Below are 243,842 nucleotides of genomic sequence, written 5' to 3'. Positions count from 1 at the left end.
CCCCCCTCCCCTGCTTCCCGCGAACATTTGATTTGCGGAAAGCTGAAGCAGGTAAGGGGGAGTGTGGGGGGAGGAGGCGCAGCCCAGGCTGGCCCCCGGCGGCTCCAGCCTGGGTCAGCTCGGGCCCTGGGGTGCCAGCCCCGGCCCCCGGCCAACCACCTCTGGCCCGCCCAGCACTGCCAGCCCCCGGTGGCCTGGCGCACCCCCCCGGCTCCCGCCCCGCGACCCCGGCCCGGTGACCCCGGCCCGGCTCCCGGCCCCGCGGGCGCGGGCGGGAGCCGGGGGGGTGCGCCAGGCCACCGGGGGCTGGCAGTGCTGGGCGGGCCAGAGGTGGTTGGCCGGGGGCCGGGGCTGGCACCCCAGGGCCCGAGCTGACCCAGGCTGGAGCCGCCGGGGGCCAGCCTGGGCTGCGCCTCCTCCCCCCACACTCCCCCTTACCTGCTTCAGCTTTCCGCAAATCAAATGTTCGCGGGAAGCAGGGGAGGGGGGAGACTTTGGGGAGTTGGGCGGAGTTGGGGCGGGGGCATGGGCAGGGCCGGGGGCGGGGCCGGGCCCCCGTAGAGTGTCCTCCATTTGGAGGCACAAAATATGGTAACCCTAGGTAAATGAATGGGGGAGGAAGGGGAGGAGCTCCCTTTTATGGACCCAGTCAGCCAATTAGCTATAAAATCCCTCTTAGTAGTTATTCTTTACTTGCTTTACCTGTAAAGGTTAAAAAGTCTCTCTGAATAGGTAAAAGGAAGGGAGTGGGCACCTGACCAAAAGAGTCAATAGGAATGCTAGAACTTCTTAAAATTGGGAAAAAACTTCCCCTTTGTCTGTTGTTCTCGGTGTGAAGCAGAGACAGGGCTGGAACTATGCTGGGACCAGATATGAAAAATCATCTGAATCATACCTAGAAACTACTCACTTGAAACCCCCCAGATATGTAAGTAGATCAGGAAATGTCTAAGAAGACATGGTTAGGTTTTTGTAAGTGAGTTTTTTAAATCTAGCAATAGCCTGAGTTTTCAAATGTATTTTCTTTTTGTTTTAAATAAAATTTACCTTTTTTAAGAACAGGATTGGATTTTATGTCGTAAGAGGGTTGTGCACATGTTGTTTAGTTAGCTGGTGGCAACAGCTGATTTCCTTTGTTTTCTTTCTCAGCTCTTCCCCGGGGTGGGGGTGGGTGAAAGGGCTTGAGGGTTCCTCACAGGAAGGAATTCTCAAGTGTGCCTTCCTAGGTTCTCAAAGGGGTTTTTGCATTTGGGTGGTGGCAGCATCTATGCATCCAAGGTCAGAGAAAAGCTGTAACCTTAGGAGTTTAATACAAGCCTGGAGTGGCAGTATTAATTTTTAGAATCCTAATCCTTGTGGGCCCCCACGTTCTGCACTCAAAGTGCCAGAGTGGGGAATCAGCCTTGGAAACGATGATTAGGAGTTTTGAGAAAATAAAAAGAAGGAACAAGGTGGGATTTTTGTGTTTAAGTGAAAATGCATGAATTCCTTTGATTTTGATCTTTGTGTTTTCCAAGATGTGTGGGAGTTTAGCTGTGTATTGCTTTCCTTAGCAATGGGAATTGCATGGTGAAATTGCTGGACACTGGCTGTGTTGGAGGAAAAATGCACTGGTACTCTATTCCCATCTCCACCCCCGAATCCCAAAGTCTGCTCAAGCTCCCAGAATCACTGAATCTTGCTGCTACAGTTATGAGCACGGACAAAGTTACCAGTGCTGACATTTAGATTGTCACCATTGGGCTTCTATCAGTGAATGGCTGCAGCTAACACCTCTATTGTTTCTATCTGTCTATTGCTTAGAAGGTTTTCTTTGCACCCAAAAGGATTAGAAATTATTTTTTTAAATGAAAGCCTAAATTCTGCAAAGACTGATTGGGCTAACAAAACATGTTGCCCCACAATGTATTAGGTCAGTCCAACCCATATGAATACAAGACTGAAGGGCTAGTGTTAAGGATCCATTAGATTCTAGGCTAATTCATTTCCAGTAAATGAAGGAAAGACAGATTTCTTTTAACTTGAACTCAAAACTGTTTCTCCACTTCCCTAAAGGTGGACTAATTCTGTAGCTGTATTCTTCACACCACCTCATCTCCATCCGCAACAGTGAAATAAAATGAATGATAAGGAATCTGGGTTTGCTGATTATTCTGAAACCTGCTTTTCCAAATAGTTCTTGTGAGCAACTCCAGGCCTGGGCAGAAAGCAATACCATGCATGGGTATATCTCCATAGCAGCATCTCACATTTTATACAGCAAGTCACAACATCCATCCTGATCAGTGCTTCCTGATCAATCACTGTAATCATCAGCATTGTGAGTCATAATTTCTGTGATGTTTCCCACCTATGGTGGTAAAGTAGATAAAGAAAAATGTATATAAACAATTGAAGACCATGAACTTGTTTATGTATGCAACTTAAAATAAGAATAGGGCTTTTAGAAAGTTTAAAATTGACATGGATCAATATTAAAAAGAAACGTGGGTAAATATAATGTGAAGGGCATAGCTAATAAAATATACAACTTGCAATTTATGCAAGGTCTGGGCCCAAACTACTTGACAATATTGCTATTCCTGTAGGCGATTTGTACTCAAAATTTGCACTGAAATCAGTGGAAGTTCAGTACCACAGTGATTGCAGGATTGGGCCCTGAGAGCCTGCTCTTGCAACATTTACTCATATAAGTAATCTGCATTTAGATGAATAATCCCCTAGACCTTGATCCTGCAGTCTGAGCTGCATGAGTAGAACACTGTACTTGGGTAGGCCCGTTGATTTCAAAAGAATTCTGCACTGGGTGTTTGGATCCACCTGTGCAAATCAGGCTGCAGGATCAAGGCCATAGACCTTAAGTGGTGCATTATCCCTTTGCTGAATTTCTGCAAAGGTGTGAATTTCATTCTTGTGAATAATGGTGGCAGCCTTGGGGCTCTTATGAGTTCAATTTCACTTAATGCAGATTGAGTCTAGCAATCATCCTTTTATTCTAAGCAGTGATATTCTCTTCTAGCAAATGAGACTCTATTAATATATTGTGCTTGTTACAAGATAGTAAAAAGACAAGCTATTTTAAAAACAATTCATCTAGGCATAATAAAAGGCATCAGATATGGGATATTTTATGAAAATGTTTAATTCAACTGTTTCTTTGGAATGTAGTAGTCATAGTTTGGAAATTTTAAGTTACAGTTCAGTTCTATGTGTTTTTTATGCTACTTAGTGACTGAGAATACAAATGTCATTTAAAGTTAAGGCTTCACTGTTCATTTGAAACAACAATTTACAAGTGTCATATTGTCATAGAAAATAAAAATTTCTGTAAAAAAAATTTGCACAAAATTTTATGATGGTACAAAACATGAAGGAATAATATACCAGTAAAATGAAATCATTTTACTACAGAAGATTTTTATAGTTTTTCAATAAAGAAAAAAATATGTTATTTTACACTTTAAAATTATGAAACAATCTAAAACAATATAAACTGAACATTTTGTAACACTGCCTTTACAAATTAATAACTTTATAAACATATAATTTTTTAAATATATTTATCAGTGCAAGATACTTTTTCAATGTAAAGTTGCAGTATCATTTTTCCTTTATTGAAGGGCAACTTTCATTCCATCACCTTCAGAGAAATCAGATCATCAGTGCTATATTCTTATTTTGATAATAAGGGCCAGATACCCAAGGGAGATGTATTATTTTTTGTTTCTTAACAAGTTTTTCAATTCAGATTACACCAAGACCAGGAGTTGATCCAAAATCCATTGAAAGTACTGGAAAGACTTTGGATCAGGCCCCCAAATTTGGATTTTTTCCGTAAGGCGATACATACATGTAGGTTAATGGAATGTACATTTTCTTATCTAAGGAAAAACAGACCCTAATGCAATTAAATTGCACTACTGTGATACAAGTGCAGTGAAAACAATTTTGAAAAACAATCTTCTTTGGGATAATTAACTAGCTGCCTTGATACCAATATGGTTAGATTACTGTATGAGTTGAACATGACGGATAAAAATCCTGGCCCCGTTGGAATCAATGGGAGTTTTGCCAGTGATTTGAATAAGGGCAGGATGTCACCCTAAATCTCTACCTTTTGAAGGCTTTCTATCTTTTTCTTATGTTCCTGAAGGAGTTCATAGTATTAGCAACTAATAGTTTTTTTTTCTATTTTGTCTTATTGTAAAATACTTACACTTTCTCATCCCCACTGCCCTGTTACAAGGATGCTCATGGATTTTCTGTAAGTCTTTCTGGTCTATCATTAGGACTGGTTGAATAATATACCTGGAACCACTTATCTGATGAATATTGATTACATTTATCACTTAAATTATTCAGAGCTAGTTTGAGACCGTACTTAGTCCTAGCCCTGCATAGAGATGCTGCATAGCTGTCCTATGGAAGCAGCCCTGGGAAAGAACTAGGCATCCTAAAAATCACAATTCTTTCCCTGGTTCCACTTTGCTTCAAGGAAGAAGCAAATTACTGCAGTGCTTTACTGGGACTCACTTCCCCCAACACCTTTCTGTTGAAATAAATCCACTGGTTGGTATATTAGGGGCATGTGGTATCAATGTTCTGCCCATTTCCACCCCTCTTGCCCCACTCCCCACACACTTGCTTGTGCAAGAGGCCATTTTCGTACTTTAATCTGCAATGGTGATCAGCCAGGCCATGAAAGGGCTATGGGGATGGTTCTCACACACCCTTACCCCCCTACCTGGATACCAAAGGGCAGTGACAATGTTGCCCTCTGTAACTAATTTCTTCTTACCTTGTTGGACCAGCTGCATAAGTGGCTGAGTATTATTTGCTGAACAATTTATTTGACAAATTTGTCACCTCAATCATCAAACACATTATTTGTGAATATTTGTTTACATTATTCAACCAGCTGTATCTATCCAAAAAGCTGGGGGAACAAAGAAGCAGTATGCCCTATAAAGAGTGCTGCTAACTCACTTGTAGCCAACAGCCAAAAGACCTGGACACCATTTGATATAATCTGGCCTAAATTTTCATGTTCTGTGTACAGTGTGGGATCTTATTCTGCCCCCAGTACCCATGAGTAACTCTGATTAGCATGAATACATACACACTTCAAGGGGAGAATAGAACCAGGAGAGGGGAATGTTTCTTGTTTTGGAGGCAATCTTTCAATAAGGAAATTCTTAATAATTTTCCCATCTGTAACTATCTATTAATAGGCATCTTGGATTGGGTAAAATACATGTTTCATGACTAAGGAAAAAAGATACTGTCACTTTATGCTGTTAACAAGAAACCCAAAGTTCGACTTTGGAGGATTACGAATTTTCCCTTATTTTTTTTAACACAAAGTCTAGTAAAATCCTTTGCCATTACCAGCAAGTTAAAGCTGCAATTTTCTTTCCTTTGCAATGGCAAATGCTTATGCAATCTACTCAGAGAGAAAGAGAGAGAGAAAGAGAGAGTTTACATTTGAAAATACATTCTATATGAAAGAACAATAAAAGGGAATATTGCAGCTTTATACAAAAGGGTCAAGAGACATGAAATTGAAATACAGAAAGCAGAACAATCAAGCTAAGTTGTCAAATATGATTAGCCTTTGCCTTTCTGAGGCTACTTTCTTACACTAAAATATACTTTCTTTTTAGTCAGTGAGCCACCAGAATATGATTAAAGACAAGGGCTTTAACTGCAGGGAAACAGAGCTGTACTTAATGTTAATACAATGAGAAGCAGTACAAACAAAAAGGCACTTGAGAGGACATACACTAGTCAGTGCCAAGGACTTTTTGTTTAGATTCTAGGCAGTACACTCGGTTGCCAGTTGTGTCTGATGATGGCACATATTCTTGTATGGAATTCACAAGCACGAAGTTTAGTACAACACTGAAAAACATCAATAAAATTTGACCGTATTGCTTCGTAAACAGAGCTGACACACTAAATCAGTACTGATGCTACAGTACTCTTCAAAAACACCCTAACCCTTCTTTGCCTACGCACAACACGAGCAATTATACACAAAATACAGGTGAGGGGTCCACTACATTGCCGTTACTCCAATATTTTCTGGGCACTGAGCTACAGACAGCATGTCCATCAAAAGGACCCCACTGAATACACTTTGTGACAGCATCTCGGATTTTGCACAATAAAAATAAAACTATCCATAAAAGAAAAACAAGAGAGAAGGAGAAAAAGAAAGACAAAATGAACTATAAGTCAATCATACTTGGTCTCAACACCAGCATTTGATTATTCCAAATAAAACCAACAGGAAAAGCAGACTGTACATGATTCAGATTGTTAACACAGATTGTTGTCCATGTTTATCAGTTACACTCATTGAAGCTCCTGAGAAAAGCTTGGCTCAGCGTTATCAACGCACTTTTCAGCCTATACAGTAAAAGAAGATCGACAGTTCCCCAGCACAATCACGTTATGTCCTTCCATTCCAATTCTCTTGAAACTTCTTTAGTTGCTTTTTACTTTCATGCTTCCGAATAAGAATTCTGTGTGTTTAGTTTATCTTTTTTCAATTTTACACCATCCACAAGTTCAAAATTGTAATTCTCCAGTGCAGATAAGTTCCTGTCTGACATTCCATTGTGCCAACAGGCACAATACAGGACGACTCCACAGATGGCTCCTAAAAGCACCCCGAGTGCACTCATGGCTATAATAGTAATAAGAATGGGGTCTAGGGTCTTCAGCACATTGCCTTGCTTCCTTGCGATATTATCATTGTAGTGGTCTTCATTCTCATGATTCTGAGGAGTAAACCCTGAAATGGAATAAATAATTGCAGCATTCACAGGACTGAGTATAAGAATGAGTATATGCAACTCAGACTAAGAATGCACTAGTTTCTTTGGGAATGGAGGTGAGGTTTGGAGGAAGAATGTCTAGGCTTTAACAAAAATCGATGCATAGTTTGAAAACCCAGTTTCTTTGGGAAGATAATTTATAGGTAAAAACTACAATATGGCCCGGATACTATTTCAAGTTGGACTCTTCTCTCTGAGTTTGCTGTGGCTCATTTAGGGTATTATTCTTCTGCCTCAGAATTTGAGTGAGGCAGTGGGAATCACTGGTATCCAGTTTCAAGAAGACAGTGTTCACCTTTGTCAGTATTCTGTCATTTTATAAAATGTGACTACTTTGGCTTCCAGAGATCAGAATCAGGCCCTGAGACAGGTACAGGGGAAAAAGCACTTTACACATGAACTTGTTCAGACACCTTATGTAAAATATTCAGTTGATGGCACAATGACTTCCCCCATCTCTATCTGGATTTATTACAGAGATATGATGAGTCTATAAAACCTGCTAGCTTTACAGTAAAAACTGAAAGGGATCTCTAGGTTAATCTTGCTTCCATTCAGTCAATAGTAACATTTCTATTGAATTCAGTGGAAGCAGGATTAGCTCTTTGACTGCAAGCTATGAGCATATTGGGGCTATTCTTTTATCAGGTTAATGTGACAATTATGATACCTTTAATGAATATGTTGAGAGATCAATGTATTTAGAACTGTCATTATTACTGCTGGAGAAAACTGCACTGCTTTGGTAGATTGGTCATAAAGTTACATTTTCAGTGCACTGAGAGAAATTATTAGCCAGGAGAGTTTTGAGCCTAATTACCCATGTATGGCATGAACATAAATTATACTATTTCCTTCAGCGCTGGAGATCACTTATAGACAAGAAAATTCTAACCAGGCTTGCATTATATGATGAGCTTTAGAATGAGTAGCTTTATGCTACTATTCTTTACAATCTGATGGACGCTTATTATTTATACCTATTTAAAACCTCTTTAACTATATTAGATATACTTTATATTGTGCAAAATATAAATGGCATATACAGATAAATCATAAATATTCAATACTGTATATGATTATTTAATTTTATCTAGTGAAATGGGATGATAATAAATACTAAAATTCACATGAAAATGCGCCTTTTAATTTATTCCATTTTAACAACAAGACCATTTTTACCTGTTTGATTAATTTCTGGGTCTACTTCGTCTATTTCATTCTCCACATCAGTTGATTCTAATGAAGCAAAGAGAAATGACATTGATTATTAGGGTTACAAACACTGATTGACTATCATGCTGGCAATAATGGTATTGCAGATTTTTCTGTGTCAGAGCATCATTATGTCAGCTTGACAGAGCTGTTCATTACTATGGGGCTTGGAAAATTAACGGAGAAAAAAGAAAGGTTTAAAAACTCCCCTCCGCCCAATCTTGGCACAGTTTTAGAGTTAGCAGCAGGGGTTTTCCATGTCTGGGAAAGAGAAATCAGTATGAGAAATTAGCATCTCATTCATTGTATTTACAATTTTGGTGTCCAATCCTGCAACCCTTAATCAGAGAAGTAATAATCACAAAAGTAGTTCCACTGACTGCAGTGGGACTACTTGTGTAAGTAAGGGTTACAGGATTGGGCTCTTGATTTGAACTCAAAGTTCCAAATCCCTTGACCAGCATCCAGCCTGAGTAACTGAACTGGGGGTGGGGTGTAACTAGGGAGTTATCCTCCCCAACAGAACCAACAGTGTGGGACAGGAGATGCTCTGTCACTTGGCTTATGGTCTTAATGTCCTGCTTAACATGGGGGAGGTTGCTGGAGGAACTGGCTTGTCCTAAACAACCAGTGCATGACAGCATGCAGGGTGCCCCACACAGCTGCATTCCACACTATGTAGGGAGTGTATAGTTTCCTCAAATCCTGCCCCATCCTCCTGCAGTGAAGACACAATGAATTTACTGCATGTATGCAGGGCCGGCACAACCCATTAGGCGACCTAGGCAGTCACCTAGGGCACTAACATTTGGGGGGCGGCGACCACGGGGGCCAGATCTTTGGCCGCCCTGGTCGTCGGCAATATTTCGGGGGTGGGACCTTCTGCCGCCTAGGGCGGCAAAAAAGCTGGTGGCGCTTCTGCATGTATGTGTAACATGCTGGCTAAGTTTTGTCCCCTGCTAGTGGACACAGAGGATAGGAGCATACTGTAGGTTATGATGTTAGCTCAAATGACAGAAACTGGGACTGAAGGTCTTGGGTTCTATTCCTCATCCCCCATGGCAGCATCATTACATAAGGCTCTTAAAAGACATCAGCGTGGGGGCAGGACTTTGCACTTGGTGTACAGCTGGGATTGCTGCCAAAGTAACTGCAGTATGCTCTACCCATAGAGTTATTAGTGAATGGAGTAACTAGAGACTGATCAGGAATTAAAGGTCTGAACTGTCCAGATGCTCCCAGATCTAAATATCCATCTTTTCCACTGAGAGGCTGAATGTGCCATGTTCTTACATCACTCAAGTGTTCCACACCTCTAGAAGGTGGTCGTTAGGGAAATCAGGTCACAACCAATGCTGAATTACAGATTTGACAGATGTGATCTATCTGGGTTTTCTTAAAGCATGTGATACAGTGCTTTGCAAAATCTTATCAGAAATATTAATTCATATTGGCAGAGATAGGAACATTTAGTGTGTATTTTGAAAACTGACTAAAATACTGTAAATAAACGGTAATGATAAATGCATTAAACTTTGGGGAAGGTGATTAGTGGGGCTGGGCTAGGATCACTGTGAGGATCAGTCTGATACAATATAGCCACTGATGATCTAGAAGAGGGTGTAAGTCGCATGTTCATGTTCACTGATTATACTAAATTGGTTGGAATTCTGAACATCAATTAGAACAAAGAAATTATACAAAGGGAACCTTAAAAGATTAGCAACATGATGATCTAAAAGACCTTTTAATTTCTGTCTTCTGTGATTATATTGTTGCCTCATCTTGGAATGCTATCCTCAGTTAGGGGTTGGTATTTCAGAATTATTTCATTCAAGATGGTGCCATGCAGTCCTTGACTTAACTGGGAGTTTTGGCTGAGTAAAGACTGATGCAGTAGGCGACATCATGACCTTGTTCAGAGTGTCACTATAATCATTAAATAAACCAATTGCATGACATAACTCTTTCTTAGCAAAACAACAGCTATTAGAATTAGAGCAGGATGAATAGTGTTCTGGATGAGACTTTTGTGATTTCTTGCTAGTCATACTTACTTCGGCAATCCTCTTGTGCTATGTGGTTGTCAATATTAATGTCATCTACAGCAATTCCTCCATGTCCTTTTCCAATTTCTCCCTCAACAACCACCTGGCAAAATTAGACAATTTCACATTGGCTTTAGTGGTAATACCCAATAACTGTGTTCAGGATTTCTTAAACAGTTCTTTTAAAAAGCATCCGGCTTAAATTCACATGATGTCACATGTGCATATACTTTACTTGGTTTTGGTCAATATTTCTTGCATACCAATATTGCATTATGTAATTTCACATCTTTTCTAAAGACTTTTAAATTGAGAACAATAAATGTAGTGAGGCTGAAAACTTTACAAAAGGTGACAAATGATTTGTAAAGCAGTTCATCTAGCCTTCTGCAACAAATTGCTTGTATTACTGTCATCTAGAATCCCATGAAATATGCCACTGTTGTTATTGTCAGGGCAATGACATCCCACATGCAGCTACAATAGTGTTTACAAAAATTGTTCCTTGACATTTTCTACTATCTCATATGAAATATAGCCAGAACAATCTCTCAGACCTTGACTCTGTTGCCCCAGAACAAATCCAACCGATCTTACCTGATAATGTTTCACAGACTTGTGAAGAAGGACACGTCCTTCTTTCCAGCAGTTCCCCTGATGTCCACTCAATATCCACAGAACCTGATCATATTCATCTGGCTTCTGGTATCTCAGTTTGATCTTCAAGGTGCCAACATGGGGCCCAGACATATGATACCAGAAAGTCATGCAGTGGGCAGAATTCTGAGAGTAAATCACAGGGCTTAGCAGCCGTGCAACCTTGCCTTTCTGGTTTTCGTCAGCTTGTGAGTAAATGAAATTGCCATCTCCTGCTGTCACAATAATAGTGTATTAGAAACAGTGACCAAGTTTCATTTTTTGTTAGTCTAACAAACCAAATTATTCCAAATCACTCTGTCCTCTTCCAGATTTATCTGTCAAGAGTCACACTGTTAAGCTAGCTGGAGTATTTACCTTGGGAATTTAAAAAAATACATACATTAACAATAACTTCTTTTGTTGTAAATCACAGCTAATGACTTTTTGTAATTCACCATGATCATGTATAAGTCTAATAGTGAACTGAACTGTAGCACCATGGTTGATGTTCACTGCTAAGGCATGCAGAGGTCATTCATAATTGCCCAAGAAAGGAAGACTCAAACATGTTCATTACAACAATAAGTGTTCTGTTTTTCAGTGTATGCTTACTGACAAGAGACCGCCATGGTGCACCCGTCTACATATAAATACACCTTGGCTTGCCCTACAATTATTGTGTGAAGGACTATTTTAACTCTGTTTTTAAATTGTGCAGTGTTTATTTTTTTAGGAAGGACTGTCTTTAGGAAGGACTATGTTCAGGAAGAACATAGACATATAAAACCATTTTGAATAGCCATGGTTAGACATCAGGAACTGAAATACAAACATTGCTGCAGAAGTGATTTCAATGTAAAGCTGAACCACAATAAATAATGTCTGGACAAATTAATTTCTGGAATTACTCGATTGATTTCAGGGATGAATTTTGGTTCAATATATTTGTGTGAGACACTCTCCCAAAATATCAAGAATGTGCTGGGATTTCCAAAGAGTGCAAGTGAAGTGTGCTGGGATTTGGGTGCCTAACTCCCCTAGGCTCCTTTAGGAATCCTTGGCAGGGGGCTCAGGGCAGGGAGTTGGGGTGCAGGGTGCGGGCTCCAGCCCGGTGCCACTTACCTAGAGCTGCTCCGGGGTGGCAGCAGCGCGCACCGGGGATAGGGCAGCCTTAATGACTTTAAGTGAGAAGAATGTGGAAATTTTGTTCAGTTTGGGTAACAAAATTATACCCATATCTTTCTTGTAATGTCCATCCAACAAAGGATTATATTTTTTAATTTCCATCCAACAAAGATTAGTTTCTAGTTCATATCCAGTACAGTTATAAGACAAGACCTTTTGCTGGTGTAAATCAGAAAATCTCTATGGAAGTCATTGGAGCTATGTCCATTTACACCAAACCAGGATCTGGTCCATAATCCTTAAACCTCTAAAATAGATTTCTACAAACATCTCAGATGGCAGGACATAAGATCAGGTAACAATGCATTGTGATTGCAGATGTAGTTCTGCATATGAAGAGATGCAAATGGCATTTTACTCTCATTAGTACCAAGTCATTTTGAATGTAGGAGGGAGAAAAGGAACAATAAAGGCATATAACACCTGAATTCTGCATTAGGTAATATCTGTCCATGCACATATCCAGTGTTTAAACAAAAGTAAAGAAAAAAGCAAAGGTTGTATGTAACATAAGGCTTTGGAAGAACAAGGCTATATTTTCAGTATTGGTGTTTATTTCTGTACAGTGTAGTGATATTAATACCCTAAAGAACCTTTGAACAATGTTCATTGGAGTGTTTTGTTGGGGTGCTGTAATGTGTTCCAAACTGGACCAATGGGGGCTGACCAGCCGTGCCACTCTGGGAAGTATGTGAGGGAGGAGACAGTAAAAGCTAAACCCGGAAGAAAGAAGAGAGCAGTGGGAGCCAGGGGCTAAAGGCAGTAGAGGGGAGAGAACTGGCCTCTCTAATGTGACAAGGGGGTGTTTCTGCTTTATTAGACTAATCACTGTTCAGTCAGATACCCTGTCCAAAGGGAATGCAGGATAGATCAAGATTTGGAAGAGCTCTGCACAGGAGCCAGGATGAACCAAAAGAAAATTATGTGATTCCTTCTGTTCAGCTTCTCAAGCAAAGGTTTCTGTGCCTGAATGTTCCTCCCAGCCCTCCATTCTGTTCAGTCTACAACAGGGGTCTCAAACTCAAATGACCATGAGGGCCACATGAGGACTAGTGCATTGAACCGAGGGCCGCATCACTGACACCCCCCTCGCTGCCTCGGGCCCCGCCCCCACTCCACCCCTTCCATTAGGCCCCACCCTACCCCACCTCTTCCCACCCCTTCCCTGCCCCAATCCAACCCTTTTCCTGAAGTCCCCACCCCAATGCTGCCCGCAGGGGGTGCAGAAAGGGTGCATGGTGCGGCAGGGAGTTGAGGTGCAGGTGGTGTGCAGGGTGCGGCAGGGGGCTCAAGGCTGGGCGTTGGTGGGTGGGGTGCAAGAGGGTGAGGGGTGCGGCAGGTGGCTCAGGGCAGGGAGTGCAGGAGGTGTGCGGGATGCGGCAGGAGGCTCAGGGCAGGGAGTTGGGGTGCAGGAGGAGTGTGGGATGTGGCGGGGGCTCAGGGCAAGGGAGTTGGGGTGTGGGATGTGGCAGGGGGCTCAGGGCAGGGGGTTGGGGTGCAGGAGGGGTGTGGGATGTGGCAGGGGGCTCAGGACAAGGGATTGGAGTGCAGGAGGGGTGTGGGATGTGGCAGGGGGCTCAGGACAGGGGATTGGGGTGCAGGGTACGGGCTCCAGCCCGGTGCCACTTACCTAGAGCAGCTCTGGGGTGGCAGCAGCGCGCACCGGGGATAGGGCAGGCTCCCTGGCCCCCGGCCCTGCGCTGCTCCGTTCCAGGAAGCAGCTGGAACCCTGTCCCTGCAGCCCCTGGGGGAGGGAGGGGGCTCAGGGTTCCGGGCATGTGCTGCTCTTGCCGCTCCTCTAGGTTTCTCCCACGAAGCTCCCATAGGCCACGGTTCCCTGTTCCCGGCCAATGGGAGCTGCGGGGTGCGGTGCCTGGAAGGAGGCAATGCCAGAGCCCTCTGCCTCCTTCCCCCCTCCCCCAGCCCAAAGGGGCATGCTGCCAGCTGCTTCAGACTGCGGTGCGGGGCTTGCAACGCCACAGGGCGCAATCCTGTGGGTAGGGAGAGGGTGCGCGAGGTGCTTGGCGGGCCACACACAAGAGCCCCATGGGCTGCATGCAGCCTGCGGGCCGCGTGTTTGAGACACTTGGTCTACAACATATACATGTGCAAGTATGCCTACAGGGTGGTGATTGGGAAATCCAGAGGGGCAGGGGGTGGGGGAGAAGGGAAATGACTGAAGTGTTAGGATGACTGATTAAGCTGGGAAGAAGTCAGTCCAAATATAACCATGTGGAGGCCTCACATCACATGTGTATGCTGAAGTCATGTGAGGCAGGCCTTGCAGTCTTAAAGCAATTGCTTCAGGGAGGGTGCTGTTGAAGTAAACATGACTTCAGGGGAGTTACTCCAGATTTATACATGTGCAAATGAGAGCAGAATTTGATTCAAAATGGTTAAGAATTTCTCTTCCATAATATATAAAGAACTCTGGAAGAGCAATTGCCTAACTTTAGTGACTTCAGATACTGATCAGCTTGTTGATCACTGCAGTTCTGTGCAGCCACCAATGATTTCCCTATCACCATCCCCAGTTTTGTGAAATAGTTACATGCCAATTTAGTGACTGTTTGGAAATTTGAATTGAAATTGAAACATTAATACACACTTTAAAAGCATATACAGTGTATGATAAAATACGTCTATCTGAAAAAGTATAATAGATTTGAAAAGTATGAACATAGACTAGCTTCCTTATACAGCTGTTGTTTTTTATGACAACTTCAGTGCATTCATTTTGGTGATGTTGGCCAATCTAATAATTTCAAATGATGATTTGTAAGCAAAGTCTAAATGAGCTCCCCTGACAGCTAGTGATGAGCTGGGGCTGGGGGGGGAAAGGCTTCAGGACCAGATTGTATTTACATTCACACCTAATCTACCGCGGTATCCAGCAAACAGAGCTGTGTTGCCCAAGTGATAGATTTTGGCTGGGGTTGGGTTACAAATCACTTGAATGCAGGGAGAGGCGGGGGGAATGAAATGTTGTTGTTCTTATTGTATGAGTAAAGGGCAGTAGAACTGTACTTAGCCTGTGCTGATTGAGGGCATCAAGAGAGAGGGTGGGGACCTGTCCCTCTCCACTGTTTAAAGACAGAGCTGATTAGGCTCCATAGATAGTCTTTTGTTCTGTTAAAAACAACAAGGAGTCTGGTGGCACCTTAAAGACTAACAGATTTATTTGGGCATAAGCTTTCGTGGGTATTCAGGCTGTGGGCGTACCATGGATTTATATAGAGGCAATATGATATTTTCTGTCATATTATCTAGCCCTTTCTTCATGATTCCCAACATTCTGTTTGCTTTTTTGACTGCTGCTGCACATTGAGTGGATGTTTTCAGAGAACAATCTATGATGACTCCAAGATCTCTTTCTTGAGTAGTAACAGCTAATTCAGACTCCATCATTTTGTATGTATAATTGAGATTGTTTTCCAATGTCCATTTTGTTGCCCAGTCACCCAGTTTTGTGAGATCCCTTTGTAACTCTTCACAGTCTGCCTGGGACTTAACTATCTTGAATAGTTTTGTATCATCTTCAAATTTTGCCACCTCACTGTTCACCCATTTTTCCAGATCATTTATGAATATGTTGAACAGTAATGGTTCCAGTACCGACCCCTCAGGGATACCACTATTTATCTCTCTCCATTTTGAAAACTGATAATTTATTCCTACCCTTTGTTTCCCATCTTTTAACCAGTTACTGATCCATGAGAGGACTTCCCTCTTGTCCCATGAGGCTTAATTTTCAAAAGTCAATTTAAATTAAATACATTTTTTTAAAAAAATTAAAAAAACAATACAACAATTTTTCCACTCAAAGGCCTCCAAAACTAACCAAGGTGAAGAACACATCAAGAACCAAGAATATATCAACATGTCATCTGAAGGTTCAAGTGGTATCTCTACATCTGACCATCCTGAAGCATAAATACAGCTACCTACTGAAGAAACAGTGTCTCCAAAACCTAAAGGCAGTTCCCAATGTTTGTTGGTCAAAGTGTTCCCATTTATTAAAGTTACAAAAGATGGCTACTGGTGCACCTCTTGCAAAAAAGCTTACGAAGAAGGAAAACTTGCCAATGCTATAATCGGTAAAAGTGGAGGAGCTTGGTTTGTCAAACCGATCAGCAAAGCCAATGCTGACAAACTACGTGAAAAGGCTGCAAAACACCAGGCCTTTGGAGTGCATCAACATGCAGAAAGCCTTATAAGCCCACTTTCAAAGCCAATTTTAGAAGTACTTAATGAGGCTGTTAAGAATGCTGGAGACACAACACAGTTCATGCAAACAAACATGGCTGTGGCATCCTACTTTCTATTTAAGCAAGAGATACCACACACTACAAACTGGAGGCCAATGTTAAGTGCATTGTCACTTGTTCATCCTAAAGTTGAACACTGGTTCTGAACAAGACCAGCAAATGCTCACTATCTTTCTGCAAGAAACTCAACTGACTGGCTAGAAGCATGCGGTGCAACAGTGAAAGACTCAACAGTTGAAAAAGTGAAGAACTCTCTCACCACATTCAAAAAATTTGCATACATTGCTGATGAATGCACCAATGCAAATGGACATCAAGTATTAAGTCATTGTGTACGTTATCTTGATGTCAGGGGTAGGCCAGTAGATGCATTTCTAGATGTTCAAGTTACAGAAGACACATCGGCTGCATCTGTGACAACCCACATCTTAGAAGAGTTAAATGCTTGTCAATTGGACCCCAAACAGATGGCTGCTTGTGCATTTGATGGAGCTGCAAACTTCTCTGGAAGACATGGTGGAGTACAAGGTTTGCTCAGAGAAAAGTGTAACCCTAATCTCTCCTATACACACTTCAGAGGCCATCTACCACAACTAGCACTAGTAAGAGCTGCAGAATCTTCAAAAGACATTTAAAAAGCTATAAATTTAATGTCTTTGTTATATTCTTTTTTCAGCAAGAGTCCAAAAAGACTGAATATCTTGGAAAATATAGAAGATACACTGGGACTGAAGTTCAAATTAGTCCAACCTGGGAAAACCTGCTGGCTTTCTCATGAGCAATCCTTGGCTGTTGTCTTAAAATTGCTCTAGCTGTTATTACTGGCTTTGGAAAGTATCTACCAAGATGGGATGGATCTAAGTAGTGAGGCTGGTGGATTACTTTTGCTACTACGTTCAGAGAAGACTATTGCCATTCTCTCTCTCGTAAGTCTACTGTTGAAACCACTTGGGTCATTAAACAATGCCATCCAGGCATCTGCTACAACCGTAGTAGGTCTTTGTCCAGCAACAGAAGCTTTATTTGGATCAATCAGAGAGCTATTGAAAAAGTACTGGAAGAAGCAAAGACTTCAGTCCAGAAGTTGACTAATTAAGGCATTTATATTGAGTCCTTAAGTGAAGAAGACAAGAAGTGTTTGTTAAGACAGCTGAAAAAGTACACAGATTTGATTCTTAAAAATCTACAACAGCGACTTCTAGATTCTACTCAACCTCTATGTAGCTTTTACAGATGCCTGTCCTATTAAACACCAACTGTTGAGTGGAGTGAGGCACTACCAGCAATGGGGCTGCCATGTGATCAGGACAGAATAGAGAATTTGAACACAGAGTGGAATATCATATGACGAATGAATAAAGATTTGACGTCAACTTCTTTTTTATCATCACTAGTGGCTCGACCCGATCTTTGTGTTCGGTTTCCTGGGATGAAAGAAGTAGGAATTCATCTCTTGCTACTCCCAGTCACAACAGCTACAGTTGAGCATTCTTTTTCATCATTGAATAGAATTTTGCGTTCTGAAAGAAGTCGCCTTCTGCCTGATCATGTGAATGAACTAATTAGCATATCAATTGAAGGAATGGAAGTATCGGACACACGAGAAGCCACCAAAGATTAACGCATTGCATTCAAGAAGTTAATTAACAGAGTTGTGCAAAATTATAACAAGAAACCAAGAAGGATGTAGATGTAGTGCTTCATAGAAGGCTTGAATAGCCAACTTTAATTTGTGTGATGATTTTAAAACATGAGTTAAATCTAATAAAATGGTCATGAAACATTTTCCAGTTTTTACTATGGTGCCATACAGCCCACCTTCACCCTCACAGTCTCACCCCTCATCGGCCCTGACACCCCCCCCCATAAATTCAAACACTCCCCCTCCCCCCAATTTCAATTCCTGGGGAAACCACTGGCAGCCTCACTGCTTGCTAGTAATCTGCCTACATACCCATTTTGTAGCTGCTGCTGAGTGGGTGGCAGGCAAGGCAGGGGGAGACCACCTTTGAGTCAGAGAGAAAATTTAGGAAATCTTTGTGTGTTGCAATAGGAGGGAGGGAAAGTGGCTTTAAGATACTGCTTTGGAAACTTCTCAAGGCTAGATACTGGAAATAAAAAGGTCCCTGTAATAGCAGAGCTTGGTAGGAATAACAAAATCTCATTTAAGAAATATCATTTCTTCAGCTCTTGACTGAAGACAAGTTCGGCCTCTATAATCTTTGGTAGCAAAGTGCAGATATTTCTCATTTCCAGAATATTATTGCAGTGCTGGGTCAGGAACTCTGTCTTCGTTGTCTTAATTAGAGCTTTACTTATGCATGCCTTTTAGATTTTGTCAGTCTCTGGCTAACGTAGCTTTTAACCTCCTTTCAATGTCAGATCTTACTGAACCATTTAACTTTACTTTGCATCAATTTTTCCACCATTACAGCCTTCATTTCAGCTAACTGCGTTTAGTTAATTTGATGCCATTTATTTGTACAGTGCCATTTATAGTCAAAGTATTTTAAGTTTTTTTTCTAAAACTACTGTACTTGTCTCAAGATTCAATTGAAAGTGTCTCAGAATTTAAGGAGTCCAATTTTATCTAATTTCCTTGTCATTCTCATTAGGCAAAGGGGCTGCAGAAGTGGAAAGGGGGAATTCATCACTAGCACATTTAATTAGACTACACGTATGAAAAAGAGAACACTAAAACGAAAGATGTGCGGTCATGAAATGCCCTCCTCTCTCTGGTACTCATCTGTGTATCTATTACCCTGCTATGCTGAAGCCTGAGTTGGGAGGCACTTCTGGGAAAGGGGTTCCTCAGGACCAGCCAATCAGTTCCTTGAGATGTTATTTCTGGAAGAACCAAGTATGAAGAGGGGAATACCATCTGAGGTGGATGGGTGTTTGAAGAAGCCTTGGAAGTTACAATTATATCTTATATATTGCTCCTTTGACAGATGTATATCCATCATTATTAACAAGAATGCATAAGGATCCATTCATTATTATATTGGTTGTTAAATAGCAGTAACAGGGTGAGTGACTGGATGGAAGGGTACTGCTGTAGACATTTGAAGTCTTAGTGCCCCATAGGGGAGTTATCAACCAGGGAAACTGGGAGTGATGATTGTCTTGATTTCCTGCCAAAAAGGCACACTGCTCTTGGGAGGCAGTAGCACACTCAGGAGACCATGAGACCATGACTGAAAAGACATTTTAGAATGTAGATACAGCAAAGTCTCATGCTCTGGAAGATGCTCTGGCACTACACAAATGACCCCTTCCCCTAAAAGCTGACTCCATCATAAACTCATGATTACCTGTATGATCTTGAATAGGCCCAGTTTTGCTAGTCAGCACTGACCACTTTAAATCCACTTGGCTGTCGTGTTCCCAGTGGCACAAAGTCTTGTGAGATCCCCAGCCAAATCCACAGTTGAAACCATATGCTGGCAACTCTGCAGGAACAGAGGAAGGTGGGGCAAGAAGAAGGATACAATTTATCAATATAACTTAGATATTTTATTTAAACAACAACAACAAATTACCTCGATTAGTCTATGGAAATAACCACATCTACTTGAAATTCTGAGAAGCCCTTACAGATCAGGATTGCTAGAAAATAGCTAAAATAGCCCATTATTTCCAATAACGTATGTAGCTTTTTTCTCCTGGTTTTATGGGCCAGACTGTGGCAAGGAACCTCGCTCATTTACAAGAGCCAGCCACAATGTGGCTAGGGAGCGAAGCCACTGCTCCATGCGGTAGTGGTATTCGCCTCAACAAAAGGACTGGGATGAATGAACAGCAAGCAGATTTGGCTCTATGAAGCGTGGAGGATCGGGTGGTGGACCTCCTGCTTCAGAATTCCACCTGGGAATCCAGCTGCAGCATGGCTCTTCCATACACTCCAACACAGGGCTTTTTAGGCTACGTCTACATTAGAAGCTAGGGGTGTGATTCCTCTGCTCTCCTCATTGAACTAGCATGTGTATAAATAGCAGTGTAGACATGATAGCACTGGTAGTGGCAGCAGAGGCATGGCTGAGCCATGGTGAGTACAAATCTGCTGTACTCAGCATGGCTCAGCTGTGCCTCCACTGCTGCTCCCATGGCAGTTACACTGCTATTTATACTCATTCTAGCTCAATGTAGACACCAGCTGGGGACTCGCATTCCTAGCTCGTAGTGTAGTAATAGCCTTAGATACATCTAAGCCCTATGTGTGGTAATGCCAATGGCTTTACATTAAAATGCAAGAGCAATTTCTTTCAACAGCATATACATGATAACTGACAATTCTCTGCCCACCCACATTTCCACTCAAACAATATAAGTGATATAAATGTGCTTGAGGGTCACAAGGAAAAATTGTGCCAAAGCCACAAAATGAGAGTCTCTTAATTAGTGATGGGTGAACCACATGGAGATTTGGTTTGGATAATCCATCAAAAATTCAGAGGATTATCTATGCTTCTGAGGCGGGCTACAAAACTGGTCTGAAAACCTCATAAGAAGAGGTTTTTAGGACTTCTGGTCCCAGGCAGAACCAGGAAGGGCAGAGAGGCTTGGAAATGGAAGAATAAAATAAAGCTAGTCAAATATTTTTGAATATATAAATGTTTGGGTCCACTCTGATTTTATGTGACCTGATTAACTCATCTGCTCTTTGAGACATTATCAGATAACTTATGTTGTAATACTTGTGGCTCAAAGAAGAAGCTGTTCCAATTTTTGCTAATTGTTCATACCATAATATTTTGATCTGTGGAATAGCATACAATAAAATTTGGTTGTGAAAAACAACAAGTCAGAAACACTAATGAAAGGATTTGGGACAAACACGGCTATAATAATAATGCACACAACTCTGTAGGAAAGGCCTGCTGGCAATTACAGTACACAGATTTAGTAACAAACAGTTTCAGCATCTTTCAGGCAAGTTGGCCCACAAGATGGCAGCATTGAAATGGACAAATCAAAAATGAAAAGAAACAAATGTGGCCCATTGCCCACAAGTTCCGTGGAAAACAAGAGAAGTCTGGTATTATGGGGTTTATTATGGTCAGGATGAGATCATATCTTGTTTTCAGCTTCTCTTCAACTCTGCCCAAAGGTTTAATACAAAGCAGTTTTCAATGGAACTTGGAATTTGAATGGATAGATTTTACAAAAGATAGGGTGGAATTCTTTGCATTTCTGGTTTCCAAAAACTGTTTCAAAATCTGTTACACTGTGTCCCCTTTGGAAGAGGGGCTCATCTGAAGTAATGAAAACTCACAGTGGAATAACCCCCCACTCACAACAAAGTGACTGCTCAAAGGGCCAAATCCTGAAGTCGTTATTCAGTTGTCTGTCAGTCCTTATTCAGGAAAAACTTCTATTAATTTCAATTAGAGTTTTGTGTGGGTAAGAACTAAGAACAGAGGGCCTCATGCTCCCATCAATATCAACTCGGGGACATGAGCTATGCTCCTGTTCATTCTTATCTCTATCTCACAAGGAAAGCCAATGCAAATGCAATGCAGTACCTGCAGTACTACAGAGCTTCCCCTACTTATTGTGAACCACCCTGTAGGGGAGGTACAGAAGGCATTTTCTGTTGGGGGAACCCTTGGAACCATAGCTCCTGAAGGATCCATGAAGTAATAATGGAGCTGGGTTGTAGAAGAGAGGCAAGGAGCAACTGGGTGGATTCCCTATTCCAGGGGATTCCCCCAGGCTCTTTTCGGACCAAGGGGATCCAAAGCTTGAAGGAGCAGAATTCCCAGTTTCTCCACAGAGCAGGGGGAGCATCTGGCCTGGAGGAAAGAACATGTAAGAAATGCCTTCCCACATAGGTTACTCTCACAGACAGTGGGGCCCTGAGTAACGATTAAAGGGATTAGGGCCTAAAAGGGGACACTCCAAAGTCAAGGGAAGTTTTTGAAGGAAGAGAGTCATGTTGTAATGATGTGAAAGTTTTTAAGTTAGCAAAAAATATCCGTTCACAGCTAAAGATGATGAGAAAGACAACTGTATCACATAGTGGTGACATCACATCCATGAAATAGGACTTTAAAAAAGTAGAAGAAAAATGTTAAACGACATTTATTTGATTGAACCCCAAAGGTAGCATCATGCAAAGCTTGTGACATCCCTCACAACATACAAACTGCAACACAGGAAAATTGTGATATACGCAGCACATCGGTCTGAAGCTATCACACAGTACAAAGAGACTGAAAAGACTGGGACTGTTTACTTTAGAAAGGAGACGAGTAACAGGGAATATGATAAAAGTATTTAACACCGTGAATGGTCTAGAGAAAATTAATTAATTCAAAAAGAGAGTTCCGGAAGAGCTACAAAACCTCCTGCTTCAGGGTTTAAGTCAATCTCTAACCAGTAGGCATTCAGATGAGACCTTCATGGAGGGTACATTATCCAACATCTGCCTATTGTGGAGTTTCTTGCAACTTCCTCTGAAATATCTGGTGTTGGCCATTGTCAGAGACAGAATACTAGACTAGATGGACCCGGTCTGAACCAGTATGGCAATTTCTATACATCTGAGCTTTGTGTGGTAGAGACCATGATTGGGGGGTGAAAATGGGCTTCTTTTACCCAAATAGTCCCACTGATTTCAATGGGCTACCTCTGGCTCACCTAACCCACAGGAGTAGTTCCACTGAAATTAATGAGACTCTTTTTGTGAGTTAGGCAATCAGGGTTTGGGCCAGTATATGCTTGCAGTTATTTGAAGTATTCCTTGCTCTGTCTCTATTGTTTTCTCAAAAATTGGCCTGGTGCTAACACATATTTCAGAAAAACAGAACAGCAGTGCGAGGGAAAGGCAAGACATTTCAGTGTGTTTAGAAAACAACTTAATGGGGAAGTGCAAGAATGGGCAGTAAAGAGATTAGGAGTTAAAAGGGCCCATAAAATGAGAAATGGACATTTTAGCTATAGATATTTGGTTGAGGAGCACCAAGTGTAGAGCTGCTCTAAATCACACTGTCCAAAGTCCCAGAGGGTGATACAATAACTAGAGGTCAGCTACAGCCATTCCCCCAGGTACCCTATGTTGGCAGCTGTGAGCAGGGCCGGTGCAAGGAAGTTTCACACCCTAGGCGAAACTTCCACCTTGTGCCCCCCCCCCCCCCCCGGCCCCCCACCCGCAGCAGCTCCTCCCCCTACCCTGAGCCAGCCCCCCCCCCCGTGGCAGCTCCCTCCCTGGGGAGCCGTGCGGCAGCTCCCCACCCCAGCTCACCTCTGCTCCGCTTCCTCCCCCAGCACACCGCCCCCGCTCTAATTCTCCTCCCCTCCCCGGCTTGTGGCGCCAAACAGCTAAGATTGGTGCTGCAAGCCTGGGAGGCAGGAGAAGTGGAGCAGTGACTGCGCGCTCGGGAAGGAACGCTGTAAAAAAAAAATCGGGGGCACCGCTTTTTGGCACCCCCAAATCTTGGCGCCCTAGGCAACCGCCTAGTTCGCCTTAATGGTAGCACCGGCCCTGGCTGTGAGAAAGGAAATGTAGACATTTTGACACTGGCTCTATGCCACTAGAAGATCCCCCTGAACTACAGTGATCCTCTCATGACTAGTTAAGCAATCGCTAGTTTTGCTTTGTATCAAAGGCATGGAGTAAACTGGCCATAGAGCAAATGCATATCAGGTCGTATATACTAGAAGCAATTGGTTATGTGTGGCAAAATCCCCACTCTTTAAAAATATAGGTTTCCGTGGTATGGAATTAAACCAATTTATCCTCTCAGAAAGTAGCCAACGGCTGTACTTCTAGGCTACATCTTGCTCACAGCTGTAATCATCAATGCTGCATATGAACAAGCTAGTCATTTGAAAATCCAGCTGGGTGGGTGTCTTTCCAGTCCATTTATCTTTCTTGGGACACAGTCTGACATATTTCTACTGTTGCACCAACTGGAGGCAAGAAGGAGCAGAGGGGCATTCAGGACATGAAGAAAACTCTTCAGAGATGCTGTGAATCAGGGGTATGTGAACATTAAAATGGAAATTTATCAAAATAATTGGACCACGTCAATGCTGACATACAGGATCTGATTCTCATTTACAGTATTCTCATATACCACTCTGGCAGTGTAAAGCAGTCTTAAACTGGGAATAAATTATATTTTCACACACTTTAAGGTCCTTTTACACTACTATAGTGGTGTAAAGTTGCCCTAGTGTAAAGAGAATCAGACACACTCTACCTTAAAAATGTTTCTTGTCATAGCTCTTGATCCCTCATTTTCCCTGATGTATCTTTTGTAAACTAGTTATTACAGTTGCATGAAACAAAACATTTGATTTATTAACTTTCCAGATTGACACAGGGCTGTGCACACCGACTGAGCACATACAATGCAAATGCACAACCTGGTTTATGTGTGAATAGGCAAGAGTTGAGCATGCCACTTCGTTCTTTAAATCTGTTCCTTGCCACTGCAAGAGAGGTGTTTAAAAAGAACTGGGCTGACAAGGCACAGGAATGACACTTGTCAGGTGGTCTCCTTGTCAGGCAGGACTTTTAATGCTACATTAGATGTCTGGGTGACTCGACACTTTTACAGTTTTGCAAGCAGTTTAGATCCCTTCCTAAGAAAATTCAAACCTTTAAGCATTTTTGATACCATTCTTTTTTCCAACTTCTTTAGGACTCTCAGCCCCACTGACATCAATGGCAAAAGTCTCATTGATTTAAATAGAATCAGGACTGAATCCGAGGGCTCAGTCGTCTGCTGTACTGAATTTACACTTGGTGCAGCTGAGGAGAGGGGGTGGAGAAAGGTGGCTCTAAGTCACTCCCCCAATCCTGGGTCAGTGGGGGCTAAAGAGGTCCCTGGAATAATTTAGACCAACTTCAAAGCTAGTTTAAATTACACTGCTTGCAACCAGTAGCTACAGAAGCTGGGGATCTGGATAGGGATCTTGCATTCTGCCCAACCCCATCCCTTCCAAACTTACTTGCCCCCTTTATGCCATTCCATGTCTAAGGCTAACCCTTATGACAACAGGACTGGGTGATGGAGAGCCACTCACACTGCCTTCACATCACTAGAGATTTCCCCAATGTTAGGGAATATGCTCAGCTGCCCCTTTATGCAGCTTTTAAGGATGTCTTGCAGTGAGGCAGTGCAAAGATTCTAGAACTTTTGTTTTAATTTATAAACATTTTTTTCAGGTACCATCACTATTGTATCTGGCTGCCCAGGGCCGGCTTTAGGACCTGCGGGGCCCGATTTGAATACCCGGTGGCGGACTGGGTCTTCAGCGGCACTTCAGCGGCAGGGGGGTCTGCTCCGCGTCTTCTGCGGCACTGAAGGACCCCCCATCGCCGAAATGCTGCCGAAGACCCAGAGCAGACCGCCGCCGGGTGAGTAAAAAAAAATTAAAAATTTAAAAAGGCTCCTAAGGCGCGGGGCCCGATTCCGGGGAATCGGTGCAATCGGCCTAAAACCGGCCCTGTGGCTGCCCATCTGCCTGTGAGTCTTTGTTATGTGCTGCCACATGGAGAATTGGAGTTTGGGATCAGAGCTTACCCCTTATGCTGTGGGAGGAAGTAGTGCCTAGTGACACAAGTGACTCTGACCGAACAATGCAGGGAAATAACATTGGCAAGCTCCAAAGAGCGCTTCAGAGCAATGTCTTTAGCTGGAAAACTGCTCGCTCATCACAGGGCAAGAGAAGGCGGTGCTGGTGGGAGAGGGGAGCCGTAAAGAAAGACAATGATGAAATCCTGAAAGACTCTCCCCTGCCCTTGCCAAAAGTAGTCAGTCATATTACAGAACAGTCCACCCAAGCCAACAAGACTCAGCATAGCTTGCAAGTGGAGCCGTGTGCAGAGTGGAAATTCCATTTCATGGAGGATTTTGAGATTTCCAAATTAGTTTTCATTCCCATATGGAACAAAATTCAAAAATTTCAAAATTCTCAGTGAAAGCAATTTAAAAAACAAACAATCACTTTGGTTTGGTCAGAACGTTTTGTTACAATATATAATACACAATAAGAAGGTTAGAAAGAAAAAAATCATTTTGAAAGGAAAAATCAAAATGTTTCATTCTGAAAATGTCCTACTGGGATGTTTTAGACCCATTCCCCTTTTTACTCCAAAACAAAATGTTGACAGCATGACATGATGTCACAAAGTGTTTCGATTTCGACAGAATAGCGTTTTCCGATGGATAACTGCTTCATCAAACTTTTTCTGATCAGCTCTACCTGCAAGCTGGTTGTTCCCTCTAATTGAGGTGGTACAGGAACAGGCAGGCAGAGCTGTCTGTCGAGATCCCATCTTGACTCGAAAGCAGGACATTGCTCAGAATAATACATGCCGACTAAACACACACCTAGGACAAGGGCAACAAATTCTAAGGTGGGGGAAAGTTTTCACCTGTACAGCATGGGAACTCAGAAGTTAAGAACAAAAACAACCTCTAAACTAAGTCAATTTTGCTTCTTAATCAGGTCACCAGTGTCCTTAAGGAAGCATTCTAATTATTAACACAATTCTTTTTGCTTGAAGCAAAGCCTGATGGTGTCCTTTTGTGGAGGAAACCCTGATACACAGTTACACACCCTGTTAATAAATTACTTGGGAAACTGTGCCTGGCTGTGCTTTACTAAAGGAAATGGGAGTAACTAAACATTGACCTCCTCACCAGCCCACAATTATTAATGCAGAGCATTTAAAATTGCTGCTCATACTTTTAGGAGTTTTTTTTTTAATTGTACAGGATATTAAAAATGGCCAGAACTCAAATGCTGTGAAGCCTGGGCTGTGAAGCAGGGGGAAGTAGCAAATGAAGGATTGTAAAAGCTGTTAGCTATTGTATTGATTAAGAAAAGATGACTTGCTGCCAGTGACAGCTCCTTTCCTCTTAGTGCAAGTTTATGGTAGCAGTTTATATAACCCCATTTTGAAAGTACTTGCTAGAAAATAATATTGTAAACTTGCCAACTCTGTGGTGGAGAAAACTGGCAAACTTTGTTTGTCTTGGTTTTGCAGAATTGTAAGGGATGTCAATAGTGAATCTGCCATTGTGTCTGTTTGTTTTTTCATCTGGAGCTTGCAAACACACAGTGTCACACGTATGCTGCATTTAAACAGAGTTTGTGGTGTGATTAAGTTAGTTTAGTTTATAACTAGTATTGTCCCCATTAGACATTTGCAGAAGGATATCTTGCTGTCTACTGCATATACATGTGGATGAAAGGAGTTAAATATTTACTGTACAAAGCTCAGAGACCAGATGCTTCTTTACTTCAGAGACTTTTAGGAACAGAAAGCCAGGAAGTGCTGCAATTCATTATTTTTGTCTTTGGCATGAGATTTGGGTAAGGAATTTACTATATTTTTATGAGAAAATTTCTGTTTTATACCTGGCTGTACTGTACTGTCTATTACTGTCGGCTTTTCTGTAGTCAGCACTGTAGTACCACCTGAAAAATAAATTATACAGGATATGACATGTGAAACAGGACAGTAAGACACAACAATCATTAGGAAGTTTCTAAATAAACGTGTAAAATATTACTGAGATGTTTGTCTGACTAAGCACATACATATGTGAATGTGCATGCATAAATCTCATACAGGGAGAGAGAGAGAGAGAGATTTATCAACATGAGAAATAATAGAAATAATAGAAAATAATAACAAACAGCCCTTATATAGAGCTTTATATCTAAGAAACCATTTACAAACACTAACTAATTAATGCTCACAACATTCACTGTGATTGTCCTCATTTTATAAATGGTGAAAATCAGGCAGAGAAGTGAAGTAACTTACAGCAAGTCACTGGCAGAGCAGGGCACTAGAATTCAGGACTTCCTAAAACCCACCTCTGCACTCACTCATCCATACGATGCTGCCTCCCAAATAAAGGATAGAAAATATCTACATAGGGAACCTAGTCCATCCCCAGCCACTGCAGGATCCTTCCCCAGCATTGTCTTACAGCTAAGTTGTGAGAAGAGTTCACGTCAAAACTCCACAATGCTCAGCTGGATTTGGGCTAGAATCTGACACAGACTTTGTGCCTGTGGAAGGGAAAAGATGGATGAAGAGCTTCTCTTATATCCCTACATGGACAGCATGGATCTTGTGTTCAGGCACACATGATAGAGTGAGAAACTATCCCATGGGTTTTCTTATTGGAGCAGGTAGACAAGGAATGGGTGAAGCCTGGATTCCACCCTGCACTCAGTAATTTACTGCTGATGTCATCATATCGATACAGGAAACAAAAAGTAAAGGAAGAGGAACGCTTGTTCATGAAGCAATAGGCTGCTGATTATCAGCCAAATCTCCCTTCCCTCACCAGCAAGTTTTACGTGTAATAAAGATGAGGCCTAGGATGAGTTTTAATGAAATTGAATGCCCAAGCTATATTGGTTTTCTGTCTGAGCGAGTGATATAATAGAGAGTCTGATGATTATGCAGGAAGACACACAAATAATTTTGCTATATTCAGGGCCAAAGTGTAACAGGGAAGAATCTGGTCTAGAGTGTAATGACAGTTATATTGTCAGACAAGGTTATTTTGATACTCACATTTGTGTATATACCATCAGGCATGTGAATCTGACAGAGTTATACATCTGAGAATCAAAGCATTTCACATGCTAATTGAAAACTAGCAAAAGAAGAGAAGAAGCTGAAAAATCACCTCTTCACCTGTCCAGTATCTGTAGTGTGGCACACAATTTACACAGCATAAAATGTTCCTTTTATACACTTTGAAAAAGCGCTCAAATAATTAAATTAGTGTCATTACATGTTTGTGTTATGTCTACTATCTCCATAAAATACCATGTGTCTGAACAGGGCCTAGAACAATGGGCGAGCTTTATATAAAAAGGCAGTGTAGTGCAGTGGAAATAGAGCACTGGACTGAGAGCCAGGAGTCTGGTTCTGTTCCCTCCCCAAGTGGCCCGGAACTTAGGGAAGACTGAAGGCTGCATCACTGTGTTGGATGGTTCAGACTGCTCCCTGTGGTGTATCGTAGAGTTGGCCAGTGTGGACAATTGGGGCCATGGCCTATATCCTCCTGCCCCCAGAGGCATAAGGGGGTGCAGTTCCTTTCTCCCTGGAAAGCAGAGACTGTGAATATGGGTGAGCAGGGAAGCTTTTTGTGTGCTCCTTCCTTCTTCTCCCCACCCCTCAGACTGGGCACCTGAGCCACTCACCATCTGCTCCTAAACTTGAGCCTTGCAACTAGGGGCCCCAGTTGAATGTCATCACAGAAGGCCCCAGATTTCTTTGAATCAGCTCTGGAGATATATGCATGCAAGAAATCCAAAGGTTTACTGATGCTGAAAGCTTTCTGAACTATTTGGCAGTCAGATGGTATTTCCTTATTTCAGATTCACTGCTTTGGCTATTTTCAAAAGAATAAAAATCAGCTGGGATACTGTGATTTGAAAAGCAGGGACTGTGACTGTGCAGTTTCACTTCTGCTCCGAAGATCTGTATTTTTTAACTATGAATAAAACCCTCTGTTTGCAACTTGTGTTTACAGGAAATACAGTGAAGGCTCAGAAGGAGATGGATGCTGAAAGTGCAGGTTTTTTGCATCTGCTCTTGACTGCTTCCAATGCCGCCCCCGCCTCCCCCCCACCCCCCGCCAACTATCTAAGGTTATCCAAAGTGCTCTCAGACAGAGGGCCAAATTTAAGCCATATTTTATATAATGGATATAGGAAGCAATACAGATTTTGTAGGCTAACCATGGAAGGGAGTGATAGTGCAATAACTTAATAAGCCCTGTTGGTGTAGGTGTAGGTGTATATTTCTGCTAACCGAGGGCCCTTTCCAATAGACCAGAAACATAATCCTCTGAGATACGTACGCCCCAGAAATATACCTAAGCTGACTATGCAGCCCCAATGTATGCAGAGGGAAGGCGGCTCTATGTACAAGAACAAAAAAGAAACATAAACACTCTGGTCTGTGGCTATCTGAGCCCACCGCAAAGCACTGCTTTGGATTCTTTGTCTTCCTATCTCTATGCTGGTGGGGGCATTCTGAAGAAGTTAGCAGTCACCCCCTATATGGCTGTGTTGGAGGGATGGTGAAGAAGAGCTAGATCATGTGTGAATGTGTGTGTTTGTTTACTCAATGGCTTCCTGGGAAAGGGCAATGGCTGAGAGGGGAATCCTGCCCCAGATGGCAAGCTCCCCTTGGTATCAGAATAAAACTTCTCCTAAAGGTCTGTGCAGGATTTTTTTCCTAAGGGAAAGTGAAATAGGGCATTTGATTAGATGCAATTCTTGGTCCAAAAATGCCCTATCTGCCTGCTAGTCACTATTGTTTGCCTCAAAAATTACACAGTGGAGAAAACAATCAAAAGTATTGTCACATATAAAATGCAGATGCCTATGTTGTGACAGTGCAGACAATACAAACTGCATACCAATGTCCATTCATCATGAGTGATTCAATCAAGACAGACATTTAGCTGGTAATTGGTGATCAACATGAACTAAAATGAGGCTGCAATGGAATGAGGATGGTTTCTGCACCTGTCAGTTGGTAGTCATCACCTGTTCCGCTGTGACAGTTTGCCTGGTCATCATCACACTCATCCACAGGATTGCCCTCTGTAGTGGTAGGGACCGATGTAGGTGCTGAAACAAAATCCCAGGGTTACTCAATTAAAATGTAATCTGGAGACTTGTCATAGTCTCAGCTGCACGATTTTGATGAACAAAGTATACTGTGCTTCATGTGCTACAGTAGATGAAAAGAATCACCTTGCATTTCCTTGCTAGGATCTGTTCACTGCCCCCCTCCCCTGCACCCTTTAACCTCCCATTAAGAGTGTTTGATCTGAAATGCAGGGAGGGAATGGGGGATACATAGTAACATCCTTCTATTATTTACAATTTGATGAGCGATATGCTCCTACCAATGAAGGGTGAAATCCGGCAGAGTAGAGGTCAGGGCAAGTGGGAGGGGAAGAGAGGAGGTGCTGTATTTGGTACAAGAGCCATCCTTTTGCTGCAGGGCAGGGTGCCTGTGGGTGCACCTGTGAGAGGGAATGCTCTGAAAAGGAGCGGCATGACTGGTGCATACTCACTTGCTACATACCACATACGTCACTAGTGGCCTACCTCTGGGCCATACCATGTCCCTTGGGGCAGTGGAATGCAGGCCTGTTCAGAAGACTGTGTGAAGGGGAAGAAAGAGGCAGAGGGAGCCCTTTTTTCTACAGAGGAGGATATTTACTTCACATTCAGGAGAGGGACTCCACTGCCCAACGGGCCCATGCACCACAGCCAGAGGCATGCATGATCTCTCATTAGGGAGGCAGGCCCAGGACTCTGCTAGCCAGCCCATACACATCAGTCAGCAGCATGCACTAGCCTGGGGGACATCCTTGCATTAGCCTTTGATATGAGTGAACAGGGAAGCTTTTTGTGTGCTCCTTCCTTCTTTTCCCTGGACAACCACTAGCTCTTTTTCTGAGCAGCGGCTAAATGTGTCCCACCATGAGTTTCCAGCAGGCCTCTCTGGCAGGATCCTGCCCTGGCTTGATCATAGGATTTATCTCCAGGATCCCTTGTTCCCATTTAGCTCCAGTACCAGCCAGGACAAAATTTAGGATTATGCTGATCTGAATTTAGTCCTCCTTTCCTTGAAATATTAATTAAGCAAATATTAATCCTTGAAATTTGTAAACCAATATTAATCCACCCACTCTTCTGATTACTGTTTTAAGCATCATCCTGGTATTTGTATAACTAAAATATTAAAAATGGTGGGCAACACATAACTGCTCCCTTCAGAGCCTGTGTGGGAGAGGAACTGTCTGAGTATATGCAGGGTAACAGTGACAGGAAAGCATGATTATCGATGCTCTTGCTATTGCTTAATTTGCAGGTCTGAGGGTTATTTTTTTAAAGATATTCATAAATACGAGACATTAATGATGTCAGTAGCTCCTGCCGGCCACATGATTTGCTTATGGCTGGTGATGATATTCTGATAGCCACTGCCTATCCAATAAAGGTCTGACCTTTTGTTATTATGATTAAGAGCTGTGATTTGTGAAAGGTGCCAGAAAACGTAGCTAAAACCCAATGTCCGCCGAACAAACAGCGATAACAACTGGGAAATCACCAAACCCAGACACCAGACACACCAGACACACTGTTTAAACATAAGATTTAGATTTTATATCAGGAATGTGTAGCTATGCCAGGGGCAGTTAGCTGGCTCAATGTAATCAGCACAGGGAGTTTGATTCAAGCTTTTATCTACTCTGGAATATTACTATTTTCAGTAACAACTGGTCACTGTACTCAAAGCCCCTGCAATAATGTGTGTCTCTCTTGGACTCCTCCCTCCTCTGCATTAGCCCACAGAGCTGGCCAGCCATGCCAGGTGCAGGTTATGCAGTCCCTTTGTATGCCAGAAACTCCAGGATGGATTGAGGTTCCTCTAGCACAGGGGTAGGCAACCTATGGCACGTGTGCCGAAGGCGTCACGTGAGCTGATTTTCAGTGGCACCCACTGCCTGGGTCCTGGCCACCGGTCTGGGGGTCTCTGCATTTTAATTTAATTAAATTTAATGAAGCTTCTTAAACATTTTTAAAACCTTATTTACTTTACATACTACAATAGTTTAGTTATATATTATAGACTTATAGAAAGAGATCTTCTAAAAACGTTAAAATGTATTACTGGCACGCCAAACCTTAAATTAGAGTGAATAAATGAGACTCGGCACACCACTTCTGAAAGGTTGCCGACCCCTGCTCTAGCAGCTTCATTCTGGATGAGACATGGTGAATCCACAGGGCCCGTGTGCAGGCCTGTGCCTTAAAGGCACACTGTAGCTCTAATTACATACAAGAACTGGTCTCTACATAACTGAAGTACACCATTAGGGTTGCCAATTCTGACCGAAGATATTCCGGGAGATTTTTCCCCCTAACATGACATAATGTCATTTTCTTAAAATATCCTATTAAAATCTCCCGGATTGCTTTCAATAGTCACCAGGAGATCAGTGCCGATGCCGGGAGACTGCAGGCCAATCCTGGAGGGTTGGCAACCCTATAGACAGTTCATCTATTCCCTAAGTCAGATATGTCTCTCTATGAATCCCTTCACTGGCTTCCTCTAGCCTTCTGAATCAAGTTCAAGCTTCTTATCTTGACCTTGAGGACCCGGTATAATCCCACTTTTGCCTGCATTTCAGCTCTTATTTCATCCTAACCTCTCTGAATGCCCTGCTTGCATGCAAACCTTACTGCTAATCATTCCCATTGGATCCTTCTCCCGCTCATATTGTTGTGACTTCTTCTGTGTCTCCTTTCCTATTACCATTTATATCCCTTCTTTGGCTAGTCACTTCTGCTGGTCAGGACGAGATAGTGTGGTGGAGCCATGGACCCACTTCTTCACCACTTTTGGAGTGGCTAGTAATTCTAATGGCACTCACCCTTGTGTTCAGGTGAGCATAAAGACTGTGATTGTGCTCAGCCCTTGAATCAATGAATACATAGAAGGGAGAGTCTTTATGCCCTCCCACTTTCCTTCTGAGTAGAGTACTATGTAGTCTGGTGTGTCTGATTTAGGGTTTGATTCTGTTCCTATGAACATCATTAGCAAAACTGCCATTGAGTTCAATGGGAGAATGATTGCACACATAGACAGCAAGGGCCTTTTGGGCAAGTATTGCATCTTCTCTCTTTGATCAAAAGCAAGGGCGATGACCTGCAGGAACTGAGAACTCCCATAGGAATTGAGAATGGCCCCAGAAACAGAACTCCCTCCAACTTCATCACTTTGCAGGCCAAGTGTGAATCACACTTCTTCAACCTGGCTTTCACAAATAACAGCATATAGCTCATCAGTTTTAACAACCACACCTCCCACACATTCCCCTGAGGAATGGAATAGAGAAGGAACCACATGTCATATACTTGTTGCTTTAATTTATCTTTGGAAGGTGCTCAGATACCACTGTAATAGGACTAGTATAAGAACCTCAATAGACTTGAATAGTGGTGCTTCATAAATATTAATAAGAATAATGCAGAAGATCAGCAGCTTTATGGTTTGTAACGGCCACCCTACTGCACTATCATCCATCATATAAGATGACCAAATGCACATCACTTTTTTGGTATAACAGAAATAAAGCCATTGTGATACTGCAGGGCACTGTTGCAGGATTGATCCTTCGACTTTGCTTGGCCTGGCCATCTATCTTTTAGGTGCCTGATCAGAACTGGGGCCTTGATTAGCAAAAAGCCCAAACAAACAAAAAACAATGACAACCACTCAACGAATCTATCAAACCCACCACAGTGGATAACATGATGCCTACCTTGCAGAAAGTGTCCTCGTCATCTTATTTTGTGTAAATCTGCCTCCCCATTCTTAGAAGCCTTCTCTTCCTGTGTCATGTCATATAACTAACCTCAATTGCAAACCACTTGGGGGTAGGGACACATCTTTGGTCTCTCTGAAAAGTGCTGCACACCCCTCTTGTGTAATATACAAGTAATCCTGAGGTTGCTTAAAGGAGCAGAAGACTCTGTGCAGTGAGACCATCACAAGGATTCACAAAAGGAATTGTGGAAAGAATAATATATAACTTAGTGCCACAGACATATTCAAATGTCCTTAGTGAGGGTGCTGACTGGGCCAAGAAACAGAACTGATGGCAGTTACTAAAGCAAGAGTTCCATGTGCTACTCCTATGGGAGCAGCTGTGCTCAGCAGTAGTCCAAGCCAGAGTGTATCTCTATGAAAATAATTAATACAATTCATTCATCTCTGTCAGAGCAATTACCTTCAAATTCACAGCCCAGTAGTTCCATTCTCAGCCCCAGTCCTCCATGTGTGGCTCTCTCAGGGTAGACGCGGATTAATCTGGTTGTTATGGGTTCAAAAGTCCGTAGCTCAGGAGTATCATAGTTGGTGTTGCCTTCAAAAATCTGCAAGGCATGACAAATGCTGCTTGTTAAAAAAAACAACGATCGCTTTCAACAATTGTATTTTTTTCTTTAGGTCTCTAGTATTTGAATTGGATGAGAAGTAGGCCAAATCCTACCAATTTAATAAGTGCCTGACATTTCTTTCTTAAATGAGGAAGGAATATGTAGTTAAAGCTTCTCTGAAAAGTGACACATTTCATTTTTCATAAACTCAGTAGCAACCAATCTATCAGGGTCATAACAGGAGCTGAGTGTCTAATGAGACATGTTTTTAAATGACACTCTGATCTGGGGTTTTACTGGGTGACATTTTCAGCACTTCATGGGGGGAAAATGACTGAGGAAAAGATCCTGTCACCTTTTAAGTAGTTATAATAATAACCCAACTATTCAAGAGAAAACTTCAATCTGATTTCCCCTAGTGACAGAGTCAGAGTTTCATAAGTTATAGTTATTTCAAAAAGGTGTAAATTAAACTCCAAGAGCAGTAGCTGCAAGAGTTCTTCCAGTGAAACTGGTCTTGAATAAGAACAAAGAAAACTACCTACTGACAGAGCTGCAAAGAGTACCCAACAGAATCTAAGAGGGCAAAGCAGGTTGATGGATATGTATTTGGGACAAAAATCTCATCTCTCAGCAGCATTGTGGATCCCTTAGCTGTACCGCAGCTTTCAACTGCTTGTGACTCCTGCTGATGTCAGTGCAATGGAAGTTCTGTATATAGATCCAGTTATTACTATTTATTATTTGTATTTCATCAATACCTAAAAGCACCAATTGTGATCAGGGCCCCATTGTGCTAGAGCAGGGGTCAGCAACCTTTCAGAGGTGGTGTGCCGAGTCTTCATTTATTCACTCTAATTTAAGGTTTCGTGTGCCAGTAATACATTTTAACGTTTTTAGAAGGTCTCTTTCTATAAGTCTATAATATATAACTAAACTATTGTTGTATGTAAAGTAAATAAGGTTTTAAAAATGTTTAAGAAGCTTCATTTAAAATTAAATTAAAATGCAGAGCCCCCCGGACCAGAGGCCAGGACCCGGGCAGTGTGAGTGCCACTGAAAATCAGCTTGCGTGCCGCCTTCGGCACGCGTGCCATAGGTTGCCTACCCCTGTGCTAGATGCTATCCACAGACAGCACATACACAGTAAACAACAGTTCCTGACATGAACTTACATTCCAAATATAGAGAATAAAGGGTAGGAAAAAGGAAATATTATTTCCATTTTACAGATGGGGAACAGAGTATTAAGTGCCCAGAATCATACAGGAGATCTGTAGCATTGCCAGAAATGGAACCCAGATCTCCTGAATTCCAGCATTACTCATAAAATGATTTCACTGAAGTACAGGATAAACAAAAGAACAGAGCAACAAATTGTGTGTAAGACAGCTGAGAGTTTATTGCATAAGAACTGTCTGAATCGCAATACTAATCAAAATCTCCTTTGAACTGGAACCCAAATTTGAGATTATGGTGACATTTAAGGGAACTTCCAGCTCTCAGTCAGTCAGGATGAAGCTTAGTTTTTGCATTGATAAGAAAAGCAGCTGCCAGATACCCTTCTTATTTGGATGAGACCACAACTCAACATACAGCACTTTCCTGCTAGTGATCCAAAGGCAGACAAAGCAGAGGCTGCAGGAAAAGTTGATTTTGTATTTCAATGCAGGGATAGGCCACAGGGAAAACTGATTATTGATTTTTTTTCACTGTAATTCTAAAAATGCCACCTGTTTTTGGTTTAAGTTTCTATATAGTAAATCAGTGGCTCCCAACCCTTTTTGGCAACTGTACAAGTTTACTCGACTGAGACTTTGGCTGTACCAGCGAGTGCCCTGCTGCTTCCTATTCAATTGTGCATGGTCTAACCCACAATTAATCTTGGGCTATTTGGAGCGTCTGAGAGACTGGCTTTGGAGCACACCAAGCCTTATTGTGGAGTGAACTAGGCACAGTTAAATGGGTGGTGTACATATGCATATGCAAGGCCTTGCAATAAATTATTATTCTAGAGGACATGCTTCTGCTCCTTTTGAAATCAATCACAGCAAAATCTGGCCCTAAAGTGGGGAGTTGAGTCTTGAGTATCAGTCACAAAAAAAACAACAATACCAATAATAGTAAATATACCAATAGCTGGGATTACTGGGATTAAGAGCTGCTTATAAAAATGACATGACCCTCACTCTCTATGGGAGACTGGATTTCTGAGATTTCTTTCAAAGAGCACTAGGTCGGCTAGTGTTCTGAGAGGATTCAGAAGATTTCTGTCAGGAATGGGTACTCAGAAGGCACTGCGATTTGTATCTAATTAATTTACAATTATTAAGGCTTTCTTTTTATATTTGTATATTAATACAGCTCGAAAGGTCAGAGTAGCTACCTACTGTATGAGAAAGAATATGACAAGCCATTTTATGTGTAAAAGTAGGCAGACATGTTATCTAAGGAATCCTGACTTCCCTTTTAATAATAGTCTTAATAGCAACATATAATAATGAAAACTGTGTTATAAAAGACATCAGTACTCAGCACTGACACCTAGACATTAGAATTTAATAGGCATCTAGAATTATATCGAATCATAATTATATTGAATCATTGTCTTTTGTAGTATAGACCTGCCTGTGATTCAGTTTTGACTGTTCATTTCCAGCACACACCACTCTTCTTTGCAGGGGCGGAGGAAGGCGCATACAACAAAACATGATTGTGAGTTGTGTCTTTCATACAGGCTGTCCCATAAAAGGCTTTATTTGGTTACAAAGATAAACAATAACTCAGTAAAAGGTAAGCTAGTAAGTGTTGGAAAGAGAGAAAAGATATAATCCTTAATGACATTTTTAAAACAAGTCAGCCCAGCAGATGGATTAAGGAAGATTGTTGCAGATGGCAGGAGATGCAAAGGAGAAGATTCTTGCAGCATCAGTGGCCAGAAAGCATGGAAAGAGAGTGAGAAGGTCAGTTGTAGATGAGTAGAAGGAGAGGAGGGAGAATGGAAAAAGAGAGAGAAGCTTTATGATGTAGGTAGGAGCAAGTCCACGGCGGGGGGGAGGGGGGTTACGCAGAAGCAGGGCAAACATAAATTGAATCCTAAAATGAGTGGGGAGACAATGAAGTTGCCTATGGATTGAAGTGATATATGTTTCTTTGTATATTTGAGGTGGGTAGAGACATGCTGGAGTCTGGAAGAGCTGGACATTGAGAAGACCATGGAGAAGAGAATTATAATAGTCCAAGTGAAATGAGATGAAGGCATGGATGGGGAGATAGAGTAAAAGAGGTGGTAGACACCACAGTGTTTTATACCCATGATATATATTGCTGATCCACTTACCTCTTCAGAATTCTTTCTTTACTTGTATAGCATGCAATTGTTTTTCAAAGTCAAGATTTTACCCAAGTGAAAATGATGTGTTTCATTTCATAAAACAGGGATGTTTCCAATCCACTTTCATGCTGGGACTCAATATAGCTAGCATTCCGTACAGTCCAGCTTTATTAACATTTTTAAAATAATACATTCATGTATTAACATTTTAAATCCATCAGTTTCCCAAATCCTAGGATTTATCAGATTCCCTTTTAATAAAACTTTTTCTAAGGAAGAAAATGTTTTGAATTTTTGGGGAGGATTTTACTGTTATAAAACACAACATTTTAAAAAAAGCCATTAATCTGGGAAGTTAATTTCTGATAGCAATGAAAGCTCTGGGTGGACTTAAATGGGTTAGCTAGCATTCTTTTTTTGTCAACATTGTTAGTTTTTGACAACGATGGCAAGTACTTGGATTAGAAAACAGAAGGCCATGTAGCATACGGTGTACCATTTAAAAGCATATGGCAACATTTTTTTTTTCTCATTGAGCCATAGTGTGGAAGTATATGTCAAAACAACATCCATTTTAACAGAGAAATGGTTAGATCTCAGTATTGATTTACACCCTCTTCACACTTTATGGTGAAATCACAACTCATAGTAACGAGAAAGAGTAGTCAATTTCAAAGGATGACCCCATTTTGTGTTTATCCCCAAAACAAATGTGGAAAAAAAGATAATCAACTAAGAAGGACTCAGGACTGAGAAGGACTTTTCTGTGGAGTTACAACAGAAAAGAATGAAGCCCAATATTTACAAAATGTGCTAAGAAAAGCTAGTCATGGGTCCACTTAGCCACAGGACTGGAAAAAACATTCTCTCTTTCTTTTTAGGACACACAGGTTTGCCTAATGGATTGATGGGGCCAGAGGAGATAACAGTCTTTATACCTGAACTCCTGACTAACAGAACGGGGATAAAGAGCAGCTAAGCAGGTGTGTGGAGTTTTATGCTGCATTTGTCATCGTTCTTCCTCTCTTGGGGATTGGACTAGATGACCTCCTGAGGTCCTTTCCAACCCTGACATTCTATGATTCTATGATTCTTTATTCCCTTATTGTAGGTACAATTCATGATTCCTTGTTATTACCATGCCAGTGCCGGCAAAGCATTATGCCCTGCACAGTGAATGGTGATCTCTCTTAAGGAATAGAGTGGGAGGCACAGGCAGATTATGGAGGTGACAGTGTCCTTTTAGGCAAAAATATCTAATTGTACACTCTGGGCAAAGATACCAAAATGGCACATGAGACTAAACGGATGGGGTTTTGGCTAGATATTTTTAAAACATTCTAGGACTGGACTGAGGCAAATACAGTATTTGGGGCCTGCTGTTGGTTGTTGATCTCTTTTCTTCCTTTTACCAACTCAGTCACACAACAACCCACTTGGTCATCTGTCTATGTCATTTCCTCCTGAGTAAAGTTTTCGTTATTTCTGCTCAGCCATGTGTGACAGTTGCCTTTAGTCCCAGACAGGCTCCCAAATCCTGCACTAGTAATAATATAATAGTACTGTGCGTTGAAGGCGGGATCCATATTTTATCAAAATCATTTGGGAGTTTTCATTGATTTCAATGGGCATTGCATCAGGCCATACAGAGCACCTCTATCCCAATTCACTTTACATACAATTCAGAAATCCTCAGATCAGCCCTTTGAGGTTAAATAGCATTGTCCCATTTTACAGCTAGGGAAAATAAAACACAGACAGATTTAGTGATATAACTAAATTCACACAAAGCCAGTAGCCAGGCTAGGAATAGAATCCTCCAGCATTTCTTTTCAGCATTTGTCACACAGCATTGCAAAGGATTCCGAGGCATACCTCAGACCCACAGCATGCCTGCTGCACATGACTGAACAGAAACAGGGATCACACTCATTTGCAGCGGATGATGAATAAGCAGTAGCTCCATAGCAGTGAGGAGCAATTTGGGATTGGCCTGCTGGAGCCTGACCACAGTCACAGTACTGTTTTAGTAACATCCTTTTAGATTTGCTGCTGAAGAAGTCTTCCTATTTAGCCTAGACCTACGGTCACCTCAACACAACCCTTTTTCAAAGATTGGAGCTATGCAAGTGCTTTGTAAAAGGGAATTCACGATGTTGTGATTTCTCCCTCACCTTTATCTTCTTCTTACTGGCATCCATGATCATTTTCCAATCGGATCCATTATTGCTGTAGCCAATCTTGAATTTTTTCATGAACACTTTGTTTTCTCGGTGCTTGCCTCCCTGAACAATTATACCCCGCACTATTTTCTCTTCACCGAGGTCTACTTGAAGCCATTCCTTCGTATACGAATGAGTAGTTGGTGGCAGTGCCCAGCCTGAACGGCTTGTTACAAGACGAGCATTTTCTGGGATCCAGTTTCGATCAACTTGACTAGATGCTGTAACCTGAGAGTCGGTAATGAGTCCAGACACCATACCCAACATCCCAGAGCAAGGATAATCTATAGAAGAAACAGGCCATGTTTAACAGTTAATTTCTGCAAATTTGATACAGCTATAGCATCAAAGTAGAAAAAGACATGCCACAGCCAGTTCAAAGAATATAAGAAATAACTTGACCCTTTCCTCCAAACTCAAATCTCATTTTGCTTGAGTCTTTAATTTAATTTATTTTTTGTTTGCTTAATTTTGTACTTCCTGGTTTCGGAAGGTAGTGGAAGTACCAAAATACCACAAGTATTTCTGGCCTGATGGGAACCAGGAAGTATCAGAAAACTCATTGTCAACTCTATTCTTATGAGTTTTCCAGCCTGATTGCTAAACCAAGTAGGAGAAAGGTCACATCTGAACTTGTGGATGCTTATTCAAATAGAAATTCCAAACATTCTGAAGTTAGCCATTACTGGTTATTAATCATTAAAGCATTTTGCAGAAATTAGTAACTGTATAAATTCTATATTATTTTGTTACTGGTCTAGATACTAGGTATTTTCATGTTACATTGTTCTGGCTTTGAAATATAAAGTGAACTCCTTAATAAATCTAATAATAAAGCCCTTGGCCTAATTGGGAATATCTTGGAGACTATGGGGTGCGGAAAAGAGGGCCAGGCGAGGGACTGTCAGAAGAGTAACACATAACATAGTAAAATAATTAAAAGAAAACTGTACCCCGCCCCTACCCTGCCCGTTCTCTGAGGCCCCGCCCCCACTCACTCCATCCCTCCTCCTCTATCACTCGCTCTCCCCACCCTCACTCACTCATTTTCACCAGGATGCCTCAGGGCGTTGGGGTGCAGGAAGGGGTGAGGGCTCCAGCTGGGGCCAGAAATGAGGACTTCAGGGTGCGGGAAGGGATTCCAGCTGAGGCAAGGGGTTGGGATGCGAGAAGGGATGAGGGCTCTGGCTGGGGGTGTGGGCTCTGGGGTGAGGCTTGGATGAGGAGTTTGGGGTGCAGGAGGGTGCTCCAGGCTGTGGGGGTGGAGCCGAGGGGTTTGGAGTATGGGAGGGGGTTCCGGGCTGAGGCAGGGGGTTGGGGTGTGGGAGGGGGAACAGGCTCTGGGCTGGGGATGCGGGCTCTGGTGTGGGGCCAGAGATGAGGGTATTGGGGTGCAGGAGGTGGTTCCGGGCTGGGGCTGAGGGTTTAGAGTGTGGGAGAGGAATCTTGGCTGGGGCAGAGGGTGCAGACTCTAGGGTGGGCTGATGATGAGGGGTTTAGGGTGTAGGAGGTGCTCCGGGCTTGGATGGAGTTCGGAGGGCAGGAGGGGGATCAGGGCTTGGGCAGGGATTGCGTCGAGGAGAAGGTGAGAGCTTCGGCTGGGGTGCGGGCTCTGGTGTGGGGCCGGGGATGAGGGATTTGGGATGCAAGAGGGGGCTCTGGGCTGGGGCTGAGGGGTTCAGAAGTCGGGATGGGGATCAGAGCTGGGGCAGGGGGTTGGGGAGCAGGAGGAGGTCAGGAGTGCAGGCTCCGGGCGGCGCTTACCTCAAGCAGCTAGTGGAAGCAATCGCATGTTCCCCCTCTGGCTCCTACATGGAGGCATGGTCAGGCAGCTCTGCACACTGCCCCATCCGCAGGTGCCACCCCCACAGCTCCCATTGGCTGCGTAGCTGTGGAGCTGGCGCTTGGAGTGGACGCAGCGTGCGGAGCCCTTAGGCTGCCCCAACGCCTAGAAGGCAGAGGGGGGATATGCCACTGCTTCCAGGACCCGTGTGGAGCCGGGCAGGCAGAGAACCTGCCTTAGACTCGCTGCGCCGCCGACTGGACTTTTAGCGGCTGCCGCCAGGGTCCCTTTTCAGCCGAGTGTTCTGGTCAAAAACCGGACACCTGGCAACTCTATGAGAATAGTCATTTTTCAGAGAACAGAATCATTCAAAAGAAAAAGAAGAAAGTGCCAAATGTAAGTACAACAAACGTCAGGTTTTCAAAATCTTCCTGACACCTACCTGTTATCTTACAGCCATAAACTTCAAATCTCAGCGATATCCCATTTTCCCAGCTTGCAGGTCTGATCCGAACAAATCGTGCTAACACTGGCTTGGGAAATGTCCTATACATAACATCAGTGGGGTTGACATTCCCTTGAAATACCTTAAGGAAAAAGGGTTTTTTTAAAAATAATATGTAGTTTATAATTCTGTGTTTTACACATACCAACAATCCAAAGTTGAAATAGTTTTTTGCACAGAGGAATATGTCATTATACTCATAGCATAATTTCTGCAAGCAACTAAGCCTGGAAGATGCCTCTATATAACATACCAGCGCTTAACAGTTTCTCTGCTGTACTGAGGCTTTGGGAAGAAAATTAAAGAAGACACAATATACATGACAATATTGAATGCAACTGTTAATACATTATAGTTAGACTGGGATAAATTGGATAAGTCCTGAACCTCATGCTCAGATGAGCTGTGCTCAGTGCATCACATGCGGTGTGGGTAAAGGTAGCTATATGCTGCCTAGATACTCCTGTGAGGACCTGTTTGACCCCCTTCTGCCCACCTCCACCAAGCAAGATAGAACAGCTTCAGGGACCATTAGGTGAGCTGAGGATCACCAGAGTGTGGCAATGGTCTGGCAATGCCTCTTTTCTCCTGGCATATCCCTCATGCCAGGAGTCTGTATGGAAGGCATAATGTAGGGCCAGCTACACTGGGTCTGTGCCATCCAAGGATTGTGCTATGCTGAAAAAAACCTCAGCTGCCTGGTTAGGGCAGCTTTATGGCTTCTAAGCTTCACTGAGCTGATGCAAAGAGGCTGTAGTATGAGCCAGGGTCTTTGTTTACATGTGACTCAGAATCAAAGATCTGGACTGAATTCAGTGAGGAATCATCTGCATTTTAGGTTGTGTAAAAGTTCCTTTACTGAATCAGGATAAAATATGCATTCCTTTGCTTGTACTTGGACTCTTGAGTTTTGCAGGAAATAATATTGCTTATTTTGACCTTCTGTGATGTAAAATCCTTCTTAACAAATACCAAAGTTCTTCTTTTGTCTTGTATAGTGAGGTTTAATCCTTATAGCTGATTGTTTTCAATCTTCTAGGATCCTGTCTTTGACCCTTTAGGCCAATGGTCAAACAATAAGTCCCACAAATAAATATTGTATTGGTCTCCGCTTTCTTGTTGATAAGCATGCTCCTCTGTAATAGGGCCAAAACTTCTAAAAGTCTTAGTCCAAAGAAGGTGACTCAGTTTCCTGCTTCTTCCTCAAATAGAGTGAAGACAAATTTCCTGTTTTTTTAAATGAATATAGGCTTAAGAACTTCTCCTTTTATGGGAGATTTGACAGTTTCTTACACATAATTCCAATTTTCCTGTCATTTTCAGTTGCTGCATTGATTTGGTGGGTTAGCTGCATGCAGCCATCAGCTCATCACCCTAAGTTATTCATTAAAGAATTTAATGTATTGGATTTGTTATCTAGGGAGAGCTTCTAGACTGATGTCCAGCTTCTGATCCATTTCTTGTGGCAAAATCTTTCCAAGAAGAATTGGTCTGCTTTTTCTTAGTGGGTGAGTCTGGATAGGCCCAATGATTCTGACTAAAAGGCATGGAACTCCAGGTTATGCTATAGCTATAAATCTTTCAAAATGAAAGCCTCCTCAAAGAGCTGTGTAGTTTCATGAGCTTGTTGCTGCATAAATAGCCCCAGTCCCCTACCTTTTGGTTTTTGAAGGAATATAAAAATTGAATGTCAGCCTGGTTTAGTTCATGTAATTTTTTTTTTTTTTTTAGTACTCTTACCTACAATATAACATTGCTGTTTTACATCGGATTTGCTTTGACTAGAGAAAAAAAATGTAAACTCTTCTAACCAATAAATCAGAGCGGTCAAATCTTTTGATAAACAAAGCAGAGCATGTACAACAGCCATGTAAATTGTAAGTTTTCCAAGGAGACTGAATTTTGAGACTAGTTGTAAAAGAGGCATTTGTTCTGAGCACACGACTAACAACCAGGAACCTCTGAGTTCCAATACCACCTCCAACATCGATTTCCTCCATGATTTTGGATGAGTCACTTAATATCTCTATTTCTATTTAGGTTCTTATACAGTGCCCACCATTGTGGCATTTGACCTTGTCAGCTTCCCCTCATTTATAAAACAGGGATAAAAGTACTATATCAAGTGGCTGCTTTGAGGATTAATTTATTATTGTTCATTAAAGTGCTTAGAAGTTTGAATCAGCTACATAAGTGATAGAGATTATCATCATTTTGAGTGGACACTTTTGTTGAAGGTATGAGATAGGACTGTAAGATACAGACATATCAAGATCACATAGATATGTTTATATATTTATATTACATAACTATGGCAGGACTTCAACAGCCTTGTCTGCTCAAAACAGCTATCTTGAAAGAAGGCAGCATGGAGTAATTCAGTTTCCATTAGGTCACATTAGAAACTATTGGGAACACTGGCTTCTGAGTGAGCATGAGAGTAGGCATGAGCAGACCACTCATGTGAGTAGGGTGAGCAGAGTTTGGCCCTTAAACAAATTACCTTCATGCTCACGATGGCAGATAATGAGGATTTTTCTTACAAGTGGTAAACACTGTTTCAGTTGGAAGGCGGAGAGGGCAAATCCATAGACAAATGGACTAGGGAAGGTGATTTAATAATCTTTATAAGGCTGCAGAGATATGCATAGTCATCTATCTGAGGTACTTATATGACCCCCATCACTGTAGTGTCTAAGAGTATGTCTACACTGCAATTAGACACCTGCAACTGACCATGCCAGCTGACTCATGCTCATGGGGCTTGGGCTAATGGGCTGTTTACTAGCGGTGTAGCTGTCCAGGCTCAGGCTGGAGCCTGGGTTCTAGAACCCTGAGAGGTGGAAGGGTCCCAGAGCTCGGGCTGCAGCCAGAGCCTGAACAGCTACACTGGAATTAAACAGCCCCTGAGCCCGAGCCCCACAAGCCCGAGTCGGCTGGCCTGGGCCAGCCATGTCTAACTGCAGTGTAGATATACCCTAAGAGCCTCACAATCTTTTAACGAATTTATTTACCTAGCACTTCTGTGAAGGAGGGAAGTACTATTATCCCTATTTTACAGTGAGGAGCTGGGGCACAGAGAGACTGAAGTGCTTTACCCAGGGTCACACAAGAAGTCTGTTGTGGTGCTGGGAATTGCATTTTGGTTTCCCACATCCCAGGCTCGGGCCCTAACCCCTTGATCATCCTTCCTTTCTCATTATTGTAGCTACTACTATGGTTTACTACTTGACAAGAGTGAGGTGAAATGGAAAAGACTTACCAAAGCTTTATTGCCCTCCTTAAGCGTAATCCAGTCTTCTCCATTGGAGCTGACATCTACTCGATATGATTTCACATAATATTTTTTCTTAGTTTCCTTTGAGATGGCTCCCTGGGTCCCGATGCCAGATACAAATCGGAGAAGGCCTAGGTCTACCTGTGATAACAAATATGGAGATGTGGACAATCTGTTTATAGCATAATAATGTTATAATAGCAGAAAACAGCCTTGTTTCCAAAGGAGCATAAGGGGTTACTAAAAAAAGAAAAGTATCCTATTATTGATGGCAATGTGGCCTGTAGCTCCTTATCTGTGACTGTGCATCAATTTATTCCTAAACGATATTATGATAGTATGTGAAAACATCTGCCTTTTCAGTCAAGAGATATATAGTAAAAGGTTCTCTTTCATATATAGGAGAGGCACCACAGACTCCCATCAACTTTAATGGATCATGCTCCAGGAACTATTATTATTTATTATTGTAGTGACTAGGAGCCTCACTCATGGACCAGGACACCATTGTGCTAAGTGTTGTACACAGAACAAAAAGACAGTACCTGATAAACTTATTTGAAAAAATCCTCAGTAAATACCTGTTCTGACAAACACAGTGCAGTTGAATCATTAGAATTCAGGGCTGGTCTATGCTAGAAAATTCGATTGATCCAGCTACATTGCTCAGCGGTGTGAAAAAACCACAATGTCGTTAACCCGACCTAAGTCCTCATGTAGACAGAGTTAGGTCAATGGAAGAATTCTTCCATCGACCTAGCTACTCCCTCTCGGGGAGGTGGTTTTACTACAGAGAGGGCAGAACCCCTCATATTGCTGTAATAAGTGTCTATATTGAAGCGCTAAAGCTGTGCCATTAGCATTTTAAGTGTAGATATAACCCTACTGCTGGGGAAATGAATGCCACTCTATGTGCATTTCTATATATATATATATGTACAGTATGTTAGATGCATTCTCGCTCCCTCCCTCATCCAAACAGACAGGATCTAAAGGGTTGAGGGCAACCAAGATGGTTTCTAATAAGTAGATCGATAATCATAGCTCCATAACTTTTATTCCTTCCTTATTTTCTGTCTTTGTGCAAAACAGTAAGAAGTGCTAATTAAAATTGAGATCTTCCAAAAAGCTGGATGCTTGCTTTTGCCTCTTATAACAATTTATTTCATTTCAATATAAGAAATATAGTTATTCACAAAATATTAGCCCTACTAATTTACTCCCCTAAAAGGAACAAAAGACAGAGACTCCATGAAGGCCACTAGGAACTTCACTATTGCTACTGATTGTATGTGGAAAGTGCCCAGATACTACAGTGATGGGCAGCACTATAAAACCCTAAGGTAGACAGATTTACAACAGTCACATGAGTCTTTATAATTAATTCTGTAGGAGTGAGATTGATAAAATCATGTTCCTAGTCAACGTATGTCACTAAAACTTAAAAATGTCACTGTAAAAGAAAAAAAAAGTTGTCTTGTATATTGTGGCAATACAGCTATCATTAAGGAATAAATTGCTCGAATATTTGGTTCCTGCACAAATCTCTATTGAACCCCTCTCCCCAGCTACAGTATAATATCCTAGTGCCCAGCCATTAATAGATTGAATTAACTCCTCTTGTGCTAATGTCCCATGCATGTCTCAGGCTTTTTCATTATTTTCAAAGCATGCAGGATGCAGAATGTATGTCTCCAGTGTTCCACAAGCATCCTTTTTCCTGGATGTATGTCATACACCCAAAGGCACCGGAGTGGCTAAATCAATATGCTCTGCATTCTTTCTCAGATAGCTGTAGGAAGTGTTATTCAGGACAGGGTAGCTGCTATTTCGATTTCCATGTCATATATAAGTCGTTTTGAAGTCCTGCAACAAAAGAACAGTAGCCCTGTGTGGGAAGGATAGTGCTGGCTTTCAGTGCAAAACCCTTGTCTCTGCCATGGTTTTTAAGGCTGGCAATGCCAATACTTGCATTTTAGTTTGATGAATCAAAAAAAGTCCCTGCATCTGAATTTTTAGGGATGAAATGCTGCAAAGATTTGTTTGTAATAGGAAAAAAAAATTCTCTCTCTCTCTCTCTTAAAAAAAAAAAATCCCAACACTGTCTTACAAAAACAATCAAGTGATTTAAAGTTACTGGAGAGCCTCAAATGTTAGATTGCTACAATCTGAAAGTTCATGGGGGAGTCTGGGTATCATTGCACAGAGCAATCTCAACTTAACTTGAAATGCTCTCAAAATTGTACTCTGCTGATTGTAAAGTGTGCTGCACAGAGTCATGTCCAATATCACATTCACTTCCAAGCTGAAGTGCACTTGAAAATCTGGAAGTCTGAGGGAGTGTAGTGCTGAGTTATTTAAATGAACTGCTTCTCTTAAAATTTCCAACAGCTCTTCAGGTTTGAAATGATTAGGGTCCTAAGCATGTACAGTTCCAGCTGATTTGAAATGACTCTAGTGTTTTTTTTTTATTTTTTAACATACAGTCTGTAATTCATTTTGAATGAAGTCAAGCGACAGTCTGTTATGAGAGTTCTAGATATTTGAAGCCAAGCTAAAACTTAACATCAGAGGCTAAGGGAAACATTTGACTCTGAAGCAAACAATTATTGTCCTCAAACCAGACCTTCAAAACCATGTTTATGAATCCTTCTTACTGAGGTGATAGCAATAATATAAAAAAGGTGGAAACTACCCTGGAAACTGCATAAGATGTCCTCCTGTGCTTTTAAACTTCCCATCACCGAAGTCTCATATTAATCACTTTGAGATATCCAAAACTGCGTTTTTCTTTCTAATGTTCATTAAGGATGACCATAAAGCTTTACAACCTGTTTAGAGAAGGGCTCTATTGGCGAAATTCACCTCTGTGCAAAGGGTTTAAGTGTTGCATAGGCCTCTGCACAGAGGTGAATTTCAACCTATATCCAAATTCCTACTACCCACTGGCAACTGAAGGTACCAAAAAGATAACTCTGGTCAGACACAGATGCTCAGTGTTAGAATTTTCAGAAGAACCATCTTCAGAGGGCAATACTTCAAGGACAGCTGTGTCATCATTTCTTATGCTTTTGGGGTTGAGCTTATAAGAACAACTGTACCTACACTTTCCAGTAGGGTCTGTGTATGACAGTATGCTCACTTTTCCACAAAGGGTTCCAAACATTAATGTACAAAGATTGCCCATTTTTCTAACTCAGTCAGCCCATCTCCATTTGTGATAGATTATTTGACAGCTGGCTTTTTGTTTTATACGAGCTGTATTTTGATACGTTGGTTTGAAGAACTTCTGTTTCGCGTTAATTTGAACTGTGGAGGGATGTGGTGATGAAAGACTGTACATCTGAAGCAGAACATCAAATGCATTCACTAAAATTATTTGACTTTTCACTCAGTGTGTGATAAACAAACATCTGGTATTTATTTTCTGGGATGCAAACTATTTTGTAGAAGTTTATTGCGCTTTGTGTGGCTGAGTGGCCGTTATCTGAGCTAGCCTACACAATCCACAATAGTGACATCATGACACGTCACTTCCAATACCAGGATTTTATTTTTGATTATAGTATCTCGATTGTTCTCTTCTTGAGTCTTTCCCTGCCTTCATTCAGATGAAAACTTATATCCCTTCTCAAAAATAATGCATTAGGGCCTGATCCCATGTATTCTGCTTAGGGTGTTACTTGTTACAATGAGATTACTTATGTTGGCAAGCATTACACTTGGTAGCAAATATATAAAGGATTGGGTCCTTAGCTTGCATGAAATGAGGAAAATCTCAAATATATCATTTTTCTGGGAGAGAAATGGTCCTATCAAGGGAAAATAGTTGTTCTTGCTTACTGCATAAGACTTCTTAAAGCAATTTCTGCCCTGTGAAAGCATATTGAAAGATGCTGACTGTTTCAGCATATGAACTATTGCCTCAGTATTTATTCTGCAATGCCTCTTAGCATCCAGTAAAAATACTTTTTATAGCTGCACTATTGTCTGACAAACTATAGGAGTCACATTCCTGAGATATAGATATGCAAAATGCTGCACACATATTTTTTTCAAAACCACTTAAGTAGGAGGACAAAGAAGCATATGTAGCACTGTGCAGTAAATCATGTAGCAAATCTCTGCAAACTGCTGGTTAAAGAGCAGCATGTAGCTTGCAAGCCATGAAATGAATATTACTGCTTCCTATAATCATAGATAATCATGTCATAATGAGGAAGGCCTTATTTTCAAAATGAAAATCTGCTTTGCTCAATATAATACAGTCCACTGGGGCGGTCATGGCAAGGGAATTGTTACCAGCTTTTAACACCCTTACTGTAGGCCTGGGCAACAGCCTGAGAAAATAAAGGACAAAGAGCTAGAGTTTGATTAACAACAGGAAGCTATTTGTTGTGAGCATCTCTTGTGGCTTGAAAAGATGTATAATTCATCACTTAACATTGCATACCAAAGTAAATATTGTTAGAGAATTGTGTCATTTCCTTAGATAGCACAGATGAACTATGGTGGTACTTCACTGCCCTACTATCTACTACTCTAATTATGCAAGGGTTGATCAGCATTGTCTTTCATTAGCATACCTTTTTTTTTAGCTGCTGTTGATTTGATTGATCACTTTGGCCCATGCTGTGTGTAGAACTATTATTCAATTCCTTTATTTATCGATATTTAAGTCACATGGGTTACAGCCTTTAATTGAAACTCTAAAGGAACTTTTAATTTACTTGGCAAATCAAATTAATTACAATAGTCTTCATCCCTGAAATTTGTGGTCATTACAAAAGTACAACTCCTTGACTCATTGACTTCCACTTTGGCTTTAAGTGAGTAAAATTTATCCTTTCTCTTTGTGCAAAACTCCCATTGATATTAATGATAGCCCCATAAGGAGAATAAGAAGAGAGTATGGCCCTTAAAGAGGGATCTATCATGCACCAGTGGACTGAATGGGAGCTTTCTCATTGACCTCAGCAGGAGCAGGGCCTAAGTACAGTAGTAGAAATGTATACTCAGTGTAAGTATGAAACAGATGATGGGGCAAACATTTGTGTCAAAGGAAAAAATATCACAGCAGGAAAACAAGAGCTGCCCTTGCTTTAATAGTTGAAATATTCTTTAGTCTTAGCTTCGAGCCTAAATCCCCATTGCTGCTTTGTAACAGTAAAACTTAAATGTAAAGGAGGCTATTGCATTCAGGCACTGCCATTGGTGTTGCAGTACTGAGTACAGAGCGATTTTTCTTAGAGGCAGATTAACCAGCTTCTATAGGAGAAAACTTTGGAAAAGGATGAAAAGGTTTGGCTGCAAGGTATAAAGGAGCTTCAGCAACTGTCAGCACAGTGCTTGCTGAAGAAAGAAAAATGCATAAAGTGTAAGAAAAATGAAGTCCCAAAAGAAAAAAGAAAAGACCTCTGTTTTTTGACTGAGAAAAGATAATGCTTGTGTGGGCTGTGTTGCATCTGGATTCATGGCACATTCTCCCACTCTTATGTTAATTTTTTTTTTGCATAAATCAGAAGCAACTAATTAAAAAAGAAATATTTAATTCTGACATGTTCTTTGAACTGGTGTTCCATCTGGTTCTATTTGAATAGTAAAATCTGCTGTAGTTGTAAAAATTGGCAAGCAGCACTCTGGTAAAGAGAAACAAAAGAGACTCAGTACAGCAGGTTAATACACTAGCATTTCAACTTGAGACATTTCCAGAATTCAGCATACCACATCGCTCCAGTATGGAAAGTATAAAGATCAAATGTGAAAGAAAAATGCTGTTAGTGAGGTGGGAGAAGTACTGCCACTGGTCTACATTAACTCGGTGTGATATTTATAGTGTGAGTCTAGTTTGGATTCAAAGTACAGGGAATGCAATGTTATGATGAAATGGGATAAATGTATTTGATGAAATGCATTCATTGCATACACAATGCTGAGAAACAAGTCTTCAAATACTCATTTCTATGTTCTACTAAAATATATATTTGAAAACATTTATGAAGTAACATAATTATATTCAGAAGAATCAGAAAAATACCTTCTTCCTAAGTTATCTCATACCTGATAACTCCTTAGAACCTGGACACTAAGATATAATAAACTCTGATAACAAAAAGAAGAAAATGTAATAGTATTTGGATTTCTATGGACTCCAGAATCTAAGTAATCAGCATCTTATGCAATTTGAAATCTCCCTGTAGCAATGAACAGAAAGGCTGATGTACTTCTAGTGCTTTAGAAAAAGATTGTTTTACGTCTTCAAGAAGCATATCTAATTGTGAAATATTACTTCTTTTAAATGAAAACCTTTGCTTCAACTCTGCATTAACTTGCAGATGGATACCTAAGACATGTACAATGACTGGGTCAGAAAAAGAAAAAAATGTGAATGGCTCTTTTCTCCAGCTAAGATACTTAGGAACCCTTGCTGAGCAATACATGATTCAAGAACTTAATACTTTTAATTAACGTTTTTGAATGCTTATTTGTAATTTACATTTAATTTTAAACCTGAGTTTAATCCTGTGATCTGGAATGAAGACAAGTACTTAGTACAGTCTGAATGTAACCTTCCCAAGTTTGTGTTAGAGACTATAGAAATGGGAAACTCTATAGCAATACTTACAGAACCGGTTTCTTCTAATAGAAGAACATAATTATAGGGCATTTTTCTAAGTTAATGAGTAACTAACATTCACAAATGAAATGCAAGCACCCCAAAGTCTCCCAGTCAAACTGCTTCCCATGTGAGAAGCTGGGCTTTGTGTGGGAAGCAGTGAATTTCACCTATACAGCACTGTTGTGACATTCTTTTGCCAGTTACAGTAATCACAGGTAATCACGTCCCAGAGGTATCATAGGGCGTAGGTACCAGGACCTTGTTGCCTAATACATTTTGGCATTCTGAATCCAAGTACATTACTGTACACATGTAAACACACACAAATAACCTTAGCTGCCCCCTATTTTCTGCTTTACCACCCACACTAATGCAGCAGGAGGACGTTGGTAAGCATGAGGAAGAGATATATTATAATGGATAAAACTTCTACTGACTTAGATTTTGATCTTCCAAATAGATCTGCCTGTGTAGCCACTGACATCCAGAAAAAGACCCAAAGATAGACCTGATATTCATGAGCATGGGAGTAGGTAAGTACTTTTGAGTTACATGGGCATATCCATAGTTTCTTGTTATCTGTGAGCAGCTCTCGCTTTCTCAACATTTGACACAATCTCTGCAAATCAGGCAATTGCTCACTTTTTTCTGCATTCATTTTTTCTCTTTTAAAGGGGGCTGTCAAGTTTGTCAGGCCAAAAAATTGACTCCCCATTTCTAGCACAGCACATGGTGCATGTTGTTTTTTGTTTACTGTTAGCCTAACAATAAGTCAAGTCTTTTAAAAATATATAGGCTTCATGCTTTCCTCCTGGGAGGAAAATCCAGTATCTATGGTGAGATGCTGTGGTCATTGGCATGCTATAAACAGAGAGAAGGAGAGAGAGGGATAAAGTACATACATAGAAGGGTCACCTTGCAGTGTCCTTAGTATGTTCCCTCTCAATTAATTTAGACTTTTTTAATATTCTCAATTTAATATTTCCACAGGGTATGAGATCTGGAAATGCAGCAGAAGCCAAGAAACATTGGCATAGATCCTGTCATATAGGTAACCAACCCCTAAGTCGGTGGTTCTCAACCTATTTACCATTGTGGGTCACATCCAATACTACCTGTATGGCCCTGAGGATGTCACATAGGCTGCAGCTCTGTGCTGATTGGGCCGCAAGTGGCCCATGGGCCATAGGTTGAGAACCACTGCCCTAAGTGGTGATCTCTGAGTCCCCTCCTCCCTTCTGACAGCATTTCTGAAGAACCTGCCAATGCTATTGGCTCTCTCCTGGTGCTAAAGGAGGGGAGTGTGGGGCTGGGGGAATTGCAGAAGGAAGGTAATGGTAATTCAAACTATATTAATTGCCATGAGGATTTCACTTGGAAATCTTTCAGTAGCTGAAGGGAACCTGATGTGTTGAGTGGCCATTCCCCAGCCCTGCTCTTCTCCCGCACAACCTGCTCAAACCATGCAGATTTCATGTTGATGGGTTTCCAAGGGCAGGGGATGATGCTATGGAGCTGTTGCTCCACTTCTCTGTGCTCTCCACCCTGCAGAAGTTGCTCCCCTCAAGCAATGTGAAAGGGACATCTAACTATCTTTAGCATCTTGGTTTCTGAAAGCAAATACCAGAGTAGATTTCCTGAGGTAAGGATGTCATTACATAGAGAACCACTGACAAGGAACATCAATTCTTCTGGCCAAACAACATTGATAATACCACTTTAAAATTATGTCCATACTACAAGGGTCGTGTAAGTCCAGAGCAGAACCTGACCTTAATCGGAGTTGTATTGGTAAATCAAGGGAAATGCCTAATTTAAAGCGTGTTTTACTTTAGCCACTTCATTCAGTATTAAAATAATCTGCAGCCTTAATATAGTTTGTTAAAATATGCAGCTGCCTCAATTCATACCATAATGGGACAAGCTCATCCCTGGAGTAGCTTCAGTTAAGCTACACCATGAATGAATTTGGACCAATGCATTCAACATAGGAGGCTGCAAAGGAGAGAAGGAACAGGCGACATAGGGACAGCTGGTTGTTAGAAGTTATGTGTAAACAGTCTCTGAAGAAAAGCCAGTTGTTCCTGAGAGCAGATGAGGTGAGTCTCAGTTTAATTATTTGTTTCAGAGTAACAGCCGTGTTAGTCTGTATCCGCAAAAAGAAGAACAGGAGTACTTGTGGCACCTTAGAGACTAACAAATTTATTAGAGCATAAGCTTTCGTGGACTACAGCCCACTTCTTCGGATGCATTAATTATTTGGTCAGCTATGTGCTGGAAGCTTTGTTTATCAGAGAGTTACAAAGTTTGCACTGATGCCCCTTTAAAGATCATTTGAAAAAAAATTAAACTTTCATAGGTGAGCCAAAAATGGAACTTTCCCCCTGTAGAAATATACCCTTCTCCACTCCCTATCTTCCAGGGGCAGAGGAGTAACAAAACATGGGAGAGAAGTTGAATTGCCTTGTGAAGAGCAGGTATTTACGACATGGAGAGAATCTCCTTTGTCCTTCCACTTTACCTATTAGGTAAATAAAAGTGTAATCTAGTGGCAAAAACTAAGAAAAAAAGGCAGGGAAACACAGGGACATATGAGGCAAATAACACAGCAACAGAAACCCTGGAGCATGGTTGGGGGAATAGGGATGGACCCACAAGACCCATAAAATCCTCAGCTTCATACCATTGTACAAGTGTGGAAAGAATAGGCAAAAAATGCCTGATAGTCTCAGTGAGATGCTCTGCAGTAAAATAAATATGTCCATCATCTTCAGAATGATGGACAGGCCCCACAGGCACAAAGCTCTCTGGCTCAGTAACAACTATCCTTATTATAACACACCTCAGCTGTGTGTTCTGACCCACAGCCCCATATTTCTAACTGTTACCCTCCATCATTCTCTTCCCCCTTCTGCCACTGCTGCAGTCTGACACCTGCCCTGTCTTGCAGATTAATTTTATTTCTATTGCACTTAAAGTCAAATCCTGCTCCTTCCTTCATATCTACGGCCTTGGCTGCAGTGGAACTGGTGGGATTCCACTGCGTGACGGTGGGAGGCAGAACCAGAGGAGCCCACACAGGGGCTCTGCTTGGCTCCAAAGGGGCTTTTTTCTTCCAGCTGTGGAGGAATGTGATGGGGTGTACTTCCCACACTGGTTCTGAGAGGACAGGTGGGCCCAATCAACCAATTAGGCTGCAAGCTGGGAAAATTAAGGTTTGGAGGAAAGCCCTAATTAGAAGGAGGCTCACCTGAGCAGAGGTGGGCTGAGCTAGTAAAAACTCAGGAATCTGGCAGCAGTAAAGGCTGCTGGGAAAGTCTATAGTCACTCTCTGGCAGAAGGGAGGAGTGTTTGGAGTCTGGGAGGGTGGCAAACTCAGAGTGGGGGAGTGCCAGGTGACGGTAAGGAAAGGGCTCATGGAAAGGCGGTAAGGTTGAGAATGGAACAGACCTGGGCTGCTGATTAGAGGGTCTCTAAGCTAGAACCCGGAGTAGAGGGCAGCCTGGGTTCCCCCCACTAGCCATTGAGGTAGTGAGTGGGAAGATTGCCTAGGAGTGAGGAAGTGGCAATGAGGTGGTGAATGGGAAGACTGCCTAAGATTGTGGAAGAAAGACTTTGATAGCCCTGAAGGGGGAAAATGCATATAGTGACCTGGCTGGAGGGTCAAGCCACAAAGAGGCGGCAGCAGCTTGAGTGAGAGTGGTGTGCAACTATGTGAAGGCACATTGCCCTCGGGAAGTTAATCCCTTGAATGGCCAGGAGGAGGTGCCATTCTAGCAGTGAGAAGGCACATGGAGATCTGGAGCTGGGCTGGGAAGCATGTGAATAGCTTGTAGGTCTTGATTATGTTGATCCACTGGCTCCTTCATAATGGGTGACGTGACCAGAGTAGCCTATTGCAATAAGGCTACAAGTGCAGCCTTGGCATGCTCCCATATGCTGGAGATAGGCTTGCCCCCTAAGGCCCATAGGATCCTGCTATATCAAGGCTGTCTGTCAAGGTCAACAGAGGGGTAGGAAGGTTTTTCTGTCATACCGCAGACTGTACCTATCATGGCTTGTTACAGCAAAGAATCTTGTGCAGTACCGTGAGTGTCCCCTCGCCACTCTGACTTCCCAGGGACAACGGCAAGGCCTGGGGGTTCTCTTGGCTTGAACTGGCTAATTTAAATGCTTGAAACATTCCAAATGTCATACGTTCTGTGGCTCTTTTACTATCTGGTTTCAGTATGTGCCTTTGTCAAATTGCATCATTTATTCCCATGTCACAGCTTCCTCCTGGTCAATTAACCCAGCTCCTGGCCTGTGCCATCTATACTCTGTAATAATATCCAGAAAGGAAGATTCCTGTAGCATTCTTTACCTTCATGCAAACATATCTTCAGAGCATAAGACACCCATAATGATTTTCCTCACACAACTGAAAAGCCAGCATTGCTTGTTATAATTTGCTGGAGTGGCATTATGAACTGTAAAATGACATGAAGTGAATATATAACTTGTATTCTTAGAAGGGGGAGGGGGAAGAATTGACAGTTACTGTGCTTTCATGTCAAGGCACTCCCTAACGATGAGTGAAGCTCAGCACTACAGCCTGTGAAGTTTACCTCTCAGGCAGCCTTTCAAAGATTGGGAGGACTTGAAAGCTGAGTTTTTCCAGGTTTCATCTTATCACATGCAGTAGTATGATGCACTTCACTGCAATGCAAACTCCAAAAGAACCAAAAACAAAAAAACACAGGCACCAAGGTTTATACTTTCCCAAGCATTCATGTGAAACATTTAGATAAGCTTGCTCAGGAAAGCCAACCTAAACAACTGCCTGATGTAAGAATAACCCTGTTAAAGAAATTAATGTGCTGTGCACCAGCCTATATAAATACTGACTGTATTTTTAAGTGAATACCTGATAAGGAAATAGGCCAGTTACACGGCTGAATGCCTAAGGCACCAAATGATGAAATGCAATTATTTTCAAACTTTTGCAGGAATAACTCTGCTGTGCACCAATTTATATCAGTTCCGCATGCTTTTATGTCACACTTACAAAGGGATAAATATTATAGGAATATAGATAACTGCAAATTTAAAGAAATAAAGACAAATGTGGAATGAAAGCTCCATTTCAGAAGTCCCTATCATTCTGCTGAACTACTCTGTACACAAGAATGTTTAAAATCATTCTATATATTTTCTCTGCACAAGAAAATTAGCAGTAAATACACACCGGATACCTTAACCAAAGGAGGCTAGTGAGGGCTCAGTATTATTTAAGGGGCCTGTTCTTGCCCCCCTACTTCAGACTTAGGTTTACATGTCCACAAGAGGCATGTAAACCCCAGAAGCCTTGGGAAACTCACTTTGTATCATATCTTCTGATCCTCCTGAGGACAGTTGGGCCTATTGACTACCCTGAGTAGGTGCTCAGATGCCACAGAGATGGGTTTGGTATAAGAATCTAGACAGACAGACCAGAGAGTAAAAGGGGGATAATAGGGGACCTGCTCCATGGCAGAAGCCTGCTGCTCAGTCTAAGTACTCGTATAGTTAATAGACATGCTGTACCCTTTTCTGCAAGCAACCTGCGTGTAGAGGGCTTGCTAAATGTTACAGGAGAGAAGAATTGCACCGCTAAGGAGCTACTGTACAAGTAGGTGGAGGGAAGAAGAAATTGCACCGATACTCCTGCCCAGCTGGGTGGATGGAATAAGAAACACACTCACAGATGTCTTTGCCTGACCAGGCAGAAAGAAGGAAAAATGCACACCTCAGACATCATTGCTGAGCTGTATGGAAGGAATAATAGTTCCACAGAGATTGGAAGGAATATTTTGATAGTAACTTGCATATTCTGCAGTAAATATATACAAAAAATGTCCACAGAGGGCTTGAAAAGCTATATTGGCATGAGAATTATTGATAGTGTAGGTCACCAATGAGACTAGTAATGGGCAACAAATCTCAAAATCACACACACACATTGGTCTCCAGTGACTTCTGTTTAACATACCCTCTCTGGTATTGTGCTCTTTTTGTAGCACTGCAGTCTTTTACGTTCCCCCTTGAAGGGAAGTGGCTAAGATCTATTACAGAGGCTCAGAGATGTAAAGGCCTGTCATGTTTAGGAGTGCCTGGTTTTTGCTCAAGGGCTTCAAAAACAAGATAGGGACGTCATTTAAATATAAGAATTTCATGTGTTACATTACACACAGTGTAACTGTAGGTCCTAAATGTGAACATTAAATGTACTCTGTAAAAATCCAATTACTGATGCTAGGGCAGAAACCAGCCATCCCTTTTAAAGGAAAGTTTTGAAAGTGCAGTCATAAAATCCTTGCATGTTATGGATTTCATTAACATTGTACTCCCCTAGGATTCCCAATTGTACAATAACAGGAGTTCTTTAAATTTTAAATACCACAGACAGGAACAGATTTCACTAAAGCCAGATGTGGAACCCTCACCCTGGCCTTCTTACTGGTTCTAAGAGCTGGAACTGTTTGGTAATTGATACCTATTAACGTGTTTGTTGTTTAGATTACAGAAATGGAAACACTATACTATTTTTCCCCTGAAAAGATATGTTAATAAGGGACACTGGCATACATTCCAACAGCAGTATCTTGCTCTTGATTAAATTAAAGGGTTGTTTTTATTTATTTTTAATCACAAAATGGAAACCTACTGTGTGAAACATAAGTGAAATAAACAAGTAGGTTTAGCTTAAGGTCAGGAGATAGTAACATTCCATTGAACAATTAACTAATTTAAGGCTTATTTTTGGTAACCATTGTCACATGCGTTCCTTTCATGTCTTAATTCTATTCTTATTTGTATATTAATAGAAAATATTTATGTGATCATTTAAAATGCACTGGAAGAAACTCAGCCCAGGCTGACTCCACTGGAGACAATATAGTCACCCCTAGGTTCAAGTTATTTCAGCAAATTTTAAACATTTGCAAAAGAGTAACAAGAAGTGGAGAAAAAGCTATGTGAGATGTAGTTTTGCTGTTGATCTTTTGTCTGAGCTTTTGACATATATTTCAAAATGAAAAATAAAAGAAAGCATACATTTAGCACAGGAGGGTGTGCAACTGATGTTCAGCTGGGCTTAAGAGTTAGTGAGAAATATTTTATGGGCACAAAGGGAGAATCTAGTTTTCCTACTGAAGAATAGATCATATGTCCACAGCTGGAATTCATGCAGATCTTTGTTCAATGAAATATTACAAGCAGCCACCATTTTGCTAATTTTCTTCAGTGAAATGGTCCCAGAGACATCAACACCTCAAGGAAAACAATCATATCATATGCCCTCTAGATGTCCCGCTCCAGATATGAAACTGGATTTAGCAAAAATATTAACCTTGAAGGGAGGGGAAAAGAAGGGAAAGGAGATTAGTGGTATTTGCCACATACAAAGAATGGCAAAGCAAGGAAATAAATAATTAGAGCTACATTTTCAAACACCCTTGCATATGTACAGCTGCACACATCTCATTTATACACTTGATTTGCATATATGTATCAGGAATTTAGAATGATGTTGTAGCTATGTCAGACCCAGGATATTAGAGAGACTAGGTGGGTGAGGCGATATCTTTTATTGGACCAACTTCTGTTGGTGAGAGACAAATTTTTGAGCTCAAAAGCTTGTCTCTCTCATCAACAGAAATTGGTCCAATAAAAAATACTGCCCCCCACACACACCTTCAAAGGCAGATATGACCACTTAGCCACCTAACTGTTCATGCATAAATTGGGGTCTTACAAGTGTGAATGGATCAATAAATACACACATTTTTGAAAATCTTAAAGCAGTGGATCTTTATCCAGCTAGTATTATAAGAGAAGTGGTTTCAACTTAGGGTATGTCTACACTACCCGCCAGATCAGCAGGCAGCGATTGATGCAGCGGGGGTTGATTTATTGCATCTAGTCTAGACATGATCAATCAACCCCCGAGCGCTCTCCCGTCAACTCCTGTACTCCACCTCCGTGAGAGGCGCAGGCAGAGTCAATGGGGGAGCGGCAGCAGTCGACTCACCGCAGTGAAGACACCACGGTAAGTAGGTCTAAGTACGTCGACTCTTCAGCTACATTATTCACATAGCTGAAGTTGCGTAACTTAGATCGATTTCCCCCCCACCCCCCACCCCTCAGTGTAGACCAGGGCTTAATTTCAGGTTCAACACTGATATATCATTCAGCCTGTTTTGCTGGTTCTCTGAATCCCAGAGTTCCTACTGTGTGTAGTCAGTATAAGAACATAAGAACGGCCATACTGGGTCAGACCAAAGGTCCATCTAGCCCAGCATCCTGTCTTCTGACAGTGGCCAATGTCAGGTGCCCCAGAGGGAATGAACAAAACAGGTAATGATCAAGTGATCCATCCCCTGTCGCCCATTCCCAGCTTCTGGCAAACAGAGGCTAGAAACACCATCCCTGCCCATCCTGACTATTAGCCATTGATGGACCATGCTTTTATTCAGATAAAATCCTGCAACACAGGTTTATTACAAGTATCACCAAAGGATGTTGAATCATAATACACAACATTCAAGATTTTCACAAATGGCTGCTTAAGTCCATGTTGAGGTATCTGATATTCAAAAGTGCTGAACAGCTGACCCAGCAATTTCAACTGACTTTAGTGGAAAGCACCTAGCCCACTGTTCCTCAGTTTGTAATTAAATAAATAAATATGATCATAATACCGATGATCATTTAAAATCAGTCACTTACGTCTTTCTGCATTTCAAACTTCCTGAGCCAATTGGGATGAAAAAGGAATCAAGCTACTGAAAATGATGCAGGACCAAGACACGGAATCCTCGGCTCCAACTCGCTAATCTGTCTGGGCTGCCAGTTTGTGTGGCTGCTGCCTCTGCAGAATATAGGTGGGAGCAATGGGTGCGTCCTACTCCTTCTCCCCACCTCACTCCCAGGGCCTGAGTCTCCTTCACACTAAAACTCTGGTAATGTAAAGGGGCCTCAAATTTACACCCATTTTGAGGCCTCTTTACACTGCTGGAGTGGTGTAAAGCGGCCTTAGTGTAAATCAGAAACAGACCCACAGAGTTTGGGTGCATACATCTGTGCTGTTTGCATGCTCCTGCCCCAGCCACATACCCGCTCTCTGGTGAATTGCAGAGACCTGCAATGTAGAGCTCCTCTACAACATGCAGGTTGAGTGGAGTTTTCATATGTAATATAACAAATCTTTTAAAAGGATTTTATGTTATGGGCTCAGTCATGTCAACTAGACACAGCCCTGCATTGGGAGCAGGATGGTATGGAGCTGTTTTGGCTCAGATGTCTCTAGGATTAATTCTACTTCAGAGAGACAAGTCCCCCTGGAGACCCTAGCACCTGGGGAAAATTGTCTGAGGCTATACCACTTCAGATACAGGTAGGGCCTGTGAGAGGTCAGCTGACAGTGTGCCAGTATGGAGCACATGGCACTCCACCAGTTTCTTGGCTGGCATAGCAGCACACTGCAGCCTGAGCCCACTCTAAATTATGTTGAGGCTTTTTCGGTCCCTGGCTATGCCAGGTTTGGGGTAATGGAAAGGTGGCTTAAAGTCCCAAGCATAAAGGTTAGCGCAATTTAGGACCGAATCCATTTTGTTATATGTTTGTTATAAAAAATAATACATTAAAAAAAAAAACATTTCATGGAAAGATCTAGTTCTTCAGTTAAGGGATTAAACTATATATATGTAATTACTATAAGTGAATAAAGCACATAAGCCACATGAATTAGATTTGACTAACCTACTTGTTTTGATTATGAAGCAACAAATGCGTAAGTGACAGAAAGAAAGAAAGGCAGCCATACAACCAGATGAAACACATGGAATTTGATTCTGATGCATTCCACTCTTTTCCCACATGCATTCCATGGATTTCAAGCAGCATTGATTAATACCAAGCCTATTACTTCTTAGGTAAAGATTGGGAAGTTTTAACACTTATTTATGGCTAGTTAAGGGAATAAGAATCAACTGCTTTTTTGCCACATTCAAGTATTACTAAGTCCATCACTTACAATTAGCAAGTTTCCAGCAATTCAGGATATGTCTGGGCCTCTTAAGCAGGACTCTTGAGAGTCCCATTGTGTGCAAAGAATCAGAAATGTAAGAAATTTCCTTTCTTGCTTCCCCTTACTGACTGCTGCTCAACATGCTTTTAAGCTTTCTTGCACATTGCAAACCTCACAGGAAGCAGCAATGTGAACATTCTTGTTGATGGCTAATGATGCATTGTTTTTGTATGTCAGTTAGTAATTTCCTATGGAAAACAACAGAAGCAGAAAGAGAACTCCACATATTTAATATGCTGTAAGCCTTAAATACAGCATTATTAATCTGACATAAGTGAAACTTCTGGCTGTTGCTGTCAGCAACAGAGTTTGGGTCACAATTAAAGCAAGAAGTTAAAAAGACTCAAATAATGCAGATAAGTTTGTACTTTTTGTGTGTGCATGATATTAGGTATATAAATATTAGTATTAGTCTTCTAAAATGAATTTGGTTTTATTCCACAATAATTAATATGAATACATCTAACATGTTCAGGAATGATGTGACCAGCGAACTATGGACCTGATCTTGCAAATACTTTAAAACATGAGTAGTCCCACTGAACCCAATGAGAGTCTTCAGGTGCATACGTGTTTGCAGGACCAGAGCTTATATCAATAGTTCTTTGGCGACAAGATTACCAGTCATACTAAAGAATGTTTTGTTTTGTGATATGGAAGAATAGTTACTAAGGTCAAGATTGGGAACAGTGAACTCATTTCATTTCTGACATAATCTAGATTTGGATTCAGGCCTTTAGAGGTGAAATTCTAGTCCATTAAGCATGGTACCACATAACTCTAAGTATTATCAGTTAGAGGGATAGCACATGCTCAGTTTACTGGACCATTTCACTTTAAGTGTATGTTAAACTAATATTGACTTTTCCACTAAACCAAAATCTCTGTTATTTGTGCCCAGAAGACTGAAAAAACAATAGACGCAGGAAGCAAAAGAATTAATCTTCTTGACCTTTTCTTTGTTATACCTTCGGGAGTCAGTCTTTTTGTGTGTGTGTATAACAGGAAATGTAAGATATTCACTTGCTACAGTTCTTACATTATGCAGAAATATTTTACTGTATTATTTTGTATATTCTTTACATTTTCCATTGCCAACTTGAATGCACTCCACTGAGTTTTATTAATATTGTCTCTGTAACATTATCTTCTTACCTGTATCCATTCTCTACTGGAATCGTCTCCAGGGGTCCATCCATTTTCAGCGTAATTTAGCCGGGACCTTTCTGAAGACCAGTTGGTGCTATACTGGGAGGAGACAGTGATTTGGTCAGAGTGAATTTCTCCTGATTCCATACCTAGTGGTTCCATGCACTGGAAATCTGAAAAAAAATAAATTACCATAATTACTTTAGTCAGCTATTTCAGTTTAGTCTCAGGATAATGAGAACATGTTTTCCTGTTCTGAATATGAAAATCTTGTTTATATGTGACTTTGAATTCTTCAGTAACTTTAACTGAGGCAGTACTGGGCTTGTAGTGTCATTCTTAATGCTGTCACTTGAGTTGTCATGGCAATTCCTGCAATAATAATGCTATACAAATATTTTTAGCCCAGCATTGTAGCCATTTCAATACAGGACAATCAAATTCTCTTTCCTAGGATAGCAAACTACTTCTGTGGGTGGATTTATAACATAAAACAATGTATGCTTAACCTATAAGAACTGGAGCAAACAAGTCAGATGACACATCAAAATTTGTAATATATGTAATGTATTAGAGTCAAATATAAAAATACTTTACAATTTATTATTACAAAGTCCATCAATTCTTCCCACACCCTGGATATTGAGGAAAACAAACCAGGTTTGAATCCAGCCCAGGTGTTTAATGACTAAAAGGAGTTACCATTCCTTTGATAACTAGTTGTAAGTTACATGAATTGATGGTCCCCATCCAATCTCCATAGACAAACATTACCATGACAATTTAGCAATAATTGGCTGCCTAGTTAGTAGTCTTTACAGACTGGCCAAAGGCTGAATGGGCCATGGGGACTAAATTATCCTCTGACCCATGGAGAAGATTACTCCACTCAGGATTGAGGCATATTTACATGGTGGTGTGGGGATGCTTGCATTTTTACTGCCAATGCTATATCTGCTGGGGGAGAGGGAGAAAGGGGGGAGGGGACAGAACGGACTTTAGTTTCCGAATCTGTAATCCAGTGCATTTCATACCTATCCTCTCTAAACTGGAGGTCAGATAGGCCAGTGCCTTTCACAAGCACTAAATTTAGACTAGATACATGCAGTAAAATATCTAAAAACCCATTGCAACAGAAATATGACTGGATATGATTTTTCTTTTATTTCCTGTAATGCTGTGAAATATATTTAATTATTTTTATGTAACTGTGAATCTTTAATCTTATACTGGGGAGAGGTTTCCTTGAGTTGTCATCATGATAAATGGCCCACAAGAAAACCAGGATGTCACCTATAACTTTAAAAAAATCAACAGTTTTGTATTGTGAGACAGCAAACTAGAGTGTGGTAATAAGAGCCATTAATTAACTCAGGGCTAGAATAACATGTTTGTACACAAAAGAGTAACACTGAAGGGGAGGAATTTTAATAGATGGATGAATGAAAATGCTTTTAAATGAATTGTGACAACTAACACAGTTTGCAAATGTGTATTTTTCCTGTGCAAAATTTTGACTTTTCAGTTAAAAAAAAAACCCTGAAAATTTTCATGCAAAAGCTTTTGGCTGAAAACCAAAAACTTCATTTGGGAAATGCTGTCATGGTGCCTCCTGGAAATTGTAGTGTGGGTGCCTCGTGCCCCAATTCTCCTCTATGGGTTGAGCTCCCTGGCCAGATTACATCTCCCATGATTAGGGTTGCCAACTTTCTAGTCGTACAAAACCAAATACCCTAGCCCCACCCCTAATGGGAGTGCGGAGCTGGTGCTCAGGGTGGAGGCAGCACGCGGAGCCGCATGGTCCCCCCGCCTAGGAGGCTGAACTGCTGGCTGCTTCCGGGGCGCCAGCCAGGACAGGTAGGGACTAGCCTGCCTTAGCGCCGCAGCACCACCGACCAGACTTTTAGCGGCCTGCTCGGTGGTGCTGACTGGAGCCGCCAGGGTCCCTTTTCAACCAGGCATTCCGGTCGAAAACCAGACACCTGGTCACCCTACCCGTGATGTACCACATTCTCCCCAAATCCTGAGCCACCAAAATCAGTAACAGATTTACAATGGTGCCAGTGGTGCTGGGCCCACACTTTGAAGAGGCCCATTATAGACTCGACTAACCCATCCATACAGCTGGATCTGGCCCCTCGCTCAGGGCAGTCCAGCACCCAGGCCTGGCTGTGTGAGTGGTTCCCTGCCAGCAGGTCCCGCACGCCACCCAGCAGCCGGGCTCTGCTATGCAGGCTGGGCAGGACTCTTGGGGGTTGCATCCGGGGGGTCTGCCCCACTCCCCAGTGCAGCTCTGGCTCTGAGTGGTCTCTGCCATCCACCAGCTGTGGGACCCTCCCCGCCTCCCCGGGGCTGAGATGCCTGGGACTGGTGCAGAGACTGGGCAAGTCTCAGCCAATGCGGGGGAGTGGTGGGGAGAGCAGCACGAGGTTGAGGGGACATGGCTGGGCTCTACCAGACAAGTGGGTTTGCAGGGAGCCCAGCCTGGACAGGCTCTGCTCCTGCTCCAGCCTGGCTGACTGCGCTGCTCCCAAGGGGCTGGAGCGATCCCTGTCCCGGGACCGACCTGAGCCGTGCTGCTGGCTCAGCCCAGCAGTCATGGTCACCTCCCAGTGGGGCTGGTGAGTGCATCTGGTGGGTCAGGGCACAGGTTTCTGGAGGGTGGGGGAGATATGTGTGTTTTGGGGCCCTGGGCGGTGTGGGGGCTGGTGTGGGAGTGCTGGTCATAGAGGGGTGGGGAAAGTCTGTGTATGTTGGGGCACTGGACAGTGTGGGGTTTGTGTGGGATGCTGTGCAGTTGTGGCGGTGGGGCTCTGGGGAGATCGCTGGGCAGTGGGGCATCGGGGGCTCTGGGCATAGGGGTGTGTATGCATTGGAGGGTGCTGGGCAGTGTGGGGTCTGTGTGGGGTGCTATGCAGTTGTGGTGAGGAGTGTGTGGGGGAGTCTCTGGGCTGGGGGGTGCTGGGCATATGGGTCTGTGGGAGATTTCAGCGGGGAGCACAGGGCATAGTGTCTGTGGGGGCGGTCTCTGGGTATGGGGGGTGTTGGGCGGGGGAGGAGGGTGTGGCGCATGACATGGGCCCACCCCGAGGGGTAGGGGCAGGCCAACGTGCATCTGGCTGCTGCTGCTGGTTTGTAAACAGTGCCCATGCACTGGGATGGGTGGAGCGGATCCATCCCCGCCGCACTGTGCCCCATTGTCCCTGGCCTGCCCCTCGCTCCATTGCCCCCATGGGGGCCCACAAATACGTTTGGCACCAGGCCCACAAAAGATTAACCCAACCCTGACCACAGTACTTTGTGGGAGCCCCTGGAATCTCAGCTGAAAGCAGTAATGACTGCTTGGGGTAAAGGAGCGGTTGCCTTAGCTTGGAGCCAATAGCAGACTCTGTATGTGGTTTAACCACTAGAGGGAACAAAGACACACCCTATTAGCATGGATTAAACAAGAAATCTGTTTCTGTGGTTACTGAAACCTATTTTTACTGTTTCACTGTGAATAAATGTGCATATATATATATATATATACACACACTTAGGCCTGGTCCATGCTAGGCAGTTAGGTTGGTTTAACTACATTGCTCAGGGGTATGAAAAGTCCACATCCCTGAGCAATGCAGTTAAACTAACCCCCAGAGTCAACAATTCCCATCGACCTAACTACCACCTCTCGTAGAGTGGAGTACTTATGTTGACAGGAGAAGACCACCTGTCGGTGTAGCTGATGTCTTCACTGAAGCGCTAAGATAGCTTAGCTGTGCTGCTGCAGCATTTTAAGTGTAGACAAGCCCTAACATTTTGACTGCACTGTATTTTAAGGGTAAAATTAATCCATGATAGTAGAAGGTTCCAACACAATGGTTGTACAGACAGAAGGAAGGTGGCTGTGGAGCAGGGGCACAGGGATACGCTACATCTCCTGCACCTGAGTAAGAGGCCAATGAATCTAAGGGCAGGTCTTCACTACCCACCGGATCGGCGGGTAGAGATCTATCTATTGGGGTTTGCTTTATCACGTCTCATCTAGACGCAGATAAATCGATCCCCGAACGCGCTCCCCGTCGACTCCGGAACTCCAGCTTGCGAGAGGCGGAAGCGGAGTCGACTCGCCGCTGTCCTCACAGCCAGGTAAGTTGACCTATTCGCGTAGCTGAAGTTGCGTATCTTAGGTTGAACCCCTTCCTCCCCTCCAGTGTAGACCAGGGCTAAAACAACATGCACCAAGTGGCCAGAATATCCCACATTCAGTGTGTACAGGGATTAAAGCCGCAGCTCCAGGCTAAGTGGTGGAATAGGGCGCTTTATATCCTCCCTGGAGGTTGGGTTGGCTTCTGGTCCATTTACTTAGATTTCACATTGAGAAGGGAGAGAATTTCACCCTATGCAAGGTAACTCTTGATTCTTCTTTGAGGGAGTGTTACATTCATTCTGGGTGAACGTTTGGACCTCATTAACTGAGACAAAGAGGAGAGGGTTTGATTAAAAAGGGCCTGAAACCTAAGAAGTCCCTTTGTTTTAAGTTCAAACCAAACAAGGAAGCCTACAATGCTGTGGTGTAATGTGAGGCCTCCATTAAACATTTCAGGCTGTGTTGCAAGGATAAGCATTGAAGAGATTTGAGATTGACATTTGGGAGAGAAATCTGTCACAGATTTCAGAATAATGCCAAAGATTTCTTATGATATGGTTTGAGGAAGGCTATGTATGGTAAATCAGTCCTTTTCATCTAGGAACTTGATCATCAAAGCTCACTCCTTGTAACAAAAGAAGAATATGAATTTTTGAAGGTTGCAAGCCTTGTTCATATTTCATTGTTTCAGTGCAATGCTTCCACAGTTCATCAGTCCCAGGTTTACTCTGCCAACTTAGTTATTTATAACAATTCTTCTACCTTCCCGACTTTATTAAAAAATAAAACCACGAAGAAGTGTCTTCTCCTCACATTGATATTCAAAGGTTACCTGCTTAAAAACAAAACAAAAAATCCCACCACCCTTATTATTTAAGGCTTCTTTAATGTTTCATAGGGCATCCAGTGTTCAAGAAGACATAACAGAATATTTACCACAAGGCCCTGCAGGATAGATAAACACTGACCTTCTGAGACACTGCTCTGTAAGATGCTGTAGTTTGCGGAGAATCCCTCTTTTGCTATCGCACTGTCAGTATAAAAAACCATTGAAAGGATTCCAGTTGAAGAGCGCACTCGGCCTGGTGTGTTCTGTCCACAATAACGCCCTATGTGAGGGCCAACTGAAAAGAAACAAAGCATAATAGTTCACTACCTTTCTCCTACAACAATGAGTGTCAATACAATAGCCCACCAAAGAGATCCCTCAGCAGGAAATAGGGAGTCCCTGCAACAGTTTAAAATTACTGTCTCCTCAATAGCTGAGTAATGAACGGAAAATTGCTCATCCTGCCATAATAATCTCACTCGTACAATGTTCCAGATAACAAATAAAGCTAAATATAGGGCTAGATTTTCAAAAGGTACAGTTTTTAAAGTGGTCCGTCATGGGCAATGATGGTACAAAATTACACGCACAAAGAAGCAGAAGTATTTTCTGATTAAAGCACCTATTGATAATAAGGGGCTCCAAGTGGCCTACTCTGCACACCCAGCCTACAAGGTGCTGAACAATATGAATTTCTCCTAAAGTAAAGGAGACTGAGAGTCTACTCAGCACCTTGCAGAATCAGATACTTACTGTCCCAGTTTTGCAGGCAACGTGTCATTAGTTTTTCAGCAAATTTAGAAAAATGTTTTCTTCTCTTGCAATTACATAGTGATCAATGAGAGACCCTTGTTCCCTCCTATTTGAGCTTTTAACAGCTTCTAGCAGCTCTTTTTCCCCCTTTACTCAGACACTGGCAAGGAAAAAAAATAAAATGAAGTATGAACATTTCCCCCACCTCTTGCTTTTGAATTCCTTAGAGATATTTATTACAGTTTGAAAGTTAAAAAACAAATCCTGATATTTTTCTGCTTGGTTTATGCAGTGTGATGATTTTCCCCCTTGACTAATCTGGCTACCCACAACCTATATATAAGGCCTTCCTGTGCTTGTGCATCCCTCTTGGATAGAGCCATAAACTGCTGAACAGTGATAAATCTCTGCTAACAAACACTGAATGTAGTACTAGATTCTATGCAAAAACTTAGCTATAATACTGGCAAGCCACAAAACCCACACCTTCAGCCTTCCAGAGCTAAATGACCACCCTGTCACATCATCATCATTGTTGGAAGTCTGGTTAGTTTTCAGTTTAAAACTTAAAACGTTTACAAAGCTTAGTTATTAAATATGCAAGGATAAACATCAGCTAACATAATTTCTCTAGAAACTCACTGGGTTTTGCCAGCAAATAAAACAGTTTCCACTTGGAATAACCTCCACTGCCAGCCACACTTCTCTACTATGCCAGTGCGGCCAGAAGGAAGCAGCTTAGATGATGTAGCCCCTTCTGCCAATGTAGGTTTTTTTCCCTCTATCTTCTGGCCACAGTCTCTTATAGAATCAGCTTCCAGTTGCCTTGGCAATGCCATCACATTTAAAATAATAGTCACCAGCCAACTCAGGCCCTTTTTTCACCATGGCTGCTCTGGATGTATGGATGTAATGGAACATGCTGCAGAGGACATAAATTGGATTCTTTCCTGCCCTGGAAACCATGAAACCACTTATGATCTTATTATTTGAAATGAGAAAGCTGTTCTTCTGGAGCACTAGCAGTACCACTCTTTAAAAAAAAATTCCGTCAGTCTGAATACAGCTTGACCCTTCATTGTCTTTTTTTCCTAGGATGGGCAAACAGCTGTGACCCTGCTCCTTCCCACTATGGCCTTTGATCATTGTAGCCACTGACTTTGCTGAAGACTACAAGAGAACAGGAGAGATGTGGCCTCCATGTTATGGCATTCAGAGTCCCCCTCCCCCATTTCCTGCAGGGAAAGACCCTTTGAAATGGCAAACAGAAGAGAACTTTGTTTAAAGCAGACTCATGCTTTAAGATTCACCATGACTCACTGGTTTATAATTTTTAAAACACACTTGGTAATTCTGCATTTCATTCTTCTGAATATTGCCTCTAGATATCACAGTGCTATTCTCTTTGCTAGCTGCATAGATTCAGGAGCCAAAAGCTTTGCAAAACATGATACAAAGAGGTATTGAATTTTCTTACACAACATGTAAGCCTTAACTTACTGAACTAATGCAATATTGATCCTAGCAGAACTAGATTAAATAGAGCTTCTTATTCTCCTATATAAATACCTACCATACTTTGAGGGCTTTTTTCCCATTTAAGTCTTGCAGACTTCTGAATGAGAATAAATTACTTAATAATGTATAAAGAGTCACCACACCAAATAATGTACTGTGGAGAAAACAGCTTGAACAATAATCCAAAGAGACAATATCATTGCTTATTTAGATGGAATGTGTCTCTATTTCTTGTAGTGTCCTGCTAATCCTTCCCATTCAGGAGAGAGCGAACAAATTCTCACTTATGATGTATGTGGCAAAGGAATACATAAATTTCAACACAGAGAATGCTCTCCCAAAATCCAGACAGAAGAATGCATCTGAATTCTGGACCGCTGATGCTAGAATGATAGCCTACTGGAGACTAGGCCTAGAAATCTGTTGGTAGCCTCCAGCAATAAGGATTTGTGTAATTTTGTGAGCACCCCACATGAGGATCTCGTCCAAATGTGTGTCACTTGGGTTATGTCTACACTTTGAGCTGGTGGTGTTATTCCCAGCTTCAAGGCACATACTCTGATCAAGCTAGGGCACAAAAATAGAGTAGCTGTGCCAGCATGAGCATTAGAAGGGGCTAGCTGCCCCAAGTATGTACCCGTCCCAGACCAGAGGCATGTACTCAGGGTGGCTAGCCCCTCCTGTAACACTGCCATAGCTACAATCTAATTTTTAGAGCCCTAGCTCAATCACAGCTAGTGTGAATATGTCTTCTCAAGCTAGGAATCACATCCCCAGTCTGAAGGGTAGATACACCCTTGGAATTGATGTAGACTCATCAGAGGCCATCTGACATTGCCAAAAGAGCAGAGGCATCTGTGCGAGCTCTCCCTGGATTTATCCACTTGGTTGTCAGTGCTCTATCTGTCCCTGAGATTCCTGCCTCCTTTCTCAGCTAGTCTGCATGGGACTGGTGTGATCATAGTGGAAAGGAATTCATTATATTTAGGCTAAAGGGTTGAAGAGGCAGCAAAAAATTATTTTACAGAACCATCCTAAAATGCAGACACTAGTTCTGCCCGTTCCAATTTAAAGCTAGCTGTTCTGAGTATATACATGTCAGGGGTTCAGCATTCACAGTGCATGCCTAGTGGTTTAACACTCTCACTAGAAAGTCTATTTCTAGTTGTGCTTCCTTTTTCCTTCTGTAAAGATGAAGCCACAGAAGAGATGTTGAGCTGAACTATTTTCCCTTGAGGCCATCAGACTCATCTCAATGTTGCATACTTCATAGTTGCCTTTCACATTGGCCTAAGGGGCCAAATTCATATCTTGCTTAAATCCACTGGAAAAAAGTGTCAGTGATATCCATCTTAAAATACTAATTTAAAGTGTAAATTAATTATCCATCTTAATGAACATTAAAATCTGCTTTTTAAAGTATACTGTATGCCATATAAAGTAGGGCTGTTGATTAATCGCAGTTAATTCACGTGATTAACTCAAAAAATTAATTGTGATGAAAAAAATTAATTGCAGTTAATGGCAGTTTTAATCACACTGTTAAACAATAGAATACCGATTGAAATGTATTAAATATTTTGGATGTTTTTCTACATTTTCAAATAGATTGATTTCAATTACAACACAGAATACAAAGTGTACCGTGCTCACTTTATATTTATTTTTATTACAAATATTTGCACTGTAAAAATGATAAAAGAAATAGTATTTTTCAATTCACCTCAGATAAGTACTGTAGTGCAATCTCTTCATTGTGAAAATGCATCTTACAAATACAGATTTTTGTATTACGGATTTTTTTTTGTTACATAACTGCACTCAAAAACAAAATAATGTAAAACTTAAGAGCCTACAAGTCAACTCAGTTCTACTTCTTGTTTAGCCGTTCGCTAAGACAAACAAGTTTCTTTACATTTACAGGAGATAATGCTGCCCGCTTCTTATTTACAATGTCACCTGAAAGTGAGAACAGGCATTCGCATGGCACTTTTATAGCTGGCATTGCAAGGTACATACATGGCACATATGCTAAACATTTGTATGCCCCTTCATGCTTTGGCCACCATTCCACATGCTTCCATGTTGAGTACGCTCGGTAAAAAAATGTATTAATTAAATTTGTGACTGAACTCCTTGGGGGAGAATTGTATGACTCCTGCTCTGTTTTACCTGCATTCTACCATACATTTCATGTTATAGCAGTCTCGGATGATGACCCAGCACATGCTGTTCGTTTTAAGACTACTTTCATTGCAGATTTGACAAAATGCAAAGAAGGTACCAATGTGAGATTTCTAAAGATAGCGACAGCACTCAACCCAAGGTTTAAGAATCTGAAGTGCCATCCAAAATCTGAGTGGAGGAGGTGTGGAGCGTGCTTTCAGATGTTTTAAAAAAGCAACACTCTGATGTGGAAACTACAGAACCCAAACCACCAAAACAGAAAATCAACCTTCTGCTGGTGACATCTGACTCAGATGATGAAAATGAATGTGCATCAGTCCGCACTGCTTTGGATTGTTATTGAGCAGAATCTGTCATCAGCATGGACGCATGTCCTCTGGAATGGTGGTTGAAGCATGAAGGGACATTGAATCTTTAGCACATCTGGCACATAAAAATCTTGCAACGCCAGCTACAACAGTGCCATGCGAATGCCTGTTCTCACTTTCAGGTGACAGTGTAAACAAGAAGCGAGCAGCATTATTTACTGCAAATGTAAACAAACTTGTTTGTCTGAGTGATTGGCTGAACAAGAAGTAGGACTGAGTGCACTTGTAGGCTCTAAAGGTTTACATTGTTTTATTTTTGAATGAAGTTATTTTTATACATAATTCTACATTTGTAAATTCAGCTGTCATGATAGAGATTGCACTACAGTACTTGTATGAGGTGAATTGAAAAATACTATTTCTTTTATTTTTTACAGTGCAAATATTTGTAATAAAAATAAATATAAAGTGAGCACTGTACACTTTGTAGTCTGTGTTGTAATTGAAATCAATATATTTGAAAATGTAGAAAACATGCAAAAATATTCAAATAAATGGTATTCTATTATTGTTTAACAGTGTGATTAATCGCACAATTAATCGCGATTAATTTTTTAATCATTTGACAACCTAATATAAAGTATTTCACCGGATAGTAGGGTTTTTATTGTCTAAACATTTACATATAATTTAGTGTTTAGGGTGCTTAATGGAATTTGAAAAATGAACACCTGCCCTAACTCGTCCAGTAGTCAAATATGAGCTGTTACATACTATTCCTTAAAAGGTTATCAGCAGTATAGAGAGTAACCACAATAACTACAAACAACAACAACAAAAAGGCAGCTAGATTAATGGCATCTTTCATTTGCACTGATGTGAACAACGATAGCAAAGTCTTTTTAGTTCTATAATTAGGGCACGCACTTGTGGTATTGACCAGAGCTGTAATGCTTAGCCTGTGGTGCTCAAAACATATGTAAACTTCTTTAAGTTGCTTTTGAGCCTCTGGAAGACAATCCATAAAGCTTCAAAAAAATCTGCATGAATATGTGCAATTCATCACCTCAGCTATTCATGGTTTTGAGGGCACTATTTTTCTTAGAAGTTATCAATAGATTGCTCTTAGCCAGGGCTGGGCTTAGGTACATTTGTGCCCTAGGCAAAGACACCAACACAAAATCACATACTGACTTATTGCTCTTTTGCTCCCCTGCTCACACCAACCCACTCAGTGCCCTGTGTCACTTCCTCCTTCAAAAAGATGGCCCTGTGTCTGCTCAGTCGTTTGCAAGGGTTGACTGTAGTTTCCAGATATTTTCCAGAATAGTTTGTACCAGCTGCTGCGGTGTTAAAGAGAGGAGCACCTGAGGTCAAAAGATGCCCACCACACACAGTTCTGCAGAAACAGTGCTATCCTGCAGGGAGCTGAGCATTCTGGCCTTATTCCTAGCAAAGCACTTACACTCATGCTTAAATGTCAACATATAAACTTCCCCATAAACTTCAAATCCCTTTGAAGTCAGTGAAATCACTCACATGCTTAAAGATAAGCACATGCTTAATTGCTTTGCAGGATCAAGGTCAGATCAGCACCTGCAGAAGGCTCAGCACCTGCCAGGATCAAGCTGTTGGAGGACATAGAAGTACAGCTGGTCTGAAACACCATGATTGTGAAAGATCACTTTGGGACTAGCTTGTTCAAGAGTGAGCATTAAAGCTGGTCAGAAATTTTCCAACGGAAGGTTTTTTCACTGGAAAATACCAGTTCATCAAAAGTAAAATGTTTCACAGGTTTGTCAATTTTGATGACATTTTATTTTGAAAACAAATCAGACTGAAGCATTCTGATGTGGTCAAAATGTTCTGTTCAATCTTTTTAGAATAGATCATTTCAATTTTCTATTTTGAAACAATATTTCATTTCAATTCTTTCTGATGGCATACTTTTTTATACTGTACTGTACTACACTGATATTGTAGTGAAGCACTGGAATTTTATCCAAATATTTTGATTCACCCAAAACAAATTTTCATTTGAAATTTCATTTGATGGGAAATTTCAAATTGTTCCCTTTCAACCTGGAAAAAAAATCCTGGAATTTCCTGCAAAATGGAAAATCCAGTTCCCACCCTGCTCTAGTGCCATAAACAGTCCCAGTTCTATTCTAATGTCCTCTTATGCATGATGTCCTAGGCAGCTGCCTATTTAAACCTGTAACTATGGCTGCAGCTACAAATATTTCCCACAAAAATGCCCAATAAAATTCCATTAAAAATGTATCTTAACTCACTTCAAACCCTTTCCTATCATATGTGAAACAAACCATATATATATTGCTGAAGGGCTGGGGTTAGGTGCATACAATTGTAATTACTGTGTTTTCCCAAATATCTTTTTCAGATACTGTAATGCCTATGTTAAAATACCACATAAATCGACCCTTGTGTGTTTGTTCTCATCTGTCTACAGAGTATTGTCATTTACCTAGACGTTTGGAGGCAGAGACTGCTTTGTTACTACACAATTGTACACAGCCTGGAACAATGGGATCTTACCACAGTTTCTAAAATGTACTGCAATACAAATAAATCACAAATAATAATTTTAATAGCAAAAATAGCTTCAGCCTTTATACATATTTTCCGATAGAAAGGAGGATAAATTCTGCTGGCTGCAGAGTCATCCATCTATGAATGATGTTTCAAATAAGTTCCTAAAACTATCACAGTCCCCCAACAGAATGTATGTGAGGAGACATTGCACTGTGGTCTACAAGCTAAATTATTTATAAATAGATAAACATATTTATCATATGACATTAACCTGCTTCTTAAGAAGAGAGTCAAACATAGTTTTGAACTATGGGTAAATTAGGAGGCTGATAACATTTGTTGTTAATTGTTCTTCAATTTGGCTCAATCATTTTCTTCAACCAGAAAATTACCACTTTGAAAACCCCTTGACACTAATAATAATGTGTTTCTTTCTGAAAATATTCCACATAAGTTGGTTGATTGGATCTTCTTTTTGTATGTCAGTTTAAATTAAAGTTCTACAGGAATTTAGACTGGAAAGATTTGGGCTATATGCAAATAAGCCTATTATTAAATGTTCCAGACATTGTTATAATATTGTTACAATTCTGTTTTCCCAACTGAGGAATTAAATACTGAATAGTCTGTCAGCCACTCTTTTGACTCTTCCCTTGATACTTACTGGAAAGTGTTTAAGAGAACCATGATAAACCTATTAACCCCAAAACAAGAGGAAATACACAAACACACATTAAAAACAGATACATTTGCTGTAGCGGGAACAAAAGCTTTTATGAAAAAAAACACTGTTTCCCAAATGTGTAAACCTAGTTGTGGTGAAAAATAGATCTGTCTGCAGAAACACACATCCTTAAACTTGTTACTAAAGTGGGTTTGAAATGTTAAATGTTTCCATTAAAACAAAATGTTATTACTGTACAGTATTAACGGTTTGTAAACACCTACTTGCTACTGTTCATAAACTCAGAGAAAACATCCTTCAAAGGAGGGTATCACACCAATAGAAAAGGGCAATAGCTTTTTTTACTGCACTATATAGTGAGACAAGTTCCATGCTGGTGTATTTGGCTTTAAGTTACAAAATACAGAGGCAAAAGGACAACTGAAAGATGCTTCTCTTTAGATGCTTATGGCACGCACAAAAAGCTTGTAAAAGGCATCAAGAACAGTTGGTTGCACATTACTGCTTGTATGATTCCTAAGGACAGCCAAGTCCTGATGTGTGCACCCTAAGGGGAAGTGCTCAACTTAAGCGAAACCTGATGTTAAACTCCAGTAAACGCAAGGCAAGAGCAGCAGCAAACTGCAGGGTATCATCATATAGTACTCATGTACCCTCTGAATTAGTGCTCAAAGTTTGGGTGAACAATACGTCTTCCCTGTCTAAATTATTTTAGCAAAGAAGGCCCAGTTCTGCCTTTGGTGAAATTAATGGGAGTTACATGTTGTATTTGAGGGCAGAATATGATGCTAAATTCTTTGACAATTCTTTGACATTAAGGACAATTTGTAAAACACCATACACACTCTTTTGTGCTAGTTATGTGCTGTATTGTGTGCAATTAAAGTGTATTTCCCCACCCTTTTAATTCAACTCATTTTGTTTAAATCAAATGAAGACCTCTGTAATACAATATTTGAAAATGTGACAATACGCCTTCTGGAGCTCACTGTGGAGTAATGATTCTGTATACTGCAGCTCATTTTTCTCTTACCCTCAGGGAATCCATCCCAGATTTCCAATCGGTCATACCGACAGAACACTCCTCCCGGAGGATTTGAATCAGGTTCTAGTTCAAAGCTTTCAAATTCCAGTATAATCTCTGACATCTTTGGTGCAAAGACAATGTATGTGCATTCAAGGCTATTGGGATATTTTTCAGGGAATCCTGGAGATTTTATCACTCCGCTTGGTGAAGTAAAGTTTCTGGAACATTCAGGTCCTGTGTGACAAAGAAAAATATTTAACTTAGCACTATCTTACAAAGCAAGCTGGTTAACTAGAAAACAAATTAGGTCATTTTGTCTTTCTAACAGCAAAGTGGCTTTTCAATGAAACACCTCATTTTAATCACTGTATTAATCATCCAGCCAGCTTGTTCCTATTATTGATAGTCAGGTATTAAAATGTAATTCACATTTATTGTGTGATCTCCAATTTTCAATCTGTGCAGAGCAATATGAAAACTTGTGCCATTTCTAGAAAAAAAAATTATGACAAATACGAAGTCAGGTGGGAACAATGAAAGAGTAAGCTGCAGAAATCTCAACAGAGCCCCAGAGAAATAATTATAGCCCCTTCAAGCTTAAATCTTTAAATCTTAAGGTTGACAGCCTTTTATTGGTGAAATAGAATGTTTTACAAAAGCGGGTGAGTGAATTCAGTAGAGGGAGTAGTGGTTTCAGATTCCTAGAGCAGTGACTCAGTAACTCTGCCAGATGTGACCTATGCCTCTTTGACAAACTAAATGTGAAAGGTAATTCGTACATGTACCAAGGGTGAGTGACTCATTCTGAGTGGTGTTGACACAGGTGCACCAGTAAAGTGTTGCTGTTAGTGAAGGCATGATAAACTGTGTGATTATGGGCAGTGTTGCTAGAAGTCACCTAATATCAATGTTGACACATTAACCTTCCCCAAAGTACCAGTCTTGGCTTCATTTGGTGTTCCAAAAACTGTTGTTGGTTGAGCAAAGTAACACAATGGGATGAATATAAAAGGGCAGATCTCCGCATCTGCCTTCATGAATGGAGGAGACAAAATCCTTATCTGGTCTCTTTGCTGGCTGGTCATATTTCTCCATTCCTCATATCCCATAGAAACCCTTCCACAGGATTCCAGCTCTGCAGGTGTGTTGAGAGTGGGGTTCAGGCACTGCCTACACAACTTTCTCACCATATTAATGTACTGCTGATACCCATGGATGAGTTGTTGACAATTGAGACCAAACATGGGACATCTGGTTCTTAGTGCATGAGCCTCAACTGTTGGTATTAAAACAGCCAGTTCTCTTTTAGCTCATCAATCTCTAAGTGGCCTAGCCATCACTAGAGGGGGACACAGCACAACATCGAGTGAGCATGGTTTACATGAACATAGGAGCTTCCCTGCCTCTGCTTTTAATGGAGATTGGGATAGGGGAAGGTGGGGACAGTGGCTTTCTCGGAAGTCTGGTATCAGAAGCCAGATGGAGCTGTTCTGGCGTGGAGCCAGGTAAGGACCAGAGGCAACAGACAGCCAACACAAATGCATGTGGATGGCCCTGGTCGCACATCACAGAAGTCACCTAATATCAATATCAAACAAGTGTTCAGATTTTGGGTGCTGAACCCCCAGTTTCATACACATGAAGATGCCCTACTCCCTGGGAGAACGATGTCAGCAAACTCAGCAAGGGGAACCCTGGAGAATTTCCTGTCCTTAACCTAAGTTGTTTACTGTAAACATTCTGGCTTGTTGCATACATATGTATATGAATACCCATCACATCAAAAGAAATGGCGCTTTTGAAAATGATGCAAAACATACTACTTCCCATTGATTTGGCAACCCTCCAAGTAAACTCGACATTTAGGAGATAGGTAGATCTGGAGGGTTAGCTCAGCTATTTCAGTCCTTAATCCGACACAAACATTAGATGTAAATTTCAGGTCCTGAACACCTGGTCTTTAAAAGGGGTCATGACACATTTTGGAAGAATTATTATATTAAAGCCCCACTGGCATGGCCAGTTCCAGTCTGGAAAATTACGTTACCTATAATTAAAATTCCCCTTCCAGTTTCAATGGGATAGCGTGTTCATCTTCACTCCCTGTCATACACTGTTCTGTAGTGCTACCGTTGCTGTTAAATAGTTGCTACTCTTCAACTCACAGGTGATGCATTACACTGACGTATTTTCTGTGTATGCCTTTGTTCCGCAAAGTGCTTTATGATCCCCCGAGAATCTAAATGAAAGGTGCTATATCAAATGTAAGTCATTGTCATTATTGTTGTATTAAAAATAAGGAGCCAAATCCTAACCTGCAGGATTCAGGAATGTTAGGCAGGCCCTCACCCTCGCACCTGGTGTCTCAGCAGTACCCTGACTCATTTTGAGCATGTTCAAACCAACGTGGTACAAGGGGCACAAAGTTCATTCAAATGAGAACCCTGGCCAATATGCCCTCCATAGATCCTGAGCCTCTATTGTCCCTGTGCAGGGACTACAGGAGTTAAAGCAGCTTTGAGGCTGTAGTGGACTCCATGAAGTGACACACTGGGGGAATACAGGAGAGAGGGTGGGAGGGGGAAGGGATAAGGGGTTTTGTTAGAAGCATCCAACGAATAGCCAGTTCTGAGTTGGGGAGGTAACGGTTGTGCATGTGATTGTGTGTGAAAGAGAGGGAGAGAGAGAGAGCGAGTGAGAGAGGATACCAGAGGTCTCTGCTACCCACTTGCATGTCATTTGCCCAGCCCTGGGAAGGGGATGTCTTTTAGAATGATGATCTCCTGTCCTTCCTGGCTGACAACTTCATTTCAGAGCACTCAGCTGGCTTCTTAGGGCTTGTCTACACTTAACATGCTACAGTAGCACAACTGTAGCTGTTGCGCTTCAGTGGAGACACACTACCTAGGCCGACGGGGAGGACCAGGGAATCCCATTGTCATAGGTAATCCACCTCCCTGAGAAGCAGTAGCTAGGTTGATGGAAGAATTCTTCCATCAACCTAGCGTTGTGTACATGGAAAATTAGGTTGGCTTAACTATACTCCTCAGGGGTGTGGATTTTCACACCCCTGACTGACGTAGTTAAACCGACCTAATTTTCTAGTGCAGGCCAAGCCTTAGTTTGAGATCCTGGCTATCAGGCAACACCTCCTTCCCCAACATCACTCCCTTGCTCAGTCTCCTGTCATATATAAAATCTCAGACTCCACCTCCAAGCATGGGGTGTGTGTCTGGATCTTCTCTGTGGCTGCTGCTGCTGAGGGTGAGTCTCTCAGCTTAGGATTTGAGTAGCAGGTCCCTGATCACAGAGCCAACACAACACCATGTTCAAAATTAGCCCTAACTGTGTTATAGAGGTGGGGTAACATAACTTTAATGAGTTGGGGGATGCCCTCAGAGGCACACAGCAAAGTATTGTTCATGGCTGTCCTTAGGTATATTGCAGTGAAGCTTGGCACCACATATGCCATTCATACTATATTGATTGGGGTCTGGATCTTTTATCTGACATTTTCTTTCATGTCTGTGGAGCTGAGAAGAATGTCTGATGGCAGGTCTTATGACTCATAAGGTCAAGTTGGTCATGTTAGTAGGTATCTATAGAATAGAATATACTGATCGGCTTTATTTGGCATTTTATTTATTTACTTACTTACTCAATATGTTGATTATGCATTTAATATATACATTAATTTAACATTATCTGGAAGATACTAAATGCACAAAAGTCAGGAAATTCAACATCCGTATTCCCACAGCAACAGTAACTCATACCTTAAGCACGTATGTAATATTTTTCATCTCTGTAGATGGTGATAACTTTTGTGCCTTAATATTAGGTATATGTAGCATCAACCAGAGTTAAAGTTGCTTTGGGAGCCATAATTTTGAGTGTCCTGACTTTTGTGTATGTAAAATATTATTTGTAACGTTACCTTAACATAGCTAATGCATATCAGTGTGAGATTTAAATGATCACAAGGGGAAATAAATACAATATTCTTGTTAGCGTACTGCATTGTCACTAGACTACTATGAAAAAGGTCTCCATCTGAAAATGTTCACTTTCAAAAACAGCTTGTTTCATAGGTCATTTTTGCAGTTGCTTTTTCTTTCACTTGAATTTTAACTCTTTTTAAAGGGGGGGAGGGGACAAGCACTAAAAATCTAGGGGACAGATTTTCAGAATAGGTCAGCTCCCATTCTGGCACCAGAATAAGTGGCCAGGTTTTCAGAAGAGCTCAACACATTCAGTGCTGAATTCTTTTGAAAATCTGGCCATTGGAGTCACAATCGGAGCTCCTGGGTGCTAAGCACATTAAAAAATGTGGCCCTGACTTAGGTGCATAAATGGGAGCTCTTTTTGAAAATGTGGTCTCCCTTAAGGGCGTTGAGCACTTGAAATTCGGAGCTTTGGGAACTTTGAAAATCTAGCCCCCAATGCTTATGTTGTCAAAGGCAATCTTGGTTCCTATAAAGGGTAGGCAACCTATGGCACGCGTGCTGAAGTCGGCACACGAGCTGATTTTCAGTGGCACTCACACTGCCCAGGTCCTGACCACTGGTCCGGGGGGCTCTGCATTTTAATTTAATTTTAAATGAAGCATCTTAAACATTTTAAAAACCTTATTTACTTTACATACAACAATAGTTTAGTTATATAGTATAGACTTATAGAAAGACCTTCTAAAAACGCTAAAATGTATTACTGGCACACAAAACCTTAAATTAGAGTGAATAAATGAAGACTCGGCACACCGCTTCTGAAAGGTTGCCGACCCCTGCTATAAAGTAACACTCTTTGTGCTTTTATGCCTTTATTATCCAGTTTGGGTCTGGGTCCTCCTGGCTTCTTAATGTGTGATTTATCTATCTCTATCCAACTACAGCTAAGGTGTATGCCAAAAAATGATCTCACCATCCTACAGTCAGTGACTCAGCAAATGAGCTGATCAGAGTGGGGGCCTTTTGCTGAGCCTATTAATCCTGGGTAGTTTCTCTTCCAGATGTTTTCTTCTGCACATATAGCTGCCCATGCTTGGCAGCCTTTACTGAAGCTCCTATATAGTCAGCCACCAAGATGTGCTTGAAAGCAGTGTGAACTGCCTCTTTCCCCTTGCCTCCGAAAAACAAATACTGAAAGTGACACCATTCTGATCCTTCCATCATCTGCTTGCCATGTGTAGCTAGGTCAATTCTGAGCCCATGGATATCTTTTGGGAATGCAGAGCAAAACACTAACCAAATAAGCAAGGGACTGCAAAGGTTACTGTGTGATAAGGTGGAAACATTATACATCATAGGATGACAGTCAACAGAAAGAAAGAAAATCAACAACTAAAAAAAAATCTAAATAAACAACTTTGTAGAAAACATGCCATTGAAGGCAGATTGCATGCAGAGGTGGAGATCCTCAGCTGGAGCTCATGCATTGGAGCAATGACAATTTACACCAGCTAACAACCTGCCCTAAGCGTGTGGATGACACGAGCAATAAAACTTTAATCTACAACCAAATTCTTGTTTTTTTTTCCTTTTGTCCTCAAGAACTATGATCAACTTTTCCATGAAAACAAAGCAAACACCATGGTCTATGAGCTACATAATAATGAATCGTTTGCTCACCTCTTTTGAAAACTTCATAGCGGATGGAAAATCCTGCTCCATGAGTTTCATAATCAGAGACAAATTTAATAAAGAGAAATGGTCCTGAAGACACCAGAGGAGCGGGAGCAATTTTTCCACAGTACTTTCCCCATACGCGCCCAGATGCATTATCTCCATCAATCACTTCAACATAATCATACCTGATGGATAAATGGAAAAAAGAAACTTTTAACTTACAGGAAAGAAAGAGATTTAATTAATTTAGAAACCATTGCTATACAACATAGATAATCAAGAAAAATGCTAGCCTGCTTGGAAACTGCATTATGCTGAGAGATGTAAGCAAAATGAAATAATTAAAATGGACTACATCATGTCTGTAGACATCATCTGGCAACATGGAACTATTAGGAAGAATGGCGTCCATTATGCTTGCAGACAATGTCAGCTTAAGTAACCAATTAACAAAAAAAAAAAAAAAAAGGAAATCTCATGAGCACAATTCTGTATTATTAAATTGTGTTCCTTTGTCTATGGTGGTGTTATCAATACATAATGCATAGCATTCTTTTCAAACTGTGAAGTTCTGTTATGAATTCAAAATATCTCTTTGGCTGGCGCTCTCTATGAACAATACTTGGATTTCTGTATACTACCCTCTAAATATATGGCCACAGAATAATAAATGAATCCCTAAACATTTGATTTAGTTGAAAACTCCACTACGTTCCAGACCACTGGCAGAAAATTTGTCATTTTCCATGTTAGTTGGACAGAAATTGAGCAAATCTTACAATCCACACTTTAATTATAACACTTGATTTCCTTCAGACAAAAGTTGTTTTTTTTTAGAACATCCTTGTTTAAATATTTGAATTGAGTTGGTTTAAATGAATGTATTGTTTTAACATTCATATTCATATAGTAGATGATCACTAAACTCTTTGGACTAGGTCCTCATCCTCTGTATATCTGCTTGATTCCTATATACATTATTGGTGGAGATAAAAACCTATCAATAATAATTAATAGCAAATGTTTGCATGGGGACAATAGTGGTGCTACAAAGTCTTCTAAACTAGATCTGTCACCTTCAAGGACCTGATCCTGCAAGGCTGACTTCAGTGGAGTTGAAGGGGCTCAGCAACAGGCAAGCCTGAGCCTTATAAGAGAGATAAAAGCGAAGAATAATCAAGAACAGCCTTGAGCTGCAGGACTTGGCCCAGGTCCAAGGATTTCAAAGGCTCGTTGGTGGATGATTCTGGAGATTTGTATCAGCCCCTACTAGAGACAGGGAACAGCTGCCACTTACAGAACCAGATTCAACCTTTCCTAAAATTTGGGGGTGTTCTGTATGCACATTTTGTTTTGGGCCCATTTCTAATAATAAAGGGGCTGAGACATTGGAAAGCTTTTGTGTGCCTAAGGTGGTATATTTTTTTGTCTCATCCATATTGCCTTTTTATTTATCAAATTGCTGCTGGCCAGACAATTTCATTTAAGTTTCATATCTTACAACAACTGACATTAAAATGATGCTGTTAATTTGCTTTAGCCTTTTATTCTTCTATTATGTGCACTGAAATGTCCTGAGACATATTAATATACCAGAAATGGCTAAAAAATATCAGTAATATAAACTTTATCTGACAATTTTACAGTCAAAGAAAAAAATATCTTCATGATGACCAAAGTCACTTTTAATAACCCTGATCCAAACTATCTAGGGCACATGACATGTTTACATGAAGTCCCATGAGACAACTGCAACGATGATATCACTAGTTAAAGTGGCCAGCTTAAGGCTCTTTAAATTAAAAATGACATTACCTCATCAGTTAAAATTGTATGCCAGCTTTGGTATATATCAAGTAAAAAATAAAGCTGACACTGATGGAACTATAAGCATTAATCTATGTGAAATATTGTGATAACTGCATTTCTTTTGATGCACCTGATGTTTCTGGTAGCAGTTGCTCAGCCAGTAAATTTCACTGTCCCATTTCAAAGTGATGGAAATACAAAGAGGAATGTTTCTTTTTGAGATACTTTTACAGATGTTTCGTGTGTAAAAGGTGATGTGTAAAGATTCTGTTATTCTTTTTTTAATTGGGCTTGTGCCTTTTTTTTTAAAATCTCTTTATGCTTTAGGAAAAGGACTGAAGGTTGTGGGGTTTTTAAAAGAAGGGTTTTTTCTTTTTGTTTTATGCCTTTAGAAATATTTTCATGAATATCAACTTTAATCTTCTGTGACAGACCCAGACCAGTGGAGTACAGGAGTCCGGTAGAGGGCAAATATACTGGTCACTGAATGAGTAGTTTTCTGTTCCCTGAGTGACCAGAGCAGGGGCTGCACTAGAGTAATCAGGAACCCGCTAGAACCAGTTAAGGCAGGCAGGCTAATCAGGACACCTGGAGCCAATTAAGAAGAAGCTGCTAGAATCAATTAAGGCAGGCTAATCAGGGCACCTGGGTTTTAAAAAGGAGCTCACTTCAGTTTGTAGTGTGAGTGTGAGAAGCTGGGAGCAAGTGGTGCAAGGAGAGGGTGTGGGTGTGGGTGTGGGTGTGCTGCTGGAGGACTGAGGAGCACAAGCATTATCAGACACCAGGTGGAAGGTCCTGTGGTGAGAATAAGGAAGGTGTTTGGAGGAGGCCATGGGGAAGTAGCCCAGGGAGTTGTAGCTGTCATGCAGCTGTTACAGGAGGTATTATAGACAGCTGCAGTCCACAGGGCCCTGGGCTGGAACTCGGAGAAGAGGGCGGGCCCAGGTTCCCCCCAAACCTCCCAATTGACCTGGACTGTGGGCCCTTCCAGAGGGGAAGGTCTCTGAGCTGTTCCCCAACCCACATGGTGAATCTCTGAGGCAAGAAATCCGCCAATAAGCGCAGGACCCACCAAGATAGAGGAGGAACTTTGTCACACTTCCTAGAAAACTTATTGGATGTGTCAGAGAATTCATATGATCAGTTCTTACACCTTAATGGAACAGTTCAGGGTGTTGAATCTTTAACAAAGACATCCTTTCTCCAAAATGTTCAATAAACATCAAAGTTACAGGGTTAACGAAAAAAAAAGAGAGAGAGCATTTTAAACAGGCTGATCACAAGGTTTTTCTTTTCTCAGATGCTCAATATTTACTCTCCTGACACTCAGGATGTCATCATTTCATTAGTTGGTCATAGAACCTTCCTGTTTAGACTACTGTATATCTGAATTTCTGAAGTAAAATCAAGAACCCCTCCCATGAATATTTATTTAAATTATATAAAGCATTTCTTCCCTTTTTTCTAAATCATAAAGAAGCAAACAAAGGGCACAAACAGTATATTTTTCCATTGCAGATCACCTGTTTATATCTATCTATATATACAGTATATATATATACTTATATTTATATATATTAAAAAATTAATTATTTTTCAGAGTTTTACTAAGGCTCTTGTATGCAGTCAGAGATAACACTACACTATTAGCCAGGATGGGTAGGAATGGTGTCCCTAGCCTCTGTTTGCCAGAAGCTTGGAATGAGCAACGGGGGATGGATCACTTGATGATTATCTGTTCTGTTCATTACCTCTGGGGCACCGGCCACTGTCGGAAGACAGGATACTGGGCTAGATGGACCTTTGGTCTGACCCAGTATGGCCGTTCTTATGTACACACTATGTACCAGTTCCCCCACTAACATGCACTGCAAAAGATACTCAAATGAAATCCTCTCTCTTTCTCTTTGCATCTTCCTCTATCGCCATAGCTTATCTGCACTCTTCCACTTTTGTTTAGAATGAGAGAAAGTGAATGGTAATTTACACTGTTCATTCTCTGTGGTCTGGCTGATCTGCATCTGTATGTGACACAATTTTGATACTAATCGTCTGATTCTAGTGGATTTTGCAATTTATGTGCAAGCTGCATGGGATGATCCAGACCTGTTAAAGATCAGAGGGTTTTTAGGTGACAGATTTCTCTCTTTTACTTTAGAAAAGTAATAATGGCCATTAGAGACACTTTGCTGTGAGTGGGAGGTGGGAAGTTAGAGATGGAAAGGTTTAGAGATCGGACCTACACAATAAGTATATTGGCTTCTGCTTGGCAAGTACAAGTCTTATTCTAACAAATGGATTTAGATTCTTCTGCAGTGGAAGCTACATTTTATAGATGAGCTGCTGTACATTTGGGTATGGTATTTTGCTTATGGAAATCAAATTACTCTGGATTACAGTGGTTTATATTTGGAAACTGAAGTGCTTCTATCATTTTAGCACTTTTTCAAAATACCACCAAACAGAGAGCAAAGTGTATCACAAACAACAGTCCTTGTAAATAGGAGAATGTACAGTCACAACTTGAAAACGTTGTTGTTGCCAAAGAAGCTAAGAAAGCAGCTTGCATCTCCCTCTGGAGTTGGTAACAGTTCCACTCCATAAGTTTGTCAGTAGAAAATGCTGTGCTAGGGTTGCAGCTGGCATGTTGGCATCCCTCTTAGGAGACTGAATGTGTCACCTCAGCAGTGCACCCAGACGGTCTTGGCTCAGAGCCCAGAATACTGAGTTTGCAAATTTGGATCTCCCAGTCGGGAATTCATTGCTGCCAATGGTGTGGCAAATATTTCTTGTAATGTTATAGTCCTGTAGGGTTAACAGCACAGGCATGTAAATATAAATATGGAGCTAAATGCTACCTGAAACTTTAAGTGAAAAAGCAGGGTGTTAATGCATGTGTGCAAATAGGAAAGTTTCCCCTACATGGGTAGCATTTGGATATTGGCTTGGAGGTGCCCAAGGTACAGTAAATATACCCATAACATCCTATTTTTGACTCTCCACATTTCTCTGGGATCTCCCATTTCCACTATATTTAAAAATTTCACACTGCAGCCAGCAAAGCCCTTTGTGGCTTAGAAGGGCTGGATGTGGTTCTCTGTTGCTCAGTAGCAATTCACAGACCTCTTACTCGCCTTCCCCTCCCAGTCAGTGGCTGAACATGCCGCTACTAGAGAGTCATAATTTTATGGTTCAGTAAAAAAACGTCTGGGAAAAATTCCCATCAGAATGATGAGAGAATATAGAATTCCTCCAAGAATTCATACAGGAGTTTCAAAAAACTCATTCTCTTTTTGGAAAGTGTGAGTTACGGCTTCAGGAAAAAAGCCAGACAGCACCTATAAAAAAGAGCAGTGGGCAATGAGAAATGTAATAAACTACAAAACACGGCTTTTGGAGAATTCTTTATTCTCAGCTTCAAACAGGAGATTACAGTGCTCTGCTTATCTCTGTTTTTCCTCTTCTGAATATGTCAGTGGCCCCTGAAATGCACCCTAGCATGTCTTGCTATTGAAGGTAAAGGCAGACTGCTATAAAGCATTGCCTGCTGCTGAAGTCAGCTACCGTACCAAGCTACTCACAGCTTCAGAAGATTTTCTTGTTATTAAGGCAGCAGGATCTCATTGCTTTTACTTTAAAATCTTCTTCCCACAGACTCATGCACACAAATACACCGGCTGCTGAAACCAAGAATTCTGCCACTTGACCCTTTGAACCAAGTGTTGAGTGACCAGACACGGGTAATTTAGATTAGCACATCTCATAGATATATATATTCTGAGACCTATTGTGCTTTGTTCCTATTGGCTGATAACTAATATTTTGGTCAGCAAAGGCTCAAATATCTCTGCAAACCAAGAGTACCACCTGCCGAGTTACACGGGATATAAATGTCAAATTGGCACAATTAAATTTTGGTTGGATTTCAATCTCCAAATCAGAATTGTTTACACGTGTGAGAGAGTGAGGGGACTGTTCATATTCACCTTAATGTGTATGTATTTTATAAGTTATTCTCTGATTGTTTTAAAGATAACAAAGCAAGCAGAATTTACACCTAACTGATTCATGTTACAGAAGAGCTGTGAAGGTGGTTATGGGTGTTCCCCATCAAGAGAAGTGCTGAGCATTCTGGGAGGTTCATTAGCACTTGCAACTCTTACCCTCACTTCTCCCCACTATTTGATGGATAATTAGTGGGTCAAACTACCTGTATAACTGAGAATTATTTTCCCCTGAGGGGCAAGACGTTTGCCTGCATCAGTAGATTTTTGTTTGTTACCCGCACAGCTCTGCTTTAGATAAACAGAAGGACAGAGCATGAGGAAAACTAATAGAAGAATTGCAAATTCCATTACATCGGAAGTATTGTACCATGATTGACTGATAGTCAACAGTGTGAAATTTACTGTTGTAAATTTACCTGTGGTACCTGTGACACAGGGTAATCGGAATCCCAGAGCTCAGAGCCTAAGAACTGCAAGAACTCAAGGATACTAGCCCAAGTCCCAGATTATCAGCAACAATAGAAAAAACAAATACTATTAAAAAAAATCAAGCACAACCCAAACTAGGAACACTTTCTGGCTCCTGCAGTCAGTGTCTACCAGTCTTTCCTTCATCAGAGCCTTCTGCTTAGATTGACTGGTCTCTGGTAACTCTCATTTTATAGCTTGGAGGGTTTACCTGGCCCACCCTGCTCTTTACCTGTCATAGTGCTGCTAGACAACTCTACAGCTACTCTCATCATCAATCCCAAGCATCCAAAAATCATGAGTCCAGCTCCCAAAATAATGGGGCCCTAAAGCCTCAGATCTAGCTGAGGGAGAATTCCCCTGGTGCAGAAACTGTGGAGACAGCTGCAAGGCTGCCTCCCAAGTATCCCCTCTCAAATCCTGGCGTGGGCGTGTCCCAGGGTTGGAGCTCAGGAGAAGAAAAGACATGCTGGGGCTACAGCATGCAGCATTATGGAGATTCCAGGCAGCACTGAGATCCAAAGGGCAGCTTGGCATGGCTACCGTAACTGACACAACCACACAAAAGCTAAGTTACATTGCGGGGAGAAGGGGCTCTCCAGGGCCTGAACAGCTCAGGTTGAGCTTTCAGCTACTTTCTCGCCCTCTGCCTGGGCTATAAGTTCTGGGCTGTGCCTCACAGAGGTGCAGCACATGATCTCACAGCTAATTTACAATTGTCAATGTGATGGATATTTAAATAAATCACATAATGTATTTTTGCAATTTACTTCTATATCCATCACCTTGACAGCCTCTCATTGCTCACACACTTCTATGATTCTTGTATAGCCATGATTTTTTATAGTGTTTGTTCACTCAGGGCCAAATCCTGCTCACCTTCCTGATACAAAACTCCATTTGACTTAGGTGGGAATAAGGCCATCAGCATTTGGCCATTATTCACTAATGCACAAAAAATCATTAAATCACAATGGGTCTCCAATAATCATGTTCCACTGGACTACAAAACAATTTGCTGTAGCAAAAAAAAAGACAAGAAAGAGCAAATAAATGGAAGAATGAATTCAGTGGGCCAAATCCTGTGTTAATTTACAACCCTGCAACCCCACTGCAAACAACTGGCAGATCCTCAGTTGGAGTAAATCAGTGTAACTCCACTGATGTCAATGGATCTATTCCAGTTCATACTGAGAATCTGGCTCAATGGGGTTGCATGAGAGTAAGTGAGGACACAATCTGATCCCTTATATTTACTTAATATGATTCTACTTTAGATCAAATTACAATTGGAAAATTCTGAAATAGAAATGAGTATCTCATGAACCATTCCTTTCACTATAGGATTGAGTTCAATAATGTCTTCTGCAATAGGTAAGAAAGTATGAGGCCATGGGCTAAAATATTGCTCATTTACAATGGTGCTACCATTGGGCAGCACCACTGTGTGTGTCTACACTGTATCTGGGAGTGAGCCTCCCAGCCTGGGTTTATAGACTTGTGTTGGTAGGTCACAAAAAATTGCTGTGAAGATGCTGTAGCTCGGGCCAGAGCTTGGGATCTCAAGCACCCTGCCTCCAGCCCAAGTTACAACCACTACAAAGCCATTTTTAGCATGCTAGAGCAGAAACCCACCAACACAAGTCTGTGGACCCGGTCCTCAAGGCTTGCTCCCAAATGCAGTGTAGAAATACACTAAGATATTCAGAAATCCAGTCTGCAAAAGACATTTTACCAAACAAAAGGGCTTAATATTGAAGTCAGTGGTAAAACTCCCATTGATTTCTGTGGTTGTAGGATCAACCTTCAAAACTATAATGTAATAATCTCAAAACATAAAAATGGAAAACTCTACTGGGAAGGAACATTTCATTCTAAGCCTATTTAGTAAAGAACTTCAGTTCATAACTTTCTGGCATAGAAAGCCATTAAGTAAGAAAGATTTACAAATCCAAGAGTTCCACTTTAAGGCGGAGGGTGGGGAGGGAGAACACTTAGCAGTTTAAAGATTTCAGAGAAGATAGAGCTTTCCAGTGTCAAACTGGTGAAGTTCAGTATTTATTGGAAATTCACATGCCTTTAATTACTCTAAACTCAGTTCCCAAGTAAAATGTGCCATCTGGAAGATATTAGAGTTATTTACAACTTGTTCACCTCCCTATTTCACTGCAAAATCTTTCTTCTTGCCAACTTTCCACTGTTGTCCGCAAAATAAAATGCAGTCTAACTTTTACTGCTTGTCTCAAAGCTACATCTAGGAAGACAAAAATTTAAGAAACGGATGAAATTTTCTACAATTGTCTTTGTGATTGGATTAAGTTGAGAGGTGATGGGAGGGAGGTAAATGGTGTGGGTGGGAGAGATCTCATATACAGCTCCTGTATGCAAAATATTGATTACCAAAACTCACAAAACAATTTAGACAGTAAAGTGTTGGTTTTATGACCTCCCAAGAGATATTTATCAATCAAAATACTTTTCATTATTAAAGCACCTCCATCCAAGTATTTCAAACTATTAATGAGACTCAAGGTTCACAATTCTGCTGTGAGGTAGATTGGTATTCTCATTTTCCAGGTGAGGTAGAAAGAGATTTCATGCCAGAGGCCTCAGAAATTCCTTGCACAGCCAAGAGCAGAACTCAGATCTCTAGACTCCCTGTGCTTTAACGACTACAGTTTCCTTCCTGAGGCCTGATCCAACTCCCATTGATGTCAGTGGAAAGACTCCTACCAGCTTCAGTGGGAGTTGGATTAACCCCTAGACACTGACTTCCAACAAATGTGACAGAAACCTGGAGACTTTTTGAGTCATAGAATAACTGTGAGTTGGGCTATATTAGGTCATGCACTAGGACAATTGCTAAAAATTAGTTAATTAGTGCAATTTTCTGTAATGGAGCTAAGGCAGGCATATATATATATATAAAACCACTAAATCCATTAAGCATTTCTTTTGATGTGCTGGACTGAATTAATCATTTGCAGTTGGATTAGTGCTGTTAGTTAGTGCAGAATTCACTAAAAAGTCCTCTTAATTGGTAAATTATGGAACAATCAGGGTTGCCTCCTTGAATATCTAAAGAGTATGGAGTCAGGTTTATACTGAAATGAGATCAGAATCCTTATGATCCTTTTTCTTTCTAAAACTTTTATATGATGGCAACCTCATATCACTCCATTTAGGAATTTTGAACTCCTGATGAATTTGTAATTTTCCTTTTGGGATCTGTGTAGTGTATTAAGCATAACCTTAGGAACTCAGCTGATAAAAGTATTAGGTAGAAACTGTGAAAGTTCAGAACATAAAATAAATTCCAAGCTTTTGAAATTCTCAAATCTTTATCACTTGTGGGCAGTCAACAACTTCTCTGAGCAACATCCATATTTAGTGAAACCAAAAGAGGCTAAAGGAGGAAGGAAACTGTGGTCATACAGATCAGCTCTAGAATATAGGTTATCACAATTTTCTTCCATGGCAACCAAGTACTGAAGTTCCATAAATGCAGTAAAATGGTGGATATTTATACATTTATTTTCATTGAGAAGCTATGTTAAGAGAACATTAAGGATACATGGTTAAGCACTCAAAATCCGTGCTTGCTCCGTGTTGTTCACTTTGGTCCCCTGCATCAGACTTCCCTCTTGGTAAATTCCTGCCCATGTGTGGAATCCTGCCCATGTTGTGGGATCAGATACACTGTATATGTCTGATTCACTGTGTACTTTTGATATAAATGACTTCCATGGATGCTCTATCTTTGCCATACATAGAGTAGCGGAGTACTAGAGGATGCTACATATGTACATAAGTGCAGATTTTTGGTGGTATTATATTGTATTATTCGAAAAGTACATGTGATCATGTAACCAAAGTCTTTATTGTAATGCACACTCACAGGGAAGCCTAGTTAATGTAGTACATGCAACCTTAACTTTGACATTTCTTGACTTCCAATCATGGAAATCTATGAGAGTTCTTTGCATGCAATTTCCTTAATTATTTTAAAATAAGATAGAACATTTAAAATATTACAAAAGAGGAGCTTCACTCTTGAGGACTTTGAAGATTTACTGGCTTGAAAAATGTTATAGTATGTGTATATTGCATTATAGAGAATTATTTAGCTAAATACCACAGAAACACCCATTATCATGCAGCTGACAAGATCTGCAGCAGTCTTTCTCCTGTTAAGCAGCTAAGGAGAGCTGCTGTGCATCTCCTGTGAATCTTAGGAGCTGCACAACAGCTCTCCTTAACTGCGTCACATCATACAAATTTTGTAGAGGGACTGTCTCTGAGCATCTTACATAATCTCTAGGTGCTTTGTACCATACCAGACATACAGGGCTGAATGAAGGGGTCAGAGGTATGCTTGCCTCAGTCCTTGTGCACCTTCAGCATATTTTTCCCTATATCATTAGGTTACCAATGTACAGAGTCTTTCTGATACATGCACTTTACCAGCTTAACAACAAAAAAACACACCAGGCAGATATGTAATATGCATGCCAGGCAACTTTCATGGAGCCACAGCTCAGTCAAATCAAAATCATATTTCACCGAGCAGCCTAAGGCACCTTTACTTCTTGAGGGTTATTTCCAGGCCAAATTTCAACACTCTACCTCCAGCAAGCTTAGCTGCAGAGCTGTTTGAAAAAAAGTCACAAGTTTATTTTTTTGAAAATGGGAAAGTATAGATTTTTATTCGCTCTCCTTATACTTAAAAACAATTGAATCATTTTTGCTAAGGCTTTTCAAAGAAGTTCACCCTTAGGCAGAGACTAAGGCTGGAAAAAAATCAGCCTGAAAGATGAACATTTTAAAGTAACTAAAATCAGGGGGTTAGAATGGAAACTGTTTTGCAAGCTTAACTATAGCTATTGCTGCCACTTCTGCTATAATAATGCTTTGTGTAATGTCAGCAGAGATTATAGTAATGAAACTTCTATGTGTAAAAAGCAGTGTTTCTTTATAGCTCTATTTGGGTTTTGCATACCTCTGTGCAACTAGCCAAACAAATACACTGCTATAGAATACAAACTCTGTAAGTTTCAGTCCCTACATGACATATACATGGGGAAATACAGTAATGTCCTCAAAGTCACTTTCTTGTAACATAAACCAAGCCCTAACATTTATGGCAAGGAGATCACTATTTGCTCTAAGCCCTGTTTAATGCAGAATTATAAAACATTGTTTTTGTAGTGCTGCTCAAAGTTGTACCACGTTAAAGCACCAGTATATAAAAGTTTATCCTGTTAAGCGACTTTAGTACCATTTTATTGTGTGTGTCATTTAGCTGAAAAGTAAATATAATTCCAGTAAATGTATATATATTATGATAAAATATCCCATAGAATAGACGTTTAAAGCTGCTAAGCCTGAAGTTAGTAATTTGTATCATGTATCCCAGAGAATGTCACAGTTTTTATGAGTTTTGTGACCTTATGATTTATATGGGCCTTGAGAAATAACTATGTGTTTAGAACTGAGGAAAACAGTGGCCAATAAACATTCCCAGTAGCCTAAAAGCAGGAACAGCTTGTTAGCTGAGGTCAGCCATATGACCTGGGGCACAGTGACGGTGCATTGTTAGGGCTGGAGCATGGGGCAATTCAACCCAGCAAAAAAATCCACCCCCAATGATCCACCTCTCATAAAAAAAGTCTTTTTTTTTTTTAAAAGAGAGGCATGTGATAATGGGTAACAGAAAGGAAAATGAATGTAGCAGGCCCCTGTGTAAATCCTTAGACTTCAGTGGAGATACACAAGAAATGGATTTGGCCTAAACTATTTTAAAACAAAATTGAAAAATAAATTCCTGCCAGACCTCACAAGTGTAAACTAAAGCACATAATAAAAGGTCCCCCTGCTACTAAGTGCTCATTTGTGAAAACAAGCACAGACATACACACACAAGGAGATGCGTGAACCAACTCCCACTGATTTCAATGAGATTTGGATCAGGACCAGACTGTATAACTATGTGCCAGATCAAATCCCTTGGTGGGTAATGCCCATGTAAGCTTTGCCCTCTCTAGTTCCCTGACAATGTGACTCTAGCTGGAGCTACACTGTCCTGGAATCCCCCAGATCTTGTAATTGCTGCAGCAGAGAATCCATAGTCAGCATTAATTTACTCACAAATAAGTGGCAGGTTTTTTGGGGGAAAAGCAATTGTTTCCCCCTCAGCCACATCATCTTCCATCCTTGCCTTGGCAGCCTGCATACATGTGTTATCTAGAAATGTACAGTCCCCATGGAGAGGCTTTTGTGGAGTCTAAGTGAGCAAGGAATGATGCTGTTGAGATGGCACTGTCCCCTTCGTCATCTAACAGACCCGCAGGATCTGCTGCATGCCCATGTCTGTCTATTCAGGGAAGTGGACAGTGGGACAGGGCCCTGTATTAGGACATTACTCAAATGTAAAAGGGATTTGTATTCTCTCAATTAATTATAAACAGTAGTATGTTACAAACGCACGTCTCTTGTTACATATGCGCAATGGATGCCATAACTTCATTAAGTAACTATAATAAAAGGGCTCTTGAGAAGCAATAAACCATTACATAAATGATCACCACACCTACATTTGGCTGGACCATTGCAATTAAATGGATACAAATGGATACGATTAATTCTGTTTCAAATATAGCTATAATCGGGGGGGGGGGGAGGGTCTAACCTAAGTTTTTCCTTTTTCTATATACTGGCTATTAATTATTAATATTTCTATTGTGCTAGCAGCTGTGGACCCCAAACAAAGATTAGGACCCCCTCATACTAAGCACTGCATCCCTCTTCCTCTGCACTCACAGTAAATAACATATTAACTCAAGCAGACACAAATGACATTTAATGGCAAACATGCCATTAAATACAAGGGGCCAAATTGTCCATGATCAGGTGAAAGTTCACAAGGGGGAAGGGGTGAGGTACCCCCCCTACTCCCGCTATACTTTGCACAAAGAGGACTGTAGTCTATCCATTCTGGAGTGGGGAGGGACTCCTCCTCCCTTCATGCACCTTTGAGTGTAAATTGACCAAAACAGTGTGAGGCAGGGTGGGGAGGAGGTGGTGCAATGTCCTTCACCTCTCTTATGCTGACCAATGGACTTGTACAGCTACAAAAAGGGAATCTTTCAGGATAGTGTAGCCTGCACATCCTTCCTGAGGTCCTTTTTGGTGGGGCGGGGTGCAGATCAGCACCACCACAGTGCAGGTCAGATTTTGATTTACAATTCTAAAATGATCATCACTCAGCTAGTGGTTGAAGTCAAATGTTGTTATTTAGTTGTGTGTTAATCAAAGGGCTTGTGAAGAACAACCCTCCCTCCACTTCTTCTGGTGCCAGTCATCATGAAAATGTTTTCTCGGGAAATTAAATATTAGACCGAATTTCTGAATATTATAGCCACTGTATACAATAGGCAGGTATTGGCCCATTGTACACTGTGTCTAGAATATCCCAAACTAATGGCTACAGTAACCAAGCTCAAAATCTTAGTTTCAAATGACGTATATTGATTTCTTGCTCAGCATAAACCATTCGATAACCAGGAGGGGGACCTAAGCATTATTTTATTCAGTTCAGAAACAATAAACTTACTTTTCAGATACTGAAACTTCTCCCCCCACCCCCTTTCACATGTAACTCCTTTCTATCTGAAGAACTCATCTATTTCATGCCATATAGCATAGGTGTTACTGTGTATTTCCCTTTAACATTTTACAATGTAGCATAACCTCAATTTGTGACATTGTAAAATTTTCCAAGATACAAGATCCTGTTTTTTATTACGGATCTGAAATGGTAATAGCCCACCTCCCCAGGCACATGCAGAAAACTCCTTTAACAAATTAAATGTACACCGTCTTCATTAGTTTCAACTCTAATTTAGTCTCATGGGTATTATAAAGTCAGGTGGGCCTCCTTTTTCTTTCTTTCTTTCTTTCTTTCTTTCTTTCTTTCTTTCTTTCTTTCTTTCTTTCTTTCTTTCTTTCTCCTATTTATGCAATTATGAATGTAGCAATAGAATGAAAAATTGTACAGGCTAATAGATCAAATAAAAATGAGGCAAAATTCTGTCTGATTCACAGCAATAATACACTGGGACAAATACATCCTTGGTGTAATTCAGTTTTGGCATATCTGTCATATTACATCCTCTATTTCAGCTTTTCCACATTTATTGCACATATCTCCTTTTAAGTTAGATGCTATGAAATATATTTCCCCTCCTCTGCATGGTTGCCATATGTTTCATTTTGGAACCATAGCAACATCTCAATGAAACTTTAAGAAATATTTTATGCCCTAGCATCACCTCCACTGCAGAGCACAGAACAGATGAAAAGTAGAAATTCCACTAGGAAACACTGAAAAATAGCAAAGGAAGGGGAGAGGAACCATGCAGAATTGTCCCCCTTGTAGTAGGAAGAGAGCCTGAGACATAAGCCCTAGTATCAGAGGCCTGGTATGAGGCCTGAGCTAAAGTAATGGTCAAAACTTGCTAATATAAAGCAAAGTTAAGCTGTGAGCAAGAGGCAGGCCCTGCTCACAGAATCTAGCAAGAACAGGGCTGATACTGCAGAAACACACATTCCTAAGTAGTGCTAGACATAAGAATATATATGCAAACACATTCCAGAAAGGTAGTACCAGAACACCCGGATACCAGCACATTCCCCAAACAGAACAGAAACCCACTGACCCATCCTAAAGATAAGGTCAGGATGACAGCATGATATAGATGTTTTGATCGAACCTATAGGTACAAGGCAATGGGTGGCACCCTAATACATCACAGGGTGGCACCCTGATATGTCAAGGGCGATATGTAACTTGTTGGTATTGGTGTATAAAGAGGTATCTCAGAGGGAGTATCTTTGTCCAGCTGAGGGGGCAGTGAAAAGTCCTGCCACTGACTGAGCTGTGTCCATTGTCATGGGCATATATGTGCTAGTGTAACTGTAGACATTGATCCCAGGGAGCTAGGACCATGCTTTACTGACAATAAACGTGACCAAGCGCCTTCACACCTTAATGGATTTTGTGGTCATTGGGTGGTTTGCTCGAGATCTGCTGTGCCAACTATCTGCACAGAGTTGGGACAATACACAGGGAGAACACACACACAGCCAAACATTTGACGACACCCCTTTCCTCCCTGAGCCCATGGAAGACCCTCTAATGCAAGCAACATGGGAGCATTTTGGATGGGAGGGATCAGAGCATGAATTCTTTGTGACATTATGCTGTGGGAAAGTCATGCTATTTCCATCACATTTCCCATTAGCAGTATTGCTTCTCGGAGTAGTGGTGACTTCCTACTGACAGCTGCTGCTTCTCTCAGAGAGAGTTTGTGTGCAGCCACAGATTGGGAGCCAATGGCCATAGCACTCCTAATGATCCATGCTACCCAGGGGAAAGGAGGGTGAGGAGAAAACCTAGAGAGGCTGTCTTTCTGCACGGATGCCACAAGTTCTGTGGCTCTTAAGCCTTGCATGTGTTAAAGCTCTATGCTGCTTCCATGCTAATAAAAACAATGCTATTGGGTCGGGAGGTACCAGAACAGTCAAACACCTATTTAAAATGTAGCTTTGTATTGTGCCTTATTTTTCACAAAGATTGTAATGGGGCCAAGGACTGTCTTTGTCTGAACAGCACCTAGCACAGTGGAGCTCAGGCTTGGTTGAGGCCTCTACATAATACTGTAGTAAATAAATATTATTAACAATAATAATGGGAGGCAGTGTTGACTAGTGGATAGAGCACTAGACTGGGATTCAGGAAAGCTGGGTGCTAATCCCAGCTCTGCCACTAGCCTGCTGGGTGACCTTGGAAAAGTTAGTTCACCTTTCTGAGCCTCAGTCTTCTCACCTGTAAACTGGGGATAATGATACCTCCTTTGTAAAGCAGGTATAGAACTACTGATGAAAAGCATTATATTAGAGCTAAATAATAATAATTAATAATGCAATAGTAGCAAACACATTGCTAGAATTGAATGCACTAATTATAAATATTTTAGGTATAGTTAACACTACTGCATCCTTGCTCTGAAGACTTTTTAGTTCTACCTTAAACCTTCAACTTTACACGTAGATAACTAATAAGGAGAATAAAGGAATCTGAAACATTACACCGTTCTTGTGAGTCTCTCTCTTAAAATGTTCTGAGCGACACCAAGTATTGTGTTACCCTTTCAGTGACATCAAACCTCATTGTAATAACCACCATTACCACATCTCTCATAACACATACATGCTTGGAGGTATAGTCTTATTTAGATGCGCAGAGATTTAAACTCCCATTAGTGTTAATAAGAGTTCTGTATATAAATCCCCAGGCATTGGAAAGAGGCTACTGGGCATCCGTTAACTCCCAAGGATGGAGGTTTAGTTATAATGAAGATATATATTCGGGTTGTTTTGTTTTGTTTCGGGACTGACTCTTTCCGGTGTAAACCCATGGTGGGTGTGAGGGCCATGAGGTCTTACACAAGAGGGTCTGAGTTGCCATCTGCATGACCAATGAAATGCCTGAGGACAATTAGCATAGAGGACTCTATTGTCAATCAGCAGTATTAGACCCAGTTCAGCTATGAAAGCTGAGCTGAGGAGTATGCCAACAGAATATCCATACTAGCATTATTCATGGGCTTCATGAACCAACCAGGTATATGCACTCAAAAGACTTCCTCTTTGAAGTCAGGCACTTCCTGCACCTGAGTAGGGTTGTGAGTTCAATCCTTGAGGGGGCCATTTGGGGAATTAATTGGGGATTGGTCCTGCTTTGAGCAGAGGTTGGACTAGATGACTTCCTGAGGTCCCTTCCAACCCTGATATTCTATGATTCTATTTGCATAGGGGACGAGTGGCTATGGCCATTAGTCCTGTAACTAAACTGGAATAGGAACCACGAAGATGAACTGACCCTCCATAATCCCTGAGGAATTTACTACTTGAAGTCTGACGCTAGGCTTTGTGCTTGGGGAATGAATTTCACCTTTTGATATTTGGCATTTACATAGTATGGAAATGGTGCAGTTTTTTAAAATGAGTTTATTGTAAATACATCTTGTTGCACATGAGCCTTAACCAAGTTTGTGTACAGTGTAGATTACATACACAACATGGAGTTGTCAAAACATTGTGATTTGACTAATGATGCTGTTAATTCTCATACTTGTCTCCCATACTGATCCTGCCCCTCTTCAGTTTATATCACACATTGCACAGTTAATGATTTTCCTCACTAGCCTTTTTATGTGTCTGTCACATTAAAATGGCTTTCCTTTTACTTGGCATGTGGGAATCAGGGTCACTGTCATTTACACTTTGGGGACAGCATCAGATGAAGCCGAGGCATCAACAACATCACTGCCCTTCTACAAATCATTTTGAATTTGGAATTCTTGTCAACAAGTATGGTTGTCTCCCTTTAAACACAGAACATAAAGAGATTAGCTTGCTTTTGTTTGGTACATACTGTGTCTCCCAGTGCCCTTAAACCTTAGTTATGTAAACCACGCTGGCTATATAGTCTGTTTCCTTCTCTTTTGCACCTCCCATCTACCTTTTTGTTTTAAAAGCACAATGTCAGGGACCTGCTATACGGTAAGCATATAAAAACAGCATTATAGGACTAGGACCCTGAAAATAGCCAATTGTGATTTTTTTTTAAAGAAAAGCTGTCCACATCAAGGGCCTGATCCTGCATTCTATGCACACACACACCCCACACACACTCACAAATTTGTACTTGGCAAGCACTGTACAAACTGTTACATTTCGGGACTTGTCACATACATGTAGGGTTTTTTCTTTTTTTTTCTTTTTTTTTCTTTTTTGCATTTCTTTCCATTTTAGAGCATTAGTCTCAAATGGTTGGTGCTTCACAACATTTTAAACAAAATATTCACCACAAATGCAAACCAGACACATTAATGAAACAGCGTATAAAATGCCGGCACAGTTCAAATACTCCCCCACTCTTTCATCCAGCAAAAACACTTTGCACTTTCAAAATTTGAGATAAAAACAGTATTAGGTACAGATTTGCTAATCAAATACATTAAGAACTAGACTGTACAGCTTTTATGTTGGTAACATCAGTGGGACTATTCATAATCTAGCCCTAATAGTTAGGAACTGATCTGGAGCATTAGTGAAAGGTTTTACTTATCCATAATATAACATCAAGCATGGACAGTATCTATGGTATAGCAATTAAGGCAGCATAAACAATAAATGAATACATCTGGTTACAAGGTTATAACTATATTTGATGTTGTGTACTCTAAAAATCCTTTAGTAGCTGTAGGTGAATTAAAAATGCACAATTCTTAAAGTTGAATCACTTAACACAATTTCAGATAAGCCGTTTTATAGTCTATCTGGTCATATCAGCATCACCTAAGACAGGTTTCCAGCTTTGTCAAATTAGTTTTATTTCAGTTAATACTGGCTAAGAATCTGTCACAAATCCTGCAGCTTGTGCATGCTTCATATACCTTGTAATATGACATTAAGATTTACAAATGTATGCTCACACTTTCAGCAGTAGCTCATATGTTGTTGAAAGTGGTTTTGTAACAACCAGAAATTCAGTTTCTGCACTAGTTGCAATAACCCATCAGAAAAAAACATAGCATAAAAATAGAGGGGAAAGCAGCTATGAGGTACGCCTTGCTATTGTTAAAAGCAAGAGAGCATCTCACCTAATAATTCAAATATGGCCCCGTTGCCTGACATTTTTAAGACCTTTTTGATCTCTTTCTTCTGGTTCCCTGTGTGTGCACCACTGTAGGGTGCAGTGCATAGCAAGTTATGGATTAAATACGAAGTTTATTTTTCCAATAGCACTTTTAGTGAGGAAAATGATTGGGTGCTTTTATAAATAGTTACTCCATAGGTGTCCATAGAAAGCAACCTTTATTCAGAACTTTTAAAAGCCTTCAGCTTTTCAGACACAAACCAATCCATAAAACTGCCAAGTTCAAATTTTCAGCTATTATCAAGGCAATAACTCTGCAACACCTTATTAAGCTGATTTGCCATTTTAGTCAGCACAAATCAGGAACTGAGATTTAACTAATACAATCTGGTTTTTAAAATTAATTTAACGTAAATTATCCCCCAAAGTAACTTCCAGCAACTTTTTGATGTATTTGCTTTTTTTATTTGGTGAATTTGGATACAATACTTATGAACGGTGAATTTTATGCTATGGAGAAGCAGCTCTCAGATAGAAGGAGAAATATGTCTTACCATAGTTGTTAATTGCTTTAGTGGAAGGGCAAAAAATAGTCTGAACAATCTGAAGATGAAATCTTATGAAAAACTAAGAACTTCAGTTACTAGGTTCTAGCTAATAGGATACATTCTCTCACTGAATTCAACATCAAAACTGCCATTGACTTCAATGAGAGAAGAATTGGGTCCATAGCTTGTGCAAAATTGGGCCAAAACATTAAAAAACTAAAGTGTGACATGAAATTAGTGAAAACAAACATATAAAATCATAGACACTGGGTCAGATGAATTACTAATGTAACTCTACTGACCTCAATAGAGTTATCCCACGGAGGTATTTTATCCATTAGGTCAGGTTTAATGTAGGAGATTGTAATTAACAGTTTTATGTATTTGCATTTAAGTAACATTTAAAATTTGAGATGAAGTTGAAAAAAAATCTTTTCAGTATGCATCACTTTAAGAGTACAGACATATTACAGTATGGAGTGTCTGTAAAGGGTATGTCTATTCTGCACACCACTGGTGGCAGAGTGTAGGGTATGTATAACTACATGATGTGGATCCACACTGCGGAGCATAGCTACATGCAGCAGGAAAAGGCTCTGCCATGGGGTAGGCTGTGGGGGAGCCTTTCTTCACTGGAGCCTTTCCCTGCTGTCAGAGCCTTTCTCTGCTGCCAAAGCCTTTTACTGTGGCGGGGAAAGGCTCCAGCAGCAGGGAGACAATAGGACACTACACTGCTAAGAATAACAGTGTGGACAGGGGAGGCACTGCTTGGTTGTGTAGAGAGCCATGTCAGGCATCTTTACTCGTCTAAGCAGGTCTAAGGGATCACTAGTGGCTCATCTTGTCCACCCCCATGCATAAAAGATAGACTTATTTAAATATGCTTGAAATTATTCCTGATAAAAGAGCATCACTTCTCGCCTTGAATATCTCCCTTGACAACGTCTCTTTGCTTAAGTGGTCTCATAGTTACATTTTTCATAATATTTAACCTAAATATTGCCTGCTGCAGATTAATTCCATTACTTCTTCCTTTAGAAAGTACAATAGTTTCACTGCTATCAAACAATATTGCTAATATGAAACAGGAATTCATGCTAGAATTCTTTTATCAGAAAACTTGCTGCCATGTTGACCTTTGACTTTGACACCTCAAACACATCTCTTGGCATCCTGTCCAAGAGAAAGAGACCACTTACTTCATAAAGATTTTATGACTTGCCCTCATTTATATTGTCATATGAAATACAGGCCACAGTCCAAGATTGTCAGAACAGTCATTCATCAGGTATATGTTTAACCAATTAATGGGAAAAGGGAAATACGTTCATTTGGCCATATTTTTCTTTCTGTTACACAGGTGGAGCCTCATTGCCCATGTAGCTGCCTCATTATAAGCAACATCAGAATTTGATTCATTGGGACAATTCCATCCCTGGTGTAACTCAACCAAAGTCAATAAAATTACACCAGGGATTAATTTGACCCTAAAGTAGTCACTGTCACTGGTGTCACCTGGCAACTGTTCTTTACAGGCAAGTCCTGTCTCAGACCTGACAAACTCACCACTCTAATGCACTGCTTTCATGATATTTATCAATAAAAAGTAGCATTTGAGGTCTCTACTGAAAGCTGGTAACTTAATGATGCTTATAAACATTGCAAGGTGTTTGTAGAGGTAATATTTAAGGAACAATTTAACTATATTGAAAATTATGCCCTAATCATATTGGAGTGAAAGTGAGGCACAAGAAAATAATATCTCTCAATGATGGCCCATTCAAGCTAAAAGGAGTTGTCATCCCTTCTTGGCTAGCTGATTATACAATGTATTGCTTAAGTGTCTACCTTTGCACCAACATAGAAACGTCAATTGAAAATGATCAAAGACCAATTCCAAACACTGAAACCACTTGGAAGTGAAAAGGAATGATATGACAGCGAGGGGATCACCCTGCCTGGGAATAAAGAAAAAAGACTGATTCAGTACATCATAGGGTGAAGAAAGACACTCTGAGGAGGTACCTTGATGAGCTGGGGGTACTTCAACAAAGTACCTGGCTCCTTGGAGCTGGCAAGCACTGCAAAAAGACTGAACTTTGGGGTGAGAATCTACTTTATTAGACAGGAAACTAACTGGGGAACTATTAGTAAGTGTAGGCCTTTGTTCACATTTTATTATTTTGTTTTGTAGGTAGCCATTTGTTTCCATCACTCACACTTGCTTCTTTCTGAATCTCTATTCTTTCTTAAAATAAATTTCCTTTTGTTTTACTATAATTGAACTCAAGTGCTGCGTACGATACAGGAGCAGTGGGCTAAGGTAAAGCTGGTAAACTGGAGTACACAGTTCCTTTGGGAATGGAGGATCTGGGATTTCTGTGGGTATCCAGTGATCAGGGGTTGGGTGTCACAGGGGGACACTTTGAAGGGACTCAGGTGCTGGGGTCAACCTACAGGGCAAAGATAGGACTGGTGTAGCAGGAGAGTATTTGAGTGACTGACAGACTGACACACACAGCTGGCACAGGCAAGACTCCCTCATGCTACACGTTGGTGGCACCAAGGTGACTCACAGCCTTGAGTGCCCTGAGGAGCGTCACAGTTACCATCTTTTAAAGCACAAAAATCACAAAAGAAAAGCCCACACCGAAACCACTCATTCACATAATAAGGATGTAAACCTACTAGTGCCCTTGAAACTATCATTTTTCACGTATACATGAGAGTCAAGTGAAGTAAGGGTGGAGATATGTGTGTGGAGTGGGATTTTTTTTCCATTTCTTCCACTATTTGGAGAGGTTGCTGCAAATTTCTGTATATTTAATAAATGGTAAAGGCACCTAGAGCTTGTGGGTAGATGCCTTTTCCTAATGTTTATTCAAATCTAAATCATCAGCTAAAATAAATATATAAATGGAAGATATTCCAGCAGGGCACTTATGATATAACTAGCTCAGAGGGTACGTTTTTTTCCCTATCCCCATCTGCTGTGGTTGGTTTGTACCACGAATCAGGGGGTGGTCTATATTGCTTATATTATTCTGTATCCTCGCTAATGTAATTGAGGATGTTCTGTATATCCATCTAAAGCTTTCTGGAATCCTGTTAAGGTCTTGGTCTTAATTATTTATTGTAGCAATGAGTTCCATAGGTTAATTGCATGTTGTGAAAAAGAGTGAAACTTTTCCATACTATGGACCTGGATCCTACAGTTCTTACACAAGCGAACTTCCCACTGATGTCACTGGAACTTTGCCTGTGTGGGAAATGAAATGTGAAGCCTTGTCACAATGGGCCCAATGACCTACTTTACCCAACACACAACCTATCAAATTTTTGCTAATGCATTTAAAAATTCTGATTGTGTGGCATCAAATTTTACTCTGAGTTACACCTTGTGAAGCTTTTATAGGTTTGCACAGGGTTTAAGTCAGAACACAATTTAATTCTTAGATTCTATTTCTGTGTGTGAAGATAATTACACTTGCGGGAAATTATTCATAGTTCAATTGTTGTTGATTTAAGAACCCGTGGTAAAACAGTAACCTAAGGACTATAATCAGAACACATATCCAGTGTGTGCAAAACTCTGCCTGGTATTCTGATCCCTAGGGCCAGATCTTTAAATGGTGTAAATTGGTGTAGCTTTATGAATTTCAATGGAGCTCTGTTGATTTACACTCTGGCCCCAATGTTTAAAATGAAAGACTGATTTAGCAGAAATATGTACAACTATGTAGAACTCTGTGTTTTAATATCTGCATCTTACATGCTGTGGTTGAAATGCAATTTCAGCAGTCTTTCTCCAGTGAAAAGTGTGTAGTTTGCATACATAAACTGAATTACTTGTATAAAATTTACATACAATCATAGGACACTAGAATCTGCCATCCCTACATGTGTAATCTCTACATGTAACCAGATATCCAGCTTCTAAGGAGTATGTACTAGAAGCTCAAGAGTAAAGTGGATCTGTACTCCTGGATGCTGTTCCTAAAGAGATCAGCCTTGCAAACATTACCAGCTGAAAAACAAATCCTTCTGTCAAATAACTGTGTGATGATTTAACTTGAAAACATGGGGTTTGTTATTTTACTCATAATGCTAATGTGTGGGTTTGAACTAATGTGTATTTTAGAGTTGGGTTCATCTTGTTGGATACAGACTAGCTGTTTTGTCCTCTTTGGGTAGGAAAGAGGCTTGTTATGGTAAAGGTGAAATTATCAGCTTTCATGAAGAAAGCCTCAGTAGAAAGCCTCATTTCCCGCACTCCACAAACTCCAAAACAGGGAAGCCGGACAGCAGTTTAAAAAGCCCTCCTTTGTTCATCCCATTTAATTTGTCTTATTGGATATCTAATATTAGCTACCATATTATATAATCTCAATAGATTTCAGTGGAAATTTGATTTACACATGATTTGTTGAATATATACATTGCTTAAGGTAATTCTCCAGAGACCCAATCTTTCAACTCTGCTGTGATCTTCACATTGGTCTTCTATCACAAATAATAATTATTTGGCTGGAGATACTCTGAGTCCCAGCTAGGATGACATTTGGGGGTAGGAGTTTAGCAGAGCTGAACCCTGGCTTTCCTGTGTACAGGCACATTTCATTCTGTGGGTGCACGTCTCATTACCTGATTTTTACTTGCAATCTTGTAGTTAGAAGTGCAGCTACTCAGGATGTGGGGTAAAACATGGTCAGAAACGGCATCTATCCTTCTTAAAATGTATCCCTTTCTGTGCTATGAGGAAAGGAGAAAGCCAAGGGGTAAGTCTGTATTTGGCCCTTAGAGCAAGGTATCTTGAACTAAGAACATCTATGTAAAATCTACCCCAGATACGGATGAGGCAGAGAGAATTCAGACATGGAAGCCCCAACACCTAGCTCAAATGTCAGATGAGCCCCTCCCACTCATAAGCTGTGAGATGGCAATAGGGTTTCTCCTTAACATTTTGAAGAACAGATGTACTTTGATCACCTCAGTATTTTACACTCACTTTGACATAATCCTTGCTCACTTGATTGGTTCCTGCCCCCTCTCACAGGAATTGAACAGTGCCCAAAACATACATTTTCACACAAAGGACATAAATGTATAATTTGAATTAGAAAGAGGGGTAAGCAGCATTCTCATTTAAATGATGCCTAAATCCAAGGTATACAGGATCTAAGGGACATGAGAACAGACATGAAAACCTTTCTACAGTGCGTAAAAGCACATTTGTTTAGCTGTTCCATACTAGGATTAAATTCCTATTTTTCCTCTAAGCCTGAAGTTGCTAAAATAGACAGCACATGGCTGACCTTTGGAGTGGGATTTTCGTAAAATAAATAAACTGGATAGCAGAATATAAAAGTTACAAACCTCTTTAGAATGCCATATGTGAACAACTTGTAAACAGTCCATAAATATCACCTGCTGGGTAGAAGTCAAGGAAGCTGCTGCAAAATTCTCTACTAACATTTTTTCCCCGAAACATTGAACCATCTGGTAATGACAATTTATTCTCTAGCTCCTCTGTTGGCATGTGCCTAAAATTATAAAACATGTTACTACTAAAAGTCTGGAAACATGAGCACAATTAACTTGTATAGTGTGGGTTCAGTAGAAGCACTGTAGCACTGATTAACACACACTGAAAGCAATGCCAGGGATGCTAATCAATGAATATTCAAAAATCAGGCAGACACTCTGGGTCAAATTCTCCATTGATGTAACTCCACCAAAGTAAATTGAGTTAAACCAGTAGAAATGTGGCCCTATATCCTTGATGACTACTCCTGCTCCTACAAAAGTCAATGGTACAAGTCCCATTGACTATGCTGGTTGCAAGACTGGGCCCTTAATTTTTTTTTCTGAGCTTAACTTTCCTATGAAGAAGTTAGGACCTGATCCACCTCCCACTGAAGCCAACGGGAGCTCTTCCACTGAACTTCAGTGAGTTGGATCAAGTGCTTACTGAACAGCAGAATTTTTTAAATGAAATGACTTGGTTGTGGCCATTTCTGTTCTAATTACTTTCCTGAAATAACACAAGTGATTTGATTGTTTTAAGAACTAACTTCTTGCCACACTTAATTTTTGAAAACAAAATTATTTTTCAGAAAAAAAAAAATCTAAAAGCCTCAGTGTTTTTGTACTTGTAAAACTACTAAAAGACCAAACTGATATTTTTTCTTTAACCAATTGTGTTAAAAATATTTCACACTTTGGCTGGATTTCATCCTGGCAGTAAATTTTTGTGTAATTTTTAAGTCCCTGAAAACTGGAATTTATAATAGACTCTCTTAGGTTTTTAACTGCCGTGCAGCAGCTCTAGCTGGCACTGCTCTAACTAGCCCTGCTTTTAATCTGGGGTTTGAAACTACAGCAGCAGAAATACATTAGGGCTTTTGTGGACAGGATTGACGTGGATACTAAATGACTTGCTATGAGAAACAAAATTAAGTACAGGACATATGGCTTAATAGCTTTATCATTATGAACAGGCACAAAGTCTGACATTTTAAACTCATTATCCTCTTGCCCAAACTTGTACAATTATACTTTTAATCAAGAAGTTCTATTTCTTTTGTTACTTCCGGTCTTTCTGAGTTCCTGTGATATAGTTTCCATCATAGCCTCATCCTGTTTTGCCCCTTTTCTTGTACATTAAAAAGTCTAGTTCTGCAGCAAGCTAGCGTTTTTCAAAGCAGCAATGTGATAAACAGGAAAGATTCCCTTCAAGGCAACGTTGTTTTTCTCTGATCAAAAGACCACTCTGGCATCTGTTTCTTTTTCAAGAAAAATATTATTTCAGTAAAAAGACAAGACGACTCTGGGCTAGGCTTGCATCCTTAGCTTTGTTAAAATCTAAGCAAAAGACAATCCTGGCATCATGACTAATAAATGTTCTGTGATGTTACTTACCGTGTAGCAGTCACAGCATACTACAAGTGTGGAGATACTAACAAATCAGTTTACTAAGTGAAAATCCAGTGTACATGGGGTTTTTTAGCAGATTTTTAAGCTACAGAACTTTCAAGACTGATTCCTTTTAGGGAACTCACTACTGTTAAATCAAAGGCATCAACACTGTAACCTAGTTTAGTGGGGTTGCACTGACAACATCCCAGGAGCCCAAAGACTGCACTTAATTTGCATGTCTTCAAGCCAGCAGGAGTTCTGCCAAAGTAAGAACTTCAGGATTTGGGCCAGTAAGTAGGACTAAGACAGGTAATCTTTTAGACATGGATTCAGAAAAGTTTTTAAGCAAGTACCTAAATTTAAGCATTTGAATAGTCCCATGAAAAAAAAAAGTTTTACAGCATCTCATCTTCAATCCAGAGATGTGGATTGTGAAGATCACAAGCCCCTGCATGCAAAGCTCTATCTTGATTAAAGGAACCTGGTCTCTAGTTAAAGCATGTTTAAGACTGTGACTCAGCAATGTGCACGTACATAACTTAAAGGACATGAGAAGTCCCGTTTAATTCAGTGGGACTTAAATTTCTGCTTAAGCACTTTGCTGAATCAGGACTTTATTCTCACCTATGCTTATTGAAACTAATGGGAGTTTGGTTTGAGTAAAGACTGAGGAGGACCTCAAGAATGTAGGTTGTGTTTTCTGAATTAGGCGGTCCATGCTATATGTCCCTCTGATTTTTCCTGTTCTCTCTAACTTTCCATTCCCTTTCTTTTCATGAACCCTCATGCAGGGCCGGCTCCAGGGTTTTGGCTGCCCCAAGCAGCCAAAAAAAAAAAAAAAGCCGCGATCGCGGTCGCGATCTGTGGTGGCACTTCGGCAGGAGGTCCTTCGCTCCGAGCCGGAGTGAGGGACCGTCTGCTGAATTGCCGCCGAATAGCTGGACGTGCCACCCCACTCCAGAGTGGCCGCCCCAAGCACCTGTTTGCCAGGCTGGTGCCTGGAGCCGGCCCTGCCCTCATGTTCTCATGCCCTATTATTATCTGTTTTGCAATAGAAGATGTCTGACTGTAAATGGATGCTTCACCACTGTGCAGCTGCTCTATGGAAGCCAGGCACTTTGAACTCTGCTCTGTCACTTCATTCAACGAACAACCTCGCCTTTTTGCTTGTCACATCAAGATCCAAAGTGACCTCTCAGCATGGTTATAGGCTCTGATCCACAGCCCATGGAAGTCTATGCGTCTCTGTGGGCTTTGGGTCAGGCCCACAATGCCTAGCTTGACCTAAGAAGTCATAAATAAGACTGTAGTCTCCCCCAAGAAGAATGGACCATATGAATCTTAAATTTATCACTATGTGATCAAAGTTTATATTTTTAGAAAAGCAATCTCAATACTTTTCTTACTCTGGAGAGGAAAATGAGGCAACCCATTGGCAAGTATAGCTGATTGCTGCCCCCTTTATCCTTGATATTCTGCCAGATTTCCAAACATTTTGCAAAAAACCCCTGTTCAGCTATGTCGATGTAGTCAGACCAAAAGTAGCGATATGTATTTCCACCTCCCTTGGCTCACCAGGGTGCCGGAGCAGATGTGCATGTGGGTGTGAAGGATGCTGAGCATTCACGCATAAGATTCTAGGATTCTAGGACTGGAAGGGACCTTGAGAGGTCATCGAGTCCAGTCCCCTGCCCTCATGGCAGGACCAAATACTGTCTAGACCATCCCTGATAGCAAGGCCGGTGCAAGGACGTTTCGCACCCTAGGTGAAACTTCCACCTTGCGCCCCCCAGCCCTGCGGCAGCTCCCCCCCCCCCTGATGCCCCCCCCCTAGTTGCAGCTCCTCACCCCCCCCGGCCCGGGGAGCCATGTGGCAGCTCCCCACTCCAGTTCACCTCTGCTATGCCCCCTCACCAAGCACGCCGTTGCTGCTCCACTTCTTCCACCTCCCAGGCTTGCAGCGCCAATCAGCTTTTTGGCGCCGCAAGCCTGGGAGGGGAGGAAAATTAGAGCGGGGGCAGCATGCTCAGGGAGGAGTCGGAGGAGAGGTAAGCTGGGGTGGGGAGCTGCTGTGGGGGGGAAATTGGGGGCACCACTTTTTGGCACCCCCAAATCTTGGCACCCTAGGCAACCGCCTAGTTCACCTTCATGGTAGCACCGGCCCTGCCTTATAGACATTTATCTAACCTACTCTTAAATATCTCCAGAGATGGAGATTCCACAACCTCCCTAGGCAATTTATTCCAGTGTTTAACCACCCTGAGCACACAGTCCATGTACATTGACAAGAATCTGAGCACACAGTGTGTCTGCTTGTGTAGTGGCTGTGCCTCCTGTTTGTGTCCTGGAGAATGACAACATAAACACTAGCTGCTCTCTTAGAATGCAGGTGTGGAAGGACTTCAGGATAGTTCTAAGAGAGCAGCTATAGTAATGTTTATATTGTGATTTATTAAAACTGGCTACTTGTATTTTAGTTGTTGCATATGATCAAAATGGGACACTTATCCCCGTTAAGGGAAGAAAAAACAATTCTTCTCTTAAATAGCTCCCAGATGCTTTCTTTCCTTTATTAGATTAAATAAATGCCTACCTACTTCACAGAAACCTCTTAACAGTGAGGTTCCTAAGGTGGCATTGACATTTATCATGGATCAAGCATGCCAATATTGCCAGTATTAAAGAAATAATTGGAAACAAAAATAGATGTGCTTGTGAAATCATGGTGTTTTTTCCCCAGTGAAATTTCCACTTCAGCTCCAAAGAAACATGCAATAATGTTACCATCTGTGTCACTTTATTCAGGCCAGATCTACACTGCAGCTAGCACAGTGTTCCCATGCTGAAACACAGATTAGCTATTAGCAATTACAAACATGGCTCAGTTATTAGCAATGGGATGTCTACATCCAGTTCATATCATCTGTGCCTCCTTCATTTATTTTGGAGAAACAATGAACATAAAATGTCTCTGCTGGACTCTGACATGGTGTTTACAAAGGCAGATGTCTATTGCAATCTAGGGGCTGGGTGGAGAGGTGAAGGGAGGGTGTTGCTCAGCCACTGAAAGTTACTTTCATCTGTGTTTGACTTGTATATAATGGTTCCTATAACAAAGTCCTTTTAGAAAATGCAAGGAGGAAGGGGGAAGGAAGGAGACAGCCACAAAAAGCAAAAAATGGAATGTCTTTTCCTATTGTAGTCAGTTAAGGAGCTTTCTTGACAGATAATTCCTAATTATCTGTGAGGCATGGGCATTATTCAGGAAATAAATGTCTCATATTCCCCCCCCACACACACACATACTTATGCTTTAAAACTTTCTTGAGGGAGTTTATGATGGTTTTGAACACATACCACTGTAGACTGCATAACCAACAGATAACAATGCCTATTAACGTCTGGAAAAAGTACTCCCTGTAGATATGCTACAACAACAAATTCATTTTGGTTCAGATGTGGAAGTTTCAAGAACATATTTTTACTGTGTCTATCTGTTCTGTTACTGATTCAGTTTTCTGGTTACCAGCTGAGGATCCTTAGCCCTCAAACACAGGGTAGTGTATTACTGGAATCACTGAAAAAACTAATGTTGTACAAAATCAGACTCCCTAGTATTGCTGTGCATAGTCATGACTGTATATCTTTGGAATTTTCCAAGAACTCACATTAAGAGAGGCTGCAGGGGGAAAATCTACAGCTGCCTGAGAAACAGGCAGAAGCCTAATTTTACAGAATTCTTCTCTGTACACTACTTAAGTAAAAACAACAGGCTGATTCATAGCTCCCAAACTATCCATGCAAGAAAAGTGATTCTTCCCTCATCCCCAGTTAGACAATAACGGGAGTTTAGGATCCCACATCCTCAGTGCTTTGCTGGAGGAACATTCCATAATCCACCCCAGCTCACCCAGAGAAAACACACTAAAACTGTCATTACAACAACTCATATGGGTAAAGCTATTAATCTGCATATTTGCAGAATCGGGGCCTTAGTACAGAGCCCACTGTGCTGCCCTTCCCCTAACCTGCTTCTCTGTCTCTCCATAAATTGAGCACTTCTTGGAGCAGAGACAATCCTCTTTGAGTCTTTGGGAAACACCTAGCATAGGGGGCATCACCAGAAATAAATAATTAAATCAATAGTATTACCATGTATTTTTAATAGAAAAATGGAAGGAAACCAAGATTGATTTTTAACATAAAACATGAGATATGTAAATATTCTCATTTTTAAGGCACAAGTGGAGCTGTTTGGGAACTGAAAGTTCTGTTCTGTGGGGAAAATCTGAAATCTCTTCAAAATTTTTGTTCCAAATCAGAACGAAAAGTAAAAGTTCAGAAATTTCCTGGGAAACAAAATCCCTCCCACCCCTCAAAAAAACTGATTCAGGAGCACTTAAATATTTTGTTTTGATGGGTATTGAAAGATTTCATTTCAATAGTGCTTTTGATTGTGTTGAAACATTAAATTTTGACAGTATAATTTCAATTAATTTAATGTTACCATTTATAGTGTATGAAAATGTTAAATATATTATTAAATGCTATGTATAAGTATAATATAGTATTACAATTAATATTTTAATAGAATCAAAGTGATAGTCAAAACAATACTTTTAACCTTTTCCCAGCAAATATTCCATAAAAACTGACACAAAATGTTACAATATCAACTAAACTGTTCCATGAAAAATTTTCCAACCAGCCCTATGAACAAGTAATACCACTAGGCCAGTGGCTCTCAAACTTTTGTACTGGTGACCCCTTTCACATAGCAACCCTCTGAGTGCGACCCCCCCTATAAATTAAAAACACTTTTTTATATATTTAACACCATTATAAATGCTGGATGTAAAGCGGGGTTTGGGGTGGAAGCTGACAGCTCGCGATCCCCATGTAATAACGTTGCAACCCCTTGAGGGGTCCTGACCCCCAGTTTGAGAACCCCTGCACTAGGTTATGTTTTTCAGTACCAACACACACACACACGAAAACATAAACATATAAGTGACAGCCTCACTCATGCCCCGTCTGTACTCACCTGGAGAATTATTAATATTGTTCTAACAAGAACCATTTTGGAGCATGGTCTGATAGAAAGGTATTAACACATTCTCCCTGCAGGTTCCTTAGCTAGTATAGATAAAGCACGAAAGGGTGTTCTGCATATGTGTGTGTGTGTGTGTGTGTGTGTGTGTGTGTGTGTGTGTGTGTGTAACAGAAAGAGAGGGATTTCATCGGTAGAGAAGTGTGTAGTTGAGGTTAAAATAATGACACTTCCATTATAATCCCATTTTCACATCTCATAGGTTTCTGCAAATCTATCCTTTGGTGGTGAAAGTTAATACGCGTGGCCCCCAAACTCAATGGTGGATTTTATAATTTTTTTTTAAATCTATTAATTCCTTTTTGAATTGCAGGAGGATAAAAATAATTATTTTCCTGCTGTGAAAAAGATTCCTACAGTCCTGCTGTGATCCTGATTTTTAAACAGACCTCTCTACTGTAATTAATGGGGAGATCTGTTTAGCAATTGATGGCATGAGGTGACATTATGACTCTTTCTGTGTGGATTCAAAAATGGCTGACCTTGACAAATGGAAACTTTCAAAGTGGCTAGTGCTCACTGAGTATTAGCTTCGTCTTTTTTTTTTTTTTTTGAGTTGAGGAGGGGGGATGAAAAATAAATAAAAATGGAAAAACAAGGAATTATGATCTAAATGGTTTTTAAAGAATAACTTTGACATTGCTTTAGCACTCATTACAAAATTTCCACTAAGTTTAGAGTTATAGAGCCAGAACCTGTGCTGCTGAAAAAGCAGCATAGCTCCAATGAAGTTAATGGAGCTACATTAAATCAGTATAGCTCCACTGAAGTTAATAGAGATAAAGATCTAGAACCCAGTGTAAATATACACTATTAGTCAGTCATACTGGTTTTCATTGGTGTAATCTCATTGACTTCAATGGAGTTGTACCAGCATAATATGGAGTGGAGAATATCAATGTTTGTTAGTAGTTGAGGGCTGTTTATTTTTCTGTAATATTGAAAGGGGTAAAATTCACCCCAGTGGATGGGATCTGTACAAGTACCTGTGCCACACACCTCTAGATTAACTAAAATAGAAGGGGTGTTTGTTAGGCCTTGAGGGAGTTTTCTACACTGGGGTGAATTTCACTCTAGTTGTGTAAGTTTTTGACTATATGCAGAGGGGGAAGAACACACAGAAACAGTGAAATCGATAGATTAATGTTTTTATCTCTTTTATTATTCTCTTTTTTTCTCCCTACAAAACAGAAAAACACATGCATAATTCCTGTTCATTTCAATGGGAGCTGCATGGCTTTGACTGACGTCAAAATTGGGTCCCAAAGGTGCAATGTGAACAAATTAAGGCTTTGAGAATCCAGAGCCGCCAACTTTCAAGATTTTATCACGTGTCATGATATCTGGTGTTTTTCTTAAAGCACCAGCTGCTTGAATCATGTTATTACCTAAGAATCTTAGCTTTCAATTAAAACAAAGAGAGTTTCTAGCCCTCATGGTTGAAGGGAAAAGCTTGAAAAAGTGAACCTTAAAGGCTTCAGTACCAGAAGGCAAATGAAAATAACTTAATATTTCAAAAAGTCTCATTATTTCTACACCACTCATGACTTTTGAGGTCTGATTGATGATTTTCATATGTTTGGAGTTGACAATACTGAGTTGCATTTCCAGAGTTTGGAGTATTTTACTTTATATACAGTTTTTGTAACTGAGAGGAGGAGAGAATGTGAGCAGAGAGAGAGAGAGAGCCTGGAGTTCTGCTTTCTAAACAGAAAATTTATAAAAGTCTGCAATAAAGTTAGGCGTCGGAGTGCAGCTTTATATAAACGGGTGGCTTATATAACACAATGCTTCATATATGACATTTTAGTTTATTATTGGTTTATCAGTGTTTATATAGTTGAAATAGATCTGATTGACTCACTATATGCACTGTGCGTTTTAGAAAGAAAGTGACCATGTTACGCCCAAACTAATAGAAAACTGTGCAAGATACATCAGGAAAGTGTCCTTCACGATGGTACCATTTTGGGAGTGGGCATCCAGAGAATGATGCACATGAGAGGCTCTAGGAACACCTGGTCGAAAAGTAAACCTGGTGGTGCTGATCAGCATTACTGATCAGGCCGTTAAAAGTCTCTTTGGTGCGGAGCTGGCAGGATCCCTCCCCAGTTCCCGGGAAGCAGCCGGCATGTCCCTCTGGCTCCTAGCCCCCACCCCGAGTGCTGGCTCTGCAGCTCCCATTGGCCGGGAACCATCCATGGCCAAGGAGAGCTGTGGGGGCAGTGCACAGAGCTGCCCAGTCGTGCCTCTGCCTAGCAACTGGAGGGACATGCCAGTCGCTTCCCAGAAGCCACCTCAGGTAAGCGCCGCCCGGAGCTTGCACCCCTCACCCCTCCTACACCCCAACCCCCTGCCCCAGCCCTGAGCCCTCTCCTGAACCCAAACTCCCTCCCAGAGCCGGCTCCCCACACCCAACCCTTTGCCCCAGCCTTAAGCCTCCTCCCACACCCAAACTTCCTCCCAGAGCCCGCACCCCTTCCAGCACTCCAAACCCTTCGGCCCCAGCCTAGAGACCTCTCCTGTACCCAAACCCCTCATCCCTGGCCCCACCCCAAAGCCCACACCCCCCAGCTGGACCCCTCACCTTCCCGTATCCCAACCCCCTGCCCCAGCCCTGAACGCCCTCCCGCACCCAAACTCCCTCCCAGAGCCCGTTCCCCCCACCCCAAACCTCTGCCCCAGCCTTGAGACCTCTCACGCACCCAAACTCCCTCCCGGAGCCCGCACCCCTTCCAGCATTCCAAACTCTTTGGCCCCAGCCCGGAGCCTTCTCCTGTACCCCAAACCCCTCATCCCTGGCCCCACCCCAAGCCCGCACCCCCAGTTGGACCCCTCACATCCCCGTATCCCAACCCACTGCCCCAGCCCAGAGTCCTCTCCTGCACCCTGAACCCCTCATTTCTGGCCCCACCCTGGAGCCTGCACCCCCCATTCCCTACTACACCTCAACCCCCTGCCTCAGCCTGGATCCCCCTCCCACACTCCGAACCCCTTAGTCCCACCCCCCAGCCCAGAGCCCCCTCCTGTACCCCAACCCCCTCATCCCCATCCCCACCCTGGAGCCCTCACCCTCTCTCACATCCCAACCCCTGCCTCAGCCTGGAGCCCCATCCCGCACCCTGAAGTCCTCATTTCTGGTCCCAGCTGGATCACTCATCCCCTCCCACAGCCCACCCCCCTGAGGCAGTCTGGTGAAAATGAGTGAGTGAGGGTGGGGAGAGCGAGCGACAGAGGGGGAAAGATGGAGTGAGCGGGGATGGGGCCTCAGAAAAGGGGCAGGGCAGGTGTGGGACCTCGGGGAAGGGGTGGGGCAGGGGTAGGGCAGGGGTGTTCATTTTTTTGTGATTAGAAAGTTACCAATCCTATGTGGCTCACATTTTGTTCACTCAAGATGAAATCCTAACCCCATTGAAGTGGTTTGGAGTTTTGCCACTGATTTCAGTGAGGCTGATTTCACCTTTGGTGAAAAGAATGGGCATGACCCTCCCCAAAGTAGGCGTTGTGAGGACCAAGGTCCTAGTGTTTATGCTCCCATCAAGAAACAGCTTTAAAAAAGTGACTAAAGAGTGAACAACTTAAAGCTGCCCAAGATAGCTGTAAAGTGCTCCTTTCCTCCTCCACACATGAGAACACAGCCATTAGAGTTGCTGCTGTTAGGTTCACTACTACTTGGGAGACATTCTGTGTAGCAGAGAATGGACTGATTTCATGCTGACAATATGCACGTATTTGAAATTGCTTGCATTTGGCGTTCAGTTTTGAGTTAGTGCTGCGTCTGTTATAGATTCTTCTCATCATGAGTCTCTTGTGGATATGATTTCTGTTCTTGATTTTTTGTTTGGATAACACTTTTAAAAAAAAACAATATATTGCCACATGCATTTATACAGAATAGTAAATTGTTATAAACAAAATGTAATAGCTAAAAGATGAACAAGTACAACGCAATGGCAAATAATTTTGTTTGATATTATATCCATCCAGTGCTCTCAAAGAGCTTTTCCAAGAGTGAATCCTCCAACACTCTTGTAAGTCAGGGAAATATTATCATCCGTGTGTAAACTAAGACACAGATAGGTCAAGTGACTTGCCTAAGATTACACAATATAGCAATGGCAGTGCTGGGAACACAACAAAGCTGTTCTGTCTCCCTGACCCACAGTACTGTTCTTCCCACTGTGAATTTCTAACTCACTATTAGAAATATGCAAATCAGTGTAGCTCCATTGACTTAAATGGAGTTATGCTCCATGAAATTCAATTAGATTTCTTTACACATATAAATCAGAGAAAGCTGATCATATCTTCTGACTGGCCTTTGCTGCAATAGGTTATTCTCTGTAATGGGATGCAATACTTGATTTCCAATAGTTTTATACACTCATACTGTCAAGTTTTGAACCTTAGCCCCATTACTGAAAGTGACAGAATACAAAAATAATCGATATTAGTATTAACAGTTTTTTGATAATACAGTAAACTAATATGCTAATCAAAAGCCTTTGCATATCACTGATGCTATGATTGTGCTAAACTGAGGACATGTGTACACATATGTAACCAGTTAAATTAATTTAGAAACTGTTATAGGTAAAGCAGTATGACCCCCTAGTGTAGGTTAAATGTGCTTATACAGGCATAGCTTACTCCTTATTTATAGAAAAAGAGCTATACTGGGATAAGGCACCCTTAAACCAGTACTACTGCGTCCATATTAGGGGTGGTATTGCTTTAACTATATCGGGATAAAAAACACATCCCCTTAACTGAAATAGCTCAATCAGTTACAATTTTTTTTTATAGACCAGGCCTTAGAAGAGAAAAGACACAAAGTAACAAGGAATCTATGAATACAGGTAGTAAAGATGGGAGTGATAAAAAATATGATAGACACCACACCATAGGTAGTCTGAGACTTGGAAAACTGATACTAGAATGGCAACTGGATGGCTGTTCATCCATTGACAGGACATTCAAGTTTAGCCTACGGAAGAATTATTCACTTGGAAAAGGTTGGGGGAGGAGCACTGTTTTATGGATGATGAAGCCCTTCATGGGAAGTCTGAAAAGTAACTTGAGTACATAACAGATAAACTGTCTAAGCTCTTTAAGGATAATAAAGGACTTAAAAATAAAATGGGGAAGGTGTGCTAAAGAAGACATTGAATTATTTGAAGAGCATCATCCAGGGTAATGGTGGGGAATAAAACAATATGGAAACCATTAAGAGTAATTCACTTGTGTTATTTTATGTTACAAGGGCCAAATCTGGCCCTGATTCAAGCAGGTGCAACTCCATTGAAATCAATGGAGCTGCATCTGCGTACATCAGGGGCTGAATGTGATCCTATAGCTGTTCATATATATATATATACACACACACACACACACTCTGACACACAAAAGAGAGAGAGAGAGATCTGCTCTTCTAAACACAATGTAAAACTTCACTTTTGAAACCTACTGTTAGAATATACATTGGGAAATTTAAATGTGCATCTATTATGGTTGGTTGCCAGCTGGAATAGAAGGAGAAGAGCCTAAATTTTGTTGTAAATGTATGTAAAGAAGTTTTGGATTAGAACCCAGATAGGAATATAGAAATAGATAAAGTTTATAGAATTGTGACACAAAGTCCCAGGGGGTTTGTGGGGATGTCAAAAAACACTCAGCAATCAGAACATATGCCTACCATGTTAATACATTTTATGTCTCTGTCTTCAAAACAGATTATGGAGATGGCTGTGAAACGGGGGGAGAGGGGAAAGACAGATTTTATTTAAAAGCTACCTTTGCATATTTTCTGGGACTTAACTAAAGCTACTCAAATGGAGCGATTGTATAGCATTGCTTCTAGACAGTGTTTTCAGAATGAGGAATATAAGCCTCCCATTTTGTATCTTGCAAAGAGGAGTATTTACTAAGGAAATAAGAAGCCTCAGCTTCTATGTGGTGATCAAGCTAAAGCTTTTCTAAATTGCTGATTTGGTTCTCCAGTTATAGATGAGCATATCAGAGAATTGTCTGTAGAAGTTGATTGGCTCAATGACAGATTGGCACAGGATTCCACATTGAGGTTAACCTTCACTCTCCTCAGTGCATATGGCAGTGTGCCTTAAAACCTGTACTGTTAGAGACTAAGATCCCTGAGAATAAGTGATATGGTATTTATGGTGATTTATGAACTGCTGTGTCCAAAAGGATTAAACTTGAATTGTTGTCATGTAAGCTCCTGAAAGTAATTTGTAAATTGTTCTGAAAGCATCTGATTTCCATTGCTACAAATGATTATTATTAATTAAATTGTATAGTACTCTACATTTATACTGTGCCTTAGAAACAGAAGACCTGCTAACTTCACTCACGCAAGTAGTCCCATTGTTTTAATTGGCTTCATTGGGACTACTTACGTAGATGCATAGACTTTAAGATAAGAAGGGACAATCATGATCATCTAGTCTGACCAGGCCCTCTCAGAGGTCCAGAGAGGCCCGGTCCAATTCCGGTTTTTGAGGCCCCTAGCCATAATGAAAATAAAAAATGATGACACATGAAAACAAAATAAGGCACCAAAAAAAGAGTGAGACTTAATTTGAATATTTTTTTATTTAACAAATACTTTTCTAGCCTTTTTTCTGTGCAAATGCACTAATTATTGAGGAAAAATCTAGCTTTCGTGCAATGTCACAGTTGATATTAAGCATGGCGAGACCATTCAAACGCTCTTGTCCCATAGTTAAAAGGTGATAGTTCTTTACCTGTTTCAACATGTTGAAAGTGCATTCACATGAAGCCACTGATTCAGGCAAACTGACAAAAATATGTAATGCAATTGTGATATTAGGAAACATTCCAGAGAGTCCAAGTTTGAGTATTTCTTGAAGCAATTCCTTTGGCTTGCAATCTAATTTAAAAGTTCGTGGAATATATTCGTTTGAGGAAGATGATCTCGTCAAAGAGATCTTTTGAGATTTCTTTGTTGTACTGTTGCTGAAATTGATGAGCTGCAGAAAGTAGATCTTCATTACTCAGTCTGTTGAACTGCCAAAGAAACCCCAAAAGGGTACAAATTAGTTGCAGTGACTCAAATCGACGTGTAAGACCTGATTGAATAGAGTCAATGAAGACAAGGAAGACATTGACCCTATAATGCTGCTCGGCATCGGATTCAGTAGGTAAATTGTGATTGGTGGAGACTCAGATGAAATGCCAATATTCTGTGCTACTAATTTGGACTCAGTCAGGATCGCATCCCATTGTTCACAAATCTGTTGAATGTCATTGATAAGACTTTCAATGTTATCCCTCTCAGCATCAAGTGTAGCATTACGTGCTTCAATTACCAGATTAGTTTGGTGGATCATTGTAAGTAGCTTCATCCACAAAGACAACATCAGACTGCATTCAAATTTGGACATGTGCTTCTGAATAGACTGAAGTTCAGTTCGAGTCTGTGCAGTGAGATTGAGAGATTCAAGCTCATTTAAAGCCTTTCTCACTGAATTCAAATGCTGCACAACTGGTTGAACACCTGGTTGAAACAGGAAGATATTGCTTCAGAATATCCCACGTTTGTGGACTGCTACTGAAGAGATTGTACATTTGCTGAACAGTTCCAAAGTAAGTTAATTGCATCCTTGCATGATTCAACACAGTCAACACCTACAAGGTTTAGTGTGTGGTTTCCACAGCTGGAGAAAATACAGTTTGAATTATGCTCAAGCAGAACTGCTTGTACACCTCTGTACTTCACAGCTATATTAGATCCATTGTCATAAGCTTGAGCAATGCAGACTTGAAAATCTAACTTAAAACTTCTAGAATTGCTAGTACTCAAGCAGCAATTTCTTTTCCGTTTTTTCTCATGAAATTATCAAATAAAATAAACCTTTCTTCAACTGAAAATTTTGAGCTGGCTACAATCTTAACATATCGAATAACCATAGTAGTCTGTTCCTTGTGAGAAAAATCTGGAGAGGAATCAACAATGATTGAAAAATACTTGGCATTTTGAATCTCATCAAAAATTGTTGTTTGTACAAATGACCCACGAAGCTCATTAAACTCGTTTTGTATGCGTGTGGAGAGATAATGGACTTGCATGAGCTTTTGATTCTCTTGCGATTCTCGAACACATTTAACATGCTCTGATAAAAGTGGGTCATATTTGCTGAGGAGCTCAACTATGCCTAGAAAGTTTCCATTTGCACGATCACCGCTATGTTGACTGGAACCAAAGAAAGCCAATCCCCACTCAGAAAGAAAAAGGAAGACATTCAGGATGCGCTCAAGAAGTTTTTTCCAGTTATTAGTAAATTTTCAACTAAACTTTCAGCGGATGCTGCCCTACTGGCTGATTTCCAGGCAACATTGTTTTCTTTGTGTGATGTTGAACTCGCATGTGATGGTATTCAGTCTTTCAATTTCCTCCAACCTCTGTTGATGCTCCATCCTGATTGATCAGCGAGAACCGATGCATTTGATATGACAAAATCTCTCAGTTAACAAAAAATTATGTCTTTTACCAAATCACATCTCTTATTTGTTTAAATAGAGAGATTGTGTCACATTTTGGTCCGATAGGGATGCGCATAAAAACAAGTTGTGAAATTTATCAAATGCCAAAAAATTAACAAGTGTCTAAATTTGAGGGCCCCCCCCTTTGAGCTTGATGCCCAGGCCAAATGGCCCTCCTGGCCTCCCACCTGATTGGCCCTGAGTCTGACCTCCTGCACTTGTAGTCCCACAGAACCTCATCCACTCCTGAAATAGATCCCTAACCTCTGGCTGAGTTACTGAAGTCCTGAAATCATGGTTTAAAGACTTTCAAATTACAGAGAATTCACCATTTACACTAGTTTAAAGCTGCAAGTGACTCGTGCCCCATGCTGCAGAAGAAGGTGAAAAATTCCCAGGGTCTCCACCAATCTGACATGGGGGGAAATTTCTTCCCAATCCCAAATATGGCAATTAGTTAGACCCTGAGCATGTGGGCAAGACCCCCCAGGAAGATACATGGGAAAGAATTCTCTGTAGTAGCTCAGAGCCCTCCACATCTAGTGTCCCCTCTCCAGTTGTTGGGGATTTTTGCTACTGGCAGTCGCTGATAGGCCACATGCCATCATATGCAGTCCCATCATACTATCCAGCCTACATGGGTAAGATGATGAATAAATTTGGCTCCCAAAAATAGTGCTTCCTAAAGTGTGGCAGACTAGCTATGGAGATGTAGACAGATCTCTCAATTGTTCTCCAGAGTTTCAGCTTTCATTTAAAAATGGAGTAAATCTCTAGCTATGAAAATCTTCAAAATGTGAAGCAAATGCAACTGATGCAGAATATCTACCTGAATTTGCAGATAGCCTGAACAAGAGTTTTGATGTGTGAATTGCCCCATCATTTTTGGGGGTGCTAACTTTAAATGTCAACATTTTTAACTATTTCACAACGCATTAGACCATGTAAGAAGGGAAACCCAAGCATTTTCCAAAATATATGTGTAGGATGGGGGGAAAGGAGGAGAGGGAAAGAAACTGAAGTACTCTTCAGGAACAGAAAATCTATAAATTAAGATGTATAGCCCTTTAACAACAGATAGTGGGATGGGGGTGATTAGTTTTCAAAAGTCTGGGAAACACTAAACTTGAGTCTCCCACTTACAAGTATATTGACATGAATAAAAATAAATTATTTTGTTGACTGTCCTCTTAATTTTTTTAACTGAAAACCCTTCTAAAATCTTTATTTCTGAATTGTTATGCAAGAAATCTTCATTTCTGCCTTTTAATATGTAGATCTACTCTAAAAAAGCAGTCTCTTTCTATTTAAATGAATTGTTATGCATGATATCACACAATACATCTTTGTAAGTTGGGTATTTATTCTCATATTTTGGGACCTATTACAGAGAAGCAAATTACCTGTGCTCCCCAAAAGTTGCCAGGTGACTTATAAAACTTCAAAATTTCATTCAGGAAGGTCATCACAACTCTATATGGAACTAACCAGGTGCTTGTCTCCCATAGTACAAGAAGGAAATCTGTCACCCTGCTTGAAAAATTATTTGGTTACTTAAGATAAAGAAATAATCATTATACCAAACTGTGCGGTTTTGTGATGGAGAACTGTGGGTCAGCAAGAAGAGAGCCAAGGTCAACAAAATGAAAGCTTAAAGTGAACTCAGACCTAATTTCAGCAGTCAGTGGTGGAGGGAGGCCAAAGGAACAAAGTCTCTTCTGTGGTCCCCTTGAAAACACTTTATAAGATTCTGAATGAAAAAAACTCACTTGTTTTGAGCTAGTGCTAAAGAATATTCATTTTTATTTTTCAAAAGAGCACGAGTGAGGGTTTTTTTGTGTGTGTTTTATGAGCATATCTGTAGCTGACAAAGTTACCTTCTTTGACATCATGCCATTGGATCCTGACCAAAATACGATGTCCAAGTCAACTAACAGGAAAATAGTAGGGATAAGCCTTTTTCTTTCTTTATTCTGCCAAACCACTGCCTCTTGCAATCAGGACTGATTACAAACACCCAATTAAGAAGCATTTGGAACATGATCTGAACACTAATCCTGTCTCTTGTTTTCTTTATACCTAATTATCAGCCTTAAGATGGGTATTAGAGCTTTAATTAGTAGACTTACTTTTGGAACGCCTGCAAAAGCTAACATATCTATAATATATACATAAACATATGTACCTATGTATACACACACATGCGTGTGTGTGTAATATATATATATGTCCATATATATGTATGTGTACATAATCTGTCTATATATGCATGTGTGTATGCGTATCATGCGCTCACAGACAGACAAATAATTTAATTCTTTGGGAACACTACAAAAGAAACAAAATTGAATTTGGTTTTACATAAATCATATAAAGGCCTGTATGTTGTAATTATCAAAAGTTATGATCAAATGTTGTAGCTTGGAACAAGTTATAATTAAGTAAACTAATTTCCATTAACACATGGGGTTTTGTTTTAATTAAATCACCATTGAGGGGGCAGAGGAGAAGTCAAATTAAAAAATGCAGACAACTTCATACGACTGTCTCTAATACAACGTGTTTCAGTTTATAAAAGACCCTGACGCTGTGCTCTGTCTTTTTATAACTGACCTTGACATCACTGAGAGCTATGCACATATGAAGGCCAGAGGATCAGGACCTAAGGACTCCATGTTACACCTTTCTAACAGTGTTATTGGTTGAAAGGTGTCTGATTATAGCACTTCAACATACAATTTCCCCCACAGTTCATTTGAGTATATACAATACATTAATATTAACATCTACCTATAGCAATATTATTATTGTATGTAATGCAGTAGCACATAGTGACCTCAATCAAAGTTTGAAGCCCCATTGTGTTGGCAATGTACATACCTTGAGTGAAAAGATGGGCTCTGCTCCAAAGAAATTACAATTAATAATAAATGAAAGGAGGATATTTGTCAAGCTAAGACCCACTAGTGAAGTGACACGCAACCAATATTTTGTCATGATTTCACTAATACTTTTGAAAAAGCTCAAAACCAAACAACAATACTCTGCAGAAGAAACACTTCAATAGTCTGACAATAGAAACTATTCCCAACGATTTAGATGAGTAACAAAAAAAGCCTGGCTATTACATCAAATAATCAGCAACACAATATAATTTCCAACTTCTTTCAATTTTGATTTAGTCTCTAAAGCTCATTAAAATTACCCTGAACTATCTTTAGAAACTTGTGTATGGTACTTGCTGCAAGTACAAGCTGAGTCTATAAAACAAGAGCACATACTTTTGTATAGTTCTTATGATCCAGAGTGCATAATGAAATAAAAACATATTACTTAGGAATAAAAGGCCCAGTCCTCAGTTGTGTCCAGAATCCACTGCAAAGATAACATTTGTGCTTCCCTGATCCTGGAGCAAGCTGGGGCCTCGTGCCACAGGTTAGAATAGCCTGAGGGTGCTCTAAGCCAGTGATTCTCAAATTTATCAGATCACGCCCCCTTTCTTTGTGTCTGTAGTAGTTTACATCCCGCCCTCCTGCCACACAAGTACATATACCGATAAAAAAAAAATCAACATGCCACTCCCACTAAATATTAAAAACAGTACGGCATGGATTCAAACAGAGCCATTTAAGTATATAGTACGGGGATGGGCAAACTACGGCCTGGGTGCCGGATCCCGCCTGCCAACCATTTTAATCCAGCCCTTGAGCTCCCACTGGGGTACAGGGTCTGGGGCTTGCCCTGCTCCGGTGCTCCAGCCAGGGAGCAGGGTCAGGGGTCACTCCAGGAGGCTCCTGGCAGTAGTGACATTGCCCCTACGTGTAGGAGCTGGAGCTGGGCTGTTAGGGGGCTCCACTCTGTATGCTGCCCCCTCCCCAAGTGCCACCCCCCACAGTTCCCATTGGCCGCAGCTTGGGGAGGAAGCAGTGTGCAGAGCGGAGCCCCCAGGCTGCCCTTATGCGTAGGAGCTGGGCATGCTGCTGCTTCCAGGAGCCACTTGAGGTAAGCACTGCTCGGAGCCTGCACCTCTGAGCCTCTCCCCATGCCCCAACTCCATGCCCCAGCCCTGATCCCCTTCCTGCCCTGCGAACCCCTCCATCCCAGCCCACAGCATCCTCCTGCACCCCACACTCCTCATCCTCAGCCCCACCCCAGAGCCCGCACCCCCAGCCAGAGCCTACACCCCTTCCCACACCCCAACCCCCTGCCCCAGCTCGGATCCCCCTCCCACCCTCCAAACCCCTTGGTCCCAGCCTGCAGCATACTCCTGCACCCCAAACCCCTCATCTTCAGCCCCACCCCAGAGTCTGCACCCGCAGCTGGATCCCTCCCCCCCCCTGCACCCCACTCCCGCACCCCAGCTCGGACCCCCCTCCCACAGCCTGAATTCCTCATTTCTGGTCCCACCCCAGAGCCCACACCCCCAACCAGAGCCCTCATCCCCTCCCACACCCCAACCCCAATTTTGTGAGCATTCATGGCCTGCCATACAATTTCTATTCCCAGATGTGGCTCTTGGGCCAAAAAGTTTGCCCACCCCGATACTGTATGTAGCTTTCCGGCCACCCAGCTCAGAAGGCAGCGCCGCCACCAGCAGGAGCACAGAAGTAAGGGTGGCAATACCATACCATGCCATCCTTACTTCTGCGCTGTTGCTGGTGGTGGCGCTACCTTCAAAGTTGGGTGCCCGACTAGCAGATGCCGCTCTTCACTGTGCCTTCTCATGCCCCCTGAATGCATTCCATGTCCCTCCTAGGGATGTGCCCGCAAGTTTGAGAACCTCTGCTCTAAGCTCAAAGCCAAGCTAGCATTGGCCACAGGAGGGCCAGCCTGTCTCCAGTTATTGGTAGAATGCAGCAGTACTTCCTTCAGGAATACCCACAGCATACCCTGCACACTGTCTGTCTGGAGGGGGCTTCGGGGCTGACCCCAGAAAGCTAAGTGTAGTATGTCTGATAATATTCTTATAAAATAATTGGCAATGAAACAGTTAACAACACATTTTATTTACATAATTTTAAATAGTTGGCAGGGTTCTCTAAGCCTGCCGGTGGGTACTTTTTGTTTAGTCTAAATCAAAATAAATAAATACATACATACATAAATATGGACATTATTTAAGTGTCATTGTTAGGCTTCAGTGTTAATGCCCACTGAAATGATTGGGGGGCAGTTTGCATTTGTTTAGAGCCTGAATTTTGCTCCCACTGAAATCATTAGTAAAGCATTCATTATTGTAAATGAGAGCAGTAGCAGGCTCTTAAAACTATTGTTCCCATCTTTCTATCTACAGGCTCAGTGGCTTTGTCTAAGTTAGGATTTTCAGCTGTGTCAGACAGTGATCAGATATGACTCCTCCATCCCCACTATCAACCAGTGCTGAGTTCGATTGTTCCTTTGCGTGTCCTTCTAGTCAACCCACCATTTGCTACAAATGGAGTTTCATTCACTTGACCCTGTCTACATCAGCAAGACAGCCAAGCTCAAAACTAGTTAAAAGAGGGTGCGAGGAACTTTTTATGATACCCATTGTCAAACCTGACTGAAATATCTAATATAGACACCGTCTATAGATCAGCTACACAAGATACATGTTCCATCTTTCTTCACAACCATAGAGAACAATGACTTAATTCTGCTCCTATAGAAATCAAAGGCAAAACTCCCATTGACATTGATGAGTGCAGGATCAGACCCTACATACCTAGGCCCAGATCTTATGTTGCACCTGGAGAGGGCATTGAACAGCCCTGGGGCTGAGGAGCATTGGGCCAGTGCCTCGGCACAACTTTGAGCAGCCTGAAGACTGTTGTAATTTGAGGAACTGCTGAACTATGAGGAACTTTTCTCATAGTCAGACAATGATGGGATACTCTGGCAGTGTCCTTTTTCCCCAGCCTCCCTGACTGCACAGGCAGCTGGTGTGTGTGTGTGTGATGCTGGAGTCACTACAGCAGCTCTATGCCACCCAAGGTTCCCCTTACACAAGAATAATCCTCAAGTGGCTGGATCCACTAGGTTTAAGGCAACTGTGCACTAGCTGGAATGGTACGAAGCAGACAACGAGAATAAGGGTCTGAGTTTAGACAAATGTGAATGAAAGCTTGAATTCTGCAGAAACTGATTGTGTCACTAAAGCAGTGCCAACATAATGCCATGCACTGAGTATTATCTTATTTTATCAACTGTGGGTTGTTATACCTGCGGGTTTACAAGCAAATTACATTGACATTATTTAGAAATGGAAAGGATGGGTGGAATCCTGGCCCCATTGAAGTCACTGCAGTGGAGTAGGGTTTCATCTGATATATCTAAATATCCATGTTTCTTCTCTAGGTCAAGGACTTTGAGGGGCTGTATTGACAAACAAACATATTTTTGCTATCTATCCTTGATTGCAATTTCTATATAATTTCTAATCTCAGCAGTGTAACTAATCTCTTATAAACCCAATTTAAAGAACAATTAACTATCAAATCTCTCCTTCTACAATTTGAATGTTTCCAAAATGAACAAATTTTCCATTTGAACTGAGCTGGCAACAGTACATACACACTCAGTAATTGCCAAACAAGGATGATAGTACTCTCTGCATATCTAAATTATACCAATAAAACAACTGTACTGCAGTAAGTCTTGTAAAACCATACAGTTAAGTCTGACAACAAAGTTAATAATTTGTCAGTAAGGAAACCACTATTGGGCTTTTTTTATCCAGCCCTCCACCTTCCTCAAGCCCTTTTCTGCTGAAGCTTCATACTCATTTTCTTAATGTTTTTAACCTAGTGTCTGTGAAATTTTTATTGCTCCCTAGATGATGATATCTGATCTGAATGTAACCACATACCTCTTTGCTCAGCAGCATTTGTCACAAACCATTATAAATTATCATGCTGATAGTTTGCATTGCTGGGAAACCGGAAAAGTTCCATAAATTCAAAGTACTGTATCAGTGACATCCTTGTTTATTTCCAGATATAAAGTTTTACAAGATTCAAGATGGCTACATTTACACAGTAGGATACTTTAAGCAACACAAGACTTGTACATCCTAGCTAAGTGCTGAAAAGCATTTACAACATGCAACAAATATTCGAGCATTTTAGGTAATATTCAATCGTATGTTTTGTCTCCTCCTTTTACTTCTAATTGTGTTCCTGTCTTCACAAACAGCGGCTATTTTCATTGCTTGTTTGTGAGAGGGCAAAATAATCAATAAGCACAAACTTGTATTCTTTTGAAACCTCCACCAGAATTTGGGTTTCATTCTTTCCTGAAGCAGGTATGTAGCTCCCATTAACGTTAAAAGGTATCATTATGTACATCTGTGAGGAGAATATACCCTTATACTGTTATGAATCTACAGTTTATGTTTTTAGGCTGCAAGACATGATTTTACACATCCTGTTGTGACAGTGTATTTCCAGAGAGCTTGTTTGGTAATTCTGTCCTTAGGATATTTTTCATTAGAGCTGTTTAAATTGTGTGAAAGTACATTTACTTAATTACTATTGTATCTTTATTCCCCAATATGATGGAAGCTGAGCCCTTTGGGATTTCTCTGAAGAAACTTGAATTTTAGTTCTGCTTACTTGAAATTTAAAATAATACAACTTCCTCAAATAAAGTATATTCACAGTGATTACATAACTATCACATGACATACCATATGATCATTAGAAAACATTTGGGAAATATTCTTCAGTTGGAGCAAAACATAATTGCTAGCTATATTTATACCAGGCATGTAATGTGGAACTTCCAAAATCTTAAGACACAAAGATGCTCACTAAGAGTGCCACCAGTATAGCTAATATTTACAATTCTTGAGCCTAATTCTCCTTTCATTGGCACTAGTTTTACATGGGTATAAGTTCACTGGCTTCAATGGATTTAATTTTGATTTACACCAATGTACATGAAAGATAGATGAGATGCCTTGGCTCTCTTGTTGCGAATAAAGAATAACCGGACATACATCTAAAGGTCTTATTGTTTTTCTCCATGGGCTCAGTGAGATTTCCAGGTCCGCATCATTATTCTTTAGGGACCAAACTCTAGAAGTTCTTACTCAGTCCTCACTCAGGGAGAAACAAACAAACTAAACCTCTATTGACATAAGGAGTTCAGGATTTAGTCCAAGACAACATCTGCTCTTCTAGTCCAGTATAATTGTATCCAGGACCCCTTTTTTCCTTCCCAGACATTTTATTTCCCAATCTCTGATTTTCTGTCTGCACGTCATATTAGCTGTTTATTAATTTCTATGTAAACTAGAGACTAGTTTGAAATGCCACGTTTCTATATTACACACACAGCTGGCAAATAAATTGAAGATTATATTAGGAAATCAAAATTTACTTAATTGCAAATAACCGTGTCATATGTTTTATTATGTTTGTTTATTGCTTTAACAAAGATCCGGTAACAGGAATATGAATTTCTTCAGCAGACAGTGAAATTTCAAACCAGACTGTTTCTTGATAGCTGCCTGTTGCTGAAATCATTTTTACATTAGTCAGCTAACACACAAACCTACTCACTCTCAAGTTAAATGGGACAGCCTTAAGTATAAGCAAACTTGTAGCTAGATAGTAAATAGTAGGTATCCTAAGGTTCTGCATTTAAGAGTTCACCAAATAACACTTGAACCATCATGGTCACTCCCCAAGAGTCCAATTCAAACCATTCTGCCTGCAAAGTTTCTGACCACCTGGGACAAGAACTTGCTACAGACAACTGTCCATAATAGGGAGGTCCTTTGGGAGGAAGAAATGATTCAAGGTGAGTTACTAAGAGGGGAGAAGAAGGGAGTAGGAAGTGATGGAATTGGGGAATTCAGCTCCTTCATTGTCTAAGGCCCCAATGCATCAAAGACCAGCTTGCATATTTAGTGCATTTCTACATAAAAATGGCTATTTCTTATCTAAATAGTTATATACTGTACATCATTTACTGTTATATTAGACTGAGACAGTTTTAGAACCTTGGAATACATGTAATCTGCCAAGGAACACAAAAGGTTTTACCCTACAATATGTTCTATTTCCTTCTCTGATATCTACCTAAACTGCAGAAAAAAAAATTGATATCCAGGTACAAACACCTCTAAAGATTAGCAACAAGCCTGTATACAGAAGGGAAATGGAACATAATGACATTTATAAAATATAGGCAAGTGGACCACTGCACATATATAACTGATTAAAGAGTTCTGAAGTGTGTTGCCTACAGTAATAACCATATTCAGAAGCATAATCTTAACCGGAAACTAGAATTGACTCTATCAACCTTCATGGAACTTGGAGGGAGGCGCACAGGTTGCTGGAGGGAAGAGTTTGGAGAAGGCACTAGGCAGTCAGTCCATGTACACATGGCTTGAATGCTAGCTGCAGTTGCAACACCTTTGCAAATAGGTGCTTTAATAAATGGACAGTTTAGTTTTACAAACATGGAGCCTTCTTTTGTTATTACCCACACGTGGGTATGTGAAACATTGGCCTATGCTGGATTATGCAAAACACTGAAAATTTATGAAATGTAAACCAAACTACTACACTTGGTCACTAAACAAGTTAAATCTAAGTGAAGTTAATATTCATGAAGTAACTAACTCAATTTGTTATTACAAAAATTGGAACCAAGAAGATGTGTATGATAAAAGTTAAGCACTTCAGTGTAAGCACTTTCTTTGAGTAATCATAACCTTCTCCTCCCCATTGCATGTCACCACCTCTCCTCAGATAATGCTACATTTAGGACCTGATCCTGAGAGATGCTGAAAAGTCCTGTGAGGTGCCGAGCACCTTCAACTCTCATTGTTTTCAAATTTAGTTTCTTAGCAGAGGGCACTCAATAACTTGCAGGATCAGCATCTGTGAGCAAGAACTGTGTCTTTTTTTATCTGTAAAAGGCCATGCACATTTCTGGAGCTGTATAAATAATGAATAATTAAAATGTGTTCTTGATGAAAGAAGTGGTCCGAGTTTGTGGACTGACTGTAATGAAATGGGGCACAACCAGACCATGGGTCATCATGTGCAAACTACCTGCTTTTTGGTCACGGAGATGGGGGTGGAGAGTACTTTCTGCTGGGCTGTTCTCATGCCTGCAGAGTGGGGAGTGGGTGAGCAAGGGGGAGGAAAGGGTGGAGCCTGACTCCACCCTACCTCCTCTCAGCCTACTAAACTGATGAAGTAGGGGAAGCAATCTAAGAGAGACCCTGTAGGAGAAAACCAGAGAGGGGAATTGTGACTATCAGACAGCTATACACTGCCCCTTTCCAATGGGTCAGAGTAATCTCTCAGTCTAGACTAGATTGTTAAGAGAAGTCAGTGCTTTGAGAAAATGTACACCTCTCACCAGATTGTTTGGAGCAGTTAACTAACACGAAGGAGAGAATTATTTTATGGTACTTATTTTTAAAATAAAAACATGGAACTAATGTGTTTCATATTGTGGTAAAAATCCCCCATCCTGTTCACATTCCCATAAAATGTATTATAAAGCCACACTAAGGTATGGCTTTTCTCATCACATGTAAGTAATTCAAATGTAATTTTAAAATAGTAGAAAATTATAACATTTTCCCCCTAATAATACTCTTACTAATCCACTTTTACTGTGTATGGTTCTCAAAGAACTTTAATAGTTGACTGTTTTGGAAAAGTACAAACCAAAGCTCCATCCACTGGCTCACATACACACCACCACCACTAAATGACTGCAAATACTGAGGAAAGAGTTTCAACAGGAAAAACAATTATTGGGCCTCTGTATCCAGGAAAAGCAGACAGAAGGAATACAAGGTTCAATCAAAGATAATCTTGCTGGTTTTTGAGGTTTAGGAAGCACAAAACCTAACTTAAGCATCTTGGCACTAACATATTATCTGGTCCGGATTCAAATCCCTGATGGATTCATTTTACACACTATCTTGGACATAGCTGTTATTTCCCATGTAGACATCAGGACAATATGAACATTTTTATCCACTAGATGGTGCTCTGGCGCCCTTTACTGATGGTCTCACTTACTTGCAGTCTCTGTCCTCCAAATCAAAGTGAGGGTTGAAGTTGATCATAATTCTCTGGTATGGTTCAGGAGCCTGAATCAGCCATTCACATTTTTGGCTTGGATGATAGGAATTAGGATAGCCAGGAGAAGTAAGGTACCCAGGGTTTACAATTTTTATATTATCACCGCATTTATCTGCAATGAAAACAAAAATTTCCTGTTCAGTTTATCGGCTCCAATCAATCACAAATCTTCAAGTACAGCTGAATGAGTCAATGTGATTAAAATGTTGTGTTTTCTACATTTTCCTTTAGCAAATTTTTATTGCATTCTAGGTGTTTAAAGTAATCTCTTACAGATCACATTTTCTGTAGGAAAGAATATAATGCAAAATTTGGATGTACACCAGTTGTTGCTTCCAGGGCTAATCCGTACAAATGGTGGCTCTAATTTTGAGAGGCCAAGTTTCAAAACTGTTTCTCTACAAAGGTTCCCTTCACAAATAAAACCCTCACAGCATTAAAACATTGCATCCTCACAATTGATGTTAACACTGGCTCCGAGGGGTTTCATTTAGATTTATCTCAGAGATGTGTAATCTTATTAAGGAACAAGTTTTAAGTGGAGAGTGACTAAAAAGATGCTGTCTGACCCCCTGCACAGCTATTCTGATGATAAGCCTGGTCTGTGTCATTGGCCATCGGGGAGTTGTCTTCATAGACCCCTGCTCGCTTACAGCAAAGCCTTCTTTTGTTTTATCAGTCCATAAATCTAAGCAATTTGAAGTTATCTGTGCTCCTCAGATGCAGACTAACAGAGAACAAAGTGCATTTAGTGAAGCAGAAATGATTCAGTATTACTCCTTTAAGGAAGTTTGTTCATGCTTGGAGACCAGATCAAAGAAATGGAGCAGAAACAACCCTCCCCTCCTCCTCCCCCCCCCCAAAAAAAACAAGATCCAGGTTTATTTCTAATTGCAAAATAGTTGGAAAAGTTACCACAGTCACCAAGTGCAAGTATGAAATATAGTGGCTGCATCTTGTTCCTTTGTCAAACAATGTTAGGATTACACATTTTAAGGTGTATTGGAAGAACAGAGAGGTAAGTAATCCAACCTGTAAGGTCATTTGATTCATTATTCAGTGTAGGTTTGCATTGTGGCTTTTTATTATTATGGATTTTTTACCATAGATCTTCAGCTAAAGAAACTTTCCCTCACATACTGATACGCAATTTTCAGCAATAAAGTATGAGAATAAACTACAGAAGGAAAGCATATATGCACTAATAAATATAAATCTATATATCACTATTTCTCAATAATGGTATATACAGCTTGTAATACTGTATCTCATAGATTCCCTGTGGAAGGAAAATGTCATTCTTTGCTCTCAGCATGAATTTATAAATGTACAGAATTTTATTACAGGAAAACCAGGTCAAATGGAAATGAAAGATGAAGTGCATATAAAAAATGCATAAAGCTACAAGCATTATAGAAATCATTTGCCATAAATTAGAAAGGAAGGAGACGACATATATGATATTGTTTGTTCAAAAGCAAGATATTTCTAACCATATTGCTTGGGTTGGCCCTAGCCTGTTATTTGTTTCTGTTTTTGCTTTCTAAAACCAATTGTTTATCTTTGCCAGGAACAAAAAGGTGTTGCAACCAAGAGATCAAAATCTGCAGCTAGTGATCTCCGTGATTCGCCTGTCTGTGGTTCCAAAGGAACCTAGCATTATTTCCAATGTGTAGCAGACTTGGGAAGTGATCCTGTCTTATTAAGTCCACTACGACTCTGTGCAAACAACATGGCAGAATCTGGCATCCGTTCAGTGAGTGAAATAAAACAGTGCTGTTTCTAGTCACTTGACAGAGTCACTTCAGAAGACGTTGAGGCGGACTCACTACCACCAGTGCTGTTTAATCTGCGACTTCTGGGAAAGTGACAGTATAATAAGATAATGTGGACTGCTAGACTCCCTGGGTCTGTGAAATCTCTCCAACACTTAATTAAGAACGGCAGTTTTCTGATGACTTTGGACTATTAGTTCTAAATAAGGTTAATGAATTAATTTAGTAGACACTAATATTGGACGGAGGTGGACATTGGCATTAGCAGGTCTGGTAAGTTACAGAAGAGGTTAATGGCCTTGGTGACTCCAGTAGGGCTATTATGTCTATACCTACACAGACAGCCTGCTTCTCAGACAGTTTCTTCATCAACAGTACTTCCTATTTCTGCTCTGTATTTAAAGGAAGAATATTATCAGTAATATTGCAATGTCACCCCTACACCTCATTTCATTTAGTCCTATACGCTTTGGTTCAACCCCCATTATTTTATCACTTCTGCTACTGCTCCAAAGTGATGCAGAAATATGGAGCAGTCATTTTACATTTACAAATAATGGCTTCAGACAGAAGGAGGAGGTTATTGTCACTCCCCACCTCCTTACCTACAGCTCACAAGGGTTAGACCAGGCTGGATCTCACTACAGATTCACAACCTAAGACTGGCACATGCTTTCTTTCTTAATGTGTTTGCTTCTGTGTCAAATCACTGGAGGAGGAATCTCTGGCTTATTAAATTAGGCAGCCTCCTCAAAATTTATTGCAAAGAGATTAACTTTCATCATAAAAATGTGATTTACATTCCTCTCCGTGCAGGACCCTCCACTTGTGATCTCTTATTAAAACAATATACCACTGCAAGTGGAGGATGCTCTCTTCTTTTAATTACTTTGATTGAAAGTCTAGTCAGGCAAAAGTAAATATTTGATAATTAGTTAATAATAATTGCTCAGGATTTGCTGGGAAAGGAAAATTCACAGGAGTTCTTTCATGTCTTCTAGTTAAATGTCAAACAATCCTACAATTAGACCATCTTTAAAAGTGCATAATTCAGGGAAATATTCAGTGTGCTGAGGCATTGTTCAAAGAACGAAGAGCTGGTTGTTTTTAATTAGCTGTGTTTTCAAGTGTTGCCTGAAAGTAAATTAGATATAAAAGTCATTGTTATGGGATTTCTCTATTAGAACTGAGTCCCAAGCCCTTGCAAGCCTACAGATTCCTCTATAGACACTATTCAGGTTCCATGAGAACTCCAGACTTTTGCAACAAATAGATTATGTCTTACTTGACCAGGCTACCTGCCAGGTATCTACAACTACACAAGATGATATTTTGAATATCTATCCCCACAAAAAGCCTTTCCTTTAAGGTACTCTTATCTTGCAGATTTTAAGAGTCTTATTTAATTGCCAATGAGAGGAAACATTATTACAATAATTGGGTTCCCTAATCTTGTGAAAGCGAGCAGCCCTCGTTTATATAACAACCGAAAGGGGATTGAAAATAAAGTTGAAAGCAGTGTGATGATTATGTGACACTGTAGTGCAGATCAGGGATTTTTACTGAAAAGTTCCCCTCATCCTAGTAATCAGATTAGTCTTCCTTCCACTGCAAGACATTTCTCCTTGTTTGATTGTTATTAGAACTCACGAATGGGCCCTAGATCTGAAAATATTATCTCAATAACTTGAAATCAGTTGTCTTCTCTGTCACTTACCGCTCCTTAAAGCTCTGGCTAGGGTGAAGGTGAGGGCTGCACAGTGCAGGAGAAGTCCCCAATCCATCCTCCTTTCTGATTATAGAAGAAGGAGAGAGAGAGAAAAAAAAAACACCCCTCACAGCTCCTAAATCCTGCGCCTGGAGTTAGGGGCAGAACGCTAGGTCCGCAGCAGCAGCTGAGTCCCGGTGGCAGAGAGAGACGCTTCTTTTTGTGTGTGTCTCAAGTCGCCTGCATCCCGTCAGTTAGCTCCGGTTTCCTCTCCCTTTTCCCACACTCGCTCCTTTTCCAGGCGTCGCTGCCCCTGCCATTTCCAAAGAGGCTAGAAAGCCAACTGACAACAAAAACAAAAATCCTGGCGGCTTCTGGAACCCCCCGGAAGATTTCTCCAAAGGAGGGGCTGGTCTGCGGAGAGGAGAGAGAAATGATGAGCAGAGAGAGACAGGAGTTTTGCAAACTGCGTCCCTCCCTTCCCCAGACCAGCTCGCCTGTAACTCAGCCACACACAGAAGTTTCCCCCGCTCTGTCCCCTTTGTATGTGCGCTCCAGCAGCCCCGGTGTGTCAGTGCCTGAGACTAACCTGCTCTGTAGGGGGAGAGCGCGGGGCACCACGGTTGGCTACTGCCGGGCACCTGCAAACGGGACACTGCTGCTGCCGGGCGGGTGAGCGGCTCTGAAGGGCAGCCAGGCGGAGGATGGGGATCGTGGGGAAGTGTGAAGCGCCGGGCGGCTCCTTCCTGCAGCCTGAGGAGGAGAAGCGCAACTCAGTGGCAATAAGAGAGGCAGAGGAGCCGCCGTCAACACAGCCCCAGTCCCCTCCCCCTCCCCGCCCTCCTCCTCAGCCCCCCAAGACATCGGCAGAAAGGAAGGAACAACACACAAACAAAACAGGCTGGGGCCCTGAACTTCAGCGGGGGGCTGGGAGCTACTGCCAGAGGCGGCTGGGAGGAGAGGGGCCGCCCCTTTCCCAATGGGGACGGCAAGGCGGAGGGCCAGGTAAAGCCAAGTGAAACTGACAAGGCGTGCGGTGCCCATGTGCAGCGGGACAGAGCCGGGAGCAACAGCGCGGTCATTAGGCAGCAGACTCCAGCGCAGCCCCCCCGGCCAGCAGCCACTGCCGTCTGCCCACCGGGCACTACCCATCACCTCGTCCCGTCACCTCCCATTCACAGCACGGCGTGTCCGGTGCTCACACCCAGCGTGGCTCAATGCCCAGCGTGTCCGTGAGCCACCATCCGCACGCCGGGTCTCCCTCCCCTCCCTACCCCGCGCCCCTGGCTCCAGGCTCTCCACAAACTGGCTCCTCTCCCAACCGGGCTTATTGTCCACTATGGCCACTCTCCAGCCTCCGTGCTCGCTGCCTACCATCCACCATGCACCGTCCAGTGCTTCCACCATCACTGCCCCCATCCTTCACTGAGCAATGTTCCCAGAATCCCCACTATTCACTGCCCACCATCCACCATGCACCCTCCAGTGCATTCACCATCACTGCACCCAACCTTCACTGTGCAATGTGCCCACCATCCACTGCTTCCACCATCACTGCTCCCATCCTTCACTGTGCAATGTGCACATATTCCCACTATTCACTGCCCACCACCCACCCTCCAGTGCATTCACCATCAATGATCCCATCCTTTACTGTGCAATGTGCCCACCATCCACTGCCCACCATCCAGTGTATCCACCATCACTGCCCCCATCCTTCACTGTGTAATGTGTGCTCACCATTCTCCATTACTCACTGCCCACCATTGGCCAAGCCCATCGCAGTATGTTCGGTCTCTAGCCCCGTCATGCACCACTCAGTGGGTCTCCCCTCCCTCACCCCTCCCTGTCCAATTGTGTTCAGTATCCACAGCCCAACATCGCCGGTGTCCGCTATGATCCGTCCATTCACCCCAGTCCCACAGCCTCCGCTTTTCACTCCCACTTTTCTCCTCCCTCCCGCTCTCCGCCCGGGGGAGCCTGCCAGCCAGGCAGTGTGTCGCCACAAGGGCAGGTACACGCGGGGCATCAGGCTCCCGGAGCCGCACGAGAGGCTCCCCGGGGCGGGGGATGGCACTTGGGGACTCGTGTCCAGCTCCCGGCTCTGCTCGGAGACGCTCGGTGGCAGGGTGACCCCGCGCGCCCGGGGCTGGGGGAAGCTGCTCGCGGGTACCTCCGGCGGGGGCACGGGACGCCAGGCAGCCCGGCGCCTCCCGCGGAGCTCGCCGGCCCCTGGCTACCCCGCCGCCCCAAGCAGGCGGGAAGGGAGCCGCCGCCGGCGTCTCGCGCAGGGGGCAAGAAAAGACCCTTGGAGGAGCCAGCACCCACCCAGTGCCCCCGAAGGAGCGCAGCGCTCGGGTCTGGGAGAGGCCCGCCGAGCCCCGCCTGGCCGGGCTGGGGGGCGCAGCGCGAGAGTCCCTTTCCGCCGGGTCAGCCGCAGCTCATGGAGGTGGGGGAGCGACTCCCCGCACCTGGCGCAAGCCCTTCGCTTCCTCTGCCCCGCTTCTCCCGGCGCTTTCCTTCCCATCCCCTGCTACTCACTGCGCTTCCGTCTTGCTTCCCGCTCCCTGCCGTCCCTCCCATTGCTCCCCTTCCCTTCCTCTCTCCCCCCAGCTCATGCTCCCCTTCCCCTTCCCTCTCCTCCCCCTCCACCCCAGCTCCTGCTCTCCTTCCCCTTCCCTTCCTCTCTCCCCCAGCTCCTGCTCCCCTTCCCCTTCCCTCTCCTCCCCCTCCACCCCAGCTCCAGCTCCCCTCCCCTTCCCTTCCTCTCTCCCCTCAGCTCCTGCTCTCCTTCCCCTTCCCTCTCCTCCCCCTTCATCCCAGCTCCCATTCCCCTTTCCCTCCCCTTCCTATCTCCTCCAGCTCCTGCTCCCCTTCCCCTCCCCTTCTCTTTTCCCTCCCCTCTCTACTTCATCTCCTGCTCCCCTTCCTTCCCACTCCTCCCCTCTCCACCTCAGCACCAAATTCCGTTCCCCTCCCACTCCTCCCCTCTCCCCCAAGCTCACTTTCCCCTTCCCCTCCCACTCCTCCCCTCTCCCCCCAGCTCCTCACACTTCCCCTCCTCCCTTCTCCTGCTCCCCTTCTCATCACCTGAGTCCCCCTGGCTCTCCCTTCACAACCTATTGCCTCTCCTCTTTGGTCTCCATCCAGACTATCACTTCCTTCCCACCCTACCCTTTCCTAGCTTTCCTAATGCACCCCAACCTCACAATCTCCTTTCCCCACCACATAATAAGGGGCTTGAGGGGCAGTACAGTTATCAAGCCGATAAGCAACCCCCCTTTCACCAACACCTGGGAACATGCATAGGCTAACAAACCTCAGGGAGAGATGTTCAGGAGTCTGGCACCACTGCTGGCAGCAGATCCTTTCCTTTTCTTTCACTGTTTTGTGCTGTCCAGCTACTGGGACTATCTCTACCCCACCCCATTGGTCTGCCTTGCACAGTGCCCCACTTCCCATTGAGTAATCACCTGTCTGAAACTTGATGCTTCCTTCATGCAGAGCACATTCAGGTCCCTCTTTAGTCAGTGGAAATGCTTTAAAAGCTCTGCCAAGCTGAGTCTGCACTGGGAAAATGACTTGTGGCTGAGGATGTATGTCAAGCACGTGTTCCTTCCCCCAATAGAATTTGAAAACTGTTTGTTACTAGTGTAGTGTAGGGCCAGACTCTGTTTTCAAAAAGCTTGTCAGGGATCTCATTCCACAAGGTGTTTCTTTAAAGGATGCTGTGATTGCAAGTTTGGCCCTGTTGAGAGCCAGGGTCATATTCCTAGGGTAACCAGAGAATAAATCCCTACCCACTCTAAAGATACATTTGAACTATATCTCAGACACAGTTGTGAGAGTCTGCAGGCACACACAGAGTAGTTACAAATGTGTTACATCTGTGTTCAGAAACCATATGCAGGCTCAGCCTTCTCTGTTCCTTTGTCTCCACACTTGGGCCTAAGCCCTGGACTCACTCTCAGTTGAGATCCCTCTTTTGCCTTTCTGAGCAGATTTTCCAGCCCTATTCAAGCCTTGATTTCAGGTCAATTTATCCCCAGTCTGCAGATTTAGATCAGATTCTATCTGTCTCAGAGTGTGAACTCCACTGTAGTACCAATAGGATCACACATCCTCATTTTGTTCCTTGATGCCAGTTCTGTCATGTTCTGAACTCAGTATCTTGTCTGTATGCTCCAATCTCCTCAGTTCTTACCCATGCCAATGTCTGCAAACAGACTATGGTTCCTGGCTCAAGATTAGGCCTGCAGGCACTTCAGACTGAGATCTGGGTTTAGTTTTAGCCTTGCCTCACTTCCCCTTCTTCAGTTACTCTCTGAACCCATCATCTATGGTACTTATGCATTTACTTGATAGAGTGTGATGTATATTTAGTGGATAGCACATTAAGTACTGCATTTTTTCTCTTAGTGACATTCCAGTAGCATGGGAGGTAGGTTAACAATATCACTCTGAATATTAAAACTCAGATGCGGATATTACAGCCAGTGAGTTGGTGTTGTCCTTAAAACAACTGCTGGGTTGGTCCTGTGAGAGAGACTGTAACTTTTTTAGAAGTGTATCTATTTTTGCTAGTAAATTACATATTTAAGGTAGGTTGTTTGCATTTTTAATATATTTATATTTAAAACAGCCTTGGAAGCTGATTTTAGCTTTATTTTCACTTATTGAGCAGACACCCAGAAAATAAATAAATTTAAAGTTATACTTATCTGAAAATCTTGGCTCTCTTCCTTTAGGATTTGTGCTGTTCTATCATGTAGTCTTTATGAAGCTGAAGAGAGAATAAATCCATTCTCAACTACGCTATACAAGGATGCTCCAAACAAAAATCCATCTGTTTTTTGTGTTTGTTTTCCTATCAGTTTTGCAAGTTCTCTTTTTTTATTTGTGTTATTCCAGACTTATTATACTATTATGTATTAACTTGTGTATTCTAAAATAAATATAATTCTTTGAACTAAAAATAAAATGTATAAGTACAGAGCAAAATATATACGCCCCATAGGTGGAGGTGATATTCATGTGATAAATTGCAAATCCCAGTTATTAAGGTTGCTTTCACCACCTTACCTGCCCTGTACCCACTAATCCATATCCCAGGATTTATTCCACCATTCTCCCACATGGAGAGATGTGTGCACTAGGACTGTAGAGACAATTTAGCTACAAGGCAGAAGTGACCTCTGCTGTTGCTACGTGGCCTATAAAGCAGGATTCCTATCTATCTTCAGCACTGAACCAAGACTCTCGAGTTAGATAATGGGCATAAGAGTTCTGCTATAGTATTCTGAGTGCATATAATACAGTGTTACGGACTGGTGCACCAATAGCCTTTTTTCTAACTGTCTTTCTGTCTCTCTCTTGCAGACACCCACATATACGCTTCCACCTACGTGAGAGCTGCGTTCAAATGACTGATATGTGAAACCATTCTGTCCATGGCTCATGTATATTTATCTGAAAATGTTTAATCTTTAATCATCTAAATATACTGGCATCAAATGAAACATTCAGAAGCCTATAATCCGTAATTCACTTTTCACATTTTAGTTAGAATAGTTCCTGATCCTGCAAATGCTTACATATGTGCTTCACCTTACATCTTCAAATCAATAATGTGATTTTTATAGTAGGAATGGACTAGAGCAAGAAAGTTTGGATCTGAATCTAGTCCACGCCAACATTCATGAGGTGTCTAGATCTGGGTTTTTGGTTCAGGCCCATCACTGCTTTGATATTTGATTTAGTGTCTAATAATACTTTGTTGAAGATTGCCAGCATTTCCATTATAAACCCACTTCTTGAGAAGTTTATAATTCAGCCATAAAAATATTTGCCCTGGGCTAAATCATGTAATATAAAACATAAATGTCCAAATAAAAACATGGTTTTGCCATTTGAACAACAGTGGTACAGAACAGCTTTGAAGTTTACCCCTTTTATGCAGTTATATAACTCAGAAAAAAAATAAATGTAATAAAAATGAAGTTTGGCAAGTGATTAATCATGACTGTAGACATATTTATATGGTGTTATTTTGAAAACAACAAAACAACAACAAACCATCCAAGATGTTTGCTCATGACAATGGAAGTTGTGCACTGTTACTTTATATTAAAGTAATTCTATTAGTTTTTATTAAGTGCTAGAAACAAATTTACACAATAAACAGCTATCTAGTAGTGTCTTCATATCTACTTTAGTCCTAGTCCATTCTTTGTAACCTTCTCCTCTCTGGTCTTCCTGTCTCTCATTTAGTCTCCCATAAAGTTTGTCCAAAATGAAGCTATTGTGTTATTTTCCTCTCCTGTTAGCCCCATCAGACACTTCCTTGAAACCTCCTTTTGGCTTCCTGTCTTTTGCTGCATTGAATTGAAGCTCCTCATTTTATAGATTATACATAATCTTGCCCTCCGCTACATCTCTCCTCTCCCACACTTTTTAACTCCTACATGTTGTATGCTCCCACTCAATCTTTCACACTCAATGCTTTTCTCGTTCCGCTTATCTTACTTCTCCCTTCAATATACAGCCACATAGTTCTGAAAGATGCTCCCTCTTCTTCTACAGCACACAACCTCACATTCTTCTTTTCCAGGCTGTTCTGTTCTGTTCAGGTTCTTACATTGTGCCCATCACTGGTACCAGAGATCTCTCCTGAAATCCTTCCTACATTCCCCAACTCCTTTCTTCCCTCCAGATATCTGTCCACACCTTCTTTACTAAATTATTTTTCTGTTTCTTGACTTGGCTTTGTTAGTCTTGTTTGTATTAGATTAAGCAGTGGATATGTTAAACATAATATGAATTTATGGCATTATGAATGATATTTAATAGTCAATTATTAAGAATTAATAATAACTGATATACCCAAACAGGTCTCAAGTAACTATCTCCATTGATCAGAGAAATAACGTGTACCAAATCTGCCTGTCTGAGGCTAAGGATCTGATCATACTCTCATCTAAGGCAATGGCAAACTCTCATTGACTTCAGTGGAGCAGGAAGAGGCCTTAGATAATTAACTTGTTTTATCGACTTTTTTCCCCCCATTTGGTTAGAAAATGATGTGCTAGTGTATGTTTCAATGAAGATAAATGTGCAACATAAAAAATAGCCAGACCATTTAATATGTAAGGCTTCACTAAACTGAAGCTATATAATCATAAAAAACAAACATGAGTAAAGAACAATGTTAGACTTATCTTTGTATTTCCTGTCTTTTTCTGGTTTGGTTAGAAAATTAATGTACTACCCATCTAATTTATCTGTCTATATACATTATATAAATAATATAGTAATGTAATTATATATTACTATATATATTTTACATAATGATGCTAGAAAGGATGCAATGTTATTAGGAAAATGGAAGCTGTCATCATGATGCTGCATGTTTTTCATGCACCCCCTTCAACTCGAACACAGCAATCACTGTAAACAAGCAGTTGTACTGCATTCATTACAGATCAGCTTCCTTTTCTCAGCCATCTTTCATCTTCTTCAATAGATGTTCTCTATCATAATTTTGTCTGTCACTTATTACAGCTGATGTTAAATGGCTTTTCAGCTAAATGCTTGTTTGGGTTATTTATTAACTAGAGTATGTTTGTGGTGGCATACTTTGATGTTATAAACCAAATGGAGGACCCACTTGTAGACTGTAGTGGATTGACCAGAAATTCAAGAATGGTATTCAAGAGGATTAACCCTTAGGCTACAGATTACCTCCAGTGGGATGGTTTCAACTGTTAGCAGGGTTAATTAAGAGATAAAGTAATTGAAGTAGCAACTAACCTGTGCATCTTTATTCAGGAGATTATGTATGTTGCTGGCCCTGGGATTCAAATAAATTAAATGTAGTCAGTTTATATAGATTTTGCTGCTGTTCTTGTACCTTAAGGGTGTAAAATCAGGTCTCGAGCAGCAACTTAGATTCTACAACTTAGATTCTACTGTTTCAGACTGGGGCTTTGAAATAGAGAACAATAATTAATGTTTGATCTAGCAGATTCACTTTTAGAATGTCAGTGGTGGTTTATTTTAATATTATCCCCTTATTTCTATATCTGTAGAACCATTGCTGTGACATGTCACCCTTCACATAAGGATGCTTTGAATTTTTTTTTTTATATTTTCATATTTTATGTTGTCATTTTTTTCAAGAAAAAATGAGTTTAAAAATAGACCCTCTGAAAGTATTTTAGCTTTATGATATGGATGGTCAATTGATTTGTTTGAAAATTCATTTGTGGTGCACTCTGGTCAACATGGCATGATGGGGGAGAGGAAAATTGGATTGATAAACAATCCTCAAGCGTATCTTTACAAAATAAATTACCAGGCCTACGTGGGGAAATATATGTGGGAATAACCTATTTTCAAAAATGGTTGTGGTCTCCATTTCCTTCCTCCAATTTTCATCACCCATGTTTTACAAATATTGGACCCTATGCAGTTGCCATTGAAGTCAATGGCAAATCTCCCATTCCAATGGGAGCAGGGTCAAATAATAATTTGTGTCTACCTCTTGGAAAAAATGTGTTGTCAAAAAAAAAAAAAAAAAAAAAAAAGCAGTTTTCCTAGCAATGGTCATCTTATAGATTCTTTAAGATCTGTCACAATCTCCTGAATCTTATTTCTTGGGAAAAGTGACAAATATTGTGATATTAATTTTCTTGTGATCACCCATTTTTTATATGGCAAACCATTTGAATCCAGTTTGCACTGGACTTCATGATGACTTAGTGTCCTTTAGAATGGATTTCATCAGGAGACTTAAAGTTGTCCAGGTTGCCATAGCAGCTAAAACTTCTCCTTTTGTAAAATTGTCCCCAGCCGCTTGGCTTCTGTTAACCACTTAACCAGATACATTATTCCTTTAATGAAGTAGATCTTCAGCAGGCTCCTTCCAAATCTCTAAGTTATCTGTCCAACAAGTATGTCACTGCTGCGTGCAGTATTTTATTCACAGAGGCCATCTGGACGGCCTTGACAAAGGCTGCATATCATTTGCCAGAGAACATCTTGTTTGCTGTGAAAAAAATCAATTTTCTGTGTTCCTCAAAATGTACCCTGGGACGTTGGCTTTTCCTTCTCAAATGCTGTCTTGGCCTTACAGCACTGGGGCTTCTTTGTCATCAGCCCAGGATTCATAAACATAATATTGCCTCCTTTTTCATGTCTGTAGCTACTGTGTCATGCACACCATAACACTTTAGGATTCATTTCAAACTCTAATGATTAACAGTCATGCATTTGTTTATTCCAAAAAGAGCCAGGTTTGCACTATGAGTCCCTGCCACTTACATGTTGTTTTTGAGTTTTCTTTCTTGGCTTCCTCTTCGTGCATGGCTTAAAACATTCAGTTATTTTCTCCTCAAACTTTGGGGTAAATTCTGCCATTAGAAAGAACTCACTGATTAAAAAACAAAACAAATGTGTGCTATATTTAGATGAAAAAAGATGCAAAGCCCACCTAAGGGCTTGTCTATGTGGGGAAAAGAACTGACCAGCTAGTGCAGAATAGCTATTGCTGTATAGCTATTGTGAACTGGCTCCCCATATGGGCACACTTATTCCATACTAAAGGGGTCTTTGTGTGGATTAAATTAAGCCATTTCCACATGGGGAGTTAGTGTAGAGTGGCTATTTCACACTAACTTCCCTGTTTAGAAAAGCCCTAACTGCAGAGAGTCGGTACAGCAGCTCTATGTGGTGAATTCTGAAGGTACTCAGTTTGTACTGAGAGGAAGGAAAGGTGGTTTTAAGTTAAGCAGAAAATATTGTTGTGTGTTCATGGGAAAGGACCAAGTCTGAGGCAGAGGATACAGGCAAAATCATGGGCTAACAAACCCCCACACCCCAAAGAGTGCTGAAAAAATATCACTTCAGTTAGGACTCAATTTTACAAGATCCTGAGCATTCTTAAAAGGTACTGAGTGCTCTCAACTGCCACTGGGAGTTCAATCAGAGTTGCAGATGCTCAACTCTTTGGAGAAATACTCAGCACCTTGCTGGAGTGCTCTGTAATTTGGAGGATTGAACCCTTAATGCAGAAAGTTTAAGCGTTAATGCAGCCCCAAATGTCCTTTCACTGCATTCTCTATGATTAGGTAAAGGATCTAATGCTTTCATCCCTTTGTGATAACCTGTCTGCATGAAACATATTGTGAAGATATTCTCAAAATGGATGAAATATAATTTTTGACACAATTACAACCCAGGTTCTTCTCCTTGCTAGCATCCCATCTGGCTAAGCTGCACAGACTATATCACATGGACTATATCACATGTTAAATAAAATTAAACTATATTTGTGACAATAATGGGAAGTTGTGAGAGTGCTTGGAAATATTTCATTCACATATATAAACATGTATTTGTAAAATATCTTCATTATGTAATGTATAGATATGAATATGATGTAGTCAGTACTAACATTATCTATTTTCCATTACTTCATATATGTAAAAACCTCTTAGTCCCGAATTCAGCAAAGCACATAAGTACATGCACATTGTGCTTTGAGTCTGATTCAATGCCTGTTGAAAATAACAGAATTTAGCCAGATGCCACGGCAATGCCTGGTGGCCAGGAGGAGCAAACTGTCTGTCTGCAACACAGTAGAATGCAGGAGATGGCAGCTGGGATGTGGGCAGGCATGACGGGGCTACCAAATAATTGAATGACATTTGGCAGCCTGGCAATCCAGTTTCCGATGCACAGAAATCCACATCACAAAACCTCCATCACAATCAGTACACTTGTTGGTAGGCTAAGAAGATAGGCCAGACTGCGAGTGGGTATTGGAGACTGAACTACACTCTGACCTGTAAAGGTGGTGGCCTGGAGAATGGGTGGAGGTGGTGATGTTGAGGCATGTTGGTGAGGCAATATTGGCAAGCTTGCCCTGTTTCTTTAGGGTTGTCCCTACTTTTGTGGATAAACGGACATCTTCAGCTGCCAGGATGTGGGGAATAGGGCATGGACAGTCATGCCCAATGGTTAGAGTCAGGCACTTGGAACGGGAGCTGAGGTCAGAGTGAAGTGTGAAGCTAAGGGTCAGAGCCGAAGATGGAGTCAGGTGCTGAGCCGAGGTTCAGAGCTGGAATCAGGAGTCAAGCCAAGGGTCGAAGCCGGAGTCAGCATCAGGGATAGAATACAGGAGCAGTGATCTGGAATAAGGCAGGAAAGCAGGAACCAGGGACAGACATAGGTCTGAGAGAAGGAGAAAAGAACCATGAACAGGCCTGGAGGTGGGCAAGTAGGCAGGGTCCAGTAACAGCCATCCAGGAATTCATCTAGTTGCTCAAACAAATTCCTGTGCCTCTTTCCTGTTTAAGTAGTGCCTCCCAGCCAATTGATGGGGTTGGATGTCTCCCCTAATCAGGAGCTTTGTGGGTGGGGCTCCTTGCAAGCTAAAGCTTCACTAGCCCTCTTCTCCACATGTTCAGGGAGGCTGCTGGGTGGTGGCTACAGGCTGTTGACTGCCTGGGGACCATGGTCGCTCACACAGGGACCTCAGTCCATCACTTTTCCTAAGCACTACATTCCTATATGAATAATTTATAAACAAAATGAAACCTATGGATATTGATTCCAAAATTAAGAATTCAATCTGAAATTTTAGAGTGTCCATTCATTGAGCGCACACTGTGTACATGTAAAAAACACCTGGTATAGGTGCTGTAGCAGCTGTGTAAAAGAGGCTAGGGATATTCATTAATAATTCTTCTCCTCAGCTAAGAGGAGAGTTATTGTAGAAGTCAAGCTTACTATTATTGTCACCTGATGCTGCATTCTAACAGAGTGCTGCTTTGTTGCTGATTGAAACATGCTCAGGTTCTTTAGCCAAGATATTAGCCCACTGACCCATTGCCCCAAAAGAAGAGTACTGTCTACCATAATCAACTTGTACTAAATAATAAAGTGTTATAGATATTGGGAAGAAACAATCCCTGAGCAGAAAATCATATGGTGTATCTGAGAATTATTTATTAAAATGGGTTTATTTTCCTAGAGAACTCAGGCCCCTTCTTATGTCCCTTTCCTATGCCCTAAAAAAAAATTCAGTGTTCACAAGTGTTAGCTTAATATATATTGTATCAAATTAAATTAGTTTAGCTCAACTGCTAATTTAGTTTACATCCAAAATTTTAGGGTTTTGTTTAAAAAGATGAGACCCAGAAGGTGTAAATGACCTGAAATGGAGCACCCTGCAGTAATTACATTGCCCAAGCTGAGTGAAATGCAAGAAGCATAACCGCCATCTTAAATGGTGAAAAGTAAATGTAGGGCCAGAGTTTGGATGGTCTCTGTGTGAATGTACAGTGGGTGAGCATGACACAAGAGCCTCCCTTAATCTTTTTCATATACACAGGGGTTAGCCACAATAATAACCCATGGTCTTCTCCTTATTAGCATCCCGTCTGGCTAAGCTGCACTTTCCAAAGGGATGTCTCAGCAGCTGTGCTACCCAATAGCTCTGGGACTAGAGGGTGCTGGGACAGTTTGGCTCTGCTACTGCTACTAATTGAGACCTTTGCTTGATAATCTCGATCTTGCCATCTGTTTGTAAATTTCTTTCAGTTTTAATAATCTACAATATTATTAGTAATAGGTCTGAGACATTTTTTAAAATATTTGATTTAAAAAATCTTAACAGTGTCCCTGTGGTTCACCATATTGCACTGCTTTGTATCCAAGATACACCAATGTCTTCATTAAAAAAAAAAAGTATATTTTGAGTCACATTCTGACGTATGCTATGGTCACCATTATAGTTGCCACAGCCTGTATTCTGATTGCTATTTTGCAAAGATATTAACAAGTTTTCCACATCAAAGCAGACTCTTCCTCAACATAGTTTAACGTATATAAACAAAATCTGTTGCAGTAACTGTGAAATCATTTGCATCCATAATTATAGTGGCTTTTCTCATAAGTTGCAATCATATCCAAGAAAACATAAAAATAGAAATACATTATTTATACTTTTTGTTCAAAATGGATTTCTGTTTTATGAAGCTGCAATGATAAGGAATTACATTTACTCAAAACAAGAAACCTGAAATATCATCATGTGGCAAGGTGTTGACACATCAGAATCAAAAGTGCTGTAGTTCCTTCTGTGAAAAGAGTTAGTCTCTTTGAAATCATTATCACTGCAGCAGGGAAAAAACAAAAAACACCTCAACTAGAAATAACACCACACAGTATAGACGTGATGACATTATTCCAGTTGAGGGCCTCAACTGAACCAAAACATTTGAATTTTTCATAAGGTTTTACATTTTTGATGAAAATATCTTAGTGAGGAACTGTTACTAGATTAAAAAATATATCTGTCAGAGAAATATTCAGGTCTGTGGTGTTATGAATGCTTTTGCAAGTGACTCTGGATGTTCAGTTGATCAAAAGTCTCAGTTGATTTCAGATGCTCAGCAAAATCCAATTAAGCAAAGTAGAGACCAAGGAATCAAAACTTATCCTTTTCCATGAGACACCTGCATAGTTTCATGAATTTAAACTTTTATTTGTGCCTTTAACCTACATGGAAAAGAATGAAATCTTTTCCCTTCCAAAGAATTTTAATTACTTCTAAACCCCTCTTTTCCAAAACATTTCAGGAACATAAAGAATATTCAGGTAAACAGGTTTCATTTGATCAGGTAGAGCTACAGATGCATGTATTCACTTCTTGGCATAGAACCGTAAAAATCAGATTCTGCCACTTTCACACTTGCTGAGTAGTACCTTACTCCATGAGTATCTCCAATAAGATACTTCCACTACTCCTGGATATAGCATTATTCAATAAGAGAAAGGATGCCAGAATCTGGCTCACAATTAGGTCTGACTGTATTTTGTATCAAGCAGAGAGTGTCATGACTATTGACCATAGTCTCCTACTCGAATTGTTTTCTCCAGAAATGGGCTGTTAGAACAGCTGGGGGATCCAATTCTGGAGTTGTGGGTTGTTCACATTAAATGCACAGGCGCCATTGCCCAGTGGTTTGAATCTCAGATCTGTTAGCTCAAGCATTTCAGTCAACATGAACTGCCATGGCAAGCTGACTGGTTGAGAGACATTTCTCAGGAACCTAGGACCCAAATTATTTAGTGATTTATAGATCAAAGTCAACACTTTGAGTTACACCTGCAAGCAACCAGGGAGTCAGAGTAGTTTTCAAAGTAGAGATCTAATTTTCTCTATATGGCTAACACTGCCAAGCAGGTGAGCAGCTGCATTCTACACCCATTGTAATTTCAAAGTGGTCTTTGAATGTGGACCCACACAGAACACATCATAGTAATGAAGTCTAGAAGTCACAAAGGCATGAATCATAGTGGTAAGATTCAGCTCCAAGAGTAAATGCTGCTTTGGGTCCCTCTTGCCACCTGTATTTCCAAGTGTCATTGAGGATCCAGCAGCACCCCAAATTGAAAACTTCTTAAATGAAAGAAGGATGGGAAGGGCAATCACCCCACTTTCCCTTAACACATGAACAGTGTCTCCAACTTGTTCAAACTAAGCTTCTGCCAGCTTGCCATTATCTAAGTATTGCTCTCCGCCAGGCACTATGAAAGCAAAGATGCTGCACCATCTGGGTTTGATGGAAAAGAGGCACAGAACTGTGTGCCATGTGCATTTTGATAGGACTACAGACCAAATTGTTTTATTATTTTCCTCAGCATGACATACAAGAGGGGCAATCAAATTCAGCCTGGCAGAACATGCATGAGAGCTGTCTCTGGGCAGATAAGTAATCAAAATCACATTCTCTGATCTCTTGGGGCCAAATCCTGTTCCCAATGAAATCAAAAGGAGTTTTGCTATTGAATTCAATGGGAACAGGATTTGACATTTGGAGAGGAAAGAACAAAACCACTCAAGCAAGGGCTATGTTGCTTACCAGAGGTGTCAAAGGCTGCAGACTCATCTGAGAAAGTCAGCAGACATCTGATCTTTGTCCATTGCACGGGAGAGATCAGCAATCAATAAGCATAGAACATTCTCTGTACCCATATCCAACTCATAAGTCCATCTGCAAAGGTTCAAGGAAATATGAAGACTCCAGATTACTTTAAAGTTGTCTAGCCACCATCTTCCTCCTCAAGTGTCCCTAAAAAGGGAAGATTAGAAACAGGGTAATAACTGGCAACATTGAAATGGTTTCTTGAGCAGAAGCCTAACCACCATTTATTTGAGGGAAGATGGTATGTTGTGATCCCACAGCAAGGAAGCACTAACCATCCCAGCCATCATTGGATTTAACATCTGAGGAGGGGCATGGGTCAAATTTGCAGGTCATAAACTGATGTTCTTCCTGAACCTCCAAAACCGTAGTAACTGCAGAAACTGGACACATTTGAACAAGAGAAGCTGCACTTGTCCCCTCCAGTCACAGTTCTATGGTGACTGGTAGGAAGATTACTTGTCCTGATGGTTAGAAGAAGTGGAATGCAGGAGGTGGACAGTTCATTTGTCTGACCTGAATTCCCCCCAGGTAATTCACTGCCAAGGAGTAGGTTTTGTTTGTTTCTCCTATAGGATGACCTTTACATATCCTGATGTGGAGTCTGCATTCATAACCTTCCAGGGTTTGCAAAACCTAAAAAGCCATTTATATTTAATGTGTGCTCAAATTCCAGGGGTCTATAAGGATTGATGAATATGTAGATTTAGGATGAAGGGGAGGGGAAAGAAGTGGAGACTTATACACAGACCTCTTATTTTTTGCAAAATTTTATCAGCCACAAGTTTGCAAGTGTTCTCTTTCTTGGCAGAGAGGAAACACATGTATGGTGAATCTAACTGTATATTCATCTGTCTGTAGATATATCCTTTGAATAGGATAAAGGCTGCTCTTCTAAGCAATCTCAGCCACATACTAGCAAGGGTGGAAAGGAAATCTTTATGGCATTTTAATCCTAGCGATTTTCTGAAAAATTTAAAGGGAAAAAAATGACTATGATTAAAAACTTAAGCTCATACTCATTAAGAAAACCCAATGCTTTAACATGATTAACATTAATAAGTAGTGATTTTAAAAGAGACAAAAGTGGCTAAGCCATGGTGGACCTGCATTTTAGGAATTTTAAGAGAATTTGAGTATTACGCTATGAGAAATTAGTCTGTAGGAGAAGGGAGCAGCAGTTTGATATCTAATGCAAAAGTTGAAACAGAGAAAAGACAATCCTCTACAAAAGGTAGCGATTTAATAATGTAAAAACCAGAAACGTATACAAAAAGTATTAGTGAAAATTACTGATGACTGAAGTGACTACTTCAGAAAACTGGTAGTTTTCTGACGATTCCTGATTGATGTAGCATTAAAAAGAACAACAACAACAACAACGGCATTTTAACATATTTTAATATCTCTTTTTAATTTAAACACAATTTTACAATAGGCACTACTTCCCCAGCATAGTAATTGTCTTTAAAAAAGAATATGCACATTAACTTTTATGGTGTCATCATGACCTGTAGGTATTCAAATGTGTCAAATCAAGACAATGTCATTGCTACCTAATTGTCTAAAGCGAGATCACTTACTACTTTATGGATAGTAAAAAGCATTATGCTCTGGTTTTGTTGTCATCATCACTGTAGTGCCTTTTATTGGAATTAAGGTACATATTTTAAAATACGTTTATCATTAAATATATTGAGTGACCAGAGTCGCATGAATTTATACTTATGAATTAACTTTCTTTTTAAAAAAACAACAACCCAAACTTTCATTTGTGAACTGGTGCAAACTTTATAATGTTAATGTGTTTCTAATGATTTTAGGTTAAGCCATACAGGCTACATCCAATATACTCACATTAAGGATTTTGATGACACAAAAGTTCAAAGTTCATTTTGCCTAAAGCATTCTTTCTCCATTGAGATTTCAGTGAAGTACAGTGAAATGTGACTGGAATAACCAAGTAACGAACAATATTCTAGGTTATCACAAAGATAAAAAGGATTAAAATGACACTTTGAAATACAGCTCTGAATGTGGAACATAATGGGGAAAATATTTTCAAAGAGAGAAAAGGGTTTATATACTATCTACAGATAAGTGAAATGCTGCTAAAAGAGGTGCTAGGAAGGTTATGGCTTTCCTATCGGTAAAGGAAACCAACAGAGAAAAACAAGAAGTCAAGAAGTCTTTCATAATATGAAAAAACAGGATTCATCTATGCTTGTAATTTGCATAAATTAGGCACATAGGCCAGCATGGTGTTTTAGAACATAGTAGGGGTAATGCATCAAATAAATTAGAAAAAAATTCAGGCCAAGAAACATTTTAAGGAAGATTACAGATCCCCTACCCTCCTTCTCACACTGGGGTAAGAGGAGTTCTGTCTGACTGGAATCTACAAGCAGGAAACTAAAACATTTTAACAGAGGATATTACTGTTCGCACAAATGTAGTGTTAATGTAGCATCTCACTGCATATCTTTCTATCAACACCACATAGTGCATACACAGAACACCTTCTTTTGAGAGCACCCTGTAGTGAAGTGAAAGCTATACTGAAGGTTTACATGAGAGTTGGAGATCTCACTAACAAGATTCTCCGGAATGTGCACTTCAGATACGGTGGACGAAATTTTCAAACACGACATTTTGAACGCTTAGTAATGTGTATTTAAGCATGCAAATATATGTGCAAATAGCACATACTGCTAATAAGAGAATTTGCATGGCCAGTTGTGCATCTAATTGCGTGGTCAGCTTGCATACATACATAATTGGTTCTATTCTCCTCTTCTTATATGCACATGACATTATAGGAGCTGATATTTTTATGTGAAGTAGAGAATTGACTCAGTATATGAGACAGAGACAGAGAGAGAGAGAGCGCACTTTGTACCTATATAGTGTAGCAGATTACATCTGTGAAATTCAAAGTGGTTTAATTAATTAACCCTTGTGACTAGTTACTATAGATCAGTATTATTACCCCTATTTTAGGGCTCCTGCTGAGGATGGACAAAGCAGTCTAGATAACTTGGGCATTCCCTTACAACTCAAACCAAACCTGAAGTTTTGGGGGTTCAAAATTTTTGATTACCTTTTCTTGCTTTTTAACTTGTCCATCGGCTTCTCCACTTCCTGGTTTTTGATAGACCTTGATGCAAAAATACCATGTGAAAATTAGGACTGTCCAGCAGAGCAAGTGACAACAACCTTAATTTAGATACATTATCTTCTGTCATACCAGCACTACCATGATAAAGGTTGGAAAATAGTATGTATGTGTGTGCATGAGAGATCTTTAACTTTTTTCCTTCATTTTGGGAGACAACAAATGTAGTGTGGGCTATAGGAATCAGTAGAATCATAAAGCTTAAACCCCAAGGATTGTAATGCTTTGTGCCCTTATTCCTTTACATCTCCCTTTCCTGAGATTAACACCTGGTATGAGGGTGGATCACAAGGCCTTGAGAGTGCTGTGTTCTAGACAAGTTTAATATAATTGCTGGGATGCAGCATAGAGTTTATTCCATGGGAAATTATATGTAATGTGACACATCCCGGTGCTGAGAAGACACAATCTCAGGATTTTCCACCCCCAAGGGCTGTGCAAAATTATGAGGCCCAGATCAAAGGATGTAGGTACCTACGTGAAATCAATGGGAGTTAGGTACCTAATTATGGTGGAGGATCTGGGCCAGGGTGCCTTTTGTTTGAGTGCTCTAGAGCCAAACAATCTAGAGACGACTGGGGACAGCGCTAAAATTGTCATTATTCACAGATCTAGCTTATCTGAACATAGTGTACAGGGAGTTTTTCTCTTTCAGCCTTCCAATGGCTAAATCTGGTCTCTGTAATTATAAGAGTAGTATATCAATTATGTCATAGCTGCTGTGAGGTCTCCTTCTGATGCTAATTGCAAGGATCACTCTTTTTTTCTTGAAAATTAGTGCAACATTTGGCTCCTCCCCACTGGTTCCCAGTCGTCTGGTGAATTTACTAGCAAATTTTCTTAACACTCTCAAAAGCATGACCCCAGTCCTTTATATATTTTCCAAGTGTTCTTGTATTTGCTTTCTTTATAATTTTTATCAGTTTTCATGTCTTCCTACCCACAAGAACTGTTTTATCAACAGGAAGCACTTTCCATTTCTCTTGGTTAGTGCATATACACTTTTATATACCTCAGAAAGCTCAACAGTAGAGAAGCCATGAATGACATATGGAATGGTCCCAGTCCTCAACTGCATTCTAGCCACTTTATGACCTCCTTCAGTGCAAAGCTGCCTAAAATCACCAAAGCAGCCCACAGCAGGAACACCATAGCTTAGAGTGCTCCTCTGGTGGCATAGAAGCCAGTGCACCAGCTCCTATGGCATCCCTCTTCCCTGTGTCCAGTGCAAAATGTGGTTGACAGAAGAGTTGTGGCCTCCCTGAGCCCTACTAATGCCCAACAGCAGTTAGGGCCCCTTCAGACCATCAGCAGTTGGTGTAACTTACTGTGAGAGACAGGCCCAGTGCACCTTTGCAATCTGACCCACCCCCCACTGCTAAATTGCATCATGCCCTCCTCTGCTACAGCCAAAAGACCAAGGCCAGTATGCCCATTGTCTGTTAGCTATAAAGCTCCTAAGTGACACACCTGAGCCAGATGACTACCCTCCCTTTACCCAAATCCCTGCTGAAAACTTATTATTCAATGATATGTGTTCACATTAATCCACCAGAGAAAGAAGTGTTATTAACAAAAAGAGAACCTTTTGAGATAAAACCTAGTTACTTGGCTTGTGCACTGTGGATTTGATTCTCCTCTCTCTCATCCGAGTGCAGTGGTTTTCAATCTGTGGTCCACAGATCTCTGGGGGTCTGCAGACTATATCTAAGATTTCCAAAGGGGTCTGCACCTCCATTCACAATTTTTAGGGGTCTGCAAATGAAAAAAAAGAGCAAAAACAACTGCCCTAGTGTAAATCAGATGTACCACCCAATAGCTCAATGTCAATTCACTGGTGTGAGAGGATAATCATTCTAAAAATATGTGAACTGTATGGTTTGTTTAATGTAGAAAGTAAGTTCTTTGGGGGCAGGTACCAAGTTCCCCTGGTTCTTTTGTACAGCATCAAGGACAGATAATAAATAGTAATAATAGAATAATAAAGTTGCCCTTTTGCCAAAGTGGTTAGCCAATATTTAGGTCCTTGCTACATTGTTTTCATTAGAAGGAGAAAATGATACAAATCAGGTATATTCTTTCTGTTTATTTATAAAGAATATACACAAGGTCTTGTTTCCCTGAACACAGTAGATGGAAACAGTAGCAGGCAGTTTCCTTGCTCTTAATATCCAAGCCTGCCTCTTGAACAATGTCCTGAGGAGCCCTGTCTCTCTGCTCCCTTTCACAGCCATGCTCATGACTGCTTCTCTAGCTGTCTGCCCACTTTCTGTCTTTCACACACAAATTCCTTAGCTCCCACATTTGCAACCACTCCCAGAAAAATCCCTCTTATTCTCCCTGGGTTAGTTCTTACTCAGGCCTTGCCATGCAATCCAGTGCCTTGGGCAGTGCTTATATTGTTTCCAGCTATCACTGCATTCAAGGGGCTTAATTGCTCTTTCCTGTTAGCCTGAATAAAGGTTGCTTAGACACCATTCAGCTTTAACCAGGTGTGTGATTGTCCATGGATCAAAGAGCTGCTTGATGGCAGCCATTAATATCTTCCAGCATCACAATAATAATAGCCCCTGGAGGTAGCCAATAGCCAGAAAACCATTTCTGTAGATAATCATTCACATTTTTGAATTAATTGGCTTCATCTCTGTTTGCTCACCTTTTAAGGTCCCCTTCCATGAATATTCTAATAAACTGGTTTTGTGTGGCAGATATATCCAAAGGGGACCAGTATAAAAGCTATGTCCCTAAGGGATTAAGTGGTACTAGCTTTATGTACTGGGGTGAATTTCATCCAGAAATAACTAATTTTTAGTGACTCTTGCAGAATAGTTGCTGGCAGTGATTTTTAAAATTCATAACCATAAGTTCTCATTCCAGAGAACTAAGTTTAGGTGGTAGCATATTTGTACAATTAGAGAAAATAAAAGTGTCATGTGACCTGTGTGACCATTCCAAACAACCAAAATTTTGAATTTTAATTATCAAATATACATAATGAATTCCTCTCAAATGAGCTACAGATCAAGGATTATTTGGCAAGTCATTTTGACTAATGAATAAATTCAAGAAAGTCATTATCTGTTCATGGACAATTTATAAAGAGGATAAAAAGGCAAAATTCATCAGATAAATTATTCATTGCAAATCATTAGCCCAGCTCTACTGACATTCTACCCTTGTACTGTAAATCCTGTTTTTACCATAAGGAGAAATAAAATGCATTTCTAATTTGTTTTCTAATAAGTACTAATTAGTTCAGGCCTTTGAGATCCATAAGGAAATAAAGTGTGTCCTTGTAGCCTTCCAAATAAAGCTCTAAAACTGCATCTGGTACAGTCCCATACTTCTCTTCCTTTCCAGCCTTTAAGAAGAAATGGAAATCATTCCTCATTTGATTTCAATATAAAATTTGGCAAAAAGCTGAATGAGAAATAGCAACAGTAACCATTCAAATCACTGGGCAATGTATGGGGACAGCTCCTCTGTGCTGGTTTAAAGCCTGAGCTGGAGAAAAAACAAACAGAAAATGTTAAAACAATAGAAAAAATAAAATGTCACGTTAATGTTTTTCCTCAGAATATATTGTTTAAAAGGGCCTTTCCCAGGGAGAAGGCCAGTCTGCTGTGGAAGATCACAGACCATAACCACTCTGGGGGTGGAGGGTGAGTTTCAGGGCATAAGACAGAATCACTGATGTCACTGATGGAAATGACTCATTAGCCTCTCTAACCACTAGAGGAATTTCCCGCTCAGAATATTCTTTCCGAATTCTACAACTGCACTGGACTGTCATTTTAAGGACAAGGTCAAAGAATAATAAAATCAAGAGCTGTTTATCTGGTGACTTTTGTCCATTTCTGCTCTGTCCCCTCCCCTCCCAATTCAGGGTTGTTCTCTGCAGTATCTTCTCTGGTGTATTATCTAGTATCCCCACGATTCAGATGTATCTAAGTGTGTCACCGTGCACTAATTGCAATTACACAACTTTAGATTATTGAATTGGACAATGCAAATCATTTTGCAATCCATCCTAATTTCTGTGGTCCACTCTCTCTTTGGTCATGGTTACACATCGTTCCCTTTCACTCACTCCTGACTTTACTTTCTTTCCCACTGGGAGACTTTTGCAAGCAGAGAGGGCAATCAGTATCTACTGAGTGTCTCTCCTCTGCTCACTCAAATCATTCCCAAAAACCTATTTCTTCTGCAGGCCTGAAGAGCACTAATGTCCACATCTGATTTCACTGACCACCACCTGCATTAACTGTAGAGCTGGGCTGAGAAAGGTAATTGCGTTTTGCCAAGGATTTTGATATTCTGAAATTTGGTTTCATTTCAATTTGAAACCAAAAGCAAATATTTCAAAATTCCCCATGAAAGGGAAGAAAGCCCTGAATCCACAGACCCCGGAAGACAGGAGGTCCCGTCTCTGGTGCAGTCTGCTCTTGTATAGTCATAGTGGCAAAACTTTCCAGTGTAGACAAGCTCTAGGCTCACAAACCACATAGACACTTTTGAAAATTGCACCTCACATCCCAAGTAGCCCCTCAGTACTATAACTTTAGAAACACTGCCACCCCACCTCCATTTCTGGTGCACAGAAACATAAATGAGGTGTATTCTGATGTGCAGTCCTGAATGCTGGCAAGGGTCCAGCCTCATGTTCTCAGCTTGTTTGTTATTTTTGCTTGTACCTATTTGGCTTGTTTGAGCTTGTGTGTTACTTTCCTGCTCATTTCCATAAATAAAATATTCTTTTGCTGCCATGTTGCTCTTTCCCCTGATTATTTCCCACTGTGGCCTCTGTGTAATAGTGTTTCTTCTTTTACTTAAAACAGCAGGCAATTGCATTTTGAGTTAAGTTAATGGGGGATGGAAGAGAGGTAGCCAAGTCTCAACAGGACCCCCAAAGTCTCACCACAGAATCTCTGCAAAACCCTTCTATAGATCTGGCTCAAATTTTCCACTGATTTCTGCTGGCTTTGTTTATTACTCACCAAGGTAGAATATTTTGTGTCACTTGGTATTTAATGAAATAGCCTGCAGTAAGTTCAATTTCTAGTACTAGCTTCCAGGGAACCAGTAAGAGCCCAGTTATTGTTACTGCCAGTAGAGCTGTGTTGGTTCTCTGCCATCATTAAAAGAATAATGTATTACATCTGCTTCCCTTGCATTACAAAGCAGCTGCATAAAGCTCAATGTGAGCTTTATTATCTCTTGGACTTCCCATAATGTCTTGCGCACAATACAGTGCACCTATTTAGCAGCAAGGTCCTTTCTGCGATTGAACCTGCTCTTAGCAAGAGAAAAGAACTTCAGGCTGTGAATCTGCAGGTAGTAATTTTAATAGCCACTAATGTGAATTAATAATTCTAATAGCCTCATTTCTGATGCATTATCAGAATACTGGAGAGTGGGTTGCCATGGCTCCTATATTTTATCGCTCACAGCTGTGTAAACTCTCTTAGGCCAGCATAAAAAAAGCTTGTGCATGACTTCTCACTGAGTGTGTTCTCACAGTCAAATTCAGTGTGGACTTCTAGAACTCAAAGGAAAGTTTTTTTTTAAACCCTCTGGGAGAATAAGCCATATTATTGGCAGCTTAGAAAAGTCCCACTACCCAGGAAAACATTCAAGCTAGGCAATAGTTATCATCACCTTGGCATATTTATCATTCTGAGCGTGCTGTCTGGACAATACTTTTCAGGAAATTCAACAGTCCAAAGAAAGCCCTAGTGAAACAGTAGTATACATTATATATATTTTAGGAGACATCAAGTATCCTAAAAATACAGCACGCCACTTATTCTTCAGAGCCTTTGTACCTGGGTGGGATTTGGCCTAAATTAAGATTTCAAATATCAGTAAAGTTTGACTTTGTGAAATACAACAAATGTCATCAGGCCAAAGCCCTGTATTTACTCATTACTGAGGTCAAGCTCTAAACATGTGAGTAACCCCATTCCTAATCAGCAAAGCACTTAAACCAATGCTTTGAAGTCAATGTGACTTACATATGTGCTGAAAGTTAAGCACTTGCTTAGGTGCTTTGCTGAATTGGGCCTATATCAGGATGGTTAAATAATATCTGTATAAGAGCTTAGGGAGTTAGGCCCCTTATGAGCATGAGTCTTTTTTACCTTGTACAGTGCTTGGCAAAATAGAAGTTTCTATGCCATTTGCAGATAAAACAGTGGTTCGCACGGAGCAAGAGAATTCCCTTAATAGGTTCTGCTCTGACAACTGCCTCCTGCTAAAACTGCGCTTCTTCTATATTCATGGCTTGCTGCTAGAAACATTATAAACAATAATATCAAGAGAACCCTACCGGATCCTTACATGATAGTCAGAATTCAACATTTACTTCAGAGTGCAGATTTACTCCAGAGAAGGACCAAAAGTTTCAGTTCCTTATCTGAATAGTATCCAAACCTCAAGAGTTAGCAAATAGCTTGCTGTTGTGACATTTTTGAGCCTTCATGTGATTCTGATGGTGCCAGAAGTAATACAGTAATGGTCTTTCTCATGGTATTTCAATACTTATTTCTAGCTCTGAGCATAAATCATAACTGCAGAAGTACAAGGAAATGAAAGGGATATATTTAAAAAGCTGAGTGAACAGTACAAAAAAGTTTCAGGTTTGCTTTTAGAAATGAGCAAAAGTTTGGAAAGGGGTTTACTTCCCCCCACCCCCTGCCGCTCCTCCCACAAAATCCAAAAGTGGTTCACCCATCCCTGCTTTATGTTCAGGTTTCCAAGCGACAGAACTGTTTTTGCCATAAAGGGCACCGAATATCATGTGCCAAATCCTTCTCTAGGGTCCATACAGATGGCTCCCATGTACTTTGCTAGTAGCTGAATGTGTTTGTATCAGAGGGTAGAAATGGCCTTATACATTTCTCTATGACATGGCAGCCTGGAAGGGATGCCTAAAAATTGTTAAGAAGATCCTGCTCTCCAGTAATGTTCTGAGAATAATTAAAGCAGAGCATGGGACAGTCCAGTGGAAAGTCCAGTATGCTTTCTATAGCTCTACAGCCCAGGATTGCAGAGCACCCACCTTCACGTGATGCCTACTTTCCCTTCACAGTTATTTATAGCTGCCTCAGCATTTGTAGCTATAGTTAACGCACGTTGTGTGTCTCCTGACCTGCTTATAATCCCTGAAAAGATCTGCAGAGTGAGCATGTGACCAAAATCTTTGACAAGTGACAGAATTTTTAGTTTCATGGAAAGCATTTTTGTTCTGAAACATCAGTACAGTTTGTCAAGAAAAAAAATCGCCACTTTAAATATCCCATGTGATGTCTTTTGTTATAATGGATCACACTGGCTTCAGTCCAGCCCAGTGGGTTACATTACATTAAAATGCATCCTGGTGTGACACCACACCAGAATGTCTCTTCCTTCATGGGTTTGATAAGGCTACTTTATGTGACAAGGAATTAAATTTACCCTTCTAGATACCCTCACACACATTTTTAAATTCCAAATTATCTGGAAAACAAATGTTCTTATTTTGAATAGTAGAAATAGTTATATTTTTAAATGTATCATTATGCTTGTTAAATTTATTATCTGAACATTTCTAGATTATAAAAATATATTAGTTCCTAGGGCAAATGTAGAAACACACACATTCTCCTTCTAGCAACAAGTACATAAGCGGATTAGAAGATATTTCAGATTTGGACAACTAATTAAATTACTCTTAACTTTTACTGGCCTCCATGGATCAATCTCTCTTTGACCTTCACAGTCCATCAATATAAGCCTAAGAAAAAATTCTCATATCTCTCACTTTAAAAAAATGCCTTTTCTATATTAAAAAAAAAGCCTGACGTTGGTTGGATTCACTTGCCACTTAACCTTCCAGCATCAGACATTAACATTATCTTAAGAAAACAAATCTACTTTTTCCACATTCACTTTCTTCCATGGTACAAAAATAGTATAAAGAAAATTCTTATGCACTCTGTTTTTCTTTTGCATACATCATTTACTATCTTTCTAAGCTAGGAATTTAAATGTATGCTGATTCCTTTATCGTCTTGACGGTTTAAGGATAAAAGTTCTGTCCAATGTGATGAACAAAAGACTTTTCTTTTTAAATGTATAAAGTAGAAGACATTTTCTTTACATCTCTTAGAAGATTAAACACCACCAGTTATTTTGCATAACATTTGGATACTCTTTTACTTGTAAAGCAGGGAATATACTTCCTTGAGGTCCTATTCTGATTTTTTGCACTTACTTAAGTGTAATTGTAATCTGATTATGCATCTGCCTAGCTGCCACATTAATAAAGGGGGGCACAGTCTGCCAAATATTATGCCCTTTTGATGTTCATGATGTGTCTCCATGATAGACAATTCGCCGATTTGGAGGTAGGAACAGTTGTTTAGCTGTTTATTTTTTGGTGTACTTTGCTGTATGCTTTAAAAATGTTCAGATAACTTTCATTTGGAATCTGGATGTCCAAAAATTCATGAAAAATTATTAAAATTACTTTTGCTTCTGTGAAGTAGTTTTAACTGTACTGATATCACGATGTATGATGCTGGATGGTGCTATGATGAAACCACACATTGGGTCATATTTGTATTCCACTTATAATATACAGACATATCAAGTTCAACTTGATGTAATGCAATGAAGCTTTTCTCAAAACTGGATTTAACCCACTGATTTCAGGGCAAATTCATAGATGTATCTGGGGGCAAAATTTGGACCAATTTCTTTATCAGGTGTAGAAATACACAGAATCATGGAAATGTAGGCTGGAAGGGACCTCAAGAGGTCATCTGGTCCACCTTCCTGTGCAGAGGCAGGACCAAGTATATTTAGACCATCACTAACAGGTGTTTGTCCAACCTGTTCTTAAAAACCTACAGTGATGGGGATTCCACAACCTCCCTATTCCAGTGCTCAATTATCCTTAAAGTTAGAAAGTTTTTCTTAATATCTAACCTAAATCTCCTCTGCTGAAGAGTAAACACATTACTTCTTGTCAATTGATCAGCATCCTCTTTATAACAGTCCTTAACACATTTGCACACTTATCAGGTCTCCCCTCAGTCTTCCTTTTTCAAGACTAAACGTACCCCATTATTTTAATCTTTTTTCATAGTTCAGGTTTTCTAAACCTTTCATCATTTTTTCTGCTGTCCTCGGAACTCTCTCCAAATTTGTTCACATCTTTCCTTAAGCATGGCGCCCAAAAGCTGGACACAGAACTCCAGCTGAGGCCTCACCAGTGCTGAGTAGAGCAGGACTATTACCTCCTGTGCGTTATATACAACAGTCCTGTTAATACACCCCACAATGATATTAGTCTTTCGTGCAACTACATCACATTGTTGGTTCATATCCAATTTGTGGGTCACAATAACCCACAAATCCTTTTTAGAGGCACTACTGCTTAGTCAGTTAGTCCCCATTATGTATTTGTGCATTTGATTTTTTCCTACCTAAAGCATAGTATTTTGCACTTGTCTTTCTGAATTTCATATTGTTGATTTCAGATCAGTTCTCCCATTTCTCAAAGTCATTTTGCATTCTAAATCTGTCCTCCAAAGTGCTAACAACCCCTCCCAGCTTGGTGTCATCCACAGATTTTATAAGCATACTTTCCACACCATCCTCCAAGTCATTAATGAAAATATTCCAGACTCAGGACAGACTCCTGCAGGATACCACTGGATGTATCCTGCAGGGGTCTGTCGTTGGTGTGGTATTATCCAATATTTTTATTAATGACTTAGATGATGGAGTGAAATGCATGCATCATAGGCTTTACATATGGTGTCATATGTGATCACACCATGGTGACCCTGGGTGATGCTGGTTTCACTGCCTCAGAAGCTATCAAGTATTCCAATGGTCACATTCAGGATTATGCACAATATTCTTGTAGAAAGAAATTAAAACAATTGTTTTGAAGTTTTGGGACTCGGGAGAGAATAAAAGCCATATTTTCTGGTACAAAACAAGAAGATTTTTGCTACTATCACTTTTCACTGCTAAAAAAGCAACATTTGTCTGTAAATATGGGAATTTTCCCTAAGGGCAAATTCATGATAATTCACGATTTTACCTCTGTGTGCATTTAGTTTTTCTGTTTATGCCAAAACATTCTTCATTTGCTGAGAGAAGGGAAGACGTTTCACCCTGCAACAGATGTATGAAAACTCAAAGTGAAAACTGGTAGATTTGGCCAACTCATACTAGTTTTGCCTATCATATCATAAAACTTCACAGTAAAGATGTATGAATTGTTAAAAGAAAACAATTATTTCCTCAAAGAATAAATCATTCCTCCACCTCTCCTTTTGATACTCACACCCTTTCTCTGTCCCTTTAAACCCTGCCTTTAACCCCATCCTCAGCCATCTTCTTCTTTTGGCCAGAGAATTTGTCCTCCTGTTCTCTCTTAATCCTTGTAAAGCAATTGAAAACAGCTTTATTTCATGCCCTCAGGGAATCCATCCATTTAACATAAAATTACACAGGAATTCTCCAGAAGGAATACATGAGACATTTCCTAAGGTGTCAAGTGAATGCTTTCCACTTATGGTGAACCGAGGAAATAGCCAATTCCTGATCAGTTCCAAAGCTCACCCAACTACAGTATTATCAATGCTATGTATATGTAACTGTTCCACTCTATATTCATCCGAAGAAGTGGGCTGTAGCCCACGAAAGCTTATGCTCTAATAAATTTGTTAGTCTCTAAGGTGCCACAAGTACTCCTGTTCTTTCAACCAACATGCTTTCCTACCCATTTATTACTTCTCATTCCTCTCTCTTCCTTATCTCACTTAAATAATCACTAGCAGCCGTAAAACCTAATTACACACGCTATCCCCTTGGTGTTCACATCATGAATAATGAGAGATGATTCCTTTTGAATCCATTGCTCTTCCTAATTCCAAGCAATTTAAACATGGTCACTACAAAAGCTGTTTCTCAGCGAAGGCCACAATGATACTAAATTAACCCTGAGGTAGACTAAACTTCTAAGTGCAATCTGACACTTAAGGCATTAAGAAGGGCTGCTACAGTATCTTCTTAAGTACCTTTTGGCTAGCCCTGCTAATATACACCACAGTGTCCCCCAGAATTTTACCCAGTGTCCCTTGCTAATATACCATAAAACTTCCATTAGTAAATGAAAGTAGCTGTCACAATCCTGTGAAAAGTTCAAGGAGGCAATCTTGTTAAACAGCCATTTTGCATAGAGAAATATTAGAGATAGACCTTTTCAAAAAACTTTGATGTTTTCCAGAACAATTTATTAATGTTGTACTGTGGAAGAAGAAAAGATCAGTGCACTACAGTATAAAGTTAGCTATTAATGGGCAGTTGGTCGTGGTTCAGGCTAGTCCATCTGTTTCCATCCAACTGTGGAGGGGTTTCTCTTTCCTGAAGTGCTCCACAACATTCTTCACTTTCATTTCATTTTGGAGGTTGTTTTAAAACAACCCTGACAGTCAAGCCTAATATTCAAACAACACAATATTCCTAACACAGACTACAAATAATTCTTAAAGGAATACTGTCAATGTTGAGGGCCCCAAAATTTAAACTACCTGAAAACAGTATTTTTTTTTCACATTCCCCTTCTGATCCCTTCAAATCTATCCTTAGCTCCCAAGTGACCAGCATTTTGAGTTTAAGGAGCTGTACTTTGAACTATAAACTCCCTGACACATATGAAACTACCAGAAGCTGCAAAGTTTAAAGAAAAAAGACAAAAAAGAAGTAAGGAGTTTTATTCTGTTTTCTCAGACTTAGTGGTCTCCCAGAGAAATAAATGCAGAATATTTTCACTAATATTGAACAGTGGGGAATTGTGACAGATGGGCATTAATCTGTCAGCCATATATATTTGATATACAGAAGAATAATTTTCAGAGGAAGACATGATCCCTATCTTTTTAAAAGCTAAATGACCTGGATTCAAATTGGTACCTTCAGCCAGGATCATTAAGGTGCAAAATGATGGGTTCATGGCTACTACAAAAAGCAGATGGAAATAAGGGTGAACATGAGGGCTGGAGACAACTATTATGTTTATACAATTCCAGAAGGACTCTGCTAGTGATACAGGAAAAAAAGAGGGATCACAAGTTGTCCATCCAAGGCAGTGAACCCAATCCTGAGTGGATTGGGCACATAAACAATGGACATTTTATAAGAGACTGTCATAGTCTTAGATAATATATTTGGTGTAAATACTTTTGGGGAGGAGTTAACAGGAGGGACAGATGAAAGTAACCTGAAAGGTACAAGTAGGGGCCCCAGGGGAATATAAGGGAAAGGGAGGGATGACATGAGACACCTGATACCAGAGGCTTGGTCTCTAACATGCTGTTCAGGCAAAAAGTCAGCGGGAAAAGGACAAGACAGACATTCTAGAGGAATGTAAGAGTCCCAGTTCCATGTAATAGCATGGATTATACCTATCTGGATTTGTTTTTGCAGAGGGAGAGACTAGAGATGTTATAAATACTATTTCTTTTATTTTAGTCTGTTTTTCTCTTTTTATTCTTAATACATTTTGTATTTTCACAGTCCTTGTAATTTTAGACTGTTGCTTGGGAATTTCATACAGGTTATCCCAAAGAGTTGAAAAAAAATCTCCAAATTCTAGTACTCTGCCTGAGTTTCTTGGTCAAAAAGGCCCAGAGTAAGGGGTTGACCCTGCCATAGGTATGTTGCAGTCAGGGATGTGAGCCTTAGAAGGGTATAAAGTGACAAATACTGTATCTACACTGTGCAAAATTTACAGGGGCCTCAGAAATTATGCCCCAAAATTGGTGTGCACAAATGGGGTTATATTACCCTATATGTTTGTGCAAATGCAGGGACTTTTTATAGGCAAACATATATTTACACATCTTGCAGAAACATTTTTGTAGGCCTACTGAAAAGTTGCTTTTAACATCTTTATAAACAGAAGGAACTCAAATATAATTATCATTTCAAACAGAAATATAAACAGATGCCCCAAAGCAACACAGTTTTTTATCAGAATTAATACTGATTCTGTAAAAATATTCAGGGACAATGCTCCCTGTGAACAAGATGTGTGCAGCACTTATTACACCTTACATTTCAGATGCCTTCAATATAGGGGCATCTCTGGATCTAAGGACTTGTCTACACTACCGCGCGAGGTCGATCTAAGATACGCAACTTCAGCTACGTGAATAGCACAGCTGAAGTCAAAGTACTTAGAGATCTACTTACTGTACCGTGGTGTCTTCACTGTGGTAAGCCTACAGCTAAAGCTCTCCCGTCAACTCTGCTTGCACTCCTTGTTCTGGTGGAGTACCGGAGTCGACGGGAGAGTGCTCAGCAACACGATAAATCGACCCCCACTGGATCGATCGCTGCCCGCCAATCCGGCAGGTAGTGTAAACAAGCCCGAATTTTCAGAGGTGTTGAACAGCTGCAGTAGTTCCTGTTGATCTCATCTGCAACATTGGGTGCTCAGTTAGCATCTCCAAAAATCAGGCTCTTTGTTCTTTGTGAGCCAAAATGAGGTGGGCACCAAAAGAAAAACTTTGATCACCCTGCTGGTTGATCTAATAAGAAACTCAAGGTTCCGCTTTGAGTGCAAGCATTTTACATTGTATACTTCTTTGCCACTACCACTTCAACGCTGTACTTATTTATTTGTTGTGTACTTATTTATCTAGATTTATAAAATGCAAGACATGCTTGTCCGAGCACCTCTGACAAATATTTAAAAATATGATGAATTAATATATCAACATACACAGCAACCTCATAACATATAATAATAAGGTGATGATGCAGCGTGAAAATAAAGCACATTCATTTGCACTATACCACATCCTTAACAATATTTGCTTTTTTCAGGGCCAAGTTAAGACAATCAGGAGTCCTGCCTAGGCACACTCCCACATGGGGGCCTCCTATGGCTACCACCCTAGCAGAAAGCATACTGGTGAACTGGGTGTCTTTCTCCCTGCTCTCTTTCCCTCTCTGCCCCCGCCCCACCCCTCATGTCTGCAGGACCTTCGTTCTCCCAGGCAATGGCAGGGCAGCATCCCCGATCAGGGGCCCCAGTTTCTTTTAGTGGTGAGTGTGGGACAAGATAACTTTCTCCCTGACTCTAGTGGCTGCTGCTTCCAAACACAAGGACTAGAAACAACCTTTATTTTAAATGAAGGTTTAGACTGTAATTTCAAGTCATATGCCTATGCCTTGCCCCAGTCCTGGCTTCTTCAGCAAGACTCCACCAGAGATGTGCCCAGCAGCCTACTCAAAGAATGGAGCAGAGAGGCAAGACTGACAGCTGTCTGATGTGTGCCTGCAAATGAAGGGTTGGTTATTGAAACCCTAATGTCATGCGAGTAGCCCTTTTCCATGTGACTTGCTCTGTTAAAAAAAAAGACTACTCACATGAGTAACAGTTGCTGGGCAGTCATTTAACACAGCTAGCAGAGTTAACGTCAGGGTTACCAGGATGAACAATGTTCCTTTAATTAGCTAGAACTATCAAACTCATTTTGCTATGGACTTCTCAGCATCATATGATCTCCATTACTGAGCTATTTCTAGCGAAGACTGATTTGCTGCTGTGCAAAGATACTCTATGTGAGATTTTTACTGCACCTTTTTTATTTTTGGGCTGGGCCAAGAGGCACATATTTTTGGGCCGGGCCTAGAGGCACATGACTAATACATATATGTGTGTACCACTGATTACCTTTCCAGGCTACACCCTATCTGGCTCTCTGCTAAATATTTGAGCCCTTGGAAGTTTTCTGGAGTGAAGAGTACAGCAGTGTAACAAGACCTCAGAGGGCCCTTGTGCAAAAAATAGGTTAGGGACCCCCTTTACAATTCCAAAATCTACACACCTCAGCCCCACCAGCCACAGCCTCCTCAACATCCCCCACTCCCCCAATATCCCACCCCCAACCTACCCCTCTCCTCCTGAACAACCTCCATTCCGGCCACAACCTCCACAACTCACTCCTCTATGCCCCAACATCCCCCACCCCCTGTACCCCCCAACTTTCTCCATTCACCCTATAGCCTACCAACAATTCTCCCCCACCCCCAGGACCTTCTTGGCCACTCACTAGCTCAGCATTCCTCTTCTGTCCCAGGCTAGAATGGCTCCTCCACCTGCTGGCCACCCAGCAATGTTACTAACTCCCATTACCCACTCCACGCTCCATCTGCTTGGGTCCCCTTAACCCCATAGGCCTTACCACAACTGCACCACTTGCACCATGTAGCTATGCCACTGAAGCAGTAAGCCTACAAGAAAGTAAATCTTTCTTTGTGGGTCTTGCATCCAGCTAGTTAAAAGGAAGGTTCCTTGGTGCTCGAAGTCTGTTCTATGTACTGACTGCACAGTGTTAACTACACATCTCCCATCTGCCACCTCTTTTTCAGGTGGAAGTAGAAGAATATTTATATTAGAAACTCAGTTGTGGCCACATGGTTGCCATAGATTTGTGGGTCTCCTTGACCACAATGGACCTTGTATAGCATTATGTGGGATCCTGGTGTGGCAAGGCCAGAAATGTATAAGGACTTTTTTCATTAATACCTACAAAAGATCCAGGTATATTCCCATAGTTTTCTCTAGCCAGAAGAAGATGAACATGAGGACACGATATGGCCCATTCTTTAATTAACCTCTACGAGATCTAAGGGACACAGGTAAATGTTATTATATTCATTTTACAGATGTGCAAACTGAGGGGCGGGGAGGTTAAATGACTTGCCCAAGGACACCCACTGACTCAATAGCTGAATCAGAATTATAACCTAAGAATCTTGATTCCCATTTCCTGCACTGAGCCCCTGAATCAAACTACAAATGCAAGGTCTAATCCTTCAAACTCTTATCGATAGGTCCTAATTCAGAGTAATCCTTACTTACATGAGTAGTCCTATTGGAGTTAATGGAACTCTTCATAAAAAGAGGAATTGCAGAATCAGATCCATGCATTTTTCCACTAATGGCCACCCATGTGAAAATAGTGAAAGAATGAATGACAAAATAAGCAGGTGCAGTAATTGAAAAAGTTGACTCTTGTTGTGCTGACAACTACACTTTATCAAAAAATTGAGAATGTAACAACATTCAATCCTCAATTGGAATTTTGAAAAGAAGGAGCCTAGGAGTTAGGAGCCCAACTCCCATTGACTTTCAATGACTCTTGGTATCACAACTGGGATATGGGTTGTCTGACCTAGTGATCAGAGCAGGAGTTGGGAGCCAGGCTGCGTCAGAGTCCAAAACAGTTCAGAACCAGGCAGGGTCAGAATACCAGGAGATCAGAAGCAGGAGATAAACTTGAGAGCAAAGCCACAGATGGATAACCACAGTCAGGCCAGGTCAGGATACTAGGAAGTCAAGCCACAGGACTGGGAAACACAAAGCATACAGTCCAGAGCAAGATGAATCCCAGTTGCACAGACAATTTCCTGTTGCTCTCCTGGGTTTAAATAGGGGCTGTGGATCAGTCAGGACCCTCAGCATTCTGCCAATCAGCTCCCAGGAGTGGGGTCTTCTGTCTGGTTCAGCTTCTATTCTGACAATAGCTGGCAGGTTGGAGCATGCTAGCTCCACATAACCTTGTGGACCCATGATGAAGGCCCCCAGTCCCTGATGCTAGGGTGTCAAATTCCCTGAAGACCCTCTGAAAATCCTGACCTAAACTGACAGGCCTGAAGGGTTATTGATAATTAGAAAAATGATTGATGTTAATTATCAGTGCTACTAAGAGAATTTTTATTCAATATTTCAGCACTGCAGCATCTTGTCATAAAGAAATAGTTGCTGAATGATGGGAGTCTAGAATTATATAGAACTAGTCAGCATATTCCATGGTATGTATTCCCTTCAGAATCAATTAAAAACATCTTCTTCAAATCAGTTTCTTCTTATCTTCATTTAGAAGGAAGACATAAACAGAATATTTAGGCAAAGATTTTTTTTTAATTAATTCTATCAAATTAGTGAAATTTTCTGTAACAAATGGTTATGTTTGCCACCTTATGAATGAATTAAACTGAAAGCTTGTCTTGCTATGTTTTATTTATTCATTTTTCATGCCCTGAAAACAATTTGGATAGATTTATTGGTGCATGATCATTTTTCATTTGCTATTTTCCCGAAGATATATTATTTTTTAAAATACCTTCTTCAGCTCCACTTCTATGATGCCTACAAGAAATTAGCCAGCTGAAGCCTGATCCTGCAAACACTTGAACATTTGAGTCACTTTATTCATGTGACTGATTGAACTAAAAAATTACTCAGATGATAAAATGTTTGCAAGATTATGCCCATAAAGCAGTAGCTTTTCAGGGCAGTGACTGCGCTGTCTCGGGTGGGTGGACAGCGCAGGGCATGTGTGCCTGTAACTGGGCTGCAAACAACAAATAATAATGATTTGATCTCATCATTTTCTGCTCTTGATTCTATAATGGATATTTTCTCAAAGGGGGAAATTCACGTTGGTGTGGAGTGTCAGCACAACATTCCCTGCTCCATGCAAAGACTGTACAAAGAGAGTCTGCCACAGAAAAGGTCTCCTCACCGTGAATGGGTGGGCTGTGGGCAGGTGAGGGGAAAGGCCACAGGATCCATGTATACATAGATCTCATGGGTCCAAAACCCGGTGCTACTGGCATTAGGGGCTATGGCTACTGGCAGTTGGTAGGGCGCTGCAAAACAGTCTCACTCAATGGCCCCAGGTTTCACCTATATTGAGCCTCATTACTTGGGCTTATGTAGGTGGAGTGGATTTCATTTAGAGTGAAATTGAAGTCTGTGGCAAAACTTCCATTGATTTAAATGGGGCCAAGATTTCACCTTTGTGTGTAATTAGGATATGGGCCAAATGCTGTGCATCTGACTCATGTGTGGGTCTATTCACATGCATAAGGCAATCAATATTTATCCCTAACCATTGTCTTATGTGCACTCTGTTAGTAGAGAATAGAAATTCATAGTAAAATAGGTGTGTAATACAGGAAATGATGTATTATCTGAATGGTAGACATAATGCTGTATTTGTCTAATTACTCTAACCCAAATTATCTATATCAGGGGTAGGCAACCTATGGCACGCGTGCCGAAGGTGGCATGTGAGCTGATTTTCACTTGCACTCACACTGCCCGGGTCCTGGCCACCGGTCCGGGGGACTCTGCATTTTAATTTAATTTTAAATGAAGGTTCTTAAACATTTTAAAGACCTTATTTGCTTTACATACAACAATAGTTTAGTTATATATTATAGACTTGTAAAAAGAGACCTTCTAAAAATGTTAAAATGTATTACAGGCGAGTCTCATCTTACACGGGGGTTCCGTTCCGCGGTTAGCGCATAAAGCGAAAATCGTGTATAGTCAAAATTACATTGAGTTGAATGGCGAAATCGCCTGCACTACAGGTACAGTATTAAAATTGTTATTTTTCTCTTTTGTTTTGTTTTTGCCGACCGCATAAAGCTGAAATCACGCATGTTAAATGCGCATAAGATGCGACAAACCTGTACTGGCACGCAAAACCTTAAATCAGAGTGAATAAATGAAGACTTGCACACCACTTCTGAAAGGTTGCCGACCCCTGATCTATGTTCATATTGTGGACATTTGTGGACAAATCAAGACATTTTCATGACGCAGTGCTCTTTCACCATGAATTGAGTAATACAGAGGTGATAAATTCTGACCTGATATTAAATCAGGATTTTAGGAATAACTCTGGTGTGTCAAAACATTTCGAGATTAGGAAAAAGTGATTAAAAACAAAAACCACAAATAGGTTCACTGGAAAATAATCATCAGTCTTTTTAACAGCCCAGCCAGCACTTTTCTATGCTCTGTATTTTCTTGAAGCATGATAACCTCCCCCTTCCTCTTCTCAAGGGTCTGCTGAGACATTCTTTACTGTCTACCCCAAGGATTAAGAAAATGACCTGGAAATCCCTGACACACAAGAATCTCTCATGGGGAAAAGCACTAAAAGAATCTCTAGAAAGTTTTTAAGGGTTTTGGGGGTTTAAACTAGTATACCACAACATATTTCTCAGGGTTTGAACCATCAATCCCAGCTGTATATTCATGTGAATATTTTCAGTACATCTTGTCCACTGACCAAGTCAAATAATTGAAAATCTGACACCTGGGTTTCCAAAGCTCTCACATTTGAACACACTTGGATTTCTATTTAATTTTACTAGTGGGACTCACAAGTGATATGAGCAATTTTAGAAGGTTGAGATTCACTTTCTGGATAATTAACTGGCTGGTGCAAAGTGTTTATCAGACTATTTCCTGGGAGACTATTTTCCTAGTAGTAAGAGCAGTGGACTGGGACTTGGAGACCTAGATTCTATTTCTGGCTATGCCAGTGGCTGCTAAGTGACCTCGGGCAAGATATATCACCTCTCTGTGTCTCAATTACCCAATTTGTAAAATGAGGATAATGATATCAACCACCTTTGTAAAGCATTTTGAGATCTATGCTACATATATTAATGATATTAAGTAACAAGAAATATAAAGTGATCTGATATTTACAAATATCAAATGTTACAGTAATATTGCTCTCATTGAAAATATCAATTGTTTTATATTGTCCCTATAACCATGCAATCCAAGTGCCTTACAAATATTAAGTGAGGGGAAAACTAGGCCAAATTCTATTCTGTTATTCCCATGCAACCCAAATGAAGTGGCTTGATATCAAATCTGGGATTAGTGATTAAAACATTTTTTCTATTCCTTCTTACCACTTATATTCTTTGTTAATTAATTAGCTGTAGCGTTTCAACAAGAATGGAACAATTTTAACACACCTACTTACTGTGGATTTTACACACACTACACTTGATGGAGTTGTTTGGATAGGACAGAAGAAGTCATCCCAATAGTATTTTTTGTTTTGTTTCTGTGCATCAGATACTATATTAAAAATCGTTTGGAAAAATAACACTTTGTACTTCCTTTCTGGAGTTTGGTGTACAGGTGATTATAGTTTATATCCAACTGTAATTATTACTAAGAGGTCAGATCCAGTTTGTAGAAGTTCCTTAGGTTTCTTTCTTCAAAGATTCATAGATTCCAAGGCCAGCAGGGACCACCGTGATCATCTAGTTTGCCCTCCTGCAAAAAGCAGGCCATAGAACATTCCCCAAATAATTCCTAAAGCAGATCTTTTAGAAAAGCACCCAATCTTGATTTAAAAATTGTAAATGATGGAAAATCTATTATGACCTTTGTAAATTCTTCCAATGGTTAATCACTCTCACTGTCAAAAATGTATAAGTTATTTCCAGTCTGAATTTGTCTAGCTTCAGCTTCCAGCCATTGGATCATGTTATATCATTCTCTGTTTGATTGAAGAGCCTATTATTAAATATTTGTTCCCCACATGGATACTTACAGACTGTAATGAAGTTGCCCCATAATCTTCTCTTTGTTAAGCTAAGTAAATTGAGGTCTTTGAGCACTATGACAGTCAGTACCCCATGTTCATCCTTTTCACAATACCATGATAAATGTTGTACAAAATATACCTTGTGAGGTATAATTTGAAAACTCATAATTTGCTGATCATGGTTGTCCTGGTAAAATGTGTGTGGCAACATTGTATGTAAAGTTATAAAGATTCTATTGTATGACTTTACTGAGATATGGTCCAAGTTTAGAAAAGCAGGCATAAATCAGTTTCTCACAGACAAAAGGTAAACTGGTGCCTCGGCGAGGTGCCAACAAAATCAAGTAGACTATCACCTGATTAAGCAGCCATTTTTTGGCAGGAAGAAGGGTGTGAGCAAAAATTTACATCTTGGTGATGGAACAGCAGGGGTTCTCCATGTAAACAGACTGGCTGTTGCCTTACGTCCAGCTGGAGATGAGTCTCATTTAGGAGGAAAAATATAAAAATGGGGAACAGAGGACCCAAATCACCTCTCCCCTCATCTTTCTGCTCACGGTATCAACAACGTTTGAAAGACAAAAATAGCATCATTGAACTGGGGGAGGGGTCATGGTTGAAAGATCCAGCCAGACTGCTGTAAGCATGTGGTGAGAAAAACCTGGTTTGCTTTAAATTCACTTAGCTTGTTAAGTTAGGTATTAGTTTGCATTTTACCTTTTATTTCTTTGTAACCAATTCTGACTTTCATGCCTCATTACTTGTAATTACTTAAAATCTATCTTTCTGTAGTTAATAAACTTGTTTTATTATTTTATCTAAGCCACTGTGTTTGGATCAAAGTGTTTGGGAATCTCCATTTGAGATAACAGGGTTTGAGCATGTTATTTTTTGATTAATGAAATGTTGGACTTTCTATGAGCTTGTATTGTCCAGAACAGTGCTGGGCAGTACAAGACACACATTTCTGGGGACAAGTCTGGGACTGAAAATTTGCTGGTGTCACCCTGCAATATAATTCAGGAGTGGCTGGCTAGAAGCACTCCTATAATTCAGCTGGGAGTGATTTTGCATGCTAGAGGCTGTATGTGAACTGGCCAGAAGTGATTGGTCTCACAGCAAAGCAGCGTAAAAGGCACTCCGGGCTAGAGAATCGAGGGAATAGAGCTGTTCAACAGTCCAGATTGTACCCCGGGTAATGTCACAGTTTACTGTATGGCATGTTTTCTAATTCTTTAATCATTCTCATGGCTCTTCTCTGAACCTTCTCCAATTTATCAACCTCCTTTTTGAATTGTGGGCACCAGAACTGAACACAGTATTCCAGTAGTGGTTGCACCAGTGCCAAATACAGAGATAACATGACCTCCCTAGTCCTACTCAAGATTCCTTATTTAATGCATCCCAGGATCACATTCAATTTTTTGGCCACAATGTCACATTGGGAGGTCATGTTCAGTTGATTATCCACCATGACCCCCAAATCTTTTTCAGAGTCACTGCTTCCCAGGATAGAGTCTCCTATTCTGTAAGTATGGTGTACATCAGGGATTTGGCACGTGGCCCATTAGAGAAATCCGCTGGTGGGCCAGGACGGTTTGTTTACCTTCAGCGTCTGCAGGTTCAGCCGATCGCAGCTCCCACTGGCCGTGGTTTGCCGTTCCAGGCCAATAGGGGTGCAGGAAGCAGTGCGGGCCGAGGGATGTGCTGGCCACTGCTTCCCACAGTCCCCGTTGGCCTGGAACGGCAAACTGCAGGCAGTGGGAGCTGCCATCGGCCAAACCTGTGGACGCTGCAGGTAAACAAATCATCCCAGCCCACCAGCGGATTTCCTTGATGGGCCTATGTCAAAGGCTGCCAATCTCTGGTGTACATTCTTTGTTCCTAGGTGTATAGGTTACATTGAGCTGTATTAAAACACCCATTGTTTGCTTGTGTCCAGTTTACCAAGTGATCCAGATCCCTCTGAATCAGTGGCCTGTCCCTTCCTTATTTACCATCCCCCAATTTTTGTGTAATCTGCAAACTTTATCAGAGATGATTTTATGTTTTCTTCCCAGTCTTTGATAAACGTGTTAAATGGCATAGGGACAAGAACTGATCCCTGCTAGACCCCCACTGGAAATACACTCATTTGATGATAATTCCCTGTTTACAATTATTTTGAAACCTATCAGTTAGCCAGTTTTTAGTCCATTTAATGTGTGTCATGTTAATTTTATATCATTCTAGTTTTTTAATCAAAATATTGTGCGGTACCAAGTCAAATGCCTCACAGAAATCTAAATGTATTACATTAAGACTATTATATTTATCAACCAAACTTGCAATCTAATTAAAAAAAATATCAGGTTAGTTTGACAGGATCTATTTTCCATAAACCCATGTTAATTTGCATTTATTACACTACCCTCCTTTAATTCTTTATTAATCAAGTCCTGTATGTACTGCTCCGTTATCTTGTCTGGGATCGATGTCAGACTGACAGGCCTATAATTGCCGGGGTCATCTCATTTACCCTTTTTAAAAATTGGCACAACATTAGTTTTTTTTCTAGTCTTCTGGAACTTCCCCAATGCTCCAAGACTTAATGTAATCACTGCAAAAAAGTCAGGCCACAGTCCAGCAACTGGATTTGTGGAAGTGAACTTTTCCACTCATGTGAGTCTAATTGTAAGACTGAGTTCTTAGACAGTATTCAATTATCAAAACATATCACTGGACCCAGAAACGTCTAATAATCCAATGAAAACATAAATTTGATATTTTTTGTTATTCATTATTGTTTTAATTATGAATATTTAGTACAGTACAAATAACCATTTGATTAAAATCAAGGTATTTTTCATTTTGAAAAGGACTCTAGTAGGAGACACAAACACAGTGCTAGCTTAATACCTGAAATGAGATAGCTACTGCTAGCACTTTAATGACATTGGCTGTCATATATTGCTTTTGTGCACCAGAGCTGTACATAAATTAAGTTTTCCTAAATGATGGATCCAAATAAGGGTTCCATGAAATGCGTTATTAACTATACACCGTGGCAGTATGTTCCTGTTACTTCAATTGTTTTAATGATAAATTTCCCTCAGAAAGTGGAAGGGGTTGTTGACAGACAGAAACACCAGCTAACAATGGACTATTTAGACTTGCAAATGATGAAACATTTAATTATTCCAAAATAGCATTCCCCAGTTAGGGTATGATCATTAAATCCATCATCCTTCAGTTTATATGCATGAAACATTTATCATGTCTTCTACAAACAGGAGTCAGTCATCTAAATATAGATTTTTGGACCATCCATTTCATCCTGGCATTTCATCGAAAGCCTAGAATTTCATTTATTTTCAGTTACAAAGATAAAGTGTTTGTAAACTATGTGATAAGACCATAAAGCAAAGTGAAGTGAAATTTAGCTCAGTACAAAAGAGATAAATACAATACCTACTTTGAACACCAGGATTATTGTGAGAGAAAAATGAGATATTGGAAGTCGGCAGCTATGTTTAAGATAAGAACTTTTTTCTCTAGTGGATTTTTCATTAAAGTCATGGGCCAATGAAGAATTATCTAAATGATTTTTTTAAAAACGGCTATTACAGACATTAAACCAAAAAACAGATGTAGAACAGTCCACAATCCACCCTGAACAAGGGCCTAGTGCGGATACAGCTGGCAAGAGTGCTAGGAACTCCTGGATATTCCCCCAGAAGTAGAAAGTCTGACTCAGGTCTGCATAGTACAATATGGACATGCCAGCATGGTTGTGAGACACAGGCTCAGCAACTGCAAACCCAGGTTTACAATACAGTGTGGATGCCCAAGCATGGGCTTGCAAACACTGAGTCCACAGATGTATTTCCCTCAGACCTGGATTTACTAGGTATACATACACCTAGTAGCTGATTTGTCAGAGTAATTAGCATCAAAGGGTAGGTCCACACTACCCGCCCGATTCGGCGGGTAGAGATCGATCTTCTGGGATTGATTTATCGCGTCTCATCTGGACGCGATAAATCGATCCCAGAAGTGCTCCCCCGTCGACTGCGGAACTCCTGCTCTCTGAGAGGAGGAAGCGCTGTCGACAGGGAAGCTTGCCTGCACCACGTGGACCTGCAGTAAGTAAACTTAGTTTGATCTAGGAAACGTTGACTTCAGCTACGCTATTCTCGTAGCTGAAGTTGCGTTTCCTAGATCGATCCCCCGCCCCAGTGTGGACCAGCCCTAAGTACTTAGTTTTTTCTATAGCACTTTATTTTTTCAAAATACAGCCCTTGTTGACTTCATTTGCAATTGTGAATGATCACGGCACAGGCAACCTTAATTCTGGCATTTTCTAACTTTTAAGTGTTTGACTTTGCAACCTTAACATTCTTCTAACATAGATACTTTGTTTGCAGTTCCCTATGTTTTTTGAAAAGCACACTGCAGAAAAATAGAAATTCTATCGGATGGAACCACACTGACCCCCTTGAGTCATCAGCAGCATTTGGACTTTTAGGGTATGTCTACTCTAAAAAACCCATGACACAGCCACAGCTGCAGCTGGCCTGGGTCAGCTAATGGGTTTGTGGGGTTCAGGCTACAGGGCTATAATTGCAGTATAGATGTTTAGGCTCAGGCTGGAGCCCAGGATCTGGGACCCCAAAAGAGTGGAGGGTCTCAGAGCCCAGATTCCAGCTTGAACCTGAACATTGTAATTTTTAGCTCCACAGCATGAGTTCCATGAACCTGAGTCAGCTGACCTGGGCTCTGAGACTTGCTGCTGAGGGATTTTTATTACAGTGTAGACATACCTTTAGATACATAGCTTCATAGGTGCCAACTCCGTGGGTGCTCCAGGGTTGGAGCACCCACAGAAAAAAAATTAGTGGGTGCATAGCATCCACCGGCAAAAGCCAAGCTCCCCTTCCTTCCTCCCACTCTTGTCCGCCTGCGGCTCCCGCCGATCAACTCCTCCCCCTCTTTCCCGGTGCTCCTGCATGCTGCAGCTCTGCAGAGTGCAGAAGGCACAGGGAAGGAAGGGCAGGAGCAGGGAGGGGGCACACTTGGGGGAAGGGGCAGAAAGGGGCAGGGAAGATGTAGGGCAGGGGTGGGATAGGTAGGGTGGGGGTGGGGCCTTGGGGGAAAGGGTGGAGTGGGGGTGGGGCTGAGGGTGGAGCAGGGGTGGGAAGAGACAGGGTGGGGGTAGGGGTTTGGGAGAAGAGGTGGAGTTGGGGCAGGGTCTGGGCTGAGCGGGGGTTGAGCACCTCTGGGGAAAATTAGAAGCCGGCACCTGTGCACAGCACAGACCTCTGCCATTTGATCCACTAAAGGTGAGGGATGAGCCACACACACTTTTCAAATGTGTGTTAAAACTATTTGCTGACAGCAGAGGAATATTGAGACTCAGAAATCTTGGGTTCTATTCCAGGTTCTAGAGGGAAATGTGCTTTTTTGGTTATAAACTCTTCTGCTCCGTCTTTCTGGTTTCTGCTCTATAACTACCCCCCCATCCACACATCCCCAACTGACTCCTACACTGCCTGGCCTCTATCTTCTCACACCCCGGGCTCCTGTCTTTCCCTCCTATGCTCCTATTCCCTCTTCTTCTATCATCCTCCTTCTCGGATTCCTGCCCCTCCTATCCTTCTCTCTGGCTCCTGCCTTTGTCTCTCTTCCAGGAGCAGGGCAGGGCATAAAACGTTTCTGGTGCCCCAACTCTGACCAGCTTAGCCAAAATAACAGACAAACAAACAAACAAACAAATAAAAATAAGTAAAGCAAAAACTACAAGTCAATCAGAACAAACAAAACAAACGAAAAAGGCCCAGGGTGACTGTCTTGCTCACCCACTAGGGTTGCCAACCCTCCTGATTTCGCCAGGAGTGTCCTGGAATCAGGATCTATTTCCTGGAGGCTACTGAATTCAAACCAGGAGATTTTAGGCCGCTAAAAGTCCGGCAGCGCAGCAGGGCTAAGGCAGGCTTCCTACCTGCCCTGGCTCCATGCCGCTTCCAGAAATGGCTGGCACATCCCTGCAGCCCCTGGGGGAGAGCGGCAGGGGGTCTCCACGCGCTGCCTCGCCCTGAGCGCTGACTATGCAGCTCCCATTGGCCGGAAACTGCAGCTAATGGGAGCTGTGGGGATGGCAGCTGCAGGCACTGGCAGCGTGCATTGTGCAGAGCCACCTGGCCATGCCTCCACCTAGGGGTTGTACACGCCAGCCGCTTCTGGGAGCAGCGCTACCCCACTTGTTCCCACCCCTGCTCCGCCCCAACTCTTCCCTGCCCCATTCTGCCCCTTCCCCCGAATGCACTCTATCCCCACTCCTCCCCCTCCTTCCAGCACCTCCTGCACACCATGGAACAGCTGTTCTGCGGTGTGCAGGAGGCGCCGGAAGAGAGGGGAGGAGTTGATTGGGTGGGAGTGGGGGGGAGGGAGAGGAGCTTGGTCACTGGTGGGTGCTAAGCACCGGCTAATTTTTTTCCGTGGGTCCTCCAGGGCTGGAGCACCCACGGAGTTGGCACCTATGTAATATATGCATATGTATAATGGGCAGTTAGTGTAACAGTTTTTAATGCAGCTGGCAATCAGAATGGCACAGCTTTATGTGAGACTGTAGTTTGTACTCACCTTTTTTATCTAACCTGAGTGGTTAAATACTAACTTCCAAAGTCTCCACATTTTTCACATAAATTTAGAGTTCATGAAAAGTACTAGTCTGATGCTCATTAAGAACGAAGTCTTTCGTTCACATACAGAACAGGGGCTGCATAGACAGCAATAGTGCAAGCTTCCTAACACCGACCTGATTATGTGTCGCATTCTTGATCTGAATGGAGGAGGTGGTGAAAGGTTACTTCATTCTTCTGGTTCATTCACTTCTTTGTGTCTCTGCTGAGACTGCCATAAAAAGGTATCAGTTACTGCCACTTCGGTGTTGTTTTATGTGATGTGGAATACCAACTCCATTGGGAATTGGACCAAGACCACAAAATCATTTCATACACGCCATTATACAGTCATCTAATGGTAACAGCTCTCCATTTCCAATCTAGACTGAATTTGAAATGAAACCACGATGTGAAATGTTGTATATTCCAGTATCAATGCCCTGAGTTATCCAGCTTCTCAACACTGTATTTTTGACACTTTATTTGAATCCAGAGGAGTGAAGTGGTGGAGTAAAGAAGTTGTCCCTCGGTATAAAAACCATTGAGAAAATAAGAAGATGATTAGAAATTAGAGGAATTTTTCAGTAAAACCAGGATCTCAGAAAATCTCTGTGTTCCTATACAGATCCTATTGCAAAGGGACACATACAATAATTCAGAGCAAATTGCCCCAGTCAGAGGTTCTTAATAATTCATACAATTGCCTAAGTTTTTGGGGGCTGGAAGCAAGAAGCAGGCTGGGCTGATGCTGGTATAACAGTAACTTAGCAGCAAACAAACAGAGAACCAGAAACATTTCCTTTTAAAATAACAAAGGAAAGAGGTCTGATCCCTTGGGCAATTTCTCTTCAAAGCATTAAGATTCTACAATACTAGGGAGAGATCCTCAAAGGATCACACGAAGGCTATGAAGAAATGCTATCTCTGAGTTACATGCATTCCTAGACAATATATAAAACATTTTGCCACCAATATCAGTACTGCTTGGTTCATGTGCACCATAAGTTTTCTCATAATGCAGAGCTGTGTTTATAAATTAAGACTTTATGTTAACAAGAAAGTTGCAATGGTTTAAGTTAAATGTAAGTTTAAGCCAATTTAGTGAAACTTGTGCAAAAAGTGGCATAGACATTCTTATTTTGGACTAAAACAGGCTTATTTTGCTTACACTTGGATAGTATCCAAGAAGTGGGGAGGCCCAAAGCAAATTAACAGAAAAAACACTCCCTTTAAAAAGGCCTCCAAACCAACCCCAGCCAGCAGAGTTCCTAGTCTCTTATGCTTATAGGATGCAGGCAGGATTTTCTCCCTTTCCCTTAGGCATAATGGGAAGAACCACTTAACCCAGTGCATAAGGCCCTGTCCTCAGAGCCTTGAGTTAAAGTAACTAAACTTATAGACAGAAAAACAAAGTCTCTAGGCCTATGTTTGGCTCACGAGCTGAAGATTGTAGCAGCAAGTATGGCTTCTAGCTCCCTCTCCCTTGCATAACTTCTTTTTCTGGTTTATACAGTCCAGTCCCAAAAACAGGACATGATTGCACGTAGGCTGTTTTGGCTGTAAGCTCCAGACTGTCCCTAAAGGGGCAGTACACTTCATCACAATGCTATGCTGATTAGGAATCAATGTTGTAAACCAAACTAAAATAAGAATAAGCCACTCTTAATCTGAAATAAGAATATTCACACAGCATTTTGCACCAGTTTAACTAAACCAGTTTAAAAATCAATTTAAGTTAAAGTGGTGCAAGTTCTGTATGTAGACAAGACCTAAACTTGCACAGCCCAGGATTCAGGTCCTCACAGAAACAAATGTTTTGCAGCCATTGGTCTGCCCCAGACACACTCTTCCTTTCAGTCCCTCTCCAATCCTGCCATTCTTGCTTCCCCTTCCCAATTCACTCACAGCCATATATGTCAGCAATTAGACTTGACCATAGTCTCTGCAACAGAATAGATCCATGTTCACACCCTTCACACTCTTGTAGTGTTTGTACAAAGTATACCTTGTGAGGTATCATTTAAAAACTCATAATTTGCTGATCAGTAATATCACTACAAAATGCATGTAGCAATATTATATGTGAAGTTATAAACAAAAGCTTAAATCACAACCAAAAGTATGTTTTCCAGATAAGACTTGGCATGGCCAAACCAGTTCCTCAGAGACAAAGAGTTAGCTGACCCCTCAGCCATACATAAACAAGGCTGATGGACCATTATCTGCTAAGTGGCCATTCTTTGGCAGGAAAGGGGGCAGGGGCAAAAAATCTTCATCTTAGCAAAGAAATAGCATGGAGTTTCTTCTGCACAGACTGCCTGTCGCCTTTCTCCCAGCTGGAAATGCTTCTCAAAGGGGGGGGGGGGGGGTCAGGACTATAAAAAGAAGGGGAAGATACCGCAGGACACCTGTTTCTCTCCCTGCCCATCACATTCATGGCACCTGAAGAGACAAAGGAAGCAGCTGTTGGACTCTGGGGGAAGGGTCCTGACCTTAAGAGTTTGGTTGGTAAGACTGCTGAAAGCATGTGGTGAGAAAACTTTGCTGTGAATCTAATGTAGCTTGTTAAGCTAGGCACCAGTAAGTTATCTTTATTTTTCTTGTAACCATTTATGACTTTTATGCCTCATTACTTGTACTCACTTAAAATATCTCTCTTTGTAGTTAATAAACTTCTTTTAGTGTTTTATCTATCCAATGTGTTCAAGCTGGGGCAACAAGTGGTGTGCATATTATTCCCTTAAAGGAATAATGGACTTAGTATATTTGCACTGTCCAGGAGAGGGCTGAGGACATACATGTGTGGGGTCACCCTGTGGTAATTTTTAAGGCTGGTAACAGCCAAGGTGTGGCTGGCTGGCTGCAGCACACACACAGCCATAGTTGGGAGTGACTTACATGCTGGAAGCTGTTTGTCAACAGTCCAGGTTGGAGGCTACAGCAGCAAGGCATTGCAAAGGGCACCCAGGTTAGAGGACAGCGGTGACACAGCTACTCATAAGTCTGGATTGTACCCTGGTATGTCACAGTCTCCACCCAGCAGCCAATATGCAGCAAGCATTTGCCTTGGTAGCCAGAGAAAGAAGGAAGAATGATACAGAATTTTGAGAGGACCTGCTGCCTCTGATGAATTGCAGGTCCCTCTGATAATGCTGGTCCTCAACACTGAGGACTCAAGGAACCAACATTAAACCACATGTAAAGACAAAGTCCAATTTGTGGTTAATCTATAATAGTGTAGATGCTCAGAATGAAATCCAGGCTTGTCAATTAGAGAGGTCCTCAAGCTGCAGAGTTGAGGTCTGGATCCAACCTCCTCTGAAGTTTGAGATTCTTCAGATCTAGGGGTTTGACTTGGGCTCATTTCTCCTGCCAATGAAATGAAGTTGACAGGCAAGTGACCTGAAGGAATGGATATAAGAAAGACATTAACATACAAAAAGCATTTGTGTATGTTCCAGGTTCCAGTAATATTGCAAAAAATATTGCCAGAATTTTGGTGGGAAGGGCCTGAAGTGCACACCCTATCTACCAGGCTGAGTGGGGAATAAAATCTCCGGTTTTAGAGCCTGATCCAGCTCCCACTGTAGTCAACTCCCATTGGCCTAAATGGTGCAGGATTGAGCCCAAACAGTATGGAATATTAATATTCTTGCCCTTTATGTGCCTTTTACCAAGAGATTTTGATATTCTTTCTATAAATGTTTTCCAAGGGCCTGATTAACAAAAACATCCCTGTTCAGGGCAGCACTTAAACGTATGCTTAAATTTAAACATATATTTAAGAGGATGTTTTCAGTGGTGGCAGATGACAGAACAAGGAGCAATGGTCTCAAGTTGCAGTGGGGGAGGTCTAGGTTGGCTATTAGGAAAAACTATTACACTAGATGGGTGGTGAAGCACTGGAATGGGTTACCTAGGGAGGTGACGGCATCTCCATGCTTAGAGGTTTTTAAGGCCTGGCTTGACAAAGCCCTGGCTGGGATGATTTAATTGGGATTGGTCCTGCTTTGAGTAGGGGGTTGGACTAGATGACCTCCTGAGGTCTCTTCCAACCCTAATCTTCTATGAGTCTATGTCTTGAAAAGGGATGAATTTAAGCATGTGATTAAGTATTTTGCTGTACTGAGGCCCAAATGAATGGCAGTAGAAAAGCATGACCCATTTACACAAATACCACAATTTGGGAAATATTAATAACATCACCCAATATTTCTTTATAATCTACATAGTTTAGTAACAGGTTTCAGAGTAGCAGCCGTGTTAATCTATATCCGCAAAAAGAACAGGAGTACTTGTGACACCTTAGAGACTAACAAATTTATTTGAGCATAAGCTTTCGTGGGCTACATCCGATGAAGTGGGCTGGAGGCCATGGACACTTATGCTCAAATAAATTTGTTAGTCTCTAAGGTGCCACAAGTACGCCTGCTCTTTTTTCATAGTTTAGTAAAACCATTTGATTATTTTCAGAAGCAGTTTCATTAGTATTAGGGATGTAAAAACATGGCTGATAAACTCAAAGGGGCTCAAAAATGTATGGGCCAGAGTCTACTCTTAATGCAGCAAAACTCCATCAACATCAATAGTGCTGCTCTAGATTTGTAGTGGGTGAATGAGAGCATTTACTCAGTCAAACACAAATGTTTGTAGCCTGGAACAAATGCTAACTACTTCAAGTTACCTGGTAATCAATTAAAAAAGGTCTACAGTAGATCTATCCGTAGTTGCAATGATAATGTAAAAGGATCAGAGGGATAGTCGTGTTAGTCTGGATCTGTAAAAGCAGCAAAGAGTCCAATGTAAAAGGAGGCAGTGCGTATGAGTGTGCACATAGCTTTAATCAGTAGCTCTGAGAACTGCCCTTTTCACCTAAACTGAGTGTTATAGCTGAAGTATAATGATGACAATTAAAGTGTGGACATTACCAGCAATTTCACTGCTGATCAAAGCATACTGGAAAGTAGCCACTCATTTTGTTGTCATGAGTGGTTGGAGCTTGGGCTGGGGGTGGAGTTTGAAAATGCTTATGTTTTCCAGTCTGGTTGTAGATCACTCAGATTTTGTATTTATTTTATATGTTGCAAAAATGAGAATAATGAACATGGAGAACATACTTTCGGGGATTCTGAGTTATTTCCCATTGTTTAAGTGTGTTTTTGTCTTATGCAACTTCTGAGATTTTTTGAAAAGCTCTTTGCCGCCCCCCCCCCAAAAAAAAACCCCAACCAAGCACAGCAAATAAAAAGACAGCAACAGCAGAATATAATCCAGACTTCTTCTTAGCAAACTCCATTAGATTTTTCATGCTGCTATGCCATGTAACTTTAATTAAACATTTAATATTCCTCTGCCATTTTAGCATCTTGGTGTCTTATACAAATGATACAATTCCCCGATGTGCTAACATGGCAATGGTAAATGAGCAGTTAATACTGCTTCTGTATTTATATAAGCATTATAAATTACAATCATTCTGAAGAGACCATGATTATTAATCACCCCATTCAGCTATATGTTTTATGTGACTAAACAAAAAACATAGTGACCTCTTTGTAGTTAATTATTTACTGTATATTGAATTTTAAAACAAAACATATTGGTGACCTTATTCTGGTGAGTTTTTGGTATGTCAAATAGACTTTCTCCTGTGATATGAAAAGAGAAGAAAATGTTTACATAAGAGTTGTGACATTTAGTAACGTTATCTACATTCCCTCCTCTCATACAATAATTAACATGTATATGTACAATAATTAACATGTATACCATGGAAACGTATGAACTCCTTCTATCAGCAAAGAAAAGGATTCTGGAACTGAAGTCTGAAAAGAAATCAAGCAGAACCAACATGGTTAAAAAAGAATTCGCTATCCTTATATTATATACATTTATTAAAGATTCTTAAAGGTTCAGGTCCCCTATAATAGTTATTTCTGTAACAAAACACCCCACCCCCGCCCACCAAATCTAACAAACCAATGTTAACAAATCTATTACAGTGTCTAACATTGTCTTTCTTGCTTCATTAGCCTTGGCACTGAATTCAGAACTGTTGCAGTTTGAATGAACAATGTATGGTATAGACACTTCTGTATTAGGGATAATAGAAATAAGTGTTTGAAGAAATATTAATCTTAATCAAAGGGTCTCAGTCTACCCTGCACGCAGAATGATCTGCACACAAAAATAGTACAATTTGTTGTTGCAAATTTAGTCATTAGAAATCTAATAATCTGATTTGCACACACAAACCATGATGTCCTGAAAACAGCATACACAATTCTTGGGCTAGATGATGGCATTTATTCCACTGCCGATATAGGGGAAGGTGGAGAGCTGCACCATCCCAGGAGGAGCAGCTGAGAAATTGCGCTGTTAATCTTTGTGCATGGAAATGGGGTGAAAGTGGGTGCACAAATTGTTCCATTAAGTAGGGTGGGGAAGTTTGCTTCCCTCAGTGCTCCAGCCCTGCACTGTGGACTTCTGCAGATGGTGAGTGGGAGCAAGCAGTCACCTGCTCCCCAGCATGACCAGCTCCGATGCAGCTGCAGGTGTGGAAGAAGCTTCTTGTATGGTTATCCACCCCTGCAGGTATGAGCATTGACTTCTTGCAATCTTGCTCTTAGAATCCATTTGACCTTAACTTTTGAAATGTCCTGAGAGAAGCAAACCTTTCCAGGTTCAACTTTAATAAATTCTGCCCAGAGGAATGGTAAATTGAATGGGAGTTTAAACTTTTCCCCAGCCATCCATTAGCTGTACTGGCTGTAGGGACAAGAAGCAAAGGGCAAGAGTAACATGTGAACAGTGATCTAGGGAAGAAAGGAAGTCCTGATCTGAGAGCAGTGGAACAGAATAAGAGGAGATGGAAGATGGCTTTGGGCCTGAAGAACAAAGCCCTGCAGAATGACAGAGAGCCTTGGAGGGGAAAGAGACATGGAAATGGAGAGACTGACAGCTGAAGAGAGGGCTTCAAGTAATGGAAGAGAGAGATGAGACCCTGGAAGCAGAAATAGACATGGGGTGGAAGAAATGGTGATGTTACTGAAGAACCAGAGGAAGGAGCAGAGAGGCTGGGTCCTGCAGAAGACAAAGGGAGAGAAGTGGATTTACAAAGGCTGTTCAAAATGCAGAATGAAAGAGGCTAATCTAGGTACAAAGGGGACACTGGGGAGGAAAATTCAGAGAGGATCACATAAGGATTGGATCCTGGACAGCCTTCTGTGAGGCTGAAGAGGTCATATATCTGCATATTTCTTCTGATGTATATTACTTATTTTTCCCTGCTAGGAACTTAGGCTGGAGAGATGCATCTTTCTAAGGTTCTCAGTACATTTCCATGAAAAATATATCAATGTTTTAATGACAAAGGTTTCAGAAAACTCAAAACTTCAGGCCCCACTCTCATCTGTGCTTGTCATTCACATGGGTTCCAAGAAAGTATTCATCCACCTTTTAAAAAATATACTTAGGGCTGGTCCACACTAACCCCCTAGTTTGAACTAAGATACGCAACTTCAGCTACGTGAATAACGTAGCTAAAGTCGAAATACCTTAGTTCGAACTACAAAGTACTTACCGCGGGTCCACACGTGGCAGGCAGGCTCCCCCATCGACTCCGCGTACTCCTCTCGCAGAGCTGGAGTACTGGCGTTGATGGCGAGCACTTCCGGGATTGATTTATCGCGTCTAGACAAGACGTGATAAATCGATCCCAGAAGATCGATTGCTTAGCGCCGATCCCGGAGGTAAGTATAGACATACCCTTAGAATCTTGCCAAAAGTATTCAAAGAAATTAGGTTAGCTGCTCAGTGTTTAGTCACCAATGAACTGAAGTTCACATAAAATGGATGTAATTCAGAGTGATTAGCACGTCTACTCGGAAAAGGGTCAGGAGGACTAGAGTAACTGACATACTGAACTTATCTCTCCCTTCCAGAGGGCAGTCCCTCCAGCTCCATATTGTAGTTATTGGCATAGCGTCTCACATAAAGGTTGCTTGCACTGCACCAGCCAAACGGATAAAAATAGTCTTCCATAATACAAATGAAAAGGGGTAATAAAAGTTCATTTCCCAGTGCAGTAGGAAAATACATAAATAGCCTCTCTTATTATTGGACTACTCAGTTTTTATGGTTTTCTAGTCATTATCTGCTATGCATGGAAAAACATGCACATGCTAAAAAAAACTTATCATCTGCTTCAATGGCCTGTGGTCAAATGTATTTAAAACACTAACAGTAATAATGCATAATGTCTTTTTCCCCCTTGGAAGATAATCTCAGGCTCAGTTCCCAAACTGTTGTAGATAATTTTGCCTTAAGAAAAAGTAATTCACATTGACTACTGTTGGCTAAACCTTTTAAAAACTTGCATTTTTGGAAATGCTGCTATTTTTCATCTTACTGTGGCTAAGATAATACAGTTTCACACTCCTTTGGTTTCATCATTTTGACAAAAGGTTTTGCTATTTCTTATGAATTTTTGATTCTGTATTTCAATCATCTAGTAGCTGAATAGTCAGAAGTTTGAAAAATTCCAACTATTACTTAACCATGACTAATTTTTTTTTAAAAAGAGCTTTAAGCCACATATGACTGACTCCTTATCTACAGTTAGCAGGGGAAAAAATGGCTTCTATGGAAATAAACATGGTGATCTGTTAAATTATGGATAAAGAATGCAACGTTTTATGCCTAATTATAAAAATGAGCAAAGCATCAAAGAAAGTTTATTTTTGAATTCTAATGAAGAAGAAAGATTGTTCCCTCCATCCTCCCCCATTACAACTTAGGTAAGAAAGTGTAAAATTTCAGAAGGGCTGAGAGAACAGACCTGGTGCTTGCAAATTTTGTCAATTTTTTGGGCTCACAAATTGAATCTGAGATAGGTAGCGGTGCAGATACTTGGATCTGCTCCTACAGTTCAACCAAAGGAATGATAATACAGGAGTTAGTTGTGCTCCAAAAATGGGGGGTGGAGAGGGTCTCTTCTGAAAATTTACTCATAGTCTGCAGGTAAAATATTAACAGCATCTAAGCTGTTAATATTATGATAAACACAAACACTGGGCCCAATCCTTAGAGCGGTTCTGGCTGCTTTGAGCTGGAGCAGTGCAAAGCAAAGGTAAAGCCAGATTAACCAGTTTCCTGAGGGTTCCCCTTTGTGTTTCAGTGGTAAAGTGTTGTGTCATTGGTTATCCAGCTGGAGAGACAGAGATGGAGTTCAGATTTGGATCTTAGAGAAGATTTCCCACATGTTGTGCATTTCAGTTTAATCTATGATCCTTGTGCCATTTTTCTAAACGGCCATTGGAACCGAAGTTTGTGAAAGTGGGGGGATACTTGATGGTACATCAGAACTAAATCTTAATCAGTGACTTGGGAGACCCTAGAAAAAATATTTGGAGAGGTGTTAGGCTCTGCTGCCAACAACATGTGGCTGATGACACTTTCATCAGATGCAACTAGTCCCACCAAAAGAATGTCTCAATGCCTAAAAGAGATCAAATACTGAATGAAGAGTAACTGGGCTCAAACTGTACCCAAGCAAGACTGAAATGATGCTGCATGAAAGGGGGAAATGCTTTGAATAGCCACTCTTTCTGCACTTCATCAAAAGCACCAGTGAGGTCCCCAGTTCCTGTCCAGGCCATCATTAATTCTAGATGATCAGGTAGCAACAATGATTAAAAAAAGCAGTCTTCTGTCTCCTGCTTGCTAACAGCAGGAAACACTGTTCCCTCCTCCTAGAAAAGGATCTGGCCACAATAACCCATGTATTCATCAGCTCCAGATTAGATCACTATAATTTACTGTATCTAGGGCTGCATGTGAAAGCAGCGCAGAGACTCCAGTTTGCTCAGGATGTGGCTGACTGCTTCCTCAATGGGTTAGGTCCTCAAGAACACATCACTCCTGTGCTTAAGACCCTCTGCCTGCACCCCTTCTTCTTCTATTGTCCTTGATTCTGATCTTCAAAGTCATCAACAGGTCAGGACCCTGTTACATCAGCAAATGCATCTCTGTCCACAGTCTACCAAGAAAGCTGGGACAATATAGCTTTACAAACATTAAGCAAGGAATTTTTTTGTGAACGTTTTAACTCTGGTGACCAATCAAAAACACTTCTCACTCTATATGCTGTGCTGGATAGTTGTGATGGGTCACATAGTATTGCTTTTGTTTCCCAGTTGGATGAAGGCAGAAGCATTTCCAGTGCATGTGTGATTTTTTTAAATTCGCTTTTGGTTAACATTCATGCCTGCAAAGGTTGGTCGTTTGAATGCTTAGGGAGCGTGGATGCACACAGCATGGCTGAGGTGAGTTTGTTAATAAAATCTAACCATTTTTTTTGCTGTATTTCCCCCACTCCACCTGAAACGTTTGTAAAGGCAGAGGTTGGCATCGTTGAGGTTGTCCTGATTAGAGAGAAGGGAACTAAGCCGCTTTCCCAAGGCTCAGCAGGAAAGGAAAGGAGGCGACTGCCAACGCTGTGCCGTTCAGTGCTGCAGTGATGACGAGGAATGGGGCTTCAGTTACTGCAACTGCTTGGGGAAAACGTGACCTTAAATTAACTGAGGTTTTTGGTTAACTGGAGTTTGATAAATTGGGGCTACAGTGTATATGGCAACATGGACTAATACAAGATTCTGGCAACATTTAGAGTAGGAACTTTATTTTTCTCAAAATTGCTTTTCTTTTGTTGTGCCATTACCTATAAATACGACTTTGCATATGTTTCCTTTCATCATGGCTGTTTTTAAAGCCTAAACAAAAGAACAGTAAGACAAATTATTCTGCAGGAGTGTATGAGTTGGCATAGAGTAATAAAAGGAGCCATTATGATCTGTCAGGCTACTTATTTAGGGACTTTTTAAACCACTGCTAATTGACTTACTAGAACAAAGCAGCTTCTTTGGAACAGATGGAGTTTATTGTGTAAATCATTTTTAAAAAAAATGTTATGACCCTGTTTAAAATATTTCAGACATAAATGGACAGTTAGAGTGTGGTATACAGCAGTATCATCTAAATGCATATTTACTGACATGATTCTATAGATACAGATTTAAACATAAAAATAAAAACAGTTAGGGCCATGACCTGGTCCTTGTGTACAGCCTGATTTAATAGGAAGATGGTGGGAAGTTGGGGGAACAGAATAACCCACCCCAAAATACAATGTGGAGCACCAACACAGCCCGCTCCATTGACCAACTTGAAAGCTGCCACAGTGCTTTGTTCCATGTGCACTTAGGGTGACCAGATGTCCCGATTTTATAGGGACAGTCCCGATTTTTGGGTCTTTTTCTTATATAGGCTCCTATTACCTCCCACCTCCTGTCCCGATTTTTCACATTTGCTGTCTGGTCACCCTACCGCACAAGATGCACATTCTACATCATGCCCCTTCCCGCTCTACAGAACCATGCTGGTTATGCAGCTGTGCATGAATTAGCTCAGCTCTCACGCTGCTCTAGCTGATGTGCGAGAGCTGGATCAGTCCCCAGGGAGCCCCAGAATCCTGAGGAGCTGCACAGTCACCTTGACACCTATCCCCTCAAGCTGTGCTTAGCTCAGCTTGGCCACAGTTAAAGATTGGGGCACCAGAGTCCTACTGCTTCCTCATGTAACCTGATGGCAGAAAAAATTCTGTTCTCTAGAATCCTAACCCACGAAAGGACAAAATATTGGGAGAACCAAGGCTGCAGGAGAAAGAGATGAGGAAGAAAGATGGAAAGAGAAGTGGGAACCTATGGCATGAGAGAGGGAAGGAGAGATGTGAGGTTGGGAAAAAAAGAAAAGGAGGAAGAGGAACAGAGATAAACAGGCAAGTTCAGCAGGGGGAGAAGGGGTGGAATTAGAGAGGTTGGGGAAATGTAAAAATGGGATTCCTACTGGAAGAGAGATGGGTCAGAAAATAGAGTAGAAAGGAGACCAAGGAGGGACTGGCTAACAGAACATGGGAAGAGGGAGCGGGAGACCAAGTATGAAAATGACAACAAAGAATAAGAGGAAATATATTGCATTTCAAAGAAAAGTAAAAGGCTACCCACAGAGGATCAGATTTTCAAAGCTATTTAGGTGCCTAAAGATGCAGATGGATACCTAATGGGATTTTCAAAAGCCCCTAAGCAGGCTAACCTCCTATGCATTACTAACACCTATTGAATTTGAAAACCTGGCCCAGAATAACAAGAGAAGAGAAAAGAAGAAAAGACAGCTAGGAGAGAGAAAACAAGAGACAGAAAAGACTAAAGACAGAATATGGTATGGATGTAAAAAGGGAGAACATATAGCCAAATCAGAACCAGGTTCAAAATTGCCATATCTTGCAATGAGGAATAACCATGTGGATTGCTACATGTGCTAAAACTTGCATTAAAAATATGGCAGATGGTGCTCACATCCATTAACAGACAATGTAATGACAAGAACAATGACAGTCTAGGATAATCCTGAACTATTCCATGCACTTCAAGTGGATACCTCAGACAATGCATCTGCAGCAATTATTGGTTCAAAATATTACCGTGTGTATGTAGCGGGGTCGTCACCCGCTCTGGCCTTAAAGGGCTTAAAAACAGCCCAGGAGAGGGCTGTGCTGGGAGCAAGCAGTTCCCAGGCTGATTGGGGAAGCAGGCTCAGCTGTGGCCATGCTCCAATCAGGGCTCAGCTGGCCCTTACAAGAGGGCAGTGGGCCAGGAGCAGAGTCAGTCTTTCTCTGTCTCTAGAGGGAGAAGGGCCTGGCTCCTGGAAAGCTGAACAGAGTACCTGAGGGGAGCTGGGCTGGGGAATAGGGCAAGGGAGCTCCTGCCCAGAAAAGCCTCAGGCTGCAGCCTTGTCAAAGGCCAGAAAGGTACTAGAGTGCAAGGGTGCAGCCCAAGATAGGCAGAGGCAGCCGGTCCAAACCCCCCTTGCCTGTGATGAGTGGCTTGTAAACTTTAGTCTGCCCCAGTGAGCGGGGGCTAGAGGGTGAGTGGCAGTAGCCCAAGATGGAGCTGAGGTGGGGATAGCGGATGGGGTTCCCCTGGGTGGGGAGACCCAGAGAGCAGGTATAGTGCCAGGAGGCAGTGCCTGAGGATGAGGGGCACCGGATCCGGGAGGGACACGGGGGGCCAGCGGCAGCGAGGCACCAGCCTGCAGAGGTGTGCTCTGGGTCAAAAGAGCTAATTCCCAGGATGATTGACAGGAGGTGCCACAGGGTTGAGTCTTGCCCCGTTACAGTGTATTACAGGAGTCTCTACAATGTGATAGGTACTATACAGACTTATGGGAAAGTACAGTCCTTGCTTTGAAGAGTTTCCAGTCTAAGAAAACAAAAACAGATGAAGGCTGGTGGGGGTCAGTGTGATGACTGGTACATTTTGCTAGTTCTTTTAGCTTTATAACTTTCTCCAACTGCCCCTCTGCCTAGTAAGGTCAGTTCTAATGTTTCTTTTCTCCTTCCCATTCCCTTCTCCTGATCTCCTACCTACCTCAAGAAAACATTTGCTCAAATGCCTCTGACTTTCTGCTGGGGATCTGTCATCACCCCTGAGTGTGAATTAACCAGTCAATTGATAGAGCCAGAGTTCCAGATGCCACCAGTGGACATCAATGGCTTATATCACTTCTTATGATGTATGTGGGGAATTGAGAAATGTTGGCTGATGGAGTTGTTAAGAGGGTGAGTGGGCCAGGAGTACATATGGCCACCCTTCCCTCCCAACAGGCTCCTACTAACCCACAACTAGTCCCCTGCAGTCATAGTCCAAGTGATGATGTGGTTTACTAAAGTTTAAAATGTTCAGTAAAGCTGGGAGCTGATGATATCAGATGACTGAGATCCTGAGAAGAACATCTCCCTTGCCCAGCTATGTCCTACTGCAATCCGTACACACAACATTTCCTTCTTCCTGTGGTCAGGGCACTTCTGGAGCCAGGTCCATGTGGATTGGGGCATAAATAGTCCCATTCCCTCTTAGCTCTCCTCCAGTTGATGGGTCTCTGTGACAGGATTCAGGGGGCAATCCAGACCAGTGAGATGTTGCGTCACCACTTGCCCTGCAGCACTGGGTGCCTTATAATGCCTTGGTGCTGCAGCTCCCAGCCTGGGATGCTCACAGCCAGCCTACCAGCATGTAGATCACACCCTGGGTGTCTGTGTATAGCTTCAGCCTTGGTCCAGCAGACTCTGACTCCAGCAGCCTGCTAGCAACAGATCAGTCATGCTCTGGCTTCCACCAGCCTTGGTTAGTACTTGCAGGATGAGTCCAACACATTCCCAGTCCTGAATTTTCCCAAAACCATGTGCTCTGTAATGTCCAGCCCTCTCCTGGACAATTCAGAGAAATAATAAAGTTCATTTGTTCCTCTAAAGACACAAAACCCACCCGCTTATTAGCTTAATTGGCGTGAATACAGCCTTTTATTTAAACACCATACTGAGTTTGTATATAGTAAAAATAACCCCAAATTTATTAACTATACTAGGACATAGGTTACATGATGCCAAGTAAAAGGAATAAAATTTGAAAAGGCTAATAGCAAATAAAAGCGAAAGCAAACCTCTAAAAAGTCTAAAACTTAATCTAGCAAGATATAGGCTTTGTTCAAGATGGTTTCTCTCATCAGTCATTCTTCTCTCATCTCGCCCTGCTTAATTTACATAGGAGACAGGTAAACAATATATTTGTGAAACCAGATATGGAATTTATCCTACTACTGAAAGCCCAGTCAGAAGGATGTGGGAAGCTAAATAGAAGATACGCAATCTATCTGTCAAAGGTACTTATTTAGCCCCCATTACCATAGAGTGTGAGCACCTCACAATCTTTAATGAGTTTATCTTCACAACATCCCTTGGAGGTAGGGAAGTGCTACTATCCCCGTTTTACAGATAGGAAGATGAGGCACAGAAAAGCTAAGGGACTTGCCCAAAGTGACAAAGGTGATGTCTGGTGGAGCAGACTTGATTCCAGGTCTCTCATGTCCTAGTCTAGTGCATTGGACCATCCTTCTCTGACAAAAGATTTGTAAAAACACTAGAAATATGTCCACCAAGGCAAAACATTTGTAAAATCCATTAAAATATTGCCCCCAAACTTATGTGACTATTGAAATGATCAAACATTTGAAAATATATATTTAAATTTTGTCTCAGCTGCTAATCCCACATTGGAACCTTCTGGCATCTAGTATGGAAATGTACACAGATGCAAATGAACTTGTTAAAAGTTAAAAGTTAAAACAGTATACTGTGAGAAGTCAATATAGACTTGAAATATGTAAAATAACACAAAGAGCTAGAAATTCAGAGACTGAGCTCTGAATCTATGCTCATTATGTTACTGTTATTCCAGTGTAGTTTTATTGTGAAATTAATTGATTTCAGAGGAATTATTCTGTATTTATATTGACATGAGTAAGAACAGAAATGTTTATTTTGATTTCTACTACACAAAAGTGTGCCTATCCCAAGCTCTGGATGAACTTGACAATATCTTAGCGTACACTTCAAAAAATAGACTCCAGCAATTACCTCCAGATCACACTACCCTGGCAGCAACATAAATATAAGAAAAATTTAATTATCTTCTACCAACAAAATCACCAGCTTTGTTGTTGGTTCAGTGTAAAAATGATCTCTTCTGGATGAAGAAGTCAATGCTATGGGTTAAGTCCCGGATTCTTGATATTATGAAAGCAATATTTATGGAAGATGCCATTTATCAAATAAAGCCAATAAATTCATAGGCTGAGATTGAAAAAACAGTTATGAGCATCTTGGTAATACTGTGCAGATATATTTTGTTGGCACTCTGCAGATATATTTACCTATATGGAAGTAATGCATTTGCATCAAAAGCATTGGGAATAAAGTGAAGGTATAAAATATTTCTGTTAAAATTATTGAGCTAAAAGTATTGATGGGCCCAGTTGACCCTTCTTACTGGAAAACATGTGGGAAAGGACACAGGGAGAAAAATCTATGCAAGGGTCTCTGACATGATTAAGGTAGGCCCCATCCCATGTGGGGCGAGTGTACTCACCTTCCTTGGGGAATAGGGTCAGGCACATGAGCCTTGCGTGCCTATTTTCCCCAACTCAAGTCCGCACATCTGGGCTTAGCTGCAGGGTAGAGTGGCCCAATGGCCAGAGTTCATACAAATATCCCTCCCATTTGGTATAATGCGGCCTGGCATCCATGAAACATGCCCCTATTGTTAAGGCAGTGTAGCCTAATGGTCGGAGTCCATACAAATATTCCCCCCACACACCCAGGATAGCGCAGCCTAGCAGCCAGAGTCCATGAAACATGCCCCTACTGTCAAAGCAGTGTGGCCCAATGGCCAGAGTTCATGGGGGCCATCAGCAGGATGGCCCAGGACCCTAGTAGTGGTGGAATCACAAGTTACCAGCTCAGTGGGGAGTCCCACTGAAACACACTGAGCTTACCTCAGTGGGAGATACTACTCTGACACCATCTCTGGGTCACATCCTACCACAGTCTCGGGTGTTGTAGTCCAGGAGGCATTGAGATCTCTTAGTTCCCCAGCACTGGCTGCTCCCTGGGGCTCCGTGAGCTGCTGGGGTCCGAGGCTGTGATCTACATCTTCGCTCCCCTTTGGCACAGGTTGGAGGCCCTCCACAGCAGGAGCTTCTAGTACACATCCTTCCCCCACTGGTATCTCTTCCTGACTGAGCTGGGCTGCTCTCTTTTATACTAGTACACCTGGAGCATGCCCAGTAGGGAGAAGGGGGTGTGGCTTCCTCAGTCCACAATGTGGTGTTAACCCCTTCCTGTCCATTGCAGGGCAAGTGTACCCCATCAGAGTTTCCTTGTGGGGTGTTCCCCTTAACTGTTCCATTGTGGAGTTAGGGTTTACCCTCTTCTCTGTGGAACCAGATATGAGTCCAGTCCAAAAACCTTGTGGATCCCAAGGAATCACAGCCAGCCAGAGCTGTGCTGTTGCACTGTCTCTGGTGGCTCACCCCATCACCTCCCTGACAGTGTGGCCAAAGCTTCACCCATCAGTAGATGCTCTCAAGACCCCCATTTCTGTCACTGAGCTCCATGGCGTTGGATAGGGGACAATGCACATGCCTCTGGACATGGGGCCCACCCACTTCTCCAGGAACTTCCCCACCATTCTAGCCCCTTTCTCTTATGTGTGTTCCTGGAGTGTCCTTTCCAGGTGGGAGGAGAAAATCTGTGGGCAGAGAGTGTCCTCCAGATGTTCATCTCAGGGGGATGACTAAGGCTGACTCTCAATAAAGACGGTTATTAAGGGCTGCACTTTTTATCAAAATTATATTTTCTTTTCTAACTATTCTTGTGGTTTCCCTAGAATATCAAAAATCTGTACTGGGCCTATACCTGTAATAACTGAGTAAAGAAAATGTAGTAAAAGGAATTTTTAAATAAAGAAGGAGAGAGAATGAGAGTAGGAGGAGAGGGGAAGAAAAAGAGATCAAGATATAAAGAAATAAAAATAGAAAGCAAAGACAAACAACCTCAAGGTTTGATTTCATTTATCAGTGCCTGTGATGGGGCATTGGCCCACACTGGTCTCTATGGGGTTAATAGAGTCCTAGGGAAGCTGCACATGAGGCAGCCAATTGGAGAGGGTCTGAGAGGAGCAGCCAATCAGGGTCTGGTAGGTCCATATAAGAAAAGCTGCAGGGCAGAGCAGGGTCAGTTACTCCCTGGAGCTCAAGGAGGAGGACCTGGGTGCCTGTCAGGCAGAAAGAAGCTAGTGCCCTAGACAGAGCAGTGCTGCTAGCAGGGACTGTGGGAGACTCCTTGCTGGCTGCTAGGATTTTCAGGCTGAGGCAAAGACATAAATGGTTTGGTTTGCAACAAATAATGTACATTTTTAAAGTGCCATCTTCAGATTGACTGGAATTCATTTGGAAATAAAATATTCAACAGAAGAACATCATACAAAGTTTATAGACAACATAATCTTTTCTCTTTTTTATTTTGTTAAGATGCAACCTTTCATCTAATATTTTCACTAATGAAACTTAATAATGAGTAGCAAATCTTACTGTAGATTTGCAGGGAAAACATGTAAATTTATTGAAATGCACACACAAATTAAGTACAGCCCTAAGGCTCCCAAGCAAGTTGCAAATGCAGCATTTTGTGTCGTACAGGCAAAGCACCCCTGGCCTAGAGTGAATTTTTATGCACACATTTTAAAGGGACACTGCCATTATCTTAAATATGGTGGCACATAATGGAGCTTAAATTGGCACTTTTCCCAGTAATAATTAGGGATGAATAAATTGGTTGTGAGAAAAACATAGGTGTGAACTTCAGCCCAACCACAAACTTGAACACCAGCTTATATAAAGATTCAGATCAGTGTCCTCCTCTGATTCCCCATTCCACAACTGCTTTCCCCCTTCCCCAGTCTGTTGCAGGGTCTCAGAAGGAAAGGAAATCCGGGTTGACTGCTGCCTACCATGGTCAAAGACACAAAGCAGTCTGGAGCAAAAGATATAAAGGCTCAACCAGCTCAGCAGATATTGCAACATCTGTTAAGATCCCACAGCTGAATCTGGTGGAATATCAGCACAAGTAGGAAGGGTTTGTGAGAAGGAGCTGGATGGTTAAGAATGAAAGGGAAAAAGAACAGGAGTACTTGTGGCACCTTAAAGACTAACAAATTTATTAGAGCATAAGCTTTCGTGGACTACAGCCCACTTCTTCGGATGCATGGGAAAGGGAAGGCTCAGGGAATGATGAGAGAGGACTGGAAGACCCCAGGTGAACCAGGCAAAATGCTTATGCTAGCAGAGCCTGTTGCAGGGTTAAAGATCAGGTCCAGAGGTCTGATGAGTTAGAGGGGAAGTGGGTTAGAGTTTAGGGGGAGAGGAGAGGATCTCAATGTAGAACAGAGGGAGAGAGAAAAATGAAGTAATAGAGAAGTGGGAAAGAAACCACAAAAGGTATTAGGTACTTTCGGATATACATAGGACTTCTCCAAAGTAAATCTCTCCATCCTTCTGAGATTTCCCTTCTCTACCAATGATATGAGTAATAACTAGGGCTGTCGATTAATCGCAGTTAACTCACATGATTAACTCAAGAAAAATAATCATGGTTAAAAAAATTAATTGCGATTAATCATAGTTTTAATTGCAGTTAAACAATAGAATACCTATTGAAATTTCTTAAATAGTTTAGGTGTTTTTCTACATTTTCAAATATATTGATTTCTATTATAATGCAGAATACAAAGTGTACAGTGCTCACTTTATATTATTTTTATTACAAATATTTGCACTGTAAAAATGATAAACGAAAGAAATAGTATTTTTCAATTCACCTCATGCAAGTACATAACTGCTCTCAGAAACAAAAAAATTTAAAACTTTACAGCCTACATGTCCACTCAGTCCTACTTCTTGTTCAGTCAATTGTTAAGACAAACAAGTTTGTTTCCATTTACGGGAGATAATGCTGCCTGCTTCTTATTTACAATGTCACCTGAAAGTGAGAACAGGTGTTCACATGGCACTTTTGTAGTCAGCGTTGCAAGGTATTTACATGCCAGATATTGTAAACATTTCTATGCCCCTTCGTGCTTTGGCCGGCATTCCAGAGGACATGCTTCCATGTTGATGGCACTCGTTAAAAAATAATGTGTTAATTAAATTTGTGACTGAATTCGTTGGTGGAGAACTGTATGTCTCCTGCTCTGTGTTCTACCCACATTCTGCCATGTATTTCATGTTATAGCAGTCTCGGATGATGACCCAGCATATTGTTCGTTTTAAGGACGCTGTCACTGTAGATTTAACAAAATGCAAAGAAGGCACTCATGTGAGATTTCTAAAGATAGCTACAGCACTCAGCTCAAGGTTTAAGAATCTGAAGTACCTTCCAAAATCTGAGAGGGACGAGTTGTGGAGCATGCTTTCAGAAGTCTTAAAAGAGTAATACTACAGAAACTACAGAACCCAAACTGATGCAGAACTACAGAACCCAAACCATCAAAAAAGAAAATCAACCTTCTGCTGGTGACAGCTGATTCAGATGATGAAAATGAATATGCGTTGGTCTGCATAGCTTTGGATCGTTATTGAGCAGAACCCATTATCAACATAGATGCATGTCCTCTGGAATGATGGCTGAATCATGAAGGGACATATGAAGCTTTAGTACATCTGGCACGTAAATATGTTGCAATGCTGGCTACGAATGCCATGCGAATGCCTGTTCTCACTTTCAGGTAACATTGCAATGTCACTTTCAGGTGATGTTTCAGGTGACCTTCAGGTGACAAGAAGTGTAAAGCATTGTCTCCTGCACATGTAAACCAAACTTGTTTGTCTGGGCAAAAGGCTGAACAAAAAGTAGCACTGAATGGACTTGTAGGTTCTAACGTTTGACATTGTTTTATTTTTGAATGCAGTTATTTTATTTTTTACATAATTCTACATTTGTAAGTTCAAATTTCATAATAAAGAGATTGCACTACAGTACTTGTATTAAGTGAATTGAAAAATACTATTTCTTTTATTTTTACAGTGCAAATATTTATAAAAAAATAAATATAAAGTGACCACTGTACACTTTGTATTCTGTGTTGAAATTGAAATCAATATATTTGAAAATGTGGAAAACATCCAAAAATATTTAAATAAATGGCATTCTATTATTGTTTAACAGCGTAATTAATCACTTGATTAATCAAGATGAATTTTTTTAATCGCACGATTAATAGCGATTAATTTTTTTAATCGCTTGACAGCCCTTGTAATAATCATTACCATTTTAAAAGGAATACATTCTCTCTCTTTCTCTGTAGTCCCTAATTAAAAAGCAGTATATTTTTTGCTGTCTGCTAAATATTGTAAGAGATATAAGAATCTATTAATCCAAGAATCCATTGTGTCTGCTAGGTACATTAATGCCACAGTTTTATTAGAAGACAATTATTGGGCTGTAAATTAAAACTATAACAACTCAGGCACATAAGTAGGTTTAGGTGAGTGGAGAATGTTGGCACCATAGGCACTGATTTCCTCTGTTCCTGGGGGAGTTCTTGACTCTCATTCAGCCCCAGGCCCCACCCGCACTCCACACCTTCCCCCAAACCTCCCTCCCCCACTTCTTTCCACCCCGTCCCCTGCCTCTTCCCACCCCACTTCTCCCCTGCCCCCCAGCACCTCCTGAATGCTGCTGAACAGCTGAGCCACAGTGTGCAGGAGGTGCGGGGGGGAGGGGAAGGAACTGATCGGCAGGGACTGCTGGCAAATGCTGAGCACCCACTATTTTTTTCCATGGGTGCTCCAGCCTCGGAGCACCCAAGGAGTCGGTGCCTATGGTTGGCACACAAATTAGGAGTGGGCATGGACTTCAGCCCTTGAAAGTTACTAATGTTGTGGCATTCAGAGGTGAGTTGAACCCAGTTCCAATGCAGCCGTTTGAGGATTGTGGGATAGCTCTTCCGCCCACCCATGCTAAATATTTCCTAGAGAAACCGCTCTAAATCCCTCCATTGTCCCTTCTCCGTTATAGGTAATCTCCTTCTTGTGTTTACATTTTTGACTTTGTACATAGAAAAAAGGAGATAAAAATATAGCTAATGCTACTGTCCTGGCCATCTTATTGCTGAGTAATTATATTCTGCTCAACTAATTTAAGGTTTAAGGGGTGCAGTGTTCTAAACTTCCTGGGTCTGAGTCTCATTTATGCTAATTTATGTCCATTCATATCACTCTGGCAGTATAAAAGGCACTGAAAGAGGGTGTCCATTTATATCCATTTTCAGGAACTTTACACTTAGTGGGCCTCAGTGTAAAGGAGAATCAGGTCCCTTGTCTGAAATTACTGTGTATGTTGTTGTGTTCCAGTAGTGACTGTGTTTCAAAGGAGGCAAAGTGAGTCCTATATAGTTGTACATTCTGCATTTCTGTAAAGTGCCTTGAGATTTGTGAAGGTACGAGGTTAAATACGTAATTATGTAACTAAATATCTCATCTCTCTAGTAAATGCTCAACCATTCTATTCAAAATCATCATTACACTTAGGAAACTTCTGCCAGAGTAACCAGTGCTGTTACTCCAGTTTGACACTGTTGTAATTCCAGTGAAGTCCATGAAGTTGGACTGATGTACAACTGGAGTAACACAGTGATGAATTGGGCCCCTATTCTTTAGGCATTGGAGAAAATATAGATGCTATTTTAGTCATGTTTGTGTATGTGTTTTTAAGAAGGTATATAAGAAGATCAGACAGCAGAGAAGCAGTAACCAATTAGGCAGGTGTTTGGAGAACTAAAATTTTATGAATAAAATCGTAAGATTTGGCCCTAAGCATGTAAACTTCTACTTATACATGAATGGGTAGCAATAACTTGTAACTTAATTATGGGCTTGTATTTTTTTTTTTGTTTTTTTTTAAAATGATCGTGGTCATGTGCTAACTTTGCAGTCCCTTTACAGCATACCATGTCCTATTTTACAGTTACACACACATTTGCCAATCCCTATTAAAAGATTATTAGTTATTTAGTGGAAAAGAGCTTTGACCAACTCTAGGAAATAGCTTCACAGAAATTCTGCAAATGTATGTTTGTCAAATAATTCATGGGAAATACTCCTATAAAATGCCAATTATTTTGTTCGTGGATAAAGCTTACAGTTCTATTGCCTACTTTAAAAGTCAGTTACGATTTACTCCCAATTTTTAATTCCCCTAGGACAATGACATTGTCTTCTCCTTCAAGATTAAGGTTCAATTTGACCTCATATTTTGTGAAAAGGACTTTAAAATGTTACAGTCTTGATATCCTTACAGCTCTAAATTTACTGATAAATATCCACTGGGATATGCAACTCAGTCTGAATGCTAGTTACGATAATAAAGTGCTCCTTCTTCTCTGCTTGCAGTTGCAAGAATAGCAGGTGGTCGTTGTTTACCGTGCTAAAACAAGCCACTACATCTGAGACAGCTCATTTTGGACCAACGCTGAATGCCATGCTTGAGTGATTCTACTCCTAACAAAGCAGCCAAGACTCTCATTCCCATTGTTTCATTTGAATGAGAATTAGCTGCTGCTGCTTGCATGGTCAGGACCTGCTAGTATAAAGTGGTTCTGCAGACATGTTTATTGAAGGCTAGCTGCCATTGAATATGGGGAATGATCTCTTAATGGGCCCATGCTTTTCACAATCAACTTTACCAGTGAGAATGAAGCAGAGAGGAGGCAGTATTCTCTCTCAGCCTGTAGAGTAGCAGCCTTACTATCTATACTTCTCTAGTAATATGCATTGCAGAAACTGTAGGCCCATATATTTTCATTAGGGTAAGGGAATACAACTGCTCAGTGTGATGTCAGTGAAATTGACAGGAGACCATGCTCAAACAGCACAATGTCAACACAATCACAATGTAAACTACTATGATTACTACCAAAATCTTGGACAAAAGGGTAAAGCAAAATGAGATCTAAAACACACTATTCTTATAGGTAACAAATTCCCTTTCATGCAGTTTAAAAATGTTTTCTTCAACGACTAATACCTTTTTCATGATGCATGTGCTACTTTGTAAACCAAGACACATGCACCCTAGAACATTTAGGCCTAGTTTTCTAATAATGGAGTCTAGAGAATCTCACTTCAAATACACAGCATGTCACAGCTCTTTAAAAATGATTCATATGAGTCCTGTTATAAGCATTAGGGCCAAACTGCTCTAATCAATCCAGAGCACATTGAAAGCTACAGAAACCAAAGTGCCTGCTTCTAACAGCTATGCCATCAAAGAAATCTATGCTATTTTCCCTCCCACCCACAGCATCAACTATCCACTTTTTAAATCTGGGCAACGATATTCATTTTTTCCCAGCTAAAGATTGCTAGTGAGAATAAGAAGTTAGAGATGGAAAAGATCTAAGTGTTATTATATTATAATTACAGGTTTCAGAGTAGCAGCCGTGTTAGTCTGTATCCGCAAAAAGAACAAGAGTACTTGTGGCACCTTAGAGACTAACAATGCTCTAATAAATTTGTTAGTCTCTAAGGTGCCACAAGTACTCCTGTTCTTTTATATTATAATTATTATTAGTAGGTTATCTAGTCCATCTCTGCAAGTACATTCTTGGTGCCTAAGATAAAATGCCTTGAGGAGCTCGCACTTGGTGTCATATATCTGTGCCTTGCCCCTAACTACAAGCTTTGGCTTTAAGCCACAATTTAGTTCTTACTATTCAGGGCCAAATATTTTATCTGGACAACATAATGTATCTCTGATGACACTGTTTAATTAGGGATGGTCAAGCCAGAGCTTTCCTCCCCAAGGTGGAACCAAACCAAACTCAATCTGTTGTTGAGAATTGAGCCCATTCAATTAATTTTGTGAATAACCTTTTAATTTCCACATACCTTTGTCCTTCCTGATTTCAGCTGCAACCAAAAGTGGAAATACTGAAATAATTCAAGAGAGCCTTGTTTTTGCAGGGATTTCCAGCTTGTTTGAAACCTAGTAACAGTAGGAAACCTGAAACAAAATCTGATTTTGGGAGATTTCCAGCTCAATTTTCAGACTAAAGGTTGAGATCATTCGAATTAACTAACATCTGAACTTTGGGCTTCTTATCCAAACTTCAACCAAGCCTCCAAACCTTTAGACCTTGCTCATCATCAGTCTACACAGAAATTCGTTCTACACCAAACAGTGAACATGCCACTAGATGATTTTTTAAAATTATTATTGGGTTTTTTTGCACATGTCCTCAGTATTGAATTATCTCTGACTGTTTGTTGTCATTTAAGAAAGACACTGAACACTTAGAAAACCTGCCTTTTATCAGTGGAAGAACATTGCCATCTTATCAATCAAAGATAGCACACATGCAAACACTTTATCTATGCTTTTGTTCCTCTAGATTGTCTGGTTGCCTGTTTATGGCTCCCAGACCATTTTACCAGCAACAGGCATCAGTTAGTCACTGCCCCTTCTGTCTGTTTCCCCATTTGTCAAATGGGGACTAATCCTTACCTCTTTTGTGAAGTGCTATGAGATCTACTGATGAAAAACACTATATCAGAGCTAGGTACTATTATTCTTAGCTCAGAAATCTGAATCCAAAGTTGTCACTGGTACAAAGAGACACTGACTTATTACTCCTCTAACTTTGAAATCCCTCCATTGGTTTACAGTTAAATTAATGTTAAAAGTTTTTCTGATAATTTAAAAACCCAGAAACTTTCTTGGGCTTTTATATGTTTCAGAACTATTGGTGCAATAAACTCCATTTCTCCCTCTATGATATGCTGACTCATTCATTTCCTCTTACCAGTGAAGATAAGAGGAAGACTGCTGGGCTAGAGCTTTTACTGTTCTTGCCCTATGCATCTGGCACTCCTTCCTTTCGAGATTAAACTGATTCAAGCTGGGGAGCTTTTTTAAGTAATAAACTAAAACCTTTTTGCTTGATAAAGCATTTGATTACTGAAACATCAGGATTAGGTATAAACAAAGTATTGTAACAGCTTTTAAAAAAATTGTCTTTTTTATTCACCCTTGAGAGAATACAAAACTCATTTTTAGCTCCAGAACACATACTCTGCCAACTTCTTTGATCTTCTCTATTCTCCCACTGAAGAGTTTTGCTTTCCTAATTATAGGCAGTTGAGGCAGTTTCGCCTTGCACAGGTCTTTGTAATAACTTAAGCATTCATCAGTGATTGAACTTTCAACAGCATAGTTTTTTGAGTAGTTTAACCTTGTCTATAGATTAACAGGTGTTCACATTTTTTAAAAAAAAATTCACTTTGAAGAGCTTTTCTAACATGTGTGGTGGGGATGGAGACCTTCTGCTAAGATGCTAGGCATTTCTACAATTGAGGGCAGATAATGGGATAGCTCACAGCAGAGGTGACTGTGTGGCCGCCGAGTGGCATGTACTGGGGAAGTGTAAGCATGAAGGGAGTACTGATCTACCAACTTTGGAAGAGGCAGGAGAAGACTAGAAAGGTGGCTAGGACTTAGTTTGCCCATGAAGCTTGTGAAAGAGGCCCCTAAAATAGTGGAGCTATGCCAAGAGAAGGATCTGACCTTCAGGATTTCCTGTCTGGTTGTTTTTTGCTGATATTTTTCTAACACATGCCCCAACAATGTGCGTAAATACTAATAAAATTACATTATAAAAAAGGGTGCCTAAATTGAAAACACTGAGCTCCCTATGGAAAACTCCAGCGGTAACCATCCCTCTATTAATGATCAATCCATTAAAAAAACCCATCAAACCCTAACACTATTGTTAAGAATGTAAGAGTAGCTTGTGCATAGGTCTGTTTAAAATTTCTATATGCTTGGGTAATCATAACTTTAATTGTAACTTTAATAAAACTTGTAAAACAAATAAACCTTGTACTTGTAAATGTATGTGTGGTCAATACCCTTGGTCTTAATGTTTTCCTAAAACCTTTAAATCTAAAGCAAGTGGCCAAAGTAACTTTCACTCTGTTAAGCTTAAAACTGTAGCAACCAAATCTGAACCCCCTGGTGGTGTAATACCACATTACAAAAATCACTTTAAATAAAATAAAAGGATACAATTCTTTGTATGAGGCTGGAATTAGAATTTGTTGTTAAATTGAGGCTGATGTTGTTACACCCTTAGAATCTAGTCTCTGGGGTGAGACTTGAGGTTGGGCAATTGAACATTCATGGACTGATCATCATCTCCTGTAGTCTGAGAGTGGGTCATGCCTCTGTTATCAGTGCAGGGCATCTGTTTTGCTGGCCTGCTGAGACTGATGGAACTGGAGTTTATCTAAAGGGCTCCGAGGGAGAGAATCATTCCTCCCTTAGACCACTAATGATGAGTTTGTCATTTTATAACAATTTTTTGTCCTCCACCATCAACAGGTTGACCCCAAGGCATCCTCTTCAATGATTTTGTCCTTATAGATCACCTTGGTTGACAGATGATCTGCAACAGAAGTGAGAGGGTAGGCAGCTAGAGAATTTGTTGTAGAATTCTGAGGCAGAAGTGCACTGATTGCATCATAAAAATTCTTATACCACTGCTGTGCAGGAGACAAAGAAGAGATTTCTTGCCTGCAGCATAGTAACCACCAAATCTCAGTATTTGTTTTGGGTGATGGATAGAGGACTGCCAAAATGTCTGGGAGGGCAGGGACATGATAACAGTCTTCAAGTCCATAAAAAGTTGTTATAAAGAGAAGGGTGGTAAATTGTTCTCCTTAACCACTGAGGACAGGACAAGAAGTAATGGGCTTAAATTACAGAAGAGAGATTTAGGTTAGATGTTAGGAAAAACTTCCTAACTGTAAAGTTAGTTAAGCACTGGAGCAGGAGGTTATTGAATCTCCATCGTTGAAGGTTTTCAGGAACTGGTTAAGCAAACACCTGATGGAATAGATAATACTTAGTCCTGCATCAGTGCAGGGGATGGACTAGATGACCTATCAAGGTCCCTTCCAGTCCTACATTTCTATGATTCTATGATAGCTGGGGGTAAATCTTGACTCTCTCCACTCTATGGCTGATTTGAGTTCCTCCCCTTGTGAGAAAATTATTAACTATTTTACAGATGAAAATCACTTGAATTCAGACCAAACTTGTCTGAATGTGTGTATCTTGCGGTAAAAAATGTTGTATCATTTCTTCCTTAGTTTCATTCCTTTAATGCTGACTGTAGCACTGAAGGAGTGGAGGGAACTTTGAGTCAGATCTTGTGCTCTGGATACATGACTTTCCTAGCTAGTGAATTCTAGCAGTGAGATGCTGAGGATATGGATGGTAAATGGATAGTCAACATTTCTCTTAAAGAGGGCAGGCTGCCAGCTTCTCTTAAAGCCTCATTGATCTGGCTCAAGAAACAGTCAGTTGACATTGACAATCTGGCTAATTATTGGCCTGTGTTGACTCTTCCTTTTGTGGTGAAGGTTACTGAAAAGGTTGTGGTAAGACAACTATTACAGTATATAGATGCCTCCTGTTTCCTGGACCCTTTATCAATGTGTGTGCACTACAAAGACTGCTCCTGTTTTGTTGACTGATCTGCTAATAGTGAGGGATGAAGATGAAGAATCCTTATCCATGATGATATTATTAGATCTATCAGCTGCCTTTGATAATGTTCATCATGAAGCACTGTTGACATACCTACAGACCTGAGTGGGAGTGGGCTGGGCTGCTCTCATGTGGCTTCATTCTTTATCCTTGGAGAAGATCCAGAGAGTAGTGTGGGGCAATGACTCCTCTTCCCTTTAAGTTCTCTCATATGGAGGTCAGAAGAGTTTCATCTTGCTCTCCTTCCTCTTGTTCAACATACATATGATGATGTTACAGGTTCTAATAAGAAAGCATGGACTACTGTGTCTTCAGTATGTGGATGAAATCTAGCTTTCTGTTTCTGTCGTTTTTGACTCAGATGGCAGTTAAGCGCCTTTCCCAGTGTCTGGTTGGGATTGGTGCATGGACATGTGCAAATTGACTGAGGCTCCATCCAGCTAAAATCAGATAAAATAGAGATCATGCTGAGGAATATATTTGCTTCTTTGATTAAGGGTGTTTGTCAGCCATTTGCTCTTCATTTTCACAAATTAGGAGTCTGGTTAGATTCCCAATTATTGGTGGACAATCAAGTTTCAGGAGTAGTCAGGATGACTTTAATTTTCATCCAGCTAGGACATTGCAACCTTTACTCACAGATGTAGACCTCACTATTGTGATTCATACCTGCAGTATGCCTTACTTAGGGCTATGTCTTAAGTGTATGCAGATAATGACGTTGATACAGAATACAGCAGCCTTCTTTTTAGGTGGAATAATCTTGATGCAAGTATGCCATGGTGTTACCAGAAGTATTGAGTTTGTGTATTGAGTCTGTGTCTTTTAGTTGCTGTGCTGCTTCATTCTTTTACTGTATTGCTTTTATTATATTAATCAATTATATAAAACTGCGTGGCTCCTGGAAGTAGGTATGTTCTCCCTTCAGCTCCTATGTGTTGGGGCAGCCAGCTCCGCACACTGCCCCTGCCCCAAGTGCCGCTCCTGTAGCTCCCATTGGTAGGGAACTGCAGCCAATGGGAACTGCGGGGGCGGCGCCTGCGGACAGGGCAGCACACAGAGCCTTCTGGCCGCGCCTCCGCTCAGGAGCCAGAGGAGGGACATGCAGCTGCTTCTGGAAGCTACTTGAGGTAAGCGCCGCCTGGAGCCTGCACCCCTGACCCCCTCTCACTCCCCAACCTCCTGTCCCAGCCCTGATCCCCCTCCTGCCCTCCAAACCCCTCAGTCCTAGCCCAGAGCACCCTTTTGCATGCCTAACCCGTCATCCCCAGCCCCAACCCAGAGCCCACACCCCTCCAGTCGGAGCACCCAGAAATGATGCAATACTGTCTCCTGATTGCATCATCCCTATACATTCCTATTGGCTCCTATGTATTCCTATGGGGTTTTTCAGCTGACTTGTGGGTGACCCCTAGAGCTTTCAATCAAAATTCCCTATCAGAAGTGGAATTTACCATTACATCACAGGAAGTGTAATTATTACATCAAAGGTAAGGAACCCATGTTCCTTAAAATGGAATCTGACACTGGAAATGGAACTTTCCATTACATTACTAGTAATGGAGTCTTCCATTACATAGAATCATAGAAGATTAGGGTTGGAAGACACCTCAGGAGGTCATCTATAATCCAACCCCCTGCTCCAAGCAGGACCAACCCCAACTAAATCATCCCAGCCAGCGCTTTGTCAAGCCGGGCCTTAAAAACCTCTAAGGATAGAGATTCCACCACCTCCCAAGGTAACCCATTCCAGTGCTTCACCACCCTCCTAATGAAATAGTTTTTCCTAATATCCAACCTAGACTTCCCCCATGTAACTTGAGACCATTGCTCCCCGTTATGTCATCTGCCACCACTGAGAATAGCCGAGCTCCATCCTCTTTGGATCCCCCCGTCAGGTAGTTGAAGGCTGCTATCAAATCCCCCCTCGCTCTTCTCTTCTGCAGACTAAATTATCCCAGTTCCCTCAGCCTCTCCTCATAAGTCATGTGCCAGCCCCCTAATCATTTTCTTTGCCCTCCGCTGGACTCTTTCCAATTTGTCCACATCCTTCTTGTAGTGTGGGGCCCAAAACTGGACACAGTACTCCAGATGTGGCTGCACCAGTGCCGAATAGAGGGGAGTAATCACTTTCCTCGATCTGCTGGCAATGCTCCTACTAATGCAGCTCAATATGCTGTTAGCCTTCTTGGCAACAAGGGCACACTGTTGACTCATATCCAGCTTCTTGTCCACTGTAATCCCCAGGTCCTTTTCTGCTGAACTGCCGCTTAGCCAGTTGATCCCCGGCCTGTAGCAGTGCATGGGGTTTTTCCATCCTAAGTGCAGGACTCTGCACTTGTCCTTGTTGAACCTCATCAGATTTCATTTGGCCCAATCCTTCAATTTGCCTAGGTTACTCTGGATCCTATCCCTACCCTCCAGTATATCTACCTCTCCGCCCAGCTTAGTGTCATCCACAAACTTGCTGAGAGTGCAATCCATCCTATCATCCAGGTCATTGATAAAGATGTTGAACAAAACCGGCCCCGGGACCAACCCCTGGGGCACACTGCTTGACACTGACAGCCAACTAGACATTGAGCCATTGATCACTACCCGTTGAACCTGACGATCTAGCCAGCTTTCTATCCACCTTATAGACCATTCATCCAATCCATATTTCTTTAACTTGCTGGCAAGAATACTGTGGGAGACCATATCAAAAGCTTTGCTAAAGTCTAGGTATATCACGTCCACCACTTTCCCCATATCCACAGAGCCAGTTATCTCATCATAGAAGGCAATCAGGTTGGTCAGGCATGACTTGCCCTTGGTGAATCCTTGTTGACTGTTCCTGATTACCTTCCTCTCCTCCAAATGCTTCAAAATGGATTCTTTGAGGACCTGCTCCATGATTTTTCCAAAGACTGAGGTGAGGCTGACTGGTCTATAGTTCCCGGATTCTCCTTCTTCCCTTTTTTAAAGATGGGCACTATATTTGCCTTTTTCTAATCATCCGGGACCTCCCCCAATCAGCATGAGTTTTCAAAGATAATGGCCAATGGCTCTGTCATCACATCAGCCAACTCCCTCAGAACCCTCGGATGCACTGAATCCAGGCCCATGAACTTGTGTATGTCAAGCTTTTCTAAATGGTCCTTAACCTGTTCTTTCACCACAGCGGGCTGCTCACCTCCTCCCAATATTGTGCTGCCCACTGTAGCAGTCTGGGAGCTGACCTTGTCTGTGAAGATCGAGGCAAAAAAAGCATTGAGTACTTCAGCTTTTTCCATATCATCTGTCACTACGTTGTCTCCCCCATTCAGTAAGGCTCCCACACTTTCCCTGACCTTCTTGTTGCTAATATACCTGTAGAAACCCTTCTTGTTACCCTTCACATCCCTTGCTAGCTGCAACTCCAATTGTGCTTTGGCCTTCCTGATTACAACCCTGCATGCTCGAGCAATATTTTTATACACCTCCCTAATCATCTGTCCAAGTTTCCACTTCTTGTAAGCTTCCTTTTTGTGTTTAAGCTCACCGAAGATTTCTCTGTTAGGCCAAGCTGGTCGCCTGCCATATTTGCTATTCTTTCTGCACATTGGGATGGTTTGTTCCTGCACCCTCAATAAGACTTTTTTAAAATACAGACAGCTCTCCTGGATGCCTTTCCCCCTCATATTAGCCTTCCACGGGATCCTGCCCATCACCCTATAGCCACCATTACTGGATTTTCTAATTTAAACTACTATTAATTTCTATCTAATTAAAGCCTTATTTTTAAAACGAATTACTAGTCTAAGTTTCCCAAAAGGTCTGGACATAAACAGCACCCTTTTTATACCCAATTACAAAAATGATAATTTTTCCAATTTTTAAACCCTCTCCCAAGGTTTTCTGCAAACCTTCATTTAAGGTGATTCGAACAACTGAGACAAAATTTCTCACTACAATGGGTGCTTTGTGATCTGACTGCCTACGGAATTTCTGGGTTGGTTAGACTTATGAAGTACTAGATGGCCTGGGACCTCCTCATGCCATACTGCTGCAGTTGAAATCTGTGGATATGCTCAAGTTGGAGCTCCCCACCTAAAATAAAAGAGAGGTTGCTGCTGACAGACCAATGTTTGTGAGGGCCCCTGGACTTTTGAGCTCACTTTACCTTCTCTCCCTGCTCTACCCTCCTCCTTCCCCCGCCGCCTTGATCTAAGAAAGTATGGCTTTCTTGACCTTAAGGGAATGATGCACAGCCCATTGTTTTATGGGACTTTTGAGGAATGAGCAACAACATTGAAATTCAGTTTTGTGTGTCTTGGAAAGGCGAATCTGCTTGAATTCAAACCCGTGGCTCCAGGAAGTCTGAGTATTTCAAACCTAAGGCTTAGACCAATCACAGTAAACAGGGTATAAAATAAAATGGACGCAGTCACTTAGTTTTTCAGATAAAAAGAGGTTCAAGGTTATCAGGCGAGACAGTGGAAATAGGAGTTTGTTATTGTTTGAATAACATATCATGAATCAAGGACACAAACTGCTAACAAATAAACATCTGTTCCTGGGAACAGCAAAAAGGTGAGGACATACAATGCTAGAGATCTTTTATCAAAACCTGGTAGTTAATACCATTTTGTTTGATGTTTTCAGTCTCCCCTTTGAGATGGTAGCAGGAACATTATTTCATATATATCCATTTTTCAGGCTTTTTCTTGTTTTCTCTCTCTCTCTCTCTGTGTGTATGTGTGTGTATATATATATATATAATATATATATACTTAATGGAAAAGAAGAAAAAGCTTGACAAATGGATATACATGAAATAATGTTCCTGCTACCATCTCAAAGGGAAAGCTAATACCATTGTATTTGATGTTTTCAACTACCAGGTCTTGATAAAAGGCCATTTTTCATTTTATTTATATATATATATAGCCTCTTTTTTTACCTGGATGTCTGTCTACAGAGGCTTTTAGTGCCAAGACAATTGGCACTGGAAGACATGTCTAGCATTGGCGTCAGGGGCAATGGTGCTAAGTGAAGAGTAGGTGCCACAGTGGACATTTCCTGCATCATCACCAAGACTATTGAGGCCTTTATAGATGGTGCAGGTGTGGTCTTCAGTGCTACTTTATTTTTAACTGGTATTCACAGTGTTGGGTGAGGGATTTGCTCCTAGGTTAGCACCCCAAAGAGATTCTAGTCTCGAGCCTGTGACAGAAGGCAATGCTGAAGTCAGAGCAGCAAAATGAGTCCTTGGTCCCACATCAGAGGACCTCAGCACAGAGCTGGTCTCAGTACACTCAAAGGGCATGTTGAGTCTCATGCTACAAGCACTGAGGAGCCAGATGACCCTGGAGCCTCAAGAATTTCTCCCTTCTAGCACAGGAGTGAAGGCACAACTGACTGGGCCCTGGGTTACCCAGACATAAAAGTCCCAGGATGTAGGCATAGGTCTCTTGGATAATTGCTGGGCAAGTGGTGCACCTCTTGAAGCCCTGTAGAGCTGGAGGCTGCTCAACCTCGTCCTAGTGAGGGCTGACGGCTTCCAATGAGTGGAGGCTATCTACACTAAATTATCCTATATTACTCTAAACTATTTACAAGAAACTATTAAGCTAGACTAAGGGAAGTTCTGGCCTCAGGACACAAAGGAGATTTCTATTCACTCTCTGTGGCAGTGGTGAAGGAACTGAGGTGGTTGGGGGGAGGGGTACTTCCTTATATAGAATAGAATGATGACATCCCTCATGCATGAGATGTCTCATGCATCCCCCCCCACTCCTTAAATGAACACAATTTTTCAAGGCAGTTCTGCAGCTCGATATTAGGGCCACCATATGCCACAAATGGGAATGCACAGAGGCCCTCAGAGAAGAAAAGAAAGTCACAGTGACCCTTGCTTGCTACCCACACAACTTGCTATAAATTGAAGACTGACGAATTGTGTGAGCTGTGAGCTAGATACATGCGTTCAATTTACCTCAGTCTAACTTCCTACCAATTGCAAGCTACAAGACTGAAACACATATTTCACAGGTCTTAAGAAATCTATTGTGATCTATCATTTCACCATCTGCTGAACAGTAACAGGTCTCTCCAAGGCAGGTGTGGCTCCAGCTGGAGAAAGTAAAGAACTGGGGACTCCTGAGTTTACTATTCATTGGCACATCTTTTCTCCTGCTCTGGGGAAAGACTGGGAAGCGGAGAAAGAGAAACACTACTTTTCTAAAGACAGCATTGGGACATTATAATCAGGAGCGGATTTACTGTGAAACAAACCGTGTGGTGGCATGGGGTCCCCAATGACAGGGGGCTCCCCAAAATGCAGGATAAATATCTGACAGCCTGCCCCCAAGCCCAGGCCAGCAGCTCAGCAAAGCTCAGGCAGGCAGTCTACCTGCATGCCATGGCCGGTGACCAGACGCTGCTCCCAGAAGTGTGCGCCCAAGTGGGGCGGGGAGGCGGCTCCTCACACTGCCCCAGCCCCAGGCAGAGCAAAGAGACCCACTGCCCCGCTCCTCCCAACGGGCGAGCAGAGATGTGCCAGCAGCAGCATAGCTAAGGCGGCTCCCTGCCCGCTCTGCCTCCCGCCCTCTGTGCCACTTCGCTCCCAGAAGCAACCGGCATGTCCCTGCAGTCCCTGGGGCGAGGGGGCGGTGTCCGCGCACTGCCCCTGCCCCGAGTGCCAATTCTGCAGCTCCCATTGGCCAGGAACTGTGGCAAATGGGAGCTGTGGGGGCGGCACCAGCAGTGCGTGGAGAACCCCTGACCCACCCCCCGCTTGGGAACTGCTGCTGGAGGGGTGTGTGTGCTGGTTGCTTTGGGAGCTGCACCGTCCAAGGTAAGCACCTCCCCGCTGCCCTCCGCCTGCACCCAAACCCCCTGCCCCAGCCCAGAGCCCGCACCCAAACTTCCTCCCAGAGCTCACACCCTGCACCCCTTCCTGTCCCAATCACTTTATTTTTATTTACTTCCCATTACTTATAATATCGTAGGAGGATGAAGAAAAAAAGAATGAAACACGCAGGGGAGATAAAAGAGAATGTTCTTTTTCTTGGCTGGGTCCCCAGGGAGCCCCCCCAAAAATGAAGCTGCGCACAGGGCCCCACTAACTCTAAATCCGCCACTGATTATAATTATAATGTGATATTTTGCCAGACATTCAAATTCTAGAAAGTGAGCCTCTCAAGGTTCACTTGGAAAAGTTTGCTAACACTTTGCTATTTTCCTGTTAGGTTCAAGGGGGGAAAAGCAGGCCTAAAAGCTGCCAATAGTTCTTTATTAGAATCAGCTGTTTTAGCTGAGATTGAGCCTAGTCATAGAGACAAAAAAGAGACAGGAGAAAGACTTTGAAAGAGCAGATAAAAAATACCATATTGCAAGCTTTTTTTCCTCCTGGTGATTCGACTTTAATTAGACTCTCGCTAGGCTCATGAGTGGGGATAATTTTTTCTTGGCAGGGGGGTGGGAGGGGAGAGAAAAGGAAAAGAAAGAGATTGTATGCTATGTGGGGTTTTGGTTTACAAGTTATTTTTGCCAAGATAGCCTCAAGAGACACAACACCTCATTTTCACAAAGATCCCAGGAGACAACAGGTGCTTTCATATTTCTCCACATTTGTATCTAGCAAGCTAATAGAGCCAGTATCAACAAAACAGTACGCTACTTAGCCTCTAAGTCAAATAACCTAGATTCTTTCCAGTCATGCTTCAGGTCTGTCTGTCAGGTCTGCAGATATGGCATGGAAACAGCCCTGGGAATGGCTAGGGACATCGTTCAGCTGCAGTTTCACTTTAAGACATTGGTCCTGAACTTTAAAGGACTGATCTAATGGGAAAGACTCCTCTTGACTGCCATGAGCATTGAATTGTTGCATAAAGCCCAGCTTGGGCTAGGTCTGGTCTATCTCAGAAAATGCCTGCCCTTCATGATCTACCACCATAGATGACTCGTGCCTCCTGATACTGGGGCGGGGGGAAGACACATGACCACCCCATGCAGCTCCACTGGGAGGAACTTCCCCCTGCAGGGGCTGGTGACACAGCCTTCTCACTAGAAGATCCTGGGCTATAAGATCTTCTACTAGGAGGAGGACTAACTTGAGGGCTTGTTTACAGTTAGTTTTGCACCATGGTAACTAAATTTGTAGAAAACAACATTTATTTAAGTGAATACAAGCCCTAGGGAGGACCCAGTTATACCAGAATAAAGGTGTTCATATTGGCACAGTTTTGGTTACTGAAACAAGCTATCCAGATATAAATACCTTTACAAACAGAGCTATATAACTGCATCCACATTAGGGAGCTGTACTGATTTAACTAGATCAGTGGTTTTTTTATTTAGTTAAGACAGAGCAGACCAGTCCTGTGTTTCTGTGAAAGATGAAGATTCAGATTCATAGAATTTAAAGCCTGAAGGACCTCATCTAGTCTGACCTCATGCATAACACGGGCCAAAGAATTTCCTCCAGTATTTCCTGCATCTAGTTCTTGTGGGTGAAGTAGAGCATATCTTTTAGAAAAACATCTCATCGTGACTTAAAGATTCCAAGAAATGATGAATTTACCACATCTCATGGCCCAGTCCCAGTGGTGGATTTAGAGTTAGTGGGGCCTTGTGCACAGCTTCATTTTCATGCTCCCGCCCCCCACTCCAGCCAAGAAAAAGAACATTCTCTCTTATCTCCCCTTCCACCCCCGTTTTTCATTCTTTTTTTCTTCCTCCTCCTGTATTGTAAGTAATGGGAAGTAAATGAAAATAGAGTGAGATACCTTGATTGGTGCAGGATGTTGTGGGGGCTCTGGGAGGAAGTTTGGGTGTGGGGTGCAGGCTCTGGGCTGGGGGGTAGGGGGTTGGGGTGCAGGAGGGAGGCAGGGGGGCAGTGCTTCCCTTGGGTGGTGCAGCTCCCAAAGCGACCGGCACACACAACCCTCCCGCAGCGGCTCTTAGTTGGGGGGGGGCGGGTGGAGCAGAAGGTCTCTGCACGTGGCTCTCTGCAGGCACCACCCCCGCAGCTCCCATTGGCTGCAGTTCACAGCCATTGGGAGCTGCAGAGTCGGCGCTTGGGGCGGGGATAGCACGGGGAGACACACCCTCTCCCCCAGGGGCCACAGGGACATGCCGGATGCATCCGGGAGCAAAGTGACATGGAGGGAGGGAGGTAGAGTGGGCAGGGAGCCACCTTAGCCCTGCTGTGCTGCTGCTGGCACGTCTCTGCACACCCCTTGGGGGGAGGTGAGCAGTGGGTCTCTGTGCACTGCCCGGGGCAGGGCAGCACGCGGCGCCACCTCCCCCACCACCAGGAGCACTCAGAGATGTGCCAGTAGCCATCCGGTTCCAGGAGTGTCATGTGGCCACTGGCCACGGCATGCAGGCAGCCTGCCTGCCTGAGCTCTGCTGTGCCACTGCCTGGGACCCGGGAGCAGGTTGTCAGATATTTGTCCTGCATTTTGCGGGCCCCCTATTGTTGGGGGCCCCATGCCATCGCACAGTTTGTTTCATGGTAAATCTGCTCCTGCCCAGTGCACATACAGTTTTGACACCATTATAACTATTTTGATTAGCGGTGTAACTTTTTTTACGTAAATAGTGCTTACAGCTGACCAAAGCTTGGAATTTTTGATTCACTCCAAATTGTGACATTAATGAAATTTGTCTTCATTCTGAATTAGACCAAAACCTAAATATTTTCAAAACTTCTTGCAAAACAGAATTTCAAAAACATGTTGCTTTGTGGAGATTTTCATTTAGGAATTCCAACATTTTGTTTCCAAATTTATTTTACAGTTTTTTTAAAAATAATTGATATTTTGTAACATCAGTAATACAACTAGTACAAAAATATCATAATATGACATAATGGTGCAATATTCTATTTTTATTATTTTTATTTTAGAATCATTAAGAGTGACTATTATACTTAGTACCAATTTAGACATTTTCTTTTCTTTTCTAGATCAAAGTAGCTCTGTTTGTGTTGTAATGAAACATTTTGACACTCCACCAGTAAAGTTAAAGCAATGAAGTGTAGACAAGCCTTTGGTAATCTGTTGCAATGGTTAATTACCCTCACAGTAAAAAATTTAATTCCAATTTGAATTTTGCTAACTTCAGTTTCCAGCCATTGGATCTTTTTTGCCTTTGCTAAATTAAAGAGACCTTTAAAATCAGAAATCTTCCCTACACACAGGCTTTCAATTAATATTGTTATGCTAAAAGGTGCTAATGGCGTGCCATTAGAGGTCCCTGAGATATAAGCCCTCTGACCCTGCTTAAGGAGATTCCATGGGTTAAAGTACCCTCCTTTGTCTGGCAGTTAAAACTCTGAGCTTCCTTTGTATTGCAAAGCAGCTGCACAAGTTGAGTCTCACCTCTGAAGACCATGTGGTTTTTCATGGCTAGAGCAGGAAGAGAAAACTGCCTGTTAAGATTTTAGACTGGTGTGAGACCTTAAAGAGAGACAAAACCAATGAGGAGTCCTTGTAGCACTTTAGAGACTAAACAAATTTATTTGGGCATAAGCTTTCGTGGGCTAAAACCCACTTCATCAGGCTCAAGGCAGCTGATTCTTAAGTCAGGCATGACTGTCTTGTCCCAACGTTTTTGCAAAATGGAGGGTATGCGGGTGTGTAATTTGTTACCACTCATGTTCAAGGAAAGAGGACTTGTGTAGATTTTGTAAATAAACAAATTGCATGAAGAAAATACCTGGCTGTGTCACTGATTTTTGCTTCAAACAGGAAGTTTATTTAAAAGGCCTTAAAATCTAGTATCGCTCACGAAAGGGGTCGCAATTTATCAATTTTCACACTGTCATGAATCACAGTGAACAATGGACAAACTTCAAATTGTTGAAGAACTGGTTCTGATAATACATCCAAAAGTTTGGGGGCTTACTTATGTATACAAAATGTATCCAAATCTCTTAGGGGCTGACAAATTGCTCTTAGAAATGTCATGAGGACAGGCTTTCTCACAAGATTTGTGGAACTTCTAAGTTTTGGTTGGGCTGGAGTTCAGAAGCGTGCAAAAAAGATGACTTAGCACTTGTCTATACTTAAAACACTACAGCGGCGCTGCTGCAACAGGGCTGCTGTAGTGCTTCAGTGCAGAAACTACCTACACTGATGGTAGTGAGGTTCTCCTGCTGACATAGGCAATCCATCTCCCCAAGAGGCATTAGCTAGGTTGACAAAAAAAGTCTTCCATCAACCTAGCTACACGAGACTTAGTGTCTCCGCTCAGATGAGTGGAATTTTCACACCCCTGACCGATGTAGTTAAACAGACCTAATTTTCTAGTGTAGACCAGGCCTTAGATAACATATTGAGCCATGTTATATATAATGTTATATATATAAAGGCAAGTGCACAGTAAAGGTAAAATAATTCACTAACTTAATAATTAAAGGACAGGAGTGAAAATTAAAAAACAGCCGGGGACAGTATACTTTCCATCTGTATTAGTAGAAAGTTAAGACTATCATAATCTATTCCCACAAAGACACTTTTTAAAAAATCTGTTTGATTTAATAAGATCAAAAGCTGTATAATGTGGGCTATTCTAAGTCTATCCTTCTGATGTTTATTTTTTAATTTCCACTCATCATATAATTTATTTAAAAAGCCAGTAAAAGATAAGTTTTAAAAAAACATTAAACACAGGTGGGGCCAAATGACTCAGCTACAGAGTCTGTTCTCCAATCATAATATCATGATGAAATGTGGGTAGCAACATTATATGTAAAGTTATGATTTTCCCCTGAATTATGTTGGTGGCACATGTTTAAACCCACGTAGCCCCAGTTATGCAGGACTGGTCAAGCAGGTCCTAAACAAAGGAATGTGTGCTTACCTCAATTTACATATAAGTTATAAACAGGGTCCTCAGACAGTGAGAGCATGAAGACAGGAGACAAGAAAAATCTGTATTTCAGCATACAGAAATGAGAAGAAACATTATACATCCTCTTTCACCAAACACCATGTCACCACCTTCACTGTTTGAATGTACTTTAACTAGGGGTAACCCTCAGGAAAATACATTTTAAAGGGTAACTGAACTACAAAATAGGGGGGCAAAACACTCCAAGTTATCTCTCCCCATCCATCTCTCTCTTTTCACCTAAGAAGACAGAAGAAACAGACGTTGGGCCTTTGGAACAGATCCTGGCCTGAGAATTTGGTCAGCAATATTACTGGAACCCTGTAGAAAGAATTCCACCTTGAAACAAGTCTAGTTTAAGTTTAGAAAGTGTTTTATCTTTATTTCTCTTGTTACCATTTCTGACTCTAATGCCTTGTGCTCACTTAAAGACTATCTTTTGTAGTTAAATAAATTTATTTTATTCTTTAATTAAAATGAATGCAGTGTTGTGAATTGTTTGGGTAACTCCATTTAGGGTAACAGACTGTTGTATATTGATCCCCTTAAGAGGATCAACAGACCTAATATAGCTGGTCTGTCTAGAACAAGGCTGGCCAGTGCAGAACACACTTTTGGGGGGAATATCTGGGGCTGAGTGTGTGCTGGGGTCACCTTGCAAGTAGTAACCAAGGCTGCTGGAAGCCAGAATGTGGCTTGTGCTTGCTAACAAGCTGCTAGGATCAGAATTGCGGGACCAGGGCTGCTGCTTGTGAGGAGCCCTGATTGGGAGCTACAGCAGCAATGCATTGCGAAGCACCCCAGGTTGCAGGGCAAGTGGTGACACAGCCCCTCCCCCCCCGCCCACCGACTGGTGTGGATAGCACCCCAGAATGTCCTACTGACAAAGCCCTAATGAGGATGCAGTTATATCAGTATAAAGGTTATAATATGGTTACTGGTATAGTTATTCCCCTTCCCAGATGGGAATAACTATACCTATATGAGCATCCTGTATTGATATAACTGACACCCCTTAATGGGGGGTTGTAGTGCTTTGACTATACTGGTTAGATAAAGTGGTCCAACTTTCTGGTGTAGACAAGGTCTCAGCTGATCTCAGTAGCCTTGCTGCCGAGATACAGGGCCGAAGTTCTAAGCATGAACCTCAATCATAGATTGTTAAGGGCTTTATAATACTGGTAACAAGATCAAGTATCAAAATGGAAAGAACATTGAACTGAACCTTTTGTAACCTCAAAATAATTTTAGTTTGAATTTTAGGCAGAGATTCAGGGGAAGGTGAGTGGTTCTGATTTCCCTAGTGAACTTTAATCTATCCCATTCAAAGCAGAGTAGATTCCTGAGATTTCTCTGTAGGATATAATGGACCCTAATTATGCAGATTTCCTGTGGTGGTGCAAAGCATCTTTTCTCTTACATTAAAAAAATGTAAGAGAATTTAGTACTCATTAAAGATGTTAACCTGATAGCCCTGGAGACTAAAATCTTCCTAGGACAGATACTGTATAGTATAATCAGTGAGTTTTCCCACACCCACCACCAATGTGCTTCTGGCCTTTGGAATGAAAGATTAATCTAGTCTCTGTGTCCACTGAATCCTGAGCCTCACTGCTTTGATTGCTAACAAAAGTGCCAATTAGCAATGGAGGTTTTAGTAATGTTGACACATGTCCACTAGGAACTGAACTGCAATCCCATAGGCCACTGAATAGAGCCATCGGAAGAGCTGGATGTGAAACCTAGGGCCTTCTACACTACAGGGGAAATTCGATCTAAGCTACGGAATCTGAGTTATGTGCGTAACTCAAATTGACATAGCTTAGATCTACTTCCCGTGGGGTCCACACTATGCGATGTCAATGGGAGACGCTATCCTGTCGACTCTCCCTACTCTTCTCAATCCGGTGGAGTACAGGAGTTGACGGGAGAGCGATCTGCGGTTGATTTAGCGGGTTAAACCCACTAAATCGACCGCTGATGCATTGATCGCTGCTCATCGATCCCCCGGTAAGTGTAGACAAGCCCCTAGAGAGTTGCTCTGTATCCTATTACCAATCCCCAAGCCATCCAGTCTCCCCAAAGCAGAACTTATTAATTTATGTGTTTTATATTGTCCTGGCTTTCTCCCTGTACTCTAACACTAGATAACTGACAATGGTGACACAAGTGGTCTTATTCAAGGATGGGGCTGTGACAAGTTCAATGGGCAGTGGACTGATTTGTTGCTTTGGGTTTGAAAGCTCAGTCTTCCATGAAACCAAAATATATATTCAGGGTGGCATGTTTTTGATCTCATACATGCTGGCATAGTATACTTACAACATCTATATAGAATGTCTGGAATATGGATTATTTTACATTGTATTTGATAAATGTAGATGTGAACTACTATGGGACCCTCTGTAAGTTTCCATAGGGGATATTAGTCCATAATGGTTTCAAAACATTTTGGTCTGATCACCATAATTCTGAAAGTAAATTTCACATGCTAAATGGAATCAGGTGACAGACCACCTGTTAAGGGCAGAATTAGAAGGTGTTCTATATTTTGACATGATGTCAGAAGAAATAATGTTCTGTTTTATTTCTGCAAAGATGGTTAGAATACAAGTGTTTGTTATGCTAGGGAAGCTGGCATTAATCCCTGAAGTCAATGTTACCCATACCAAGTTATGGGACTGCACAGTGAACAGATGTGCCAGTGCATCTGCACAGTTCTTGTGGGAAAATACAAACTACTTGTATTTTCACATAAGTAATGCTTCGGGATTGGGGTTGTCTCTCTGCCTTGGAAAAGCACACAATTCTTAGATTAAATGCAGACATCTGCAAATTGATTTTGTGGTAGTGATCAAGTAATCTTTTTATAGATGTTCCATAACTGTGCATTATGAATATTTGGCTACATTTTATTAAAGTACAAAATTCCACAGACGTAACTGGTTGTTTCCCCCCCCTCTAAGAACTTGGATCAAAATGATGCCATTAAAAGGCTCTTGAAGAAAGACTTGGGGTGCAAAGAAAGTAACATGGAGAGCAGGTTCTTTTACATTCATCATATACAGTAGGCAACCACTTCCTCATGCCTTACTTATTATGAGAGAGTTCCCAGAAGACAGAAACCAATTAACTCTTTATTTTGGCAGTGATGATCTTAGGTGTTCTGTTAATGGGCATTATTCTTGCTAAATTATAGATGAGCCTTATAGTAAGACAAATGCCATTATCTAAGTTATTTATTCATGGGACGTCATCTGTAGCATACCCACACTAGTTTTCCTCAAAGTTTAGTATTGATCATTTGCTCTAATCAGATGTATCAAGGGATGCTAAACGATTCAGCAATTGCAGCTTTGAATATCAGCATCTATCTCTGGGTGTCTGCCAGGCCATAAGTGAGTGCTGAGGCCATGTCAGGCATTAGGGAACAATAGCAATAAGTGGGGGCTTCCTGTCTGTACATTAAGATAAGTGGCTGTGGGTCCCCCAAACTTTATAATGAATTATCATTAATCTGCCTGATTTGGTATGCCATTACTGTACTTTTTCCAGCTGAGTCTGAGTTCTTATAGTATCTTCCACAGAACTATGGTAAAATGATATCCAGAAGGATTGCTAGTGGTGGAGAAGGTTCCTGCTCTCCTTAATGGTATCAGTCGGTATCCACTTTCTCTTTCCAGGTAAAACCTTCTAAAGTCTACACTACAGACCTATATTGGTGTAACTATGTTGCTCAGACACACTCCAAGTGTCATAGTTATACTGACCTAACCCCCCGTGTAGACAGCGCTATGTCGACATAGGTGTTCTCCCGTCAACATAGCTACCGCCTCTTGGAGGTGGATTAACTACACTGATGGGAGAAGCTGTCCTGTCAATGTAACAGTGTCTTAACGTAAGCACTACAGTGGCCAGGGGTGGCTCCAGGCACCAGCACACCAAGTGCGTGCCTGAGATGGCAAGTCGCTGAGGAGCGGCCTGTCGGTCGCCGTGAGGGCAGCAGTCAGGCTGCCTTCGGCGTCATGCCTGCAGGAGGTCTGCCGGTCCTGCGGCTTTGGTGGCAATTCGGCGGCAGGTACACCAAAGGCACGGGACCGGCGGACCTCCCGCAGGCATGCCGCCGAAAGCTGCCTGACTACCGTGCTTGGGGCGGCAAAATACATAGAGCCGCCCCTGACAGTGGCACAGCTACATTGATGCAGCATTTTAAGTGTAGACCTGCCCTAAGAGGAGTATAAATAGTCTCTGTTCCACAGAAGGTATGAGGCTCAAAGCTAAGTCTAACATCAACCCTCAGTCTGAAGGCAATTTAAGATGATGCCATTTTGTTTCAATTGTCATTTATACTGTTTAATGAGGGTCCAAATGAGAAGTTACATCGTACTCTACCACAGCACAGTGAATAACTCTCAGTAGTCTACATTAGGCAGAAAATGTATATCATTTTTTACATTTTACCTCTTGACACCAGAATTCAGCATTGTCTGATGCTAAGTGCTGAAGCAATTAGCAGATCTGCCCTCTCTCCTTTTCCGTCACTGTTGCGGTGCGTACCACTTAAACAGTAAGACACCATTTACAGTGCATTTGTGGACAATTATAGCACACCTTTGGTTGTACTAAAAGACATAAGGTGAAAGACAGGGTATTGATAGCTTCCAGAGATGTGCAAAGTCACCCTAAAACCTTGCAACACACTCCTACAGCGTGGGTTCACTATTATGAAATGAGATCTCTATTTGAAAATTAAGGGGCCAACTCTTGAGGGGCTGACCCAATTCCATTGAAGTCAATGGCATAACATCCTTTGGGAAAGATTCTATTTTCATTTGTAAAATCTAGAGGAACTCCACTGCAGATAATGGAATTACAGTGCTGGGAGTGTAACATCAGGCCTGTTAACTTCAATGGGTGCAAGAGATGAGACTCATTTTTTACTCAATGTTCATACAGGCAAACTGCTTTCAGACTAATTAAAACTGAGTGAAGAATTTCAGGTTTGGCTCCATCTTGGGAGCTAATCATTAAAGTAGAATGTTCTACTAGTTCCTATCAGGAGCAGCAGAAGCTTCTTAAAACAGGGGTGAAGGGGAGGGGCACCAGACCCCAAACCATCGCCCTGCCCTCACGTCACCCCGCACCCCTCCCCGAGGCCCCGCTGGCTCCTCTCTGTCCCCACCCTGCCATTGCTCACCCCTACAGCCAGTAAAAAGTGGAACACTTTTAAAAGTGGTGGGGCCATGGCCCCCTGGCCCCGCCCTGTTCCGGAGCCCCTGGTTCCCATGCAGTTTTGTGTAGTTGTGTAAAATCTGAAACAAGTGTATTTGTTTAATCAAAGGCATGCTTATCTCTGTAAAATGATTTATAATATGGTGTCTTTACGTTTGTCATTCTTACCTAGTGGATTCTATAAATTTTTAAATTATACTTTACTACAGCCACCATTTTTGAAAAAATCTGACCTCCCTTCTGATGCAAGCTCTAGTAAGAGACAGCATGTGCATCTTTCTGTTACAATAGGATACACAGTCCTCCCTATCCTTATTGGAGCACAGTGGTCCCATCACTTCACGTAACCCCATCTGCTCCTATTTTGAGACATCTATTCTTTTAGCTCAGGGAAGTCTGTCAACATCTCTGGGTAAGCAGCTGGAGAAGCTGCTGCTGCTGCTCTCTCTGCAGCAATCACAGACCATGACAGCCCAGGGAACAAGAGTATTGGAATAGAACCTGGTTCTCCTAGTGCAGAGCACATCACCCACGCTTGGGCTGAGGTTTTCTTCTTTTGTGCATGTCATGCTGCAGCAAACAATGATTTTAATTAATACAATTAGGAATGATTAAGCTAAGTCCTGTAAAATAGGACAACTATCAACAGGTCAAATTTCAAATTTTTATCACAGAATAAAATTTTCATAATGAGCATAAGTTCCACTTTCAAAAGGGATTTAGGCACTTAGAAGTTTAAATCCCACTGACTTTCACTGAGATTTTTTTTCAAAAGCACCTACATGACTTAGGCTCCTACGTCCTGAATATTTTATCCCAAGGACTAGTGCCCACGTCCTCAAAAATATGTAGGCTCCTAATTTCCACTGATGTCTAGGGAAGTTAGGAGCCTAAGCACCTTCAAGAGTCTGGGCCTACATCCACAAGGGGCACAGACTCAGCATTGCAGTGCCTAACCGTAGGTACTTGCTGCCCAGTGGAATCCACAGCCCTTAGTTAGGTGCCCAGGCTCCCTGTACAGTGCATGGAGAGAGCTAGGCACCTAAAAATGGGATTCACAAGAGCCAGAAAGCTAAGCAGGGAGCTGTTTAGCCGACTCTGCTGTTATGCCGACAAAATAAAAACCACCTTGACAAGAGCCATAGAGCTTTTTGCGGCAAAGTTAAAGTGACGAAGCATCAGTGTAGACACTGCCATTCGTTATGTCGACATAACTGGCCTCCCCCAGTATCCCGCAATGCCCGTTGTGACCTCTCTGCTCACTGGTTTGAACTTGGCTGCCCTGTAAGCATGCGCCCTCCTGCCCCCCTGAAATCACAAAGCTGCTGAGGATGTGGCTCCGGGTAGGTAGCTGAGGAGGCAGAACTCGGAGGAAATCACAGAACCACAGGCAGGCAGGCAGGCAGAGCGGGCTGCTGTTGTGCTGTGCAGAGCCGGGGCTGATGTGTGTGTGTGGGGGGTGTCCCCCTGTACCCCAGGATTGGTTGCTCAGGTTGCTGTCTGAACTTAAAGACACAGCATGCCAACACACTCACTCTCCCCCAACACACACACTTCCCCAACACACACTCTGTTTCTGTCTCTCCTGCCACACACACACACACACTCCCTGTCACACACTCTCCACCCCTTTCCCCCCACATACACTTCAGTTGAAAAGCGTCTGGCAATCTAGGAGGATGCCCACGGAATGATGGGATTGAGAAACCTGCCCCATGTGATGCTATATTTGCCCAACGAGCCACTGCAAACCCTTCCCAAAGCACTCTGCAGCCAGTTGCACAGTGGGATAGCTACCCACAGTGCACTGCTCTCTGTGTTGATGCAAGAGCTGCTAATGTGGATGCGCTCTGCCGACACAAGGAACATAGTGTGGACATGCAATAGCGGTTTAATTAAAGTGACATAACTTTTGTCAACAAAACTTTGTAGTGTAGACAAGGACTTAGACTAAGCCTGATATATGCTACTAACACCTGCATGAGTGGTGTGTAATGGAGGCTGGGGGAGGCTAAGCCTCCCAAACTTCTGCTAATGCTCCCCACCACGGCCCCAGGGCTGGGCCATGGTGGGGCTCAGAGCAGCTTGGGCGGGTGGGCCGGGGCTTGGGACTGCTCTGCTGGGCCTTCTCCGGACACAGTGGGAGATACAGGGCTCCTCTGGCCCCAGCAGGCGAGTGCAGGGGGGTGAGGAGTGGGGGTGGGACCTTGAGCAGAAGGGATATGGGGCTAGCCTCCCCAAACGGGGAGTTCACGCACCGCCCATGGTCACCTGATTGCTGCTTCTAAGTGACATTACATAATAATTACTACAAGTAAGACTATCTCTCAGGTTCTCCATTTCCTGGGGAGAAAAGACTAAAGCCTTTTAACTCTAAGTCTAAAAGGGTATGTCTACACAGCAAAGAAAAACCAGAGGCTGACCCATGCCTGCTGAGGCAGACTTGCAGGGCTTGGGTGAAGAGGCTGTTTCATTGCTGTGTAGACTTCTGCAGTCAGGCTGGAGCCTGAAGCTGGAGCCCCTCAGAACCCACATGGCTGGGGTCTACATAGCAATGAAATAGCACTGCAGCCACACAAGCCTGACTCAGCAGGCATGGGCCAGCCTCTGTTTTTCCTTTGCTGTGCAGACATACCCAAAGAGACAGGGAGTGAATACTGGATGGTGGAAGCACCAGTACCAGACACAGAGTCACCAAGTATGTATGTGTATATGTGTCAGCAGTTCACCAGAGGAGCAGGTTATTACAGATATAATCTGTATATGTAGCGGTCGATGTTTAAATGTTCCCTGCCTTCTATGACATTACCTGATTAAAATATCACCATATAGATCATTGTTGCAACCATTGTTATATACTTGCAACAAATCTTGTACAAAATGTGGCATGTGAGATGTCTACGGAAAAGTTATGACCTGCTGAATATGATTGTGCTATTTGTGTGCATGTATCATTTTTGTATTTGAAGTTATGAATATTGACTCTACACCTGTATTTCAAATGTTTGCTCCTGAGATAACGCCCACAAGGTAGCTAGCCAGCACATGTTGGAGGGACTATTCAAATTGAATGGCCCATCAAAAGAACATTTAACTGACAGACAATGGACCATGGGAGACGCCTATCTACAGATAATGGACTTTCTGCTATCAGAGGGGTAGCCGTGTTAGTCTGAATCTGTAAAAAGCAACAGAGGGTCCTGTGGCACCTTTAAGACTAACAGAAGTATTGGGAGCATAAGCTGGCGAGAACTGGCCTGCCTCCCAAGGTCTGTGAAAGTGAGGGATCATTGTCCAGGATGGGTTGTAGATCACTGATGATGCGTTGGAGAGGTTTAAGCTGAGGACTGTAGGTGATGGCCAGTGGAGTTCTGTTGATTTCTTTTTTGGGCCTGTCTTGTAGCAGGAGGCTTCTGGGTACATGTCTGGCTCTGTTGATTTGTTTCTTTATTTCCTTGTGTGGGTATCGTAGTTTTGAGAATGCTTGGTGAAGATCTTGTAGGTGTTGGTCTCTGTCTGAGGGGTTGGAGCAGACGTGGTTGTATCTCAGTGCTTGGCTGTAGACGATGGATCGTGTGGTGTGTCTGGGGTGGAAGCTGGAGGCATGAAGGTAGGCATAGTGGTCGGAGGGTTTTCGGTATAGGGTGGTGTTAACGTGGCCATCGCTTATTTGTACTGTGGTGTCTAGGAAGTGGACTTCCCGTGTAGATTGGTCCAGGCTGAGGTTGATGGTGGGGTGGAAGCTGTTGAAATCATGGTGGAATTCTTCCAGGGTTTCCTTCCCATGGGTCCAGATGATGAAGATGTCATCAATGTAGCGTAGGTAGAGAAGGGGCGTGAGTGGACGAGAGCTGAGGAAGCGTTGTTCCAGGTCAGCCATAAGAATGTTGGCATATTGTGGGGCCATGCGGGTGCCCATAGCGGTGCCACTGGTCTGGAGGTATATATTGTCATCAAATATGAAATAATTGTGCGTGAGGATAAAGTTACAGAGCTCAGCAATAAGTTGTGCTGTGTCATCATCAGGGATACTGTTCCTGACAACTTGTATTCCATCTGTGTGTGGGATGTTTGTGTACAGAGCCTCTACATCCATGGTGGCTAGGATGGTGTTTTCTGGGAGGTCACCAATGCATTGTAGTTTTCTTAGGAAATTTGTGGTGTCACGGAGATAGCTGGGAGTGCTGGTGGTGTAGGGTCTGAGTATGGAGTCCACATATCCAGACAGTCCTTCAGTGAGAGTGCCAATGCCCGAGATGATGGGGCGTCCAGGATTTCCAGGTTTGTGGATCTTGGGTAGTAGATAGAATAACCCTGGTCGGGGCTCTAAGGGTATGTTGATTTGTTCCTGTGTTAGTGTAGGGATCGTCCTGAGTAGATGGTGCAGTTTCTTAGTGTATTCCTCAGTGGGATCTGAGGAAAGTGGTCTGTAGAATTTAGTATTGGAGAGTTGTCTGGCAGCCTCCTTCTGGTAGTCAGACCTGTTCATGATGACACCAGCACCTCCTTTATCAGCCTCTTCGATGATAATGTCAGGGTGGTTTCTGAGGCTATGGATGGCATTGCGTTCTGCATGACTTAGGTTATGAGGCAAGCGATGTTGTTTTTCCACAATTTCTGCCTGTGCACGTCGGCGGAAGCATTCTATTCTGCTGTGACTAGGCAAAATGCATGGACATATGACTTGCCCATGTGACTCCAAACACTATCTTGTCACCTGTAATCTTCCACTAACTGTGCTGAGGTTTTTGTTTGAAACATGGCAGACAATATAAAAGGCCCTGGAAACCCCTCCATTTTGCCTCTATCCTGCTCCAGTCTCTGGAATATGAATTTATACTAATGGGAGCATTCTTCCCAATGGACTGAGGACCTTCCAATGATTTGGAAGCAGCCAGAGACTTGACTTAAGACAGCAGTTTATTCCATCACTGCTACAAGCCTGAACCAAGAACTTTGCAATTACTGTATTTTAACTGTTCCAATTTTAACTCTCACCTTCTTTCTTTCTTTCTTTCTTTCTTTCTTTCTTTCTTTCTTTCTTTCTATGAATAAACCTTTAGATACTAAAGGATTGGCATGAGCATGATTTTTGGGTAAGATCTAAGTTATTTATTGACCTGGGTGTGTGGCTGGTCCTTTGAGATCAGAAGAACCTATTAGTGATGAGACTGGTTGTAAAGAACCACTCACCTTTAAATCCAGTGTTTTCAGAGGAAATGGCTTTTATAACTTCTTGTTAATCAGTGTGGTGAAAAAGAAGTTTACTCTTGTTGCTGGTTTGGTATGTCCTATGGGGGATTAGCTACCAGTCTTGGGGTGTATCTGCCCTATTTCTCAGCAGTTCATCCTGAATTTGGCATCTTCAATTGTGACCCACTGAGGCACGATTACACCTTCCCTCACGGATGCTTTGTAGTCGATGTTTTAATGTCCCTTGCCTTCCCTCATGGATGCTAATCTACATTCACATACAATCTGTTTTTAATACCTTGCATGTCATTTGCACTTTTATTGATAAATGAGCATCAGAAAACAGATTTATCACTCGTGTGACTTTCTTCTCAGTGCTGTATAATTGTCAAGTAGTATTTATTTATGATTATTGGGCCATATCCACATATCCACTTTCTCGAATAATCTTCGACTGAAATCAATATTCTGCCTCATTTTTATTATTAAGAATCACACCAGAGTATCCACATGATAACTTCAGACTAAAGGGGACTCCCTTTTCTTGTTTTGAAAAATATAGGATTAAATAATGGAGATGGTGTTTTTAAAAATATATTGCAGAAATAAAATGATTGCTGAATATGAAGTCCAGTCAAAGCATATTAAGGGGAAAATTGTCAAGATGCACAGGGATTTACCCATGCATCTATCAACTAGCACTAATGGGAGTTCCATCCATACACCTCTGGATGCTGTTTGCGTAGACCTTATCTTCAGCAATCATTTTATTTCCACACTTTACTATCCCCATTCTATAATGTAACCCTCTATAATTTTTTTAAAATACTTTTATCAGTCTTGATCAAGTATGTTAGTTGATAAATTGTTGAGAGGTACAGACTGCAAAGAAAAAATGCTATGAGACATGCTGTCTCCTAGAAACCAGACAGCAAATAGCTTTCAACAACTATTTCAGACTTCCAAGCACCCTTCACTTCAGCACTCTCCAGATGTAATACTCTGCAACATTACCTGTGCCTTCAGCTGCCTAGAGAAACTTGTGAGGCAACCATAAGAAAGCAAAGTTTAAATGAGGCTTCTCGATATCAACATATCAAGCAACCAGAGATCTGCAAATGGGCAACAGGGGGATTATGAGCATGACAAAAAAACTGTTTGGTTAGCTAAGATTGAGTTGTGTAATATCAACAAGTAGATTTTTGTTACCAGGACTGGCTCCAGGCACCAGCTCAACAAGCAGGTGCTTGGGGCGGCCAAGGGAGAGGGGCGGCACCTGCGGCAATTCGGGGGCAGCAGGTCCCTCACTCCCTCTAGGAGCGAAGGACCTGCCGCTGAACTGCCGCCGCCGATCGCGGCTTTTTTTTTTTTTTGCTTGGGGTGGCAAAAATGCTGGAGCCGGCCCTGTTTGTTACACTCTAAGGACCAGGCTGGGCCTAGAGAAGGACATGAGCCATGATGTGGGTACTGCAGGCCTGTATCATGCCAGGAGCAACTGCAGTGTGCTAGGATTGCACGTTGTGCTTAGAAAGGAGCCCATAGGACAGAGCAGTGTGTGCTCTCCACTCTGCATCCAACCAATTCCACTGGCTAGTGAAGAGGGTGGGCTATGACTGGGCTTGGAAGAATTCAATTTTTATCATAACTGTCAATGTCAATTTCACCAGACACACAAATTGAGGAAAAAATATTTCCAGATGATAATAATTGAAATTTTCAGATAGGCAAAGTAAGAAAAATGCAGCTTGAGAACTTCTTAGAGTTTGATTTAAGGCTAAAATTTTGATATATAATGTTAACAGTTTGTGTTCTAACAGTTATAAAGCTTTAACTTTTTGAATCTCAGCACTGGCTGCCAATAATTATCATCTGACTCAATTTCCCACAACCCATAATTTGTGCAATTGTGAAAATTTAAATGCATAAAAATCGAAAAGTCCTTAAAAACAAACATCAATATTGTCCATCAAAATTATAAAAAAATAAAAATCTAATTCTGCCAAGCCTAGCCATGACTCAGATTCCTCCCCTACCATTCTCACTCCGTTAGTATAGCTTGACCCTCAGGGGCACAATGACGAAGCAGGGAGCAGAGGGACTAATTATGCCTGGTCCCTGCATAGAGAGAGAGAGCATCTCACATAGGAGCCAGGCACAAAAAAGTCATAAATTTGCCACAATAATATGCAGTCTTCCACCTAGTGCCTTAGAACACAGCCTACCTCCTAGGAAGGCTATGAGGAGACATCAGGTAGGCAGGCATTAGCTCCATTGAACAGAAAGGAAAACTGTGGCAGAGAGGATAAGTGACTTACCCAGAGTAACAGAGCAAGGCAAAATCAGCATGAGGAATAGAACCCAGGAGATTGCAATTCCCATTCCTGTGCCCAGACCACTAGACCTTGCCTCTGTCTTCCATAGTAATAGTTACTATGGTGATGACCTACAAGAAAAAGTAACATTTGCATATGTATTTACTGATCCTTATGGATTTCCTTTAATTTCTGTTCTAATAGATTAGAAACAAAGGACACACTTCAGGAAGCCTCTAAGTGGTTGTGCTGGGTGGAAGAGAAAAAAGACAAAAAAATCTTCTCCCTTTGTAGGCATGCTCCTGCTTCAACACCAGCACAATTCAGAGCCAGCACGCCCTTGAACCCTAACTCTAGCTAGCAGTCTCCCATGGCTCCTAGGGGTGTAGTCTGCTGTGTTGCGGGTGTGGTCAGAGTATCATCCCCTCTCATCAGGCAGTATGTTAACCCTGTCTGCAGCAGATATAAGGAGCATTGGACAACACACTCCTGACAGCAAGCCACAGGATCCCTGAGGCATCCAGTTTGCAACTGCACTGTACAGACAAAATGCATTGAACATCTCTTCTCAGCTGCTCCAGCTATTTCCATATCCTCCTCAGTGATCCTCACAGTAGCTCCAATCTAGTACCATTTTTATTATATTTGTATTTCAAGAAAGATTGCTTTAGAATGGTCAAGGATTATGGGTTAAACTGGGTTTTTTTCTCCATGTTAGTATATAAACCCGGCTCATATGGAGATCTAGTCATATATTTAACCTTGTTAGGAATGTGCTGTTACTTGCAGTTTTCACTATCAATAAGAAAAAGCTATAACATTCTGTTTTAAGTAAAAGGTTTATTAAAGTCTATTTGCCTTATATCCTTTTCCAGTTCTTTTTTTTTTTTCTCAAGTGAATATTCAGTGGGTTTACTAGGCTGTGAATTAGGTTACTATGAGATAGCAATCTGGAATCTGATCTCGGTTTTATAAGATGTGTGTAAGCCTGATCTTGAAAGGTTTGGAAGGATGATCTATTTATCCTCAGTAAAGACAGTTTTTATCTCACAGAACCAATCTCCTTTTTCTGTTTGCTCCTACTTTGAGGTTGTAATCCTATGTTTGTGATACTACAAGCATTCCCACAGCAACAGATTATGATGTCACAAGCAAAGATTTATGAATCCCTTGCATGGAGAAACAGGAAGAAGGGCTCTGTTGACGTCCCCCTCTGCAAACACTTTCTTTAGTAATTACCCCAGTGGGAGGAAACTAGTCCCACAGAAATTATATTTTAACCATCCAAGTGACTTGTTACTAAAGTGTGACTGAACATGGATTTTTGTCTTTAGGTTTTCTGCTTTAAAAGCCATTTGTGAATCCAGATGGAAGGATTCTGAAATCCTTTCAGATGATTTCACAAGTGCCACTAAAGAAAGGAGGAGAATGCATCAACCTGGACAACATCTATATCATCCCTCTCCACAAACAAAGGTTTGAACTGTACCCTTAAATCTGTACCTGCTTTGAGGGCAACGTGGTGCCCAGGTGGGATTTCCCCAGCTCCCTGGCATGCAGGGGAACATATAAGCTGCCCTAGACTTTAGAATGGTGCTGATTGCTTCTCTTTATGGGCCTTGCCAGATCCATAGACTGGGGTAGTGTTTGAGGTGTGCGGGGGTCCAGACCATGACCCGTTTGGGGCAATTTACATGGTTACACCACTCTGAGGGAGCAGGAATGGGATACGGCTCCTTACACCCTTTTCTTCAATGCATTTGTACAAGGCTCAGAGACAATAGGACCCCAGAAATATATCAGTTACTGAAATATGTAGTGAAAATACACAACATACAAAGGCTACAGAGTATTTGGTCTTGCTTTCCAGAGGAAGGGAACAACCATGATTTGGATCAGAACAGGGACTTTAAGTGTCCTTATTCACATGCCCACAATTGATGAGATTTATAGTCACATCCCTGGAGGTCAGCATACCTTTATGGTTTGAGTCTGGGTTGGATTCAAATCCAGAAGGAGCCTGTTTTCCAGATCTAAATCAAGCGCAGCACAGGACCGCAGAAATTCTGCCAGAACAGCTGTGATGAGAAATTATGATTCTCTCATAAGTTTGTCTGAGGTGACAGCCATTTGGGGTCAATACCTGTTTATCACTGCTTGTGAGTTCCGTGCTGTCAAACCCAAATCCAAGCCTTAACCAAGGCTGGCCTTTCCAGACCTGGAAAGCCTTCAGACTTGGGTTGTCGCTAACTTGAAGAATCAGAAATGTAACCGACAATCTTGGTTTTCTGTTTTTCCTCTACCAAAAGGTAAATTTTCTAACCTGTTTCTTTATGAAGATAGTCTTGAATATTGCAAATCAACACAAATTGATCACTAGAGTTGAAAGCTGTCACTGATGTTTCCTAATGCTCACAAGCTAGGGAGGAACTACACAATCTTGCTGAAATGGTACGCATGATATCTTGATTACCATGAGAAAATCTTTTTTTTTTATTATGCAGAACAGATTGCAGCAGATTTACCCGCACCCCTGAAACTTGTCTTGGCAATGCCTGTACTGTTGCTTCTACAAAAGAGAACTGTCTGAAGTTTAAATTGATCTAGAATGTTCTGCAGTCATGTCAAAAAAATGCCAAAGCTGGACCTAGCTTTAACTCTGGGTTCAGTCTCAAGCCTTCACTCCAAATTCTGGTCCAAAGTTAATTCAAATGTGGATCCATACATCACCTCTATGTCCTAATATTAATCACACATGAAAGATAAGTACCAGACCAGGAACAGGTTAGAGGGTTGGGTCACCATTTTTAGATTCTCTCAATAATTATATCAGATTTACGTCTTCTTGATGAAATAGTACAGACATTTTTGATTATAAATAAGCAGCTGTGACACCAAGAGAGGTTGGCTGAGGTAGCAGGGAAGTCTAGTACTTGGTTCTTGATGTTATTCCCAAAGATTGTTACCGTTCTACATTGTAGTGACAAGGTGGGTAAGGTAATACTTTTATTGGCCCAACTTCTGTTGGTTTAGAGACAAACTTTCAGGCTACACAGAGCTCTTCTTCAGGGACCAATGTGGCAACAATAACACTGAATATGTTGCAGTGTCACTTTGTTTTAGAAGAGAGATTTTAAAAATCTATTCTAAAACAAGACCAACAGAGTACACAGTCCAGAACAAATTTTACTGTAGCACTCATATTGATTTATTTGGGGGAGGGGGGCAGTTCATGAACTATGAACTGCTGAAAAATAAATTGACACACATTCATTGGCTTGAAGTGGTTTCCATCAGATACAGGGTTTACAGTTTGGTTCAGTGACTCTCAGCACCCCCACTATACAAATTGTTCCAGCAGCCCTGCACACATTTAAAGTTTACAGTCCAGAGGAAAAAGTATGCTTACAAAGCCAAACTCTTTTCAGTGAATGTTAATTCATGATAAAATATTCAAGGTCCAAGTTTTTTTTTAAATAGCAAATTTAGAAAAAAGGACTTGGCTAAATTTCATGAACTATTGTATCCACAATCACAGGAAAGGCACACACCATTTAAAAAAAAAATCAGTCCCTAAATATGTTGACTGTCAGGTGAAATATGTATAACAAAACAAATGATGTATGTTCCCTTACATGCCTTATATTAACCTTACTGCCAAACTTTCCTTAAATAACCATCCAGGTAGAATTCTAGCTGTGTATTTTGTACATCGCTCAGCCCACACTATAATTTCTTATGTTTCTGTAGGCCTGCTTCCTGAGGATGTCAAGCACTTCACAAATATCAATGAACCACAGAAGTTAGGTAGCTGTCATTATCTCAATTTTACAGTACAAAAACTCAGGCACAGAGCGGTTACGTGACTTGCCCAAAGTCACACAAGGAAGTCAATGACAGAGATGGGAACAGAAGCCCAGAGCCAATGACTCACAAGATCATCCTTCTTCTGTATAGACTATAGAATTTCCAGCAGACTAAAAGGCCCTGCTACCACAAAGAGTACTGCATGGACAGAGTGATCTGCCCACATGGTTTTCTTTGCAGGAATGGGAACCAGTTCTGCTATAATGTACATTATGGAGGACATGACTTTTGTTTATCCTAACAATGTTTTCACTATGGCAAAAAAATCAAAAGACCAGATTCTCGGTCCTGCCTTGCTTCCTTTGTACCACTCAGGCAACACAAAAGGAACAGAAACATGCCCCAATATGAGGAAGTTCCTAGCAGGCACAGGATGCAGCTCCATTGCCTGTAGTCCTTCGTCCCTCCAGCCCATGGCTTAGGGCACATTCCGGGAGGGGAAGAGTGTTTTGAGACCTGGGGAGTGTCCAGAACACAATGTATTCTGGCAATCCCCAGCTGCCTATGATCCTCACAGGGATGAGCCCATGTAGTTTAGGGCAGCTCCCAGGCTGCTCTATCTCATGCCTAGGATTGGGCAGAGAATTAGCAGGCTGTAAGTAGTTCCTTGATGGAAGTAAAAAGATAGTGGTAGTCTTCCCAGTGCTACCTGCAAAATAAACTCTGCCTCCATCAGATGCCACCTACAACAGATTGTGAAGATATTCCAAATAAGATCACACATGGCACTGGGCTCATTATGTTATTCTCCTCTCTCAATGGAGTCCAAATACACCCATGTGCTTTGCTAGCACATCAGGCTTTGTTTCCCTTCCATGAGGCTTGTATAGCCCCGTGTGCTTCTTGATCGTGGCTCTCCCTGCATTCTGCTAGGCTACTTGGCCTTGGCTCCTTCATGACTGTGGGGTAGGGGGGAGGTTGGAGCTGAATTCTCTCCCAAACCATTTCTTACATACTTTGATGAACAGTGAAATAGCCAATGATGTTAGTATTTAATATATCTCACTGGCATTGGAGTTAGCACTGAAAGGGCTGGAGCAAGGCATACCAAACAGCTATTTGGTGGCATAGCAAGCTCCGGGAGGGATAGGGGAGGAGCAGGAATGTGGCGTGCTCAGGGGAGGAGGCGGGGAAGAGGCAGGGCCAGGGCGGGGATTTGGGGGAAGGAGTCAGAATAGGGGCAGGGAGGGGGAGGAGTTGGGGCAGGGACTTTGGGGAAGGGATTGGAATGGGGGTGTGGCAGAGGCAGAGGGGGGCTGCCTGTAGAAGTCGGTGCCTATGCATATTACCATACACTTTAGGCTTATTGTCATCAGGGTTCTAAAATAAAAAATGATCATCTGAGTTAGAATAAAAATAGTAAATTGGCAACATTCAGGAGTCTCTTCTCCCATCAATATGTGATTGTAATTCTGACTGGTATTTATGAGAGTAACGTACATGGAGAAGAGGCTAGAGAGCAAAAGCTTTGCCAGGTTCTGTTTTGACATGGTCCCTGAAGTTGGGAGGCTTATCTGCACCTCTTTGTGATCTCCTTTTTCTGCCTCTCATCTTCCTGGTCTTCTCTCAACACAAATAAATCCTTTGGGCTTGCAATGGTTTCTCCTAGTTTTGAATTGACTCAGTTAGTCAGGGGCGGCAGGTTTGTATAATTTTTGGTGGTGCCCAGAATGGGTCCAAGTCCCACCCCAGCCCCACACCTGCCTTGTAAGCTGATATATATATATTTAAAAAATGTAAAAATGGACTGGAAACAGTAAGCATTTATATTGCACAATGGGGAGTAGTGGGGGGATGAAGGCTCTGGCTGGGGGTGAGGGCTCGGATGGGGCTGGGGATGAGGGGTTTGGGGTGTGGGAGGGGCTCAGGGCTAGGACAGAGGGTTCCGGTGCAGGGGTGAGGGCTGTGAGGTGGGGCCGGGGATAAGGGGTTCAGGAGGGGGCTAAGGGTGGGACAGAAGGTTGGGATTGCAGGGGTGAGAGCTCTGGCTGGGGGTGCGTGGGTGGGGCTGGGGATGAGGAGTTTAGGGTGCAGGCAGGCTGCCCCAGGAGGACTCCCCCCAACCCTCTCCCTGCAGGCAGCAGCGAGCTCCGGGGGAGCCTCCCCTCCCTCCAGCAGCACAGTCACCCCACACCACTGTCACTGCACGTGCTCCTAGGGCCCCTTTCAGGTCCAGGGGGTTACACTTCCCCAGAGCAAGAAATCCTCATTCAAAAACAAGAGCAACAAGAGTTCAGAGGGAAAACCGACAACCAACAAACTCCCCCCCTCCAACTCTGGAGAGAAATTGGGGCGGGGGGAGAGACTTCATGCTGCACTCTGGGAGAAACCCTGAAAGGAGCTGCTCATGTGCAGGAGGTGCAGCGAGACGTCCTGCTGGCCATGGGGCAGCAGGAGGCTACATTGCACCCAGGGAGACAGAGGGGAAAGAAGCTGGCTCAGTGGGAGTGGGGGAGGAGGAGAAGTGGTGAAGTTGTTTGCAGCGAGGAGACAGGAAAACAGCCGAGTTTCTCCCCCCAAAGTGGAGATGGGGAGGAGGAAGCCTGGGGTTGGGGGGGGGGGCGGGGTCGGAGTGCCCTGGCTACAGCTACAAAGAAGGGAAACTAGCAAAAGAAAAGAAAAATGAAGGAGAGGAAGGGGAAAAAAAAGTCCAAGGCAGGCTGAGCAGCCACCTGGGGCTCCATGAGCTGCTGCAGTCACTCACTCCTCTGAACCTCCACCCAAACTCCTCAGCCTGCTGCCGGTGCCACTCTCTTTTGTAGCCAGCAGCAGCAGCCAGCAGCGACCGGCGAGGGAGCGCAGCGCAGAACTGCAGGGCAGTGGCCTGCTGTCCAGGGCACAGTCAGGGACGCTCTCGGGGAGCCATGCAGGGGAGGCAGGCGGGGCCGGGGGAGAGACCTGGCCCCAAACATTGGTGGAGCCGTGCCCCCGTGCTCTGAATATTGCTGGAGCACAGGCACCACGGGCCCATATACCTTGCCCACCCCCCTGCGGTGTTCAAACGTTAACTTGCATTTTACTGGCTTTGTGTTTCACTAAGGAGAAACTATGGAAAAAGGACAAGAGAGAAACAATTCCAATTTAAAAAACAATGGGAGAAGGGTAGAACAATGAGCAGAATTATGAACATATGCAGAGACTACAAAACGGGGGAGAAAGGGAGACAGAAAAATTGCAATGGAAAAATAAATATAGTAAGCATATTGCTTATTGCTCAGACTGGGGACAGCCTTGCTTTTGGGGCAGTCTCCTACACCTGATACATAGCACGGGCGTCCTTTTCTATTTATATATATATATATTTGCTTTTTAAAACTGAATAATTGAATCATTCTTGGGGGAAAAAAGCTGGGAAATTGCACCTGAAAACCCTCAAAAAATGATCTGAGAAATTAACAGAAATCTCTCCCTCTCTCTGTGGTTACCCATTCCTATTCTGGTTTCTAGCTGCCCCAAATCACTTTATTCCTCCCTTTGGCAACAGTCTATTGAGCAAAATCTCAGGTCTGGAATGCTCTCTGCTGGCCTCTGGTCTGCTGCTGTATTCAAATCTCATACACTCTTTGCCAGATCTGCTGAGACT

At 41.5% G+C, this 243,842-nt stretch overlaps 2 protein-coding genes and 1 long non-coding RNA gene across 6 annotated transcripts; 2 read left to right on the top strand and 1 right to left on the bottom strand.

The window, feature by feature from the left end:
* Positions 1-3,124: 3,124 nt before the first annotated feature.
* On the bottom strand, positions 3,125-139,213 carry NRP1 (neuropilin 1). Of its 3 annotated transcripts, none has more exons than XM_034760106.1 (18): positions 139,046-139,213; positions 138,466-138,870; positions 134,911-135,085; positions 83,774-83,955; positions 78,153-78,380; positions 69,252-69,407; positions 64,161-64,327; positions 46,264-46,419; positions 42,939-43,083; positions 40,666-40,997; positions 35,010-35,154; positions 30,724-30,828; positions 27,577-27,636; positions 19,512-19,649; positions 10,703-10,977; positions 10,115-10,208; positions 8,025-8,081; positions 3,125-6,799 (listed from the first exon to the last, which is right to left on the bottom strand). In XM_034760106.1, the coding sequence occupies exons 2-18, from the start codon at positions 138,530-138,532 to the stop codon at positions 6,507-6,509; spliced, it is 2,775 nt and encodes a 924-aa protein (XP_034615997.1). In that variant the 5' UTR covers positions 138,533-138,870; positions 139,046-139,213; the 3' UTR covers positions 3,125-6,506. The 3 variants fall into 3 exon arrangements, with proteins under 3 accessions (XP_034615997.1, XP_034615998.1, XP_034615999.1); XM_034760107.1 differs by having other exon boundaries at positions 10,703-10,974; positions 139,046-139,212; XM_034760108.1 differs by having other exon boundaries at positions 10,703-10,974; positions 30,745-30,828; positions 139,046-139,212.
* Positions 139,214-139,331: 118 nt separating this feature from the next.
* Positions 139,332-145,653, top strand: LOC117872075 (vegetative cell wall protein gp1-like). Of its 2 annotated transcripts, none has more exons than XR_004644397.1 (2): positions 139,332-139,461; positions 143,836-145,653. XR_004644397.1 is itself a non-coding variant. In XM_034760109.1 (2 exons), the coding sequence occupies exons 1-2, from the start codon at positions 139,674-139,676 to the stop codon at positions 143,891-143,893; spliced, it is 1,290 nt and encodes a 429-aa protein (XP_034616000.1). In that variant the 5' UTR covers positions 139,538-139,673; the 3' UTR covers positions 143,894-145,653. The 2 variants fall into 2 exon arrangements, 1 of the variants encoding a protein (XP_034616000.1); XM_034760109.1 differs by lacking the exon at positions 139,332-139,461 and adding an exon at positions 139,538-140,905.
* Positions 145,654-236,884: 91,231 nt separating this feature from the next.
* LOC117871523 lies at positions 236,885-241,334 on the top strand. The gene is made up of 3 exons (XR_004644261.1): positions 236,885-237,019; positions 237,727-237,868; positions 240,143-241,334. It is a non-coding gene; the product is annotated as an uncharacterized LOC117871523 (long non-coding RNA).
* Positions 241,335-243,842: the final 2,508 nt, after the last annotated feature.

This window comes from Trachemys scripta, chromosome 2 (assembly GCF_013100865.1).
Source record: "Trachemys scripta elegans isolate TJP31775 chromosome 2, CAS_Tse_1.0, whole genome shotgun sequence".
NCBI lineage: Eukaryota > Metazoa > Chordata > Testudines > Emydidae > Trachemys > Trachemys scripta.
Note: the sequence above shows the minus strand (reverse complement) of the source record. Positions and strands in the feature narration are given on the sequence as shown.

Excerpts from the sequence above, each read along its gene's own strand:
- NRP1 (XM_034760106.1), bottom strand. The coding sequence starts at position 138,532 with ATGGATTGGGGACTTCTCCTGCACTGTGCAGCCCTCACCTTCACCCTA. Across the intron at positions 83,956-134,910 it reads TTGGAGGACAGAGACTGCAA|GTATGATTATGTTGAAGTGA; the intron begins GTAAGTGAGACC and ends TTTATCCATCAG. Across the intron at positions 78,381-83,773 it reads CTATGAAGTTTTCAAAAGAG|GACCTGAATGTTCCAGAAAC; the intron begins GTGAGCAAACGA and ends TTTGTCACACAG.
- LOC117872075 (XM_034760109.1), top strand. The coding sequence starts at position 139,674 with ATGCCCAGCGTGTCCGTGAGCCACCATCCGCACGCCGGGTCTCCCTCC. Across the intron at positions 140,906-143,835 it reads GTCAGCCGCAGCTCATGGAG|ACACCCACATATACGCTTCC; the intron begins GTGGGGGAGCGA and ends TCTCTCTTGCAG.